The sequence below is a fragment of the Lagenorhynchus albirostris genome, chromosome 4 (assembly GCF_949774975.1).
Source record: "Lagenorhynchus albirostris chromosome 4, mLagAlb1.1, whole genome shotgun sequence".
Classification (NCBI taxonomy): domain Eukaryota; kingdom Metazoa; phylum Chordata; class Mammalia; order Artiodactyla; family Delphinidae; genus Lagenorhynchus; species Lagenorhynchus albirostris.
In genome coordinates this window covers 144,666,085-144,909,877 of record NC_083098.1, presented here as the reverse complement: position 1 = coordinate 144,909,877, position 243,793 = coordinate 144,666,085, and the positions used below count along the sequence as shown (strand labels likewise).

Here is a 243,793-nt window from a genome sequence, read left to right as displayed (position 1 = left end):
TGGGGGGTGGGGGAAGGACGTAGTCCAGGAGGATTTCAGGTTTCAAACTGAGCACCTGGGCGGATGGTGAGGCCATTTACTGAGAAAGAAGAACGTGGAGGGGCAGGTGGGGGGCATTGAGTAAAGCACTTTGTTTTGATGGTGAGACATTTGAGATGCCTCCTGGGCGTCCAGCTGCGTAGGCAGGGGAGGTCAGGGCTGGAGATACAGAGCTGGCAGTCACCGCAGCCTGTGGATGGTTGAAAGCCTGGGAGCGCCTGAGATTCTCGGTAGGAGGGTCCATGCCCGAGCCATGGGCCACCCTAACACCCCAGCACCGAGAGGTTGGGCAGAGAAGGGGTGTATCCTGGAGACTCCCGGAGGAGCCGCTAGTGATGGGGAGGAAAACTGGGAATGCGGGGTCACACGACGCCCAAAGATCAAAAAGACGGCGAGGACAGAGGTTTTATGGGTGATTGGTACTTGGATATACGGGGGGTGACAGGTGGGGAGAGGGGAGCATTGCAGATGCGGAACAGCGTAGCCACAAAAGCTTTGAGGTAGGAAAGGGAAACAGCTCTGCTCTGCGCTGCTTTATCGTGGGTTAAAGTGACTCCGAGAAATCTCTGGTCCTGCCTGACGGAGCTCCTTAAGGGAGGGCCGAGTTTGCCTGTACTCCACTCCGACCGCACACCTTACGGGCTGCGAAAATGTTTGTTTAATGAATAAAAGATGAACGAGTGAATGGGACTTTGTGACGTGGGGGGCAGGTGGTCTCGCTCCTTGGGCCTCAGTTTCCCATTCTGTAAAGCAGGCCAATCCGATAAACTTGAGTTCCGGGTTTGGGATGAGCACGGCTTGCTGAGCGGATTCCAAGTGGACTTTACGCCCGGCCTCCCCGGGTCGGACCGGGTTGGACCGCTAATCCGGTCGCTCTGGGTCCGGCCCCCGCGGGACCCAGCAGCCCAGCCCCGGAACGGCCCCGCCCCACCTCCCTTTGTTTCTACAGGCCCCGCCCTCTGCGCTCAGCTCCCTCTCCATTGGTTGGGGGGCGGGCCCCGAGCGCCGGGCGCCGCCGGGGGCGGGGCGGAGGGGCGCGGGTGGGGCGAGTGCGCCTGCGCGTTGCCTGAGCCCAGTTGCAACCTCTCGCCGGCAGCTGCTCCTCGCGGAGCGGGAGACGGAGCCGGACCCTGAGCGCGAGACGGGCTGAGACGGCTGCGAGGCGGCCCCGCCCCGGGGCTCCATTGTTGCGGCCACTCCGGCTCTGCGGGCTGCTCGGCTCCGTCTCGCTCGGCCAGGGCACCTCCGGCAAGGAGTGAGTGCTGCCCGGGAGGCGGCCTGAGGTGAGGCGGCGGGCGGCGGGGCCGGGCCGGGCGGGGGTCCCCGGCGGACATGGGTTCCGGGGCTGGGAGAGGGTCCCACGGCCGGGCGGAGGTCCCGGGGCCGGACGGGGTCCCAGGCGGCAGGGGTCCCAGCCGGGCGGGGGGGGGTCCTCGGGAGGCAGGGGTCCCGGAGCCGGGCGAGGTTCTACGCCGGACAGGGGTCCCAGGCCGGGCGGGGGTCCCCGAGAGGACTGAGGTCCGCGAGCCGGACGAGGTTGCCGGACGGAGGTCCCGGGGCTGGACGGGGGTCCCAGGCGGCAGGGGTCCTGGGCCGAGCTGGGGTCCCCGCCGGGTGTGGCAGGTCCGAGAGGGGCGCCGCGAGGTCGCTACCCGAGCTGGCGGCCGCCGCCCTGAGCGACTGTGGGACGGGGACGCAGAGGGGCACTGACCGGGCCGTTGCGCGTCTGGGCGCCGGGCATGGTCTCGGCCTCGGGGTGGTACCGAGGGGGCACCGCGCCTGCCGCGACTCCGCGTGGATCCGCGCGTGAAGCCCCGCGCGGGGTCCTGGTGACCCTGAGGGTGGGGGACTGTCTCGGTCCCCGCTCACTCCGTGGAGTGGCTGGTTCGCTGTGTCTCCTTGAGGGTGACCGCGTGGACCCTCGATTGTAGGGATCCTGGGCACTCTGAGAGTGGGGCCTTTTCTCGCTCCCCACCCCCATGACTGGTTCACTGAGTGTTTGTGTGTCACTGAGGGTGGCTCTGCGTGGACCCGCGCGCGCGGCGTCCTGGCCACCCTGCGAGTTGGAGGGCTGTGCCCCGTCCCCTCCCCCCGCATCTCGTCGGGGTGTGATCAGTACCGGGGGCAGGCTCCCCTCTGCCCCACGCGTGCGTGCGTGTGTGTTGGGGGTTTCATGTGTTTCGGGGTGTCTTTGTGCGGGTAGTGGCGCCCGTCGGGCTGTAGCCGGCTGTGCGTGGGGCACGCAGATGGCCTGCGTCTGACAGCTGACCCGCTGTTTTATTTATTGCCTTATTTGCCACTTGAGCAGAAGCGGCTGCACTTCCCCGGGAACCCGCTCCTCTCCCCGGCCGGGTCCCCGGGGAGCGCGGGGCTGTCACCGCGCCTGGGGACCGCGAGTCAGGCCGCCGTTTCCTGCTCAGGCGCGAGGCTTGGCCGGCCCGGCGGGAGCCGGCTCTGATTGGAGGGAGCCTGGTCCCTCTGCCCGGCGCTTCTTGATTTCTTCCGTTAGGATTGGGAAAAAAAAAAAAAAAAAAAAAAAAAAAAAAAAGGTCTGGAAAGCCAGATTTAACTTTGCAGCTCTCTCAGCGCCTGGAGAGTGGAGGAAACTTTCCCAAGAATTTGGCGGGCTGGAAAGTGCGTTTGAAGGAGGGGAATCCACACACACGGAATGAGGCCAAGGCAGTTACAGTTAGAGGTCAGGTTTACAGAAGGAATAGCAGGGGTGAGGTTGTGGATCGGGAGACTTGGATTTCAGCCTGATGGCAAGAAGATCTGCTACTACCCTGCAGGCTGTGTGTCTCTCAGCCACTTAAATAAACTGGGGTCATTCACTTACCTTTTTATCAAACTTATGAAAACACCTATTATGTTCCAGGGACGATTCTTTTCCCTGGGGAACGCGAAGTCTAACAAGCCTTGTTAGACTTGCAAGTCTAACAAGACTCTGAAAAGTCTTTTCCTTTTCAGAGTGTTCTGGTCCAAGACAGAAAACTGAGCTATAGGCACAAGTCGCTCTAATGCCCAAATGGAAATTCTTTGTGAACAAGATGGTGTATAAATAACAGGAATGCAAGATGAAAATGTGGTCCTAGCCGCAGCTGTCGCTGTTATGAAGTCCAGACAGCCTGCAGGCCCTTCACTCTGACTTCTCTGCCCTCTCTCTTCCATCGGCCCTACGCCCGGCTCCAGGCTTTCACCCATTCTTACAGTCTCAGTTTAGGTGACTTCTTTCTGAAGTCTTCCCTGACGTCCTCATGCCCAGCCCTCTGAGAGCTGTGGTCTTCAAGGACAGGGTGGTTTGCTGTAGTACCCAGAGAGGAAGAGGTGTATCAAAATGAGAGGTCCTCCTAAATGAGAGGTCCTTTTTCCGTACCATGGAGCCAAGTCTTTCCTGTGATTTAAAATCTGCAATTCTTCAATTCTCCTAAGGGTTTTTAGATTAACATTTGCTGTAACTTCCTAGTATTTGTTGTACAGTGTAGAGTACTTGATTCGAATTTATTTGGTCTGATTCTGGCTCTGGAGTAAAGTTGCCATTTGTTCCTGCAGAACCACTAGGCTTCAGTTTCCTCACCTTTGAGGTTTTTAAACTAGATAAGAACCTTGTCAGCCCTAAACCTTTAAATTCTTTCAACCAAATAAAGCAGAGGAAAGTTCTCTTAGTGGCAGTTGTATAAATAATGGGGATCTTTGAAAATGTAGATTCTAAAGTAGAAGTTCTTTTTCCTTCTTTCCCTTTTTTTTTTTCTTTCCACAGTTGCATGGGTGTATACTTTGTCTCAGAGTTGAAGGAGCAGGTCTATGATGGAAGCTTAGGCAACTGTTTTTTTAAAATAAATTTATTTATTTATTTTTTGGCTGCAGTGGGTCTTCGTTGCTGCGTGCAGGCTTTCTCTAGTTGCGGCGAGCGGGGGCTACTCTTCGTTGCGGTGGGTGGGCTTCTCATTGTGGTGGCTTCTCTTTGTTGCGGAGCACAGGCTCTTGGCGTGCGGGCTTCAGTAGTTGTGGCGCATGGGCTCAGTAGTTGTGGCACGCAGGCTCAGTAGTTGTGGCTCGTGGGCACTAGAGCACAGGCTCAGTAGTTGTGGCACACAGGCTTCGTTGCCCTGTGGCATGTGAGATCTTCCTGGACCAGGGCTCAAACCCGTGTCCCCTGCATTGGCAGGTGGAGTCTTAACCACTGCGCCACCAGGGAAGGCCCTAGGCCACTTCTTGATATTGTCTTGCATCTTCTTCATAACCACATTTTGCTTGCAGCATCTGTGCTCTATCAAATTGGTTTGAAGTTTTCCTTAATGAAATTGTTGGATGCAGAACTCTTGGCAGGAGCATTTTGCTGATCTTTTGAGTGTCATATGAAGTCGGCCAACTGCAGGCTTCTCTTATGCCGCAGTCTCTAACAGAGATTTTAATGCGGAGACTCTGAAATAAGTGAACTTTGGCAGTACCTTGAGTAAGTGTATGTGGCTTTGTATAATGGTTTCAAGCATAGTTTAAAATTATTACTTGCAAAAATTTACATATGTTAAATGACCTATAAGGAAGCTCTACTTCTAAGGACTCTAGTAATAAATCCTTCAAAATATTAACCTCCCAATTCATCTGTTTGGCAAGATGGGAATTTGGTGTGCTCGGTTATTTTAAAGCCACACGTCTGTCAAAAGGATACACGATTTTCTCTGCTATTCTTTGTTTGTTTGTTTGTTTTTTGGCTGCGCTGCACAGCTTGTGGGATCTTAGTTCCCCGACCAGGGATTGAACCCGGGCCCTCGGCAGTGAGAGCACAGAGTCGTAACCACTGGAGCTCCAGGGAATTCCCTCTCTGCTATTCTTATTTGGATCATTACAGGGATTAAACATAGACGGTAGCTGTTTGGTCAAGGAGTGATGCCATCAAATTATATTTTCATGTTAGGTAGGATTTTTGTCCTTGTTTTGATTTGTGGTCTTTAATTAATTTAAAAAAAGCGCTCTGTTACATACTCCATGCGGTTTGTTCTGTTAGGGACCTTATTTTTTGGGAGGGGTCTTCAGAAACACAAATGGATTTTCTTTGTGGTTTCCTTAGATTGTCTTTTTTCTTTGAATTTTTCCTTAGATTGTCTTAATGTTTTCACTGAAAACTAGTTAGTACTTGTTCTGCAAGAGGGCCTGATTTTTATGTGGATTAAATGAAAAGGGTGTTTCATGGAAGAGAATGCCTGGGGATGGAGAAGATAGCGTTTGAGCTCTGCTTTTCCATGTTGTTCCTCTTATTCTTTACTGGAGGAAGAGGGTTAACCAGCTCTTCCCTGGTGGCCTAATCAGAGCGCTGAATCCACCCCACCTTAAAGAACTGATGGTGCATTCGCCATTTTTTAGATGATGATATTCTATACATCATCTTGTTTAAGCATTGTTTGCCTAGGACTAGAAATTCAGTGATAAATTTTTTTCTTAGACTATAAATCTAAGTCTTTGCTGTTACTTCCCCCCCATCCCACATCACCTACCAAATGTTTTTTTTTTAAAATTAATTAATTAATTAATTTTTGGCTGCGTTGGGTCTTCGTTGCTGCCTGCGGGTTTTCTCTAGTTGCGGCGAGCGGGGGCTACTCTTTGTTGTGCGCGGGCTTCTCATTGTGGTGGCTTCTCTTGTTGTGGAGCACGGGCTCTAGGCACACGGGCTCAATAGTTGTGGCACGAGGGTTCAGTAGCTGTGGCTCGTGGGCTCTAGAGCGCAGGCTCAGTAGTTGTGGCTTGTGGGCTCTAGAGCGCAGGCTCAGTAGTTGTGGTGCACGGGTTTAGTTGCTCCGCGGCATGTGGGATCTTCCTGGGCCAGGGCTCGAACCCATGTACCCTGCATTGGCAGGCGGATTCTTTTTTTTTTATTTTTGGCAGGCGGATTCTTAACCACTGTGCCACCAGGGAAGCCCTACCAAATGGTTTTTTCTTCTTTCTTTTCCATTTTAAAGATCTTATCATGTACGTGTCTATCATTGCTGGCTACTAACCGTTTTGAATGTTGACAGGATGTAATATGAATAGTGTAGTAAAGGTAACTTACTCCTGTTCTTTTGCACAGGAAAGCTGGCCCCAGTAAGGCTTTTGTTAAGTCCAAGTACTTCTCTGAACTGCAGTTCCCGCACTTGTAAAATGGAGTTAATCGTTGGTAGTACCTGCTCTATCTAGCTCAAGAGATTGTTCTGAGGATAAAATGAAATCATGAATGTAACGTAATTTTGTAAGTTGTAAAATATTATGTTGTCAAGGATTTAAAAAAAGTGCTTCATTAAGAATGTAATGAATCTGGGTTTTTTAAAACTCCAAATGTTTAATGTACAGATGATCCTTAACTTGAAGGGTGTCAGGCAACTTCATTTAGGATTGTTTTCTGTCTTTCATTGGCCCGTGTTGTTTGATATCTTAGCCTTTTGGGGGAACATCAAATTCAAGTTTCAGAGACGTTAATCTTTTGTAAGTAAGGCTACTGAACGTGCAGAAATGTAGCCTTTAACAGTCTGTCTCATACGTTTGTTCCTATGAACCTTTCTTTAATGAAGCATAATTGCTGGGCACTTTAGTTCCTAAGTGCCCTGTCTTGAGGGCTGGCCTGTTCACCTCTGAAACTTCCAGCAGAGTGAGCAGCAGGCATCAGGGTGAACCTGACCTCAGCACCACAGTGTCCTTGGCCTTCTGTCCTCAAGCCACCTTGGAAACTGCAGTGCACTTTATACTTTAGATGCAGATGGTACGTTGCACCGTCACATAGTTTGACAGCCATTCAGATAGATTACCCGTGATGTGCCCGAGTATGGGCTACATGCAGAGATTCGAAGGTGGGACCCAGTCCTCACTGGAGAATCGCTGGAGGCTCACAGTGTAGCGGGAGAAGCAGACCTGGGATCACTCAGTGCAGGTGGTAGGTGCTGCTAGGGGTACGCAGGAGAGTTTGGGAGCCGGGTTGGTTCACACAATCCAGCATTTATTCTCCTCCGTGGCACTTAGAGTTTGTCAGGCAAGACAGGCAGTGAAAGGTTTATAAATGAACGGAAGGGCAGTGAATTACCTGAAGCCTAGAATATGTAGATATTCTGGGCAATTTATAATTCCCCAAATCTGCATTTATCAGAACAAGTCTATGGTCTGTTGTTTTGGATGGAGTACGGCCGTCCCTGTCTTTTGATTTAAGGAAGTCAGTTGACTCTTGTTGAACGTTGATGATGTGACAGACACTGCTGGGTGTTTTCACATATATCACTGTATGAGTTTCCTGCTTCTGCTGTAACAAATTGCCCCACACTGAGTGGCTTGAAACAACACAGGTTTATTATCTTACAGTCTGTAGGTTAGAAGTCTGACTCGGGTCTCACCGGGCCAAAAACAAGGTGTCTGCAGGGCTGTGTTCCTTACTGGAGAATCTGGAGGAGAACTGCAGGGAAGCTCATTCCGACTGTCCACCGAATATGCCGATAGTAGCTGGCACTTGTAGGGCCGGGGACCCTGCTTCCTTGCTGGCTGCCAGCCGGGAGGCTGCCCCTGGCTCCTAGAGGCGTCTTCCTGGACCTTGCTCGGAACCCCCCGGCTGCCAGAGCCAGCGAGGGCCGGCCAGGCCCGCGCCAGCTGTCTGGTGTCCCCTCTGCTTCATCTCTCTTCTTCTGCCTGGAGAAAGTTCTCTGCTCTTAAGGGCTCATGCAATGAGATTGGGCCCACCTAGAACCCCAGGATAATCCCCCTGTCTAATCCCCCTGTCTGAGGTCTGTAGCGAAGCCCCTTTAATGTGACAGATGTGACAAATCACAGGTTCCAGGGGATGCACACGGGCCTCCCACAGTTACCCAATCCATTTATGACAGCGTCCAGTGACACTGTTATTGTCACCCTCAGTTCACAGAGAAAGAAAAGGCATAGATATTTTAAGCAAATTGGTGGAACCGTTAAGATCGCTGTTAAACGGTAAGACAGTGCTTCTGACTCGACATGGGGCTGATGGTGGGATCATAGCAGCAGGTCAGTCAGAAGCAGAGGAAACTTTGAGTTTTGGAGTACTTAAACGGGCCACGCTGATTACAGAAGTTTCTCCAAAAAGTCGTCAGAGTAATTGCTTTGTTAGAAAAAACACCCACCTGGGGCATTTGGGACGTGAAGGACTCTTCCTCACGGGGTGAAGAGTGCATAATTCCATGTCCGGTTCTAGAATGGAAACAGCTGAGTCAACCCAACAGGGATTCACATTCCTGAGCTTTAGAGAACCTGTTTCAAGGCTGAAGCAAAGTGCAGTAAACAGAGTTCATACTTCCGTTGATAGTTAGGAACGAGGCGCATCTTGTGGCCAAGGAAACCGCAGGTGATGGTCCCAGCATCGAAGACCAAGCATGATCTCATCTGATCGTGTAGGTGTTTTTAATAGTTTTTCATTAGGATTTCTCTTTTTTCCTTCTATAAGAAAGCAGAATCTAGAAATCCTAAGGCTTTTAACCTGGTCTTCAGGAATTTACCAACTGCCTGATACCCTTTGCAGAAATGTTGTGTGTCTGTGCCTGTGTGTGTGTGTACTGGCGGGAGGATTTACAGCTTTCCGTTCTTTTTCGAAGGGGTTGAATTCCAAAAAGTTTAAGAACACACCGCTTAATCTGATATTCTTGCCGGTCAAGTATCAGATTTTGTTTAAAAATTAAATACCCCATTTTAAACAAAGTTATACAGGCGCATAGTTTTAAGCGTCAAAAGTTCTGCAGGATTTAGAACAAAAACCCAGCAGTCACTACCCCACCCTTCTCCACCCTGATTCCTGCTCCCCAGAGGCTTCCCCTTTCAACATTTTAGCTATTTCTTCCAGATTTGGGGTGAGAGACATCCTGCTAAGGAAGAAGACGATTTAGGTCTCCTACCCACTCCTTCTTGCACTGCCCACTTCTTTTTTCCTCCGTCCTCTCAGTATAATTACGTTAAAGGTTTTGGTTAAATATTCAACAGCACTTATTATGATTATGGAAACATTATTCACAGCTGAGATATGTAGTCGATTTTGATTACGTTTCCCTTCTTCTACAGTTTTTTTTTCTTTTTCCTAGAGTTGAGAATTGCCCTGCTTTGTTTTGCGTCGTTTTCTGTGCTGTCACTTCTCCCCCTCCACCCCCCAAAGTTGCAGTCTCCTCTTTGTATATTCACAGACCACAGGGCATCATCCAGTTTGTGCTTTTCTTAGCATAATTCTTCCTGAACCGCTCACCAGCCTGCTTTCCTCTAAACTGGTTGCTTCCTAGACCTGCTGCACATTCCCTATCACCCTGAGAATTCCTCTCACCTCTTTCCCGGGTAGATGCCTCCTTCTAGTTTTCTCTCTATTTTGGTTGAGCGTGTCACCATAGCTTTGCAAGAAATAATTGTTTCTGAGATCTCGTATAATGTTGGAACATTTTACTCTCGTTTAATTGATAGTTTGGCTGAGTATAGAATCCTGGGTTAGAAATCATCTTCCTGAGGACTTGGGAAGGCACTGCTCAGTTGACTTCCAGCTTCATCGTGACAGGTGATGTGTCCAGAGCCATTCCTTTGTATGTGGCCCGTGTTTTCCTCTGGGTGAGTTTTTAGGCTCTCGTAGATATTCCTCGTGTTTGCAGATGTCGTGGTGGCCGCGCCATGACGTGGATCTTGCCTCATTCACTGTGATGGGCACTGGGTGGGCGTCTTCCGCCTATAGACCGCCGGTCCTCTGTTCTGATCCCAAATCTCCTTAAATGTCTTCTCTTTTCCCATTTCTTTGTCTTTTTGTTTTCCTTTTTGGGATTTCTCCAACTTCTCCAGTAAACCCTTCTCTGAATTTTGTATTGCTCTGATTATTTTAATTTCAAAGGCTCCTTTATAGTCCCTGAAAATATTTTTCAAAAATACCGTCTTCCCTTGTTCCGAGGACGTGGTCAGAGGTTTATTACACCTGTATCCTGGAGGAAAGGTTTATCTTTTCATGGCTTTCCAGCTTGATTATCTGATAAAGCCTGAAGGATTTGAGAGTAGTTTCATGATACTTCCATAGTTTGAAAGAAAAATTTCTGTTCCACCCATTATCTATTCTTTAATATGGAAAAAAGACCTAATTTTCGGCCCTTGGTGGTATTAGAAGGTAGCTTTTTTTTTTTTTTTTGGCGGTGCCGAGTGGCATGTAGGGATCTCAGTTCCCAACCAGGGATCGAACCCGTGCCCCTCTGCAGTGGAAGTGCAGAGTCCTAACCACTGGGCCACCAGGGAATTCCCTAGAAGATAGCTTTTGTATGTCCTCAAACACCTCCATTGAAAACACTTCTTTTCCATCCATGCCCACGCTGCAGCTGACTTCGCCTTTTGTTTTGTGTACTTAAGATCGTCGCTTAGTTTCCTGTGAGGAGCCGCCGCCCGTGAATTCAGGGTTTGGAAATCCAGTTTCCTTTTACCTGACCCAGTGTCCATGGTCTGTGCAGCGTCTCTGGGGGCAGTAGCATTGAGGAGGCTCCTTTTTGTGGGTTGTACTTTCATCATAAGTTTATCAAGAAAAGGAAAAAGAAGTAGTAAAAATGATGGATTCTTGCTCTGGACGTTAGATAGTGGTGTGAGAAATGAGGGTTTTTTTTTTTTTTTTTTTGACCGTGACGCACGGCTTGTGGGATCTTAGTTCCCCAACCAGGGATCGAACCCGGGCCCTTGGCAGTGAAAGCGAGGAATCCTAACCACTGGACTGCCAGGGAATTCCCAAACGAGGGGTATTTTTTGCCATGGTAGGTGGAGCTAGGTTTGGGGACTGTCATCTAGTCTGGACCTTTCTGTCAGATGGAGTTTACAGGAATGGCTTGTTGGGAGCGGGACGCGGTGCCTCCTAGGCGGGTATTTGGTGAAGAGGTTTGCGGCGGACGTCTGAAGAGAAAGGAGAATATATCTGAAAACTGTTTGGGAGCCATACTTTTGGAATGACTTTCGAAACCTGTACAGGGTTTTCCCAAACATGGACAGCGTGTGCTTCCGAGTTACTTTAACTGTGAGAGTCAGGATGGCTCTTGAGGATGCGGGGCATGATGCTTTCTTTTTAAATCCCCTCTTCCCACGACTACAGAGTTGTGTGTTGGGAGGTCCTAAGTTACGTGAGATTTTTCTCTCCAGATGGGTTGATTGAGTTTTCCTGTGCTTGAAGTGCGACCCTCTGTCTTAGTTTGTTCAGGTTGCCATAGCAGAATGCCGTAGCCTGGGTGGCTCACAAACAACAGAAATTTGCTTCTCATAGTTCTGGAGGCTGGAAGTCGGAGATCAAGGTGCTGGCAGATTCGGTGTCTGGTGAGGACCTGGTTCACAGCCAGCATATTCTTGCCATGTCCTCGCATGCTGGAAGGGACAAGGATGCTGACTGGGGTCTCTTTTTTTTTTTTTTTTTGCGGTATGCAGGCCTCTCACTGTTGTGGCCTCTCCCGTTGCAGAGCAACAGGCTCCGGACGCGCAGGCTCAGTGGCCATGGCTCACGGGTCCAGCCGCCCCGCGGCATGTGGGATCTTCCTGGACCGGGGCATGAACCCGTGTCCCCTGCATCGGCAGGCGGACTCTCAACCACTGCACCACCAGGGAAGCCCTGGGGTCTCTTCTATAAGGGAACTAATCCCATACAGGGGGACTCCACCCTTATGACCTATTCATTTCGAAAAGGCCCCCCTCCAAATACTGAGACACTGGAGATTATTGGAATTTTGAGGGGACACAGACATTGTCTGTAGTACCCTCTGAGAAGCTCAGACGTGCTCTGTCTTCACGATACGGGAGACCAAATGGTTCCAAAAGGCTAATATTTATAGTCTTTGGAGTTTGTATCACCACCCCCGTCACTACCGGCACTGTTTGCTGAGCGCTTACTATGTCCTAGGCACCGTGCCAGACGCTTTACATCTGTATCTCTTCTAGTCTGTTCAGCAACTTTGTGGGGTAGGTAATGTTCTCAATTTGCAGTTGCCAAAATGAGACGGAAGTCTCGTGGTGGCCAGGGTTAGCAATACTGTATCGTGTATTTAAAAGTTCCTGAGAGAGTAGATCTTGAGTTCACACACACACACACACACACACACACACACACACACACACACACACATTGTTACTAAGTGCAGTGCTGGATGCTAAGGGGACTTACTGTGATTCTTTCACAGTACACACATATGTCAGATCATTCTGTTGTCTGCCTGAAACTAATACAATGTTGTTAGTCAGTTACACGGCGATAAAAACAATGAGGTGAAGAGACAAGGGGGAACTCGCTCAAGATAACGTAGTAGGTGGGATCTGACTAGCGTGTGGCACGGCCTCTTTGTTAGGGCTTTCCAGCGACTGACACCGGGTGACTGGTGTGCCCAAGAGCTGTTAACAATGCAACCTCTCAGAGCCGGCCAGACCTAGCTGCACAAAGACGGCTGCCACCGGCGCCGAGAGACGTTTCACCTGAAAAGACAAGACCCAGAATATTTAGTGTGTCCCCCGAATGGGATAACCTCCCGGAATGGAAGCGTTTCTGCTGATTCCCACCCTGCCTCCTTCCCGAGACTGGACCATCCTTCGTACCACAGCAGGAGGCATTTCTGAGGCCTCTGAAATACTGGCCATCTGTCAGCATCCATTGGGCCTTAGGGAGGGTGGCCAGCATCACAGGCCCTGTTGGACCGGGGCTGGCGTTCCGGCTCTGCCACCTAGTCATCAACAGTGTGGAATCTTGGGCTGGTCCCTTAACCTTCCATGAGCCGCTTCCATAGGAGGTCAGTGCAGTACCTGTCGCCAGAGGAAAAGGCCAGGATGGCCGGGCTGCCTCTCTGAGGGAAGCGGTGGACGTTGGGGGGCGGGGGCGTCCGGTGAGCACTGAATGGAACGAGGCTGACTGGCCCTGTTGATAGTAGTTACAGCCTTTCCTCGTGAGGAAGCTGATGAGGGGTTCTCCTGGCCGGGCCACCTTGAGGTAGGAGCCAGTGAAAGAGCTTAGAAGAAGGTGACTTTGGGGAGAGCCTGTCGAGGAGCGAAGGGGTTTGTTACTGTAAATAGGCGAAGGTTGGGCTCTTCGCTAGCGGCCAGATGCCTGCTTCATCTCGGGACTCCCTGAGTCGTGCACAGCAGAGCTGGGGATTGTGTCAGTGGGATTGGTGGCAATTTCAATTCAGCTAAAGCTGCCGGTCGAAAAATGCATCGATATGATGTGAGAAAACTTGGACTGCAAAGCAGAGCTGAGTCCAAGTTCTGGGTCTGTAACTTGAACTGTGACTTCGTAGGTAAAGGGAGGTCCACAGAACCCAAACGTTTTGTATCATGACAGTAAGCAAGGGCTCGGAGCGTCTGCATTGGTTGTGCACCAGCTCATTTAAATGACCTCAACGCATTTACACTGGAGCAAGACTTGATTTCTGGAATTTCGATTACTTTGCCTTCCTGGAACAATCTGATTATGGTTTGAAGATTTTGGGGGTCAAAATCACGTGGTCCAGCTACCTGTCTTGGAGCAAATTTAGGCACACACATTTGTTTAAATATTTCGGGTGATATAGGCATAGACACATAGAGTAAAATGCTGAAGTTTGCACCCCTCCAGGGTAACCACTGTTACTAGTGAAGCTTATATTCCACACGTTTTTTTGTGCATTATAAATATAATGGGAGTATACATATGTATTTAATAATATCTACCGTTTATTCGGTATTCAGGACGTGTCTATGGAGTTCCCTCTCCATGCCAACTCATTTTATTTTTAGAGCAGCCTTTTATTTTTTTAATTTTTATTTATTTATTTTATTTTTGGCTGTATTGGGTCTTTGTTGCTGCACACGGGCTTTCTCTAGTTGAAGCGAGTGGGGACTACTCTTCTGTGGTGCGTGGGCTTCTCATTGCGGTGGCTTCTCTTGTTGCGGAGCACGGGCTCTAGGCACGCAGGCTTCAGTAGTTGTGGCACGCGGGCTCAGTAGTTGTGGCTCGCGGGCTCTAGAGTGTAGGCTCAGTAGTTGTGGCGCATGGGCCTAGCTGCTCGGCGGCATGTGGGATCTTCCCGGACCAGGGCTCGAACCCGTGTCCCCTGCATTGGCAGGTGGATTCTTAACCACTGCACCACCAGGGAAGTCCCTATTAGTCACAGCCCTATTACTGTGACTGTTTTACAGTGAGGAAACTGAGGCACAGAGAGGTTGGGGGCCTTGTCCACATCACACAGCCAGGAAGTGTTGGAGTTGGGGTGTGAGCCCAGGCAGCCTGGCTCCAGAGCTCTGAGCGATCATTCTAGATTGCCCATGGAGACCTCATGCTCGCAAACCTTGCCTCCAGCAAGAGTCCACGTGATATTTGTCAAGGTGGTGTGTCTACCTGAGGTTTCTTTACCTCTTTAAGCCTGAGCCTAAATCTTGGAATTGTTCAAAACACTGGCTGGGACCCCTGAAGACTGAACAGAGGTACTCTGTAGGTTAGTCTAGCTGGTTGGAAGGTGGAGGGAGAAGGGGTAATATTGCCAGAGAAAGAGGCCAAGGTGGCTGGGCTCACTGCTCTGACGAAGAGGCCCTGGAGCAGCCTCAAGACCTGGACCCCTTGGACAGAAGAGGAAGAAGGAGACCTTTACCCGTGATGGGTGACCTTGACCGCATGAACAACCTGTGTGCTGGTCCTTTTCCTGGAGCAGACGATACCAGGTGCCAATAAACCCAGCTTCTGACCCTGCCAGGGCAGGTATTTGTCCAGCCCCCTGTGAACATAAGTAATGTTCTCACATTCTCACAGCCAGCCCAGTGTTCCAGAACCGCTTTCTTTTTTTCTTTGGACAAAAGTTCAATTTGTCTCATAGGTCCCTTTCTGCTTATAACAGTGTCACAGATTAAAGTTTTGTTTTTGGTTCTGAAGTGGATTTAGAGTTAATAAAGTCTGCTAAAAATACAACTATGGGGTTGTGTAGAAAAATTACTTCCTTATTATGGATCGTATAATGTGAGTTAGAAGTGACCCACACCCAGTTGAACAGTGGAAACAAACCTTGTCTTTTGGTAGCACTCTGGATACCACTGCGACTCATGTGAATAAAAGGTACCCAGGTGCGGGGGTCACCAGTCTTCTCTTGGGGCGTCTTGTGTTTCTCCTTGTGGGGGAAGGTGGGCTGGGAGGAGGGGGCCCACACCTGCTGAGCACCCAGTACTCGTCAGCTGCCTTACATAAGTGTCCCATTTGATACAATCTTAGAGGTAAATATTTCTATTGCAGATGAAGACGGAGGCTTAGAGATGTTAAGTTGCTCAAGGTCACATAATTATAAGTGGAAAAATGAAATTCTTGATGAACTCAGGGGTTTGACCTCAAAGCCCTTGATCTTTCCTTAACACTTGGTTTCTTCCCTGGACGGCGGGGAAGTGACTGAGAGCTCAAGAAAGTGAGGTTTCGTGGAAAGAGGGCCTGGTGGACAGGAAGTCTCTCCAGACTTGGAATCTGCCTCACTGGGCTTCTAAATTAGGGGCTGACCATCTGGAGGGAAGCCCCTGGTTTAAGACTTTTCTTTGTGGAAATAGACAAAGAGCAACCACATGGAAAAGGCAAAAGCTATTTATTCAGAGCTGGCTTGTGGCAAGGGAGTGGCCACAATCACTTGAGCCTGGCGGAGACCCAGAGGCAGGCAGAGGCGTGGGCGAGCTTCCCAGTGGAGAAAAGGGGGCTCAGGGTGCCTGACGGGGCTGGGGGCTGGGAGGGTCTAGAAGGGGGGGCATCCCGGGTGACTGGTCAGGGGGCAGGCGGGACCTTCTGGGGTTGGTCCCGAGTCGGAGGCAGGACGACGATTAGGGAGGCCGTCAGTATTGATGGAGTCCTGGCCGATTGTCCAGCGGTGGCTGTTTGGCCTCCTGGCTTGTCACTAGAGACAGCAGTCTGCCCTCCTGCAGGTCCGACTCCCAGCAGACTGGCTCCCGGGGCTGGCGGCTGCGGCCCGAGGGTCAGAGCCCTGCTTTTATATGGTCTGGCCATTGTCATTGTATATTGTCTTTCATGTTTCTCTTGCTGGTAAAAATATTAAATGAAAAATTAGATGTGTTAGGAGTTGTTTGGACGTCACGCCTTCAGGAAGAAGTTCTTCACGCTCACATTCAGAGTGACTCTAAACTGTTGGGCTTCATCCTATTTTAAAGACTGGAGAACTGAAGCTAAGAGAGATTAGGCAGAGCCCACAGTAGATGGTTAAGCGCAGACCTGAACTTGGTCTTCTAATTGCAAGTTTTGTTTTCTTTGGAGGCAAGCTGGTATGAAATATATATTGCCTTTGACAAGATAATACTTACTGTCTACTTGGTCCTTCTCCTAGATTATAAGCCTTTTTTGGGGTGGGGAGTTTTTGATTTAGAGAATTTTTTATTGAGAGTCTAGGACAGTCCTGAAAAAGCAATGCAGATCATAAAATAATGTAGATTTTTCAGCCTTTTACTCTCAAAACATATCTAAATTGTCTTTTGATGTTGCAAACCTTCTGCTATAAAGATATATTCTAAGGGAGAAGTCCAGGCCACTTGGCTTTTAAGGATTGCAATTTTCTTGGTAAGAGAAAGAGAACTTTGTTAGTAACCCTTTTAATTTGGGAAGGTCTTCTGTGTTCAGTGAACTATATTTTCCATATGAGTTAGAAGATTGTCTTGAGACACAAATATAGCTTAGCAATGAAGTTCACTCCCTTGATAATTAAATTATCTTTCCTTCTTTCCTTTATCCATTATAGTGATAGCGTAAAATCTGCTTCTAAAGCCCCTGGGTTTTGCTGTCATCCAGAGAAGGGTGACCCCAAATATGGAGCATTGAACGCCAAATTATAAATTTGGTCCAAAAAGATTGTGCATGGTTATTTTGATATTGTCAAACTTCCCACATATATGAACTGAATAATGTAATTCATATATGAATTGATTGTGTGTGTATATGACTATAAACCTATATTTATTTATTTATGATGTAGGAATCCAATAACGCTGTGTAAATAGCTTTTCTTAAGAATTCCAGGTAGCCCTCTTATTCCAAAAATGGGGAAGTTTTGCATTCACCCTTAAAGTGTACACGCGCTTATCTGATGCCTCTGTATTTTAACAATGATGGTACTAGTGTCATGGATCTGTTTTGTATCTTTCCTACTCAGGTGGGGCTTCTTTGTTTGGTTTTTGTTTTGGTTATTGAGCTCGTGATAACCTGTGTGAATTCCCTTCCCCATCTTGGCCACATTCTCTGTGATGGGTCATCGTTCTATCTCATTGGACTTTACTGTTTTTGTACCAGTGTGAGTTCAGGGCTGTGGGCCGAGCAGTTTCGCGAGAAGTCATCCTCATCTTCTGTAGTGGTGCATGTGTTCAAGGCAGGAGAAACAGCAGTTCTCATGGGGCTGCTTATCAACCTGGGAGTCCCGAGACCTGGCTTTGCCCTGCTTCAAGCAGGTAACTAGTTGAGTTACCAAAAAAAGCCAGGTCCATTCCCTGGTCTGTGTCTCTGTAAGTAGAATGGCAGATGGTGTGTTTCCTAAGGTGCCTTCCAGCGTGGTCAGCCGCTGACCTGTTCTCTGCACCGTGCCAAGTACAGTGGAAACAACAAGGAAACGTCAGGCGCATTTGTAACCACTAGGGTTGCAATCTAGTTTCAGACACAGGATGGAAGCTGACAGCGCTGGGCAGGGGTACAGACCGAAGGCATTTGGAAGGGCGGTTCCAAATCCCTCAGGGTGCTTGATGTGACCTGAGGAAGACACCTGCAAAAAGGCATGAGGTTGCTGAGAAAAATCTCAGTGTCCGTGTCCTGGATTATCTCACCAGCGGGAAGGTGGAGGACGGTGTCCTGAGTTTGCAGAAAGATGTGCTGTGGTTTACAGCGGCTTGCCCAGTCCGGACTCGACACTTAGGTTCATTCAGTTTTGTCCTGTGTTTCCACCTTCCTGATGCACCCCCTTGTTTCTCCAGAAAATTTGCAGTGAATTTTTTGGAAAAACTTTATAGAAGGAATAGATGCTCACTGAAGATAATTGAAATAGTACATAAGATGAAGAGCAAAGGTAAATCTTTCTTTTCTTGCTGTCTTTGGGGTGACCCCTATTTTTCTTCTTTTTTTCTTTTGGCCATGTTGGGTCTCCATTGCTGAACGCGGGCTTTCTCTAGTTGCGGTGAGTGGGGGCTGCTCCTCTTGGTGTGCGGGCCTCTCATTACGATGGCTTCTCTTGTTGCTGAGCACGGGCTCTAGGCGTGTGGGCTTCAGTAGATGCAGCACGCGAGCTCAGTAGTTGCAGCATGTGGGCCCTAGAGCGCGCGGGCTTCAGTAGTTGTGGTGCACGGGCTCAGTAGTTGTGGCTCGTGGGCTCTAGAGCGCAGGCTCTGTAGTTGAGACACACGGGCCTAGTTGCTCCGCGGCATGTGGGATCTTCCTGGACCAGGGATCGAACCCATGTCCCCTGCACTGGCAGGTGGATTCCTAACCACGATGCCACCAGGGAAGTCCCAGGGTGACCACTATTTAACAACTGCTGTATTTCCTTTCAGCTCTTTTCCAGTATGCATGCAAATATATATGTACATTTTGGGGATATTTTTACAAAACAAAACAGTATTTGCTACATGCTGTCCCACGGCTCTGCCGCAGCAGTCCACAGGGACAGCCGTTTATGACGTACACTTGGATATGATTTACTCCTTTTGCCCTTGGAGAGCCAGGTCCTAATAGCTCATGACAGCCGGCACTTACTGGGCATTCGCCGTGTGCCAGGTCCTGTTTGCTAAGCTTGCCACACGAGTTAGGTCTTAGGATTTTCCCCAACAACCCTATGGATGAACGCTGTTATTATGAAACATTTCACATGATAAAACTGTAGTCGAGAGCAGCTAAGCTGCTTGCTCAAGCTCGTGGCATTATTTCCAAGAGAGACAACACATTTTTAAAAAGTCTTGTTAAATTGAAGTAATTTACATTTGCTCATTTCAGAAAGTATTTATTGAGCGCACCCTGTGTGTTGGGTGCTGTCCTGGAAGCTTTTCTTGAAAGCACATTTGGGATGGGGTAACGGGCAGATGTCCACAGGCACGGGGCCCCACTTGTGCAAGGAGGGAGGGGCCCTGTGGGGAGCAGAGGGCACGGGGAGGGGGTCTCTGGACAGTGCTTGCGACATCCACGTTTGCGCCAGTCTGGCCCAAGGCCCAGTTCTTGTACAGATGCTTCCAGAGAGACCTGATTTTGATTTCAATTATGGCTCACCTGAGACTGAGTGACCATTGATTTAAAACTGCCTGAGTCATGGCCTCCAAGGTTAGTGCTGGTGCCCCTGTAGCTGGCCTGCTGTCACCCCCCAGCTCCTATGGAAGGGGAGTCACCCAGGGACTAGCGTGATGTACCTGCAAGCAGCTATGTGGGTGTCTCCTCGTAAGTGGATTTGATGCTGTTGTGATGGATCAGACTTTCCTGCTCTTTCTTTCCCACTCGGAAGAAAAGTTTTCACTTGTCTTTGGGTTTTGCTGCGAGGCTGCAGGGTTAGAGCAGGGCCTGGCATTTTGCTGGTTGATACACATGTTCTGCGAGCGCAATCACAGAGCTCTGGGAAATGTGGAAAGAAGTAGCACTCAGGGCAGCGGGGTCATTGGTTATAAATGTTTCTGTAGCAGCGGCGTCAGACTTGCACACGATGGCGTGGGTTTCTGCTCTGTGCTTTCCCTGCTATTTTGGCAGGTCTGATTTGGGTGTCTCCCGTACAGAAGCCATGACATCAGCTTCTGCCATCGAGTATTTATAGCAGTTGGCACCTCCTACATGGGTCCCTTTTTGTGCCGTGATTTCTGTAAGGAAGTTGTGGCTCTCCTGTCCAAAGCCTGCTGCCCGTTTCAAGGTGTTCCCAACTTCTGAGCACCTTGGGAGATGGTGCTCTGGATAGAGGAAGTACCCCTCCCCATTTGGTGGTCTCTGATGACTGTGCAAGTCAACAAGGCCTGTAATGAGTGTCATCCGGGCACTTGCGAGGTGCCAGACCCCTGTCCTTCCTGTGCCTCCTCTTCCTTCTCCCTGTTTTCTTTCTTTCTTTCTTTTTTAAAAACATTTCTTATTAAAAATTGAGCAAGTATTTTGGTTTCCTTCATTTGCTGTTCTTTGCTAATTGCATGTAGAGTGAGCCTGGGACAGTGAAAAAGTTTTTACTTTCCTTCCATGATGATAATAGCTACTCTTTTTTTAAAAAAAATTATTAATTAATTAATTAATTTTGGCTGCGTTGGGTCTTTGTTTCTGTGCGAGGGCTTCCTCTAGTTGCGGCAAGCAGGGGCCACTCTTCATCGCGGTGCGCGGGCCTCTCACTATCGCGGCCCCTCTTGTTGCGGAGCACAGGCTCCAGACGCGCAGGCTCGGTAGTTGTGGCTCATGGGCCCAGTTGCTCCGCGGCACGTGGGATCTTCCCAGACCAGGGCTTGAACCCATGTCCCCTGCATTAGCAGGCGGATTCTCAACCACTGCGCCACCAGGGAAGCATGCTACTCTTAACTGAGAGGCTGACCTTGTACCAGGCATTGAGAAGTGGCTTTCAATCCTGACACTCAATCAGCTGGGATAGGTGGTGTTTACCCCCAGTTACTGAGGTGGGTGTTTAGCTCAGAGTGGTTGAGAGGCCCTCCCAAAGTCACACAGCTAGAAAGTGGCAAAGTAGAACTAAACACAGATTGTCTGCGTCAGACAGATGGTCTGATTCCAAAATGGGCTCTTAAATCCTGGGGCCAAAGAGCTGAACTTGGATTGGAATTGCTATGATGTAGAGGGCCTTTTTGTATCTTTGTTATTGACCCTAGACATTTCCTTGAACTAAACTTCCCTGCCTTCGATAAATATGAAGTATTTGAAAGTTTAAATTTCAGCCCTGAATTTTGTAAGATAGAGAAATAACACTTTAGGTTTGCTTTGGATATAAATATTTATTATCCAGTCACAGGGCTTTACAATGATGACCTTTTCCCCCACAATTAGTGGGAAATAAAACCCTAATTAATAGACACACATACTAATCATTTTAATTTTTATACATTTTTAGCTGTTGTTCAGGCTTTGCTTGTGGTCCGCATGTCAACAGGATCTGATATCATAGGTAGAAATCAGAATATTTAGGAAAAAATACTTAGAGTTATATTTTTCAAACTTTCAAACTAGACATTTTACATTGTTCAGTATACAGTTGGAATTAAAGCTTCACAAAACAATACTTACCTGTAATATGGATGACACACTCGCATATTTTTAATTTCATTAAAAAAATGGAGCTCATTGCCTGGAGCAATTGGACATTCACAGACCAAAAAAACAAAACAAAACAAAACAAAACCTTGACCTAAACCTCATCACACCTTATATACAAAAATTAACTCAAAATGGATCACAGACTTAAATGTAAAACTATAAAGCTCTGAGGAAACAAACATAGAAACTCTTTGAGATTTAGAGCTAGGCAAAGAATTCTTCCTTGGACTCGACACAGAAAACACAGCCCATAAAAGGAAAAACTGGTAAGTTGGATATATTGTAGACCACAGAGAATATAGCCAATATTTTGTGATAACTTTAAATGGAGTATGATCTATAAAACATTGAATCACTATGTTGTACACCTGAAACTAATTTAATATTGTAAATCAACTATACTTTAATAAAAATAAATAAATCAAACATGTCAGTTATCTGTGCAGAGGGAAAAGAAAAGACTGTGTTAAGAGGATGTAAAGACAAGCTACAGACCAGGAGAAAATATTTACAAACCACATGTGATAAAGGACTAGTATTTAGAATATATATTAAAAAAAACTCGAAATTCAACAGTAAAATAAACAATCTAATTAGCAAATGAGTAAAAGACACGGAGACATTTCATCAAAGAGGATGTACAGATGAGAAGTATGCACATGAAAATATTTTCAACGTCATTAGCCATCAGGGAAGTGCAAATTAAGACCACAGTGAGGTATCACGACCCACCTCCAGGAACGGCTAAAATAAAAAACAGCGACACCACCAAATGCTGGTGAGGGAACATGAAGTGGTGCAGCCACCCTGGGAAACAGCTTAGCAGTTTCTTATAAAAAACTAAACATGTGGGATAGTTAGGGAGTTTGGGATTGACATGTACACACTGCTATATTTAAAATGGATAACCAACAAGGACCTACTGTATAGCACAGGGAACTCTGCTCGATATTACGTTAACAACCTAAATGGGAAAAGAATTTGAAAAAGAATAGATACATGTATATGTGTAACTGAATCACTTTGCTGTACACCTGAAACTAACACAACATTGTTAATCAACTATGCTCTAATATAAAATAAAAAGTTAAAAGACAACCAAACAAAAAACTAAACATGCAACTACCATAGGACTCAGTATTTACAACCCGGGACAAATTTATCCAGAGAAGCGAAGACTGATGTTCACACAGAAACCTGAACGTGAATGTTCATACAGCTTTACTCGTAATACCCAGAACCTGGAGGCAACCCAGATGTTTTCAGGGGCTGAGTGGGTTCATCCCTGAAGGGCTGTGGCACATCCACTTCCATGGAACACTACTCTGCAATAAAAAGGAACATATTAATACACACAACAAGCTGGATGACTCTCCAGAGAATTATACTGAGTGAAAAAGAAAGCCAATTCCCAGAGTTTAAATAAGTATAGGAATCCATTTATATATAGCATCCTTGAAATGACAAAACTGTAGAAATGGTGAACAGATTAGTGGGCCAGGGGTTAAGAGGGGGGGAGGAGGTGGTTGGGGAGTGGGAGTGACTATAAAAGGGCAACGTGAGGAATCCTTGTGGTGCTGGAAATGGTCTGTAGTTTGACTCTTCTGATGCCAGCATCCTGGTGTGAGATCGTACTACGGTTTTGCAAGATGTTACTGCTGGGATAAATTGGGCAAAGAGTATGTGGGATTCCATGTGTATGTATAAGTGAATCACTTTGCTATACCCCTGAAACTAACGCAGCATTCTAAATCAACTGTAGTCCAATATAAAATAAAAATTAAAAAGAAAAGTGTATGGGATTTCTTTCTTATAACTGCATGTAAATCTACAATTATTTCAAAATAAAAAGTTTAATTATTAAAAGCATGCTGGCTGCTACACATTCAACTGATTTCATTCTTTACTAGAAAACTCCTCTAGAGGAATTTAAATAAGAGCTTTTGGCTTTTTGAAAATCATTAAGGCTCTTCTGAGATTTTATTTGCTTATTGTAAAGAAATCAAACAATTCAGAAAAGCACACGCGTGAATGTTTTAAAAATCACTCCAGGGCTTCTCTGGTGGCGCAGTGGTTGAGAGTCCACCTGCCGATCCAGGGGACGCGGGTTCGTGCCCCGGTCCGGGAAGATCCCACGTGCCGCGGAGCGGCTGGGCCCGTGAGCCATGGCCGCTGAGCCTGCGCGTCCGGAGCCTGTGCTCCACAACGGGAGAGGCCACAACAGTGAGAGGCCCGCGTACCGCAAGAATAAAAACAAAAAAACCCCCCAGAAAACAAGAATGAACTTTTGCCACTGCTTCTGCTGCTCCTTCACTGTGCTTACTTCTGTTGTGATTCATGGATTGTCTGGTCATGTGTGTCTCTTGTTCGGTTCTGAGCTCCAGGTTGTGTAACAGGTTCTGCGGGGTCATCCAGGCACTCAGATAGCTGTTGACTAGATAAAGGTGCCGGTGAACCTGACATTTTGATGATCGCTTAGTTTCTGTCCCAGCCTCCAGCATCTGGAGACTAGCCACGTAATGGTGGTTGCCACTGAGTTCATTTACGTGGCTTCCTTCCCTTCCACGATTTTAAGTGTCCAGTCTGGTCTGTGCTGGACTTGGGAAATCAAAAATGATCGCACGTGTCCCTCACCTGGAGTTGCTCCTGCATCTCAAATGCAACCTATCCACATCGTTCTTCCAGACCTGCTTCTCCTGCCTGGTTTGTTTTTACTCAGTTTATGGCATCCTTACTCATCCGTCTTTCAGACTAGAAACCTCCATGTTCTTAATCCCCTTCTTTCACCTCTGGGTCTAATTGGACCTCACCATACATTTCTTTCAACTGTATTTTTTTCCTCTATCTAGCCTCACTGGTATGGCCCCGGGCTAGAACCTCATCGTGTTGCATTTGTTGTAATAAACATTTAATTCCTTCTCTGCCTCATCAGAGAATTCTTGCCGCATTGCGTTTCCACATCGCCACTAGAATGATCTTCCTGAAACGCAGAGGAGCTCAGCCTATGTAACCATCTCAACAAGTGTATGCTTTTTGTTAGAAATTTTATTACCTATCTTTGGGCAGCCCAAGGAGTCTAGGGAGACAAACGTGCTCATGTCTAAGATCATGTAAGAATCCCTGGAGGGACCATGTGGGATGTTGGCAACAGTACTGGTTCTAGAATTGACACATCGTGCCGCTGTATTGAAAATGGATAACCAACAAGGACCTACTGTAGAGCACAGGGAACTCTGCTCAATGTTCTGTAACAACCTAACTGGGAAAAGAATTTGAAAAAGAATAGATACATGTATATGTGTCAATGTAACGGAATCACTTTGCTGTACACCTGAAACTAACACAACATTGTAAATCGACTATACTCCAATGTAAAATAAAAACTTAAAAAAAAAAGAGGCCTTTTGTTCTGGTTCTTGTCCTCTTTGCTGGAAAAGTTACTTGATTTCTGTGAGTTTTGGTTTCATTCTCTTAAAATAGGGCTGTGATGAAACATACTCTGCAGTCACACAGGGCCGCTGGGAGGAGCAGAGGAGATGCAGGGCGGAAATCCTTTGCAGCCTGTAAAGCGTTCCGTGCATGTGAGGGGCGGAGCGGTGTCAACAGCATTTCTGGAATAATTGTATGAAACGCTTTAAAGCACAGTCGTAGGTCTGCCTGATGACACCCGTGGGTGCCTGCCTGATGACACCCGTGGGTGCCTCCTATGACAGGGGAGGCCCAGCTCAGCTCAGAGTCCCTCTTGTTGCAGAGTCAGAGATGCCCAAGAGGATGCCCCTCCCCCGCCCTCTGCCTAGAAAAGAGGCGGCTCTTTCCTGCCTATATTTGGTGGCATCAGCTCAGTGCTTTAGGGACGACGGGAACGAGCAGTGGATTGTGGAGAAGAGAGCTCACTGCCCGCTAGCCAGTTAGCCTGCACCCCACGGTGATGGGGCGGGGCGGGGAGAACGGGGAGGGGAAGTCGCTTCATGGTAACTTGCCAAAGGCTTTCTGAACCCGGCTGCGCACAGAAGGGACCAGCATGGAAAGTCAAAGATCCGTTAGAGGCAGATGGACTGTAATAGCCCCGTACATTTATGGCTCTGTGGCCTCAAAACAGCCCGTGACAGAGCTGCCAGGACTCGATAGCTTTCTGGGGAATGCTGGGTCAGCCAAGGGGCTGGGGAAGGGAGGGAAGACCGTCCATGCTCTGCTGCTCTGACCTGGCTGTGGTTACTGAAAAGAGACGCCTAAGTGGGATCTCTCAAGTACTTTTCTTAACCACTTTAGGCTGCAGTAATTTTCATCGGTAACAGCAAAGGGCTTCTCTGACAATTAGATGCGATAATGCAGTAATGTATGTGGGAGTTTAGGAGGCTTGCAGGAAATGAGCTTGAATTAGGGGCGGTGGGGAGCATTTGGCACATAGAAGGTACTTCAGATATTGGAGGAATGAATGAATGAATGCATGAATGAATGTGCAAATGAATGATAATCCCTCAGCTGTTGGGGTGAGAACCAGAGCGTGTGTGTCCCGCTGTCCCAGGCTACTAAGTAGGATGGGTGCTTAGTTCTCTGCTTTCCCTTTGGACTTTTTAAGAATGGGAAAAGGTCCTTCCCTGAGTCATTTTTCTGGTCAGTGGCAGAAGCTCCTTTTTATCACTGTTAGGCTCTGGAGCTTGAAGTCACACCTGTCTTCTTTTATACTTGACCCTCTCATTTAACTGTTGGCCACCCTGAGATCAGAGAGGAGGATGGACTTACCTAAGGTGACATTGCAAATTGGCCCCGGGGCCAGGACTAGAGTCCCCAGCCCCTTGATTCCCAACAGCTCTGTTTTCTGTATTGTGCTGCTTTTCTGTTTGCATCCTTGACAAGACGGTAAATCTAAATTGTACTGTGCTCTTTTAGCGGGGAGGGTGCACTTTAAGAATGGCAGGTGGCCCAGACCTGAATTTTTCTTTCATGCTGTGTTCTCATGGCTCAGAGTTAATCCCTGGCTACTGACGGGGAAGATAAAGGAAGTTGTTTTGTATGTAAACTTATACAAGAGTATTTTTCCACCTGGGAGTTTATTTGGTTTGGCCTGGAATACATCTCTGGCACTGGTTTCTCTATCCTAAAAGCAGAAAGAACTGTAAACAATTTTTTAGGGGGTTGAGCCTGACTTGTCTTACTTGACCTGGGTCCCTAGTGCTTAGAGTCTCAATAAGTGTTGGTGAACTGGGCAGAAGTGTGCGAGCGTCAGGGCGGTGGGTTGCACCGCCTCTCCTGAAGTGGAGGGTGCACGCTCACTGCACACCTGTTGAAACAGAATGGTGCCTGGGCAGCTGTAAGTTTTAAAAGAGCCCCAGGTGACTGTGGTAGACAGTGAGGGTTGAAAACCCCTGTCCAAGGTGAGTGAGAGTCCTAGGTGACACAAGTGTTTTCTGCTTTCATCAGCGTAGAAGGGTTTTGGGTGCTTTGGGGTGATTAAAGAACATTGTGCAAATAGATGTGGAACTTACATAAACGCCGTATCCTGCTACCATCTGCCGTGGATATGTTTACCAGTCCCTCAGTTTATTCTGATGTCTACGCATTCTACTTTCTCTTCATGAAATAACAATTTGACAGTTAGTTATGCAGGGCTACTACAAGTCTGGTTTGATTGGCATGGAATGACCTGGGGTGAAGTGCTGTGTAGGTATTTGTTGCACTCCTGTCTGGTCCAGCTCTGTGCCCAGCAGCTGATAAATATCACCTCTAAGGAAGGGCTGTGGAGTCAGGCTGCCTCGGTCTTGCTGACCAGCCGTGCAATTTGGGGAAAGTTGTTAAACTTGTCTGAACCTCACTTTCTTCCTCTATAAAATGGGAAAACAGGTGTCACTATCATCTCACAGGATGGTTCAGAGGTTTAAGTGCAAACATGTATGTAAGTGCATAGCGTAGCGCCTGTACCTAGCACATAGTAAGTGCTCAGTAAAGTTGTCATGATTATGTCATCCCATCGTAGTTTTTCTTTTTTTATTAGGTTTTTTTTAATAGTTTAGTTTTTCAGTGTACGTATTCAAAGTTAATAAATTTGTCAAAGATAATTCATCCTTAGCCCTTGAACCAAGGATTTCTCTAGTTTTAACTGGTAGGGTTAACTCACCACTTAAACACGGGCCTCTTTAGCACCTTGTTTCAAACGAGTGTAGCCAAGGGATTTCACAACTGGAACCTTGCGTCTGAGAGCTGATTTTAATCCATATGGGTGACCAGTCCTGGAGCTCCATTTGTTTCTTTGGTTTCTTCCTGGACACTCGTCTGCGGTGAGTTCTGGTACTGAGGGGATGGTTTTATTGCAGCTTCCTTAGTAACCTTAGGGAATATGATCTTATGCTGTAGGAAGCGCTGAGGTGGTGTCATTTATGTGCCATCTGGGCAAAGTTATGTGCTTCCCATGGCTACCTGTGCTTTTTCTTCTTAGCTCTCTCTCATCAAGCTGATATTTTTTTTGTCCGTTCCCCATTAGACTCGAAGTTCTATTTGAACCAGGACTCTGGTTGTTCTTGTCACCGCCAGGTCCTCCGTGCTTAGCAATGTCTCGCACATAGTAGGTGCTCACTAAATATTTAGCGAATGATAATCCAGCTGAACACAGGATAAATCCACAAGTGAAGATTTAAGCTGTGTGGTATGAATCTGACATCCACCCAACTTAGGACATTGGTTTTGTTAATGCAAGTTGAAAATGCTTTAGTAGCTAACTTACTTCAGTAGTCATTTATTGAGGGTCATACCGGCCAGGCATTGGGGATAGAAGGACGATATCTGATCCCTGCCCTCATGAACAAGCGGTCTGGTGAGGTGGATGGACGCACAGCTGTGATATAAGATGGTACGGGGCACACCGTGTGCCCTTGGAGCAGAGGGTAGGGATTGTGCTTTGTGAACACGGGTGACAAGTGCAAACACGATGGAAGTCACTTGTTACATACTCATGCTTGTATATTTTACAGGAAGCACCTGCCCTCAAGTAGGTGCTAAATAAACTCTGATGGCTTTAATATGGATAGCATGGCTTTTGGCTGGGTCTCGTTTTTCTTTCATTCGCTAGGAAAAAAAACACAGGGTAGCATTGCTGCAGGAGCTGTGGACCAGAGGCTAGGCGAGTAGCTTTTGTTTCTGGCTCTGTCACTAAACCAGACTATTTGCTTCCGTTACCTGGGCACCAGGAGGGCTGGGCCATCTGATGTCGAAGCACCTTTGAGTTCTGCCTCTGAGTCTGATCCTTTCAATCCATCTTCCTCGGGAGTGGAGAAAGGACAGGGCAATTTGGGAACTGTTCACCTCCGCTCCTGGGACTCTGCAGCCTAATTTTGGGTGAAGGTCGCCGTCAGCGAGCTCGGGGAGAAGCATCCGCGAGCTGTCTGCTTGGAGCTCAGCTGCGAGGGGTCCGCAGTGTCTTAACTTTCCTCGGCGTTAGTGGAAGCAGCGTTGAGGTCCGGGCGTTAGCGGGTGCTGAACGCATTGAAGCAGAACTCACGGAATCTCCGCCCTGAATGTGTTTTCGGGATTCCACCCAGCGTGATGTCTCTGGATTCAGCACAGGAAATTGAATATCATCATGTGACGTTCGAACACTCTTTTACCTTCGCTGCAGGAATGTGCAAACACAGCCGTTGAGTCTAGCGGAGGCAGACCCCTTCTCTGCTCAGCCCTGCTCTAAGTTTGGGTGACTTCAAGCCCGCGGAGGAGATAACACGTGGTCTTGTATGTCAGCTTGCTTCTCTCTTGGAGACCTTGGAGGGTGTGACACAGTGCCAGTCGCGGGCTGTTTGCACCCGAGCCCTAGACCCCGGCTGCATGTTCCGTTGCTTTCGGTTGGGAGAAGGCGGGGGTGAGGGAGGGGAGGCTCTCCTCTTAACTCGGTTTTACATGCTTGTTATTAATGGTAACCATGGTTTCTTACATTTGTGTTTTGCTTCATAGTTCACTAGGAATTTTTGAATCCATTATCTCATCTTATCCTCTCAGCAGTTCTGTGAAAAAGGCAGGTCCGCGTTCATGCCTCTGTTTTCCAGTGACTTTACCGTGACTTGCGGAAGTTGAGAGCCTTGATCGAGGTCGTGGGCTGAGTTAGCGGCCGAGCTGGGAGTAGATCTCGGACCTCTGGTGACCCCGTTCCTTCCTTGCTGTCACGCCAGTGCTCTGCACCCCATAACGGCACACGTTCGGGTTGGTCTTCTGTGGGTCCCTTATATCTGGGGAGGGGTTCTGGGAGGTTTCAGTTCAGTTCAGAGCCTTTCGATGTCCCATCCTCTGTCTCCTTCCTCCCGATGCATGGCCATCCCTGAAGGCCGCAGGCTGACCTTGTGTGTGGGGCTGTGTGAACCTTCTGAAAGAGCTGTAGACAGGGGACCCCACCCTGTGCCCACCTCCACATGCCCGGCTTGGACTGACCTGAACATCACTCTCGTTAAAGGAATGGGGTTTGGTGTGTGCTAGGTTCTTTTCTTTTTGATTCAAGCTAGTGAGGGCCAAAGTGGAAACCAGTGATGGCAGTGAGCGAGCTGCCTTAAAATCGTGATGTAGAATCTTCCGCTCCCCAGTGTGAGCTACTCAGGGCCATGGCCGGGTCGCGTTCATCTGTGTCACTGCCGCAGTGCTACCTGGTGTCTGGGTCGCAGTCAGCGTGCGATCAGTGCTCGCTATGCCTGAGTGTAAGGCCAGCAAAGGTAGTAAATTTGGAAAACGGCAAGTCAGTTAAAGGAATTTTTACTAAAGACTTTGCAAAAGAAATCTTTTTAGAAAAGTGGACCTGCTTTTCGGTTGGGATTTAATTTCAGCTCCGAAAAGCAGCTGTATGCCCAGAGGGCTCTGGGGTTTCACTTCGTGACACATGAACTTAATTCGATGTTGTATGACTTTGTTATCCTTTTGTGGCTTTACTGGACCTTTCTCCCAAATGCAGAAGATTTTTTTCTATAAAATCACACTTCCTTTTTGAGAAGTCTAACAGTAATTTTGTGGGACGATCTCCTGCTTGTTCAACCCGAAAGATGACGACCCGCCAAGAACCAGGCACACTGCTTTGGGCTCTGGGAATGGGGTCTGGTTTCCGCCTCCGCAGCCGAAGGGAGAGGGATGCTGTCAGAGCTGAAAAACAAGACACGTGTCTGCATCCTGATCCTTCCCCATTGCTGTCCCTTGCCTCTAAGCTGGCATCTCTTTCAGCTTTGAGGAGCTGAATGGGTGTGTGTACACAGGCTGTAGGAAGTAAGGTGTCCTGGTTTTCTCCCGCCCGGATCTCTGACTTTGGATAAGTCACCTGGGGTCACTGAGTGACCTTCCCTTTCTGTCGTGCTTTCCTCGAAGGGTTTTTTGGAAGAGTGAGTGAGGTAATATGTGTGAAAGTGCTTCGTACTTTTTAAAAAATTGAAGTATTGTTGATGAACACAATTATATTAGTTTCAGATGTGCAGTATAGTGATTCAGTATTTTTATAGATTACACTTCATTAAAAGTTATTGGAAGATAATGGCTCTAATTCCCTGTGCTTACGTGTATTTTTAAATTTTGGAAAATGTCAAGCCTGTGTGTATTTTTGAAGCATATGTAATCGGCTGGGCTCTGGGCACTTGGATCTCAGGACAGTCCCACCTCCCTACTGGTAAGGGCGCCTCCGGGGCCTTAGCTGTTGTGCGGACAGACCGTATGGCTCGTGCCTCAACGCCTGCTTTCCGTCTGGGCGTCTGGAGCTGGACACACCAGGCGAGGGGGCCTGTGGGACCAGCCCCCACTGAGCTCTGCACTGGGCCTCTGTCGAGCTTCCCTGAGGGACAGTACTTCACTTGTGTTGTCACTGTGTGACTCCACGGGGAGAGGATTCTGGAAGCTTGTGCCTGGTTTCCTCTGCGTCTCGCCCCGTGTGCCTTGTCGGTTTGCTGACTCGCTTTGTACCTTCCCGCTGTAACGAATCGCAGCTCTGAGCATGCCTGTACTCTCTCACGCGAGTCCTCCTGGCCGACCGTCGGCCCTGGGGGTGGTTGACAGAGGGAGGTCCTTTTCTTTTCTAAGCATTGATAAATATGTAGATGTTTTTAATAAAATGGGTATTGTATCTTTTTGAGATCTCTTTTATTCAACAAATACCAATGAGCATTTTATCATATCATTGAATATTCTTTCAAAACATGATTTATAATTTATCTCAAATTGTGTCTTAAAGGTTTATGCGATGTTAGGAGTTGGAATTTTCCAATTCATAGCGCTATTATAGGTAATGAAAATCCTTGTTTGTAGAACTTGGTGTTCATCTGTGATTGTTTTCCTGGGACAGATTGTTCTTGGAGTGAGAAGGTGACAGGAGGTGATCACGTGTGCGATCTGATGGACACGCTACATTGTTCATCAGAATGGTGGTCTCCGTCCACACCCCTGTGAGCGGTGCACACGGGCAGCGCTCTCCATGCATCCTCGCTGATACTAAATATGATCATTTAAAACAGTTATTTGTCCATTTGATAAATAACTGATGGTATGTTTTAACTTGCATTTTTGAGTGTCAGCGAGGTTGAGTGGTTTGTCATGTGTTGGTTAGCTCTTTTTTCTAACTCATCTGTTCAGATCTTTTGGATCGAGAGTAGTGGGATTTTCCACCTTTTGCCCAGATATTTTCTGCCTCTTATTCTGGGCTGAAGGCCCTACACCCTCCCTCTGCTGTGTCTGCTGTATGCCTGCACAGCTGGACGTCCACGGCCGGTGCTGGAGAAGTGGGCTTTGGTTAGGATGAGAAGCGTGGCATCTGTCACCCACTGACTCAGCGCATCCTTAAGAAAGAAGGCAGCAAGTGTGCATCGCGGTTAGTATCTGCCGTGGGAAAGAGCCAGTGAAATCCCGGGGACGGCAGTGAGGGCGGTGGCAGCTCTTGGGAAGAGACTGGACAGGAGGAGGCCCTCTACATGTCACTGTGGCTGTAACGGTGTCAGTGTCTCCACCAGGACGGCTCCACGCCTTTATCAGGAAGTATGAAAAAGACCCACAAAGGGAGAACCTGAATAAGTGAACTAATCCCGCAGAATTGTGAAAACAACTCAGGAGATGGTTGAGGGCAGAAGTGAAAAGTCAGTTGTGCTGAGGATGTCTTCAGGGGGAGTACAGATCCCGTTACGGCTGGGTTCTGCGGAGGCACATGTGGCTGCCGGAAGATGTTAGGGTCGGCGGCAAAGTACGACGCAGGCCTGGACCAGCTGCCACAGCGCCTCCTTCTGGCTAAAGTGGCCTGGCCTTTTACCTCCTTCCGGGGGACAGGCGTCCGTCCCCACGGACCGTCTGTTACTGTGCTCATTTGAGGTGGTCTGGAGGTGCCTCGTGGGTTGTGGGAGTGTCGCAGCTAAAGCCCCCTCAGGCCCCTTGGGTGATACAGCAGGGGTAGCATGTAGTGTTCATCCCACGTGTGTGCAGTTGTTCCTGAATGCGAGGAGGACGCGCTGGAGGGACATGTGACGTTCGGTTACCATCAGCTGCTTCCGAGGGTGGGATTGGGATTGGAGATTACAGTGAAGGGGGAGAGTTCCCTGTCTTGTGTAGGTCTGAATGTTTACTGTGCTGTTTTATAATTCTCTGAGTCTCGACTACTTTTAAGTTTTGATAACATTTGCAACTAAAGCAAGATTTACTTTTGAAAATTTGAAAAAAAATACTGAATAACCTGTGACCATGGAGAAAATACGTGGTTGCCTCGTATTTTCCTCCTTGGTTTCCTCACCTATAACGTGGGGATGATGTGGGACTGATTTAATAGGGTTGGAGCGAGAGGAAACTCAGAGCCTGGCACCTTGTCAGTGCACAGTAAACGTTGTTATTATTTCAAGTTTTAGAGGAAAACGTATTATGGGCTGTTGCTGTGTTGGAAGGAACTTGAACTCGATGCCGTATAAATCGTGTGGTGGAGGAAGCATCGCTTTAGGCATCAGGAGACTGCAGCTGTGCAATCTGGGCAGCTTTCTGGATTCCCTGCTCCCCTGTTCTCTCACCTGTAAAACCTGTAAAAGGGAAGCATGTCTGTGTTGCAGGACCGCGGGGGAGGGTTACAGGACACGCGACAAACCTGAAAGTTGCCTGAGGTGGTGGAGCAAGAAAACGCAGGAAGCAGTATTTATCGGGAGAGCAAAGTGTTGCCTGTGTGTGTGGCGAGCTGCTGCCTCCTGTTTTTCGCGTGTCAAGGGAAGAGGGGTGGCCTCGTGGAACCCATCTGACAGCCGTCTGATTTGGCCAGTTGTCGTTTGCTGTCATCAGAGCAGCAGTTGCCGAAGGGACAGCTTGCCCTGATCTGCATACTTGGGTGTTTGTGCTGTTTATAAACAATTAGAAAAGACGCGGAAGCCTGTGTACGCAAGCCGGCAAAGGCAGCAGGACACGGACCGTCTGTTAGCCCGGGTTGCACGCGCACAGGCACGAGGCAGTGAGATAAACAAACACGTTTGCCCCTATTTAAAAGTTTCTCTTAAAAAGAAAAAAAAGGCATTCAGCCATCGACCATATGGTTTCGAGATTTTTCCTTGAAACGTGTGAGTCGGACTGTCAGACATCTGAAATCTGAAGCTGTTTTAAAACCTTGCCCTAATTTTGATGAGTTCCCCGCCACCGCCTCAGCACACATTCACTTTTTTTTTTTCCATTATGAGGAGGGAAGGATGGAGGGGAGGAGAGTGTCAGTTTGCAAAGGCTTTTGTTCCAGTCAGTCTGTCCTGTCCTCCCTCTGGTACCCTGTTTACATTTCACACTGTGAGCCTCTCGGTGTCTTGTCCGGCGGTAGAGACGTTCGTTCTCCCCTTTCCGGCTCTGTTTTTTCCTAGAGCATCTCTCGCTCTCTAGGGTGTGTTTTGGTTTGTCTGTCTCCGCCTCTCTGAAGGCCGAGATCACTGTCTGTTGTGTTCACGGCTTTGTCACGGTGCCTGGCAGTAGATTAATCAACACTTGAATGAATGGGCTGAAAAAAACCTGTTCTTCTTCCTTCTGCCACGTCATGAAAAATGCTTTTGGACAAAGCTGTCTGAAAGGGAACGGGGAGCAGTGTCAGCAGTTGGGGTTCTGCGGGTGGCTGCCGGATGGCTTTTCATCCCAAATACTTCACCTGGAGGAAGGTGTGTGTCTGGAGTATGAGCACGGAGAGGGGACCTGTGGGAAACGAGCTGAGTGCCCCAGCTTTTCAGGTACGGACGTGATGTTGCCGTCTGTGTTACGTGAAGAGCTGCTGGAGCCTAGAATCTCAGGCTTATCAAACCCAGTGCAGGGCTTCCCTGGTGGCGCAGTGGTTGAGAGCCTGCCTGCCGATGCAGGGGACGCGGGTTCGTGCCCCGGTCCGGGAGGATCCCACAAGCCTCGGAGCGGCTGGGCCCGTGAGCCATGGCCGCTGCGCCTGCGCGTCCGGAGCCTGTGCTCCGCAACGGGAGAGGCCACGGCAGTGAGAGGCCCGCGTACCGCAAAAAAACCCCCAAAAAACAAAAAAACAACCCAGTGCAGATGAAAATCAAGCGTGAGGCACAAGAAGGTGATTTGCCCAAGGTCACCCAGGTCGAGTTGGGACCAGGACCTATGCCTGTTTTCCCAGAACCTTTTAACTGCTCACCACACGCCCTCTTTACTGCTAAAGCCATCCGCCTTGACTCTGAATATGTAATAACAAGGGAGAAAATGTTCTCAGGTGTCCCAGGATGCAGAGAGAGAAAAAAAAAAAAACCCAGCAGCTTAAAATAATGTTCACAAAACTTGTATCCAGAGTGAGTGGTGGTTTTCCACAATTCCTTTACATTTCACAATGTGTTTCATTTTCTCATAAGTTTTATAAAACAAATAAGACCAAAGAAGGAGTTGGGGGAACAGCAACTTTAGAAAAAGGAAAATAATCAGATCAGAGAGTTACAATTTCTGTTATTCCCCCCATCTAGAGTTGAGGCTCTGTCTGAGGCACAGCTGGGACCTGATGAGGAGCTACTGTGTGGCTGGTCATCCAACACGATTCTAGAACAGCAGATGCGGCTCCGACCCCGCCCTCTAACAGTGGTCTTATTAATTTTAAATTGGGATGACGGGGGAGCAGATGGCGGGGGGGGGTGCGTATTTAGCTGTTTGGCCATCGCTAGCTGTTACTTCCATGCATTGCACTGGGATTTGAGACTGGCTGAGCCCACGGAGCACTGGTGGTTATCCGTCCCCTCACCAGCTGGGCTCTTTCATCGCCTACTGGGTGCAGAAGGATTGCTCCTGTAGTAGTTAGTAAAGATAGATTGCTGATCGTTTTGAAAGCATGCAAGTTTATTTGCACCACCCCAAATTCCGAAGCAGAGCTATGCAAAGGTTGTCTTCTCTAGTGTAGTTCAAATCTGGGTGATTTTTAAAAATTACATTAGCAAACAAAAGTCTTCTTTACTCGTTAATTGTGTATATTATTGACGTGAGTGAGGTATACTCCACTGCAGAGCCCCTGGGACTTTGTTGACACGAAGATGTGAAACTTCCAACATAAACTGGATTCTCTAAACGATTATCCGGGCATGACGCCGTGCACCAGAGACATACGTTTATTAAAGAGATCTCCTTCTGTTTTGTCTGTGTTCACAGTTTACGTCAGTGTTTAAAAAACAGCAATAGAAGTAGTCCAGCCCCCTGCTCATACCTCCATAAAATCCAAAGGAGCTTGCAGGGTGGCGCCTTCCCTGCCTCGCAGAGTTGGATGGCTCAGTCACTGAAGGTCCTTTCCTGGCCACGCACCTTCCCCCTCCACCTCTGCGCTCTCATCAGAGGGATGGCGCTGCCGCAGTCTTCCGAGGCCCTGCAGGCCCGCGGGGTGAGGCACGGGGCTGCTGCAGCGCCTGCCGACCCGGCGGAGGTCAGTCCCGCCATTGCTGCTGCCTCTGGTCCTTGTGTAGCACAGTAAGCATTCCTCAAAATGAGAGAGGAAGGTGGTGGGAATGGATCTCTTCATCACAATGCTCCGGGTATTTTAATCGTGGGTGGAAAGCCATGGAAAAGTCTGTGATACCCGACATTTGATGTCAGAAGGAAGTCAGGGATGTGGAATGAGAATAGAGAAAGTTCCGGTGTAACAGGTGCAGCAACTTCATTAGATGAGCCCTTCTTCCGCCTCCTACGAGGTAGACACGGACGATTGCTCCATCTCACATCTTACTTATGAATTTGCCTTATAGTCACGTGCAGAGTTACACGATTCAGTGATACTTATAATCATCAAGCATGTCCTTCTTGCAGGTTCTAGGAGGTCAGGATCTATTCCGTGTTAACTTGGTATTGAGAGCTTTATTCCTGGTCAGATGTGTACGTTAGATGTTCTCCTGGCAGGGCTGCTGCAGGTGTTCACTATGGCTCAGACTTAAGGGAAGTACGTGAGTTTGAACTCAGTTTATTAACTGAAACACAGCCAGGTGCTTTGGGCCATATTGTTTACTAATCACTGTCATGCTTCTCAATCAGGCCTAATGAATTCATTTTTTTTTTAACATCTTTATTGGAGTATAATTGCTTTTACATTGTTGTGTTAGTTGCTGCTGGATAACAGAGTGAATCAGTTATACGTATACATATATCCCCATATCTCTTCCCTCTTGTGTCTCCCTCCCTCCCACCCTCCCTATCCCACCCCTCTAGGTGGTCACAAAGCACCGAGCTGATCTCCCTGTGCTATGCAGCTGCTTCCCACTAGCTATCCGTTTTACATTTGGTAGTGTATATATGTCCATGCCACTCTCTCACTTCGTCCCAGCTTACCCTTCCCCCTCCCTGTGTCCTCAAGTCCATTCTCTATGTCTGCATCTTTATTCCTGTCCTGCCCCTAGGTTCTTCAGAACCATTTTTTTTTTTTTAGATTCCATACATATGTGTTAGCATACGGTATTTATTTTCCTCTTTCTGACTTAACTTCACTCTGTATGACAGTCTCTAGGACCATCCACCTCGCTACAAATTACTCAATTTTGTTTCTTTTTATGGCTAACAGGCCTGATGAATTCTTGAGCCCTCCTACACACACACACACACACACACACACACACACACTTTTTTAAAAAAAGACCATAGCCCCCCCCACACACACACTTTTTTAAAAACGACTGTAGCCTGTTGGGTGGCCACTATCATTCAGGCCCCTATTTGCCATCTCTGGTTCAAACGTATCCCAAGCCCAGTGTTCCTTCTGTTTCTCTCCCACTGCCCTGGTCTCACCAGTCAGCGTGCCTCTGACATCTGTCCTCAGCTCTTGGAAGCCACGGGGGGGGGGGGGGCGGGGGGGAGGCCGGCTGGGCGCGCCTTCACGATTACCAGGGTCTTATCCTGCCCTGGGGATGGGCGGGAGTCATCAGAGGCTGGGGCTTGTTAGGTGCATGTGCTATTTGTTAATGATGAGATTTTTTATTTTGTGCAGGAAACTCACAATGTGCTTAGTAGGGTGGGAAATGTTTTGACTTCTGCCCTTCTTAGGGAGAGAGAGCTTGTGAACCCACCCTTGCTTCCCACAAGAAAAATGCGATTTGCGTATCAGCACATCCTGTATTCCTGCACCTGACTGACAGCTATTCTTGAGCTCGTCATTCACTCAGCCACTGCTTGTTGAGCAGTGCGTGTGGTCCTCCCATGGTAGGCACTCTGCTAGGCTCTAGGACCAACCCGTATGAAACCATCGGTGCAGGGAACTAACATGCACAACGGTTAGGTCTTTGTAAGTGCTGTTGCGGGGATGCTGTCAGGTGCAAGACAGCTCAGGTATCACCTCATCGAGGAGGTTGCACATCTTGTCAGCATGCTTCCATGGCTCTGCACATCCTGTAAAGTGCTCAACACGTTGTTTTGAAATTCTCTGCTCATGTATCGCTCCTTTCTGTTCAGTTGAGAACTGTCTAAGGACAGGCTGTGGGCTCTGGATCCAGTTTTTTGTTGTTGTTTTTTTATTCATACTGCCTAGCACAGTAAGACAAGATAGGCAAGGGCTTGTTAGTGTTTCATGAAACAATAGATGGGCTTAAGGGAGTTTGTCCCCAGGTTGGCTGGGGGGGACACAGGATGGGTTCACAGAGGGAGATAGTGGGTTTTGGTTGTTTCACAACTCTTCCATTTGAAATAATCCAGACTTATGGAAAAGCTGCAAAAACAGTGCAAAGAATTCTTGTGTGCTCTTCACCCAGATTCCGCAAACATTTTACAACACTTGCTCCTTCTCCGTCTGTCTGTCTGTCTCTCTGTCTATATTTTTTTCCCTGAGATGTTTGAGAGTGGAGGATAGGTTACAGGGGTGGGGTGCAGAGGTGGAAGAGAAGAGATGAGTCGGGAGCCTTTCCAGATGCAAGAAGGTGATGGCTTGGGCCTGGCTGGGAACAGCAAGGGAAGTGAGAAGTGGAAGTGGTTAGGTCTGGTCCATATTTTGAAGGGAGACCTTGTAAGATTTGCTGATGGGTTGGATGACGCGAGTGAGAAAAGGAAGTTTTGAGAATGGCTTCAGGAATTTTGGCCTAAGTAACCAGAAGACCAGAGATGCTGTTACTGGGATGCAGAAGACATGGGGGAGGGGAGGGGGTTTTGGCAGTTTTTTGGGGGGGCATGCTAAATCGGAGGTCCAAGTGCAGAGGCCATGAAGTGTTGGGGCGAGAAGACAGAAAGCAGGACGCCAAAGAACACGAGCAATTCATAAAGATAGAATCAGCTGCTTTTATCATTAAGCGAAACAATACTCTGCACGTAGAGTGGCTCCAAAGCTCAGCTCTGGTTACCTGGGGTGAAAGCTGCCGTCTCTATGCATTTTCCCTCCAGTAGTAAACGGCCGGTATTCAGCTTGCATCTGCCATCGCACTGAGCTCGCTCTGACCTCCTGGTTTTCGCAAGTCGCCATCAGTTTCCTCTGACCTCTTGTTTTCATGATTTGTTGCCACCACCGCCTGTCCTTTGCCCCCCCCACACACATGTGATGCGCCATCTCCTTCAGCATCCCGAGCATCCCGCAGGAAGGTTAGATTCAGTTAGTTTCCCCACAGAAGGCGGCTGGAAATATGAGTTTGGAGTTGAGGGCAAGGTCTAAACTGAAGGCAGACATTTAGGGGTGACCACTGTAGTTAAAATCATGCGCTTGGAGGAAATCACCCAGGGACTGAGTGTAATTAGGGGAGAAGAAAAGCCCAAACCTGGGTCACTTCAACATTTGGAGATGGGAAAGATGAAAACAGCAGGGGAAGCAAGGCGACAGAAGTAAAGGAAGGGGTGCCCGGAAACCAGGCTAGGACGTGTTTCCAGAAGGGCGGGTGACGGGTACGCCGTCGGACGCCGCCAGGCGGGTGAAGTGAGGGTGGGGCTTGTGGTGGGTGCCACTGGTGGCTCTACAAGAGCTGTGTCGGGAGGGTGGGGACAGAGGGATGATGGAGCTGGACAGAGAGGGGGACGTGACGTAGACGTCTCTGTGAAGGTGGTTGGTTTGACTGAGTAAGGCTTATTTTAGATGCTTGGTCATGGTGGTGTGAAGTATGACTTAGTATATCTTTTAACCTCTGGACCCTCACCCTGGGGAGCAGATCAACATCCTTTAGCCAGAAAGCTAAATGTGTATTAAAAAAATCTCTTTTAATTGTGGGCTGGAGGTGTTTTGGGCTTTACAAAGAAAATTATCTCTGTAGAAACGGGCTCTTTGGATTAATTCTAAAAAGAAATATTTTGCAGGAGGATACACATTTTATATGTAAATGGTAAGGTGAGAGTGGGTTTGTTTTTGTTTTGTTTTGTTTTTTTTGTGCTACGCGGGCCTCTCACTGCTGAGTCCTCTCCCATTGCGGAACACAGGCTCCGGACGCGCAGGCTCAGCGGCCATAGCTCACGGGCCCAGCCGCTCCGCGGCATGTGGGATCTTCCCGGACCGGGGCACGAACCCGTGTCCCCTGCATCGGCAGGCGGACTCTCAACCACTGCGCCACCAGGGAAGCCCCAAGAGAGTGGGGTTTTTAATTGAAGCAAAGATTATTGAGCTGGTAGTTGTTAAAACTGCTAATAGTTTTGAGAGAGAGACGTTGTTAATGAGATGTCAGTCTGTTATATATTGGTTCTGTGTCCTTAGGTAAATTATTTATCCTTTGTGAGAGTTTTGTCTGCTACGAAATGACAGTATCTACCCTGCAGATTAGATTGTTATTAAGTTTTTTTAATGACTTGTTTGGAAGAGCAGTTCTCCTTAGGTTTATTGGTGGTTTGTGAAATATACAAGGGACAGTCGATTTGGTTTCTCTGGGGCAGGAGCAGCTATAGTTTATTGAGCGCTTACTATGTGCTGTGAATGCTCTATATTAGGCAAGCTACTTAAAAAAGAAACAAACAAAAAAAACCCCAAAACCTGTTGACAAGGCTCTGCTCACCCTCATTTTTTGGAGGGAGGGATGATAATGTCCCCGTGTACGCAAGGCCGCATCCAGGTAGTGGTGGAGCACAATTTCACCCCAGTCCCTTCAGCACCAGAGTCCGTGCTCTCTCGCTGCACGGGGACCACGCTGTCCCCCCAGTTCAGTGGATCCCTCCTGGATCACGTGCATTCTCTGGGCGCCGCGGCTCCAAACCCTGAAAGCTCTTGTGAGACCACCCGCCTTCCTTAATTGGCTTCCATTAACACATGGACATATGTCACCCAGACGTGGGTGCCCACTCCCTCCCCATCCGCACATCACGGTGCCGGGCCCCATCTGCCAGGGGAGCAGGGGCCGGGAGACAGACGGCCGTCCTGCCGCCTCCCTGGGGGTGAGCCCGGCAGCCCCTCCTTCCCCTCCAGTTTGAGCCTCCTTCTGTACCTGCTGTCAGGAGCCCTGGAGGCTTGCCCTCTTCTGCTGTCAGAGACCAGGATGGAAGAAGAGCCTGGGGCCTCAGCGTCTCATGCTGGCATGAGGTAGGAACCAGATTAATTCAGAAGCCCAACTTCAGGCTTGTCCATTGGAGGCCTGTCACGTAAGGGGGCCGTGAAGGAAAGGATGATGGACCAGATTTCCATAAGGAGTGGAAACAGTTACGGAGGCTGGTGGATTCAAACACAGATCATCCTCTGTCTCCCTGTGATGCAGAGTCAGCGTTAATAGCAGGAAAACGACTGCACTTGGGCAGTGGACTGGGCCTCTCATTTCTAACTGGCATCCCTGTTTTCTAGCTTTTACTAGGCTTGCCTTAAAATACAGTTCTTCCCCCCCGCCCATTTCATGTATGCTTTATTGGTTGTAAATATTGGTACATATTGAATTTTTAAAATTACTGCACCATGATTTTTTAAAATGAGTTTTTTCTTGTCCCTCTTATTGGACCCGTCACAAGTTGACTAAGCGCTTCAATTATGCTGTGTTCCTATCAGGAGAAGCCCCCTAAAATACAACTCTTACCTGTCCCCGAGTTTGCACTGGTCTAGTTGCTTCTGCAATGTTGGAAGTGTTTCCAGGGTCTTGGATTTCAGGTGTTCCTTTTCGGAGTTTATCTCCCTGAATACCCAGGTCAGAGGTGAACAAACTTTCCTATAAAGGGTCACATTGTAAATGTTTTGGGCTTTAGGTCGCTGTTGCCACCACTTTACTGTGCTCTCCTGGCGTGAAAGCAGCCTTAGACAATACATAAATGAAGGGGCGTGGATGTGCCCCAGTGAAACCGTATTTACAGAAATAGGCTTCCGGCCAGATTGGGCAGTTTCCCCTCCACCCCGTACCTTGCATGAGGCTGAGGCTAAGCTTATGCACACATTGAAGCCTGGTATCCAGTCATCTTAGATCCGGTTGAACCTGACGGTTTGGAGAACGTCACCCAGATGCAAGCCCGTCCGTGGGGGGCTGTTCTCTGTGGCACTCTCTCCTCTCCTGCCTGCTCTGCTGGTGCTCTGGATGAGGGTTCTTTGAGGCCTCTGGTGCTCGCGGAGGCTGTGGCGGGAGGGTGAGTGAGGCAGCAGTGTTTCCATTGTCTCTTTCAGGAGCGTTGTTGCTCTCCGTGTCTGCATTGGACACGCCCTTTCCTGGGTGCGTCAGACTCAGTGTGGCTTAGGGCCTGGCTTCTCTAAGTGGGACCCGGGGGCTGGGAGCTCCTGAGAAATGCAGGCTCTCAGGCCCCACCCCAGACCTGCTGAGTTGGCATCTGCACTTTCACCCGTCCGCTCGGTGAGCTGCAGCCCATGAAAGTTTGAGAGGAACCAGTTTACAGTATTCCTGCCTTGAGGACAGAAAGGAAGCGCTGAAAAAGACCCTTTCGTCTTCAGCTTTTTAGTATTGAAAGTGTAATCAACTGTAGAGCTGTGAAGGCAGTCTTACGTCTTTTCAGACATCCTATAAGTGTCATAATTGACTGTTCTTCTCCTGACCAGAAGGGGATGTCATGGCCCACTGGTGGCGTGGTGTAAAAATTCTAGACTTCTTAAAGGACCCCCCTCGCAGCATGACCTGGGCAGATCCCTCCACCTCTCTGGGCCTGAGTGTCTCCTGCGTGGTGCACGACCGTCAGGACAGGCCGATGTGTAAAGCTCCTATTGGTTGCAGGTATTCTGTTTTGTCTTTTACAGGCAGTGTGCTTTGATCCTTCTCCTGCCCCCGCCATCTCGGGGAGATTTGGAGATTTCCGTCCCCTGTTCTCATATATGCCCCCCTCCTCCCTTCCCACTTTTGACTGATGCTCTGCAATTTCAGCACAGCTGGCAGGGGTCAAGGGTGAGATCTAAGATGGGCTGTAATTGTAGAGCTTCAGAATTGCTGAAAGGAAAAGCCAGCACGCCGAGGAGTCGCCATTTCCGTTTGTCGTTATGACATAGTTCTGGGGAGTTGCAGGCGATTGAGGCTTGCTCACTGGGAAGGTCTAAAGTCTTGGAGGTATCGTCAGCATCCAGGAAGCCTCTGCCTCGACTTCATCCACCAGATCCAAAGGTCTAGCTTCAGATGACTTAATTAGGGCGGGCTTTTTGATTCAAACAAAGTAGTGGCTGCAGAGATGCTATCATCCAGTTGGAAGTGTGAAGTGACGGCGTTTTATAGGAAATACCTATTGCCTCAGTTATGGGCAACACGATATCTTACAGCTGGCAGGGCATCCCAGTGACCCTGGACCCCCCTCCCCTCTGCCCTCAGGGAGTGCAGAGCCCTGTGAGCAGCCTTCTCACCCTGGAACCTCTTGCGGCTCCTTCCTCCACAAAGCCCGCTGTCCCAGTGGTCACTCTGGACATCTGCAGAGCCTTAGGTGTTCCGACTGGGCAGCTGGTGGCCGCAGTGCAGGCGGGCAGGGCAGTCTTTCATTCTGAGCAGAGGGGCCTCCGTGTCTTTTTAAATGACGCTTCTCCATTTAGAGGTGGTGCCAGGGCCCCTTTTGTGCCCGAGGGCTTGAATTAGCACCGTCCCCAGGGGCTTTAGGGGCAGGGCGGTGTTATAGGAAGCGCACTGTCGGAGCGTGTGCCGTCAGCTGGGCTGGGGCCTGGAAGTCCCTGTTCCTCCCTGAGCTCCCAGGACTACATCTGTGAACCCAGAGTTTTAGGTAAGGAGCCCTTGTCGTGTCGGGAGAATTCAGCCAGTAGGATGGCAGACGCTTAGGAAATGCTTCAGCCCCTCGCTGCCTCTGTGTGAAGTTGATCACAGGAGGGATGCGTGCGGGGGGTGCAGGGCTGGGGGCTGGGAAGCGTCTCCCTCCCTGCACACCTGGCCTGGGTTTCGCTTCCTTGCCGGGTCTTTGGGGACCCAGGGGTGGCACGTGGCCTGTCTCCCTGCCTGGTGGAGAGGGACCGTGAACTCATGTAGCCAGACGTCTCCCCTCCACCTGCCCAGCAGAGAGGCTTGCACTGCAACAGGGTCTTGTCACCTCTGGAAGGAGATAGAACTGGTTGGGGTGAAATTTGTTCCTTCCTCCCAGGGGTGTAGGCTGCGTTCATCCACCTCACAGGTAACACGATCGTAAAGCCTGTTGTTTCAACGAGACCATGTTTGTACGTCCAGCCTTCCTTTCCTTCGCGCTTTGTTTGTATTCCTTCTTCTGATGAGAAGGAAAACTCATTCATGAATAAAGATACAATGCAACTTTATGGTAACGAAGAGAACTCAGCTCATTAGAGCTTTCCGAGTTTCTGCCTAAGATTAACCCCGCTTTCTTCCTTGTAAACGCAGAATTAGCTCTCCATGTACTGAGCCAGTCCAGTGCTCTTATGCCCTGTTGATTGCTGTTGTGTGGCAGAATCTTTTCTTAAAGTTCCATTTACCTAGATTTTCTTACAATTCCATTTATCCAGCATTATCCGATGAAATATGCAGCGTCTTCTGTTTAATTTTACTTCACCTTCACTAGTTAGGTTTTTTTTTTCCCTCTGACCCTTAATTCCCACCTCGAATGTGCTTACCTTCAGCCCAGGGTCTCCGTCCATGGAGACACAGGAACGTGTCCATCACCCGCTCAGACCAAGGCAGCCACTGACCTGCTTTCTGTTAGTGCAGATTAGTTTTGCTGGCTCTAGAATTTCATAAAAATGGGATCATGCAAGTATGCCTTTTGTGTGTCTAGCTTCTTTCTCTTAGATTCTTTTTTGAGATTCCTCTGAGTTATGCATTGGGTAGTTTGTTTCTTTTTATTGCTAAGAAATATTCCGTTGTATGAATCCTTTGTAATCTGTTACCCGTATGTCTGTTACTGGCTGTTTAGGTTTTGTGCAGTTTTTGGCTATGATGAGTAAAGCTGCGAATGTTTTTGTGTGGACACGTGCAGTAATTTCTCCTGGGTAGATACCTGGCAGGGGAATTACTGGATCACATAGTAAACGTCCATTTAACTTTATAGGAAACTGCTAACTTTCCTAAAGTTGTACCTCGTGGACTTCCAGCAGGAGAGTGAGGATACAGCTTGACATGAGCAGTCCTTCCAGTTCCCGCCATTCTGGTGGATGTATAGGGGTGCCTTGTGGTTTAAATTTGCATTAACCTGATGATTAATGATGTTAGCATCTTCTTATGTGTGTATTGGCCATCTGTGTCTTTTTGTGTGTGTGAAATGTATTTAGCTCCTTTGCCTGATTCTTTAGGCAAAGAATGAGGTTGTTTATCTGTATACATTCTCAGAATTGCGAGTATGTGTCGATATAGGTGCTCTGTCAGCCACGTGCATTGCAAATACGATTTCTCTTAACGATTTCTCTCAAAAAGTCCAATTTATTAATTATTTTCTTTTAAAATGTGAGTATTTTTGGTGTCCTGAGAAATCTTGGCCCACTCCAAAGTCATAAATAATTTCTCCTCTGTTTTCTGCTAGACATTTGAAGTTTTACTTCTTATGTTTAGGTTTCTGGTCCATTGGAGTTCACTTTTGTGTATGGTGTGATGCACGGGGTGAACTCAGTTTTTCCCACTTTGGGATCCACTCAGTGGGCACTATTTCTTCCAAGACTGTCCTCTCCTGTTGAATTGGCATCTTCGTCAGCAGTCATTTGGCCGTTTGTGTGGGGATGTCTTTCAGGACTTTGTTCTGTTCCGCTCATCTGTCCTGACGCCGAACCGCACTGGTTGGTTATCGTAGGTTGTACTGAGCCTTGAAACTAGGTGATTTGGGGTCTCCAACATTGTTCTTTTTTCTCCCCAGCGTTTGACTATTCTAATTTGTTTCATTTTCATGTATTTTAGAATCAGCCGGTCAGTGCACTTTTGCAAAAAAAGCTGCTGGGATCTTGACTGGGATTGTGTTGAGTCTATAGATTAATTTGGGGGGAGAATCTCTCAAATCAATGACTATGGCATCTCTCTTTTTGTTTAGATCTTCACTGTATTTTTTCAACAACGTTTCATGGTTGTCAGCTTATAGGCCTCTCACTTATCTTGTTAAATTTATCCTTAAGTACTTCATGTATTTTAATGCTATTATTATAAGTAGTACTGGATTTTCTTTTTCTTTCACTTTTCAGTTGTCCCTCGCTAGTGAGGAGTTTATTGTTTTATAGACAAATTGAAAAATAAGTAGACAGATGAGGGGCAGTCCCTCTCCACTGAGTTGGTTTGGGAAGGCTTTGCAGAAGAGGTGGCATTTGGTTGCACCTACAGAAGTCTCGGCTGGTAGAGAAGGTGAGTGCCAGGGCGAGGGTGTTTCAGAAGAGCGCGCGCTACGGTCAGGCGGGAACACAAGGAATGTTCTGAAAATGAGTGGTAGCTGGATCAGGCCACACCAAAGCACGAAAGGTGGAATATGGCAGGTGATGAGTTTCTAAGGACATTGGGGCCAGATCGACAAGAGGTTTACTGCTGGACAAGGTTAAAACTTTATTCAGCGGGTGCTTGGGAGCCCTTGTGTGTTTGTGAGCCCAGGAGATAAGCCATTCTTTTTTTTTTCATTTATTTATCAAAAATCATAGTAAATATATGTAACAAAATTTACCATTTTAACCATCTTGAAATATATAGTTCAGTGGCGTTAAGTATGTCCATGTCGTTGTGAGGCCACCACTACCATCCATCTCCAGGACTTTTCCATCTTACCCAGACTGAAACTGCACCCATTCAACAGTAACTCCCCATTCCCCCTCCCCCAGCCCCTGGCATCCACCATCCTACTTTCTGTCTCCAGGAGTTTGACTACTCTGGGGGCCTCATATAAGTGGAATCCTACAGTATTTGTCCTTTTGTAACTGGCTTATTAACTTAGCATTATGTCCTCAAGGTCCCCCCCTGTTGTAACATGTGTCAGAAGTTCCTTCCGTTTTAAGGCTGAATCGTATTTCATTGTCTGGATAAAACACATTTCATTTGCTCATTCATCTACTGATGGACACTCGTGTTGCTTCTCCGTTTTGGCTGTCGTGCATACAGAGCCGTTGTTAAAAGCAGGGGACCTCTGACATGAAGTAGGGATTTGGAGCCAGAAACTCTGACACAGAATTGTTGGTGGGAGCTTTTTTCATAGTTTCCATCATAATTTCTGGCTGTTTTTATTTGCATACTGTTTGTCTCTCTGATGTGAACATAAGATCATGTTTGTCTTGCTTAATAACATTGTATACCCCACAATTATGCCCTCAGGTATTTTTGCGAGTTTTTTTTAGTAAATAGTTTAAATATCTTACAATAAATAGAGCATCCATTTGCATTTTTCTTTTCCATCCTCCTATTGCTGTCATTCTCCATATCCTTTTTTTTTTTAACATCTTTATGGGAGTATAATTGCTTTACAATGGTGTGTTCGTTTCTGCCGTATAACAGAATGAATCCGCTATACATATACATATATCCCCATCTCTCCATATCCTTTTGACGGAGTGTGCCTATTCCTTCTCAAGCCCTTGACTGCACCAGTCCATCCTTAGTGCCGCAGCCAGAATACGTCATCTTTTCAGGGATAGAGCTCCATCAGCGGCACTTTTCCTGACAACCCGTGACTCTGTCTTTCATAGGATAATGGTTCTGTGAGTCCAGATGTTTATCTGCTGCTCTAGATTGTGAACCCTTGTGTGTCAGAGACTTGCCTTTGAAGACATTGAGTACAGTGTCTTAAACAAGCTCACGTTTAACAACTTGTTACTAAATTAACTTGAACCGATGTAAGTGGAATGAAACTATTTGCTCTTGATATCTTATTTGAAACTATTGTCAGCAACCAGCTTGGTTTTCGTCAAGTCTTCTTTTTATTTATTTATTCATTAACATCTTTATTGGAGTATAATTGCTTTACAGTGGTATGTTAGTTTCTGTGTCAAGTCTTCTTATAGCAGCCAAGGAATCAGGCTTCATGTATTAGGAAATCTGGTTCCTGTGGTGTTGTCAGGTTACACAGATTATTATGATTAATAAAGAACGTGTCCAGATCTAGGTTTTGTCTTTTACTTTCTACAAAACAATAGCACGATCTTTCTGCTAAGGCTTGCATCATCCATCCCTGTATTATTCTGACCTTTGAGAATCATGATAATTTCCGGAAAGAATTTGTTCTGTGGGTTTTTATACCAGTGCCTTTGGGGACTTCTTGCTGGCTGCGTATAACCCAGAAGGGAGGAGTCTCAGGACTCAGAACGTACGTGTACGCACCTACCCTTTTAAAGGCACAGACTTTCCCTTAGGATATTGATAAAGCTTTTAAAGATTCAGAGTCAGTGCTGCAACGAAGCTGTGTTTGTCCTAAGTCCTGTTCAGAAACCTGACAAGGAGAGAAGAGACCTTATTTACTTTCTCTTTGCAGATTCAGATTAAACTAGCCTTGATCGAATGTCCCTGAACTCAGGGGCTTTTATTCACAGTGGCTTCTGGGTTCTCCGCTGCAGTCTTGCTGACACAGAACTGTTATTATCCCCAAGTTACAGACAAGGACCCCAGGAGTCAAAGAAGCTTAGTGGTTTGTGCTTCAAGTCATCTGGTCACTCCAACAGTGGTCGTCTAGAGTTTGAAGGAATTTTAGATGTAGTCTAGCCGAGGGAAACTTTCCAGCCAGACGGCATCTACAGCTGTGCGGCTTTTTGGAGATTTCTCAGATCAGCTTTTAGGCAGCCCACTTGGATTATCTGCGGAGGCTGTGGAAATATTTGGAAGAGTCTGCATGAAGGGTCTTAACTGCAACCCTGTAAGGGAAAATACGCAAGTGCTTTGCCTGAGTGTTGGCCACTTGGCCCAGTGCCACGCCAGTCCTGTCCCTAAGCCTCTTCCAAGTGCTCTCCTGCCGTGTCTCTGCAACCTTAGCAGAACAGGGCCCTGACCAGGTGCTGGTCAAACTGAGACCGTGAACTTGTCGGAACCATTCTTTTAACCGCTTTTGATGTGCACCCTCTAAGAACATCCCAGGAGACGCAGTTACTAACTGTGAGAGGACGATGCATGGCATTTTCCTCTGCAACTTTCTCCTCAGAACAAATCTCAGGAACTTTGTCTATTATGGAGATCTAGAAACAAGCAAGTGAATTCATTCACCAAACGCGTACTGAGTGTTTGCTGTGTTCGAGCTTCCGTGTCAGGCAGTGTGCTTAGCATTCTAGGTACAGAGAGAAGTCAAACGTGGTCCCCGACTTCAGCCTGCCTCGTGACGGGTGGAGGGAGGGACAGATTAACCCGTCGTTACAGCATGAGGTGAGAATGGCGATGCAGGTGGCCTAGAGTCTCCAGGGGTAACTAGGTGAGAGGTCGCTGGTAAAAGACGTGCGTGGGGTGTACTGGGGACGAGACCGGGGACCAGACAGGGACGCACAGGGTTAAGGCGCGGCACAGAGAGCAGCAGTGCGAGCCGAGGTCCAGGGCAAAAGCAAGCCTGGTGTATGTGGGAAACTGAGTCGTTCAGAAGAGCTGCGGGTGGGAGGTGGAAAGAGGCGTCTGGAAAAATAAGCAAGGGCGAGTTAAGATTCCGCTCCAAGGTCAGGAGAAGTCATTGAAAAGAAGAATGAGTGTAGGAGTCAGGGCAAGTTTCTGAGGCGCCTGCAGCGTAGCCCAGCGGTCCTCAGTGAGAGGGATGAGATGGGATTTTATGAAACCAGTTCTCCAGGGTCCTGACCCTGGACCCAGCCTCTGGAGACAGTCAGCATAAAGGGCAGGTACATGGCGGGCCAGGGATTTTCCATTGGCCCCAGGAGTTTATGGGATGCACTGTCTGTGAGTTCTGTGCAGGGCGGGTGGAGGGATGCAGTCCGTAATTCAGTCCTTATTCTGGGCGCTCAGACTTTTATTTTCTTATAGTCTCATCAGTCAGTCTTGTCTTTTATGTCTGATTTTGAGTCAGAGTTAGAAAATCTTTTCCCATACCAAGGTTACAAAGGAGTTCACCTACTCTTTTTTCTAGGACTGGAATGGTTTCATTTACATTCTCAGGTATCTTTGGTGTTTTTTTCTGGTGTAAGATGTACTTAATTTTATCTTTTTTTTTTCCCCCCCAAATGGCTACCAGTTGTCCTGGCCCCAGTCATCAAGAGGTCCATCTTTTCCCCACTGATTTGAGATACTAGCTTTATCATAGGCTATATTTCTATATGTATTTGGGTCTATATCTGGACTTTCTTTTCTATACTGTTGATCTTACTGGGAATTTATGTATTGCTGTAACACCATTTAATGATAGACCCTTTATATTATGTTTTAACAGAGGATATGGCTGGACCCTCTTCATTGTTCTCAGGCATCCCTTATTTTTCCCTATGAACCTTTTAGAATCAATTCGTCTAGTTCGAGACACAAAACAAAACAAAATTTTTATATATTTATTGGACTTGCATTAGATTTAGCTGTTACCTCGGAAAGAGTTGCCATCTGTCGGATGTTAAGTTGTTCTGTTCAAAGGCAAGGGGTACTTTCCGTTTGTTCAAGTTTCCTTCTTTGTCTTTCAGGAGTGTTTTAAAATTTTTCTTCTGTAAGTTTTACATGTTTCTTGCTAAATTATTTTAAGTATTTCACTTTTTTATTTGCTTTTTTAAACAGAATTTTCTGTTCCATTTATACCTTCTGTTTATTGTTTGGTATAAACATCACGTGCAAAAGCAATAGTTTTTATGTATCCGACTTTATTAACATTTTTTTGGCAGTAGTTTTATCATTGATTCTCTTGGGTTTTCTAGGTATACTTTCACATCAGCTGCACATAGAGATAACTTTATTCTTTTCTATTCTGAAGTTTCTAATTGCATTGGCTAATACTTGCAGTGCAGTGTTAGAAGTGGTGGGGGAAATGGGCTTCCCTGACTTGTTTGCAACCTTACTGGGAATGCCCGCAGTGTTTCCTCATTAAGTAAGATGCAATTTTTGTTTTATGTTAATGTCTTAGTCTGTTTGGGTTGCTGTAACAAAATACCACAGACAGGGTGGCTTATAGACAGCAGAGGTGCGTTTCTCACGGTTCTGGAGGCTGGATGTCTAAGGTCCGGGTGCTAGCATGGTCCAAGTTCTGTTGAAGACCCTCTTCTACAGTCGTTGCAGACGACTGTCTTTTCGTTGTGTCCTCACATGGTAGAAGGGGTGAGAGCGCTTTCTTGGGCCTCTTTTGTAAGGACACTGATCTTGGTCATGGGGGCTGCACCCTCATGACCTGGTCACCTCCCAGAGGCCCCCGTCCTGACGCTGTCACACTGGGGGTTGGGATTCAACAGAATGGCAGAAGGGATGCAAGCACTCAGCCTATAACAGTTAGTGCATGTATTTCATCAAACTAAAGAAGTACATATCAGTTCCCATTGTGTTGACTTAAGAAAATCAGGAATGGGTATTGAATTTTCTTGAAGGCTTTTTCATCATTTGTGGATGACGAGAATCATATGATCTTCCTGTTAGATCTATTAATATGGTGAATGAATGTTAGTAGATCTTGTAATGTGGAATCATCCTTGCATTCCTGGAATGAGTTTCATTTGGTCATGTGTGCCATTAAGGTAGTGTTGGTTTCTGTTTGCTAATATTTTATTTAGGAGTTTTGCACTTGATATAAGTAAGATTGGTCTTTGGTTTTCTTTTTTGTGCTATCTCTACTAGGTTTAGGCATCATTTTTTTTTAAATTTATTTTGGCTGCTTTGGGTCTTCGTTGCTGCACAGGCTTTCTCTAGTTGTGGCGAGCGGGAGCCACTCTTCATTGCGGTGCGTGGGCTTCTCAGTGCAGTGGCTTCTCTTGTTGCGGAGCACGGGCTCTAGGTGCGCGGGCTTCAGTAGTTGCGACACGCAGGCTCAGTAGTTGTGGCGCACGGGTGTAGTTGCTCCGCGGCATGTGGGATCTTCCCGGACCAGGGCTCAAACTCATGTCCCCTGCATTGGCAGGTGGATTCTTAACAACTGCGCCACCAGGGAAGCCCCTAGGCATCATTTTTATACCTACTCCTAAAAAAGAAAGAATTAGAAAATTGTTTATCTATTTCCATCTTCTGGAACAATTTATGTATTGATAGTAGTCTTGATGTTTAAGGTTTGGTACAATTCCCCTGTAAAACCATCTGGGTCTGGTACTTTTTTTGTGAGGACAATTCTTTGATAACTTTCTTTGCTTTCTCTGTGTAAGCTTTCTGTAATTTGGTAAATAGAGTTTGGTAAATTATATTCTTTTCTACGAAATTGTCTGTTTCACCTAGTTTCAAGTGTATTTGCATAGAGTTGTACAGAATAGTCTTTCATGACTTTTCTTAAGGCGGAGGTAGATATTTAAGGACTTGCTAGTTTTAGAAGACAGAAGTCATGGGTCATGTCCGCTTGCTGTGTTTGTGGATCCCAAGGCTTAAAGTAAAGTTCTAATAAGATGAGCATATGCTATAATAATGGTAATAGCTACCATTTGTGAAATGCTTGCCTCTGTATGGATATCAGCTCATTTTAGCCTCATTACAATCCTGAGATACCTAATAATCATCTCATTTTAAGGATGACATAATTTGGGGGAGTTACCCACTCTTCCAAAATAGAAATAGACTCACAGACAGAGAAAACAAACTTATGGTTACCAAAGGGGAAAGGGAGGGGGGAGGGGTAAATTAGTAGTTTGGGGATTAAAATGTATACACTACTATATATAAAATAGATAACCAACAAGGACATACTGTATAGCACAGGGAACTACATATAATCTACATTTCCATAAAAAGTTTTAAAAAATGGCCGTAGCCACTCACCAGGCCAGCGTTATCTCAACGTAATCCATGGAGTGATTCTCATGAAATAGTCAAAGCAGGGCCTTTGGAGTCAGAACTGCGTTCAGGTTCGTTCTGTTACGTTCCAGCCGTGTGGCTGTAAGCAAGCATATTATTACCTGGAGAGGCTCAGCCACTTATTTGCTTAGCAACCTTAGGCAACCTCTCCGAGCCTCAGTTTCTTCGCCTGTAAAATGGGGATAAGACCAGCTTCTACCTCCTGGGGTTGTTGGGAACACACACGAAGTCATACGTGTAAAGGGACTAGAAGTGTCCCATGCCTGTGATTGCCGTGTAAACATTTGCTTAAAGACAAGCAAACAAACGGGCCGTGGCTTCTAATTCCCCCATGTAGGGGGCCGATCACGTCTTTGCAGCATTATTGTGAGAATTAAATAAAGTGTCATGTGTAGATGCCTAGGACAATGCCTTTGACACAGCAGATTCTCAGAAAATATTAATTCTCTTACTTTATTAATTTGCTCATCAAAAATCCTTGCATGCTTTCTAGTGGCTTGTCCTGCTAGGCTGCTGTAAGGTACTCGGAGACAAGCAAAGCGTAAAGCCTACTCTTAACCAGCTGACTAGCTATACTAAGAAAAAAAAAATAGCACCTTAAGGTCACTCAGTACCCGGTTATCAGTACAGCTGGTAAGAGACAAAAGAGTTCAGTAACTTGGGAGGATTTTTTTGGGGAGGAGCTTGTGGAGGATGTTGAATTAGAGAAGGCTAGGAGAGAGGGGATGTAAGTTTAGGTGTTTGAAGGGCCTGTTGAGGGTAAAATGTGGTTTGTTTAGTCCATGCAGGTCCTGGAAAGGAGGAACTTTTTTAACAACTGCATCTCTCTGATTTGGGGATGTTTTGCTTTCTGAGGTGCAAAGAGCTTTGTTTGACAATCTTTTGGGTGCAGTTTCAGGTGAAAAGAAAACCACACAGTAGCTTAATAAACAATGAAGTGAAAAATCATTAGAAGGATGCAGATACCTCAGGGAATTCAGTGCGGTCCAGGTTCACAGGTAACTGAGAAAAGTCCAGGAAGGTCTCAGGAATCCATCCAGTGCCCTGTCTGTGCGGCGCTTCCTCTCTCTTGCCTCTGAGTATCTGTGTGTGCTCCTGAGGGTGTTAACTTCGTTCTTTCTTCCTCTATTAATGACTTTCCCCTGCTGGCTCATACATGCCGAAACGTGGCAGCTCCGTAGCTCCTGAGTTTACTCGTCTTCAGTTCAAGAGATCGCAACTGACTAAGAGTTCCTGTCCCAGGCAGTATATACAGGAAGGAGACTCTGATGGACCAGTTTGGGTTAAGGTGGTCCAGTTATGACCTGGGAGCAGGAGGTGGCCTGCAGGGCCCGGTGGTGTAGCTGTAGCTGCCGAGGGTCCAGCTTGTAGCTGAGGGCGCTGCCCTCTGAGGAGCGTGGGCCGGCGGGAAGCTGACTGTGGTTAGGATAAACTCCCAGCCCAGAGGGGTCTGCGTAAAATCCCCGATGGGAGCTCAGGTTGAAGACGAGATAGGACAGATGCATGCAGTCTTTGGTCCTCTGCAGATATTTTGATGCTGCTAGGTGAAAGCCAGGTGAAATCCTGCAGGATAAATATGATTTGGCTACATGCAAGAGAAGCATTTTTGATGAGTATACGAATGGGGATGGAGAATGGGTTCTGGAAGTTTAACATAGACCCATAAGCATTTTTAACGTTTTTGCTTATAGCTTTCAGCAGCCCTTCATTTTTGGACAAGGTTGATTTTGTTTTTATTGTGGTAAAATATACATAGCATAAAATTTACCATTTTAAACCTGTTTGAATATACAATTCAGGGTCGTTAAGTACATTCACATCACCACCATCCGTCACCAGAACTTTTATCGTCCCCAGCTGCAACTCTGTCCCTGGCAAACGCTCACTCCCCGTTCCCCGCCCTGCCCCAGCACCTGGCACCTGCCGTTCTACTTCCTCTATGAGTTTGGTGACTCTAGCGACCTCACAGAAGTGGAAGTACACAGGATTTGTCCTTCTGTGTCGGGCTTATTTCACTCAGCAGAATGCCCTCAAGGTTCATCCATGGTGTGGCACGTGTCAGGATTTTCTTCCTTTTTAAGACCCAATAATATATCACTGTATGGATGGACCACATTTTATTTATCCATTCATCCATCAGTGGACATTTGGGTTGTTTCCACATTTTGTTATTACGAATAACACTAGCAGCCCATCATTTTTAACGTATAGATGAGATTGTTTTCCACTTAGAATCATCGGGAAATTGTTCTAATGAAAAAGACCTTAAAGGCTAACTTAATCCAGCCCCTTCATTTCATAGAGGGGAAATTAGGAGATTGCCCAATTAGGAAAAGTGCACAGCCTCGAACACATCTCAACTACTCCGAACTCATTTGCAATTTCTCTCCCCACTTGTCTAAAATTATGAGAGCTCTGGTAGCTATAAAAGGGTGGCCTCAGTTAGGATCTTGTATTCTGGAGTGTGTTGTAGACGTGTGGAATTGTAAATTTGGGAAGAATTCCATAGACCAGTGGTTCTTGAACTTTTTTGCTTAGGACTTTTTGGCCTCAAAATATATATTGAGGACCCCAAGAGCTTTTATTTATATGGTTATATCTGTAGATGGTTATCATATTAGAATTTAAACCTGACAGATTTTTAAGATATTTATTAATATATTTATGAGAAGTAACTGCATTACGAGATAATTTGTGAAAGAGTGGCATTGTTTATATTTCTACCAGTATCTTCAGTATCCGGCTTAACAGAAGAAGCTGGCTTCTCACATCTGTTTCTGCATTCTGATTGTGATGGACCGCTGTTTTGGTGGAAGTACATAAAGACGATCTGGCCTCACAAAGCTATGTACTTGGAAAAGAGAAGAGTATTTTAGTGCCTTTTCAGAAAATGGTGAATATTCTTTGATACTACACCGAAACTCAACACGTGGTAGTTTCTTAAGGTTAGTTGCAACGTGGAATCTGGCGCTGTATCAAAGAACACTTCATTTTCTGTTACATGAAGATATTTCAGCTTATTTTACACATTAGATGGACCTTTACCCAGGTGGGCTTCTATGACATCATGGTTTCCTGAGTTGTGTAGAGCTTCCAACTGTCAACACACTGCTTTATGCACCAGGAGATCAGGTACCTCAGTGTCATTCCTGATCTCATTGGAAAAGTCTCTGTTGAGAAGCTGTCATGTTCCTAGTGGTGGATACACGTGTTCAAAATTCTCTTTTCCTGCGGAAGCTCAAATTGTGTCATTGGCAACAAATGCTGTCATTGTTTACCTGGACGTGATAAGCTTACTTTGTTCATTTTTGAGAAAATGTCGCTCACATACTCAACTCTGAATAATCGCGTTTTGTCTATCATTTCTTCTTTGGTGCTGCATGAAAACAGTGGCTTAGTGTAACTCACAGCTCAGAAGGTTGTACACGTGCTTCTTCTCTAGACGACCGTGGTACTTGAGTCCGCAAGAGAAGTGTTTCATGCGTACTTCCCACCTCACCACACAGCACCTGACAGAGGTGTATCCTCCAGGGTTGAGATCTAATGAAAGCAATGATTTTTACTGCTTCATCAAAGACACTCTTAAGTGAAAGTAGCATTTTAAAACTTTTATTTATTTACTTATTTTTACTGCTAGTGTAAGTGAAGGGTACAGTATAGTATAGTTTGGTGTCACTGCTTTGACTTGCGCTAAGATGCCAGAAGTTTAACCACCCCTTCATTTGCACCATTAGCGCAGGAAAAAGTGAATAATGTCATATATTATGAAAATAGTTTGACCTCGCGGACACCCTGAAAGGGCGTTGGCATCACTCAGAGGTTCACATCTTGGGGTAAAAATTGCTGACACCAGCCCCATGGTGCAGTCTTACGGGTGTCAGAGGGGAAGTCTGCTGTAATCCCAGAAAGAAAAGACATGATGGAAGTCAGGATCTGAACTTACATCGAGGTCCTCCCCGGCACCCAGCATCATGTGGTAACTGTAAAGCGCTCACAATCTTCCTGGGGAGGGAGCCAGCCCTGCAAAAGCACAGAGTTGGGTGTTGGGTTCCCACGTCCTGTAGTAGCTATCTGAAGACTCTGGCATTTTAAACTCCCGTCTCCTTCCTGACACTGAAATTTAATACCATGCAGTTGACAGCAGATGATGCTGTCAGGCTCTTGGGTCGTGACTCCATCTGTTGGCAGTGTGGCTCTGGGGCTTCTCCCAGCCGAACACCTCTGCCTCAGAGCAGAAGTGATGGAGGAGCACATTTGTCTAGAAGATGATGCGTGAATCTTTTAGACGCCCCGGTTTCAGCTAACTTGTGTTTCCTGTTGGAAAACAATATTCAGCCATCAAGCTAAAAACGAAATACTTTGAGTAAAATTTAGCATTCCTGTTTTGACATCTGCAGATTGGTGGGTCTCATAGAACCTTCCCTTTCTCCTTTGTTTTCAGCAATGGAAGAGTTAATCGTTGAACTTCGTCTCTTTCTTGAACTCCTGGACCATGAATATCTAACCTCAACTGTCAGGGAGAAAAAGGCAGTTATCACAGACATCCTGCTGAGGATACAGTCATCCAAAGGTACGTCTCATTCAAACCTCAAGTCTTTCTTCTTCCAGTCTCTTTTTGCCTCGAAGCCATCTTTAATTCTCATCTTTTCAGAACACATTCATGAATGAATGAATGTATTCATTCATCAAGTTGTCATCGAAGGCCTTACTACGTGCCAGGTACTGTGTTAGTCTCTGCGTTTAGAAAGATAAAGACCTTAAGGGGTTAGGCTTAAAGTAGGTGTGTTGGGCGGGTCCCTAAGAGCGCCCCAACACTGGGGGATTTGCTAGCAGGACTCAGCATGGAGTTGTACTTTCTCGTGCCTGGGATTCATCACACGGATAGTAAGGATTCAAGAAAAGATTATAAGGGGAAGAGACTCAGGCCAAGCCTGGAGGGGCCCATGTGCAGGCTACTCATGTTCCTTCTCCCACGAGGGTCACACAGATCACAGTCTTCCCTCAGCAACAGAAATGCAGCAGCCTGTGTGCAAGGTTTCTGTTCAAGGAAGCTCACTGGAGACTCAGTGCCCAAGGACTTTACTGGGGGCGGGTCACATAGGCACCCTCCGCCTGGCACGTACCAAAATCCCAGACACCCAGGAAAGCAGGTGTATTAGTCAGGGTTCCCCAGAGAAAGAGAACCGAGAGGATAGAGGGATAGAGATAGAGATAAAGAGGAGATTTGTTGTGGGGATTGGCTTCTGTGATTACAGAGGCTCAGAAGTCCCGCAGTCTGCCCTCTGCAAACTCGAGACTGAGGAAAGCCAGTTCTGTAGTTCAGTTCGAGTCCAAAGGCCTGAGCGTCAGGGAGACTGATGGTTCAAGTGCTGGCCAGAGAACTAAGAACGCCAGCGTCCGAGGGCAGGAGAAGATGGGCCACTTGGCTCAAGCAGAGAGAGTGCACCCGCCCTTCCTCGGCCTGTGTGTTCTGTTCAGGTCCTCAACAGGTTGGATGATGTCCACCCACACTGGGGAGGACCATCCCTTTTGAGTTCCACAACGCAAATGCTAATCTCTTCCAGAAACATTCTCACAGATACACCCAGAAATAACATTCTACCAGCTCTCTGAGCATCCCTGAGCCTGGTCAGGTTGGCACACAGAATTCGCCATCACAGCAGGTGTTTGGCGTGAGGTCATGTTGTTTGCCCAAACAGTCTAGGCAGAGTAGACCAACCTTATCGATTAGGGAATGGTGGGAACACTTCTGAAAGCCACATTCCCAGATGCCAGCCCTGGTAAAGACAGCAGCCTCAGGCCTGCTGTGTTAACTCTTTTGTGCACAGTGGGTAAGACAGAATAGCAGGGAGAGGGCATCAGTGTTAAGAGAACACCCAAGAGGAGTGTCCAAACCAGTTTAGTGAGAGAGAGAGTGGGGAGGGGGATGGCTGGGGGCAGTTCTTGGAGGGTATGGTGTTAGAATCCTGACGGCTGGGTAGCAGACACCTGGATGAGACGTAGAGGTTTATTGTAAGCAGCTTCACTGAGATGTAATTCACATACCGTGCACTTCACCCATTTGAATGTACAATTCGTTGATTTTTAGCCTACGAAGCCATGATTTGACACAGTTAGATTTGCGTTCCAGAAAGCTCACCTTGTCAGTCTGGGCAGTGGGTTCAAAGATCTGGCTGCAGATTGAATGAGAGCTATGTGAGGCCCCGGGTGGATGGTGGGACCAATCCCTGAGGTAGGAGTGCAGGATGAGGACCATGTCTGAGGGGCAGTAGGATAGATAGAGACAGTGACAGAGATAGAGATGAAGATAAAGACGGAGATGAAAGTTCGCTTTGAGATGATGTTGCCACTTCCCTGCCTGGACCCTTTCAGTATCTTCCGTTGCCCGTGGCTGAACCCCAGGCCCCTATGACGTGTGGTCACGCCTGTCTACTGTACAGTCAAAGGGGCTTTGCTTTCTGTCTCTGCCTGTTACCCAGTCTGTGACCTCGAGCAGGTTACTTAATCCCTTCAGCCTCCTCACCTGTAAGAAGGGCGGACAGTAGCACCCACCGCGGAGGGATGCTGTACGGATCGACGAGATCATATAAAACATTTCCAAGCAGTGCCTGACGCATGGCAGACGCTCAGCAGCTATTGGCTGCTGTTTCCTCCTGTTGAGTTTACTGGTAGAAGGAGCATTTCTTGCGACCTCATCTCCTCTGCGTACACCTGTTTCCCAGCCAGGAGTTTGGGAACACTGCAGTTAGGGCCTCCTGCCTCTGGCGTTGCCGTTTGCTTTCTCGTGATTTCCCTTCCGCTCTTGCCCTGCCCAATGAGTTTCGACCCCTTTTCTCTCCAGGCTTTGTTCTGGATGTTATTGTCCAATTCACTGATTTGTCTCTTCAGCTCTTTAATTTGCTTAAAGCTCAGCCACTGATGGTTTGATGGTAGAGTTTCCATTTGTTCTTTTTCTTTCTTTCTTCTCTTTTTCTTATTGTTTCCAGGCCTCTGCCAAAATTCCAGTCTTGCTGTCGCTTCCGCAGGTCAGGGTCTTTGTCTTTTCCCAGCCTGCAGCGTCGTGCTTGACCCATCATAGGTGGTCATTGTTGAGCAGTTATTTTTCTAGATCTAGAAAGGTGAGTCCTTGGCATGTAAATAACACTGTGCCCAGATTAAAGTAGTTTCCTCTTCTTTCCTGCCTTCACTGGTACAGTGCTCCCCACGGTTTCTGAGAGTCTGTTGTGAACATGATGCCCTGAGGGTATGAGCTTATTATCAGCCTTGTCAACAATAAGCGTGTCTGTTACAGCATCGGACCTCAGGAGGGTACTTGATGCAGATTTACTGACTCCCAGGAAAGCGTCTGCCCCCTTAGCACGTGGGTAGCATCTATACTGACCTGAGTGGACGTTCAGGAGAGGCCGCTCGCCTTTGAGAGGCTGCCTGGCCTTGGAAAGGATGTCGACTTTGGTGCCTGCTCCATCATTCCTACCTGTCCGTGTTCCAATTAAGTACTTCAGCCTTTTGTTCCAGCATAGATCCTTCACCTGTAGAATGGAGAAGAAGAACACTTACCTCGCAGGATTGTTGTGAAGGATTAGAGAAAATAAAGACGTATCTGCGATGTATTCAGTGTGGGGCCAAGGAGGGGATAGCCGCCAGCAGTTGCCACCTTTCTCTTCCTTCTTCTCCTCATCCAGTTCTGTGGTTTTGGTTGGTACAGGTTTTGAAGTGAAAGATCATGCTGCGAAGCCAGAGACCCCCAACAGCCTGCCGGCCCCTCCCCAGATGCCTCTGCCAGAGATCCCGCAGCCGTGGCTGGTGAGTTCAAGTCCCACCATCACAAGAATCACCAGATGTCTGTGTTACTTTTGGTTCCAGGGGCAGGTGATAAAAGCCCAATTCTGGAAGAAAGGAGGCCACGTGTTGCCCAAGGCACTCCTTTGAGTGTGTGTTTTGGATGCTAGTAATGGCTAAGTGGGAGGCTGCAAATGTACCTTCTCTTAGGAGGCTGATGGCTCTCTGAAAATCGCTGGAGCTACAGGTCCATGGAAATCTGGTGTTAACTTGGATTTTAAAAAACTCAGATGATTTAGCAGGCAAAACAATGACAGTAGAGCCTAGGGACTTGCCCCTCCTTCTGGGTTAACTCTGAATTTGAATACCTTAGCCTGAAACTTTAACGCTCATGCTTCTTCTGGGATTAAATATTCTTTTCTTCCCCCCAAGAAGAAAAATATGTACCTGGTCCAGGAATGTGTGTTTTATTTGATTTTCTGCATTCACAATTGGTTTTGGAGTTCTTTTACTATTTTTGCAATCTGGGGTACTCACCTATGCCATTCTTCATGGACCATTCGGCTTTTCCTGCCTTTTGCTATTTTCTAATTTGCTTACTCAGGGAAATTAGGCTTTTATTCAAAATCAGAGCAAAATCAGTTACTTAGCAACTCTCTTCTTAACATTTGCTTTCTCTATGAATCATCTGATTTTCTCTCTACCAGGAAAGGAACTGCAGGAAAGCAGGGCCCCATCTCATTTGTTTCTGTTCTGCCTGGGCCCCAGCACATGGCTGATGTCCAGCGAGGACTCAGTAATTATCATTGTAAAGGAGATAGAAGGAAATCAGTGCTTACTGGGTCCCTACCACCTGTCACAGATCATGTTTGCTCTTTTTTTCCCTTATAAGTTCATTTAATCCTTACAACCTGACCTCAGGGAACCCCTAAAATACCCCTAAACATGTGAATAGTGTGTATTTCCATTTTCCAGAAAAGGAAGTGTGGGTCCAGTGAAGATGTGACTGCTCAAGGGCAGTAGGAAAGGCAAAAGTACAGTTTTTTGCAACGTATTCTTTTGATTTCAAATCCAGCCTTTTCTCAGCAATACTATTCGGGGAGGTATGGCAGCAACGCCGATGCCAGCGTGACTCACCGACGGGAGAAGGTTTTCTTAGGAACCTAAGCCTGTTCCCGAGCTGGGCTCTGGGGAGGCCGCGGGGTCCAGGGTGTGGATGGGAGCACGGCTCCTGCGTCCAGGCACCAGCTCCGACACTTCCTGTGTGAGTTCAGACTGTGGCTTTCACGTCTCTGTGCCTGAGACGCCTCATTCTGAAACGAGTGTGATAATAGTGCCCACTTAGTGCGATTCTTGTGGCGATGAAAAGAGTTGATGGGCCTCCAGTGCTTGGAATAGATGCCTTGTGTCTGTTAAGCCCCGTGTGAGAGCCGGCTCTTGCTTTGTGGGGCTGTGCTTCTCAGACTTCCGGGGAGCGTGTTAAAAATGGACATTCTGATATGCTGGTAACGTGAATTATATTTTAGATATATTGAGTTAAAGAAGATGTATTAATAAGACCAATTTCATCCGTTTCTATGGCTACTAGAAAAATTTAAATTACATATGTAGCTTGCTTTATTTTTCTTTTGTTTTATACATTTACTCTTTCCACTGTGGAAAGCATATTGAATATATGATTTTTATATGCTGTTTTTATTTTTTTAACATTATGTATTTTTCCTTTATAAACTTATTTTTAATAATTGTTTTCCTTTTTTAAGAAATTCTTCCTGTTTCTTGTAGAAACTGTGACTCAATTATAGCTCTTTTTCATTGCTCATTTGATGTTTTTAGATTTAGTACAGAATCATAGTATTAATCCTGTTTACTGATGTATTGTTTGTCTACAAGATAAAGAACGAGATGTGAGAAATCGGTGGTTCGTGAAGCTCCTGGTCTTTGTGCTCTGGTTTACTTGTATTTTTCTTTCTGAACTGACTTCATGATCTGTCTCAATACGCTGTGTCTCGTACTTCATCAGCACAATGCAGGTTGGGAAAGGTGTTTCAAGACTGAAGGTGAAATGCAAACCTCTCGAAGCAGCCGGAACAGTAGTGGTGGTTATAGGAATGTCATGGACTGTTCTTTAGTGGCACCCAGCCGGCCTGGACTAAAATGCTTGTCTTTGATGCGCCAGGCCAGGGCGAGTGAGTCTCAGTTTCAGTGCCAGTTTCAAACAGTGCCCAGTGGATGGTCAACAGTTTGTACCATTTTTGACGGTTGCATAGTCAATCCCTTTCTATGGATTTTTCCTCGGATGCAGTTTATTCTTCATCCACTATTTTCTCTCCCTCTTCTCTCCTTGTCTCCTGCCCATCTTTGGCTGCAGCGTAGCAAACTGCTGTGGTTTTAAGGTGGACGAGAAGCTGTCCTACCCGTGGAGTTGGAACTGGTAGCTGGTTAATTAAAAATGTTGGTTCAAGTGAGGAATTCTAAAAGGGTATCAGGTGCTTTAAACATTTCCGATTTAAACCAGTCATTTTTGAGTAGGAGTTTGACCAGTGGGTAATTCCTCCCTACTGGTGCCCGACATGGGTGTCGAGAGAGTTTTCCAAACTCAGCCTCTAAGCCAATGCTGTTTCTTGATATAAAACTCCTAAGACCTTGATGTAGGGCCAAGAGCTGCGTCCTCTGAATGTGGGGCTACGGGTTGTCTTTTCTGCATAAGCCATACCTGCGATACAGGACTAACAATTCCCAGTTTTTGTTTCCTTAAAGTGGAGTTAAATTCTGACACTTGCGAAACGATCTGGTCTTCAGAGCCCCTAGAATTTTACCAGGGCCGCCTTTCGTAGCTGACGTGACCACTCCTAACTGAATAGCTGGGTCTTTTCTTTTCTTGCAGCTTGTCTTGACTGAACCTTCCTAAGGCATCTCAGAGAATCGTCAGCTCTCCTCTTGCACTTGTTTTTTCGCTGATTTATTTATGTAGTAGCTAACCAAATAGAGTAAACTAAATAGTCATAAGCGTAAGGATGTAAAGAACAAAGCTGACTGTTGGTGATGGTGCAGCCTCAGCCGACGGCACTGTTTCGTAGGCGCTCGGACAGGAGCCCGTTGGCCACGAAGGGTTAGCATTTTGTGGATACCCGTCAGGGCGTTTTACGGACAGAATGAAGAACGTCTGTCAGCTCAGTGAGTCAGTGAAGTGGAGAGGGGTTAAGACAGCTCTGCTGTATTTTCCTGGTAGTTTATCAGGGAATTCGTCATTCAGCAAGTAAGCCTGTCTTTCAGTAAGTTGCCTTTGATGAGGTGGCTTTTGTCCAGTTGGTCACTCGCTGCTGGCATGGCTGGTAGTGGACAAGACGTGGGATTGGGTAGGAGGCTACGCCAGGCAGAGGGCGTACCACAAATTAAGGCACAGACCCGAGAAAGACCCCGACGGACTAGAGCATTACAGGCCCCTCTGCGCGGCTGAATAATAGGATTTGGATGAGTCGTCCGCGGATGAGGCCGGAACACGCCGCAGGGGTTAAACCTCGAGGGGCCCGTGGGCCTGCAGAGCAGTTTGGGATGGTCCTCAAGGCAACTATGAATGACCGAAGGATTTGTTTTTAGTGTAAGACTTAGGATGCTCCAACCGGGTATTATTTCTTACTCATTTGAACCACGATTGCATTTTTTACTCTTTCATGGCATGTATTGAAGGAATACTGCCTTTTATCACAGCTATGTGTGTTACAATCTCCGAGAAATGAGTCCGCTTCTATCTTTTTATCCCTTTTAGTGCCGAACAGTGCTCTATGCAGTTATTGTTAACTATCTCTTGACATCCTTTTTTTTTTCTGGACCCTCGAGAGGCTGGGCAGGAGGGTGGGGTCACACTGGCCGCTTTCCCGAGTACGCTCGGCACCCTTCACCCCCCATTTCGGGCCTGGCGCACCCCTGGCTGAGGGCCCTCACCCGGCTCTCTGCGGCGCTCTCAGGCATCAGCGCTCCCCTCTTGCTGGCTGACACCCAGGTGGGCCCCCCACACAGGTGTGGCAGAGACTGGACAGGTCTCTGTGCCCCGGTTGGCTGGTGAATTACACTCAGGTGGTAGCAGTGAAAGAAAACAAAGGGGCCCGGTGGGGCTCTAAGATGTCTCCATTTTGCGCAACCGAAACTCTATACCCACTGATCAGCGGCGCCTCATTTTGACACTCTCTTAATTAAACTGAACTTTAACCTTTTGAAGATGATGCCTGTTTCTCTCCTCCTTTGTGTTCCTCATATGACAAAGCAGAAGATGCCGACGGCCGCCCAAGGTCAGGAGCCACATCAAAAAGTCCGTCTTGTAACGTTGATGACGCTTCTGTACAGGAAGGGAATAGTGCGTGTTTCTGTTTTGCTCTTGGAGTCAATGCGGCTGCAGCCCAGGGTCCTGGGCGAACCGGCGACCCCTTCAGTGTGGCCGGTGGAGCTTGGGCCGGGCGGCGCGAGTGTGGGTGTGCGCTCCGTGGAATTCAGAACTTCCCTTGACCTTTGAGAGCGAGGTACAGTGTGCAGCGTGTTTACAGACCCATCCGCCTCCCTTGCTTTCCAGGGGAGATTGGAGCGGGCCAAAATATGCATATGCATAATGAAAACATTTCCGGGAAGGGCTGTGCTTCTCGACAGATTTTGGGTTTTGTTTCACACCGAGAGCTGTGCAGCTATCAAAGGGACGGTACTGAGTTAGCATGCAGCCCGTGCTGAGGGAGCATTTGCGAAGGCGGCCGGTTCATCCGGAAATGGGTCCCATCTGTGTTGACATTGGCCGCCAGGCCCCACCGCCCAGCCCACCAGCCGGCTCTGATCCAGACAGTCGGGAATTGTGCTTCCTGCCCTCCCCTCCTCCGCTTAGGGGAACAGTGGGTCTACGGGACAGGGAGACTTCAGACCTTCCTGGCTGAGAGAAGAGAGCAGGGAGACCCCTTTGGGGGCTGTATATGCTCTGTATGATATCCCATCAAGGCATTTTCTAGAAATATCTTTATTTGATCTTTTAAACGGCAGACAGTTTAGATGTGTTTAGATGGGGTAGAAGACGCAATTTAGTGTTTTGCTATTTTAAGGCTAGACCTTATGTAAATGTGATGCCTTATTATATCAGCAGATAGCAGCAGGGTCGTTTTTTTAAGAATATTTATTTATTTATTTAGGCTGCGCCAGGTCTTAGTTGCGGCATGCGGGATGTTTAGTTGCAGCATGCGGGATGTTTAGTTGCAGCATGTGGACTTCTTAGTTGCAGCATGTGGACTCTTAGTTGCAGCACACAGACTCCTTAGTTGCGGCATGCATGTGGGATCTAGTTCCCCAACTAAGGATCGAACCCAGACCCCTTGCGCTGGGAGTGCAGAGTCTTACCCACTGCACCAGGGAAGTCCCAGGTCATTTTTTTATTGTGGTAAAATACACATAACACAGACTTTACCATTTTAACCACTTGTAAGTATCCAGTTTAGTGGTGTAAAGTACGTACGTTGTTGTGCAACCATTGCCACGACCCATCTCCACAACGTTTCATCTTTCCAAACTGAAACTCTGTCCGCAATAAGCAATGCCTCGCACCCCCCTAGCCCCTGGTAGCCAGCATCCTACTTCCTGTCTCTAGGAAACAATGATGTTTTGGTCCCAGCCCTTACCGCCTGCCTGCTGATGGCATTTTATCCTTCCTAAAGTGCTTTCACAGCAACTTCATTATCTCTATTTGACAGATGGAATTATGAGATTCTTTGAGATTGACTGACAAAATCAGGTATTTTGTCAGTTGCAGAGTTTCGACTAAAGCCCGAGATTTAAAACAACAAAACCATCCCGGAGAAGTCAGATGTGATCCTTTTAGTGGCTGTGAACCATCCTGTTCCTTTTCTCCTTGTCTTTCGATTGCAGAGTTTAGTGTCACGTCTCATTCCCGTGGCGTCTTCATCTTGGATTTATTCCGTGTCCCATTGCCACTGCTGTTGCACTGTCCTGCCTTCCCTGTGGGAGCCCGCCTCCGGGTAGAGAAGGAAGGGAAGAACATGTGCCCCATGGGCTCTTATTCTTAGTCGTGTATAAATAAAACTTGAGAAAATATGTGTGAATAATTTCCCAGTGTTTACTCAAGTGCTGTTGGAATGCAAATTAAATAGTGATCAGAATGGAAGGGGGTGTCATTTGGATAAAAACTTTTATTTTGCCAAGAAGAGTATCTGCTCAAAATTCTTGACGTTAGGATTGAAACCATGTTTTGCACTTGAGGCCATCAGCTTTTGTTATCTGTTGACAATCCCTCCCTCCCGCCCTCGGGAAGCTTAGGTGATGCTGTGGAGTGCTGCTACCGTATTCTCTCAGCCAAAAAGGGCTTTGCCGATACGTGGCAGAGCTAGAGCGTGAACCCTCCCTGTCTTCTGTCAGATCATGTCGTTTTTAGCTGCTACTCTTAACAGATTTTAATCACTGTAACCAGAAAGATAGAATCTGGATGTATCACTGTAGGTACAGAATTAAAGTCAGAAAGCGATTCCAAATTCTAGGCTGGTGTTTTTCTCTGCTAAAATTAGGTCTCAAGTTCATTGGTGTGTCTGGTGCAAAGGACTGAGTGATTAATGGGGGCCGGAGGAGGGGAAGGTGGGGGGCAGCAGCAGAGAGGAGAGGGAGGAAGGGCAGAGTGGGCATGGAGGTAGAGCCGGTGTGGACGTGCCTTCCTCAGGAACGCACGGATCCCGCCATGCTGCAGGAGCCGGGAGCATCGAGTTGGATCCAGTGGCCTTGGTGGGTTGCACGGTTCCTTCCCTGCATCCTGTCTGGCTCGGCCGCCGCAGCAGTAAGTGCTCGTCTGTGCCGACCCGGCCGACTCCTGGCTTCTCCAGTAAGCAGCTCTGCAGCACGGGGGTGCTGGGCAGGGTCTTGCATCCCCCTCAGTTTCCTCATTTGTAAAATCAGAATCAGAATACCAATCTCTCAGCGTTGTTTTCTCAACAAGAGAAAAAATATATAAAGTGTTCCAGAACAATGCGTGACACACGGAAGGCAGACCGTAAACAGTCATTATTTTGTTGGAATAATAGCAATAACAATCATTGTATTTATGCCATATAATTATATCTTAATATTTATTATTATTAATGGAAAAAGTTTTCTATGAGGCTTTTCCTTAAAGTAGCAAAGACAAATATTGTGTTGGCCAAAAAGTTCGTTTGGGTTACGTGAACGAACTTTTTTGGCCAACCCAATACTAATGGGCTTTTCTTTCCAAAAAGGTAGAGATTAAATTATGGCCAGTATTGTGAGCCAAGCAAGCCTGTCGACTATATTCCTATCCAGTTGTAAGTACTGGTCTTCTCTAATAAGACGCTGACACCTTAAAAGAGAAATTTACAATGCCTAAGGCAGATAAGATTTCCTGAAAAAAAAAGTCACATTCACGTAAGCATTCATTCATGGGAGAAATATTTCAGTGAATTTAAAGGTTATCTAGTAACCGGTACCATGCCGTTTCTACTTTCCTGTCTAGGACGCAGCACAGATCAGTCATTCCTTGAGGAAAACAGTTTCTCATCCTTCTTTGTCAGTATCTGAGAAGGCTGTGAGGGTTAGACTTGAGTCCCGTATTCTGTGAGCATGTGTCTTCTGAGAGCCAGTCCAGGAAGACTCTGGTGACCAGTGCCAGACGGTGCCGAGCTTTGTGCGCGGACTGGGTCTCTTCTAGCATTGAAGGGAAGCTGTCAGATCCAAAGTAGAGTGGCGTCACGTGGGTGTGTAGCCTTGCTGTCAGAAGGTACATTTGAGTACGTGCTCTGGCCAGAGATGACAGAGTCATCAATCAGGTAGCGAGGACCCAAAGTCAACTCTCACTACAGTTTAGAAATGTGTAAAGTTGGCTTTGTTGACTGATGACCTGCAACCTTATAAGGATACAACAGTTGGAATCTTAGAGCCGGGATGGACATCAGAGGTTATATGATCCCACGCCCTCACGTACAGGGAGGAGATTGGTACCCAGATACAGAGGAAGGCTGCATAAACAAGGCCGAGGCTGGAGCTAGGCCTACCACGTGCCAAGTATTGGAACATTGGTCTTCTTCACCCTACACGCTAGTGTCCTGCCTGTGCTCTGGTTTCCATGACCCCCTTTGGAAACTTGCCTTCCTCATTTTGTACTGTTTAAAATTCCTGTGAATTGTGATTTCAGCGAATTCTGACCTACTGGGCAGGATCTGACAGAAGTTTTTCCTCTGAAAGCAATGGTGCTAAATAGCGGTTCTGATCCACCCATGGCCTCTGTTCTCTTCCATTCTCAGTGACATCTTTCCCATTAGCTTATAGGATATAGGTGGTGTGAACTAGTTAGGAAAGGGAAAACATTTTTTCTGTCTCTCCCTCATTTGCCCTTTAACAGACCATCAGACCTCTGCCCGTTGTCTGGAACCCCTGTGGCAGAATTTCAAGGGCAAATGGTATTTGGGAGTGGAGTGTGAGATCCTTTTTGGAGAAAGAGAGTGCTTCTCTATAAGTATTATTTTTTGAGGGGTATTACTTCAAATGAAAGTCATTTTTTTTCCTGATTTTAAAAACAATATTATGTAGAAAATGCAAGCTATATGGATGTGCATGAAAAATCAGTAACCTTGTGTTAACATTTTGGTGAGTGACCTGCCCTTGTATAGATGTGAGTGTAAGCGCAGCTCTGATAGAAAGGCTAATAGTGTACCTGTTTTCTTTCACTTGGCAGTAGCTGGTAGAGATTTTTCAAGTAAATGACTGCAGATGTGCACTGTCCTTTTACATGTCTGCACCTGGCTGTGTCAGGATACCTAAGCATTCTTCTCTCAGGGAATGTTTAGATTGTTTTTAACTTGGGAGGGAAAACCTTTTATTGAACATCCTTATACGTTTTTGCTTGTATGACCAGTTGACCTTCCTGGCATATGTTTCTAGAAGTGGAATTGTGGATTTAAGGGCATACGTATCGAGTGGTTGTGTCGAATGCACGACCACCAGCAGGGTCTGAAAGTCTGCTAAGTCCCATCAGCTGAGAGTCAGCGCCTGCCTTACACACCTTTGCAACACTAGGAAGGGGCCTGTGCTAGTTCGTAAACATTTGTTCGATCCAGCCACTTGTAATGCTTTTCTAGAAATGTGAATAATCCAACTGTTTCAGCATACTAAGGGGAAGCTGAAACACCCTCATTTCATGAGTAAAAACACTCAGGGAATCAAACAGCCCCCTTCCAAAAGCACCACGCGGAGGCTTTAACCCTGGCGTGGACTCCTGTTCAGACCTCACCCGGGGAGGACAGTGTGTCAGATTACATTGTAGGCACCACCTCTCCCCTCCAGATGATAGGAGTGGATGTGGTCCAGCGTGAGAGCACAGGGTGATGGCGGGCGGGCCTCAGCCCGGGGAGGGGAGTGCAAGGGGATAACTGCCTTCGAGGACGGGGAGGAACGCTGCGCAGATGACCTGGAGTCAGTTATCTTCCTTCATCTGGCGAGAGGAAGGAGTGGGTTGAGCGCACAGCGGCGATTAGTCATTCGCAGAGGACTTCTTGGCTCCAGACTTGAGTTACAGGAAAAGTGGTGGAGTTTCACATTCTGTGGAGCGTTGTTCTTGGAAACTGCACTTGGTCGATCCTCAGTTTGGGGCCTCTGTTCTCTTCCACTCTCAGCGACATCTTTCCCATTAGCTTATGGGATATAGGTGGTGTGAACTAGTTATGAAAGGGAAAGAGAGCGAGAAACAGAGAATATGATCATGAAAAAGCTCTTTACTGGACAGACCTGGTGCTCGAGAACCCCAGCTGGTCGTGGACAGTGTCTGATCTTGAGCACGAGGTTTTGGACTCCGAGCCTCACTTCCCATATCTGTAAAACATCGGGTGGTGTAATATCGACCTTGAAGGGTCCCTGGGTGGATGACTGATGTAGCTTGTAACCGGTGCAGAGGCTGCAGAGGACAGTGCCAGGCAGATAGCAGGCGTTTGGAGGATGTTGGCTTTCGTGCCCTTCACCTGTTTCTGTTGACCTGAGGACCAGTGAGGGATGGAACGAGCAGATCCCATACGTGTTCACGGGAAGAAGAGGTGGGTCTGCTTTCGAGTCCTCAGGGACTTCTGAGGGAGTGGTGCTTCAGCCGGTCTTGCTTGAGTCTGGGTGGTCCTGAGCCTGCCAGCTCTCCATGCTCTGAAGTTACGGCTTCAAAATCAGGGTGCCTCCGTCTCAGAGTCCGTCAGATTCCTTCTCCAGAGAATAATTTCCCGTTCCTTTCAGAGGTGGGCTCATAGGTGATTTCCTCTTCTCTTTTTTGAGAAGTTTCCCTGGCGCACACGAGGAGTGTGGTGAGATTGTGGACAAACGTACTCACGTGTTCAGTCGCTGTGTCCCTGGTGCTTGCCCTGTGATGAGCATGGGTGGACCTGAGCCGTTGCTGTGCCCCTCGGGGGTCTCCAGTGTAGGACGCAGGCCGGGAAGGGGAAAGTCAGCTTGGGCATCTGGGAGGGCGGTGGCGTGGGGCAGAGGCGGGGAGAGACGCCTGTCTCTGCTCTGGGGGAGGGGTCTGCGAGGGCCAGCGCACGTCTGGTGACAGCCGGCAGGTCGTGTGGATCGAGTGGCGTGGACAGGGCCAGGCTGAGGGTGGCCGTGAGTGGGCGGGCAGCGCAGATCCCGCCACGAGCCGAACGTTGGGAGCTCTTTGGACGATGTTCTTTTTCTCCAGAGACTTTACAAAGGAGGGAGGAAAATGCCCATCGACACCTGTTAGGTGCAGACCCAGAATTTCCCCCTAACGATCGTGCTCTGTTGTTTCTTCCTTTCTTCGCTCAGCCGCCTGACAGCGGGCCACCACCGCTACCGACATCCTCTCTCCCGGAAGGCTACTACGAGGAGGCCGTGCCGCTGAGTCCCGGGAAGGCTCCGGAATACATCACCTCAAGTGAGTGGCCCCCCGACCTGCCGGGCTGTTGGGGAGCCCTCCCGCTTTTCGGGTGAAGGGGGGGTAGGGGCATTACACAACACCACGGAAATGTGGACTTCAGGAAATTCTGAACCCAAGGAGAGGGGGCTACAGAAAGGGTTTCGAAAAGTCTAAGGTGTCCACCAAGTACCTTCGGTAATTTCAGATCGTTGTCTTTCTTGTGACTCAGATTTCTTGTGAAATCTTGTTGCTGTGGGAGCATGCGTCAGCCAGTGAAACGTGTTCCCTGCGGTCAGAAGAGAATGACTTTCTGAGGCATGTTTTCATGGGGTCCCTCCCCGCCGCCTTGACCAGGGCACGTCCCTCTTAGGCTGCATTCATGGTGCCTCCGAGAAAGCGTGTCTGTAAAATAAACACAGAGCAAGCAGGCGTCTCATCGTAGCTGTTTGTTTGTTTTCAATTTATTTCTTATTGGAGCGTAGTTGAATCACAATGTTGTGTTAATTCCTGCTGTACAGCAAAGTGACTCCATTATACGTATATATACATTCTTTTTCCTATTCTTTTCCATTAGGGTTTATCCCAGGGTACTGAACCTAGTTCCCTGTGCTGTACAGTAGGACCTTGTTGTTTATCCGTCCTGTATACACCAGTTTCCATCTATAATCACAAAACCCCACTGCAGCCCTCCCCCACCCCCCTCCCCCTTGGCAACCACCGGTCTGTTCTCTACGTCCCTGTTTCTGTTTCGCAGACAGGTTCATCTGTGTCCTGTTTTAGATTCTACATGTCAGTGATGTCACATGGTGTTTGTCTTTCTCTCTCTGACTTACTTCAGTTAGTATGATCATCTCTAGTTGCATCCATGTTGCTGCAAATGGCATTATTTTGCCCTTTTTTATGGCCGAGTCATATTCCACTGCGTGTATGCACCACATCTCCTTTACCCATTCATCTGTCGACGGACACTTAGGTTGTTTCCTGTTTCTTTTTTTGTTCCCCATTCATACAGGTTTTACAAGAATGCTTTGGCCTACGTTAGGGCCGTCGTGACACGATCGTTAGCTGCCTGCCGGCACTCGGAAGTGCCCCTTTGTAGGCAGCCGGCCTTCACAGGCACAGAAGGGCAGTGGCGTTGAGCACCTGTTGTAACTACCTCTGGAGTTTGTTTTTAGATCCTTGCCTTTGCTTTTGCTCCCGATACTCTGGCAGCAGGCAGCGTGCTGTGTCTCGCCATGCGGCAGATGTGGCATATCTGAGTGTGCTGCCTTAGGGAATCCAGCTTGCCTTTCCTGTGAAACATGCGTAAAATGGGGAGTGAAGGCGTGAGCTGCTCGTGTCACGGAGAGGCCTCCGTGTCTCCGCATCTTGTGTCCCGTTCTCCCACCTCCTCCCTCTGCTCACGGAAGCGCTCTCCGTTGTCGCCGTCGGCCTGTCCCCTGAAGTCTCTGCTTCGTGCAGACTTGGAGTTTTCTGATCTTTCTTTCCCCTGGCAGCAAACAAGCAGGGCCATTTCAGCAAAGCGGAATCTAACTTGATCGTTCCAGGAAATACCCGCAGGATATTTTCTGACCGTGAAGGGGGACACACAGAAGCCAGGCGAGCGGGACCTTAGGCCCTGGAGGGCAGTGGCCTCTCCCGCTCTCCTGTGCCTGTTTGCTCTGGAGCAGGCCGACACAGCCTCGGCCCAGCATCAGTAGAGACTTGAGGGCCTCTTAGTGAATTCTGAATGAGAGAAGGGACAGTTCTGACAAGGAGGCTGTGAAATACTGGGTTTTGAGATCCGAATATTAAATATTTAAATTTCTCTTTCATTTTAGAACCATTTGGGAAAAATGCATTCAAGTAATTTCTAAGTGTCCACTGTTTCAGAAGATAGTAAATTAATGAGAAAACACGAAAAATTAAACGGCTTGATATAATTCAAAACTTCAGTGGATTCCTCTCTTTCTGAAAACAAAATAAAGGAAAAACAGTTGCTGATGAGGGTATCTCCCACCGTTGGGAACGTTGGGTCCCAGCCTTCTCCCACCTTCCTTGTCCCGCTCCAACATACTTTCAAGACTAGAGACCGAGAGTAATTCTGTTTGACTTGCGGGGACCTTTGGTCGTCTTCGGTCCGAGAAAGCCCACGCGACCGGTGTGTCGTGTCCTTAACTGCTGAGGTCGGGCCCCTTTGGTTGAGCTAAGCCCAGAGGGAGGGCCATGGAAGGACTGCTGCCTGGGGAGGGACAGTGGGTCCGCAGCGCCAGCACTTCGCCCAGACGTCTGTGCCTGAGCCTCGGCTGCCGGCCAGGACCCTCCGCGTGGGGAGCCGTGGCAGGGGTCTGCGGCCGGGTTGGGCCAGGGTCGCGCCGCCTTCGCTTATGCATGGGTTTCTGGCCGCTTTGTCGAGCCCCGAGTCAGGCCCAGTTTACTGGAGAAGCAGAACCACGTCGTGGGGCAGGGGCGTGTTGTAGACGCGAGACCCTGTATGGTCGTGGGAACCGGGGCAGACGCGTGCCGGGGGGCCGGCTGGCATCAAGGGGAGCTGCACGAGGCCCGGGGGCGAGGAAGGATGCTGGGAACCCCCCTGCCTCTCACTCCCCGACGCGGGGCCCCGTGCGGGAGGCCGGACCGCGGCTCTGGCCGGGACCCAGAGGCGGCCGGGCAGGGGACCCTGCGGGAGCGCTGACGAGGAAGGCCTGCAGCCCAGCACTCGCGAGCGCAAGCTGCAGCGCCTGGCACCCTCCCGATGTCCAGGTTGCTCACAGACTTCTCTTGTGGCCAGTCCTAGCCCAGAAGCACCCAGCAAAGGGAGCCTTGCCGAGTGGATACAGCATAAAAGCACCACCACTGCTCCTGGGTCGGCTTGACATCCACGCACCTCTCTTTACCCGCGGTGGATTTGCAAACGGAGACGGGGGCAGAGTTGTGGTTCAGCGTAACACGGTTCAACTGTGACTGGTGTGACGGAAACTCCCCGACTCCCCAGAGGGTATGACATCCTCTGTCCACTTTGGGGTGACCTCGTTCTCTTCTGGCCAAGTCACACTCTCCCCTTTGGGAGCCTGCCACTAGAAGATGAAGCCAGGGTCAGCTGCTGTTAGCACTTCTCTGTTAGATGGTAGGGGACGTGAGAGGGGAAGAAAAGGACTCGATTATACGTACACACATAGAGCCCTATCAGAATATGGACAAGAACCTCGTAAAGGGCTCAGTCCTCACTTGGTCCCAGCTGGTATTTATAACTTCCTGTATGTCCCCTTTGCCTTCAGCAAGCACCTTGGTTGATGGTCCAATACAGTGGCTCAGCTTTCCTTCCTGAAAGGCCTGGGCTCCAGCAGGACTGCCTGTACTGGACAGTGGCAGCGTCCCGCTGACTCGAGTGCTAAGGACGTCGCAGGGATCTGCTGGACCTGCACGTGCTCTTCTCCCCATGTGTGGTCACAGCTTCTTGGTGGGCGGGACCAGTCACCCAGTCACTGCAGGGACCACTAGTTTGTCTGTTGTCTCCACTTCTCGGCCAGTGGAGCCATCGCTGTGTCCCTTAGAGGGGACATTCTGCCCCTAGAGAGTAAGACCTGTGTGCAGCAGAGCCAAAATTTCCAGGAATGGAAGCAGAATTTTAGTGAGCGGATGCCTAGGGGTGATAGTGAGTGGAGTCACTACCGTTTCACCCCTGGGTTCCCAGACCTGTGCTCGGAGATATTCTGGAAGATCCCACCCCCAGCCCCACAGGTGTGACCAGTCAGGCCGGGCCTGAAACGGAATGTTCCGAAGGGACTGCGCTGGTCTCTGCTGCGTCGGCTGCTTCAGGGTGACGAAGACAAGGCGAGACCAGTGAGCTTCATGAGCACAAACCCATTGCCGTCAACTTCAGTTGCTGTAAAATGAGTTCCGGGGTCAGAAGCAAGGCTTCCAGCCCACGCATGACGGTTTCTGCAGGAGCGTCGTGGGCAGCGGGTTTACTTTATCCCCTCCAGTGAGAATAAAGCGCTGCCCCTTCCATGGTGCACGTGGTCCAGGCATAACCTGTGAGTAGGCGGCTGGCTGACAGCCCAGGGAACAGTGTCGTGTGCAGGCAGGACACTCACAAGTGCCAGGAGTCGGATGGCCCTTGTTGAGAGGAAGTCCATGTTGCCGAGTTCCATGTGTCACCTCCGCCCCTGACACCAGCTGCCTGTGCAGGAGTCCATTCGCACAAGAAATCTGGGCAAAGAAGCTCACTGACGTCTATGTAGTGGGTCGTGTGGTTACCTGCTGGTGATTCTGGCGAGGTTGCCCCTTGCTAAGCATCCACCCGACGTGCAGGTGCTCACCTCGGGAGCCCTATTCACAGCCCCTTCCGCAGACCTCCCTGCTGCCAGTCCCTCTCGAGTCTTGACCGTCCAAGCAAATGCCAGGCGTGCCCACGAACCAGTGCGGAGAGAATAGGGGCACAGGCTTCCGAGCCACTTGCTTACGCCCCTCGCTTACGTCTTCAGGGCCTGATGGAGCCCAGTGGACACACGCCTGCTTCGATGCGATGCCACGTGCTCCTCAGTGGGTTGGATGACCCGGAGCCCTTGCGGGGCAGCTTAGGTTGATGGTAACCTGGTGCTCCGCGATCAGGTGTTTAGACTGTACTAGGGCGGCGGCGGCGCGCCCAAGGCCATCTCTCAAAATGAAGTGGTTCTCAGCAGAGGCTGCCAACGCTGCGCCCTGAGATCCTGCGGATCAGCACTGAGCTGCACCTGTGAGAGCCTGCCAAAGGCTTCTGTTTCCAAGTTCTAGAGCAGGGTTCGAGCAGAGGAGAAGCAGCACCACGAGGTGGAACGGGAGATTGATTCCAGGGGTTCGACCTCACACGATGGCGGAGCTGTTGAAGGTGTGCCCGAGCACCTGGTCAGAACGGCCGTCGGGAAGAGAGCTAGAGGAGATAAGGACACGCCGTCGGTGATTCTCTGCTCTCCTCCCCAGCTCTGTGTCTTTCTTAGCTTTCCACGGGGCCCTCGTTACCTCCTAACGAAATCCCGACCCCAGCCCTGACACCGGACCCCTTGACATCCTGTTACAGCCCCCAGGAGGAACCCTGGACTCTGTTGGTCCCAAGAGACTTGCCAGTGAGCGGGTCATCCTGTGGGCTCAGACTGCTTGGTTTGCTGCTAAGTTGGCTGACGTTCTTGTAACGTCATTCCATCAGTCCTGCTCTCTCAGAAGAAGGTGGGCCATGGATTCCAGGCGTGGATCTCAACCCCTGGGTAGCCAGGGGCACGGTCTACGTTTTCAGTTCAGAATCAGGTTTTCACTTCATCCTTCATCAGGATGGGGTCTCGGATGAGTCACCTGATCTCTCAGCATCCTCGTTCCTTTCCTCTGAGATAAGGATACTGCTCTGTGCCCGCCTCCGGGCGGCTAAGACGGCCAGCAAGGCAGAGGGTGTAAGTGCAGAGCTGGCTTCCTCTTTTCACAGCCTTATCCCACGGCGTACAGATACAAGTATAAAAACTACTGCCTGACACATAGTGAGCGCTCAATAAATACTTGTTGCATGAATGAAATGAAATGTTCCCATTTCTGACTGATTTAGTCATTAATTCTTTTGTTCATTTGTTCATTCAATGTTTACTGAATTTGATGTTCTAGAAAATGAGCTAAGCGCTGAGGGGTTCATGGCCCCCCAAGCTGTTGTGAGCAGCATCTTTCCAGGATAAATTAGGACTTGCTCCACCGTCCGTCTGAAATCTCTCAGTGAACCCTGGGCCATGGAGCAGCATGTGGTCTTTCATGGTTTCGTACTTCCTTCCCCATGTGCTACGTGCCCACTGTGCTAAACTTAAAAAACCTTTTATTATAAAATATATTTCTAAAAAAGTGCATAAAATATGACTTGCCAGAGTTACCTCTTCGGTCATCCTAGTCTCTTGCTTAAAATCTTTCCTTGACTACTTTATCAGGATTTAAAATTCAATCTAAACTACCAGTCTTTCCATTCCCCCCCCTTAGTAAATAAATCTTTGTGGGGAGAGTAACATGCAAGTGTGACCACACAGTACAAATTGCAGCCCGGTTTCCAGTGAGTTCTGCCCTGTGCAAGGTCAGCCTTTTCTGCCCCTTCTCCCGTCTGTGCAACCGCTTGCTTCATCCATGGTTTCTCCTTATCTGTCGCTCATTCCTCGTTTAGGTGTTCATTCCTCACGTGTGTTATGAAAGCAAATGTATTCCAGATGTGTCCGGGGGTTGAGGGGAGTGCAGAGATGAATCAGACACGGCCTCCAGGACCTTATGATCCAGCAGGGCTGAAATTAATAAGATCACTCATAGTCACTAGTATTTATTCATCACTTTTAAGAAGCCAGCCATCCTTCTGAGGGCTTTGCATTGAATTTCAGTCGATCTAACAGTTCTCCCTTCTATAAATATTTGTTACTGGCCCTGTGCCAGGTAGTTTGTTAAGTGCTGGGACAATCACCTGCAACAGGGTGGCCTCCCTTCCTGCAGGGGACTTAACAGCCTGATGTGGGACAGGCAGACAAACAGAGGTGACAATACAGTGAGATAAGTTTTGTGTTGGGTAGTGTGGAAGCAGAGGGGAGGGGCATTTCACCTGGTGTCTTAGCTCAGGCTGCCGTAACAAAATAGCATAGACTGGGTGATAAAACAGTAGGCATTTATTTTCTCAGAGTTCTAGAGGCTGGAAGCCCACGATCAGGGCTCTGGCATGGTCAGCCTGTGGTGAGGGCTCTCTTCCTGGCTTATGTACATCCGCCTTCGCCCCGTGTCCTCACATGGCAGGGAGAGAGCGTGGGATCTCCCTCTTTCTTTTCTTCTAAGGGGATTACGACCTCATTTAACCGTAATTACCTCCTAAAAGTCCTGTCGCCAAATACAGTCACATTGGGGTTTGAGCTTCAACACGTGAATTTGGGGGGCACCCAGTTCAGTCTATAGCAGTCAGTGCTGGTGATCCAGGGAGGGCTTCAGGGAGGAGGTGCTGTAAGTTAAGTCCTGAGTGATGAGAGCACGTGTCCAGGCAAAGGCAGGAGTCTGAGTGGGATGAGTGCGAAGCCTGGGTGAGAGCTGCGTGTGAGACCCCGAGGTGAGGGAAAGTGGAATCTAGCTGGGAGACTACAGACAACCCGGTATTTAAGTGTGGGTGCATGGCAGAGCCAGAAGGAGGTGTGAACCTTTCTGAAAATCCCACGGATGACCTGAAGGAGAGGGGTGGCCTCGGGCTGGATCTCGAACCTTAGGAAGGGTTTGTGCGCGTGGCGATGCCAGGAAGGACGAGGACATTGCAGACTTGAAAGGACTTTAACGTGAAGGCGTGGGTGGGAGTTTTCTTTGGCGAAACTCTCTGCGAGATGGGGGTCATGGTGCCCGGCAAGAATGCAGCAAGGATTCGACAGCGTAGGGTCTGCAGGTGCTGGGCCCGTGTAGAAGAGTCCAGAAGTGGTTTTTGTAAATATGGCATTCTTAGTCACTTCAGTTGAAAGCTCTTTGTTGAGTTTCCGCTGCCCAAGCCTTAGTTATTTTTCCCCTGTTTTTGCTAACTAACGTTTCCCCAGTTACTTGAAGGCAGAAGCCTCTTTCTCGTTTATGAATATAATAATGCGGCCTGCAGCCCGTAGGTGGTTCTCAAGGTAAGGCTTTTGTAACCAGCGTTTTTACTTTTATTTCTTACTTTTGACAGATTATGACTCAGATGCAATGAGTAGCTCTTACGAATCATATGACGAAGAGGAGGAAGACGGAAAGGGGAAGAAAACGCGGCACCAGTGGCCCTCGGAGGAGGCCTCCATGGACCTGGTAAAGGACGCCAAGATCTGTGCCTTCCTGCTGCGGAAGAAACGCTTCGGGCAGTGGACCAAGTTACTCTGCGTCATCAAAGACACCAAACTACTGGTAAAGCCTTGCGACTTGGTTGCTCTTGTGTAGAGTCGGTAAGATGTGGTCGGCCGTCTAACCGGATGGAATGTACACCCAGGCGGGTGGCGGGAGGGAGAGGGAACAGTGGTCAAGGGCTGGCCTGTGATGGGCCGTCAGTGAGCCCTGACCGAGGCTACCATGGCTTTAACGCTGTTGGTTTCGCCAGCCCCCCTGAAGCAACCAGCGGGCAAAACCATCCCCATCTGGAGCCAGCGTCTGCGGTTCATGTCAGTGGAAATGCACGCTGCTTTAACTTGCCAGAGGTCGCAGGGTGGATTTTCTCATTTGTAGTGAGTCAGTGAATTCCTCAAAGCCAGGTCATCGAAGTGGGCCGGGCAGGCCAGGCGAGGTCTGGGGGAGAGTGCCCAGGAAAGGAAATTCTTTTGGAAAGCAAAAGGCTGACTCTTTTTTTTCTTTTCTTGTAACTCAGAGAGGCAGAATAGAAAGACAGAGTAAGTAACAGAGGAACGGAGACAGGAGGACAGAGACCCTTTGCTGTAGGTGTTAGTCTACCAGGGAACCCAGTAAGGAAGCAAGAGCCTTTGAGACACAGCATCTGTCCCTCCTCCTTCCTTGCCAGCTGTAGAAACCATGGCTGGTTATTGGCATTGTGAATGTTAAGAGTGTGTTATTGTATTTTGTTTTCCCTTCAAATTAACCTTGAGGAAAAAAAATCACTCAAAAGTATATTAAAACAGAACACATGAGAATGTATGATTCTGTAACTCATTTTTCAGTGGAGCAGATAAGCCCCGTTAAAAAAACAGTCTCATCTGTGAATTATGGGAATCTGATTTACTAGATTCTTAGGACATTGTATGTTTTTTAATTAATGGTTTTGTTAAAAAAAACTTTTTTTTTAAACAGCGCAAGTACATGTTTTTTCCACATGTGTGGCCTGAATTTCTCCCAAATTTAGAATATGCCAAAAGTGATGATGCCATGGGGGAATTTTAAAGTAAAGAACGAAAGAAGAAAAAGATTAATATGGTCCGTATTTACAATCTGACATAATGGCTGCAAGAGGTGGATATATTATAAAACATTTTAAAACTACACAGTCGACTCTCATGTAAAAGGCACTGTGGGCAGCTTGTGGTGGAGGGCAGGGTTAGCGGACATCGGACCCTCTGCCCAGCCCCCACTCCACCACCCCTGCTCTCATCTCCTCCCTCCCTCCCTCCTCATCTTCTGTTTCTTGCATCACCTACCGGGTTTCCCATCTTCCAAACCAGGATGATAATGCCTGCCAGTTATAGGAGTCGTAAATATTTAAGAAGAGATTAATGGAAAGCCATGTGAAAGCACCGTCTTTGATGAAATGCACAATCAAAGTTTCATTAAGAAGCATTTTTTCGTTCAAAAATGACCTATGATCCAACCGCCCAAATGACCCCTGTTGATGGTGAAAAAAAAAATCGACAGAACAGAAAGCCAGCCTCTTCCCCGAAGTGCTCCCGGCCTGTCTTCGCACAGGCACCACCATGACCAGCTGTTTTGAGTAGCCTTCCAGAACCTGTTCGTTTCTATGCCCAGGCAGCTCTCTGGTGGACAGACCCGTTCGGTTCCCTCACTTGTGGGGACGGCTGCCGGCAGACAGCTACCCAAGGTCACGTCCCTTCCCAGGGCGTCTGCATCCGCTGTGATCCTGAGTGTGAATGCCCCGCCTCATGGGACCAGCCTGCAGGCGCGGTCCAGCTCCAGATCTCCCGTGGGGTTCTTCAGGGCCTTGTATTTGGACTGCACTGAAGCTTACCTTCTTCCTCTACCCAGTCCCCGTCCTCCCACAGGTATAGCTCTTAAATAAATGCCCCTTAATAAATATCCCGTGTGCTGCTCTGTTTCACAGTCATCTTCCCTGGGAAACCAACCTGCAGGGAGCTCCAGACGTTACTGTATGGTATTACTGATAACACGTCCATTTTGAAGTGTTTAACTTAAGCAAAAATATAAGCTATAAAATTTCCTGGGACTTCCCTGGTGGTGCAGTAGTTAAGAATCTGCCTGCCAATTCAGGAGACACGGGTTCGAGCCCTGGTCCGGGAAGATTCCACATGCCGCGGAGCAACTAAGCCCGTGCGCCCCCAACTACTGAGCCTGTGCTCTAGAGCCCGCGAGCCACAACTGCTGAGGCCCAAGCGCCACAACTATTGAAGCCCGCGAGCCTAGAGCCCGTGCGCCCCAACAAGAGAAGCCACCGCAGTGAGAAGCCCGCTCACCACAACGAAGAGGAGTCCCTGCTCGCCACAGCTAGAGAAAGCCCGCGTGCAGCAACAAAGACCCAACACAGCCAAAAATAAATAAATAAATTCATTTAATTAAAAAAAAAATTTCCTTTCCAATTCCTTCTACTGTTAGTTTCCTTTTCACTTTTTTTTTTGCACATACCGAGAATGTGAAAAGTCTGGTAAATGGTAAACATTCATAGCAACCTGAGATTAGTTGTTTTTGGTGTATTTTTTTCTTCCTTTTTAGGCAGGGTGGCCATCAGTTTTACTTCTTAAAAAAGTGGGTATCTTCCATACCGGTGCCATTTAGGAGCCAAGGTCTTAGAACTGTAAAACAGGAAAGGGCTCTAGAAAGCATTTCTGAAAAGAAGTATCTGTTCATTCATTCCTTCTTCAGTAGGTGGATTAGGGTCCTGGGTGCAGGCTCTGCACTCACAAAGTTTGGGGCTAGAGCCCTGGCTCTGCCACTGTTCAGGATGCCTGATTTTGGACTAGTTTCCCAAGCACCAGAACCTCAATTTCCTAATCTGCAAAATGGACAAACGTGACGATTAAATGAGATGTATGAAATGCCTCACATAAGGTAGACACTCAGTATTTGGTAGCCACTGTTATTGTTGCTAATTATTTAATAATAATGTAATTCAATAAAATAATAATAAAAACAGCAATCAATCATTTCACAAAAAAGGAAGCAGGCTCAGAAGGCTTAAACGACTTGTGAGAACCCGGATTAAATTAGTCGCAGAGCTGGGACCCAGATACCTGAACTCTTAGAGCACGTATTGCCATTATGGGCTGTGCTTTTGGTCCCCAGTAATGCAGTGAGCCCTGGGCAGGAGGGGAAGCCTTTGGACAAAGAACTGGTTTGAGAGGTCTAGATCAGGCGAGAGTGATGGGAACTCAGTGTCCGTGTCCCCACAGCACTGAAAGCTCTAGGGCGAATGTCAGTGATGCAGACGGAGCAGCGTGCGTTTTGGACCCTCTACTCAACCAGAAAGCACAGCTTTGCAGACTTTTTTGTCCGTTATATTTTGATATGTATACTCTTCATAAAATCATTCACCTGTCTTTCAGAAGGAGGATAGGGATGGGATAGGAGGACACCAAACAACATAGGTTGTGGAGTAAAGTATCCAAGGTCCTGTCTGCCAGTAGGGCGGCAGCGCCATTTCAGCAAATCTAGTATCTTCGTGTCGCTTAATGGGGAAGCTCCACTAGAACATAAGCTCCATCAGAGCAGGGACTTTGTTTCCCACCGAGTCATCTCCTGGGTGCTTGGTAAATTCTGCTGAATTAACGAGCAGATGTTTTTGCACGCACATGGAGGGGAGGTGCTGGTGTGGAGCGGTGCTCTGTATGTGAGTCCCAGTGTCTGCAGGTCGCTCTTCCAATCTCTGAGTATCTCCACCCTTCAGTCGGACCTCCAGGTGCTTCGCCAGTACTCCTGTTTTCATTGTGCCGGAGTTTTATCAGTGTTTCTCCTTGGACTTCCTTACAGCCTAACTTTGATTTCTCCTGTCCAATGCAGTGCTACAAAAGTTCCAAGGACCAGCAGCCCCAGATGGAACTGCCGCTCCAAGGTTGCAACATTACATACATCCCAAAAGACAGCAAAAAGAAGAAGCACGAATTGAAAATTACTCAGCAGGGAACAGACCCACTTGTTCTTGCTGTCCAGAGCAAGGAGCAGGCCGAACAGTGGCTGAAGGTAACTTGTTGCTTTTGTTTCTGAGACATTTTCTTTCCCAAACCTCTTTCTGAGATCTGTTTTATTGAATTTGTACTTTTTTCCAAGCGTAGGTGAACAATGGATTAACCTGAATAGTTTTGTCTTTGATAGTGGAATATTCTGATTACTTTGAGGTTAATCACTTTAAATTTTGTCTTCAAAAGGCAATATACCCCCTGTTTACAGGCTGCTTCTAGAGGTTTCTTTTTTTTTTTTTAACATCTTTATTGGAATATAATTGCTTTACATTGTTGTGTTAGTTGCTGCTGTATAACAAAGTGAATCAGCTATATGTATACATATATCCCCATATCTCCTCCCTCTAGCGTCTCCCTCCCACCCTCCCTATCCCACCCCTCTAGGTGGTCACAAAGCAGCGAGCTGATCTCCCTGTGCTATGCGGCTGCTTCCCACTAGCTATCTGTTTTACATTTGGTGCTGTATATATGTCCATGCCACTCTCTCACTTTGTCACAGCTTACTCTTCCTCCTCCCTGTGTCCTCAAGTCCGTTCTCTACGTCTGTGTCTTTATTCCTGTCCTGCCCCTAGGTTCTTCAGAACCGTTTTTTTTTTTAGATTCCATATATATGTGTTAGCATATGGTATTTGTTTTTCTCTTTCTGACTTACTTCACTGTGTATGACAGACTCTAGGTCTATCCACCTCACTACAAATAAATCAGTTTCGTTTCTTTTTATGGCTGAGTAATATTCCATTGTATATACGTGCCACATCTTCTTTATCCATTCATCTGTTGATGGGCACTTAGGTTGCTTCCATGTCCTGGATGTTGTAAATAGTGCTACAATGAACATTGTGGTACATGACTTTTTTAATTATGGTTTTCTCATGGTGTATGCCCAGTAGTGGGATTGCTGGGTCATATGGTAGTTCTATTTTTAGTTTTTTTTTTTTTTTCTTTGCGTTACGCAGGCCTCTCACTGTTTTGGCCTCTCCTGTTGCGGGGCACAGGCTCCAGACGCGCAGGCTCAGCGGCCATGGCTCACGGGCCCAGCCGCTCCGCGGCATGTGGGATCTTCCCGGACAGGAGAATGAACCTACGTCCCCTGCATCGACAGGTGGACTCTCAACCACTGCGCCACCAGGGAAACCCTATTTTTAGTTTTTTAAGGAACCTCCATACTGTTCTCCATAGTGGCTGTATCAGTTTACATTCCCAGTGCAAGAGGGTTCCCTTTTCTCCACACCCTCTCCAGCATTTACTGTTTGTAGATATTTTGATGATGGCCATTCTGGCCAGTGTGAGGTGATACCTCATTGTAGTTTTGATTTGCATTTCTCTAATGATTAGTGATGTTGAGCATCCTTTCATGTGTTTGTTGGCCATCTGTATATCTTCTTTGGAGAAATGTCTACAAAGCTACAGTAATCAAGACAGTATGGTACTGGCACGGAAACAGAAATATAGATCAGTGGAACAGGATAGAAAGCCCAGAGATAAACCCACGCACATATGGTCACCTTATCTTTGATAAAGGAGGCAAGAATATACAGTGGAGAAAAGACAGCCTCTTCAATAAGTGGTGCTGGGAAAACTGGACAGCTACATGTGAAAGAATGAAGTTAGAACACTCCCTAACACCATACACAAAAATAAACTCAAAATGGATTGAAGGCCTAAATGTAAGGCAAGACACTATAAAACTCTTAGAGGAAGACACAGGCAGAACACTCTATGACATAAATCACAGCAAAATCCTTTCTGACCCACCTCCTAGAGAAATGGAAATAAAAATAAACAAATGGGACCTAATGAAACTTAAAAGCTTTTGCACAGCAAAGGAAACCATAACCAAGACGAAAAGACAACCCTCAGAATGGGAGGAAATATTTGCAAACGAAGCAGCTGACAAACGATTAATCTCCAAAGTATACATGCAGCTCAATATCCAAAAAGCAAACAACCCAATCCAAACATGGACAGAAAACCTAAATTGACATTTCTCCAAGAAGGATAGAGCTTTCTCTTTTACTTTGATTTTCTGGTTTCACTTTATTGTATCTGGATGTCAATTCTTTTTTATTTATTCTGCTTGGGATTCCCTGGGATTTTTAAATCTGTGGATTGGTATTTTTCTGTTTTAGAAAAAATTTTCAGCCATTTCCCTTAAAATATAACTTTGCCCATTTCCTCCTCTCCCCCAACTAATTTAAATATATGTTAGACTTTTTCTATATTCCACTTTTATCTTCTCTTTGTGTTTTACTATCCTTTTTTTCCCTTTAGTCTGGTTAATTTTTTCTTGTTACTTTCCAGCTCACTATGTCTCTCTTTAGCTGGATCTAATCTGCTGTTAAGTTTGTTCCCATTCACTGGATTCTTAATTTTGTTTATGGTAGTTTCCAGTTCTTGAATTTCTGGTTGTTTCTTTTTAGGAATGTTTGTTTGGCTTTTTTCTCCAATAACAAGCACATAACAGACATAATTGTTTTGACAGTGGTTTTGGTTGAGTTTGGACCTGGTTCTGTTATCTGTTGTGCCTTTTCTTGTTCATGTCATTTTGTCTTCTTGCATGCCGGGTTATCTAATGATCATGCTGGGCATTATATTTGGAAAAAAATATTATAATCATTTTTAATAACAGCTTATTGAAGTATAATTCACATTTCATGCAATTCATCCTTTTAACGTATGATTCAGTGGTTTTTAGTATATTCACAGAGTTGTGCAACTATCACCATAATCTAATTTCAGAACATTTTCATGAACCCAAAGAGAAAAGCTGTCCTCACTATGCTAGCGGTCATTTCCCCCAGCCCCATCCCCAGACAACGACTCATCTGCTTTCTGTCCCTGCAGATTTGCCAACGCACTCATACAACATATGTCCTTTTGTGACTGTCTTCTTTTACTTAGCATAATGTTCTCAAGGTTCATCCATGTTGTATATGGATTAGTATCTCATTCCTTTTTATTGCTTTTTGTGTCATTTCTAAGGAACCATTGTTTAATCCTAGGCCTTAAGATTTACACCTATATTTTCTTGTAATAGCCTTATGGTGTTAGCTCATAAATATAGTCTGTGATCCATTTTGATGTAGTGTTTGCTTGTAGTGTGAGGTAGGGGTCCAATTTCATTCTTTTTCTTGTGTGTGTCTAGTTTTCCTTATAGAAATAATTTGATTCTCAGCACAGTGCTTTTTTCTATCCAAGAGCATTTGCCTGTGCCACATGCTTGAGGGGGCAGTAGGTCTCCAAAATCAGTTTAATTTAATTTCAGAGCTTGAGATTTTCAGAGCCATCCAGGTGACTTGAAGTCAGCCTGCAGTCCATTCAAGGGAAGGCTTATTTATTATTTTTTTTTTGCGGTACGCGGGCCTCTCACTGCTGTGGCCTCTCCCGTTGCGGGACGCAGGCTCCGGACGTGCAGGCTCAGCGGCCGTGGCTCACAGGCCCAGCCGCTCCGCGGCATGTGGGATCTTCCCGGACCGGGGCACGAACCCGTGTCCCCTGCATCGGCAGGCTGACTCTCAACCACTGCGCCACCAGGGAAGCCCGGGCAGGCTTATTTTTATTTCAGTCTTACTCCAGCTACTAATCTTGGGGCCCTAATATTAAGCGTGAGGGTTTTGCCAGGGGCCTCATCCTTGGCGAGCCCTGGACTCCAGCGTTCGGTCCCTATTCCGCCAGAGCTGTCAGGGTGCTACCTAGCTTCTTGGCTCCCTCCTCTGGGGGGAATCAAAGGCAGTCCTGGCTGCTGGGCTACTTCTCTGGATTCCCATATACTTTTGGATCATGACCAGGTAATTCCACACTATGATAATAGCTCTTTTCTTGCTCTTAGGAAGATGCTGTGTATATTTCATCTTGCTTTCCTCATTGTCTTTATCAGGAGAATTGGTCCAAACCTTCTAGTCCATCATTGCCTGCTAGTACGTGCTTTGAAAAACCGGTTGGGAGTGGGTGGGAAAGCCTGATGAGACATTTTATAACAATGGTTCTTGTAACATGCCAGCATCCTTTAAACTTTGAGCCTCACTTCCCTCTCATCCCCCAGGAAAGTATAAGGGTCAGACTCTGTGATGACAGCAATGATGGTTTCTGTTGGCACAGAACACATAGATGTGGCTTTTCTCATCTCTGTAATTTGGGAGATGGAGCAGAGCATTTTTTTTTTTTAATGGGAGTCCTGTGATCAGGAGTTTCTGCTGCTGAATTTGCTTAGCCTTCCAGACACAGAATCTTAATACGTTCCATGTCAACCACTGGTGTTACCAAAGTACTTTTCCATCATTGTTATCTCTTAATCCTCAAAACCGCTGCCTGAAAAAGGTGTTACTATTGGCCATTTCATTTTACAGGTGAGATACCAAGTCCCAGGTAGAGGGGATGTCTCAGTGATCACCCAGTGATGGGGCCAGGAGTTGACCTCTGAATTTCCTGGCGTCATTTTCACTTTCATTCTGCTGGGCCATCTTGACAATTTGCCATTCTCTCTTTTTATTCCTCACTTCTAGGTTCTTAGCACCATTCCTTCAGTAAGGAGGGAGAGAATGAGGAGGTAAACGAGGAGCCTTATATATGATTCTGTTTTCTTCACCTGGTCCCAGTCTTGGTTACCTGTATCTGGCCTTCTGCATTTTTGTGTTTACCTGTTCCCTAGTGGAGAACCCAAGAAAGGACACCCTGAAACCTAAGCTTTCTTCTCTTTTCCATCTGTTCTCGCAGTTTGTTGAGTATTTTATGCGTACTAACGAGCAGCTCCCTTGTGAATGGTATTGGTCTAACATGAAGTCATCTAGCGTTCACTGGGTTTTACTGTTTCACTGGGAAATAGGAATGAGCGGACAGTGCAGCTCACAAATAGACAAAGACAAAACTTTTTCAAGATGTCAGGTGCTGATGGGGCGAAATAGTCTTACACCTTATTTCAGCAGATGTGAGATACAGATCACAGGCCCTTAGCTAATTATAGAGTGATGACTCTGTCAATGGGAGCTTAACTGCAAAAACTTTTTAGCATTTGCTGATATTGCTTTAAAAAGAAGTAAATACTTGGTAAGTTATCTTTTTCTAAAGGGCTTAACTTGATTAATTACTCCACTTAATGTTTGTGCTTTACTTCCATTGCATATTGTAATACAAGAACCTAAGAAGTCTTCATTAGAGATGGAAGTCTGATGACAAAACTGCTTTCAATCAATCAGTTACAGAATTTTAATTTTTTAAAATCAGCAGAGACCTGAGACGTTTTAGTTTAGTTTCATCCAGATATTGTTGTTAGATTGGCTGCCTTATCAGAATCAACTGGAAATTTAAAAAAAAAAAAAAACCAATGAACAAAAAAACAATCCTAATCCCTAATGATTAGATTCATTTGGGACCTAAGAACTTTTTTTCTTTTTACTTTATATCTTTTACCCTTTTTAAGATCCAAAAAGCCACAGATGTAATTGAAACATGCCTGCCCTATTCTCTCTCCCTCGATTGTGTCTTTTTATTCTTTTTGAACCATTTATAAGGGCTTTATCATTAGTAAAGATGTTAATCATTAAAAATAAAAATTCTCTCCGTCTTCCAAGTTTACTTGTATCTTTGAATTTGGTCTTTATTATTATCTAGGTATACTTTAGAAATGCTTTTTACTTACAATGTCTGTACTCATAAACAAGAAATGATATTATTTTTCATGTTTAAAATTTCCACGTAAATGGCTTCAAACTGCACGTGTTCTGCATCCAGCTTTTTCCCTCATTTGCTTGCACCCTCACTGTCACGGGCAGTGTTCAGTGAGCATTCTCGTGCGGGTCACCTGGTCTTGGTGTCCTGGCTTCTCTAGGATGGAGACCGTATGTTGGGATTGCTGGTGTCGATATGTGCACACCTTCAGCATTACTAGAGCCTCGCCAGTTGTTCTCCAGGGTTGTTTGTACAGTTGTCCTTCTACCAGCAATGTGTGAGAGCAATCACTTTGTATGTCTCTTTTGAGTTTCTTTGTACCTATGCAGCAAATAGAAATGCAAATTTCAATACCCGTCCCCCCACCCTCATAAAAAGGGTGCAGAAACAAGGTTCTGCACCTTGTTTTTTTTTCCTAAACAGAGTATCTTGGAGATTTTTTTTCTCCAAGCTAGAGGATAGAGCACTTTTCCCCTTTTACAATACATAGCATTTCATTTTATAAATAGAATATACTTTAAAAAAATCTTATCTTCTATTTGTGGATATGGGGTTGTTGTCATTCTTTTGATGTGACAGGGAGTTCTATAATGTTAATCCTGTGCCCGCATCATCTCACAGTTTTGCTAGTCTGTAGACTGTATTTCCAAACAGAGGAATTGTTTACATGAAGGTTATAAGCAATTGTAATTTTGAGATACAGTTGAATCACTTCGTAGGTTTACCAGTTTACCTTCCCACCAACAGTATGTGAGTGCGTTTCCCCCCACCAGTGTGTGAGTGCCTTTTCCTCCCAAAAGCATGTGAGTACCTTTTCCCGCTACTGTCCTGCCAGCAGCCTGTGTTATCAACTTTTGAACTTTTGCCAGCCTGATAAGGGAAAATGATATCTCATCTAGTTTTAATCCGCATTTCTCTCATTATGAGTGACATTGAGCATCGTTTTATAGGGTTCAAGAGCCTATGGCTGTATTACTGTTTCCGTGAACTGTCTGTTTATATCCTTTGCCCTTTTTGTAGATATTCTGCTCAGTAATCTATTTTTAAGGAACCTCCCGATGCCCGATGCCAAGCCAGGTTTGGTAATCACAGCTCTAGCTCAGCCTACTCATTTCCACTCGGATAAAAGTCCTCATGGAAGAGAGCATTTGAGAGCAAGTAAGTGTTTCTGCAGGCAGATAGGCTGTTAAGGCAAATGGCATTCCACAGCCATTTTCACTAAAGTTTTATTTGACTCTTATAACTGCTTCTGAAGTTCATTGTAATAAATATAAAGGAGCCGGGAAGGAGAAGGTGGTGAGCCAGCACTGTGTAGAAAGACAGTGTCGCTAGAGCTCAGGTTGGAGTCCGACGCTGAGTTCTGACCTCAGCCCCGCCATTCACTCGCTGAGTGTCTTAGATGAGCTATTTGACTTCTCCGTGCCTCAGTTTTCTCGTCTATGAAAATGCGAGGGGTTGAAAGTAGTGCCTGCTTTTTAGGGTTGTTGTGAGGCTGCAACCATGTTAAGATATTAAGTGTTTAGAAGAGCACCTCGCCTGTATGAGCACGTATGTAGGTGCGAGCTGCTGTTATTGGTGGTGTTAATAAACATACGAGCTCCTGTTGAAATCTGTTTGGAAATCAAGATGACAGCAGGATGTTTTTAGGGGCCAGAGCTACGAGTGTTCACAGCCCTTCCTCCCACCCTCCTTTGCCCAGACCTGCAGGGAGTCTGGGAAACGTCTTCCTGTGTGCCCATAGGGAGGAAACCATGTGCCAGTCATCTGCCATATCCCCTATTGCAAATAAATTAATAAACATCCCAAAACAACTCTTAAACGTCTATACCAAAGAGAATGTTCAAGGGAAATTGGCTGCACTGTAGACACCACTGTCCTTTTCTAATGAGAATCCGTGAGAGTCCTAATGCTGACCTTGGTAAATTGCATCCGTCCTTTTCTTGCTTCCCCCCCCCCCATTCCCTGCTGGGTAATGTAGGGGTTTTACAGCACCTCCTGGTTTCAAGCAGTTTTAGAGGAATACAGTTGAAAAGAGTTTTCAGCATGATTTACTGTGCTGGGAGAGTATCGTTGTGGTTTTGCCAGACTTCTCAAGGAGGGTCACAAACAAGTTTATCGTATACTTTAGCTCATAGAACCTGACCCTGTGTGTCCTTGAAGAAAGGTTGATCTTAGTTCCCCGACCAGGGATCAAACCTGCGCCCCCTGCAGTGGAAGAGTCTTAACCACTGGACTGCCAGGGAAGTCCCAAGAAAGGTCTTTCGTATTCTCCCAGGCATCTCCCCTTACTTTGTTTCTTCCTGAAGAAGGGCCTTCATGTAGTGTCATCATTTCCTTTCACCCTAAAGAAATTAATAAAATAAAATGATTTCCTATAGAGCAGACCTTCTGGAAATAACTCCTTTCAGCTTTTTGTTTGTTTGGTTTTTTCTTCTCCTTTCAGCTTTGACTAGAAATGTCTTTATTTCACCTTAACTTTTGGTGAGAAGTTAGCCATCACTTGTATCAATTGTGCCTTTGAATGTGATGTGTCATTTTTTTTTTCGTGGCTCCCTTTAAGATTTGCTTTTTTAATCTTTGGTTTTCAGCACTTGACTGTGAGGTGTCTGGGTGTGTGGCTCTATAGGTTTTTCTCTTTCTCAGAGCTTTTTTTTTGTTCTGTGGGTTGATGTCTTTCATTGGTTTTGGACCGTTTTTGGCCATTATCTTTTCAAATATTTTTCTGGCTCATTTTTTCTCTCCTCTCCTTTTAAAATTTGTTGGTACATGTTAGGTCATTTGGAATATCCCATGGATTTTGGATTCTGTGTTCTGTTTTTCTTCACTCTTCCGTGTGTTTCAGTTTGGGTGGATACTTTAGATTTACCCATCCTCAAGTTTACTGGTCCTTTCCTCTTCTGTGTCCAGTGTGCCCTTAAGCCCATCTTATGAATTCTTCTTTTGTGACATCCTATTTTTCATTTCTAGCATTTTTCTTTGGCTTTTTCAAAAAAAATAGTTTCCATCTCTCTTCTGAAATTCTGTATCTCTTCACACATGTCTTAATGCCTTTTTCACGATCCGTTTTGACTTCCTATCATAGTTATTTTAAAGTGTTTTGTAATTCTGATATTTGGATCATCTCTAGGACTGTTTCTATTGAATTTGTCTCATGAGTTTACATTGTATTCCATCTGCTTTGTGTAAAAGAACAGTAGGGACTGAAGTAATTACTGTTTCCTCCAGAAAAGGGTGTGCCCCTTCTCCTGTCTGCTGCTCATAGGTGGGCTGCCTCCGTCTCACTAGTTGAGGCAGACCTGGACTGGGCTGCAGCTTTACTTTCATTCACTTTGCTATTGCCTTCACATGGTTTCAGGGCTGGATCTGGAATTTTCTATCAGTGTGGCTCAGGTTCTGAGCTGTGGTGGAAGTCTGGAGGTCTCTGTGTGCTACAGACACATGCTAGCTTTCTGGACCAGCTTGGTTTTCTTTTTGGCCTGATGCTGGCCAGCTCTTTGGTTTGCTGGGGTATTCTCTCTGTTCTCTCTGAAAAATTCTCTCTGAATTTTTTTAGAGCTCACCCACCTTGTTTTAGTTGTCAAGGTGAGAGTGGTGGCCTGCATGCCTTTCTATGTGGCAACCAGAAGTCAAGATACCATGTGCTGCCCCTTTTTCTTCATCAGTCTTGCCAGAAGTTTATCTATCTTATTAGTTCTTTCAAAAAAACCAAATTTTTCCTCTGTTGATTTTTCTCTATAGTACTATTGTTTTCTATTTTATTAAGTTCTCTTCTTTCACTTTGTTTTGGCTTAATTTTCTGTAATTATCCCAACTTCTTGAATTGTGTACTTAGATAATTGATTGTTAGCCCTTTCCATACGTGTGTGTGTGTGTGTGTGTGTGTGTGTGTGTGTGTGTGTGTGTGTGTGTATATATATATATATGGATTTAAAGCTATGCATTTCCCTCTAAGTACAGTTTTAGCTGCATCTTCTATTTTGATTTTTTTGTGTGTGTGTTTTTATCATTCAGTTTAATGGGTTTTTTTGTTTTGTTTTTTGGCTGCAGTGGGTCTTTGTTACTGAACGTGGGCTTTCTCTAGTTGCAGCGAGTGGGGACTACTCTTCGTTGCGGTGGTGGGCTTCTCATTGTAGCGGCTTCTCTTATTGCAGAGCATGGGCTCTAGGCGCATGGGCTTCAGTAGTTGTGGCATGTGGACTCTAGAGCGTAGGCGCAGTAGCTGTGGCACACAGGCTTAGTTGCTCCACAGCACATGGGATCTTCCCAGACCAGGAATCAAATCCGTGTCCCCTGCATTGGCAGGCGGATTCTTAACCACTGCACCACCAGGGAAGTCCCCTATCATTCAATTTAAAATATTTCCTAATATCTGTTGTGATTCCCCTTTTTACTAATGGTTTATTTGGGAATATATTGCTTAGTTTCCAAGTATTCAGTGATTTTTAAAAAAATTACCTGATTGTTTTACATTTCTAGTTTAATTCCACTCTAGTCACAGAACTTTATATGGTTTCACAAAGTAGAAATTTATAGACTTGATTTATTGCTCAGCATGTAGTCAGTTTTGGTAAGTGTTCAGTGTCTACTTGTAAGGGATGTGTATTATGCATTTGCTTGGTGTACTCTTCTATATATGGTTGTTAGATCACAGTCATTAATTGTCATGTTCAAATCTTCTATATCCTTACTAATTTATTTATTTGTTTTATCAGTTACCCAGAGAGAGAGATGTGGGAATATCTACCACTTTGATTATGAATTTATCTATGTCTTTTTTATTTCTGTTAGTTTTTGCTTAGTATTTTTGAGGCTATGTTATTTGTTGCATACAAAATTTAAATGGTTATATTTACTGGTAGTTAAAACCTGAAATGTCCCTCTTCCTCTCAGTGTTTCTTGCCTTAAAGAATTACTCTCTGATTAATCTGTAGATTAATTATCTTCCTTAATGGTACCTTTTGATGAACAGGAATTGTTAAATCTGAAATCTGGTGTACCAGTCTTCACTTCTGTAGTCAGTACTTTTTGCATCCTGCCCACCCCCCCCCCCCAATTTTAGCATATTCCAAGTCACCAAGATAGAACCTGTTATTTTCTTCCAGAATTTTACTGGCTCAGTCTTTACGTTTAGGTCTCTGATTCATGCATGTTGGTTTTCATGTACAGGATGAGATATGGGAGTCCAGATTCATTTCCTTCCATATGCATAGTCAGTTGTTTTAGTACCATTGGAATGAACTTAATTGCCACAATTGGAAATCAGTTGATTGTGTAATGTGTGGGTCCTTTTCTGTGCTCCTCGTTCTGTTTCGTTCATCTGTTTGTATGTCCTCACGTCACTGCCACATTGTCGTGATTGCTGCAGCTTTAGAGAGAGCCTTGAAATCAGCTAGGATGTGGCTTCCAACTTTTTTTTTCTAAACGATTAAAAACTTTGAAATCATAGTTTTATGTGTAAGAAGTCAATGCTGTCATCATGTTTTTTTATTTCACCTTGTCAAGGCCACATCTTTATGATTGAAGTAGATTCTTCTTCTTAAAGAACTATCGTAAAAGAAACAACCCTGCTTTATCTTGATGATAGCGTGTTAGAGTGACAGAAGATTGAATGAAAAGTCTGGAAATCTGGAGTATATTCTGAGAATGCCTTTAACTCATTATGATATTTTTGGTCAGCAAACTCTTTCCCCTTTATCTATCAAGTGGAAATAACACTGATCAGAATGGTCCAAAAGCTAGAATGAAAAAGTTACATAAACGCACTCTTAGAACTGTAACAAACAGTTGAAATTTGTGATTTATTACTACCACGTCTTAGGATTCCTTCTGTGAAAATTCTGACAACTCTCTGTCATGAATTGCTTTGTAAGACAGATGCCAAGTCTTTTATTCATATAAACTCCTCTTCTCCCGCACTGTCCTAAACCTATTATCCAGGTGTTCAGTGTTTCGAAACGTGGCTTCAGTGTAACAATTAAAGACCTTTTTGGTAAGTCACACGCACTCCCTCTGTCAGGTATGAGAAGCCTGGGGCCTTTGTTGGGCCAGTACAGGACTTGACAGACGCTTCTTCAAGGATCGTTACCAAATTTGTTTCTGTCCTTTTGGTCTGCAACTTCCATTACCAGCAGCTCTTGCCAAAGTTCCCTCTCGGTGCGTGTGTGTGCAGTTGCTGAAAACATGAACCATCTTGTTGGGGTCACTCAGAAGACAAGAGTCAATATTCCCAGAAATGGAGTGGTCAGATTTCCTTAAAAAATGTGCAGAGATTGTGTTTCTGGAGATGCAGGCTCAAGTTAAAAGCAAACAAAAATACCACAGAACATATAACAATTTGTATTTCGAGGGATTTGTGATTCTGAATTTGGATCCAGTTCTCTTAAATACGTATTTAACTTCTCACAGAACATGGCTCTTTCAAAAGAAGTATATTAGTATAAAAACCTCATTTGCAGCTATTTGAGAAATCGGGTGATAAACCTTTTATTTACTACTTCCGAATGAACTCTGCGGGGGCAATATGGCAATAAACAGCAATCAGAGAAGAAAGACAGTTCTGTGAAGATAACCTGAAATAATCCAACCGTTTGATAAAACCCATGGAAAGAAAGACTGGTTTCTGTCATTGATCCTTTCAGCAGCGCCTTTCTCTGTACCTGGGATGTAATTACTATTATTAAACAGTCTCATGTTGCTGGGCTACCATGAATAACCCCACCTGGCCCCAGGCGTGCTGGGTCTCCTCTGGTCTACCGAACCCACCTCATTCTGTTCTCTCAATGAGGAATTCAAGTCCTAGAAGGGAGAAACTAATAGGGAGGCAGGGGTATAGTTGATCTATGTACAGCATTGTAAGCATGAGGGTATTTGGGTTGGCTTCATCAGGAAAGGCTTCTCAGAAGGGTGATTGCATTTCGTGAGCTGGCATTGACGGCTTGGTGGGCTCCCCTGGCTTCGGAGCTTCAGAGATTCCTCGGTTCCCCAAACGTTTGTTTGCGGGAAAAACAGGACCTGATATGGGACGGGGGAGAGTGGAGGGGACAGTCCAGTGACCAGGAGTGGGAGGAAGTTGGTGAGGCTGGGATGTGTTGTGCTGCAGGCATGGCTTTTAGCTGATGCTCTTTTTCTTTCTCTCTCTGGTTTTTTTTAAATTAAGTCATTCATTCATTCATTAAATTTTTGGCTGCGTTGGGTCTTCGTTGCTGCGCGCTGGCTTTCTCCAGTTGTGGCGAGCGGGGGCTACTCCTCGTTGCTGCGTGTGGGCTTCTCATTGCGGTGGCTTCTCTTGTTGCGGAGCACAGGCTCCAGGTGCGTGGGCTCAGTAGTTGTGGCTCTCGAGCGCTAGAGCGCAGGCTCAGTCAGTAGTTATGGCGCACGGGCTTAGTTGCTCCACGGCACGTGGGATCTTCCCGGACAGGGCTCGAACCCGTATCCCCTGCATTGGCAGGCGGATTCTTAACCACTGCACCACCAGGGAAGCCCTCTCTCTCTTTTATTTTTTAAAACTTCCCCATCCCTGAGGATTTTAGGAATCTATGCAGAGGACTAGGGAAACTTTGTCACAAGGCTTTACTTTTCTTATGTGATGGCCTAGTCTCTTTCCTTCTGTTTTTCACTCACAGCTTTTTTTTTTTTTTTCTCATAGGGAATTTCAGGTCGAATTTATCTCTTCATTCCCTCCTCTTTTTCTTTCATCAAACTTTTTTTTAGTCGCTGTTATGTGCTAGACATTGGGAATGCCAGCCTAAGTGAGACAGAGCCCCTTCTCTCAAAATGAGCCCGGCTCGATAGAAGAAGCAGACCTGCGGGTCCAGGATGCCCGTGACGAGGGCCTGAGTGCAGTGCGTGGCCCGTGGAGGGGCAGCCGCGTTGTGTCCCGTGCAGGAGGGTCCAAGCAGGCTTCCTGGTCACGGGGGACCCAGGCTGCTCATGAAGGATGAGTTCCGTCCAGCCGAGAGGGGAGCACACCTTCTCCAGGAGATACCTGAGGTCTGACTGGAGCTTCGTAGATCCTTCCCCCTTTGGAAAAAAGAAAAAAAAAAAAGGAAAGAAAAAAGACAACTGTGTTTTGCATAAAAGTTTTTGCCAGAGATAGTTTTCTGCAGGTAGTGTTTTGTGGGGTTTAGCCTTCTAGTCTGAAACAAGGGCCTCGAGACCCTTAGCAGTGTGTGTACAATTGAACGCATTTTCGCGGGAAGAGAGCACACGTTGGCATCCTCGTTGAGCTGTCCCAGTGGGCGTCGCTTTCACACGTTCTGGGCAGAGGTGGAGGCTCACAGCCTTGGTGGCTCAGCCGTGCCTCTGCAGCTGGTGGTGGCACTGGGGCTTCAGCCCTAGCTCCCATCAGATGCAAAAGCCCAGGAGTTTTCCATCGCATTATACTTTTTACCAAGAGGGAAGAAAACGTCTCATCCTTAGGTCAGATAAAAGTGTGCCTTGTCAGCTGAAGGCTTGATAAACACAGGGGAGGTGAGGGAATAAAGACCTGCTGTAGAAAAAGCAGCCGTGAAATTAGCATGAAACGCAAAACTGAGGGAACCTTTTCTGCTCGGAGACATTCAGGAGGTGCAGGTCACCTGGTTGGTGTCATCTTTGCTTACGTTTTCACACCTCAGACCCAACAAGGAGAAAAACATTGCAGCAAGCTCTCTGGGTTTCTTCTTTTCCTTTTTTCCCTGTTTTATTCTGCAACGTGGACCTCACTCCATTGCTTTATCGTAAAGCGGCTGGGCAGCAGGATGGCTGGAAATGCTGTCCCGGCCTCCTGTCCGTTCCTGGCTCCCATCCCAAACCCAGAGCAAGCCAAGGGAATCTGGATGTGTCTGCTGAGATCGTATTGCAAAGTTACTACACAGATAGCTGGGGCTTTGGCATTGCTTTTTTATTTTTTTCTCAGAAGGCACTTGGGTTGAACCCAAATTGCAGCTTAGTTCCAAAAAGAATAGAAGACATTTGAAAGCTTTGCCTGCTAGCTCTTCATTCACCAGAGTGTAAGTTGCAGCAACCCGGGAGCTTGTCTGTCTTGTTTGCTGCACGCCCCCAGTGATCAGAACCATGCCCACCTCCTTGCAGGAGCTCAGGAAGGACGGGAGGGACAGCGGGTGGCCGCAGGGGTGGCCGTGATTGCCAGTAGTGCCGCAAGATGGTCCTGACACCTGCGGGTCTGGGCCAGGATCCCTTTCTGAGCTCTCAGCGTAAACCGTGCAGGTACTGGCAGTGATGATGGTGCTGGTGACAGTGTACACGTGCAGGTGCTGGCTGAGGCATCTTGCATGCAGGGTCACGTTCTCTCTTCACTCAGCCGTAAATACAAGGCACGTCATGTTGATGCGCCTTCCTTGCTAGTGAGAGGGGTGACGCCTCTCAGCCAGTACTGCTGTGCCTGCCTCACAGAGCAGTCAGGCGCCTTCTCAGACTCCTACTGCCGCCCGCCCGCACCGGCCTTCCTGCGCCCTCCCCTGCTTCTCTAGAGCCCAGCCCGCCCCGTCTCTGCAGAGTCCTTCCTCTGCTCAGCTCCTCCCTAGGTGTCCCCTCCGGCCATGCCCACCGCCTCCCTCCCTCCTGCTCCCTCTTCTTGGAGGTGAGCTCTTCTGGTTTGCTTCTGGCTTCCCTGTCCATCGCAGCTCAGACTCTTCCAGCTGCTTCTCTCCTTTGGCCCCACCCCATGTACTGACTGGCTCGAGGTCTCCTCCTGGGTCTCCGTCCTGCTTTGTCTCACCCTCCCCCCGTTGGCTCATTCCATCCATGGCCATGAGCACCAGCCTGTTGACAGTGATCCCCTGGCTGCCGCTGGCCTCTCCCAGCCCATCTCCTGGCCCCTGGTACTCTGGGTCTTCCGTAAACTCTTCACATCCACCACAGGGCCTTGCACCTTGTCCCCTCTGCCTACAACCCTTTCCGCCGGTTCTTCACGTGGCTGCATCCTTCTGGTCATTGAGCTCAGCTTTCAGCTTACATGTCATCCCAGGAAGGCCTCTCTTGATCTAAATCAGCCACCCCTTTTTGTTAAAGACTCTCTTCTATTCTTTGTAGTGCTGTCTTACCTCCATTTTTTGGTGATATTCATTGTTTATCGTGGTATCTAACTTTTACTGGAGCGGAAGCCCCATGAGGGCAGGACTCTCACGTACACCGTTCCCTTCTGTATCCCAGAACCTCTGTCAGTACCAGGATGGGATAGACATTTGGTGAATGATGAGTGAAAGAATGAACAAACGAGTGCCTGGCATCCTGGAGCTTAAATCCAGATGCCTCTGACCCCTCAGAACTTTCCTACCGCACCTCCTGCCTCTGCTTGGACCCTTGTGTAACCATCTCTGCCCTTGTGCACTCACCACAGGTGGTCAGAGAGATCTACAGCGGCTGCAGCGGGCCAGCAGACTCGGAATGTCCTCCCCCCTCCAGCTCCCCGGTGCACAAGGCAGAACTGGAGAAGGTAAGGGGCGTGTTTCTTTCTAGGAATTAACCTTACAGTTAACTTGGACCTTCCTCGAAGTTTTCATAACACCTCTGATATGTCAGCACTTTTGGTTGAAAAAAGGAGAAAGATAATGCAGCCCTGCTTCCTCTCTGCCTGCTCTGTACGAAGCTCACACTGGCTGTTTTACAGACTGCATGGTTAGTTTTATGCTTCCCAGCTGTAGATGCAGGAATGGCTGTAAACGTGGCACAGGATTTAAGGTGATCAAGGTCACCTGCTGTTACACAGCAGCGTGAGATCCACAGGCAGCTCTGTGTTCTTCTGGAATACAGCAGGTGCTTCGTCAGTGCACCTTCCCAGAGGTTTATTCCCAACAGACGGGTAACACTTCCTGTCCTTCTCTGCTCTGTACTTGGGCGCCGTGAGCACGCAGCAGGTGGGTAGGGCTAGCCCTCCTGCCAGAGCGCGTGAACCCGCCACTCCTGCTGTCTGTCCCTGATGGAGCTCTGTTGCCTGTATGTGCAGAGATCTCGTTTCCATGGAGATCCCTGGCTTTGTGCCCCACCGTGTTCTGTCGGTAGCCTCTGTCTCAGGAACTTCCTGAGCGCTCCCTGTTTGGCCCCTGCCCTGCCGGTGAACACATCCTTCTTTGTCTATTCTTGTTTTACTCAGGGTTCTTCAGAGAAACAGAACCAGTGGGGTGTGTATGTATGTATATTATAAAATATACATAAAATTTCAATAAAGATAAAATTCTACATATACAATTATATACATACTGAGAGATTTATTGTGAGGAATTGGCTCACGAGGTTATGGAGACAGGTGAGTCCAAAATCTGTATCGTGGGGCCTTAGGCTGGAGACCTAGGAGAGCTGATGACGCAGGTGATGGGAGGACTGCCCCCCACCACCCCTTGCTTGGGAGGACCGTTTTTTATTTTTTTAATTCAGACCTTCAACTGCTTGGGTGAGACCCACCTACACTGTGGAGGGCAATCTGCTTACTCAAAGTCCACCAATTTATTTATTTTATTTTTTAAAATTTATTTTATTCATTTATCTATTTATTTAGTTTTGGCTCTGTTGGGTCTTCGTTGAGGCGCGCGGGCTTTCTCTAGTTGTGGCGAGCCGGGGCTACTCTTTGTTACGGTGCACGGGCTTCTCATTGCAGTGGCTTCTCTTGTTGTGGAGCACGGGCTGTAGGCACGCGGGCTTCAGTAGTTGTGGCACGTGGGCTCAGTAGTTGTGGCTCGCGGGCTCTAGAGCGCAGACTCAGTAGTTGGGGTGCACGGGCTTAGTTGCTCCACGGCCTGTGAGATCTTCCTGGACCAGGGCTTGAACCTATGTCCCCTGCATTGGCAGGCGGATTCTTAACCACTGCACCACCAGGGAAGCCCCAAAGTTCACCAGTTCAAATGTTAGTTTCATCCACAAACGCCCTCCAAGTTGACTTATAAAGTTAACCTCACAACCCTCACCCTGATATTGTGACATAGCAGGCCTATTTCTCTTTTTTTCCTGATTACAAAACTAATGCCTGCTCACTGCAGAAAATTTAGAAAGTAAAGAACCAGAAATAGGATGGATAAAGTCACTTAGGAGTCTAGAGCTCCTCTCAAAGCTCTGCATGTTTTTAAACCAGTTTTCTTCTATTCGTGTGTTTCTTTTACAGTTTGGATAATCTGATGCATAAAATTTCTTATGCTGCTTTTTCCTTTTTTCTTTTCAGTTAACCTTTATACTATTAGCAGTTTTCCAGGTTTTTGAAAACACATAACATGCAACGAGCATGTTTGCATTTTCATCACCTGAATAATATCAAATTCATAGAACTCTATTATTTATATACCCCCCCACTAGGCTCTCTTTTTTCTTTTCTGAGTCGTGTAAAATAACCTGACACTTTTGTGTAAATATTTGCTGCTTCTCTGACTATTACCTGAGAAGAGATTCCTAGAAGCTGGCTTACTAGACCAAAGGATAGAATTTTTAAAGATTTTGATTCATGGGACTAAGCAAGTTACTTTCCGCAAGTTTGATCCTACTCTGTTTCTCATCAGCAACACGTCGGGGCTCTTCTCTCACCCACTCACGCGGGAGTTGGCAGTTCTCTTTTACTGTCTTGGTTTCTAAGGTGGCATTGTTAGTGCCTGGCCGGACCTGTTGACCCAGATCCCAGGGGTGCTTCCTGGCCTGAGAGCTGGGCTTTTAGTCCTTCTATCACTGGAATGTGGCACACACTAGGGTCCCGCTAAATCCATAATTCTTTTACTTTGTCTCTTGCCGGTACCACTGGGGGTTACTGGCACCTGCCTGCCATCTTGGCCCAGCACTGCCTGGACCTCTTATCACGAGGTGAGCGCATGTGTCCCTGTGTTCTGGTATCATCCAGATATTTTGATTGTCTCCCGGCGGGCCAATCTCTGTGGCCCTGGGGTGTAATTTGAGGTTCTGAGGAGGGGTGTTCTAGACCACTTCCTTCACTGTGACTCCACAGGGTCTCTGGTTGGAATGGAAGAGGTTCTGCTCAGAACTATGTTTCTTCTCCTGGAACTAACCTGGAATCCTAATTAGGCTCCTCAAATCCATATATTAGGATTAAAATAGTTACGGGTATCCCTGTGCCCTTTGAGGGCTTTGATGGTAACTCATCTCTCTCTCTGTATTTCTGACTGTATTGCTGTGAGCAGATACTTGACACTCGCCCAGTTATTGGTGAATGCTGGGAGGAAATTAAATGAATGGTGTCGGATTTATTTCTGGAAGGATAACGTGGCTTGGTGAGGGGGAATATTTTATGTACTCCTAATATTTGGTTGGCCAGAAAAGTTAGTTTGGGTTTTTCCGTAAGATGTTACGGAAAAACCCGAACAAATTTTTTGGCCAACCCAATATTTTTTTCAAAATTATTTGCAAGAAAAAGTGATTTGATTGAAACAAGCTTGGTACTACAGCGTGTGTTAGTATAACCTCAGCGACTTTTTTCTTTGTTCTTTCGCTGCTTTTAAAGCCATTGTAGCAAACCACCCAGGTAGCCCGTGTTATAGTTGGGCCCTGTCTCCAGATTATTAGGAACGTAGCCCACGTTTTCTTTCGCTTCTGAGATGACTTTTGATTGATCCATGATGCAACACTTGGTCAGTGTGGCCATTGTAAGAATAACTTAATCTTTTGATCCTCACAGAAACTGTCTTCAGAGAGACCAAGCTCAGATGGGGAGGGTGTTACAGAAAATGGAATTGCTGTGTGTAACGGGAAAGAACAAGGTGAGTTCTGTTCGTGCCAAAAATAGATATAAAAAAAAAAACAACCCAAAACAAAAGCACTGCGGCCAGGTCTGTAGACTCTGTATGGAAAATGTCCTCGGTAGTTCAGTTATGCAGATGTCATCATCCTGTGTTACACTTGCAGAAATCCAGAGAAACCCCTTTGGTTGATACTCCTCCTCCATGTCTTTCAGTCCTACCAAACGTTGGCCTAGGTTTTCTCCCTACTGTTTTGATATGGGCCCTGCGTATATTTTAATTTATGACTTACAGCAGGTTACTTCCTCACCTGATTTATCACTGAGACACATTTGCCCTGGGGGGCCGCCAGCATCTTGCTGGGAGACGTGATTTTCAGGGAAAAGAGCTTTGGATGATGAGACCGGGAACCCCCGTGCCCATCCCAACGCTGCCTTTGCTGGAGCGCGAGATTGTGAGCAAGTTTTTCCTCTTTGGTGAGCCTCAGTTTCCCCATCCTTAAAATGAGGAGGCCGGACTCACAGATTGCTGATCTTTTTAAAAAAGATTGTCTGGGGCTTCCCTGGTGGCGCAGTGGTTGAGAGTCCGCCTGCAGATGCAGGGGACACGGGTTCGTGCCCCGGTCCGGGAGGATCCCACATGCCGCGGAGCGGCTGGGCCCGTGAGCCATGGCCGCTGAGCCTGCGCGTCCGGAGCCTGTGCTCCGCAACGCGAGAGGCCACAGCAGTGAGAGGCCCACGTACTGCAAAATAAAAAAAAAAGATTGTCTGAAAATATCTTTATTTCACCTTCATTAAAAAAAATTCTTTTTTAATTGTGGTAAAATACAGATAACATGAAATTTACTGTCTTAACAATTTTTAAGCCCAGTTCAGCGGCATTAAGTATCTTCATAGTGTTGTACAACTGTCCCCACCATGGGTCTCTAGAACTTTTCTCATCTTATAAACTGCAGCTCTGTCCCCACGAAACACTAGCTCCCCATTCTCCCCTCCCCCCGCTCCTGGCAACTGCCATTCTACTTTCTGTCTCTATAATTTTTTTTTTGCGGTACGCGGGCCTCTCACTGTTGTGGCCTCTCCCGTTGTGGAGCACAGGCTCCCGACGCGCAGGCTCAGCGGCCATGGCTCACGGGCCCAGCCGCTCCGCGGCATGTGGGATCCTCCCAGACCAGGGCACGAACCTGTGTCCCCTGCATCGGCAGGCGGACTCTCAACCACTGCGCCACCAGGGAAGCCCTGAATTCTTGTTTTTTTTTTAAGTCAGCTTTATAAAGCTATAAATTACATAGAGTCAAATTCACCCTTTTTGGTGTACGGTTCTTTGACAAACACATGCATGTAACCTTCATCACAATCGAGATGTAGAACATTTCTATCACCCCAAAATGTTCCCTGGCAACCACTGGCCTGTTTTCTGTCCTGTAAGTGGAATCATACAGGGTGCGACCTCCTGGGTCTGGCTTCTGTCACTCAGTGTATTGCATTTGGGGTGCGTCCACGTGGTGGGTCAGTAGTCTGCCCCTTTTCTAGGCTGAGAGGATTCCAGTGTGGATGGACCAGTTAGTTTATCCACGCCCCGACTGAAGAACAGCTGGGCTGCTTCCAGGTTTGAGTGGTTTACAAGTAAAGCCGTCGTAGACATCCACAAACAGGCTTTTGTGTGAACACGTTTTTATTTCTCTCAGCTGATACTGCAGAGTGGGACTCTGTGGTCACAGGCATTCGTGTGCCTTCTCACCAGCCTTTCATTGTCATCTTTGTTTTGTTTTGTTCTTTTTATTTTAGCCATCTTAATAGGTGTGTAGTGCTATGTAATTGTGACTTTAAAACACATTTCCCTACGACTAACAATGTCGAACATTTTTTAGTGTGCTTTTTTGCCAGCCGTTTTTTATCTTTGCATATTCTCACTGGATTTTTTTGTTCATGCTGATTTCTGAGAATTCTTTATCTATTCTGAATGCAAGTCCTCTGTCACAGCAGTCCCCAGCCTTTTTGGCACCAGGGACCAGTTTCACGGAAAACAGTTTTTCCACGGCCGGGGCTGGGGCGGGGGATGATCCAGGTGGTAACGCGAGCGATGGGGAGAAGCTGTAAATACAGATGAAGCTTCGCTCGTTGCCCGCCACTCACCTTCTCCTCTGCAGCCTGGTTCCCAACAGGCTGCGGACCGGTGCTGGCCCGCGGCCTGGGGGTTGGGGACCCCTGCTCTATCAGATGTCTTTTGCACACATCTTGTCCCAGTCTGTGGCTTGACTTCTAGTTTCCCATGCAGTGTGTGGGCCCAGAGGAGGGGTGGGGTTAATGGGTGGTGAGGAAGTTTTCCCTGTGCAAGGCCAGGAGCCTCTGTGCTTCCCAGGTGAGTAGTTCTGCCTGTGCAGTTCAGTTGCACTCAGTCGCCGGGGTGGTGCAGGCGTCTTCTGGCTCAGAGACACACAGAGGTCTCCTGGCCTTAAATCGAATAGCAATCCCGGCCGCGAAGAACCTTGCAGCCTAAATCATCTGGGCTATTGTGATATTTCAAGGTTCACGCCAGAGGGTCGTGATCTCTGCCTTGGCCCATGTGATTTCCAACTCGGTTGCATCTTGAGTGTAATTTTAGTTCTTTCCATCGGAAGTTATTCAGTGGAAGGTATCATCTGTGCCTTCACAGGGCACATTATGTGTAATCAAAGCCAGGAAAGCTATCTTTAAGTTTTGCCCTGAAACAGAACATACAATCTGAGGGTTCCCGCTCAGACACCGAGGCTCAGCGGGCATTGCTCTGGCTGGTCTCTTTTCTTGTTTGTGATTTCCTCTCCCAGTGTCCCTGCATGAAATTAGGTTCTACAGAATGATGTATATATGTGTCTAGATATACAGGTAAGTGAATATGTCTGATATTCTTCTGTTTCCTTTTAACAAGAGCAGCCTTCTATGCTTTGTGAAGGTGACCTTGGTTCAGACACTTCTTGCCTGGCAATGGTGCTTTGCCTATAGTAGACGCCCAGTGAATAGTCACTGAAGGAAGCTAACAGCTTAAATACATTCTGACCATCTCCCTTAGCTTTTATCCTTGCTGCGCTGTCTTGATTAGTTTGCAGTTGAGAGGTTCTAGTAAAGCTCCCTTGATCCCAGCCAAGTCGTGACTCAGACAGATTTCTCTGCTGGCTGCATGGAAGAAATCCCCAACTCCTGCAGTTTCTCCTGTATGTTAGACTGTCAACTATACATGGACACGATCCAGATTCTGTGACCAAAGCCGCAGGCAGTGACTCTGTTCTTCTATCAAGGTGTCAGGCCCTGGCACATAATGAGCCAGTATGGTGCGATTTGGGGTGAATTTAGTAGAGCTGCTACGGATACTGCAGCTGACATGAGCAGAGAGCAATGAGTCCCTAGGGCTGAGCTGTGTGGAAGTGACAGCTGTCCCCAACTAGCATTGAGCACGTGTACCATTTAATCACAGGCTAACGGGTCTGTTGGTAGACTTAGCATATCAGTAGTTTGATGATATTCCTCCCACCTGCCTAAATACCAAAACACCTAGACTCCCACTTATGTAGGATTAGAGGGAACCCTCTGGGTTTATGACATTTACGGCTTTAAACGCTGTGAATTAGCTTTGCTTCAGTGCCTGTCAACACCGCCTCCACTCCAGCGCGCCACGTTGACAGTGATGCCATTTAAACTCTGCAGCCTTTCTGCTGTACACTTCAGTGAGTTGAGAGTTCTGAGTTTTTAGGTTTTCCTTCATAATTCTATTATATGTGCTAAATTTTGACTTTTGTTTATTGAATGGCATCAACATATTCTTGTGATTTCGTTCTCACGTTCCTACATCCTTTGGCTTTTTCTTCCAAGGACAGCCTCACTTTTGCTTTTGCAAAAAAGCAGTGGACATTCAAGGAATTAAAAGTCTTCATTATGTCCTTTCTTTGTAGCCAGAGCCCAGCAAGTCCTTTCCCAACAGGAGCAAATCCTAGTAAAACTGGAAGTAAATCTAACAACTGGCTTTCTCACTTGTCACTTTGAGATGCAGGGAAGGACTGATTTGTGCTGCTGAGCTTCACAGAAGGTCCCTTCCGGGCACTGAGTGTCCTCGTTGAGAGGATCTTTTCTTAAAGCTTATTAGCTTGAGTGGGGTTCTGGTCAAAGATCAACTTCAGGCTCTGTAGAAACAGCTAAGAAAGGTCATCCACTGCTGCTTTCACTGTGGGTTTGGTTGAACTGAAGTCAATGATACAGGTATTCCAACCTCGGACTCCATGTCTGATGGCAGCTGGGGAGGAGATGTGCCTTCAGACCAAGAGATCAAAGTAGTTTCTTGGTGCTTTATTTTACAAGGGGTTGCGTGTGGTGGGAGAGTGTCAGGAGCAGGTGGCAGTGACAGGCCTGTGTTTCTAATATGACCTGATTTGTTTAAAATAACATAGAAGTGCTTGTACTTGTCAGCTCAGGCTTCCATAACAAGATACCCCAGACTGGGTGGCTTACACAACAGAAGTTTATTTCTCACAGTTCTGGAGGCCAGAAGCCCAAGATCAAGGTGCCGTCAGTGTTGGGTGCTGGTGAGGGCTCCCTTCCTGGCTTGCAGATGGCCACCCCTCACTGTGTCCTCATGTGGCCTTTCCCCACGAGTACACCAATCCTGTCGGATCAGGGCCCCACCCTTAAGACCTCATTTAACCTTCAGTGCTTCCTTAGGGACCCCATCTCCAAATACAGCCACACTATGGGGTTAGGGCTTCAGCATGTGAATTCTGGGGAGATGCAAACATTCAGTCCGGAGTGCTGATTACCCTGAAGTTTAGTGCGGCTTCTTTTTAAAATTATAATGTAGCACCTCCTGCCTCAGACATTGTTAACTGTCGTTTCTTTCTGGAGAGGAAATAAGTGTTCAAGCACAGTGACTGGACTCACAGGACCTCGCTGAGTCCGTGGGGTGGGGTGGGGGGAAGAGGACCTGCAGAGCCCAGATGAGGCAGACCCGGGCGAGGGTGGATGCGTGCTGGCCTCGTTCCGTGGGCGCGGGGCGGCTGGCAGAGTGGAACTAGAGAAGGCGACGGCTTCCCCGCCCCCCACTGAGAGCAGCCGATGTGGTAGAAAGGAGGGGGGAGGGCGTACGCTTTTAGAGGGTAGGTTTAGGAATGAGGCCCATAGTTTATAATCTCACATCCCTGAATCCTCTTCCTCTGAAGTTATCCTGTGTGATGTTCGTGCATGTTCTGTGTCCACAGGGAGGGGGTGGGGAAGGAATCCTTGACTTTCGTTACATTTTCCGAAAGGTCCGTGCCACCCTCTGAGCTACAGAGGCGTGAGGGGTCGTCCTGGAGAGGACCGAGCAGGGGCCGTTGGGGGTCTCGGGGCTCAGGTGGAGGCGCCCGGCCTTGATGCTGTGGGTCCCTCCGGGGCCCTCTGAGCGAGGCCCTTGGCCCCAGCAGCAGGGGCCGTTGGGGGTCTCGGGGCTCAGGTGGAGGCGCCCGGCCTTGATGCTGTGGGTCCCTCCGGGGCCCTCTGAGCGAGGCCCTTGGCCCCAGCAGCAGGGGCCGTTGGGGGTCTCGGGGCTCAGGTGGAGGCGCCCGGCCTTGATGCTGTGGGTCCCTCCGGGGCCCTCTGAGCGAGGCCCTTGGCCCCAGCAGCAGGGGCCGTTGGGGGTCTCGGGGCTCAGGTGGAGGCGCCCGGCCTTGATGCTGTGGGTCCCTCCGGGGCCCTCTGAGCGAGGCCCTTGGCCCCAGCAGCAGGGGCCGTTGGGGGTCTCGGGGCTCAGGTGGAGGCGCCCGGCCTTGATGCTGTGGGTCCCTCCGGGGCCCTCTGAGCGAGGCCCTTGGCCCCAGCAGCAGGGGCCGTTGGGGGTCTCGGGGCTCAGGTGGAGGCGCCCGGCCTTGATGCTGTGGGTCCCTCCGGGGCCCTCTGAGCGAGGCCCTTGGCCCCAGCAGCAGGGGCCGTTGGGGGTCTCGGGGCTCAGGTGGAGGCGCCCGGCCTTGATGCTGTGGGTCCCTCCGGGGCCCTCTGAGCGAGGCCCTTGGCCCCAGGTGGCAGAAGTGCTCTGGCGGGAAGGGTCTTGTCCCTCAGTCCTGGACCGTCCTTAGCACCCACTCCGGTTCTGCACCCGCTCCCCACCCCCGTGATTCCGTCGGAGGTCGTAGGCGAAGCCCGCAGGAGCTGGAGAGAGCAGATTGCCGCCACAGGCCAGGCGCAGGATAGCAGCTGGCCGCTGGCGCTCAGCCGGCTGGGGTCCGTGGACTGCGTCAGCTGGGCACGCAGGTCCTTGCGCACGGCTGCGGCTTCTCAGGCTCTGTCCCTGCCCGCTGTCGCTTACCAAAATGTGGGTTCAGAGTTGCCAGGCCTTCCCGTTTTCCAAGGGGGGCCAGAAGTCATGCATCTTCATGCAGAACATTCATGAATTTTGTGCACTGCAGGCCAAACGGGGCTGGAATGCAGGCTGCTGGTCTAACAGCTCTGGATGGGGCGGAATCCCACGTGAGTCTGACAGGTCAGTGAGGGGCTGGTGGAGGCTCGCTGAGTCCCCCTGCCCCCTCACCTGCCGGACCCCTCCCTGTGCAGGCCAGGTTGCAGCTGCCCGAGCCTGTCTTGTGTTTCCAGACGTGTCCGGCTCCTTCCAGCATCACAGGCTCTGTGTTAGCTGATGCTCTTCTTGCCCGGACGGCTCTTCCCTCGGGTTTCTGCACAGATGCTGCCTTGTACTGATACTTAGTTCCTCTGCTTCCTGACGGCCCGGTCACTGTACCACGTAACCCTAGTTTAGGTCTACAAAGGCCTTTCCATCATCCGACCTCCTTCAGGGGTGTGTGTGTGTGTGTGTGTGTGTGTGCGCGCGTGCGTGCGCGCGAGCACATGTGTACATGTGTGTGCGTGTGTGCGTGTGTTCTCAGCCTGCTGTGGAACACAAGCTTCCTGGGAGTGCCTGTTTTCTGCTTTGTCCTCTTGTATCTAGACGAGTAGCTGAGGCACGGCAGGTGCTCAGTAAGTAGAAATTTGGGGAAAGAAAATCGGCCGTGAGTCACGCTTTATTTTGATGTTTCTTTTCAGTTAAAGTCTCTCGTTGAAACATGCTTTTTTGTCGTCACCTTTCTTCACAGTTAAGAGGAAAAAAAGTTCCAAATCAGAGGCCAAGGGAACTGTGTCTAAAGTCACCGGGAAAAAGATCACCAAGATCATCGGTTTGGGAAAGAAAAAGCCATCGACGGATGAACAGACCTCCTCAGCGGAGGAAGATGTGCCTACTTGTGGTAAGACGGGGGTGCGTGGGGTTGCCAGGTCTGCACCCTCTCCCCGAGCACGCGGAGACCCTCTCCGGGGACACCTCTGCGTCATGTTCTTCTAAGTCTTACTGATTGGGCTCTTTGACGTTGGGCTTGTGATCAGTTAAATTTTGGAGAATGGATTGCATTTCACTGCTTATTAATGAAGGCCTTGCAGGCGTTTGAGATGATCTCTGAAGTTCTCTCAAAACAAAAAACAAATTCTCTCTTTGATCCCATGAGGTTCTTCCAAATCCCGTTTTCTTTTTTTAACTTTATCTTTTGTTGTATATTTATTTATTTAGTTAGTTAGTTAGTTAGTTGCACCGGGTCTTAGTTGCGGCAGGCGGGCTCCTTAGTTGCGGCTCAAGGGCTCCTTAGTTGCGGCAAGGGAACTCTTGGTCGCGGCATGCACGCGGGATCTAGTTCCCGGACCAGGGATCGAAGCCGGGCCCCCTGCCTTGGGAGCACAGTCTTCACCACCGGACCGCCAGGGAAGCCCCCAAATTCCTTTTAAGCGTCTTTAAAGGGAAACATACGCATGGGCGGTTGGCCAGCGGAGGCGGGTGTGTAAGAGCGTTTACAGGGTCCCTGGCAGCCCCTTCCCTTGGCCTGACGTCACACGACTCACCTTTCTGGGGCTGCTCCACTTCTCAAGCTTCCGCCTCAAGTGCAGTCGGGCCGGCTGACCCTTCCCCTCGTGGGTCTTCGTCCAGTAAGTGTTCTCTGGGCTGCTGGCGGTGGGGCTGCGTCCACGGGGCAGGGGACGCGACGACCACGTGACTCCTGCGATCCCACTGCATCCAGCCTAGCGCCCGAAGGGCGGCCTGAGGCAGGGGGTCACGGAGACAAACGTGTGGTGACTGACTCTGATCACGAACACGGCGGGGATACGAGAGGGGCAGCGGGAGAGTCTGGCGGGGATGTGACTTACGCGGAGGCGCCTCAGGGAACACCTCCCTGGAGAAGTTAGACCACACGTGCGCGGTGTTTCCTAGGCAACCGCGTTTACGAGAACCGTGCGACCCCTTTAAGGAGAAACGCTTTAGAGGCTGAAAGACGGATATTTAGCCTTTAGGAAAAATAAGAATGGGCTGTACTTCCCCTTGCGGACCACAGGGCGCGTCACACGTCCGTCCCGTAATGGCTCTTATGTGTACCCGCTGTTTACCTCTCTCTCTCTCTTTGTTCCCTCTCTCATCGAGCATCTCTCCTGTCCACGGTTCTGGGTTACTGAGGATGCCAAAAGACAGCAGCGTTTAGATGCCGCCCGTTAGTGCCTAAGTTGGGCCACACGCGCAAAAATGCATTTCTTCAGCCGATATCACGTCCCGGGGGGTGGCTTGTGCTGGAAGGGCGCCGTGAGCTCAGAGCCGTGCGGGTGGGCAGGAAGAGTCGGTTGTGGAGTGCAGCGCGGGTAGACTTGGGGCAGGGGGCCTCCCGAGGGGGGGGCAGGGTGGACTCCCAGCTCCTCACAGGTGTGATAGACTTCTGGTGACACAGTAACCCCCCTGGGGTGCTGTGCAGAAGTGCATGTGGAGTGGAAGATGGCTGGGCGGGCAGTGGTCGAGGCCTCTCGGGGTTGAGGTGTCATCCCAGGGAGGCCCCCATGAAGCGGCCGCCTGTGGGTTGAGCTGGGAGGGGAGATGGTGGCCGCAAATGGAGGCCAGCAGTCTGGGAGCCCCCGTGCATGCAGAGGTCGTGAACTTGCCCCTGGTCCGACGGCAGTGGGGTCACAGAAGCACGCTGACTGATGCTCTTTCCACTGAGAACGACCGCCCTGCGGAAGCTGAGCCAGCTGGACAGAGCCCTGGCGGGAGGGCAGCTGCAGGGGGGCTGTGAATGCCGGGGCCTGTGGCCCTCTGCCCTGGCTGGAGCGGCACACAGCACTGGGTGATCTGCGGTTGTTTCCCGCTGGCATTAGCCCTGGAGAGGAGATGGGAGTCAGGGGTTAGAAATGGAAAGAGGGAATTAGCCAACAAAAAGGGAACTCCTTTTTTAGTTTTTTGGGGTTTTTTTTCTTAAAACTGCCCCAGATCAGCAAAGGAAATAGAGGTTCTTTCATGAAAAACAATTAAACATTCATATGGAAGGCAACTTAGCAACTGTGGTCCAGACCCCTCATTTTACAATGAGGACACCGAGAACTCGGGAAGGTCGTGGGACTTGCCCTGAGTCACACGGCCAGCTGGGGACAGGGCCAGGCCCGCCGGCCAACCCTGTCGCTGTCCTGAAGCACAGGTCTCCCCCGTCCCCCTCCCGTCCCCCAGGGCTCGCCACCCTCGTGACTCCTAATGAACAGCTGTGTGGGCACTTGGCCTAAGGGCACAGTGGAATTGCTCAGAGAGCAGGCCTGGTGGAGCTGCAGCCCCGCATCATCACCTGAGGGTTTCTGCCAGGCTCTCCGTGGACGTCTTTCGCCTCCACTAAGAGAACATCCTCTGTGCACAAGGTTTTAAAATTTGTCATCTAGTTCTTTGCTGGGCCGGGGGACGGGGAAGAAGTCTGTGGAGAAATCGAGGGGGAGAATGACTGTCTTCAGTTATGTTAGGACAGCTGCAAAGTCTCAGGCAGGAAAAGTAGCTGGATGAAGGCCCAAGGACCCCATCCTTCCCAGAGTGCCACGCGGACGGGGCACAGACGAGAGCGTCCCTAGGGCAACTGGGAGCTCAGTCCAAATCCCAGCCCTTCTGGGAGATGCAGCCCGGCCAGCTGGGGCTCTGGGTGTGCAGGAGAAATGCCGGCAGGTAGGAGAGGGCTCTCTGCAGGTTTCCCGCAGGCGGGGTGGGAAGAGGCGCCCACACCAGCCCCCCGCTCCGCCTGTCCTGCCTGGCTCTCACCCCTCCCTCGGGCCCTCAGCCAGCGCGTGCTGCGCTTAGCACCAGCCGGGTCCACCCCACAAACAGCCACTTTCACAGGGTGATTGGAGACTTGCACACAAACCGCTGAGCAAAGATGGGTCCTTTATTTTCCCATCTCCAGTGCTCAGGCGTTCCGGAAGTATCGTCACTGTATAAGAGCATCAGGAGATGCCTTTCACGTTTTTCTGTCTTCCCCAGCCCGTTTCTGTCTGTTGTTTGGACTCGTCCGCAAGCCTCGCGACTGTCCACCTTCTTCTCCTCTGGATCCCTGCAGGCTACCCCGTGGGAGTTTTGAAACCTTGGACTAATCGTATCATCCTGTGCTCAGTCAGTTCAGGGCCTCTAACAATCTTGTCTCACTGAATTTTCCAATTTCTTGTTCCTCCCATTACTGGATTAAGATGTAGGTCGAATTCACCCACCAGTTGTGTTCCCAGCACCGAGCACACAGCCTGGTGGATAATAGCAGCTCAGTAAACACTTGTTAATTGAATGAATTAACTTAAGCAAGTCGCACACACTTCTCTGAGCCTCAGGTTCCCCACCTATGAAATAGGCTTATACTTAAACTACTTTCTTTTCCTTAGAATTGAGGATAAAATCATGAAACATTAAGCTCATTGCCTACTTAGTAATTTATGCTCAGTAAATGGTCGCTATTATCATTCATTTGTTCACCTGAAAAAAACCTAAGCGTACCAGACATAGTCAAGCCGCCATGAGGGCAATGCCGGATGAGTGGCATTGAAAATATCGATCATAGAAATACAGAAGCTGAGTGAAAGGAGTGGTCCCCAGTTGCTAGGATGGAGGGCTTCCCGAGGCAGGGTAATCTGGGCTAGTTGGAAGGACCTTCTGGTTATCTCTGGGGCCCCTTCTGGCTCTAATGGTCAGTGACTTTGTGACGTTTTCAGCAGTAGGATTTTTGGTGGATGTGCAGGGAAGTTATATGCCTCTCACTTTCTGTCGTAATCCACCCGACAGAAGTTCAGGTGACATTTAATCAAGGGGGAGGGACGCGTTCTTGACGTCAAGGGTGTCTCGGGTTCTTTGGGTGCCCGCTGGAGGGCGCATGCCTCTGGTGGAAGGGAGGGTTTCGGCGTCGCAGGGTGGGGATCAGCTCTCAGCAGCCCCTTTCCTCTCAGCCGATCACAGTCTGAGGCTGGCTAAGATGAGACGAGCAATTCAGTGAAAGTCCTCACAAAAGTGTGACCAGAGCACAGGAGACGCTGCCCTTCCCGTCCTAGAGAAGAAGTCAGTGGACGCGGGCCTCCCTTCGGCCAGGCAGCCCTGTCTGCTCGTCTGCAGCTGCTGGACCAGAGGCGTCAGGTCCCCACGCAGCTGACCGCGGGACCGTTCACATCTGTCCCCTCCTCCTGTGGTTGTGTGTGTTTGGTCAGCCTCAGGCCGTCCTCATGAAACCTCCTACGCACTTGTCACCAAGCTTTTGCAAGAGGCCTTAGAGTTCTTTCTTTAGAATTCGGAGCAAAGGTAACCTCAGAACATCAAACCGAAATTCCCAGATGGTTACGATACCGTAACATCTCACCATAACATGATAGGTGGGAACAGACAAACAAAACATCAAATGATATTGGAATCGCCTTATTAGCAGGGCGCTGACCTGACCCAGGCGAGCCTGCGAAGGGGCCCGGCTGCTCTTTGGTGCCACCTGGTGGTGGGTGTCTGCTCAAGCTGATCGTCTTGGGGCTGACGGGGTCCTGTGTCGGCTGGGATCCCATCACAGCCTAGCCGTGTCGTGGCGGGGAGAAAAAATATTAGGGGATATGGGCCCTGCCCTCTGACGCCCGGGTACTTCGGTGAGCTGCCTGCCATGTCCCTGCGTGGTCTCTCCCTCATCCGGGGTCCCTACCCAGAAAGTAGGAATTTCGGCCACCTCTTTGGAGAAGGCGGGGAGCCTGCGGGGGGAGGCCAAATGCCAGGTGTGGGCTTGTTTCCGCGGCGTTTGCTCTTTACAGAAACAGGCCTGTTACCCACTGTGATTCTCGTTTTGCTTTTCCCTTTTGGGCAACTGTAACTCATTATGAGGAAGGCGTTAAAATATGGTAATTTCCTTTGAAGTCATGCTCTGACTAAAGTGTGGATCTGTCCAATGTAATCATTCCTTTTGTGACTCACATGTCAAGAAGCCCATGGCATTTGGTGACTTGGTCAGGGAAGAAAACCTGATGAGCACCTTCCCCTCTTCAGGAGATGCGTCATTCGCGTGGCTGGCCGAGCCGCACTCAGAAGCTGCGGCCCCCCTGCGCTGGGGACAGGTGCACCCACGTGGTGAATTCTAAGGGCCAGAAGTCCTGTGGAAGTTTAGAGGAATCCCCTCACTGTTACTGAGGAGGCAGGTGTGCTTAAATTCCTCAATAAACATTTTGGCATCTCCTTCCCCACTGTGACCCCCGCCATCTTCTGCAACAAGGACGGGCCCCTACAGTAGCTTCCGAGGTTTTCTGTGACCAGGTCACTAGACGTCTCAAGTCTTAGTTCACCACGCTCCCCGCTTCTCCAGGCCTGAAGGGATCCCCCAGCCCCTTAAGGCCCAGGTGAGGACCCGCCCCAGAGCACACCTAAGCCTCCACTCCGGAGCACACGTAAGCCTCCACTCTGCCAGCCCCAGTGGTCACGTCCATCAGTGCCCTGGGCCTTAGTGCTTCCTTCTACAAACTGTTCACTCGCCTGTCGACCTTGTGTGCCCAATCGACTAAGTTCGTTGAAAGCCATCCATGCTTCCATTTGTTTCTTCTTAGTTGTACGCCATCATACTGTCCATAGACCACGTGTGTCCATTCGTGCTCAGAACATATTTACGATGGATGCAGTTGCCAGCTACTTCCAAAAAATCCAAAGATGTGGCCTTCAGCGTGATTAATGACTTATAGACGGAGGTATTAAATAGTTCTAATAGCTGTTACTCAGATGTTCAGATATTACATTTGACTATATGTTTTAAGTAGAGCTTTAAAAAAAAGAATAAGTGGATCAGAACTATGTCATTTCCAAATAGTATTTCCCAGAATGAAAACAGCAGCTCTTTCTCTTCCATCTTTAACTGTCCAAAGGGCTTCAGGTCGGTCTTCGCTGCGTAGCCGTGAACAAGAAGGAAGGAGATCAGGGTGTGAACCTCCTTTTTTTTCTGAACTCTGCTTCTCCAGCCTCTCTTCGCCTCCCTCCAGTCCCTCCTAATTGTGCAAAGCGCAAGGAACTTCAGGTCCCAGGCACTTGAGCTCATGGGCTCACTTCTCCATTTTCTCTGTAATTTTACAAATATGGCAACTTGTGCCCCAAACGGAAGTTTTAGTCCCAGGTACCCTTTAGGATATATTGGTAGAACTGATTTATATTCAACTGAACGTACTTTTTTTTTTTTTTTTTTTTTGCGGTATGCAGACCTCTCACCGTTGCGGCCTCTCCCGTTGCGGAGCACAGGCTCCGGACGCGCAGGCTCAGCGGCCATGGCTCACGGGCCCAGCCGCTCCGCGGCATGTGGGATCTTCCCAGACCGGGGCCTGAACCCGTGTCCCCCGCATCGGCAGGCGGACTCTCAACCACTGCGCCACCAGGGAAGCCCTGAACGTACATTTAAGTATTATAAGCATTTTCCTGGTGAATTCATTGAGCTGTTATGTATAGTAACGTCTATACACAAAATAGCATCATTCTGGAACCTCTAACACCCCTATTTGGGGTTTTGTTTTCGTTTGGTTTTCGCCTTTATAGCATTTATCCATTGCTAATAAAGTGTGTAAGGTGTAGGACAGAAAAGAAGCAAAAGGCGTCGTCCAGATCCCTTTTGGAAAAAGACATTTAAAAAATCGGGGTCAGAAAGGATTTTATTTATTTAGTTATTGAGCTGCACGTGTGTGCACACGTGTGTGTGTATGTGTGTGTGTGACTCGAAAGAGCAGCCGAATGACTTAAGGAATCCTTGTTTCACTTCTTCCTTGTTGACCTGGACTCTATATGCTGTTCACTCACTTCCTCCGTCTTCCTAGCATTATGGACTGGTCAGAAGTCCCCCCGTGAAATCTGTTTGTCCTGCCTTGTTATTTCCAGAAAAATGCACTGTATGTTTGTGACAGGTGAAAATGATCAGTTTCTTGTATTTGAGGTGATTTCCTTTTTTTAAAAATGAGGGCAGGGCTTCCCTGGTGGTGCAGTGGTTGAGAGTCCGCCTGCCGATGCAGGGGACACGGGTTCGTGCCCCGGTCCGGGAAGATCCCACGTGCCGCGGAGCGGCCGGGCCCGTGAGCCATGGCCGCTGAGCCTGCGCGTCCGGAGCCTGTGCTCCACAATGGGAGAGGCCACAGCACTGAGAGGCCCGCGTACCGCAAAAAAAAAAAAAAAAAAAAGAGGACAGCTCTTCTTGTAATTCCATCACATTCCATCTGTAATGCACTGAGGATGTAGTGCAACCTCAGAAACATGGATGACAAACTCCACATGCATCAGACTCAGGCCTTTAGACTTCAGCAGTCAGACAGCATCCTCCAGTCAGAGGGCACTGAGGAAGGGCATCTCTGGCCTCCGGGCAGGAATCTCATCCTGAGGATTTGCCGTCATTTGCTGGAATACTTCCAGTGGTGGGGAACTCATCCCCTCCCAGGGCTGCCTGTTTTGTGGAAAGCTTTCATTTTCAGGTAGTCTTATTCCTCATGTTAAGCCCAAATCTGCCTGTCTTGTCACTTTTGCCCTGGTGGTGTCATTTGCAGCTACTCGGAATGAACCCGAACCCTTTCCTGGGTGAGGTCCCTTCAGCTATTTGAGGACGGCAGTGTGTCCTCATAGCCTCTCTCCTGCCAGCCACTGACGGCTCAGTGACCTCTCGTACACCGGGCAAGCTCCGGGTTCCCTACGTGGTCCTCAGCACGCATCACACAGTGCACTCGGGCTCCTGGGTGGTCTGTCCTGTCTCAGCCCCCAGAGCTGATGGAGGTCAGTCATCTCGCAGTGGTGGCTCTTGTTGCTCCCAGGAGCCTGCACTTGCAGACGTGCTGTGTGCGGGGTTCGTTCCGTCTTCGTGGCCTCCTGGGGCGCATCCTTCCTGGGGAGGCTGACGGGCCTGCTCTCGTTGCAGGCTACCTGAACGTGCTCTCCAACAGCCGCTGGCGTGAGCGCTGGTGCCGCGTCAAGGAGAACAAGCTCATCCTCCACAAGGACAGGGCCGACCTGAAGACCCACATCGTCTCCATCCCGCTCCGTGGCTGCGAGGTCATCCCGGGGCTGGACTCCAAACACCCCCTGACGTTCCGGCTACTTCGCAATGGCCAGGAGGTGGCCGTGTTGGAGGTGGGAGCCACAGGGCATTCGCTCGCGGTGGTTTGCCTTCTAGGGTCCGGCCTGGACGCCCCGTCAGGTCCTCACAGCCGGCTGATGGCAGCTTTGGTTCTGTCCTGTCCCACGTGTCCTGCTTTTCTCCTCCGAGGGGCCCCAGCTGTGTGGACGGCACAGCCAGTTCTCTGCACAGTGTCCACGGTAGACTGCCTGCCGGGTCACCTCCTTGTCTGATATCCTCTCTGTTCGTGTTTGCGTGGAAGTTCAGTACACAATTCCAGGCAGTAGACTGCTTTCTAAAAGTGGCCACAAAACGACTTGTTTTAAAATTTCCAGTAAAACTTCTCCCCTAACCGTGGTCTGCCTCTGAATTGGTGGCGTTTCCTTCAAGCTGTCCTTTGGAATGTTCTGGGCTTCTTCACCGACGGAGCAGGTGTTTTTTGATTACCAGTTGCCTATCGACAGTGGCCAGAGAGCCAGATGACAAAAGAACAAGAAGAACACCTTTGGTTTTTAAGAACCCTTGGCTTTGCATGCATTTTATCGTTTGGTTGCCTTTTCAGACCTCCTTATTCACGAAAGCAAACAAAGGCAATTCAAACTAATTTCTTAGCTACACACTTAAAACTTTCATTTTTGAAATTTAAAATTTTTATTTATCATCTGTTATTAATTTATTTCTACCCAATATTAATTCAGACCTTTTTTCCTTTGTCTTTTTTTTTTCACCTAGCATTATCATGATTAAGATACAAAGACACACACGCATACATATGTGTATCCACGCATACACAAATATCAGAGTGTAGAATTTCTGGAGTACGTGTAAGTATAGTTATGCTATACAGTTGATAGAAATGAGGATATTTTGGGTTTGGTGGCATGGCTGATGTGTGTTCTGAATTAATCAGATGCAGAGTCTAATCTAAATGACTGCAGTGTCACTGACCAGTGAGGGAAAGGGCGTGGGCTCGTGACCAAGATCAAAGGGGCCCCGTTAGCCAACCTAGAAGGTCTTGGTAGGAGATAGGAGTTAGTTTCAGAGACTGCTTTTTTTTGGTGGGGACAAAAAGAGATTAACAACGTAGTTCTTTCTCACACAGGGCTCCTTGCCCGATGGCTTGGATGGTTTGAGATAACAGGTCGAAGGGCCGAGCCTGCCCTGGTGGCTGACTTCCCAGACGGGAGGCCAGGCCTGGCTGGGATCAGGATATCTGGGCCCCAGTCCTAGTTCTGTTGCAGACTTTGATCACAACCCAGTCTGTTTTTCTCTCTCGGCTTCTTTATTTGTCTGTAAAACAGAGCATTGGGCTAGAGTCGGTGTGCTTTGTAAGCATTTATGAGGGCTGAAAGCTGTAGGGTGGATGAGAGTGGAAAAAAGCCAAAAACGTAAATGAGGAAACTGTACTCTTGATGCAAACAACTCAGGTGTCACGTGAGAGCTCTGGCAGCAGATCTGAGAGAGGCTGCGAGGACAGGAAGGCACACGCTGTGGGTTGGCACACGCTGGATTCGGGGTGAAACGTGAGACGTTGGCCTGGACACCGGGTGGTGACAGGAGCCCCCGTGGGGAGGGCAGGGGCAGGGGAGCAGCTGGGTGAGAAGGGCCCTGTCCTGTCTTTGCTCCCATTCCTGTAGGTGCAGCCTCACGTCCCCCAAAAATGGGGGTTGCGTTTCATTGCCTTTTCCCTATTCCAGTTATTGAATCAAACACGGATACACACGCGCGCGCGCGCACACACACACACGTAACCACACTCAGTGTTCCAACATAAGCAAAGAGTTTGCCTGAATCAGTTAGGAAATGCAGTGATCCGACCAGTAAAGTTGTGTTCTGTACTTTTTCTAAGACCATTTTGTCTTAACTTTTGAGATCATTTCAGAATTACAGAAAAGTTGTGAAACTAGTACAAATAATTCCATGTACCCTTCACCCATATTCCCCAAATACTAACATTTTACCATGTTTGATATCTCTTGCATGGCCTCTTCCCCTCTCTCTCCCTCTCTCTCTTTCTCTCTCTCTGTCTCTGTGTAAATTTTTTCAGAACCTTTTACAGACGTGTTGCCCCTTTATCCCTAAACACTTCAGTGTGAAGTTGCTCAAAATGAGGGTATTTCTTTACTAAAACCACTGTATAATTATCAAAATCAGGAAATTCACACTCATGCCATACAATTACCTGACTTACAGATTTTAATCAGATTTTCCCAGTTATCCCCATGATGTCCCTTGTCAGCGGAAGGAAACCCCAGGTGGTGTGTTGCATTCAGCTGCAGTCTCTTTGGCTTTCTCTGTCTGGTTTCATGACATTGATACTTGGGACGGGTACAGACCACTATTGTGTAGGCGGTCCCTCAGTTTGGGCATATCTGCCATTTCCTTGAAATTCGAATCTGGGGCGGGCGTGCTTGGCAGGGGCACGTGGAAGCAGTGGTGTGTTTGGTACTGCATCACTTAAGCAGGCACGCCCGTCAGTTTGTCCCACGACTGGTGATGTTAACTTTGGTCTCTCAGGTGGGATGTCTGCATGGCTTCCCCACTGCAAAGTTACTGTGTTTCCCGTTTGTCTTTAATAAGCTTCATGCGGGAAGATTCTTTGAGACTCTTTCAATATCCTCTCACTCACAATTTCACCCACTAATTCTTAGCATCCGTGAATGACTCTTGCCTGATACAGTTATTAAAATGACAGCTGCTAAATGGGGACTTTCTAATTCCATTATTCCTTCTACGCTTATTAGTTAGTATCTACTATAAGGAACATTTCCCTTTCTCTCAATTAATTATTCATTCATTTATATATATATATGTATATCAGCAGGGGTTCATAGATTATTGTTTTAATCAGTGTTTATAATCCTTTATTGTCATGATTTACCCTGGTCAAATGAACAGAGTTGGTCAGCAGAAAGCCCTTCGAGCCATGTGGCCTTTGCTATGTCCCTGTAATAAAGACACCACAGTCCACGGTCCCCTTCTTTCTTTGAGCTCTTTCCTCATGTTATGATACAACAAGATGTTCCAGGCTCATCTTGTACTCGTCTCTGCCCCAGGCCTCTTGGAATCAGCCGTGATCCGAAGAGCTCTTAGTGGACAACTCCTAGTGGGTAATGGTGTTTAGAAACCAGGATCTGGGTAGAAGGTGTGCTCAGAGTTACTGGGGTGTCGTTGCGCCTGGCCTTTTCAGTAGTCATAGGAAATTGTGTGTATGTGTATGTTTGTACATATGTATATTCAGGCATGTTTCTGTGTTATACATATTACACACATGTATGTGCATATATACATGTGTATACCTGCATGTATACCCATTTATATACTAAAAGCCACAAGATCGTAACTAATACTTCTAATTTTAGTCCAAGGCCACAGAGTTATTATTTTTTAAAAGCCTACGAGGAAATTTCTTAAACAATGAAGAAAATAGTTAACAGTGTAATAGTATCAACCACGTCTTAGATATTATGTTAACATACTTTTAAAAATGCTTAAATGAAATAGTTATAGATACACGGATATAGATTCAGTCGTAGATACATTCTTGACATAGATTTCGTTTGGAGGAGGACAAAAGACCAGTGAAGAGAACATATTTGTGATTTTTTTATTATCCAAGCACTCAAATCAATTCATTTCAAGTTAGCAAACATTGATTACATTCTTACTCTCTGTAAGGCGTGTAATTGGAATCCATTCACTTTGTCCATGGCCGCATATGATACTGTTGCTTGTACAGTATCAGTAGCCAATTCTGTCAGCACACAAAAAACAACTCCTTCCTTGTCAATGGCTCTTCCTCCGGAGAGCCTGCCATGGGGTATATATGATTACTTGTATTCTGATCAGTGTTCAACTAACTCATCAAGGTTATAATGAGGAAACCCAGTTTTCTTTAAGTCTTGAAGCTAAACTTACAGATCTTTCTTTATATAAAAAATTTGTAATTTTTGCAAAAAGCTCAATATTTATTTTTTCTTTGACATTCAGTTAACTCACACATTTGATAGCTCAGTTTCCCCTAAACTTTAAATATGACTTACACAGTTGATTAGCCAATAGTATTTAGACATTTGAAATGCCATTATGAATGTAATGTAAGTGATTTTCTAAATCACATAAGAAGGACGGCTTAAAATTTTAATGAACCCAATCTTAAAGATATATTTCAGACTTGCAAATTAGGCAGATGAAATCCGGGGAACATTTCAAACATCTTAAAGAATGACATGCACAAAGCAGCCCAACGATTATAAACATTACACCTATATAAACACAACTAATATGAAAGTGAAAGTAGGGTAATATTCTGTACCATCTAATCAGGGAAATAAAATTGCCCTTCCAGGCCCATTCAGGAGACCACAGCAAGGGCTACTGGTCACCAGAGTTGGTGACCTACAGGGGCCGTGGCCTGGTGTGGTTTCCAGGTTAAGCGGCTATGGTTAGAGGGGCCCTTTCTGCTTCCCAGATTTTGTTGCCAAATTAAGGAGCCTTTCTAAACGGCCTCTTTTAGCTGAGATTTAAATAATTCCATGAATTTCCATGTCTTCCACCCTAGTGCCTTCCCCCAATAATTGGGAGGCATCTTAGGACCTCGGGTGTTTATTTCCTTGGGAATAACCGTGACGCAGCTTCCGCGTTAAGGCTTGGGGCGGACGCGGTGTCAATCCCGTGGCTCAGGCAGCGGCTGCCTCCTTGTCTACATCCTCAGGTGCTTCGTGTTCCACCGCCTTTCCTGTTATGTTGTCTCTTTTTTGACATTTTAATGAAAATGTTAAAACTCTTTACTGTTACTTAAGTAAAATGCACTTTCCCCCCCCTTCACCTCAACAGGCATCTTCTTCTGAAGACATGGGCAGGTGGATTGGGATTTTGCTGGCTGAGACGGGGTCCTCCACAGACCCTGGGGCCCTGCACTATGATTACATAGACGTGGAGATGTCGGCCAATGTCATTCAGACGGCCAAGCAAACCTTCTGGTAAGATCCACCGCCGTGCGAAGCGGCACTGAAATTAAACAACTTTATTTTTTCCCTAATTTTCTTTTCCTTTTATGTAAGTGTGTAGCCTTCAAGGGGGGAAAAAAAAACAGCTGAAGACTCTCCTTTTTGTATAATATTAACCCAAATTTTGCTGAAATGTTTGTCATTTCAACCATCTGTGTTTTCTGTTAGAACAGGGGTTGGGAAACTTTTTCTGCAAAAGGCAAGATAGTAATATTCCTGGCTTTGTGGACCAAATGTTCCCTGTTAAAACTACTCAGTCACACACGTAAATGAATGGACATGTGCCAATAAAACTTTATTTGCAAACACAGGCAGTGGGCCAGATTTGACCCATGGGCTGTAGTTTGCTGACCCCTGTATTAGGGGAACAGTTCTATAAGGCATAAATAATTCGACATATTGCTGTAGTGACGACTGAGTTTTCAAAGCCATCAGTCATATACTTTTAAAACTTAAATGTGATTGTTTTTAAAGTGCTGTTATGTACAAAAACGTCCTTTTAAACTATGAATATTTCCTTAACATAATGATGGCAAAGAAAATTATAGCAGCAGCCCTCAAAGTATGGTCCACAGACCCCTGGGGGTATTCAAGACCCTTTCGGGCAGTCCCAAAGGTCAAAACTATTCTCATAATAATGCTAAGAAATTATTTTTCTTCTTCGCTGTAGTGACATTTGCGTCGATGGTGCAAAAGCAACAGCGGGGCGGTGGTGGGGGATAGATTGGCAGGTGCCTTAGGACCATCAGTGGTCACTCCACACTGTGCTGTGACCATTGCCACTCGCTTGTAGTAAAAGGATATGCTGTGTTCACTTAAGATGTCCGTGATGGGGACTTCCCTGGCGGTCCAGTGGTCAAGACTCCACGCTTTCACTGCAGGGGGTACGGGTTTGATCCCTGGCCAGGAAACTAAGATCCTGCAAGCCATGCAGCGCAGCCAGAAGGAAAAAAAAAAACAAAAAGATGTCTGTGATGAAGCAGTACAATTATTACTTTTTCTGTGAAGGGCCAGATAGTAGATATTTTTATGAACTCTCTCGAGTACGTGTCTTTTTAACATTTACGTAGTGGGCAGGACACACAAAGCACTTACATTGACTGAACTGTCATGTTGTCTCGAGGAGACGCTCTTGTAAGACTGAGTTGCTAACTCAACTAGCCGCTCCCTAACCCCACCACCATTTTTTCACTTTTACTTGAAAGAACAATTAACAGGTGAACTGTGGTTATTCAGACGTAAGTATTTGCAGACACTTTTTCAGAAATGAACCAAGTGAGCCTCTCCCCTCGAGGAAAACGGTTGGCAGTGTTTGTTGCCTGCAGTGGAGTTGAGCTTGCCCTCAGAAATGAGAATTTGGGGAGATTTGTATCTGCCACTGTGAGCTGACAGCTTCCCAGTACTCAGACTTTTCTGATAAGATTGGTGGTGATATTGAGTGTGGTTTTTTTGACACAGTATAGTGAAGATTCTACATGGAAATTAATCATTAAGAAATTACTACTTCTCGAGCTTTGGTGTAGCATCAAAGAATATCTACCATGACCTGGAAAAGCTAGGAAAATACACCTCACTTTTACAACTGGGTATCTGCGGGAGGCTAGATTTTCTTCATAGGCTTCAACCAAAACGACTTGTTGCAACCAGGTGAATGTTGAAGCACGTGTGAGAATCCAGCCGTCTTCTCTTAAGCCAAACGTTGAATAGATTTACAAACAGGTATAACTACCACTTCTCTCACTCATTTTCTTTTATTTTGGAAAATATAGTTAATTTTTATAGAAATATGTTTACATGTGGTGGATTTATTCCCATTATTTTTAAATGAATAAATTTCTGAGTTTCAATTTCAATACAGTCAACACTGCTAGCAAACACCCACATAGAACAAAGCTCTTTGGGAGTCTTCAGTAACTTCGAAGGATGTGAAGACTAAAAACACTTGAGGATTGCCGATGTGTAGGAATGGATCTGTGAAATTAAGAAGTGGCTGGTTCCTATTTCATGCTGTCCACTGTCTAAAGTAGGGGTTGGTCATACTTTTCTGTGAAGGGCAAGATGGTGAACATTTTCAGCTTTGCAGACCACATGTTCTCCACCGTGACGACCCCTCTCTGTCGCCACGTTCAGCTCCGCACGGCCGGGCAAAAGCAGCCGGACAGTCCTGAAACCAGCAGACGTGGCCATGCCCGGCAGGAGTTTGCTGATCCTTGGTATAAAGCGGTGCCCGTGGGATTGCGAGGGGACGCCCTGGGCTGGAGGAAGGAAATCGGGTTCTGGTCCTGCTGCAGTAGTTACTAAAATGGAAAGTCTGGGCAAGTCATTCCTAAGCTGTTAGTGTTCCAGCTTCCTTGTGTAGAAAACAGAGAGTTTAGGCGACATGATGTCTGAAACTTCCAGCTGCCATAGCTCTGGTCCCTTGATTCCCCCTTCTGTTTCCTTCATCTTTAGAGAGTCTGGATTGGGGCTGAGGAGAGGCAGATTGAAACAGAGCAGGTGATGGAGTTACATAATCAGCAGGTGATGATAAGCGTTCTATCGACTTCCTACCCTTTGAGTAGGAAGAAGATAAACTCAAATGTTTACGCTGTCATTTGCCTGGTTAATAAGAACAGCGCCATCTAGTTTTTCCACCCAAGTGGTGTTTATGGGAGATTGGAGCGTTCTTCCTTTGTATCTTGAATGGGGTTGTAGAATGAATGTTTATTTAATGATTGCCTGGGACATTCTGGGGCTGAGTAAAATGAAGGTAACGTTTGTCCATATTAGGAATCAAGCCACCATGTTACACCCAATTAAGGTAAATAGCCTTGACAAAATGAATTAATCTTGTACGACTTTACTGGAAAATCTCCAGTAATGCTGGAGGACTTCTGAAGTACAAACTGCTTATTCTCGCTTCTGTTCTTTTGTGTGAAAACCAGGGTGACATAGTCAAGTGCTGACTGTTCATCCTCGTTATTTTTTCCATAATAACCTTCTATCTAATCAGCAAGGTGTAGGTAAATTACAGTGAACCTCCTAATCGTGCAGTAAATAAAGCACATTTAAAGTAGCTTTTTAAGAAACGTAATATCCTTAAGTCCACTTTTGCAAAATCTACCCATCTAGAGTGACATAAAAGAAAGGAGCTTATGGTTGTGAACCATACTATTTTGAACCTTATTAGTTTCCAGAAAGCCTCTGCTAAGTCCGCGTGTAACTTCAGCGATAATAAGCAAACTGATGACCACATCTAAGAGAAACCCTGACTAAAAATATTTCCCCTGTAGCACAAATGAGTGTGGAATATTCATCTAAACCAAATGTGGGAAGGTCACATTTTCGAGAAAGGAATGTAGATTGCAATTCTGAAAACTGATTTATTAAAAGTATGCATGTAATGAGCTTGTGGCTGCAGGAGTCTTTGCTACCCCATTAAAACCTTTATAGGAAAAACCTTTATAGGAGATGTCACTTAGCAATAAAGTTTATTTTTATTTATTAGTTTTCTGCCAAACCTTCTGTAAAAATTGAGAAAAGAGATTTAACAAGGAAACAGTGTTCAAACTATAAAATATGGTAGCTTGCCAGTGTGTTAAATAATCTGAGGTTGAATTAATTTTTGCCTTTATGTAAATTGTCAGCCAGTTAATGAATCTTCTCAGGGTTATTAGGGGAAATTTTTGTACATTGGATTACGTCTGAGGGAGAAAGGTCAATGGTATATTTTGGGAAGAGGACAGTAAAAGAAATAATAGTAATGTAAAGTCTCCCAGAAAAAGTGGTCTATTTAAGAGTGTTAATAACGGTAAACATTTGAAACATGCTTTCCTGCGGCCTGTTTTTAAATGAGATGTATATAGATGATACGATACAGGGCAAATATTCTGAAAGTTTCTTCTGGAACTCTTTTCAAGTCATGCTGGGTTGGAGCCTCATAAGAAAGCTGTGACAACATTGATGGTGATAAAAGCGGTAGATCAGTGTGGACACAGAGCGGGGAGCAGGCAGACTGACAGGAAACTTTCACCTTGAGTCACCCTCTCATCTGAATCCCTGGGAGGTTTTATTCTAAAATCTGTTTCCCGAAAACATGACTGAACCTTGACGGTATTAACGCTAAGTGAAATAAGCCAGACACCAGAGGACGCATACTGGGTGATCCACTTAGGTGAGGTACCAGAGTGGGTGAATCCCCAGAGGCAGGAAGCGGGGTGCTGGGTGCCGGGTACCAGCGCCGGCGGTGGGGAGACAGCGCTTCAGCTTTTGGGAAGATGACAGGTTTTGGAGGTGGGTGGTAGTGATGGCTGTACAGCGCGTGAGTGTACTTAGTGCCCCAGACCTGTACACTTAAAAGTGGTTAAGATGGTAGGGACCTCCCTGGTGGCCCAGTGGTTAAGACTCCGCGCTCCCAATGTGGGGCGCTGGGGTTCGATCCCTGGTCGGGGAGCTAGATCCCACGTGCCGCAACGAAGACCCGGGGCAGCCAAATGAATAAATAAATACATAAATGAATAAAATATTTAAAGAAACGTTAAGATGGTGACACTGCTGTTATGTATATTTTACCTATACTTTTTTTTTTCCTTCTTCTGTCTTACGTTTTTGGTTTAACAAGTGGCATATGGTCTCTTATCTGATTTCCACTTTCCTATTTGTCTAACGATCGTATTTTAGGAAGAGTGCCAGGCCAGAAGGTGAGGGGCCTCTTACTCGGTCTTGGATCCACTCGCTGTTTCGGGCCCAGAGACTTGGTCTGGGGGCCCAGGTCCCTCTCTGTGAGATGAGGGGCAGCCTAGCTGGTGGCCGAGGCCTCTTCCAGCTGGGACAGGACATCCTGTGTGTCTGTGACCTCCCCTTATGTTCCGTGGGTCAGAAGCATCCTGCTGGTGTCTGTTCCAAGTGAGTGAGCATCTGTCCTGCCCCTTCATGGTCCATGCTCCTTCCTGGCATCTGTGTCCCAGTGTGGGTGCCAGGCTGGGCGCCAGAAACCAGAGACACAGACCAGGCAGGAGACAGTCCCTGGGCAGGGGGTCCGTCTGCCAGGACGTGGAACAGATCCAGGTATCAGTGCTCACGGGCAGTGGAGCGTCCTGGGACCACAGGCATGGGGAGGGCGTGGTCATCCCATGTCCTGCCTCTCACATGACCAAACCCTCACCCCCGAAATACCCTCAAACGGGATGTTTAAACCAGAAAACTTCAAATATGTATCTAAAAACAAGGAGAATCTTTTGTTCTTTCTTTTCTGTACATTTTCTTTTCCTAAATATATGTTGATATATATATATATATATATATATATATATATATATATTTTTTTTTTTTTTTGCGGTACGCGGGCCTCTCACTGCTGTGGCCTCTCCCGTTGCGGAGCACAGGCTCTGGACGCGCAGGCTCAGCGGCCACGGCTCACGGGCCCAGCCGCTCTGCGGGATGTAGAATCTTCCCGGACCGGGGCATGAACCCGCGTCCCCTGCATCAGCAGGCGGACTGTCAACCACTGCGCCACCAGGGAAGCCCTGATATATTTTAAGTATAGAATAATGATATACATTTTTGTATCAGGAAAAAGCAGGAAGAGTTATTTTGTAAATTAAAGAGAATACCGTGTCCAGGGTGGGACTCGCCGTGCGTGCCGTGTTGTCCCAGCAGAGGGACACCTGAGCCGCCTTCCTGCAGCCAGGGCTGGGTGAGTGGAAACTGCAGCTTGAGCCTGGGGGCTGACCCTTCACAGCCCCTTCCTCTCATTCTCTTCAGAACCAGAAATCCCAGTGTAGTTTTGTTGCAAGACCTCTTGTCAGAGAGGCAGTTCTCACCTCCCCTCTTAACTGCCTTCACTCTTTCTCATTTGCTCTCTTTTATTCATCTAGTTACCATAGAAATGTAAGATCCCAAGAAGAAGCAAAATTGGAAAAAAACCCAGAAAACTATTTTTTTCATTTCAGGCTGTCTTAGTTTTCCCAATTAGGAGAAACATGTTATCTGGGTTGTTTCTTCCCTAGGCATTGAGGGTTTTCGCTTACAACACCACGAGCAAACCATTCACACCTTCCTTCCTTCCTTCCTTCCTGTGTTCATTCATTCGTGCAGCTCGTACTTGCCAGGCACCTTTTGTGTGCCGGATGAACAGAACTGGCAAAGGCCATATCCTCCTGAAGCTCGTGTTCCAGTGAGGAAAGCAGACGGTAGACACACGATCGTGCAACGTGTTAGGTGGTGATTAGTGGTAGGAAGGAGCAGGGGACAGGACAGGGACGCAGAGGTGGGAGGCTGGGGTGATCGGGAAGTTCCCACCGAGACTGAAAGGAGGAGGGGTCTCAGAGAAGCGCTGTGGGCAGAGGGGGTGCCCTTGGCCAGCGAGCGAGAGCTGCCAGGAGCCTGGGGTGAAGGCAGCGGACATGGCACTCGGAGCCTCACAGGCCATGCAGCCCTGGATTGTTCTCGGAGCCGCCGGGGCTTTGAGCAGAGCCGTGACACGAGGGACGGAGGTGGCCACTGTCAGAGGCTCCCAGAAGTTCAGGGCCATGCAGGGCAGAGGGGAAGGTGGATGGTGACGCTGAACCAACACTGAGAACTCAAGAAATGCTGTGGGATAGACGTTCTAAAATGCCTATAGAACAGGTCCGTGGACTTTTCCTGAAAAAAGCCAGAGAGCAAATATTGATACTTCAGTTTTGCAGGCCAGATGGTCTCTGCCTTTGAGAATTAACAGGCTCATGAAAGAGGCATGTGAAAAAAAAAGCAGCCACAGACGATTCATCAACGAAGAGTCCAGGTAAAGAAAGGTGTTCCAGTAAATCTCTGGTGACAGAAGCAGGTTGCTAACACAAATGGGTTATTTGCTGAGTGCCGGGTGTGTGCAGGCCTTGCTCTGGGTACCCGGCAGGGTCATCATGGGTCCGGGCCGCAGTCCTCCGGGCGGGTGGTGTCCTGTCCTACAGGTGAGGAGTCTGCCCCACGGCTGTAGGAACACCCGGTTCTGCCTGGGTCCTGTGCTAACACTTCTGTACCCTGCGGCCTCGGACAGAGCCTGAGCATCCGTCAGAGCTCCTGGAAGCCTTGGTGATCAATCGGAGGGTTGTAACTCGTTTCCTCTCTTTCAGTTTCATGAACAGGCGTGTTCTGTCCACTAACCCGTATGTAGGGAGCACCGCCAACGGCTACGCACACCCCAGCGGGACGGCGCTGCACTATGACGACGTCCCCTGCATCAGCGGCTCGGTGAGTGCGCCGCGTACAGAGCGAGGTCAGCCGTGCGGGAAGGCGGGGGTCTGCGGATCTCTGTGACTTACACCCCTGCTTTCTGTCCAAACGAGAGAAAGCTTTCTTACGCTCTGAGGCAAGATGAAAACTCCACCCCATCTCTCTCCTTTTTGACACCCTGTTCATCTTAATCTGCATCTGAACACGCAGGTAATCAGGCACCAGCAGACAGTTTGTCATTCCTGTCAATGCCATTAAACACTGTCAGAAATCGGAAAGGAGACGCCGCAGAGTAATGACCATACTGCCAGCTCCAGACACTGTCCCGCATCCTCCGGGTGGGGTGCGCTTGTAGCTGGGGCCCCCATCTGGTGGAGAAGGGGAGCCTGGAGTAAGGAGCGCGTTCAAGTGCAGATTAACGTGAAAGGGGCTCATGTTAGGACTTGGGTGTCGGGGCGCGGGCACACATTGAAATCCTGTCCCAGCTGCAGAGCCCATGGGATGGCGTCCCCTCTGAGTCCGGGGTGGTCTGGGGTGACTGGGACATGGGTCCTGTCCCACAGCAAGAACACGTTAGGCCCAGTCGGTCTCCTCCTTGCCCCTCCCCGTCCCCACCACCACCTTCGCCTCGGGGTCTGCAGGGCTGGAGGGGCTCTGGTACCCACTGTGGCTGTAGCCGTCCACCCTGCAGAGAGTCTTGTGGGAGCCACACACTCGGGGAAAGCCCGCGGTGGCCCGACAGGAGCAGGTCCCAGTCCAGTCTCTGCGCCCTGCGTCCTGGTCGCTGTGCCCTTTCCAAGAGGGCCCGGCTCTCGGCCTCTGCTTGCTGGTCTCGGTGGAACCTGCCCTCATCGTAGACCCGACCGCCACTTCATCCTCGTGGGACAGTCTGCTCCTCTGAGCCTTGATCTCACCGCCAGCTTTTTTGGAAAGATAAAACACGCAAACCTGTCTCTGACTCTTCCTGCCCGAAGGCCCGCTCGTGTACCTTTCCCCAGAGGGGTTTCTCCCTGTGCACGTGGTTTAGAGAAACCGTGGACCTACACAAACGCTGGTCTAGTTTCTCCATCCCTTCATTCCTGTGAATACTACACAGGTTCAGGCACCCCCAGGAATGAGCTTTCTTTAGGTCATGCGCAGCTTAAGCTGGTTTAGAAATGAAAAGCTGCCCTTCTCCAAGGCTCTGCATTTAGGAATCGTTTCTGCGTGTCCATCGCTGGGCGGACGACATAGGTGCTTAGGACAGAACGTCCAGGGCGCAGCGCTTGTGGCTCACTTGCTTGTTAAGGGCTTCTTTGACGTTCAGGCCTCTCTTTAAACTGTTGTTCTACTTGCTGGGCTCTGTGACCGGGCCCTTTGTTTTGCGAGAGCCTGCACTTCTCAGTTTTATGAGGTTCATACATTTGAGCCAATACCTGACATTTTAGCAATGTTTCAACTTCAGTAATTCTTACCCATTCATTGTTCCCCCTGAGGCCTAGATGAAAGTGAATCTCAAAAAAGGATCTTCTGATGGGCACACACACACTTTTTTTAATCTAGAAGTTCTCTGGTGTTTGTTTTCTAAGTCTTCCATGTGACTTAATCCTTTGGTATTTTAGGAAAATGATGGTCTGGTCTAGACCATTTTAATAACCCTGGACAAATATATGCTAGGTTGTCATTATGAAACTCACATCCACGTTTATCTACATGTACCATTATTTTTAGGTTGTAGATGGGTCCCCAGCATCACAAAAACAGACACACTGAAGTGATTGCAAAGGAATAAAAAACACTCTTACTATGAAATTTTAAACCTTTTCTATTTTCATAACAAAAGGCTGTAATTACATCCTGGCAGAAAGGAACTCAGCAAGAAAGATATAAAAATAGAGTAAGATAAGTATAGTATATGAATTAATATTTTCTCTTTTTTTAAAAAAAATGAAAGCAGTTCCTTTAAAACTTAAAAGAATCTGGCTGTGGTTGTAAGTTTCGGTTTTAATTTATACTTTAATGTCCATGTTCTAAGGTGGCTTGTAGCTATTTTAATCCTTTGTAAAAAGGTTTTCCACCAAAGTAATGCCATTCTATCATTTATAGTTTGAAACATCCTATTTTCTATGACTATTCGATTTCTTTCTTTTAACAGCCTGTGTCTTTGGTTACTGCACTTTCTTCAGGCATAACCACGTGTGGAACAGGGGTGACGCTGACAGTCACCCAAAGAACTTAAATCCCCGATGCCCGCATAGCAGGCTTGGAAGGGTCCAGAGGTGTTCTGGCATCGAGCCCCTCATCCTATCCTGGAGGAGCCTGAGGTTCAGACCCCAAGCAGTGTGTAGTTATGAGCACAGCTCTAATCCAGCTCCCCCTCTTAGAGCTGTGTGACCTCTCTGCCTCAGTTTCCCCCTACTTCATAAGATTGCTATGAGAATTATGTGAGTCATTTTTACTGTGAAATAAGATAAGGTGCTTTGGGGACTTCCCTGGTGGTCCAGTGGTTGAGAATCCACCTTCCAATACAGGGGATGCGGGTTTGATCCCTGGTCGGGGAACTAAGGTCCCACGTGCCATGGGGCAACTAAGCCCGCGCGCTGCAACTACTGAGCCCACACCTCACAACTAGAGAGCCCGTGTGCCGCAACTAGAGAGAAGCCTACGCGCTTCAATGAAAAGCCTGCGTGCCACAACTAAGACCCAACGCAGCCAAAAAAATAATAATAGTAATAAAATACGGATAATAATATCTGTCAGTATTTAAAAAAAAAAAAAAAAGGTAAAGTGCTTTGCTGGGACCTTAACGTGTTTTCTCAGTAGGATCAGCGCCCCCAGTCTCCGGACAGACCCCAGTCCAGCATTCCTTTCGTCACATCACATTGCTTCAGCTTTCTGGGTCAGGAGGACTTCCGAAATCCAGTGCTTTAAAGAAATGTCAAATATATATATATATATATATATATATATATATATATATTTTTTTTTTTTTTTTGCTCGCTTTAACAAACAAAACAAAAAAAATTATCATAAGCCAATGGCCCTGGGAACGATTTAAGGAAAAAAGAATCCTTCAGTCCCCAAAGGTAGAAAAGTTCTTCTGAATCAGTCCACCTAGTTGAGTGTGTGTGTTTTATTGGGGGTACGTGCACATTTTTTGGGGGTGCTTGCTAATAACATCTCAATGTGCTTTGCTTCCTGTGGCCGAGGCTCTAACGACAAGCTGTGTGTGTTACAGTGGGGACCCGACGGTGGCTTTCCCGCTCCCCGTGGCCGAGGCCTGGGAGAAGAGGCGCTCTATGATAACGCGGTCCTGTACGATAACTTGCCGTCTCCGAAAATCTTTGCTCGGTACCCTCCTGCTGACAGGAAGGCCGCTAGGCCATCTCCTGACAAGCTGTCCTGTAACCACTACAAACACCCTGCCTCTTCTGGCCCGCCGGCCTCCCCGTCTGTCACTAACACCTCTTCTCTGGGGAGGGCATCTCTCGGGCTCAGCTCACAGGTACAGCATCTCATTCTGTCTTCTAGAATCGCCTTAAGTCACTGTCCTCCCTCAGGGCTTTGCAGTGAGAGTCTGTTCACCAGCTTGTGGGCAGTGAACCCCATCAAGGGTAAAGCGCAGTTTTTTCCCTCAACTAGAATAGAATCTGCAAATACACAACGTTTGGCCACCCAGGAACGGATTAAATACAGTAAGTCCCCTACATACGAACCTTCAAGTTGTGAACTTTTCAAAGATGCGAACATGCCCCTGTATGCCAGCTGTTGTACTGGGCTACTGTACTTTTCAAGGTACTGTACTGTAAGATGAAAAATGCGTTCTTTATTTTTTGTGTTTGTTTCTTATGTGTTATTTGTGTGATTATAAACCTATTATATAAACCTGTACAAGTATTACTAACCTATCATATAAACCTATACAAGTATTGTAAACCTATTACAGTACAGTATTTTTAGCCGACTGTGTTAGTTGGGTACCCAGGCTAACTTTACAAACAAATTGGACGTACGAATGCGCTCTTGGGACAGAACTCATTCGTACGTAGGGGGCTTACTGTACACCTAACCAGCTCACGGGTTACGTTCTGTATTTCTTTGCCTGTGCCTGGCTCTCTTTCCATTCTTGGGAAGTTCCCCAGTGAATTTTGTGAATTACGGCAATTAAAGGCAAAGATGTTAAAGAGGACAGGGACACTGGGACAGTAAACGTTTTCAGAAGAGTTTTGAGCTGCAAGTTCCTTTCCTGTGTTTCCATAACACGTAAGTGAGGAATGGTGGGCTTCACGTGACAATTGCTTTTCGATCTTTAAACATTCAATAGGATGATTCCGAGAACTACAGTATTTTCCCATAGTGTACTCCCTAAAAGTGTACTCCCTAAAACCAAGTAGATAGTAAGGATTTTGGATTATAATTGAATGGTCAGTAACCTTGATGTTGAACTATTGTCCATCTCACACCTAGTACTGGTGGCAAAAACGGTAACCTTTCAGTGTAAATATAATTTTGTGTTTTCATGCATGTCAACCTAAGATTTTCTTATGCTTTGAGTAAAGATCTAAACGCCACATGGAAGAATATTCTACAAACATGAAGCAGAGGGGCACATTTTTAGTTATTTTCTTTTCCTTCCATTTTTGGAGTAAGCTTAAGAAAATGATGAATGCCAAGTAAGATTCTCGAATTTCAGAGAATTATAGCAGTTCTTTGAAACCAATTCATTTCATCAAAGTCACGTGAGAAGATTTTTGTTTGTTTGTTATTTATAACAACTGTTAGAGATTCTCATTCACTGAATCTGAGGGGCCCAGACCGATGTATGGTCAGACATGGGAGCCATTGGCTTCTAGTTTTTTTGAGTATTTACTAAAAAGTCTGGTAGGTCATGTGCTTCTCCCACTAAGTGAATGTGTCTCTGGCGATGTATTTATCTGTCTTTTTATCGGTATTAGAGTTCCCTTGGGTAAAAATTATGGGACAAAATATGCTGTCTTATATATTTGGATTGTCCCAGGTTAGTTTGGAATCAGTCATTCGATACGTGGTTCATGTATGTTTGTATTTTGTTCATTTTTGTTTTAAGTAGGAAACACATTTGCAAGGCGTTTACCTTTAGCTGTCGTGTCCTCATTTGGCCGTTTGAACGGGGGACCTACTGTTTAATGGAGAGAGCTCACACTCCCTACACACCTACCGTATGCATGCTGTAGGTGTGTGTGCTGTGTCAGTTAACCTTCTGAGGAACCGTGTGGGAGACATCAGTATCTTTCTATTTTTAAATGAGCCCACGGAGGCTCAGAAAACGTTAATGACGTCACAGCGTCTCCTGTGACGGAGCGGGAACTTGAAGCTTCCAAAACCCAGGCCCACCACAGTAAGAAACGTGGTGCGGCAGAGAGGCTCGGGCTTGGACGTGTACAGTCAGCCCTTGCCGTTCGGCTGGACTTAGGACCCAGCCAAGGTGCACGTGCATCACTTAAGCAAAATGCACCACGGGCCGGCTGCAGCCACCAAAGAAGTGAGGGGTGTGTTGAATTTTTTAAAAGCCCTGTGGTTAGTTAAAGTGTAGTTCCTGCTGTTTCTGTATTTTGCCTCTTTCGCTTCCTTGCTCAGACCCCGTCAGTGAATCAACAGGTAGTTATGTATCCAATTAGGATATCAGTGTAGAAAGCCTGGAAGTTGAACTCTTAAGTGCACGGTCATGCCACTTCCCCGAAGAGCGTTCCACCGAAATTAAAGCCGTTTATCTTTGGAGACACAGGCTCGGTGCCTGCCGGCCAAATGCTCCCAGACACCCACCGTCTGTACCAGCGCCTCGGTCGGCGTGTGTGGCCTCCTAGTCGAAATAGGTGACTTCTGGTGCGCTCCGGCTGAAGACATCCTAGTGTACCTCGTTTGTTTTGAACCTCGGTGCTAGAACCTTCTTAGCTGCCCTGGGAAAGTCACGGCAGTGCAGCGTTGGGAAACCAGATTGGTTTTCTACTACCCGCACTTTTTCCTGCCTATGCTACGTTCTACTTGAAGAGCTAGGGACTGAAACAATTTACTGCAAAAACCCCAAGGTTTTTGTCTGTTTGTTTTTAATTCTCTCATCTGTTTATTTCAACAGTTGAAGGGGAAAAAGCCGCCTCCCGTGGCATCCAACGGGGTTACAGGAAAAGGCAAGGCTCTGAGCAGTCAGCAAAAAAAAGCTGATTCAGCGGCTGGCGTGAAGCGAACGCCTTCAAGTAAGTTGATCCTTCAATTTCCCACGTTCTAGCTTTGGGTGCAGTGTGCAGAGTTGGGGCTGTCTAGCCACCTTCCTCCCTCACCTGACCAGGTGGAGAACACCAGGTTGGGGGCCAGCTGGAGAGGTGGCACCATTTGCATCTGCATCCCTCCTCGTTTGCTGGATGGAGGAATGACCACGATCTTTAACCCAGCTTTTATTTTGTAACTGTTGCATATACAAGGAAAGACAAAGCTGGCTTAACTGTGGAGCTGGCAGCTTGCGGGCGCGGCTGGCAGTGCTGCTGTGAGTGGCCCTGGACGGTGGGTCGGAACACCTCGGCTTGTGTCCCTGATCTGCTGAGTGAGTGAGTGACTTGGGTTGAGTCGCATAGACTCTCTGAAGCCAGCCTCTGCGTGTTAGAGGTGTAGACGTTTCTGTGGCTGAAATAGTTGGGGTAACTCGTGTACCTCAGAGCACGGGAGACTGTCAGGGTCTGTAAGGAATTCTTGTCCCAGCTGTGATTTCTCTCCTCCCGTGTCATTCTCCTGGCCACTTGATCAGGGCGGTGCCGTTATCTACCCCATTGGGCAGATGTAGACATAAGCTCAGAGAGATGGCGTGGCTTCCCCGAGGTCTCACCGCTGGCAAATGACAGAACCAGCGTGAGGACCAGGTTTTCAGGTTCCAGACCTGGCAGGGGCTGGACCGGGCAGGGGAGCGGCGAGACTCCAGTGAAAGGCAGCCCGTCAGCGCGCTCAGCTTCCTTCCCGATGTGCACATACATGACGCTAGGGGTACTGTTAGTGCATGTGTTTGCATTTGCTTCAGCCCTGGCTGTGTGGGGTGGATTCCTCTTCAGCCAGCCAGCCCGGCAGTGTCTGTTCATTCCAGCCCTCTGCTTGCTGAGGGGACAGCAAAGATAAGACAGAGCAGCGGCCGGGTCCCCCACGCAGACGCAGGCTACGGGCCTCCGCACAGACTCTTACCAGGCTCAGAAGCTCCTCAGCGGGTGTGGGCCTGTCGGGGACGGTTTCCAGGAGAGGAAGATGGGAGTTAGCCTCCAGCCGAGTTTGATGTGAACACCTGGGAAGCTGTGTCAACACTTTCTGAACGTGGTTCAGCGTACCTGGTGGACCAGGCTCCCTCCAGGTAGTAACCCTACACCAGGTGACAGGTCACCTAACTGCTGAGCTCCCTGTGTGCATGGCGATTGGATTTCAGAGTCTGGATTTCAGAGTCAGCACACAGGGCTGGTGAGAGGTGGCTGTGTCCTTAGCCTCACGCATGGACGAGCCCCGGGGCTCCTGCTTCTGCCCCGAGGAAGCCTGTGCTTTCTTTTTTTTTTTTACATTTTTATTGGAGTATAAGTTCTTTACAGTGGTGTGTTAGTTTCTGCTGTATAACAAAGTGAATCAGCTATGCGTATACATATGTCCCCATATCTCTTCCCTCTTGCATCTCCCTCCCTCCCACCCTCCCTATCCGACCCCTCTAGGTGGTCACAAAGCACCGAGCTGATCTCCCTGTGCTCTGCGGCTGCTTCCCACTAGCTATCTATTTTACGTTTGGTAGTGTATATAGGTCCATGCCACTCTCTCACTTCGTCCCGGCTTACCCTTCTCCCTCCCCATATCCTCAAGTCCATTCTCTAGTAGGTCTGTGTCTTTATTCCCGTCTTGCCCCTAGGTTCTTCGTGACCTTCTTTTTTTTTTTTTCTTAGATTCCATATATATGTGTCAGCATACGGTATTTGTTTTTCTCTTTCTGACTTACTTCACTCTGTATGACAGACTCTAGGTCCATCCACCTCACTACAAATAACTCAATTTCGTTTCTTTTGATGGCTGAGTAATATCCATTGTATATATGTGCCACATCTTTATCCATTCACCTGTCGATGGACACTTAGGTTGCTTCCACGTCCTAGCTATTGTAAATAGAGCTGCAATGAGCATTTTGGTACATGACTCTCTTTGAATTATGGTTTTCTCAGGGTATATGCCCAGTAGTGGGATTGCTGGGTCATATGGTAGTTCTGTTTTTAGTTTTATAAGGAACCTCCGTACTGTTCTCCACAGTGGCTGTATCAATTCACATTCCCACCAACAGTGCAAGAGGGTTCCCTTTTCTCCACACCCTCTCCAGCATTTATCTTTTGTGGATTTTTTGATGATGGCCATTCTGACAGGTGTGAGGTGACACCTCACTGTAGTTTTGATCTGCATTTCTCTAATGATTAGTGACGTTGGGCACCTTTTCATGTGATGTTGGCAGTCTGTATATCTTCTTTGGAGAAATGTCTGTTTAGGTCTTCTGCCCATTTTTGTATTTGGTTGGTTGTTTTTTTTGATATTGAGCTGCATGAGCTGCTTGTAAATTTTGGAGATTAATCCTTTGTCAGTTGCTTCGTTTGCAAATATTTTCTCCTATCCTGATGGTTGTCTTTGGTCTTGCTTTCTTGACACAGCTCAGCTGCGCTTCCCTTCTCCTCGGACACACATTCAAGCGGCCAGTTGGGCCAAACCCTCCTCCTCATCCGTTTACTGCGCTGCTTTTTTCACCTTATTTTTCTGGCAAATCTCATTTCGCTCGTGCAGTTGGGTGTATTTCTATTCACTTAAAATTTGAGTGTTGTCCACCTGGGGAGGGGCAGGTGGGGGGGAGTAACGTGTCTGAAAAGCTTTCTTATGTGAGACCTGAACCGCAGGAGATCTCTCTCTGCATAACATCCCCCTCTCTCTCAGCACCTGTGCTTATTTTATTTCTTAGATGATGCATTCCTGTATTTTATGAGGGCTTCTGTAGGGAATTTTTATTAACTTTGGTGACATCCGGTGACGAAAAAAGGGAAAAATCATTGTGCTCTGGGTTTTCTGCTGAGTTCAGGCACTTGCATTATAGCCTGGACGGGGTTTATTGCATGGGGACCAAATGATGTGGAAGGTGGTAAGTGATTGCATACAGGTTTGTCAGGGAAACATCTTAGATCAGAAATGAGTGGACAGAGTTTGGACTGTGCTCTGTTTATAGAACATGTGGTTACCCAAGCCACTAAGAGCACTGCTTTTGTTTCAAGTTGTTGATTTGGTCACCCTCCTGCTGCGATCCTTTTAATATCATTCTGTGTGTGGGGTTGGTTGGTTTTTAGAGAGGGGAAGATGGAGCGGGGAGTGATGACCTTGTACCTGCCTTCATAAATGCAGTTTTCACGCAGTCACGATGGTTTGCGTTGTAAGAATCGGCGAATTCAGTGTTTAGGACAGGTGCTAGAAATCGTTAGAAGTGGCTCACCAATGTCTGGCAGAGTGGACAGGGTTCCGGGGGCTCCGTTATCACTGCCAGGGATGAGAGCTGCCAGGGAGTGTCCACCACGGCCCGGGTATCACATGATTCTGTTAGGTGGGTTTTAGTACATGTATCGATTTTTTTTTTTAACCCCACAAGTTAGGCCTTAGCACGTCTGCTTTATAGAGGGTGAAGCTGAGCCTTCGGGGGATTAATTGCTTGTCCACAATCATGGTCTCTTCCCTGGTCAACTGCCTTTATTATTAACCATTACACCGCCCTCCATGGCTTCTCCCTAGAAGTCGTTTCTAGTCTAATAAGGGAGTCAGACATGCAAATAAACCAGCATGGTATATACCATGGAATGTGAGCTCACAGGTGCAGGAGGTGCAGGAGGCCTTGGGTCGTCATCAGGTTTGAGCCGTTCGCTGTCAGAGGCCGTTGGGAGGCCACAGAAGCTGCAGAATCGTGAGCCCTTATTGCTATTGAAAGGCCAGAATAATTCGAGGACAAGAGCATTGGGTCGGATTTTAACGCACTATTAACTAGTAGTGTTACGTTGGCCAAGTCTCTAAATTTTCCTTAAGGCTGGTTTCCTCTTCATTCATTTATCCACTCACTTTATTTAATGAGCATTTGCATAGTGCCCGTTCTGTGCTTGCTCAGAGTTCTGTATAAGTGTTACTTTAATCCTCATAACAACCCTGTGAAGTACCTGCTCTTATTACCCCATTGCACAGATGAGGAAACTGAGACACGGAGAGATGAAGTGCCTTGTTGAAGGTCACACAGCTCAAGTGGCAAGCTGGGGTTCCCACCTGGGCGGTCGGGCTCCAGACGCGGCTCTGGGTGCCCCTCCATTTTCTGATTTGCTCAGTCACTCACTCAGCGGATGTTTATTGTGTGCTCCGTCCGTGCCAGGTACCCGCCCCACTGGAGGTGGGGATAGCGCCGTCAGGTCAGCAAAAGAGTTGGACGGCACAGTTGTAAGGATCAGACGTGACAGTGTAATGGAAGTGTTTTGAAAACTACAGAGAACTACACACATCAAGAGATTATTTCTGATGTTGGTAGACCCTCTCTTTTCAGATTACAGAATGTTTTGTTCACTCTCGACCTTGCTGAAGATTATATGTTGCATGCCCCAAAGGGAGGCGTTAAAGGAATTTCCTAACATTCTATTTTCCTTTTAAAAATTTGTTTCAAAGGGGCAGTGGTTGAGAGTCCGCCTGCCGATGCAGGGGACACGGGTTCGTGCCCCGGTCCGGGAAGATCCCACGTGCCGCGGAGCGGCTGGGCCCGTGAGCCATGGCCGCTGAGCCTGCGCGTCCGGAGCCTGTGCTCCGCAACGGGAGAGGCCACAACAGTGAGAGGCCTGCGTACCGCAAAAAAAAAAAAAAAAAATTTGTTTCAAAGAATATTGGATAATCTGAAATGGTCACTTTTCTGTTTGGTTCAAACCTGTCCTGCTGTCTTTCTTGTTGAATTAGCAAAGTGACTAGCTTTGAGTTTATTTCACTGAGTAGGCTGATTAAACAGGCTTTATGAATTACCCTGTCATCTACTTGGTTAAACCTAATTTCCTGTTGATGCTTTTTCTTTTCAAGATGCTGACCAGTACAAATATGGCAAGAACCGGGTGGAAGCGGATGCCAAGCGGCTGCAGGCCAAAGAGGAGGAGCTGCTGAAGAGGCGGGAAGGCCTGCGGGACAGGCTGGCCCAGCTGCGGAAGGAGAGGAAGGGCCTGCGGGCCGCCATCGAAGTGAACACCGGTACGAGGGGCCTGCTTCTGCTGGCGCCAGAGCCTAGGCTTATCCTCTTGCGCCCTCGGGCTCTGAACCTCGCGAGGCTCTCCTCTTAGTAAGACCGTGTCGCTCCATGCAGTGCTTCCTGCAGTTCGGAAGCCTTGGTGGTAAGCCCAGGGCAGGTGCCACAATGTGGAATAATGGACCAGGCAGCAGGAGGCCGGGCCTGGACCTCAGCTCGCTGGCTGAGGCTGGGTAGGTGCCGGGGAGCTGTCCCAGCCTTGGGGGCTGACGGCAGAGCTCGCTGGGAGCACGAGCCTCCGGGCGCCGGAGTTACGTCACTGTGTGTGAGGGGCGGTGTCTCAGCAGGAGGACGGGTCACACTCAGAAGCCCAGCTGAGAGGTCTGTGTGTGGGTAGAAGGAGCCCTCCGTTCCCTGAGGAGGGACTGGTGAGGGCCAGACCGTGCTGGATTCGTGGAAGGGACCCGGGGAGGGGGGACAACCCCAGAGAGGAAAGAAGAGGGAGACGCGGGTGAGGACCACAGCCGTGTCTCTGGATCAGCCCGTCTGTCCTCCTTGGCAGGAGCTGGCCGTGTGGTTCCTGGCTCCGGCGCTGGGGCTGCTGAAATGTATGTCTCCTCAGCTCAAGACTGAGTCGGATCCTGGGGCAAGGCCGACTCTCTAGGTTTCAGTTTCCGGCCTCGGGGGGTAAGGAGGAGGAATGTAGAGACCAGGATGATCCCGAGAGGAAGAACCTGCTTTCCAGCGGCTTCTGTGCCGGAGGAGTTGGCGTGTTACAGCAGTTAGGTGTCAGGTTCAGCCTTTCCTGGCTTCGTGCCTATATGGTTTTTAAGAAAGAAAGTGCTTTCAGAGTTTAAAGAACGTGAGGCTGGGTGTGGGCTGAGCCTGTTCGAGACAGCCTGTAGGAGGGCCAGGAGGTGGCATCTCCCATGAGGCCCCGCCCCCGGGGGATCAGAGGCTCCGTCAGAGAACTGGACGGGAGCCTCCAGGTCAGCAGGACAGGAGGAGAATTTCTTCCCACCGTTGTTTCCAGTTTGTAGGACAATGAAGATGCAGAAAGATGAGATCAGCTTTGGGCCTTGAAAAAGAGATTGTCATATGCTACCAGGTGGTCGGCCAGGGCCGTGCTCATAAGTCAGTTAACCCTTGGGATCGCTTTCCTTATCTGTCCGGTGGGCAAATTGCCGGCCTTCCTGTGCCACTGTAACACATTTCCAATAAGATGAGTAAAGTGAATGTGCTCTGGAGATGCAAGCTCTGCTGTATTCTGACCATAGGGCCAAGTAAGATGACTCAGAGTAGAGCAACATATGCGGACTTTCCAAGTCAGTGGCACCTTTGGAAGCCACCTAGGCCAAGTTCCTCATTTTAAAATGAGTGTATTCATATATACAATGGAATATTACTCAGCCATAAAAAAGAAATGAAACTGAGTTATCTGTAGTGAGGTGGATGGACCTAGAGACTGTCATACAGAGTGAAGTAAGTCAGAAGGAGAAAAACAAATACCATATGCTAACACATATATATGGAATCTAAAAAAAAAAAAATGGTTCTGAAGAACCTAGGGACAGGACAGGAATAAAGACGCAGATGTAGAGAATGGACTTGAGGACACGGGGAGGGGGAAGGGTAAGCTGGGACGAAGTGAGAGAGTGGCATGGACCTATATACACTACCAAACGTAAAATAGATAGCTAGTGGGAAGCAGCCGCAGAGCACAGGGAGATCAGCTCGGTGCTTTGTGACCACCTAGAGGGCTGGGAAAGGGAGGGTGAGAGGGAGGGAGACGCAAGAGGGAAGAGAGATGGGGACATATGTATAACTGATTCACTTTGTTATAAAGCAGAAACTAACACACCATTGTAAAGCAATAATACTCCAATAAAGATGTTAAAAAAATTTTTTTTAAATGAAATGAGGGGCTTCCCTGGTGGGGCAGTGGTCGAGAGTCCGCCTGCCGATGCAGGGGACACGGGTTCGTGCCCCGGTCCGGGAAGATCCCACATGCCGCGGAGCGGCTGCGCCCGTGAGCCATGGCCGCTGAGCCTGCGCGTCCGGAGCCTGTGCTCCGCAACGGGAGAGGCCACAACAGTGAGAGGCCCGCATACTGCAAAAAAAAAAAAAAAAAAAGTGAACTGAGTGTATTGGGCCCAGACCCCAAACTCCTGGTATTTGTGAGAGTCAAGGTCCCATGCTTCCTGGTCCGTATTCTTCCAGCTGCAGCAAAAGAGAACAGTTAGGAAGGGACCCTCCTCCTTTCAGGAAGAGCTGGATTTGAGTTTCGTGGGAAGGACCCTAGGGAGGGGAGCTCAGCCCCCAGATTGTGCGGAGCTCCTTTCAGGGGCACCGCATGTCCGTCCTCTGTTATCTTGAAACCTTTGCCTTCGGCTGGAGCAGTCTTGTTTCTCTGGGATTTCAGGCAGGAAGACCCAGGTGATCCTGGAAGAGAAGCTGAAGAAGCTGGAGGAGGAATGCAAGCAGAGGGAGACGGAGCGCGTCAACCTGGAGCTGGAGCTGACAGAGGTCAAGGAGAGCCTCAAGAAAGCCCTGGCCGGCGGGGTCACCCTGGGGCTGGCCATCGAGCCCCGGCCGGGGACGTCGAGTCCACAGGTAACGCCTGCCGCTCCCCGGGAGAGAGATGGGGGTCGCTTCCTCAGGTCACTGCTCCTCCGTCGTCCCCAGCATCGGCACCGCAGAGACGCAGCTCCCATGTCCATTTCAAACACTCTTCTTGGCTGTGTTTTAAGTTCATGGACATGGAATTTTCGTATGTCTTTCACTGAACTTGTTCAAAGGTGGCGGAAACACCGAGTCTCTCTTTTCCCCCCTTGCGCAAAATCTGAGTGTAGTGAGTACAGTTCTTCTGATCTCTTTGGAGCCGCGTCCTCATCTGATGCCAGTGCCTTAGACAGAAACCTTTGTTCAGTGTGGCAGAGTTTTACAACTTGTCTAGCATGTCTGTCCTGAGAATGATGCCAGGTGCTGGGGACACGAAAATGAGTGAAACCGCCTGTAACCTCGGAATCTAACAGAACGAACGAATTAGACACGAATTAGCACCTCGAGTGATTTGCTGCCCACTGTCATTGGAGAACTTGCTCTTCTCCACGAGCCGTTCCGTTGAGTCAGACGTGATGGCTTCTGTTTTCCCCATGAGGAGCCAGAGGCTTTTGCCTAAGGGCACAGCCCGGGGCCAGCTCCTCCCGCGTCCTGGGGCTTGGGGGGGCCCACGGGCAAGGTTTCTGGGTTACGGGTGTGTGGCACCACTGAGGTCCTGTCACCCACCCTCATCGCCCCCCCAGGCAGTGGTCACCTCGTGCTCCATTGTCTGCAGAGACCATCTCCAAACTTCTCCAGTCGCCGGTCCCTCTCCAGCGACCACCCCTCACTCTCAGAGGATCCCCCCTCCACCCCCAGACCTCTTGGCACAGCCAGCGGCAGATTGTGGGCTTCCACCCCCAAAACCCCGTCCTTTGGGGCACAGCGCAGCAGGGAGCTGAGGAAAGCAGGCTCTGTGAGCAGAGGGGCCAGGGCTCGAGACGACGTCCCTTCCGCAGGCCTCGATTTTCCATCTGTGAGATGCGGATGGTGCTGTCGTCTCCTGCGTGGGCTCGTGTGTGCGAAAGCTCTGGGCACGGTGCCTGGCCTGCGAAAGTGTCCATCCGCTCGTGTGTTCACCAGCTCGTTGATATGTAGTCACTCATTCAACAAATTAGATACATGTGGCTGTGCCCCATCTGTGTGCCGGAAACGGTTCCAGGCGCAGCAGTGGACCTCGTGGATGAGAATCTCTCTTTCCGTGGAGCTCGTATTGTAGCAAGGGAGGACCGCTAGGCCAGGGAAAGACACTCACATCAGGCACTGAAAGGTGCTGGGGGGAGCAGTCCAGCAGGGGCTTTTCAGCGTCCGGCCGAACCAGGGACCGAGGGTGTACTAAGGTGGCCGGTTCTACCCGAAGAGTGGTGGCAGGGCTGTGAGTGCTGGCCCATGCGGGGCAGGGGTCTGTCCCAGGGGCCCCCGGGGACCCGTGTCGGAGGCAGACTGGAGGCAGGAGAGCCTCTTGGCCTCCCAGGAGGGGCCTGAGGATTCGCTGGCATCGCCGTCCTTGGTCCCATTGGATGGAGATGTGGCCCCAGATGCGCCCCCTGCTGACCCCTCAGGCATCTGCCACGCCCTCCTGCTGTATCTTCACCTCTCCCCCGCCTCGCTGCCTTCAAAGCATCCACAGTCTGTAGTGTGTCCCATCTTACAAAACAGATTCTGCCCAGCCCACGTCCCCTGCAGACGCTGTCCTGTGCCCAGGTGTCCACTCACCACCTGCTGCGGTTCGGCTGCCCTGGAGCTGCCTCCCCTGACGTGACCTCCGCCCTCACCTCCCCAGGTCTGGACGTCTCTGGGCACCGCTCAGCGCTCTCTGTGTCTGGGGTGACCCTGCATTCTCCGGGGCTCTCTCTGCCCCCCTGAGGGTCTCCCCCTCGCCCCCTCTCGTCAGCTCTCCTTCCTTTTGCCCTGTGCTCTCGAGGGTACGGGCCTGGCTTGATAAAGCGCCTGCCGTCAGGCCACGGGGCCGCTGCTCCCTTCGCAGGGCCCCTCCTCGGGCCTCGTGCCACGCTCTGCCTTCTCCCCACCCTGGCCACGTCCTTGGGCCAGCAGCTCATTAGCTGTCCTAGGGGAGCGCTGTGGGCCGCCCTCCTCGGAGCCCAGCTTAGCCCCCCGGGGGTGGGCGGCGTGGTCCTCTCCTTCCCACCGGCCACGGCACCCACAGCCCGGCCGGCGTGGCCTTTGGAGGCATTTCCAAGTGAGCGAGCACGTGCAGAAAGCTGGCTGCTGGGGACCCGTGGTCAGTCGCCCCCAGAGGGGTTCTAAGCAGCCCATTTGAATGACCATTAAGACACCGTTCTCCTCAAATGACGTTGCGTGTCACCTAACCGGTATTTAAGTCACACATTAACACAGCCAGAGCAGGGAGAGGTCAGTCTGCGGAGACCTCCTCTGGGGGGGGGAAGTACAGCAGATTGTCGACTTTTTCCCCAAAGAGCAGCTTGTCATCTCACATGGAGACTTGGCGACTGCAGATTCTCTTCGTTCCATCTTAAGTCTTGCTTTGACATGCGGAGACGTGCTGTAAACAGTCGGGAATCCTCGGTCGCTGCAGGGAGCCCCGCCCCGAGGCAGTGGATCCGGGAGCTTGTGCTCCCCCGTCCCGGTCACCGGTGGTTTCTGCCCCTGGTGCTCCCCCGTCCTGGTCACTGGTGGTTTCTGCCCCTGCTGCCGTAGCCTAGGAGCTCCCTGAAATCAGAAAGGGCTTTACAGGCCTTCACGGGAGAGGCCGCCCCCGCAGGGCCGGGAGAGCCCGCGCCGAGTGCGGGGCAAAGTGCCCTTCAGCGCCTCCGTCTCTCCAGCTGTAAGATGCATGTTTTAAGGGTGCTTTTAGAGCGGGGCTCTGTGAGGTGGTCCTGTTACTGTTGTTATTGTTTTTGCCTATTTCCAGAACTTGTTTTATTCTTTAAGCCATTTTCCTAGGGGAAAATACTGATGACGTGGAAACCATACCTCACCCAACGTCTTCTCTTTCCATTAACAGTCTCCAGTTTTTAGGCACCGGACTCTGGAGAACTCGCCCATGTCCAGCTGTGAGACCAGTGATGCCGAGGGCCCAGTGCCTGTGAACAGTGCGGCCGTCCTGAGGAAGAGCCAGCCGGCCCCCGCCAGCTCCCCCTGCCGGGGACACGTGCTTCGGAAGGCCAAGGTGAGATCCTGCCCGACCTGCTTGTGGGGGGACGCCGGCACTGCTGGGGAGCGGGCATCCCGGGGCGGGTGGGGGACGCCGGCACTGCCGGGGAGCGGGCATCCCGGGGCGGGTGGGGGACGCCGGCACTGCCGGGGAGCGGGCATCCCAGGGCGGGTGGGGGACGCCGGCACTGCCGGGGAGCGGGCATCCCAGGGCGGGTGGGGGACGCCAGCACTGCTGGGGAGCGGGCATCCCGGGGCGGGATGGCAAGGTGTGGTGGAGGCACTCCAGCCTCAGACTTTGTGGGTGGGGTGCAGGAACTCAGTGTGGCCTCCTGTTCCAGTTCTGCAGCTTCTATATTAGATGCCATTTCATGAGTATCTACCCAGTTTTTCCTAAAGTCAGACCCTCCTACAGGAATCCTCCTTTTCAAAGGCAAAAAAGGCCAGAACTTGTCTCTAGGCCTGGACCATCTGCTTTCAGGAAAACCAGCAGCATGGTTCTGTGTCCTGGCTTCTCCTGACCTGTTCTTTCATTGGTGACGTAGAGATTGGCCAGTGACCGCTGGGATCCTTTAAAAAATCAAAAGTCGAGGCAGACTCTTCTCCATACCCTCTGCTTCCCAGCCCCGCCATAGCCTGTATCCTGTACTCAAGGGGCCATTCTGTAGTACCTTCCAGTCTTCTGATGGGATTGGCCACTAACGAGTTTTGATGCTAAGCTTTAAAATCTCAGAGAATTTTTAAAAACTATAGTTTATCAAAGCAAACCGCTCCTGACGGCTTAACTGAAAGTGTGTGGTATGAAAAACTCCTGCTTGGTCCAGTCAGGCTAACGCATCCAGATGTGTTTAATTTGTTGTGATGAACGTGGAGGCCAGACGTCCTCCCCTCGCCGTCCCTGGGACCCTCTCTCGCTGTCATTGCCTCCGTGCTTTGGCAGCTTTGAACCCGTTCCAAACTGGCTAGAAACCTGTTGTTTTCTGACAACGGATGTGGTGTCAGATGTGAATGTGCGTGTTAACCTCTGGCTGCTGTGTTCACGGAGGGTCCCTGCCGATGGGGGTTAGAAACAGCATCCTGGAATACCTGTCTTCGTAGCGTGTGCGTTTGACTGAGCCTGTGCGTCGATAAATTCGGGGAAAAGAAGAATTACTGCGCATCATTTGTTCCTTTTCCTTGGCGTGCATCCAGTGTTCTTCGTTTGCAGAGGAGTATGTTTTGCCTGAGAGATGTTTAGAATAGAGCTGTCCCATAAAGTCCCCCTAATTATTGGCAGAAGGGAAACGCAGTAAAAATAGTTCATTTATTTCTCTACTGTCAAAGAAATCAGTTTCCAGTTCTGTCAGTCCAGCCTCTGAAAGGGCTACATTTTCCATGCCTGCTCTCACTGTCCAGAGACTCAGTACTCTGCACTTCCTGCCCCCTTTTCACAGTAAATATAAAACGTGTGGTTTTGGCCGGTTCAGATGCACAGCTGGCCGTTCAGACTGGACCACATCCTCCCTGAAGGCGTGGGATCGAGCAGGGGTTTCCCAGGATTCCTGAGAATAGTGGCAGGGGACCACGGCTGGAGGGCGGGGTGGTGGCCTGGCCTCTTGCCTCTGGGAGCGTCCGTCCACCTGTAGGTGCATCCCACACGTGGCCTCCTCTTGCACCCGGGCCTTTTTTCTGAGGACCTTTCTGAGTCTGACGCGTCCTGGGCTCGGAAACCGTTACCCCAGGCTGTGTTCCTGGAATAATTTCCCATTCCCGATGAGGGAAGCTCTGGAGTGTGAGAGAGCGCGCTCCTGAAACTCAGAGCGTTTCAAGTCACCTGTCACGGGGTTTCCCAGCCGAGAAGGGGGCTGAAGGGCCCCGACGTCCAGCTCCAGGCCCAGCATTCTCCCCGCAGCCTGGGAGCTCCGGGTGCCGAGGGACGTTCTGGGAGCCGGGCGTGGTGGCTGCAGTGCTTGCAGAGCTGACACACGTGCCCCAGGTCCCGGCGTACCAGGGCTGGGCCATCCCGAGCACGGGACACCCGCCTTCGTGCAGCCTTTTCAGTGAAACACACGGCGGCCTTGGGTCCTCCCCGTGTCCCCCTGGCTGGGCGTGTCCGTGGAGCGCCCTGCTTGGCGGCCAGCGTGGCCTGGGCTTGGTCCCACGATCACACGCGTAGCCGCGCGTGTGAGGCTTTGGCAGCGTGTGCAGGCATACACACGGCTTCTCTCCAAGCCGGCGCCGCCCGGAGCACCACCTTTGCGCAGAGCAGCTGAGCATCCTCTCTGGGGAGCCCGGAATTGGGGGTGGGGCAGTGGGAGAGGCCACGAGGCCGTCCACGCCTCTGTAGGACCAGCGCCTGCACGTGCTCGCGAGGTGCAGGCGGCTCAGTTTTGTTCCTGCCACGTTGGCTGACGCCATGCTTTTAACCATTAATGAAGCAAGCTTGTAGTTCGATGCTAAAAAAAAGGGGTGAAATTCCTAATTTGATGCAATATGAGAAGGTGTGCAGTGTACTCACGGCCCAGTTAATGACCCCCCGGGGTTACAGTGCGAGTCAGGCGCTTACATCAGACCAGCACTGCCGCGCTCGGTGCCCCAGGGCAGGCGGGAGAGCCCTGCTTGGCGCCTGGCCCCGTGTGGGGACCGCCACGCCACGCGCACGTTCTCTAGATGTGCCCAGAGTCCTTAGTGGGACTCAGGCCCATCTCGGTTTGGGCCATGTGGTGATCCTCAGCCTGTTGCCGGGGAACCTCGGCGCTGTTTGCACGGCAGCTGAGCCCTCACCCTCTGGGGCACAGGTGTGGATGGGATGCAGCCTGACGTGTCCCAGCCCCGCGTGTGCCCTATTGATCTGTACACACTTCCTCTTGCCTCGCTTGGCAGGAGTGGGAGCTGAAGAACGGGACATAGAGCTCGCGGATGCCCAGCTCGCACAGCGTCGTCCCATCGCGTGGCCGCAGGGAGCTGGCCTGGGCGCTGCAGCAGCAGGACTCGGGGTTTGCGGCTGGACCAGGACCCAGGACCTGGGGGCCAGGACCCGGGCCTGCCCGCTGTATCCTCTTTACTGTATAATGGTTCCCTTTAAAGAGATTTACTTGTAACACTTGGGCTTCCAACTTCATTTGTTTAAAGTCAGAAAAGGGCCGGAAGGTATTGTGAGAGCCTCCCCTGGCGGGTGGAGACGCTGCATCTTCCCACCCAGGTAAACGATTGCTTTCACCAGTCTCAGCACTCCCGGCCCAGACTGAAGATGAACGGCCAGCAGGCCCTGGACGTGCTCCGTGCCCCCGGCGGGGCTGTGAGTGTGAGACGTGGGCCTCGGGCTGCCCGCGCCTCGGCCAGGAGGATCCAGGGATGTCGCTGCAGCGTGAACAGCAGGAACCCGCACCCCGGGTCTCCGCCCCCCTCTCCGCACACGCCCGGCCCCCTCGTCACTAGGGGTAATGGCGCGGCAGAATTGTGCTGTGAAGCGTTTTTTACCTTTTTTAAAAAAATTTTCTGGACAGTTGCTTCCGTCGCCAGGATATGAAAAGCTGCCACTCTTCTTCAAACTTTAAAAACTTTTCTCTTTTTCTCCTGTGCCACGCTTATAGCTGCAAGGGTTTTTCAGAGGTTCTGTGTCATGTTGTGTTATTTGTACGGCTTTTGAAAGGCAGCAGTGTTTTCGATATTTCACGCCTATGTGTCCTTCCCGGCTTTTCCCAGCGTCCAAACCCCTTCTACCCCTTCAGAGCAAGCGGGTGGCCCTCAGACACCTGGTCGGCCTCGGGGTGATGGTCACACGCGTTCCCGAGGGGCGCGTACGCCCTTTGAAAGGCAGCATGTTCTGGGAACTGCACAGCTTTAGGGCAGAAGAAGGACCCCCGAGAGCTCCTCTCCCACCCCCGCCCCTGTGACCCACCAGGGGACTTGGTTTACTGTTTCCCTCAGGGCGTGGCCGCCAGGTAGGGCCTCTCTGAGTTTCCCCGTTTGCCTCCAGAGGGATGTTTCTCGAAGCCTTCAGACACTAAGGCGTGAAGGGGACAGGCCAGCTCCCAGGTAGAGGTAATGTGGGTCCGAGAACCAGGCCGGCTCTCCTCTGTCTGCAGAGGGACCTCTCAGGAATTCTCCTTGTGCGGCCACTGCCCGGAAAATCTATCTGTCACCCCGGAGCCCTCGGCAGACTGACCGATGGGACCAAATCACACGCGGGATGGGCTCCTTCTGCCTGCAGTTGGTGGAGGCCTGCCGTCCTCTGCTTCTCATCAGATACAGGAGCAGGAAGCAAGAAAACCGTGCGCCTGCGAGCACATCCCGGGGCGCCCACGGCCTCCGGGCCTTGCCAGTCAGGGTTGGAGTGGCCCTCGAGGCCCGCACGGGCCCGTTTGGTTTCACTGACCAGAGCCAGAGTGCGGTTTCAGCGACTAAGAAAGTTCTGCAGCAGGACATGCAGGCTGTTTAGCTGGAGTCCACCTGAAACCTGGATTTGTTGCGAAGCCGTCTGCCAGGTCCGTGGGCAGCCCGCTGGCGGCCTCACCTGCACGTAGCACGTTGGGCCCCCCAACCCTGACCCCGGGAAATCCAAGTAGGAAGCGGGGAGCGAGGGGCCTCCCCAAGCCTCAGGCCCACCTTCCCGGCCCTGCTGGGGAGGAGGAGCCCCTCTCCCTGTGTTCTCCCATCAGCGTAGGAAGCTGGCATCGTAGGAAGCTAACTTTCTGTAAAGGGGAAAAGTGGGGTCTTGGCTGCCTTCCGGTCGAATGAATGTTCCCCAGATAAGGCTCTCAGGCTCTCCTGGTTGGCAGCCAGCTTGGCCCACGACAGCAGCCAGATTTGATGGTTGCTCAGGAGGGAAGACGTGACCTTAGCCCGGGAGCAGGTGGGCACAGGTGGGCGGGCCGTTAGCAGAGGTCACCGCAAATGTCACCTCGACCATCGCTGTGGGTCACGCCCAAGGACACAGCCAACTGGTCCCAGAGCTGGGATTTGCACCCTGGCCTTAAGGCTCCTGGTGTACATATTCTGTGTTTAAAAACGCCAGGTTTTTAAATTCACTTTCACAACCAAAAGCCCGTTAAAGAGGGTGGTGGATTCAGTCCCGTTACGTCCCCCGGAGCCATTTAAAGCGGCCCCGCGGAAGCCGAGGCCGCCAGCGTCACGCGGAAGCCAAGGCCGCCAGCGCCGGGCTCCTTTGACGCCCTTGAGGTGTTCCCCTCGATGTCTTTAGATTTGATCAGAAAGTTAGTTTAAAGCGTTTGCTTCAAAATAAGTTATTTATTTGTATATGTTCAATAAATATAGTTTTTAATTTATATCTGTACATACTAGACACACCGTGGACATCCTGCCAGCACCCTGGCAGTGATCTCATTGCCCCCCCTTATCTCAGGGCAGCCAGAGACAGCGGTGACAGAGCCAGGCTGCGGGGGTGGCCCGGCCTTGGCCCTCGCTCCGGGGTGCAGGTCACCATGCCCTCGGAGAAGTGGATTCTTGAGAAATGTCCCCATTCCTCTGACAGACAGTCATGGTCACAGAGTGCTGGCCAAACTGTAACAGGATCCTAACTGAAATGAGGCACGTGTGGTGGCCAGACCGGGGGCTGGCGTGAGGCCGTCACCCTCTGCGGGCCACGGGGCCCTTCCCTTAGGACAGAGGCCATCGTCAGCCTCAGGCGTCTGCTTCTGGCTTTGGTGAGGGGTCATCACCTTCAAAGTCCTCTCCATTTTTATATTTTTATAATGTTTTTCATTCACTCACGAGCCTTTTGCACAGAGATACATTGATGGTGAGAGGACGCGCTGGGTCACCCCCGACGTGGGCTCAGGTGCAGGTGACCACCCCCTGCCCAGAGGCCGCAGACGGTCGGCCAGGGCCGGGGAGCCAGCAGCCCTCCCGCCCGGCCCCGGGACGGTCCTCTGTGGGGACCCAGTGGGTCTGGGGATGCTCCCAGCTTCTGGGGCTCTGCACAACAGTCTCCCCGGGGCTCTTCTCTTGGCCACATGTGTAGAACTAGTCGTGGCCCCTCGGTTCAGACACCTTGGGGTTGTCCAGCTTGACCGTCCACCTTATTCATCTTGCTGGTCCCTGAGTCATTTTGGGCTCCTTCTGAAAACCCAAGACGACTCTGATAGGTTGGAATGTGCCACCTTTGAAAAGTGTCTCAAAAACTGTGTGTCCTGGGCCCTGAAGACCGCCCCCAGGGAGGAGTTTCAGATTCCTGTTAATCGCGGCAACAGTTTGGAATTTGTGTACAGGTTTCCAAGGGGCAGCTTTGCAGCTGGGGTAGGCCCGATGGTCGTGGGCAGAACTCCGTGGTTGGCGGTCCCATTTATTCTTTCCAGAAGAGTAACTCTATCAGCACGTAGATTTTGCCTACAGACCTACTTCACCAGGCAGCGTTCTCTGGTTATTCACCACGTCCTGCGACAGGAACCTTCCCGGGCTGGGCACGGGGGTGGGCACTCGGGCAGGACCTCTCCCGCCAGAGCAATCAGGCGTCTGCGGCGGCTGCATCCCAGCCCGGCCCCCGCACAGCCCAGGGGATGCCTTTTCCAGGAGCAGGGGGCCTGCCCGTCTCCACCGCGGCTCACGTGAAGGTCATGGCAACACCTCAGTGTTAAACTATGGCCTTCCTCTTTTCTTTCTAAATTAAGTTCCTTAAGTAATTTCAGACTGTGGCATAGTTTTAAAGAGGGTAATTTTATTGTTCTTGTTGTCATTACTGTCTTCTTATCCCCACGATGGGCTGGGTTGATACTGTGAAATAAACTAAAAATAAATAAACTAACATTTTCATGCCCCCCCCACGCACACGGTGCAGCATCACAGAAAGCCCCTCAGTGACCCCCGAGCCATAGCGGGATAGCGTGTCATTCGTGAAGGTGAGGGAGCTTCACGCCCAGGGAATTGGTGGCCTCACATGCACCCTCTTGCCCATCTTTTGTGAAATAATTCACTTACGTCCTTCCAGAAAAGCCCAGCTTGACAGCATACAAGTATTACCAGGTATTTCTGTTAGTTGCCACGGAAAACATTTTCGAGATGGGATCATCAGATCATAATTCTTAGGGACCAAAGGTGTTTTTAATAAGATCATCTTTGTATTTGATTTTTTTAACGAGAAAGGAAATACTAACTTTAAACTTTAGCATCAGCTTTTAAATTATAGAGATTCAGCATTAATTGACCATGGCTAGAAGTTGTAAAATGTTTGTTTTCATATTAAGAATGTAATTATTTCCTTATTGTATTTTTTAAAAACTAAAGTCATATTTAAAATTCTCTTTGAAAGAAACAGGCAAGAAACAGGAAAGATTTTTTTAATTAAATATGTTGGCAGTGTCCATTTTAAATAACTGTAAATATATTTTCACTGTGTTTCGCAATGTATTTAATTCATAAAGTAAAAAGTTTTATCAGAAGAAACTTGCATTGGAAATATTCGTTTTCAGTCCATTTGCCCGGATTTTGTAGTAGCCTTACTTGAATTTTCTGCTTTACTAATGGATTTTTCTACAGTTCTACACGGTGTAGCCCGCAGACTGGCGCCCTCGGGCGTGCCTCATTTGTGTATTCTTAATAAACTCGCTGTTCCAACTCGGCCTCTGCGTCTTGACCAGCTCGGTTTGTGGGCAGACGGAAGGACTTCCGGATGAACGGAGGCATTTTGCTGACAAGGCATTTTGCTTGCCAAGTAGGGAGGGATGTAAGAGGGATCAAGGTGGGGCAAGTGTTTTATTTCTTTGACAAGAACCTTCTTTCATGAAAGAAACGTGTATTTCATTTTATTTATGTATTTAATTTTTGGCTGCACTGTGCAGCACGCGGGATCTTAGTTCCCCGACCAGGGATGGAGTTCGTGCCCCTGCCTTGGGAGCACAGAGTCTGAACCGCTGGCCCGCCAGGGAAGTCCCAAACATAGTGTTTTTTAAAAAGTTGCTTTTAGGCCAAGGACCCGAATATCCGGGTCAAGGAGCGTCTGTGCTCCTGCTGAGTGCAGCTGTATGCCCGGTGCCCGAAACAGGACCAGATGGGCTGTGACGCTGCTCTCAGGACATTCACTCCAGCCAGGGGCACAGACGTGCCCGCAGGTAACTCTGAGTGGGCGACTGGAGAGCTCTGGAACCACAGGAGAAAGAGCAGCTGCCTTTCAGGCGGTTGGCGGTGGGGTTTGCGGGTATGGGTTTTTGAGCTGGGTCGTGCTGTTTACATAGGAGTTCAGCAGGGAGAGAAGCAGGGGAGGCGCAGCAGGAGCCCAGGGTGGAGGGTGAGAACATGAGCCGCAGTGGAAGGTGGCTCTGGAAGAGCGGGCTGGATGAGCTGGAGCCCTCCTGTCTGCAGGTGGTGGGCGACTCTGTGGAGCGCACGCAAGGCTTCTCTTGGGGCGGGGGCGGGGGTGTTGGCCAGGTTTCTGGTGTTAGAAAGACCACTGCCAGCGGGACGGGAGTGAGTCACACAGACCCAGGCAGGCATATGTGGCCACACTGGCCGGGAGCAGGAAGGCCGCCGCGGATGCACAGCCCACCCGAGGGCTAATGGAGATGCAGACGGCAGAGCCCCGAGGCGCTGGCCCCGCCGCTAGCCAGGACATAGGATACAGGGGAGCAGAGCTTGGCCAGAGCGGCGAGGATAAGGTGTCATCTTGGGCCCTGCAAAACACCTGTGTCAATATACGGGAGGCCAGGTCTGATAGCGGGAGGCGTGGCCTGTGTGTGACTTGGGGACGTCAAGGTGACACATTACGCACCTGGAACCACCTTTCAGCGGTTGAGGACCAGGTGAGTGGGTGGTGCCTCCTTTGCTCCCATTCTTCTCTCCCTGGGGATGGGGTGGTCATTGGCTGGCTGTGTTCCAGATAATGAGGGGCCTCTTGCATTGGCAGAGTGAAGCAACCGCCCTGAGTCGGAGGTGAGGTCATTCCTCCAGCCCACCTTAGATGACAGGAAAGTCACTGTCTGCGTGCTCTCAGCTTGCCTCAGTGTCCTACGAGCAATCCTCAAAGGTGGTCCTCTGCCCCAGTGTTCGCTGTCCAGTGACGGGTCATTCATCTCAGCGAGGGGCCTGGGTACGCTGCATTAGACCTGTTTTTTGCGGTACGCGGGCCTCTCACTGTTGTGGCCTCTCCCGTTGCGGAGCACAGGCTCCGGACGCGCAGGCTCAGCGGCCATGGCTCACGGGCCCAGCCGCTCCGCGGCATGTGGGATCTTCCCGGACCGGGGCACGAACCCGTGTCCCCTGCATCGGCAGGCGGACTCTCAACCACTGCGCCACCAGGGAAGCTCAGACCTGCTCTTAATTGATGCTCTCCTTGGGCTTGAACATGGATCACGTCCCGGTGGGCTGCCAAAGGAAAAGGAAGTGCCTCTTTAATTTCTTTTAAAACTCAGCAAAAGGACACCAGAGCTCTCGGTTTTGCTTTTTAGAACCATGGAGATGACTCAGGGATATCACGCAAGTTATGATTTTGGGAGCAGGCAACACAGCCTCGCCGGCATAAATCAGGAGCCCAGCTCTTTAATGGGTAGCAGGGAAAACGTTAGCTGATGTCTGTGATCCAGAAATTTGATGATGGAAGCTTCATCGATTTTATGATGCTGTTTAAAATGGCTGGCTTTTCACACAAAGGGACTAATTAGTTAGAAAACAGGGCAGGAAACGTAGCAGGGATGAAGTGGGTCAGGTATACTCACCTCCCCACCTGGGGGGCTATTTTGAGCTGATCCTGAGAAGTTGGTCTGTCCTGGAACCACCCCCAGGGGTGGGCGGGCAGGGCAGCAGAGCTGAGAGCTAGCCGCTTCCTTCCTCAGGGAGGCTGGCCTCTGGTTGGGGGCGGGGGTCTGCCCATGTGCTGAGCATCTCTTCTTTTTCTGATGCTTTGACATCCTGGGACCTTGCTGACCATGGAGGGACAGCCCTTCCCAGGGCCACCCGGTTCCCGGAGACGTCAAGGACTTGCCTGCAAACAGGCCTTTCATACGTGAGCCAACCAATGCAGAGTCCCCAGCCCAGCCAGCTCCTTTATGAGGTTCGCACATGCTGGACCACTGTCCCCTGCCCTAGTCACCCCCGGGCCAGGTGCCCGACAGCTGGGACAGCCCCTGGTCCCAGAGCTTTCACTGAAATTATTCGGACCAGCCCATCCTAAGCCTGTTTGCCCTGCCTCACCCATTCCTTCCTGTGAAAACCACAGGAAAAGCTCTTGTTCCCACTTTCCCCCCTCCCTCCGCCTCCTGCCCTGCCCTGGTGCTTCCCCATGTGGCCCTGTGTGGCCTGGCGTGGCCTGTTGTGGTGTGGCCTTATGGGGAACGGGGAGTGTGACAAACTTTCCTGTTCGATGGCAGGCATCTGCTGATCTGTTGGCCCTCCCTCCATACTGCGGGATGCGGTTTAAACGCCCCCGGTCCTGTGGAAAGGGCATGGGCTGCGTTTCCTGCGTATCAAGTGATGGGAGATGACCTGTCCGTGAAATACCCTGCAACACCCGTTAAGACTCTAATTGAGCTGAAATCCTTTTCTCTGGGGGTTGTCTTTCCAGCAGGATAAACACTGCCATTTTCTTCAACTAATCATTCATTCATTTATTCATTCGGGGACTACTTATTGAACCCCTACTGCTTGGGGCACTGGAGACACAAAACTGTAACCAAAACTGGCAGCACCAGCTCCTCACTGCTGCTGGTAATCGACACGCACCCGGCACAGACAACCTGGCTAATAAACACGTAATTATAAATTGTGAAAAGCCATGAAGAGCGACACCCGGCTTCTGGTAGTGACAGATGTGAGCCGTGGACAGCCCTCCATGGGACACAAGGAGAAGAAGTCTCCCCGGGCGTTATCGTGCTCATTCCCACCCCTCTGCATCAGGGACCTTGCGGGTCCCAGGAACACTCCTGCACCAGTGTTGGGAGAAGGTCCCTGGCACAGGGGGTGTTCTTCAAAAGCTCCGTGGTGGCTGCTTTTGGCAAATCCGAGCTGAGAGTAGGAGCTCTCACCCCTGAACTTGGGTCCCTGAATTCCGTGGGATGAAGAAGCTTCTGGAGGAGGAGAGCCCAGGTGATGTCAGGGTGACTCATTGATCGTGGTGTCCCTAGGATTGGGATCCACGGACATCCCACTAAGTTCCCAACTTGACCGCTACAGAGAAAACTGCAGACGCACTCTGGACCTGGTGCTTCAAGACCAACTTGAGTCGCCACGACAGTTGGGACCGTTAACACCTCCCAGACCAGGATGGTCACACACCTGGAGCCCCGGGAGTCCAGGGGAGGTTGCATCCCCTTGAAGCCTCATGGCGAACTGGTTCTGCAACGTGCATCCCCTCCTAATCCTCCCCATGGGTGCGCACGTTGGGGGAGACTGCGCTGGGGGTTGGGAGAGAGCCCGTGCACCCTGGGGGGTTGATGGATGCTGGCTTCCGTCCGAGGCAGGTCCCTGGGGATCTCCAGTTCCACTGAGACCCTCCGACCACAGCAGAGTTTGTGGGGATCGGGTTCCTGGTGGACCTTTGGCCCCTGCCTGTGCCACAGGGGGTCTGGTGTGATGATTCCCCCGGTTCCTGAAAGTGTGGGTGGAATACAGCCTGGGCCACGGGAAGAATCCCCTCTTGGTTTCCAGACACAGTCGGTTCCTGTGGTAGAAAGCCCCCCCGCCCCCCCAAAGTCCTCTTCCTCCTGAAACAGTAAACATAGCGATCTTTCGACCCTAGAGGAACTGCAGACAGTCCTGCCATCCGGGCCCTGAAGGTCACAGGGCAGTGACTCCGCCCACATCCCCATCCAGTTGTCCATTTTCCGTGTGAGAGACGATGGTGAGCACATTGCAGCTGCTGATGCAGATGTGGCACCTTTTACGGCAATATGCACAGCTCCCAGCGCCTGGGATGCAGCCGACCCTTTTGGTTCCGTGCCTGTTGGTGAAGTTGCTCCCACCTGGAGGGAATCAGCGCATCTCACAGGTCCAGGCAAGCGCTTGCAGCTCTTTCTAAGCGGCCAGGGAGGCTGGCATTTCCTCCTTCAGAACCTCAGCAGCATCAATGACGCTGACTGGGTCTGGTGAGGAGAAGAACAGCAAGTTCTCTCCAAGCCTTCGTGGGACACAGATGACCAGCGGCTCTGGGCATTGCACACCGGGAGGATTTCGGAAAAGGGAGCTAGAGGCTTGTGCAACCATGAGAAGGGCTGGTGGCAAGTAAGTCAGGAATCACCTTTGATTCCCTAAGTCATTGGCGCTAAAGAGGGCAGCTCTCGAGAACCAGAAGCTTCTGCAAATCTCAGGAACCTCTTGGGAATTCTCAGTAACTGCCCGAATCTATGGCCGCAAAGCAAACGTTCCCAATCTCGTGTCCATCCACACATCTACCTGTATCCAACTCCTGGGATAACAGAGCCCCAGTCTGTCCAAATCCACACACGTGTCTCTTGTTGGGCAGATGCCACCTCTGTCCAGCTTCTCAGGAGCCCTTCCAAGGGGATGTTAGTGATGCTGGGTGGGTGACAGACAGTGCAGCACGTGGAACAAGTAAAGGCAGCGATGCGTCACCTCGTGGGCCGTTCCTGTCCCGACGCCAAAACAGAAGGCGCGGGAGCCAATCTAAGCACCCACCTCTCACCCTGCAGTTGTCCTAAGTCTCACACCAAACCTTGGGTCTCAGGCAAGCGCACAGGGATCTTCGAGCTTCTTGCTCTCTTTGGTTTGCACATTTATTACGATGAATGTTGTCACGCGGTACTGATGCCACCGCCATGCCCTTCTGCCTCCTAAACTGCCCACAAGGGGGCTGCTTGCTTTTGAACCACCCCTTGGTTGATAAAAGGGCGTCTTTGAGGGTTTTTTCCTTTGGAAGGTGCACAAATGATACATTTTTGAACACTTCAAATCTACGTGTGCCCTACTTCCTTTACCACTGAGTAAAACCCAGACAGAGCTCAGTCATCACAACCCCCCCGATATCTCCCGGCCTCCGGAACAGTGGAGAAACCTCAGCCCTACTCATTCCCCCTGGTAAGTATTCTGTTTAGAACTTTGTAGGACTTTTTAATCTTTATGGTTCAAATTCTGAAATTCTTACAGGATGGACTTTGGCCCAACACTACATAGGCCTTTTGATCTGCGGGCTCAGAATTTTTCCAGCTCCGCTTGTGTGCCCTGATTCCCAAGGAAGCCTGTGTTTCATGCAGACCTCCTTCCCTCTGTCTCTTACGAGGCTTTCATTTGCTCTATCTCTCATTCCCTTGTTATTTTTAGAGATGCGTAATCCGTTCTCTTCCGTGGTGACATCGTCTTCCGCCTTCTGCTCTTCATTATCTTTAATGCAAATAAATGCTAATTATTCTCCTGCCTTTTCACTTTCCTTCTCACTCCAGTGACTCCGCTCCTACTCAGCCTGTGAACTTCTACTATGCGGTTTCAAAGAGGGCATGTTTTCTGGCATTCATATCGAGACACGATGCACACAATTTTGAGCTGTGGCTGTGTTTCTCTTCAGTTACTTATCCTTGAATGAGGTGCACTCCCTCCAGGCCAAGTGTTTTCTGGTTCACGAGCTGTGTCCTGTCTCCTCCTCGCTGCATTCTTAGCTGCTGGTGGAATCCTTTTCCACGTTAATCTCAAAGGCAGCGTGATGTGCACCCCAGACGAATTGTGGGTATCTAGCAGGGCATCGCTGTGTGTGCACCTCTGGAATCGACCCCGTGGTCTGGGGTTAAGACTACAGTCGAGCATTTACATCGACATCATCATCAGCCCTCTGAGGTGGTTCCTTGTCCCAAATGCAGGGATACGTGGTGACCCCATCTCTGGTTCGGGGTGAGGGTGGGGGAACATGTAGCTCAAGATTAAGACAGTGAGCTACAGGGATTCCTCCAGGATGACCATGTGACCTGACCAGAGCCTCTAGACTTTATGAGAGGAAGATGCCCAGGCTGGAGCTGCTGCAGCCATTTTGTGACCTGAGGACACTTACATGGCTCTGTATCCGAGCGGTGGACTGTGGCTTGGAGAAACAGAGCCATACCAAAGATCTCCATGTAACACTGTGATGCAAATCTTCAGTGGGGCCTCCGCACTGCTGGCAGTTTTAACAACTTCCTTAGCCAATCCACTTTCTCACTCTCCCGATAAAATTTCACACCTTTGGGACTTCCCTTGTGGCGCAATGGTTAAGAATCCGCCTGCCAATGCGGGGGACATGGGTTTGAACCCTGGTCCGGGAAGATCCCACATGCCGCGGAGCAACCAAGCCCGTGTGCCACAACTACTGAACCTGTGCTCTAGAGCCCACGAGCCACAACTACTGAGCCCATGTGCCACAACTACTGAAGCCTATGCGCCTAGAGACCATGCCACTTGCTGCAACTAGAGAAAGCCTGCGTGCAGCAACGAAGACCCAACGCAACCAAAAATAATTAATTACTTTAAAAAAATTTCACACCTTCTCCTGTTTCCCTGGCCCCTTTCCCTCTTCTCCCTTTCAGGGATGACCTTACCTGTAACTTCCCTGAGAACACAGAGCAGCTGGAAGAGAAGCTCCCACCCCACGTGCTTCTAAGCCCTCCAGTTCCCCAGGGTCAGTGGTCCCCGCTCCCACCCGACCTGGCCCCTCAGCTCATGCTTGGGCTCTGTCCCACTCACGCCTCGAGGACTTGCTGCTGGGCATTCCCTCCTCTCCCTCCTGTACCTTCTGTCTCTCCACGTCTATTAGCTCATTCTCGTCCACATGCCCCCTTAGCTGCTGCCGCAATTCTCTGCCCTTGAGTCGCCAGAAAATTCCAGAAAGCATTATTACGTGCACTGGCTGTCCAGTTCCTCACCTCCCGTGATTCCCTCGACTGGCCCCCAGGAGGGGTCTGTCCTCACGCCTGCCTGTGCTCTGTCCTCACGACTTGCCCTCTTGGCAGCCCCGGCCCTGCTGACCCAGCCCTGCTCTGAAGCAGCCTTCACGTCCCGACAGGGGGTCCTCCCTCTGCCTGCAGAAATGCCGTGGTCAGCGGAGGGCCTGGGCTGCCCAGGGATGTCCGCCTGAATCCCAACCCTAGATTGCTTTTCCCCTCGCTGCCCTCGACTCTGGGGCACCGATCTGGTGGGCTTGCTGTCAGTGCGGTTTACGGGCCCGTGCTCGGAAGTTGCCCACATCGGACTTGATACACGGCGGAGACTAAGTGGGAGCTGCCGTCACCACTGCGGTCACCTTGGCTTGTGGCTCTGCTGCCGGCACGGCCCCTCCCGCGCCTCCGCAGGCAGGTACTGCTGGGCCGTTGACAGGGCTGAGCCCCGGGGCCGCAATCTGTGACCTGCAAATGATGAGAATGGTGCTGTGTCTCAGTGTGGAGCCAGGGAGCGTTTTGGAACAAACCATCTGCCCAGCCCGGTACTGTCGGAGATTAACAACCTAATTATAACATCATGCGAATGCCAGTGGGCTATGAGCACAGGCTATTAAAACCCCTGGGCTGGTGCACTTAGTGCCTGCAATGGGCAAGTCTGAGCTCGATGGGCTGCCAAAGCCCCCGGGCCTCGCAGGCCCCGGTTGTGGAGATGAGGCAACAATGGGCCACGCGCAGCCTGGAGAGGCTGGGAGTGGCTGGGCCGGCCCCTGGGCATCGCTCCGTGGTGGAAACAGCAGCGCATGGTGATCGTTGTAGCAGGCTGGGGCTTGTAAGGTGTTTTCACATCTAATGGAATCGGGATGAGCAGGGGCTGGGCTGCAGTGGCCGGAGCCCCGGTCCGGCCTTACCCTCACCGCATAAGCCGGGTGGGCACACCTGGCCGCCCTCCTTGGAGCTGAGCTCGGGGGACGTGGGTCTCTCCTCCGGTTGGTCCTGCTGAGTGGACAACAACTGCCACACAGCGACAGCTCCCCCCCAGGGCCACCCCTGTCTCTAGGACCAAGGATGCTGCCATGGGCACAGCTGTGGCTGGACCACACAGAGACTGCTCCCCCCCCAGGGCCACCCCTGTCTCTAGGACCAAGGATGCTGCCATGGGCACAGCTGTGGCTGGACAGCCTGGGCTGGTCCTCATGAAGCGGGGGGACCACGCACCACGGAGGCCCAGGGTCGGGTGGGGGTCCCAGAGGTGCTGGGAAGGCCTGGCCGAGGGTGGACCTGGGGCGGGGATTTGGGGAGGATGGAAGAAGCCGGATGCCTTGTTGTCGGGAAGCGGGGCCACGTGGTGACTGGGCGGGTCCGTGACCTGGTCTGGAAGGAGGGGGCTCGGGGCCTGAGCCGTGATGGTGAAGGAGCCGCCCCCGCGTGCTCAGCTGGACGGCGCGTGGTCATCGAGGTCGTCGCCGGCTGGTCTGTGTTCAGATGTGATAACGGCTGGCTCTCAGCTCTGTCGCAGGGGCCTGGTCTGCCGCCGGTGACCCTGTCTGTGTCGGACAGGGGAAGGCCCAGCCCCGCGGTACGTGCCCGGCGGGGCCCAAGGTCAGGGGCCGCCGTGCTCTCTCTCTCAGCTCAGTGGGGTCCTTCTCGAAAGGGTCCTGACCCTGACTTTACACAAATCCCCACCAGAATGGGATTGGCCTTGACACCAGCCTTGGCGCCTTCCGGGGGAAGCGTCACCGTGTTCCAGGGCGTCTTCTACAGGGGCCCCTGGGCCGTGCCACACAGGAAGGAGGTGACCACCTCCCCATGGGGACCCGCCGTGCGCAGGGGGTGCCCCTCCGGCCCACAGAGTCGCCCGCTGGCCTTGCAGCTGCTCCCTGGCCGGAAGGAGGCCCCCAGGTCCTTGGAGGGGGACCCTCTGTTATTGACGACGTGAAACTGGTTGGGTTTCCGTTTTAGCGACAGAGCTGGAGGGACGAGCCCAGCGGGTATGTGAGGAGGTATTTCTGCTCCTCTGATTCCAGTTTGTCAAGGGCGTTGCATGTTTCCGTCTGTTCCTTTGAGATCCGTTGCTACCTGATGACTCTGGACGCCAGACTTGGGTGTCTTGGGTGAAAACCAGCTTGAGTCTGCCTGGGATTTGGGGTGTCTCTGGAGCTTTAGAGCAATACCTCTTATTTGGGCTAAAAATAACTTCCTGCTCCAAGCGCCTCAGTCTCCTCTGTGAGCGGGGCACACTCATACCTGCCCCGCTCACGGGAAGCTCAAGCGTGATCACAGAGCCTGCACTGTGTAGCCGGCCACGTGGGCATGTTTGTGTCCTCGAAGTCCTACCACGAAGCCGTCACTGCTGCGACGTGGGGCGTCCTGAGCCAAGGTCCCTGCGTGGCTCCCTGGCCCCAGTCTGTCCCATCGTTCAGGAAAGTGTTCCAGATGGATCGACATGGGAACAGCAAACATCTTATCACACCCACCAGCCTCTGCCAGGGAGAAGGGCCCCAACAGAGCCGCCACGCACGGAAGTGGGAATCAAGATCGTCCACCAGAGGGGGAAGGAATTCTCCCCGCCCCCCAGCGCCCGACAGGAGAGGACATGGCCAGTTTCTGAAGCTCTGCAGACACACCGTGGGCGCCAGCTCCCGGGTTCTGTCCCTGTCTCTCCACGCGCACCACACAGACACACACACCCAGACACACATACATACCACACACACACCTAGACACACACCTCCCCCCAGACACACACGCACACACCCCTAGATGCACACCACACAGACACACACACGCCTAGACACACACCTCCCCCCAGACACACACGCACACACCCCTAGATGCACACCACACAGACACACACACGCCTAGACACACACCTCCCCCCAGACACACACGCACACACCCCTAGATGCACACACACACCACACACACACACCCCTAGATGCACACACACCACACACACGCCTAGACACACGCACACCCCTAGACACACACACCCCTAGATGCACACACACCACACAGATACACACACACCTAGACACACGCACACCCCTAGACACACCCCTAGATGCACACACACCACACACACGCCTAGACACACACACATCCCTAGACACACACACACACCCCTAGATGCACACACACCACACACACGCCTAGACACACACACATCCCTAGACACACACACACACCCCTAGATGCACACACACCACACACACCACACACACGCCTAGACACACGCACACCCCTAGACACACACACACACCCCTAGATGCACACACACCACACACACGCCTAGACACACACACACACCCTAGACACACACACACACCCTAGACACACACACCTAGACACACGCACACCCCTAGACACACACCTCCCCCCTAGACACACATGCACACACCCCTAGATGCACACACACACCACACACACACACACACCCCTAGATGCACACACACCACACACACACCTAGACACACACACACACCCTAGACACACCTAGACACACGCACACCCCTAGACACACACACCCCTAGATGCACACACACCACACACACGCCTAGACACACGCACACCCCTAGACACACACACACACCCCTAGATGCACACACACCACACACACGCCTAGACACACACACACACTTAGACACACATACATACCACGCACACACCTAGACACACACACACCTAGACACAAACACACCACACACACCTAGACACACACACCCCTAGATGCACACACACCACACACACGCCTAGACACACACACACACCTAGACACACATACATACCACACCTAGACACACACACACCTAGACACAACAGACCACACACACCTAGACACACACACACACCCTTAGACACACACACATGCCTAGACACACACACACACCTAGACACACACACCACACATCACACACACGCAGACACACACATACCACACACCACATACACACACACACCACACACACACACATCACAGGTACATGCATAGACACACACCACACAGACACACACCACACGTCACACACACGCATGGACACACGCACGTACACACCGCACCCTGGCCTCAGCACAGCACCCCCTCCTTCTCGTCCTGCTGGCCCCACTCAAACATGGCCTCCGATGGAAGGGCTGGGTGGGGTCACTGCCCCTGGCCCTCACCTCCCTGTTGGATCCTGTGGTCATCGTCAGCTTCCCCGCCGGCCCGGGGCCTCCTTCAGGCCCAGGGCCTTCGTCTCGGGCGCTCACGGCCCCGGCCCAGGGCCTGGCATCGGTTTGGAGGGGCGTGAGATCTGGCAGGGAGTTTCTGAGGATGTTGATACTGAACCCCACATATTATGATCCAGAGAAGGAGGGCGGTATCTGTATTTGTGTGAGTCTAAGTGTGTGAGTGTGAGTGTGCGTGTGCACGGGGGTGGTGAGCTGCCCACGTCCAGCCTTCCCCTATCTGCTCCTGACTCCTCTGTCTCCTCAAAGACAAGCGGACGGCATTTCAGGGACAAGGGGCTTCCGTCCGGCTGGGGTGCCCCTGCCAGGCTCTCAACCCCTGGCCTCTGCGCCTCACCTGGCAAACGGGCTGTGCTCCAGGGCCCCTCAGCCGGCCATCAGGGGAGAAGTGAGGTGACACGGGTGTGAGGATGTGGTGACATCACTGCTTTGGGGGTGGCACGTCCCGATCCCTTGATGGAGACGGTCAGTGTCAAGGCACCTGCCCCCCAAAGTGCGGGAATTCCTCCCGGCCTCTCCCAGTGTCCCTGACACCGAAGTTCTAGGGCCCTGGGTGAGTGTTTAGGGAATGTTGACAAATCGCTTCATAATAAGGCAAAGGCTGACCGCATTCATTTAATCTTTGTTGAAAGCATCACAAATGATTTATTGTTTTTTAAAAAGGAAAAATAAGAAAGACTCGATCGCATCTCTGTTATGTGCATATACGAAGTACGGGCTCAACCCGGTTGAATGAAACGTTAGCTGCCCAAGCCCAGCCCGTTATTCCCAGGTGCCGGCGTGTGTACCTGTACATCAAATACACAGAACCTCAAACGTAGAACCAGATAAATCCATAGACCTATGTGTTGATTGATACGATTATGGGAATAGGAAAGTATCAGGATATAGGTGCCGACTTATTCCCAGGTTCTTGGGTCCACACACCCAAAATGCTCTTAATAGAAATGAATAATGACATAAAATACATGAAAAACACAAATAGCAAAAGCGAAAACCCTACCCCGACAGAGAGAATGAAGCTGAGGGTCAAGGAAGGGCAAAGGGCTCATCGCCCGCAGGCACTGCTGAGCTGGGGGCTGTGTCCGTGCTGACCTTGACCTTGGACCTGGACAGTGCTGACACATGTCTGACCCTGGTTCTGACACTCACAGGACGGGCCGGGTGCGGGTGGACAGCAACACACAGGGTTCCTAAGCCGTCTTTGGCGACCTCGGGCAGGCTGCGGAGAGCCCAGCCTCTCCCACACAGCCCCCCAGCTCCAGTCTGGGGTCCGCTGCCCCAGCCCTTCCCCGAGGAGGGTCTTGAGGACGGCTTGCAGGACGAGCTCTGCGGGGCTGGGCCAGGAGCTCCAGGCGGTGGGCCGGCAGGGTGGGGAGAGGGACGCCTCTGTCGCCTGCCCCGTGACCTGCAGTGACCCCTTCTGAGCTGGTTTCGGGTGGTCTGAGTCCCCGTGTGTGACACAAGGAGCTGGACTCCAGGGGTCCCCCACTCCACAAGGATTCAGGGCCTCCCACGTGTTCTGGGTGTGAGGATGCATCCCTGGTCTCCCTCCCGCAGGCCATGTTTCTTTTCTGGGCGAGTGGGCTAAGGCCCCCCGGGCTTCATTCCGGACTTCCCACGGCCAGCGAGTTCCTAGCCTGGGCTGTGGTGTCCCCGCCTCTGAGGGGAAGGCCCCGGCCACCTGAGAGCCCAGCCTGCGGGGTGGGTAGGGGGAGGAGGGAGAGGACGGGGAGGGGATACTGATTTCCAGTTTCAAGGCAAAAGGTGAAAATCTGCCCCCATATATCCCTAGTGTCCCTGATTCTAGGCATCTGTGAGCGAGTGGAATCACACTGCACGGGGAGCAGGGGGCTGGCTCCTGGGCACCTCTGCTGCCGTCTTGCTGTGTGACCTTGGGAAAATCACTCCCTCTCTGGGCCTCAGTTTCTCCATCTTCAAAACGAGGAGCGCGCTACTTGGCGCCCTTCGGGCTCTGCCATTCGAAACCCCGCCTGGTTCCCGGTTCCTAAGTGCGTCCCTCAAGCTATGCGGAAGCACAGAACACTGGGCATCTAGAGGCCGTTCCCACCGCGGCCACTAAGACGGGATCCCGCAGGCGGGAACCCCCGTGCGAGGTCGCCGCCTGCTGGCTTCCTTCAGAAGTGCAGGCGCTGGATCCCTAGGACCCTGTGTGGGGCTGGGGCGAGCTGGGGGGGGAAGCCAGGGAGAGCCTTTGCCTTGTGGGCCCCAGGAGAGAAGGCTGCCAGAAGGGGCAGAGGAGCATCCCTGGGCATTCTGGGAAAGGGGTTCCCGAGAATGGGGCTACTGCCTGGCAATAAAAATAGGAAGTTGAACACCCCCCCTCCCCCCACCAAACGCAATCAGCTACCTAGAGAGGTATTTACATTATCTGCAGTTTAAAAAGAGGAAGGACAGCGGCAGGTGTGGAAGGCGGTGCTGGGGGGCCTACCACTGGCTTTCTGGATTCCGGCGGGGCGGTGGACACCCCTGCAGAGGGACGGCCCTGCGGTGGGAGCTGCCTTCCTGGAGGTTATGAGGAAGGAAGCAGGGCCCCGCTGTCCCTCTGCTGGGACGGGAGCCCGCAGCACAGGTGATGGGGCGGGTCTGCGGTGCTGAGAGCCCGGCCTCTCCCAGCCTCTGGGGGACCAGCCTCGGCCACGAGAAGTCAGGCCCGGCTGCGGTGACCAGCCGTGGGCAGCCAGGGCGGCCGTGTGAGGTCCAGAGAAGTGCCCAGAGTCTGGGAGGGCGGGCGGCGCAGCGGGCAGCACGTGGGCCTGGTGTCCGGGGAGGCAGGAGCTGGCGGGTTTCCTGGGCGGCCGTGGGCTGGGCGGGCTTGAGCTGGACAGAGGTGCATCTGTCGTCTTGCGTGGACACAGCTGGAGAAGGAGGCTTTTCCGAGGTCTCTGAGGGGACGCCGGTCCCAGCCCCGTGCCGGTGGCACGTGTGGTCCTGTGCCCTCCACGGGGGATGAAGCGGCGGAGAGGATAGAGCTCTGGGCGCGGCCTCCAGCGGCATCAGCCCACCAGGTAGCTGTGCATCTCTCGGGAGTTGACGCTCAGGACCACGCCGGAGTGATTCCCTGGAGGCACAGAGATGCCAGGTGTGAGCACACGCCCGGCCGAGGGGCAGAGAGAGGACGGAGGGCCGTGCGGGACACGGTGTGGCCTCAACCGGCGTGCGGGGCGTCCCGCGCTTGCTGCAGCCCTGCGGGTCGTGCCTGGACGCGGGCGCGGAGGGGTGGGCGTCCCTAGGTTTCCTGGGAGGAGGGGTGACTGAGGGTGGGCTCTCCTGGTGCCGACACAAGCAGTGGACCCAGGGGGCCTCCGGGGTGAGGCCATGCCCGCCAGCAGCCACCACACTCGCTGCCCTGCAGTGGCCGGCCTGGCGTCGGCGGCAGGGGGAGGTGAGGGCTCTGTGCTCCCCGGGCAGGGGCACTGCAGGGCGGCGAGGCAAGGCCCCAGGAGGCAGCCGGAGGGAGAAGGGCACAGTGACGGTCAGAAGGGCAGGGGCCTGCCGGGGTCCTGGGCGGGGCTGTGTTCTGAGCCTGGGGGCCGCAGGCGTGGCCGCTGGAAGGAGCCGGCGCGGGCTGCCCAGAGCCCCCCAGACCCCCGGGCACGTGGGGAGGAAGCGGCCCAGAGCTTGCCGTGGGGCCGCGGGGGGCATGGGGTGGTGAGCCCCGCGTGCCGGGGGAGACCTCATGAAGGCGTGTCACCTCACGGCCTGGGTTTTGTCATCTGTAACTTGGGGACGATAATATGGCCTCCCCTAAAGGATGGTGGGGGGTCCGGAAGGGACTGCCCCTGAGGATTTGGGCAGGGCCTGGCACACACTAAGTGCTCCATTGAAAGCATCCCTTATTACTACGCTATCATTGCTCTTCGGGGCTTGACGGCAAAGAGCTGCGGAGGCAGGAGGGCCGCTCTCTCATCTCCCTGGGACGCCCACCCCTCTGTCCACGCTTGGGAAGCCCGGGTCCACCGGGAGCCTCTGCCACCACCTTTCACGTGGGGTGCGACACCGCCTGATGAAGATGGGGGTGACCACCCGGGAGGCCGCGTGGGGCCCCGACGCTCTCCAGCCGCTGCTGGCCTGGGCTGGGGGGTCTTGGGGCGCACGGGGGAGCTGGCCCCGAGCCTGGGCTGCAGCGTGGGGGAGGGGCACAGAATCGGCTGCGCCTCTTCTCAGCTAAGTGACCTGGGAGACCGAGTGGCTGCTGTGAACCTCAGCTGTCCCATCTGTCAAATGGACGCACGGCCAGGGCCTGCCTCCCAGGCTGGCTGCGAGACTGTGCCGGGAAGCAGTGGGCCTGTTGGGGAGTAAGTGCCCGGGAAATCGGGGCTGTAGTCACCGTCCCGGGAGGCTGCGGACCACAGCCCTGAGCGGAACCCGGCTGGGCCGGCGGCTGTGGGACACGGTGGGGCTGCGAGGTCGGGGAGCTGTGGCGGACAGGAGTGGTCAGCTCCCGACCACTCCAGGGAGAAAAGAGGGACGTGGGCTCTGGGGTCCGGCAGGCCCGCGTCTGGGTCCCAGGCCGGCCGCTTGTCCGCTGTGCTGCCTGGGTGAGCAACGTCACCTCTCTGAGCCTCACCTCCAATCATTTAAAAGGTGAGGACAGCCATTCCACCTCCCACAGCTCCGGGGACACAGTGGATACGGGGTGGGGAGGGATAAAGGGGCGGTGACAACACAACCCACGACGGGGACACGTTTCTGGAGCGTCCTCCTGGCTGCAACCCAGGGGTGGGGCGGTCGCCGTGTAGGGGGTGCAGAGAGCGGCTGGTACAGGTGGGGAGAGCCAGCGGGGCGGGCAGGTGGCGAGGGAAGGGGAGGAGCTTTCGGGGCGGGCGTTACCCAGAGTCTGTGAGTGGAGCTCGTCATCTATGAACTCCTCGGCCTGGATCGCGCTCTGCACCTCCTGGCTGTGGCTTACGGGGCTCGTCATTTCCTGTTCCTTCTCATTGTGCATCTGGGCGTACACGGTCCTGCCGGGGCGTTTCCTGCGGGACGGAGGTGGGGACTCAGGGCTCTGCCCGGGATGCCCGTCCCCAGAAGCCCCCAGCAGAGCCCCGGGCCATCCCTCTGTGTGGTGCTGACATCGCTCCTGGGCCTGCCTCCTGCCCTGTCTCTGCTCCAAGCCACCTCCTCCAGGAAGCCCTCCGTCCCGTGAGCTCCGGCAGCCCTGGGTTTCCCTCTGCCCCCGCACACGGGGTGCTCGCTGCCCATCCGTCTCCCCTCGGCATGCTGCAGGGAGAGGCTGTTTTATTTTCTTGCAGGCCCCCGTCACCTTGCACCTCAGGGCTCTGGTTGGATTGGCATGCGTTCCCACACGGCACGTGATGTTGACTGGCTCTGAGAGGTGCTTGCTGAGCCCTGCCCGGGGTTCTGGGGCTGGCTGCACCGTCCTCAAGTTCCCATACCCTCCAAGGCAGAGGGAGAGGAGAGCAAGGGCACAGCCCCCTCTGCCTCAGCTGGGACTGGGCTCGGGGCCCCTGGACCAGGCTCCTTCATGTTCAACACCCCAGTTAGTTGGAGCAAAACCCCAAAAGAGCCCATGGTCCCAATTTACAGAAGAGGGAACTAGACTCAGCGGGAGAGTGGGCTTCCTCAGAGCCACTCACCAACACTGGCAGTTCTCTGGAAATATTGAGATGGCAGGATGCACATTCAGGGCCCAGGGTGGGTTGGGCCATGTGGCCAGACCCAGTGGACTGCAGCACTTGATGGCTGTGAGCCTCTGAGACTTAGGGGCTGTTTGTTACGCAGCCGGGCCCAGCCCACGCTGACTGCTGCGTCAGTCAGGAGAGCCCAGCTCCCTGGGCTCCACAGAGCTTAAAGCCTCTGGACAAATGGGGCATTTCTCTCTGCAGCTGCAAGGCCCTCCCCTTGCTCCTCCCTCCCCGTCCTCTGGGGACAAGGTAGTAGGTTCCTTCTGGGCCATTTACACTGTGTGTGATAAATCTGGAGCAATTTGTGGAAACTGCAATCTGGCCTTCAGGGGGTCTGAAGAAGGCAATCGAAAGAGAACGGAATTCTGCCGCTTTCACTCCTGACCTGCCAGGCCTGCCTTCTGCCCACCCCCAGGCAATCCTGCCGCCCTGCAATTCTCAAGTGCCCTGAGAGAAGCCCAAATGGGTGCACGCAAACTGTGGTCCAAGGGGAAAGAGAAAGGGGTGGGGCAGGTCCCGGCTCCAGCCATTGCCTCCAACTCGGCTCTGACTTGGGAGGCAGCGTCTGAATCGTTTTCTCGTTCAGCCTCTCTGGACTCACACCCCATGGCCTGCCTCAGCCAGGCCTGAGCTGGGCGGTTTTCACAAGGTCCCAATTAAACACGGTGTTATGGCAACAAGGGAGACGGGCACAGGAGAAGGTCTGCAGGAGCTGGGGGCCTGCGTCTGCTCCTGCCCACCCCCCTCCCCTCCCCATCTTCCCCTCCCTGCCCCCTGCCCCTCTTCCCCACCTTCTCCCCCTTTTCTTCTTCCCTTGTCCTATCCTCCTCCTGCTTAGTCTCCTTTTACAGATGAGGAAACTGAGGCTCAGGGAGGGGAAGAGACTGGCCAGGACCACAGAGCTGGTCAGCAGCAGGGCAGGATGGTGGCCCGGTCTTCGAGGCTGACTTAGCCGTGCTGCCATCTGGGCTGCCCTGCAGGCTGGGGGGCTGCCACCCAGTGTGAACGGTGCTGGAGGACAGAGACCCAGAAGTGTCCAGGGCTCGGGGGAGGAAGGACCCTTGGCCTCAGAGGAGCAAGGGGAGGGTCAGCTCCGTCTCTGGACTGTTCCCAAGGGCGACCCCAACCAGGGAGACCCCAAGGCCACTGGAGCCAGACCAGCAAGACGGGGAGAAACAACAGGCTCAGACCTGGCAGCTGCGTGTTGCAGGAAATGAGTCTGGTGACACTTTCTGGTCGTTTTGCTCATTCCCGGGCCCTCGAGGGGGCCCATGAGTAATCCCAGCACCGAGGGTTATTAAACCCATTTCACAGCTGAGGACTCAGGTCAGAGGGGGAGAGAGGCACCACACCCCCTCCCAAGGACCGCACGGTGTGCTTGCCACCCACCCAACCTCGGCTCAAGCCCCCGCCCGCTCCCACCCTGGGCGTCAGCCGCCCCCCGCTCCGGCCCTGGGTGTCCCGTGCAGCCGCTCCATCTGGAGGCTGGAGCCCCTCCCAGTGGGGTGCCTGGCACATGACGGCTCCGGATCATGCTTGCGGAGGGAAGGGGTGGATGAGTACTGGGGGAAGTGTGGGGACTGGGCACAGCCTGGGGTCAGAGCCCCACTCCTCAGCTGTGTGGCCCTGGGAAGATCACTTAACCTCTCTGAGCCCGGGTTTCCTCATCTGTAAAATGGGTGGGTGGAGCAGAGAGGAGGATGGGGGTGGAAGAGGCTCCTTGGGCTGTGAGCGGTCGGCTGTCTCCCTCTGGGATCAAGGTGACTCAGATCCAGGCTGTGGGTCCAGACAAGGCCCCTCCCCACCCCAGGACCCATCCCAGGCACAGCCACAACCCTCCAAGGCCCTGCTGGGACTCTGCGCCCCCCCACCAGGCCCCGCCCTCACGCCCAGTTAGCCCAGGGAGGCCGGGTGACCTTGCCTTTTGAACTTGTAGAGGATGAAAGCTCCCACCGCGAACAGCCCTATGAGGACGACTGCCACCGCCCAGTAGCCGCCACCTCCTCCCAGGCTTGGAGAATCTGTGAGCAAAGCAGCCTGTGAGCGGTCAGCGTGGGCACCGGCCGGCCTCCTGGCACCCAGGACCCCCCCTGAGTAAATCCCGGCCCCGGTCCTTCCTCCTGGAAAGTGGACACAACTCCTCCGTCCGCACTGATGCTGGCGTGGACGCATGGCTGCACAGAGCAGAACGCAGCTCCTCAGCTCCTGCGGAGATCGTTGCCCAAAGTGGGGAGGACAGTCCACGGTGGGGGGCGGGGACAGAGCCACCTGAGACTCTAAGTGACATAAGTTAAAGCAAGAGCTCCGTGCTGTGTCCGCGGAGAGCACCGCGAGGCCCTTGGTGTGACGGGGTTTTAACCGGAGGCAACCACCTGTCCAGGAGGAGCGTGTGTGCGGGCGGCAGAGGGGGGTCCCTCTGCCCCCAGCGTCCACAGTAATGGGTGTCGTCTGAGGGGCCTGGACACACGCCCACCCCACCCTACAGAGGTGAGCTCCGGCCAGGCCTCTCACCTGTGTCCACGTCCCTCATGGCCACCAGCACCCGGACGCCACCACGCAGGAGGAAGCTGATCTTCTGTGCGTTCAGCACCTGCTGGATGGCCACGAGCCTCTGAAATAAGAGAGCGGGGAGTGAGGGGGTCCTCGGGGACCCAAGCAGAGGAAGCGGGAGAGCCGGGCAGATGTCCGCCCGGACCCTCCAGAGCCACGGGGCTGGGGGAGGGCCACTCAGCCTCTCCAGGCCTCAGTCGCCTCCTCTGTAAAATGGGAATACTAGCCACCAATGAACTCTCACCAAGAACCTACAATGGGACCCAAGGTGACCCAAATGTGGCCCTGCCCTCACAGAGCTCTAGTTTTAGTCAGGACCATGGAGTGTGGTAAAGTTGGGGAGACCCAGGGATGCTCCAGGAGGCCCCCAACCCCAGAAGTAATCAGGGGAGGCTTCTTGGAGGTGGAAGACCAGGAAGAAGACAAGACAGGGACAGGAGAGGTGACCCAGGCAGGCGAGTGAGCCCACACCTGAGGCAGAGAAACCCCAGGAGGTGATGTTGCTGGATCATGGTGTGGGGGAGGAGGCAGCTGGCCTCTGGGGCGCCCAGCTGGTTTGGCAGTTCAGGAGTGGGGAGTTTTCCTGGTGTTCAGAAGGGAACCACTCAGCCCACGTGGGTGTCAGGTGTCACCCTCTGCACAGGTGGGTGCAGATGTGTTGGGGGAGGGGTCCCTCTCAGGGATGGGGTCCCCGTGGCTCTGCTCCCTGGGCCTCGGGGGGATACACCCCGGGGACTCTGCTGGCTGCTTCCCTGAGCGGCGTTTCAGCACCCGGGACTCCACGAGGCCCGTTCCCCGCTCACGGAACGAGGGTCCTGAGTCGGGAACTGTGTAAACGACAGGCCAACAGCCCCAGACCTGAAGGGTCTGGGAAGACACCTGGTTCTGCCCCTTGACCTCATGGCCTGGAGGGGTCGCTGCACCTTTCCGTTCTCAGGTCAACGTGAGGCTTCGTAGGGGCCTGGGGGTGGCGCCCTGGGCCCCGTGCTCCGCACGCAGAAGCCAAGGCTGCTGTCCGCGGCCGCGGCGCGCGGCTAAGTTTGCTCGCTGACTTTGGGCACGTGGCAGGCTCTGAGCGCTCAGGACGATGCGGGTGGGGTCCCCCCGTCTCTCACCTCCTTCCCTCCCAGCCCTCACTCGGAAGCACCCCGAGCCCCGTGCTGGCAGCCGGGACCCCCGCAGCCTTCCCCTCTGCCCGCAGCTCCTCGTCTGAGAAGTGGGTCGATGCCTCTCAACCCGCCACTGACCCACCTCCAGAGACGCCGCATCAGCGGGGGCTGGGGGCTTGGCCGGGAGCCCCCAGGTGCGGACGCGGACGCCCCTTGGGACGGGCTGTGGGTCAGGCTAGCACAGGCACGGGCCCACCAGGAGGCCGCCCGGCAGTGGCGCGGGCACAGTCGGGCGGCCAGAGTGACAGTGGGGCTCCTCGCCCGCGCTGTGCTTCCTGGCGGGGCCCTCACTGAGCCTCACTTCCCTCGTCTGTGAAATGGGACGCTGCCACCCGCACACAGGGGTCCTGCTGGTCCTGCTGTATCCGTGCCTCCGTGCAGGTCGCTCTCTCCGGACCATCTGCGTGAGCACCTGTCTTCTCGATTAGCTCAGAGCTCGGCTGCGGTTCTGACTCATCTTTTCTTGAGATGCCATTTCCTTTCTTCAAGTGTACCATTCAGTGTTGTTTTAGCATATTCACAGTCACGCCCACCACCACTATCTAATTCCAGAACATCTTCTTCCTCCCAAAGGAAACCCCTAAAACCGTGAGCAGTCACTCCCCAGCCCCCAGCCCCCAGCCCCCAGCCCCCAGCCACACTCTGTCTCTGTGGATTCACCTATCCTGGACATTTCGTATAAGTGGAATCACACAGTCTGTGGCTTTCCGTGACCATCTTCTTTCACTTTACATCATGTCTCCAGTGTTCATCCAAGTTGCAGCCTGGATCAGAATCTCACCCCTTTCGATGGCTGGATAATATTCCACTGTGTGGATGGCCCACCTCTGCTCATCCACTCCTCTGTGGGTGGACATTTGGGTTGTTTCCACTTCGGGGCTGTGAACATTCAGACACACACGTGTGTGTGTGGCCATACATTTTCAGTTCTCTTTGGCACACTCCCGGGGGTGGGGCTGCTGCCTCGTTCGGTAACTCCGTGTTTAACTGTTTAAAGAACCACCAGACTGTTTCCGCAGTGGCTGCACCATTTTCCACTCCCCCCAGCGGTGAATGAGGGGTCAGTCTCTCCATCTCCTCGTCCACACTCATTGCTGTCTGCTTGGTACGGAATTACAGCCCCCCTAGACGGCGTGAAGTTCTTCCCATTCATCTTTTTCCTTTTTTGATGCGGACCATTTTTAAAGTCTTTATTGAATTTGTTACAATGTTGCTTCTGTTTTATGTTTTGGCTTTTTGGCCGTGAGGCATGTGGGATCTTAACTCCCCGACCAGAAATCAAACCCCCAACCCCTGCATTGGAAGGTGAAGTCTTAACCGCTGGACCATGAGGGAAGTCCCCGCCCCGATTCATCTTTTGATTCCCCGTCCTAGTTGGATGCTCTGAAACTGTTGCCCAGGATCCCCTGGCCGGTGCTCACCCCTCGCAGTGAGGCTGGGGCGGTGTGACCAGCTCTAGCCAATGAAATGGGAGTGAAAGTGGAGCGTCCCCCTGAGGGGTGGTCCTGCCCAATGCCCTGGTCCCCCCCACTCCCCCTCCAGTGTGACCTTGGGGTAGCCACAAGGGGGAGGAGGGACAGTGATTGGTGAGAGATAAGCCTTTACGCGATGACGGGAGGCTGAGGTCCCCGTGCTTGCCGGGAATCACCACCAAACCCTCGGCGGCGTGGGGAGGACCCGGCCCAGTGGCCGCAGGAGATACCTTGTCACTTGTGAGGCTCCTCTTCCTCGTGGGCCTGGCAGGGGGCAGAAGCACGTGCAGGTCAGCCAAGGTGGGCAGCCCCGGCTTTACAACGGTCACCAGCAGCTCCTCGGGGATGCTGGTCTCCTGCGGGGACACAGACGGCCACTCTGATCCACCGGCCTCCTCTGTCCCCTGCCACACTCCAGGGGCCCAGGAATACCCTCCCTCCCTGAGTGGCCTGAGTCTTGGCCTTTCCTGACCCCTGTACACCTGGAGTCATGGCCCCAGCAAATGACGGCACTGCCCTCTACCTACTGCAGCCCAGCGCTCCTGGTCCCTCAGCCTGTGGCCACCACCCCGGCCTCCGCTCAGCCAGGCCTGCCCCCTTCAGCTCATTCCTCCCACCATGCCCAGGTGAGCAGGCCCCTCCCTGGCTACTGTCCTCCCAAGTGTCAGGGCTCCTGGCCATGCAACTCCCTCAATCCACAAAGCTCTGTCTCCTGAAAGTCCCACTCCATGCATGTTCATCTGGCAAACTCCTATTCATCCTTCAACACCCAGGACAATATTACCCGAATTATTAATGGGCCAAAGGGAGGCATGGCCAGGGTGGGCCTCAGTCTGTGACAGGCTTGGCTGACTCTAGAGGGCTGGGTTTTCTCCCACTGGGGGCCCAAGGGCCTCGAGTGCCCTATGCCCACCCTGATGCACTGCCTTTGCTTTCTGCGACCTCCCTGAGGGCAGCCGTCACACTGACTCATCTCTCTGTCTCTAGTGTCCAGCCCAGAAGAGAAACGTGGTGAGTAAATGAAAATCCCTTTAAAGAGATTCTGTTGTAGGACAGCAGCTGTGTCTTGTGCAAACAGCTGGTGCTCACTAGATGTGCATGGAAGATGCAGTCCTGTCCCTCCTCTGCAAGGTGACAGTCTGGCTGCATGTCCCCCAGGGCCAGGTAAGAGGACCCTACATGGCTTCCAAGCGCCACTGTCAGCCGATGTGAAGGACAGAGCATCAGGACTGCGGGGCAGCCCGCCTGCCCTCTCCTGGGGGCTCCACAGCCCCCGCTTCTCTGGGGCACCCACAACCCAGAGGTGGGCAGGTGGTTTTGCCAGTGGTGGGCTGGGGGCACCTTGGAGAGGAGCCGGGACACCACGAGGCCAATGTCCTCCCTCCACTCGGGGGTGTTGGGGTTGTGAGCGTCCAGGTCCTTGGAAAACTGCAGAGGCATGACCTGAAATTGATCTGGAAAGAGGCAGAGATGGGAGAGTGGGTCAGTCCTGGGCGCCCGGCCCCGCTCCCTCTGAGGACGGTGGCCACACCCCCTGGATGGCCCAGGGCTGGCCCTGGGTGTGGATCCTGCAGCCCACTTTCAGAAAACAAGGTTCTTCCCAGTGTATCTGCCAGCAGCTGCCCCGGGCGGGGCGCACTACACCGCTGCCATTTAATAATAAAACAACAGCAACAAAGGTGACAATGACGGGGACAGCAGTGCTGCCCCGGAGGGAGGCCCAAGCCTGCTGTGTGATTTGCCCCATCAACCCACAAGGACATACACACCCTACGACGACGTTGACTTCTCGTCCCCCAGGGATCCATGGACTTTGACTGGGCTGGTTCCCCCACCAGAATAAGAGCCCCTGGAGAGCAGAGCCCCCACCTTCTCTGTCTCTCACATTTCGCAGGGTCTGCAACTCAGAAACCTATTCTAGAGCCACAAGCAGCAGGTGGTAAAAAAAAAAAAAGACCCGGCACCAGGAGTCTCAGAGTGGACTGCAATCTCTCCGCCTACCTCCCGAGCCTTGGTTTCTTGATTTGTAAAATGGGAGGAGGTTTTGCAGGGCTGAGGAGAGCTCAAGGGACGAGTGCCTTGTGAAGTGTGAGCATGCAGTGCAGGTGGAGATGACTTTCAAGGCTCTGGGCTCAGGGCCTGCTGCCCACATGCTCGTGAATGAAGGAATGGCTGAGGGCAGTTCCCTAAATATTTAACTGATGGCTGCTGTCCACAGGACAGGCTGTTCTTAGAGCAAAAGGAGGGTTTATCAGTGTGGTGATGAGGGCAACATGGTGCCGGGGGGGGGGTGTCTCTTCCATTCTTAGGACTAATTTTCGATCGTAAATGTCTCCTGGGGGGCTCAGAGCCCCCAGTGAGCCAATAAATGGGACACGGATTCAGAGCAGGACTCTCAACAAAAGTGATACAATCACGTGATGATCCTCAGATAACGGGGGTGCTGAGGACAGGCACCCGGTGGGCAGGCAGACCCGGAGCCCGATCCCAGCTCTGTTGCTGCTGGGGGACCGTGTCAAGCCCCTCAGCCGCGTCCTCATTTGTGCCATGTGGAGCCTGTGAACGCCATGGACGTAGGAGTTGTCGGTATTTATTTTACAGATGGGGAAACGGAGGCCCCTCTGCCCCGCTGAGCCCTGCCTGGGATGACCAGGACATCGGTGGCATGTACACCGCCTGCCCCCGACCCTGAGCTCCTGAAAAGGAGGAGCTGTGCTGCCTGTCCCGGGGGGCGGGAGGGGGGAACTCACCCAGCACGCGGACCACCTTGGAGTCCTGCAGCACGGAGGTCCCACAGGCAGCCTGCACCGTCACGCGCACATCCCCTGCGTCCCCAAACCGCGTTGTCACAGAGTTCTCCAGGGACAGCAGGGGCTGCGGGCACGAGCGGGGGTCAGGGCTGGGCCGGAGAGCTGGCCCCGGTGTGCGGCCAGGGCTGCACTGAGAGCCCCCGGGGGGTAAGGAGAGGGCCCCCCAGAGATGCCCGGTCCTGAGCTCCCCAGCACAGACACCGTCTCCCAGTGTCCCTTCCCTCCAGAGGCTCCGAGTCCCCCTCCGTGGATGGTGTCGAAGGCGCATGGTGGCTGCTAGGCAGGACCTCCACCCTGATCCCTTTCACCTTCTCACCCCCTCCACGCTCAGCTGGGCTCTGGGACCTTCATCCTTGGACCCCAGCGGCCAGCTAAGCACGCACCCTCTGGGGTGGGCACACACATCTGACTGGGCCTCACTATTGCCTCGGACCTTGTAGACGGGGAGGCAGAGGCTTGGGGAGGTGTAGCGACCGGCCCCAAGAGCTCGGCTGCAAGGGGCTGAGTCGCCATTCAAGCCCGGAGCCCGAGCCCCTTCCTCGACCCTCCCCATGCCAGGGAAACAGTCTGGAGCCCAGGGCCCCTCCTGGTCTGGGACCTCAGCCGTTGTTTGGGGCTCTCTGCTTGGCGGTGAAGGGCTGCCGTTTGCTGAGTAAATGAAGGATCCCCCTTTGGGTCTTGGGGCACCCCCCGGCCTAAGGGTGGGCAGCTTCACCTGCAGAGGCCCTCAGGCTCTCCTACCAGGCATCTGCCCTTGGCTCCCCACTGCCCACAGGATACAACCCACAGCCCTGGGTGAGGCTTCTGAGGTTGGGTCCAGCCCCAGGGACCCCCTCCTCCATGAAGGCTTCCCTGACTACTCCCATGCTATAACTAGAAATGGCCTGATCTCTTCTGGAACTTTCAGACGCGTCACCTGTCTCCTTCCTGTGACACCTGTCACACACTAACTTAGGTCACCTACTATGTTCCCACATCTTTTCCTAGGAAAAGGCAGGGTCTGACCCGATTCATCCCCCGTCCACCACACTCAGACATGGCTGGACCCCGAACAGATGCTCAGGGTGAAGGAAGAGTCGATGTGTGCTTTCCTCACCTCCATGGTGTCACACACTGTGTCCTGCCCAGTATGGAGGGGGGGGCCTGCCCCACTCTCCACCCCAGATGGGAGCCTGTGGGAAGGAGGGGCTGCCAGGGGCCTGAGGCCAGCATACCTGCAGACTGTGACCAATCCACCAGTAGAAGACGGTGAGGTTGGGGTTCAAGGGCAGCAGCACAGCAGTTAGGGTCACCTCCTGGTTGATGCCAATGATAGGAACCACTTCGAGGTAGAGTGCCTGCAGGGGGGCTGCAGGGGCCAGAAAAAGGTTAGGGGTTAGAGGGCATAGGGCACTGGCCATGGCACAGGCTGCTATCAGTCACTGTCACAATCAACCTCATCACCACCATCACCACCACCATCACCATCACCATCACCACCACCATCACCACCATCACCACCACCATCACCATCACCATCACCATCGTCACCATCACCACCACCACCACCATCACCATCATCATCATCACCACCACCATCACCATCACCACCATCATCACCACCATCACCTCTATCATCACCACCATCACCATCATTACCATCATCTCTATCATCATCACCAGCATCACCACCATCACCACCATCACCACCACCATTACCACAATCACCACCATCACCACCACCATCACCACCACCATCACCATCATCATCACCATCACCAGCATCACCACCACCATGACCACCATCACCACCACCATGACCACCATCACCACCATCACCACCACCACCATCACCACCACCATCACCATCACCACCATCACCAGCATCACCACCACCATCACCACCACCATCACCACCACCATCACCATCACCATCACCACCACCATCACCATCACCACCACCACCATCACCACCACCATCACCACCACCATCACCATCACCATCACCATCACCACCACCATCACCATCACCACCACTACCATCATAATCACCATCACCATCACCACTATCCCCACTGTTGCACAGACCAGCATGGGTGTGGACTCCAGCCCAGCCTGCCTGCCTCCCTGCCCTTGGGCTCCCCGTGCTTCCCCAAGAACCAGGTCTCTGTCACAGGGAGAGACACTTGGCCTCAAAGGGACGATGGACTTACAGTTGACCTGGACAAACAGCACGGCTTCGTCATGTCCTGCCATGTTCTCCGCCCTGACGGACACGCGGTAGACGCCAGGGTTCTCATAGCGGTGCCGGATGGGCTCCCCGGTCAACGTGAGGTTCACGTACATGGCCTTGAAGCCGTCCCCCAGGTCCACCTGGTACTTGGTGGTCAGGACATCGCCCTGCAGGAAGCACCACAGGGCCACTTAGGAGTGGGTGCAAAGCTGGGGGCCAGCGATGAGGCATTCACTCATTCATTCAATCGTTCTTTCCCTCACTCCTTTCCTCAAAGTGAGTGGCCTGGGGACCCCAGGGAACCAGATCTGTTCTGCCCTTGGGGCTCCCAGCCCAGAGGGCTGGGCTGAGAGCTGTAGGAGGTGGGTGGAAGCAGGGGCCAGGGCCAGGTTTGCATTAGAAAGATCACGCAGCTGCAGAGAGGGAGAGGGGTCAGGGCTCACAGGCGAGGGCAGGGAGGCAGTGCAGGGGTGGGGATAGGGGCCAGGGAGGCCCACCGAGGCCTCAGCCAGGAGCCGGGAGGGCGGGAAGGGGCCTAGCACACTGCTGGACAGTTTCAGTAACATGTCTAGGAAGATATGTGTGTGTAGGAAGACCCTTAGTCTCCCAGGAAATTAAGAAAACATTACTTTTCCCTCTCTGATGCTGCGATTCCTGCACTTTTCTTTTCGCTCACTCTGTGGTGCCAGGAGTGATGCTCGTATGCACGGGCTCTGTGCAGGAAGGGGCTCCCACCCACTGCTGCCTCTTCCAGGCGTTTCCCCGCCCACACAAGCTGTCCAATCACCCATATACTCCCTGCCACAAGCCTTATCCTTCCAATAACCGTATTTTCCTCATAGAGGCGTGGGGAGGAAATTGAGTGAAGGGAACAATAACTTTTTCAACTTTCTGGCAAGAAGTTCTCATATTCAGTCTCATGTTCTCCCTCCCTCCCCCCACCCCGCATCGTCCCTTCCTGCCACCCCTCCCCTTGCTGCAGGAACACCCAGAAAACCATTTCCTAGTGATCAAGAACGAAGAAGATCATCACTGTTTAGCAATCCTCTTATCTTACACCTGCCAAACCTTAAAACTCGATAGAATACTTTTAAGTAAATTATGTTCATCTAACTTTCTTCACAAATATGGTGTAGTAGGTTGAATAGTGTCCATCCCTGCCCCCGCTCCAATTCAGTCCACTTGAAACCTCAGAATGTACCTTATTTGGAAATAGGGTGTTACAGATGTAATTAGTTAAGATGAGGTCACACCGGATTACAACAGGACCCCAATGACTGGGGTCTTTATAAGATAAAGGAAGGGGATTTGAGACACAGGGGAAGCTATGTGAAGACAGGAGGAAATGCGGCCACAGCCCAGGGATACCTGGAGCCCCCAGAAGCTGCAGAGACAAGGAAGGACCCTCCAGAGGGAGCCCAGCCCTGCTGACACTTTGATTTTGGGCTTCTGGCCCCCAAAACTGTGAGAGGAGAAATGCGTGTTATTTCAAGCCACCCAGTTCGTGGCCACTGTTGTGATGGCCTCAGGGACCTTATACAAGTACGTTCTATTATTCCCATTTTATAGGTTGGAAGACTGAGGCTCTGTGAGCCCAGAACCTGCAGGCTGGCCCACGGGCCGGTGCTTTCTCCGTTTAAGGGCAGTCTCATGGGGGCCGGGTGTCTCAAGTCCGATTTGTTCCGAGAGGGAGGGGTTTCCTGTATTGCATCCTGGGAGAGGAGGGTGCTTCTGGCTGAGTCGGGACCTGCGGCTTTGATGGGCAGGTGCCACCCCCTCCTGGGGACCCTGAGTCCTGCCTGCAAGCAGCTAAGACAGGTGCAAGTTTAACTATTGACACATTTCCTTGTTTGAAACACCTCGTCATAATCAGGAAAGTAATACAGTATCAACGTAGGACAAGGAGAGAATACAAAAGGCAAAGCGAAGGAGCTAGAAAGGAAAAACGGTGACGTCACTGCAACACCCGCCCCCCACACCGTGGTGTTTCCAGGCAGATGTGTGTGTGTGTTAATTACTGAGTGCTTCAAAAACATTCAGCTGCTTCATGCTGAGCCAACTGCCAATTCACATGTAATTGTAGCGGATAACACAGAGAGCCCCAGGTCCCTGGTACCCAGCTCCCCCTGTGCTAACATCCCGCAAAACATCACTATCACAAATAGGGAATCCACTGGGGTCCCACCTGCCGCCCTGTCACAGTCACACCCGCCCTTCCATCACATCCCTGACTCTGTGGGATTAGAACCTGTTCTCCATTTCTATAATTTTGTCATCTTGAGGATGTTCTATACATGAAATCAGAAAGCACGGAGTCATTGGGATTTGCTTTCACATTCAGTATAGCTCTCCGGAGATTACCCCAGCTTGTGGTGTGTAGTCTGTTCCTTTTTATTTCGGGGTCCCACCCACGGGATGGACGTGCCACCACGTGTTATCCGCTTGTCCATCCAGGACATCTGGTTGTCTGTGGATTCTGACTGTTAGGAATAAAGCTGCTATGAACCTAGATGCATAGGTTTCCCTGTGAATGTTAAGTCTTTATTTCTCAGGAGCGTAATATGTTTAGCTTTTAAAGAAACGGCCGACTCTTCCAGAATGGCTATAGATGTCACGTTCCCATCAGCCACGTAGGAGGGATCCAGTTTCTCCGCATCCTCGCCTGCACTTGGTGGTCCCACTAGTTTTTAGCTTGGCCGTTCCTGCACGTGTGCAGGGACACCGCTCTGAGGGTTTGATTTGCATTTCCCTGATGACTTATGACGCTGACCATGGTTTCGTGTGCTCATTTGCCACCTGTACCTCCTCCTCAGGGAAATGTGTCTCCAGGTCTTTTGTCCATTTTCTGACTGCACTGTCTGTCTTCTTCCTGCTGAGTTCTGAGTGCCCTTCATGTGTTCCGGGTACTAGTCCTTGGTGGATGTGTTTGTAAATATCTCCTTCTGCGGCTGCCTTTTCATCTTCTTAGGGTCTGTCGCAGAGCGAGATGTCGCCTTTTGACGAAGTCCAGTTTATCAGATTTCCTTCGTGGATGGGGCTGGTGGTGTCAAATCTGAGAACTCTCTGCCTAGCCCTAGGTTCCGGCTGTTTTCCTCTCTTTTTTCTAAAAGGTTTATAGTTTTCCATTTTCCATTTAAGTCTGTGATCCACTTTGAGGTGATTCTGCATCGGGTGTGAGGTTCATTTTTACCGGCTCTTCATGTGCTGAAGCCCATCCTCCCTCCACCGAGATGCTTCTGTTCCTGGGCCAGAATCAGCCGGACCTGCTTGTGTGGGTCTGTTTCTGGGCTCTCCATCAGATTCATTTTCAGTGCTTAAATATTTACAGAACTTGGATCTCCCTAAATCCAGCGCTGTTTCCACACCTGGGTTGGGTGTGTGCGTCTGTGGTTGTGTTACGAACGTGAATGCGTGAACACGTATGTGTGTGTGTGAGTGTCCGTGTGTGTGAGAACGAGTGTGCCACAGTGTGTGTACCCACCTCAGCCCTGCACCCACTCCTTCCCAAGGCTCTGACACGGGAGCCAGCGGCCTCTTCTGGACAGCAGCGTGCGCTGGACTCTCTCTCCCAAGAGCATCTTTCTGTTGCCCCCTCACCTCCGCCTGCTGCAGCGGAGAGTGCCAGCCTGCCCGGTGCGCTGCCAGGCGTATCCTGTCCTGGCTCTGGATGGAGCACCGCAGGTGTGACTTAGCAGCTGGGACTCCAGGCTCTAGGGGGCAGCAGGCAGCCGTTTTTCTTGCAAATCTGTCCTGGAGCTCCGGGAGGCAGCTGGGTCCCCTCTGAGGGTCTGGGTGGTCCCACGCCGGGCAGGGGGCTGCATCCTCCTCTGCTGTGAACGGAGCCCCCCACCACCCCAGGGCTGCCCGAGGCTGCAGCGTTACTCTCGGGACCAGGCTCAGTCATCACGGGGACGGGGACAGGCGGGAAGGGGAGGCCACCCCAGGATCAGCTCATTTCTGGGGGCCGTGGACCAGGCGCAGTCCACACGGAGCCCCAGGCCTGGACCCAACGGCACTGTTACTGTGTGGCCTCAGGTGAGTGGCTGCCCCTGTCTGAGGCTGGGTATCCCCAGCTACAAAGCCGGCTGATGGGAGCACAGCCCTTAGGCATGGGGAGGGATGACACACGGGTGCCCACGAGTACCGCTCTTTGCTCTGGACCAGAGCCCCCGCTTTCCAACATCAAAGACCTCTGTCAGCATCACCCTGCCCCACCTGGGCACATTTTGAAGGACATCTTCTAAACGAAGCACACACAGTTACAAAGCCGCACTCATTTCACGCTACGTATTTGTTAACCGAAGACCCAAATGCGCAAGAGAGCCGTGCGCCGGGAGAGGCTGGGACCCTGGGGTGGGAACAGAGGGTTCTGACGTCCCCTTTGTGCTTTTCTGTCATTTTGAATTTCCTGCACGTTTTTCTGCAAGGAGCATTTGTTACTTCTATAATCAGAATAATAAGCATGCTGCATATTAGTTTAGATAGACTAGAAGGAAATAAAAAAACCAACAGTGGCTACCTTAGGAGACCAGGATTTTTGGTGATATATTCTTATGTTTTTAATGTGGTTTTCCAACGTTCTACAGTGAGTATATACTGTTTTTAAAATCAGAAAAAAATGTAACACTTGTACTAAAGGAAAAAAAAGAAAGACTAGGAGGTGGGGAGGAAATTTATATATTTATATATAGGTATGTGTATATATATATTTGTGTGTATGTATATATGTGTGTATATATATACAGACACAAAATATTTCTATATCCATCCATCTGTATTTGTATCTATGTCTATCCATTATCTATCAATCAACCTCTCATCTATATATATCTGTTTATCAACGATATCTGTCTCTCCATTTACCTATCCATCTATCTATCATCTATTACGGAATTTGTCTTTGGCTATGAGATTATAACTAACGGTGGGTTTTTTGTTTTTTTGTTTGCATCATCGCATTTATTTATTTATTTTTACAGTATTTTTTTAAAAACTTCCTGCTTTTCTTATGATTCCAAAATTAACTAACTCAGTATAATGAGAGTTTCAAAAAGTTTTACGGCGCCCACAGGAAGGCAGAAATCTGACGTCACCGCGCGGTGAACACACAGACACAGAGATGTTTGAAGCCACGCCCCCCTGGGCCTGTGCTCGCTGCACGCTGCTCCGTTCCCTCCCTGCCTCTCCCCTCTCTTCCGACTTTTCTGTTTCATTGTTTCAGTGCTGGCCTGGACCTGGGAAGGGGCCCCCGGCCCACTCTCCCCTCCCGCAGTTCGGAAACCGCTGGTCCAAAGACGCTGCCCTAACCGACGTGGAGGCGGAGAGAGCGCCGCCCGGCGCCCCGTGTGCCCGGTTGAAGCGGCGCCTCACCTGTTCCTGCCGTACCACGAACAGCACGTCCTCCCCGGGCCGCACGGCCACCGCCTCGCCGAGGATGCTGACCTGCAGGCCCCGCGGCGGCAGGAGGGGGCACTGCAGCTGCGCCGGGCTCTGCTGCGGGTCCACGCCGCCCTCGCACACGTTGGACACCACCTTCCGGTACCTGCGGCCAGACAGCGAGTCAGACAGGCGGGGGTGGGGCGGGCCCTGCTGCCCCGCCGGACCTGCTTGCCGAGAGGTGGCTCTTGCCTTGGCGAACTCCATCCTTCAACTCCCTCCCTTTTCCCGACTCCACCTGTTTGCTATTTCTGCCCAATTTTGGAGATGGGAAAACTGAGGCTCAGGGGAGGGAATGACCAGTAATGGCAGGACCTGCTTCCGTCACTGGACCTTTCCTTGGTCCGCTCGTATTCTTACAATAATGGTAACAGCTGTTGTTGTTGCTGAGGGGAGGATTGAAGGAGTCAGTCGGAATTTTGTGGCTTTGCTGGGAAATACGGTCCTGGGAGGACAGAGTGCCCAGGAGGGGCCGGGCCTTACCGCTGATGCGCCACATGGCTGTGAGCAAACTTGCTCCCAGGGGTCTCCTCTCCCTATTACGTCAAGAGAGTGGGACCAGATGAACCTGACTCACCAGCTCATTCACACAACACGAATTTACTGAGCATCTGCTACGTGCCAGGTGCTGGGGTACGAGGTCATCACTCACAGCCCTGCCGTTGCAGAGAGGACTGTCTAGTGAGGGAGGGAGCCCTCACCAAACCATCCCCCACATCAAGGCAACATCGCAACTGGGACGGGTGCTGGGGAGGGGCAGCACCTGGGAATCTGGTCCCTGAGAAAGGGGCTTTCAGCTAAGACCAGAAGGGTGAACAGGAGAGGGAAGAGCATCCTGGCCAGCGGGAACAGCATGTGCAAAGGCCCTGTGGTGGGGGGGTGGGGGAGCCAAAGCCCAGAGTGGGCAGCAGGTGTGGGATGAGAGTGGGGAGGGGCTGGTGGGCAGAGCCCGATAGGCTCTAGTGAACGTTTAGGAGGCGACGGGAAAACCACTGCTCGGGTGGCATCTTCAGACTTGCCACTTGTGATGCTCCCTCGGGCGACACCGGGATTCTGGGTCTGCAAAACCCACATCACTGCCAAAGTGGCTGGATCTGCCCACCCCCTGTGCCTGGTGCCCCGCCTGCCCTCACGGCTCTGCCGCTGAAGTTTATCGTGCAAAGACGCATGTGATTAGTTTGGAAGAAAATACGCTCCCTACGAGCTACCCAGCCACGGCCCCTTGGCACCCGGAGTGTGCAGGTGGTATGAAATGAAACCCTGGGTCCTGGCTCTGCCGTTTCAGATGAGAGTTCCTGCTTGCCGAGCCCTGGTGGGTGCCCTGGAGCAGCTGCTGTGGCTCCCTGAGGGAGGGAGGGAGGGAGGGATGGGTGATAGACGGATGATGGATGAACGGCTGGAGGGATGGGAGGATGGACGGATGATGGGTGAGTGAGGGGAAGAATAAACAGAGGGACGATTGGATGGATAGATGGAGGATGGATGGGTGGGTGGACGGATGACTGGATGATGGATGGATGGAGGAATAAACGGATAGATGACAGGATGGATGGATGGGTGATGGGATTTAGCCACTGAGGTCCAAGCCTGCTTTTCTGCTCCAGCTGCTTTCTTCTCGGGCTTTGCCCTTCCCCGTCCCCAGGGGCAGTAATGAGGATTTTCTAATAAGTCCATAGGCGGTTTACTCCCTGTCAAAACTTCCCCAAAGGGAAGCAGAGACTTTCAGATAAAGCTCATTTAGGGCCTCTGGACCGGCAGGTTCACAGCCTTTACACACCTAACATTTTTATATGACGTTCATCCTTGGCACGCAACGTGGTCAGCCTCTGGTGGAGGAAGAGTGTCATAACGGCTCACACCTGTGGAGCACTTAACCTTCACGTACAGCGTGTGTCCACCACACCACACACTGAGGGACCCGCTATGTGTCGTGGAGCTTACCGTCCAGTCGGGGGGAACGACTGGGTGAGTGTGACAATAACTGGGATATGCGCCCTCACAGGGTAAGCTCAGGGCCCAGGGTGAGTCAGGGAGGCCTTCCTGGAGGAGGCATCATTCAAGCTGAGACCTAAAGGGAGTGTGAGCACCTCTGGCCCAGCTCAGGCCTGCCTCACTCAGCGTTGGTAAATGCAGAAGGGTCCCAGCACTGCAGGGGCTCAGAAGGACCAGGCCAGGAGTGTGACTTCTCTGGAAGGGCTCAGCCTCTGCAGCAGGTGTGAGCTACAAAGCCCTTGGACCTTCTCTGCCTGTTGTTCTCTGTTCGGAGCCAGCTCAAGGCACCTCTTCTCCCTGACGCTGACCCACATGGGCTCTGCTTGGAGAGCCCCGAGGGCTCAGTGCCTGGGGTGGCTCTCAGGAACCTCGGCACACAGGGCAGTCAGCCCGACTTCTCTTTCCCTGGCTCCATGCGGGGAGCCACGGGCACCAGGCAGGAAAGCAAGGGGCCACCCTGGTTCTGCCCCACGCTACTCACCCGAGACTGCTGGTGTAGGTCTGGCCCAGGACACAGTCATCAGGCGGGGACAGGGGGTTAAACCAGAAGTTAGCAAAGCACTTGTCGGCGTCGGACTCGGAGGAGGGGGTGCGCTCAAATCCGTAGTCACTGGGAGGAGGGAAAAACGGACGTCAGGAGACAGCGTGGGTCAGGGGCCTCATGCTGAGGACGCAGAAGCGGATCCACAGGGCCCTGTCCCAGAGGGAAGACAGGACTGAAGGCCGACAGTTACGTTCCAGGTGAGAAGGGATGCAAAGGGGATTCCAGCGAATCACAGGAGAGCACTGAGCCCAGCCTGGTTGTCCTGGAGGGCTGCCTGGAGGAGGTGGGCTGAATCTCAATGGAAGATCAAGAGGCAGTCAGGGGAAGAGGGGGCGAAGGGCACTGCAGGCAGGGACGAGCCCCTTCAACACTGGTGCAGGGAGACAATGGTGAAGGTGGCTGACGGAGAGGGGTAAGGATGGCTGGGGAGGGAGGCAGGTTCCAGAGCTCGGACATCCTCCTGTGGGCAGCAGGTGGCCACGGGAGTCCTTGAGCGGAGGCAGGGGAGTAGTCAGGGGGCTTTCGGCAGTCTCTGGACAGAGGAGAAGGGGCTGGGTGGTACAGCCGGCCCCCGGGGATGCCCTCCCTGTTCCTCAGTTTCCCCTCCCACCTGTGAGCAGCGCCACGTGCACAGGTTTTGAAACGAGGCCCACGAGTTCTTTGATGTGGGCTGGACCCAGTGGCTGGGTCCTAAGGCACAGCGTAGCGGGGAAGTGATGGAGGGTGGCGAGCCCTCCCCTGGCATCACCTGCGGGGACAGCGGCTGCCGGGTCACCAGGCTACTCAGGCAGCCCCAGGGGCCCGGGGCAGAGCAGGACCCTCACCAGAGGAAGTCCGAGTCACGGCACTGGCATACGCGGGCCGTGAGCGCCGCCGTGAAGCTCCGACCCTTGATGCACCAGGACGTAGGCTTCCTCCTCCGGAAACTCCTCTGCTGGCCCAGGACGCAGCGGTCGCCCTGTGCAGGAAGGCCGGGGTGAGGGGCCACTCTGCATGGGCTCCCACCGCTACTGCTGCCGGTTCCTCACTCGCCGGCCAGCCGTAGGGGCCGGGAAACCGGGCCCCGGGGGAGGGGTGTCCGTGCCTGAGGCCAACCTAGGGCAGCCTGGCTCCCATCCCACCCGCCCTAGCATTCACTGAGCTCCCACTGTGTACAGGCTCTGTGTACAGGGCCCTGAGGGGTGGCAGGGCTGCTGGAAGAGGCCCCTTGCATTCACTCCTCAGGCCTGAGGGTGCCAGGTGGGCCCTGTGCAGCTGGGGTGAGCCGCAGCCTCCAGGACACACAGTAGGTCCTCAGCCAATGCTCAGAAGAGGCCACACCTGTGTGAACGGGAGCCGTGGTGCAGGGTCCCCCCAGCAATTCCAGAGCCCCCTCGCTCTGAAATCCTGTCCTGACGCCACACCACCTGCTCTGAACTGCACTGGGAGGCCATTTCGAGTCCTCATTTATTCCTCTCTGTGTGAATATGACACATTTTGCTGTAGAAACATGGATGTGTTTGAGATTATGGGGTGGGGCTGCCCCAGACCCACTGGGGTGTTACCTAATATACGATACATGTGCCCTGTTACCTTCCCTCGATCTGAAAACTCCTGGACCCCGAGCACGCCTGTCTCCAGGCTGGCTGGGGCCCTGTGCACCTGTTCCCCTGAGTATGACTGCAGACTCTGGCCCAGGCAGCCCCAGGCCCCAGAGGGGGCCGGAACACCGCAAAGAAGGACTGGGCATCTGAGGGAGGCCCTCGGTCCCGCAGGACGGGGAATTTGGCAGAGGGGGCCCTGCACGGTGCCCACCCCTGGCCTGCGGCCAGGCCCACCTGCAGGTTGGTGAGGTTCCAGGAGCTGTAGTCTTCCTCGCTGCACTGCCTGGAGAACCAGGGCCGGAAGTCCACCTTGACCAGCTCCCAGTCCGAGCGGAAGCTGATGTGGCCGAAGACGCTGGGGAGGGGGAGGGGGAGGGGCGGGAAACCACCTTAGTCTGGCCCGTCCCCCAGATGCCCACCGCTTTCCCTGCGGGCCTCTGTTCCCACCTGCACAGCGGGCCCCGCGGTCCCTCCCCTGCCCCCACTGGGCTGCCCTGGGACCAGGCACCTGCCCTGGGCCCGGCTGGCCACAAGCATTTGGGCGTCGGCGTTAGTATTCCCACAGTCATCACGTGTAATCTATGGCTCGTTGATGGTGTTGGTGGGGGTCGTCCCACCTGGCCCCCCGGTGGACGAGGAGGCCGGCCAGGAGCCTGGACCCTCCCACATCCCCCACGCTAGTCCTCGCAGAATTGTTCTGCCGAATGATTCATGGTCAGGTGTCTGCGTCCTGTGCTCTCTGGCTTCTCCTCGCCTTTCTTCCCACCTGACCACTCCAGGAGGCCTGCGCTGCAGACAGCCAGCTCCGCCTAGCTGGGCCACAGCCTTTTCACCCCAAGCAGAACCGACAATCCAAAGAGAGGTAACGAGTCATCACACCGGCTCAGAGTGACGGGGTGGAAAGCATCTCAGAGTGGTCCTTGCTGCGTGGCCCCGGCCTCGGTGGGTGGAAGAAGCAGTGGACAGAGCACCATGGGGCTCTGCAAAAGCCAGTCCTCTACGGGGCACAGGCAGGGTGCTGGGAGCCCGTGTATGCTATCTGGTCTACCTCACCACAGCCCACTCTACAGAAAGGAAAACTGAGGCACAGAGAGGTTGAGTAACTTGCTCAAGGTCACACAGCTTGTTTGTGCCATTTCTTCTCCCTCAGCAGGCATTGGTGGAGTGCCTACATGTACCCAGATCCCTCGCCCTCTGGGAAGGGATTTCCACCTGATCCTCCCAACACCTCATACCTGGGCTCCAGATACCACCACAGAAGAGGAGACCAGCCTGTACTTCTCTGGTCCTTCTCCAGTCCACCCTATAGTACCCAGGCCATATTATCAGAGGTCAAGCATCTGGATGGTGGAGGTGAAGCACCCCTTCCACGCACACCGACAGGAGCCGGATACTTGGGGGGAGCCAGTGATGGTCTGAAAGGGTGCAAACCCCGTTCTAGGAGAGTAGTTGAGAAGGCCCTTGGAGTGTGTTCTGGGGGATATGATGGCTGGCTCTGAATGTCCGAGGCTGATATTTGAAGAGGAGTTTTGGAGTTTTGGCTCCATAGGGCACCTCTGAGCCAGGCAGGCCTGGGCTGATACCCACTTACTATGTCTGTGACCTTGGGCAGGTCCATTCCTCTCTGTACCTCAGTTTCCTTGGCTCTAAAATGGGGACAATAACACTGGCCTTTCAGGATGGGTGGTGGATTAGCAATGGTTTGTGTAGGATGCTTGGCACTTAGTAGGAGATTTATACACACATATGCACAACACACGCTCACCTGTGCACACACACCCGTGCGCACGCACGTGCTCACACGTTCTCACGTGCACACACATTACCTCTACTGCCCAGAACAGCCCCCCGAAGCAGACACCACGATCTGTATTTTACAGACAAGACCCCGAGCCTCTGCAGGGGCCTTCTCTGATCCGAGCGGCCCCGGAGCCTCCCTCCGTCTCGGCCTTCACCTGACTCTGTGGTCCGCCTCTCCGTCCTCCCGTCCTGGGCTCCCCGACCGCCGGCAGCCCTGGCCTCTCGCCCGCTCGTGTTTGGTTGTGAATAACCCATTCTGCCTGAGGTGCAAGTCGGAGCCCCCGCCGCTGTTTCTCAGCCCGGGGCCTCTCCTGATGCTGGTGGATGCGGCCCAGCGAGGACCGGACGGCCCGCTTCTCCTCCGCCGGGCCCAGTGGCTCCCGCAGGTTCTGTTTCCAATGGCGAGGTCGTAGGAGGCCCGGATGGTGGCGACCGTGGCCGTGAAGGTGTCGTGCCGGTCCTCTGTCCCGACTCCCATCCTGACGCGGACAGCCCTCTCCCTGGGAGCGTCACCACGTGGGGGTCTTTGTCACAGTGTCCCCTTCTCCCAAGCAAAGCCTGCTGGGTTGGTTACTGAGAACGAGAGGGTCTTCGGTCCCTGAAGGGACGTCTCTAAGGGACAATTTCCAGGTCCTCACACAGCCTGAGCTGCGTCTCTTGCTCTTTTGGAAGCCACGTTATAACGGAGGTGACGGCAGCAGTAACTGCTGGCCTGTACTCTGTACCTGCTACGCGCGCGACCTCCCATCCTCTCCTCACCAACCCCATGCGGAACGTACTGTTAACATTCCCACCTTACGGACAAGGAGACTGAGGCAAGGGACCCCCTCGGGATGGCATGGCAGCCGCCCACCTCCCGGGGCAGCCAGGGTCGGTCCCGGGTTGGCGACCACAGGGCTGGGGTGCTTTGCCCGGGAAACACGCACTGGCCCGAGCGTGACCACCGCGCAGCCTCCCAGGCTGGCGGCACGGGCCCCGCCGGGGAAGTCCCTGAAAGGAGTCTGGCTTGCTTGATCTAACTAATTCCCTCCGTGTCTTTGAAGTCCTGCCTTCTATGAAACCCAAAAGCTCAGCTGATACTTCGAGAAGTATCTGTCATCCGGCTGACTTTGAGTTTTAGGAAGGAGACGCCAGAGGGAGGCTAGTTATTGCTTCACGATTAATAAGGAAAATGTGGGCCGGCCTCTGCAGGTTAAGGAGGCGCCCCACGCCCTTCAAAGAGCTCACTCCCCTCCCCTAGTGCAGCCCGGGGAGGATCTGGGAGCCCACTATCCCCCCCCAGGGCCTGGGGGGCCCTCACCCCTCTGAGGCTGCACTGGTGGGGGTGGGAGGCTGAGCAGGGGTGATCCGAGCTGAGGGAAACATCCCCAAAGGTGACTACGGTCAGCTTGGACGTGACCTTTGGGCAGGTTTGGATAAAGAACCGTCTGGGGAAATGCTCTCAACTGTGCAGGAAATAGGACAGCGGGGGATAGAGAGAGAGAGGCAGAGAGACAGAGGATGGGGAAGGGAGGGAGACACAGAGAGACACAGAGAGAGGGAGAGAAGGAGAGAGACAGGAAGGGAAGGAGTGGGAGTAGACAGGATGCTAGGTCTGAGCGCTTCCAGCAGTCTGGAGAGATGAACCTTTATTCTAGCACGCCAGCATGTTCCCTCTTTCAGAGTTTGAATCATTTCTGTGTCAACCGGAATTTGGAAGTGGTCTGATGATGTGGCACAGTGAAGTAGGAGGCCTGTAGGAACAGTTCTGATGCTTTTTCAAAAAAAACTTGAGGTTATAGCATCTGGCTCTGAATTCTGCCAGGAGTGTTCCAGGAATAAAACACCCCATCTGTTGATGAGTGCTGAAAACCGGGCTGTTTCTGGGGCCAAACCCAGCACTGATGCGGTGACAAAGGGCTTGACGTCCTGAAGCTCCTAGGTTAATGCCCTGGGGTAGAAAGTGCGCCCATTTCTCAGCTGGGGAAGCTGAGGCCTCAGACCCAGCTGACTTGTTCAACCTCTGCAAAACCAGCACGGGCCAGCCATCTCCCCCGGTGTTTCTGACGCTTCCCTTCTGCTCCGTGGCCTCTGGTCCTGGAAAACTGGTCAACCAGCAAAGGGTCCAGGCTGAGCCCGACCGCCACACCACAGAGAGCCCTGCATCGGCCCAGGCTGGAATCTTCCTCCCTCCCCGGCCCACCCCAGAACGAAGCCTCCAAGAGCACGAGGGGAGCGTAAGTATGTGACGTCCTGAAGGATTTAACTCATTCCAGGGCCAGGGAGGAGAGGAACTAGGTGTGCAGGGAGAAGCACAAGTGAGGCGTTTAGGGAATTAGAAAGGTGATGGTTCCTGACCCAGTTTTTATAGGACAGCCTCTGGGGTCCCCCTTCCAGCTCTGGCTCTCCAGGACCCATGCAGAGCTGATGTGACGGGTCCCCCTTTGCCACCACTCCCTCGGTGCAGAATTTTTGAGATTTTTAGCACTTCTAGAAGAAGGGGGAATAAATCCTCCCTGGAGATTTCCTATGAGAATAAAATGAGATAACGTAAAAAAAATGGACCCATAACATATAGTATGTGCTCAATAAAGCTTCGTTACAGAACTTGTTGCAAGAGGCCATACTGGGAAAGATGTAGGGAGGATGCCAGGCTTCCTCAGTCCTGGTGGCAGGGGAGGCCCCCTGGAGGGGGTCACTGAAGCCGGATTTGGGTCTGGCAGGAACTTAGATGGCTCTCTTGTCTCAAACGTCCTGAGAAAGGAGTCCGCACTACCGTTTCCACGTCCCTTTGCTCCATCTTCCGTTCCCAGAAGCCTGGGCGGTGGGCACACAGGCGGCCGTGGTCCCTGGTGGCCCGCGGTGGGGGGCTTACGAGAGCTGTACTCCCAGCCTCCATCCCAGGCAGCCAGAGGAGCCTGGCGAGGGGGCGTTCACATGAGCACCCACAGGAGCCCCAGGGCAGAGGCGAGCCTGGAGGGGTTATGTCCACTCTGGGCGGTTTCCTTCCAGTTCAGGCCTCGGGCTGGGGGCCAGGCACCCCTGGGGGCTTATCCGAGTGGCCCCTCTGGGGCATTCAGAAGGGTGAAGACCTGGCTCCTCACAGGCGATGGGGAGCCGGCCGGGGCAGGGATGTGAAAGCCATCGTGAGCTGGAAGGGCAGACAGGAGGGCATGAGTTGTTCTCTCACCAGGGACTCGCTCCCAGGCAATGACTCCAGCTGGGCACACGTACCTGGACATGCTCTCCAGGCCGAGCGGGCAGGGTGAGGGGTCCTAGCACCCAGCCACTCTGCTGGGAATGGACGGAACCGGCCCGTCTGCTCCAGAAGGGCTGAGCCAGAGCTGGGGCACCGTTCAAATCCTCACGTGGGAAAGCATCAGTCCTTCTGTGCCCACAGCTCGTCCTTGGGCCTGGGTCTCACTGGCCCGGTCCTGGTTCAAAGGTCAGCTGCTCCAAGACTCCATGATCACCACCCACCCCAGAAGCGACCCTTCAGCCCCCAGCCCCTCGGCTGGCTGGCCCTGTTGTATCAGCATCTTTCGCGTTACCGAGGAACCATGTCACTCTTGGTTATATTCGATCTGTCTGCCTGGGCCACCAGCTCTGTGGGTCCTCGGGGTCCCTGGTGCCCAGACAGAGGGTGGCACATGGCAGGCCAGGCTGGAATGACCGGAGAAGGGCTGGCCTTGAGATAGGCTGGGACCTGGGACCCTTTGCTGCAGTGCTAGCACCTGGACAAACGTCTCCTTGGGCCACAAAATACAAAGAAACTACAAGGGACTAAAAATAACTGTGTATGCCCAGTTGGGGCAAATTATGGACAAGAAGATACAAAAAGCCGAAAACCCAACTGCCACTTCTGAAGAGCGGGGCGCAAAAGCAGGGCACCGAGCACGCCCCCTGCACTCAACCCCACCTAAGGGGTGGGCACACCTCCTAAGCCACGCCTCCAGCTGACCCCAGGACACACCTCTACCCTCACCCCATATAAGGAAGCAGCTCGCCCCCTCCCTCCGCCGTCCTCCGGGAGTGAGCAAGGGAACCTCTTACTCGTTTTCACTCCCTACTGCTACAGCAGGAGCCTTCCTGGGCTGGGGACTCAGACCCAGCCCTGCCCCCTGGAAGCTTCCTCAAAGTCTGCTGAGGGGAGAGAGGAAGTAACTTGGGAGACCAACCAGAGACCGAGGTGTCCAAAGTGCCGGGTCCCCTCCCAGCGTCAGTGGCCCTGGCCCACATTGGGCTGTCATGAGGGGAAGAGTCGTGGGGCCTTGGGTGGCTTCCTGGGGCCATCTTAACTCATGTCCACAAACTCGTGCTTCAGACAATGGAAACGTATCTCCTCACCGTTCTGGAGGCCAGAAACCTGCGATGTGGGTGTTCACAGAGCGGGCTTCCTCTGCAGGCCCCAGTGGAGGGTCCTTCCTGCCTCTTCCAGCTCCTGGGGCTCCAGGCGTGCCTGGACTGTGGTCGCATCACGCTGGCCTCTGCCACGTCTTCACACGACGGTGTGGCTGTGTATCTAACCCTAACCCTCTTCGTATAAGACACGAATCATTGGATTAGGGCCCACCTGCCACCTGTGTGACCTCATCTCGACTAAGCACGTCGGCAAAGGCCCTGTTCCCAAGTAAGGTCACATCCACGGGTCTGGGTGGACGTGGATTTGGGGGGACACTGCTCTCCCCAGTACAGGCATCATCAATAAAAGCCAAGCAGAGTGCACAGGGCCCGATCTCCTGCACCCAGTGCAGCCAGGCATGCACAGCATTGGCGGGGCTGTTAGAAATGCAGAGTCTCGGGCCCCACGCTGGCTTGTGAGTCAGCTCTGCCTGAACAAGTGCCTAGACGGGCGAATCGCCCAGGAAGGAGGCTTCCAAAGGCGGACCCTCATTTCGTGGTTTCTGGGTGAGCGCCTTGTCTCCCCAGCAGGGCCACAGGGCACAGTCAAGCCCTGGGTGCCTTTCTCAATCCCCGCCTGCTCAGGCTCTGCTCCTGGGCTGTGAGCCACTCTGAACAGGGATGCGCTTGACCTAAGCCAGGGTCAAGGGGCTGGGGTCACAGCCTGGATCTGCCCTTCACTGGCCCATTTGGGTCTTAGGTCCTCTCTGTGCCATGTGCCTACAAGTTCTTCACAGGTGCCAATAGCCAATAATCATCACTACCATTATCACCCTCACCATAGCATCACCTTCATGATCACCATCATCAACACCATCACCACCATCAACATCACCATCATCACCATCATCACAATTATCATCATTATCACCATCATCACCATCATCAACACCATCATCATCACCATCATCATCATCACCACAATTATCATCACCACAATTATCATCATCACCATCATCACCATCATCATCACCATCACCATCATCATCACCATCACCATCATCATCATCACAATTATCATCATTATCACCATCATCACCATCATCATCACCATCATCACCACAATTATCATCATCATTATCACCATCATCACCATCATCAACACCATCATCACCATCATCATCACCACAATTATCATCACCATCATCACCATCATCAACACCATCATCATCACTGTCACCACCACCACCATCATCATCCTCACCATCAGCATCACCTTCACTATCACCATCATCAACACCATCATCATAATCACCATCACCATCATCATAACCATCACCAACACCATCACCAACATCACTGTCACCATCACCATCATCATCATCACCATCATCACCACCATCACCACCATCATCATCATCATCACCATCATCCTCCTCACCATCATCCTCACCATCCTCACCATCATCATCATCACCATCATCATCATCATCACTGTCACCATCATCACCATCATCCTCACCATCAGCATCACCTTCACTATCACCATCGTCACCACCATCACCACCATCATCATCACCATCATCATCATCACCACCATCATCACCAACATCATCATCATTATCACCATCAACATCATCACTATCATCGTCACCATCATCATCACCATCACCATCATCACCATCACCATCATCACCATCATCATCATCACCATCATCGTCACCATCATCATCACCATCACCATCATCACCATCATCATCACCATCATCATCACCACCACCACCATCATCATCACCATCTGAAAGGTTAAGTGGACAGTGACCCAGAGCTGACCCTTGACTCTTGGTTCCACCCCTCACCAGCAGGTGATCATGGGCAGGTGACAAATGTCCCTGACTAAGGACAGAGTGGCTCCTTCCCAGTGGCTGAGGATGAGAGGAAACAGTAGATGGTAAGAGATAAGGAAGCAGGTGTGAAGATGGAGGTCAAAGCGAGGAGGCTGGGGGTCAGTGTTGAACCTGCCTAGAGCAGCAAGGCCCACAGTGGCCCTCCGCCACGGCCCGCCTGGGGTTCGGCTCTGACCTGCCTGCCCACCTCCCGTGGGCACTCACGTCATGACCAGCGTCTCGTCCCCCGGCTCACTCAGCAGCCCATCCACAAACACGGAGGTGCTGGTGAAATTGTGCGTGCTCCAGGTGAGGCCCTCGTCCACGCTGAACCTGCCGAGAGAAGGGGAGTCACCACCTCGGGGCAGGTGGGAACACATCCTGTGTCCAGGACGAGCTGCCTCGCTGGACCCAGCCCTGCCCATGCCCAGGGACCAGAGCTGTCCAGCTGAGGCGGCTGGGAAAACAGGCAAGAGCAGTGGCCACCCCCAGGGCCAGTCCAGTGTCTCGGCCACAAGAGGATCCCTGACCTCACGCTCTCCTGGGAGGTCACAGCAGCCACCCACCACCAGCAGATGGCATCCACATCTGCGTGGTGACACCACAGCCAAGGAGTCCTGGGTGTGTGGTCTGGGTCCCAAGCTGCTTTGTACCCCCTGAATTGCAGTTATCCAGGCCTTGGAAACATCCAGGTCAGCCCCACCCAATGCCCGAGGCCAGCCCAGGGTTTGCCAGGTCATTGATGGCAGCTTACTGTCTCTCAGTGAGGCATATCAGTACAGCCAGCTGCAGTGCAGAAAGATCTTTTTCAGACTAAAGTGATATTGGCTTCCTGGCAGCTCCCCCAGCTCTGCCTTCCAAGTCCAGAGTTCATATCTGCCCTCACTTCCCCACAATAAACCTTCACCTGTCTGAAGCTGATGCCAACCCCACTCTCACCTGGGCACACGTTGCTGGCTTCCTTCTCTGACCCCACCTCCTCCACTGAGCTAATTCCTGTCCATGCATAAAAGTCACCTCCTCTGAGAAGCCCTCCCTGTTTCCCGAGGATGAGGTGGGTGGGGGCCTCCTCACAGCCCCAGGCTTCCCTCTGGCCCACCCGACCATGCTGGGTCATCATTCCCCATTTCCTCACCTCTCCAGGCCTGGCCAGAAGCAGCTGTTGGGTGGGGGGACTGGGGACTATTCTGAGGGGTTCCCAGGTGGGGAGAAAGAGCCCCTACCACCCTGCACCCAGTGCTGGCTCCCGATGGCCTTACTTGAGGATTTTCAAGGGGATGGAGGTATCCTTGATGGCCACGATCACGCCGCCGTGGTCCAGGTAGAGGATGTGATGCTCCTCCTGAAATACCTGCAGAAGACAGCAGGTGGGGGTCTGAGGGCGGGACCCTGAGGAGGGTCGGAGGTTGTTCAGGGTCTGGGGTCGCTCCCCAGTGGGGCAGAACTGCCGACACACTGCCTGGGGGGCAGCAGCAGAGTCCCGTTCCCTGAGGCGGGGCTGGCCTGAGGGCTCCCGGTGTCCCCAGGCCATCCCCGTGTTCCCCCAACCACCCAGACTCAGTACGTGTGGGATGAATGGATGCAGATGGCGATTTCTAGACCATTGACAAGAGAGAAAAATAAACACTGCAGGTGGTCCTGCCTAAAGGAAAAACTCGCACCAAAAAGGCCGACACGTGAGGATGAGAAATAGTGGAATTTAGAAAAGCATTTAGGATGAGCATCACCAGTAAAAGCAAATCTCTATTTGACATTAAGATAGTCCATGTGCCACCTCCTTCAGGAAGCCCTCCCTGATGCCAGGTTGGGTGGGGAGCATCTCTGGGCCCCCTGCCCCAGCACTTACTGCACTAATTTGTCATTGTTTCCTCCAGCCAGGGAGCTCCTCAAAGGCCGGTCCTGCCTCTGAATCCTTTCTGTGGCCCAGCACATGCCTCAGCTCACAGCTGGGGGTGCCTGTGCTCAGGGAGTGTGTGGGGGATGAATGAATGAATGAGTGAATGAGTGAATCTCCACCAAGTCCTCAGGGGACACAAGGTCGAGTGGCCTGGACAGGGCTCTTGCGGGAGGAAATACCTCTGGTGGCCTCGCTTGTCTGCAAACAGCCCTGGGATGGGGTCCCATTTTACAGATGAGCAAGCTGACGCTTGGAGCTGTGGGGGCCGAGCCAAGGCCTCAGAGCTGGTGGGTGGCAGAGCTGGGTATAGCTCTTTAGTCCTGCCAGGACACCGGGCGTCCCCCTCTAGATCTTCCACGAACACAGATACCTAGACGGCCAGCCTGGGTCTTGACTCCACACAGAGAAGGGCACCGATGCCCTCTGCCACGTCCCCTGCCACCCTGAACCTCATCTACAGGACGTGACCCCATCACAACCACCTGCAGCGGGCCAGGGCCCCATTCACCTCCCACCCTGTCTGACCGTCTCAGGGCCTGTGGGTTCTGTAGCAGGGGTGCAGGGAAACTCAGGGGGAGACGGGATGGAGCCAGGACCCCACACCCACAGCCCCTCGCCGGGGCCTGCATGCTCACGGGTGTCAGCCGCTCCGCACAGGGGCCTGGCGAGGCCTTTGTGCCTGTGGCTCTGGGGCCCCTCCTGGGCCGGGGAGGCAGCTGCTGCAGGACCTGGCGCCGAGCGAGGCCGGAATAAGCGCATCTCCAAGCAGACGTAGACCCAGGGCTGCATCTGCATTTGCCCCGGCAGAAAGAGCCCCGAAAGTTCCCACACCCCGGGGACCCTGTTCTAGAGCAATGAGCGACCAGGAACGGGGAAATCATTAAAAAAAAACCCACACACACCCACACAATCATTAACTAGCACCTTCCCCCTGATCTTCTATCTCGAGTCTTCCTTTGTTTGAATGTCTGTTTTTCCAGAGCCAGCGGGAGGCACTCGGGGAGGACCCCAAGCAGAGGCCTCACCTCTTAGGAACGGGAACTTCAGCAGAGCCGATGGTGCCTCCAGGCCAAGCCCCCAGCCCTGACATCCCATTACCCCCACACCCCCTAACCCCACCAGAACCTTCCAATGGCCCCCATGGCCCTTAGAATCACATCCACACCTTCTCCTGGTCATTGGGGCTCTGTATGAGAGGCCCTTGCCCACGCTCTCCCACCTCCCGTATACCAGTCACCCTGGCCTCCTTTCCCTGAACACGTCTCAGGCCCTTTGCACATGCTGTGCCCTGCCTGCAAAGCTCTTCCCCAGATATTTCCACCTTCTCATCATCTTGCTGGCTTTCCCGCTGGTCACAGGAATTCTCTAGGAAACCCTTCTGGCTTGACTAAAGAGGAGAGGTCCCTTACGAAGAATGGTGGAAGAGACCTGGATACCTGCGAACTGTGCCCTTAAACATGTCTGATGCGGGGGAGGGGAGAACTGGGTGACCGGCACGGGGGCCTCTGCTGTGCGTACAGAGCCTTGTTTAATAGCAACCACGCTCAGAGGTCACCTCCCCATTTTCCAAAGAGAGACCAGAGGCTCAGAGACACACAGCGACTTGCCTGCGGCCACATAGCTAGCAACTGGCAGCGCTAGGGTAGAGACCCCAGGTCTCTGATGGACCGCGGGCCGCATCCACCAGGAGCTGCTGTCGCCACGAGCAGGACATTTTCAGCCGGAGGAGGATCTGTGACCTGCGAGTGACGAGGTCTCAGGGTGGGGTGAGGGCCCAGAGCACTAGCTTGGGGCCTCCCGGATCCACCCCTGCATCTCCCTCCCCGCAGATTCCATGGCCGCGCCTGCCGGGGTCAGAGGAGTCCCTGGGCCTGGGTGTCCTAAGCTCTGGCAGGTGCTCTGGGTGGCACTCTGGATAAGTGTGCTGCCTGCGGCTACGTTAACTCAGATAGCACCTCCTGGATGAGGGAGGTGACGTCGTGTGGATTTAGGTACCGTGGGGAAGAACTTTGCACAATTCCCCTCCCCGTCTCTCCACCCGTCAGACACACCCAGTGTTTCATGTCCTCTGTCTGGGTCCTGGGATCCAGAGGTAGAAATGAAAGCTTAACGCCCCAGAAATTCATAGCCCAGGGAAACACCCGCCCCCGCCCGCCCCCCGCAAGGAGACAGACCACCTCCACCCAGTGACTCGCCCACTCGGATACCAACAAGCAGCCCATCGAACCCACCCTCTCTGCCCAGCCCAGGTTCTGCCACAGTACAGGGCTCCCAGCCCGTGTTCTGGGGGTGAATGATGTGCTCCAGTTCAACTCGAGACCTGAGCCGGTGGGCACCCCGGGGGTGGGGGCGGGGGTGTCACAGCGCATTGGGCGGGGCAAGGGCATTACGGGCGGGGAAACAGTGCGTGCAGAGGAGGTTACAGACAGCAGTGTGGCCAAGTGGAGGGGGGCACGAGCTGTTTGCTGGGGCTGGAACTGCGGGCAGATGGAGCGGCCCATGGGTGGGCTGGCGTGGGTCAGCCGATGGTCTACCCTCCCGTAGATGGTGGGGGACACCGAGGTTTACTTGGGGAGTGAGGGGAACAGATTCCCCTTTTAGAAGCTTCCTGGGGGAGGGACGCTGAGGGGGGCGGGGGAGGTGAAGCAAGGAGACAGTCTTCTCCTCCAGGAAACAGTGAGCTCTCTGTCCCGGGGATTATTCAAGGAGAAACTAGAATCCCTCCTGGGACCTCCGGGCTGCCGGGCAGGGTGGTGGAAACCACGCTGGGTCCCGCGACGTGGTCCTAGAGGCACATGGCATGCCGCAAGCACATCCGTCTCTGCCTTTGAACTTGCAGAGGCCTCTGCCCACCCGCCCGGTGGGAGCCCTCCTCCCCACTCCACCGGGGGCCTAACCCGCTTCCCTTCCTGGGGAGATCTGCAGGGGTGGTACAAATGAACGGTAAGCCGGAAGTGGGTCCTGGGATTGCTCCCAAGCAGGATTTAGCTCCGGGGCACGGCCCCGAACGTGGGCACAACCCTCACTTGTGCTCAGACCCCACATGCTTTGCACCCTCCTCCCGCAAGGACAGGCAGGGGGGCGTTTGTCCTGTCCATCCACTGAGGAGATGGGGTGCCTCCCAGCCATCCCAGGGGACCCCCATGGGCAACTCCACTCTCGTTAGCTTGGGACTCAGGAACAAGGGGGCTCCAACACCCACCACTGGACCACAGGGTCTTTGCACATCCTTTGCTATGGTTTTCTGTGCCTTGACCATCGCCTAGGCAGGGGTCCCCCAATCCTTTCTCTCCCACACCCTGAGTTCTAGAGGGGGCTCCTTAAATGTGTTCTGGCTATGTTTTGATCATTCCAGGGAAGTCATGTTTTTAAAATGATACATCCTCCCCCCAAAAAATAAATAAAATAAAATAAAATGATACGTCCCTTAGGCATCACGCACAGTGTTATTTGTAATTCACATTCTAAGAGTTTTCCTGTAGAGACAGCTCATCGCACCCTTGACAAACCGGCCTGAGCTCACCTGGTCGTCTGGCCTTCGTGCCTTTGTCCCACCCTGGCCTCTGCCTTCTGCCCCCCACCAGTAATCGCCCTCCCCCTGACACGCACGGGCACCCCCCGCTCCTCTGCCAAGCACCCGAGCCCCTCCATTCCCCCACCCCTCCCCCATCACTGGGGAAGAAATGGGTACCTCAGCTCCATCTTGAACAGACATTCTCCCATTTAATTCTGACAAGTTCCCAAGTTTGAAGCCTAAGCAAATTGCTTGACAAAAGTGGCCACTGTGAATACCTTTCTCTTCTGTTTCACCTGGTCTGTAAAGTCTAACAAGCCGGGAGCAGGGGGGCGGTTTCTCTAATCAGTGGACAGGTGGTGACCTTTAAGAAAGTTTAGACATGTTTCACTAGTTTTAGTGAAATAGGACTATTATAACACAATAAATCTCTTTTGCCCTTTTCAAAATTCCTTGTTCCTTGCATATTATTAAAAAAACGCCAGGGCTTTAAACCCAGGGTACCGGTGAGCTTCACACTTTGGGGGTTAACATATTTGTCCAGTGTGGTACCTGGGCAGGGGACTCTAAGTGGGATACTCAGGGGTGCAAAAAATTGACCTGAAAACAGAGCTTCTTACATCCACCGAAAGAGGAGATGCACACGAAAATTTAGTGCATTTTCTTAAGCAGTTAAAGTAGAAACTGTCACTGAAGCCAGCAGACCAGATGAGGTTTTTTTTTTTGCTGGAAAGAAATAGCAAAGGTAGAGGGCAACGGGGCCTCTCCTGGGGCAGAGCGCGTGGGTTCGGCTCCTGGGCTACCTGACTGCACAGGGCGCCGGACCGTCAGCCTTTGCTCCCCACCCGCCCTGCTCTGCGTGACGCCCACTGGCCGGCAGCATCCCGCCCTCCAGTCTGAGAATTTGAGCCGCATGTGGGCGCAGCAGGGAGGGGTCCTCACAGTGCGACCCCCAGTGCTGGGGGCCGTTCCCTGCATAACTGCTTTCTCCTGTTTCTTCTCCCTTTCCTGCTTTTCCTTTTCTCGGGCGACACTGAGCGTCAAATCATCATCTCATGGATGTGTCCCAGGAGGCCCAATCCAGACTCGCCGTCGCCCCCTAAAACCTACTCCTCCCCACTTTCTCTTTCTCTCCCAAGTCTGTGCCATCCACTCAGCAGCTGCCCCTGCCAGGAACCCAGGGGGTGTCCTTGGGGCCCCCACTTCGTGGCCTTTGGGCTCAGCCAACCTTCTGAGTCCCCGTGTGGCTTCCTGCCGGAAAGCACCCCCAGCCCGTCCCGGGCATCGATCCCCATCGCTTCGATGTTCACGGTAACCTGTCTGACCATGGGAAGATGCGTCAGATCTGGAATTCTCCAGCAGTGGCTGCTGAAAGAACAGCAGCGGTGTGGGCAGCCTGGCCTGGGCTCTCTTTTCACAGATGGTGATGTAACATCTGCTAAAGGGACCCGTGTGCAGCCCCTCAGGCCGGGGAAGATGAAGAAGCGTTTCTCAGAACTCCTCTGGGAGGGAGGGGATGAGAGAACAGACTCTCCCAGGGGCCTCGGCGGAGTGAGCATGGTGGGCTCCGGGCCCCTCCCTGCCACCTTACCTGCCTCCAGGAGTGCCCACAGTCTGATGTGATGTACATTTCTTCTTTATATTCCACAAGCTGGGAGCCCAGGTTACCTGGTCCGGAAGCAAAGTGGTAGGGTTGCTCTTAGGACCGGCCACTCTCCCCCTTACCAAGGTCTGAGTGCAGCCAGGTCCCCAAACAAGGTTGGTGTCTGATGTGCTCTGGGTCTACACCTCCCAGCACCAAAGCCACCGGCGGATGCCCCTCTCTGCCCTCCTTGTATAATGACGGGCCTGCTGTCACCACTACGGGTCCTAGTCTGAGCAATAAAAGATTAACTTTGCCCAGAGAAAGCCAGCCTCAGGCAGCTCCGGCTGAGCCCAGGTGCAGGCAGAGCTTGGGGGCTTCAGGGGGACCCACGGTGACGAGTGTGATTCAGGAAGAAAAAGCACGGAGTGGGGGTCGGGGACAGGCTAGAGAGGATGCTGGCCAGGTGGGCAGTGTGGGGACACGGCAGCCCCTGACGGGAACTGCGGCAAGACATGGCTGGGCCTGCGTCTGGAGGCCCCCTGGGGGCCGGGTGCGGGGGAGGCCAGAGGCAGGTCCAGGGCAGTCTGGGGCAGTCCAGGTGGGAGGCAGTGTAAGCACAAAGTAGGGGCTCATTAAATATCTGTTGGGGGGATGTTTGGGAGGATGGTGAGGTGGGCCCCCAGCCAGCTGGGCAGCCAGGAGGATCCTCCTGGGTCCTGGTTCACTGGAACCCACACCAGCCTGGCAGGTGGGTCACCAGCCTTGAAGGCCACTCTGAGGGGTTGGCACTTAATCCTGGGGCTGCTGCCGGAGGGGGAAGAATCCCCACTTAGCATCCAAGGTGATTCCAGCTCACAGATAGGAAACCGAGCCTAAGCGGACCCCTGCAGATGGCCACCTAGAAGACGCAGCTGCGGGGCAGTCTCGGTGGCCTCTGAGCTGGGCTGGATGCCCTAAACGGCCTCCTGGGAAGGGTCTTGGACAATGGGATTTTCTGAGGGGTCAGACTGGGCAGGCTTCCGCTGTGACCACACGATGATGGCAGGGACCAGGGGCCTGAGCTTCCGGGATGAAGGGGACCTGTTATGAGAACACTGAAGCCATTCTGGACTCTCTCCTGGAGCCCCTGACCTGGGCAACGTGTGCACCACTTGCACTTTGGAGACTTATTCATGTGGTGCTGTCAGGAGTCTCTCTTCCAGAGCCAGGTTTAGACGTCACTGGAAAATCCCAGAGGAGACGGATTATCCTCAGATAGATGAGGCAAAGTGAGTCCAAGGAGAGTGGCAGAGGGATTGCGTACCTGCCCTTTTTTTGAGGTCCAACCAACCACCAAATCTTCCATCCATCCATCCATCCATCCTTCATTAATTTATCATCTGTCCATCCCTCCATCCATCCTTCATTAATTTATCGTCCATCCATCCATCCATCCACCATCCCTCCATCCATCCTTCATTAATTTATCGTCCATCTGCCATCCCTCCATCCACCCTTCATTAATTTATTGTCCATCCATCGGTCCATCCGCCATCCCTCCATCCACCCTTCATTAATTTATCATCCATCCATCGGTCCATCCGCCATCCCTCCATCCACTCTTCATTAATTTATCATCCATCCATCGGTCCATCCGCCATCCTTCCATCCATCCTTCATTAATTTATCGTCCATCCATCGGTCCATCCATCATCCCTCCATCCACCCTTCATTAATTTATCGTCCATCCATCCATCCATCCGTCATCCCTCCATCCACCCTTCATTAATTTATCGTCCATCCATCCGCCATCCCTCCATCCACCTTTCATTAATTTATCGTCCATCCATCGGTCCATCCGCCATCCCTCCAACCACCTGTCATTAATTTATCGTCCATCCATCGATCCATCCACCATCCCTCCATCCACCCTTCATTAATTTATCGTCCATCCATCCATCCATCTACCATCCCTCCATCCACCCTTCATTAATTTATCGTCCATCCATCGATCCATCCGCCATCACTCCATCCATCCTTCATTAATTTATCGTCCATCCATCGATCCATCTGCCATCCCTCCATCCACCCTTCATTAATTTATCGTCCATCCATCCATCCACCATCCCTCCATCCATCCTTCATTAATTTATCGTCCATCCATCCATCCATCTACCATCCCTCCATCCACCCTTCATTAATTTATCGTCCATCCATCCATCCATCTACCATCCCTCCATCCACCCTTCATTAATTTATCGTCCATCCATCCATCCATCCACCATCCCTCCATCCACCCTTCATTAATTTATCGTCCATCCATCGGTCCATCCGCCATCCCTCCATCCACCCTTCATTAATTTATCGTCCATCCATCGGTCCATCCGCCATCCCTCCATCCACCCTTCATTAATTTATCGTCCATCCATCGGTCCATCCGCCATCCCTCCATCCACACATCTATCTCTTTTTCATCAATTCCACCCACTCACCCACTGCTGCACATTCATCAGCATTTGCTGAGTGGCTGCTCTCTGCCCAGCCTCGTGCTGAGCTGTGAGGGATCCAAGCTGAGTAACCACGTGCCTGCTCCCAGGGAGCTCTCAACCTAGCCGGGGAAGAAGGATGCCCTGCAACCGTGCACAGAGCCAGGATGCTGCGAGCCCAGGGTACTGCGAAAGCAGAGAAGGGAAAGCTAACGGACCCGTGCAGAAGGGGAATCAAGGAGAGATTCCCGCAGGAAGTGACCTCTGCTCTGTGCCTCAAAAGACAAATGCCACCGGCCAAGGGAAAGGGGCAGGTGTGCCAGGCAGAGGGACCGGCCTTGGCGACGGCACGGAGGTGGGAGGGGAGGTCAGTCAGGGGAGGTGGGGCAGAGGGCCAGGTACTGAGCTGGGTTCCCTTCTACCCGCCTGGCCACCTAAAGGTGCTGAGGAAAGGCTGCTGAATGAAAAGAGGGAGATGAGTGAATGAACGCAACAGCTGGGCGTGGGCAGAGGAAGGAAGGCGAGCCCTTTATCTCCCCATCCTTCCAGATGCCAGCAGGGACGCCAGGACCCGCGCGTCAAATACAGAAGCCGTGCGGCAAAGGATATGGCGTCAGCTCTACTTCCCAGGCAAATTTGCAGTCCATGATTTCAGGGGTGCGATGTCTGTCTTTTAAGTGACGCAATCTGTTTTCCTTGTTCCGTCTACCAAGGCTGTCAGGCTGCCGGTCACCTAACAGGCACCGGGGAAAATTAAGGGGAAATTCACAGAACGCATCCACAGGCCACCAGAGTGGGAGGCTCTGCAGGAACACGGGAGCTGGTGCCCTCCCTTTACGGAGGGGAAACTGAGGCCTGGGGATGCGACTAAGAAAGGCCTCCCTCTACGTCCCCTCCGGGCTGTTCTGGGGTCTCCTTGGGCCTCCTCCCCCGACCCCCCGACCCCTCCACTCCGCTTCTGTGCTCTCAGGGCCTGGTATACAGTAAGTGCTCACTTACTGCATTTCCTCTCCCTGCTTCCTCGGTCTTCACGTTGCGGAGTGGCTCAGGCCTCAGGGCCAGAACAGAGCAAAGCGACAGCACAAGACCCACCCCAGGACCCCTCACCGTGGCCCCCAGTGTGGCGGAGCAAGCCCTGCGGCAGCTGGAGCAGGAGTAAGGGGACCGCCCCTCTGGTCCTCCGGGTGCTGCCAAGTCCCCGGCTTCTAGGGCCCGGGTGACCCCGCCTGGCTGATGGGCCTCGGGTCGGCTCCTGACATCCTCCCGGCCCTCGGCCTCTCATCTGGGATCCATGAGGTTCATTGATGGGATTGACGGGTCCCCGACTGGCTGAGTCACAGAGGAAGGGACTCTGCAGGAGGGCCGGCAGGCTGGGCTCCTCCCGGGAGCCCCGGGGGTCTTCCTGGCACAGAGCGGGAGGGGGTGCTCTGAGCATCCCGTCCAGGCCCCTCAAGGTTTTTTCAGTCATGTGACTGTCAGAGCCGGGGTCCGGGAAGCGTTTGCAGCCTGTGCTCTGTGTGGTCCTGAGGGTTCACGTCCAGACAAGGAGCCGGAACCAGCGTGTGCTGCGCGGTGGCCCAGGACGGGCGCAGGGCAGTGGGGCAGGGAGGGCCTTCTACCTGCATCAGACCTTTCAGTGCCCCCAAGTCCGAGATTATTACCCTCACTTCACAGATGAAGAAACTGAGGCTCAGGGAGGTGTAGAGCCCCAGGGCAAGAGCTTGGAAAGGCCCAGGTCAGAATTGGGCCTGGCGCCCTCTGTCTCAGCCATCCGTCTGTGATTTGCTGCCTCTGCAGGACGCATCCCCTTGACACGCCCAGTCAGGAAGAACATTCCAGCTGCCACTCTCGGCCGCTGGGTTTATTTCTGGGTTCACTATGGCTGTTTCTAGACCCTGGCAGTTAGAAGCTCGAGTTCTGGTCTTTTTTTTTTTTTTTTTTTTTTTTTTGCGGCACGCGGGCCTCTCACTGCTGTGGCCTCTCCCGTTGCGGAGCACAGGCTCCGGACGCGCAGGCTCAGCGGCCATGGTTCACGGGCCCAGCCGCTCCGCGGCATGTGGGATCCTCCCGGACCGGGGCACGAACCCGCGTCCCCTGCATCGGCAGGCGGACTCCCAACCACTGCGCCACCAGGGAAGCCCTGGCCTTTTCTTCCTGAACCATCCTTTTCCCTTTCTCATTGGATTCACGGCTCCATTTTCCACCTCCATCTGTGGGTCTGGCCTCTGTCCACTGAACCGGAGGGCAGGTCCCCAGTAGAAGGGCAGCGGTGTCCAGCCACTGTTCAAATGACAGGGCCACCTGTAGAACACACCTGGTGTGGATGCTTTCTACCTGATCCCCAGATCAGCCTTACGATGGAGTTTCATCCTCTGTTTTGCAGGTGAGGAAGCTGAGGCTCAGAGGGTCCAGTAAATCCAGCCCCTGATTCAGCCCCGCAGCTGGAGGTGGCAGAACCTGGGGCTCGTAACTCCCACCTGCCTGCCTCAGGGCGGAATGAGGGATGGATGGCGGGGAGATCAGGAGAGAGACTCCCTGGAAACAGGCGCCATCGCCCATGGCTGCCTCGGGAAGCTGAGCCAGGCACAGGCCGTCACGTGGCCCCACTGCTCCTGCCACGTCGTCCAGCCCGCTGTGGGGACCGCCAGTGGGAAACTGGTCCCCGCTCGGCGGCCGCAGGGGTGCCCGAGGGAGCCCAGCTCATTCCACCTTCCCCTCTGTTCCCAGCAGACGCTCAGGGCTGGAGCGGAGGATGTAAAACGTTTACACCTCAGTTGGCCCACATTGCACGGATGGATCCGTCTCAGGAGAGCCAGGGCGGGATGAAAAAGCAGCAGAATGAAATATAAATGTAGCACCCTGCCCCTGGGGGGACAGTGAGAGGGAGGGAGGCTGCCAGGTCGCCCCCTCCGCTCCGCGCTCTCCGTGTGACTCGCAGACAATGAAGTGAACCTCCTGCAGATCCTCACAGCATCCCTGGGGGGCTGGAACGGTCGTCCAGAGCTTTCAAGGCCTTTGAGCGGTGGAAACATTTGAAATTCCGCCTTTTGTACTTTGGTCAAGAATTTGGGGTTTCAACCCATCACGAACATGCATTGTAAATACACCATTGAGCTGATCTCCCTGTGCTATGCGGCCGCTTCCCACCAGCTATCTATTTTACATTTGGTAGTGTATATATGTCCATGCCAGGTAGGATAGGGAGAGTGGGAGGGAGACGCAAGAGGAGGAGATATGGGAATATATGTATATGTATAGCTGATTCACTCTGTGATACAGCAGAAACTAACACACCACTGTAAAGCAATTATACTCCAATAAAGATGTTAAAAAAAAAACACACCATCGCCTTCAGGTCCAGGGAACAGAGTCCACAAGACAGGGGGTGCCCGACATGGGCGACCCAGCCCGTCCCTGCATGGGACCTGGAGCCCCATGAGCTGCACTGAAATCGAGGCTGATGTGTGATTTTTCATCGATTGACGCACGTCCGTCATTGAAGCGGGCAGACCCCGCCCCAATCGCAGTCATTGACGAAGACCCCCGGGGCCGCAGATGAACAGAAGACGCTCAGAAGATGAAAGGCTTTACTTGCAGTCCTCTCTGTCTGGTTGTGTCGCTCGCTCCCCTACTGGAAAGCCACCCTCTCCAGGATAACGTGAGACGCCCCTCGGATAGCCAAGGTCTCCCGCCATCAGAGACTCACAGAGCGGACAGGGGATCTCACCTCCCGACCCCTTCATGGGCTCTGATTCGGTCGTTCTGAAACACATGTTCCCGTCTCTGCCTGGAAGGCCATTCCTGCCATCTCAGCATAGCCACTCATTTATTCATACACTCATTCACTCATTCATTCATTCACTCTCTCACACACAGCCAGGCCCGGGCCTCAGTGCTGGGATACGTCTGCTGAAGGGGCGGATGCGTCATCCAGCTCAGGGTCTGGGGCGCAAATCCTCCGGGTCGCAGATGGTGCTGGAGTAGACAGAGGGAGGGAGCCCCTGATTCCGGAAGCTGTGAGCCCCGGCCCAGGCCTTGGTGGTCACCCCGTGCGATGGGCAGAGACACTGTCTCTCCGACTGCCACTCACCCCATCTGCACCCTGGCTGTGCAGAGCCTCAGCCTGGCCGTTCCACAGCCCGGATGAGTGGCGGGCCTGATGGGCCCGCCCCAGAGCCTTGCCTACTGCAGGTTCAAGGGGCACAGCAGCCCCTCCTGGGGCTGGGGCTGCCCTTCCCTGAGGAGCCTGGGGTGGGTCTCAAGCTTCCTGTTGGCACCTTGCAAGTTGCGGGCAAGTCTTCCCTCTCCTTGGGCTCCATAAAGTAGGGGTACTGACCTCTCAGGGTTGTCATGGTGATTAGAAGAGTTCAGGGCCTGGCCGGGGAGAAAGGGCCACCGTAGCGACTGTGGACACGACGGACACGGTCCTGTCCTCCCTGCCTTTGTCTCCATGGCATCAGGGACACTTCCCCGGCCTTAGCTGCTGAGAGCTGGTGAGGCTATCCCCACGCTGACGGGTAAAAGGAAAACCAGACGCCAGCCGCTACCTGGCAATGGACTTGTAAAACATGTGATTTTATTTGGAATGATTCTTCTAACTCACATAAACCTTATTTTAGAGTTTTCTTAGATCAGCATACATTTAGTGATACCTGAAGAAGGTTCTAGTTTAATGGGGTAGACAGACACAATCACAATGTATACTTCTGTCTTTTCCCCTTATGTTAGTTGTATATGTGTCTCTCTCTCCCCACTAAACTAGAACCTTCTTTAGGGACCAATAAAAGTCAACCATGATGCAAATTGTCCTCCTGTCCATCTATCCATCCACCCACCCATCCATCCTTCTATGTATTCATTCGCCATTTTGTTATCCATTCTTCCACTGGGCCATCTGACTATCCATTCTTTCAACTATCCAATTTTCCTTTCACCCATCCTCCCACCCATCCATCTACCCATCCATCCATCCATCCATCCATCCATCCTTCCTTCCATCCATCCATCCATCCTCCCACCCATCCATCTACCCATCCATCCATCCATCCATCCATCCATCCTTCCTGCCATCCATCCATCCATCCATGCTTCCATCCATCCATCCATCCATGCTTCCATCCATCCATCCATCCTTCCATCCTTCCTTCCATCCATCCATCCTTCCTTCCATCCATCCATCCTTCCATCCATCCATCCATCCTTCCATCCTTCCATCCATCCTTCCATCCAACCATCCTTCCATCCATCCATCCATCTTTCCTTCCTTCCATCCAACCATCCTTCCATCCATCCATCCATCTTTCCTTCCTTCCATCCAACCATCCTTCCATCCATCCATCCATCCATCCATCCATCCATCCATCCATCCTTCCATCCATCCATCCTTCCATCCATCCTTCCATCCAACCATCCTTCCATCCATCCATCCATCCATCCATCCATCCATCCATCCATCCACCTTTCATTAGTCCACGCATATCAGCTGCCCACTCTGGGCTACGCAATCACCCCTCAGGGTGATGTGCCAGGTGAGCTGGCTTCCTGGAGGTACTGTGGCACTGCCCCCAGTGGATACACCATGGCCCCAGGCCCGTGACCATCAAGTTCCACCCTTGAAACTGGAGCGTCCTGCAGGCAGTGATGGCTCCTGACCGTAATGGCAACCTCCTACCTGCGCCCATGATGAGGCCGGGGGCGGTGTCCTTGGTGTGCACAGTGCCTGACACGTAGGGGTTGTCGGCCCAGCGCAGATGCAGGTGCAGGTGGCAGTCCGGCTGTGAGGGGGAGAGAGGGAGCCACGGTCAGCACTTGGGAGGGAGAAGTGACCTGAGAAAAGGTAAGGCTGAGGCTGCATCCACCCCTGTGGCTTTTTGGCTGTGAAGGTAGGGCCAGGAGTGCTTCAGAGGGGTCGGGGGAGGGCAGAAGGAGGCTTGGAGGCTGGCGGCCAGGTGGGCTTCTCCAGTGGAGGGTTTTCCCACCCTGGGTGCTGGAGGGTGGGCTCCCCAACGTGGCTCCTGAGTGCAGAGCTGGGCTGCAGAACGGGACTCCGGGAGGGAGACTGCACGGTCCATGCCCACGTTCATTCATTCATTCATTCATCCGCCCAGAACATTTACTGGGGGCCTCTTAGGTGACCATGGTAGCCTGGGCATCGGGCAACAGCTGCGGGACACCCCGTAAGCCCTGCGCCCTATGGGAGAGGCAGGGGGTAAGGCGGGCACGCTAGAGCCCAGTTTACTCACGAGCATCAGTGCAACCCTGACGCAGCCCCGGCTGGTGCCCTGGCTGGAGGGGCAGAGACACTGGTTGTAATAAGACATCCAACGGCAACTCACGTTGCTGTTCCGCTGCCTCTGGGCCGGCACCAGTACTTTACAAGGTGTGCGTCACTGAACGCTCTCAACATCTGTACTATTATTCCTTCTGTGTTGATGGGGAAACTGAGGCAGGGTGCATTTAAGCAACTTGCCAGGGCAGTGGTGGGGCTGGGACCACAGCTGAGGCTGCCTGGTTCCAAAGTCCATGCTCTGAGCCCCGTGGCCGGTCTGGTACTTCCAGGCAAACTGGGCCAGCAGCCCCCAGAACGAGGAAGCACCAGCTGTTTCCTGCCCGGTGCTGCCACACCCCTCATCTGTCTCCACCCCAGCTGCCTGCAGCCCCACCCTCTGTCGAGATGGCAGAGGCCACAGCCTGCTCCCCTGGCTGGGGCTGGGGGATCCTGGGGGAACAGACGAGCTGAGAATGATGTGTCCTCTGGACTGACCTTCCCGAGTCTCCTCTCCCCTGGCCTCGGTGACTCAAGGCCACAATCCCTCTGTCACATGTCACATCCACAACAGACCACAAGGGCACGGGACAAGGCCCAAGGTCTCCGCACAGCTCCCTCCAGGCCACCGGACACGGCACCGGGCAGTGACCCGCCAGCCATTAGCCGGGGCTGCCTGTCGCCCACACCTCCAGGGTCACTGCAGAGCTCCACTGTCATTGCTATATTCTACTGTCTACCGAAATCCATCCGAGAGATGTTTTTTCTCTACAGTTCATGTTTCTTTCACACTTGCTTCTGGTCCGTGAATTGAGTATGTTTTATACAGATTATCTGAAGTTAAAAATGGAACCGATCAGTACGTTGTATATGGGCCTGGGTCAGATGCCACCAGGGCCCGATCCAGTGGGAGATGGGCTCTATTTGTCTGCACCAGAGTTTTAAAAAAATGTATTTGTTGCATCACATACTGTATGGTTCCACTGACAGGAAATGTCTAGTGCAGGGAAATCTATAGAGGCAGAAAGTGGATTAGTGGTTGCTCAGGGCAGGGGGTGGGATGGGAGATGGGGGGTAGTGACTAAAGGGTACAGGGTTTCCTTCTGAGGTGATGAAAATGGTCTAAAATGGACTACGGTGGTGGTTGCACAGCTCGTGAAGATACCAGAAACCACTGAATTGCACACCTAAATGGGTGAATCGTATGGGATGTGATTGGTACCTCAGTCAAGCTACCAAAAACAAACAAAATAAGAGGGGGCAAAATGAGCTGAAAGAGGCCCCTTCTGAAGCAGACTTGGTTGGGCTAGAGACCCTCCCCGGGGCAGCCGGGAGCCCCAGGCTGAAGATGGCAGGGCCCCGTGGCGGGGGGAGAGTCCCCATCCAGGAACACCTGGATTGAACGGGACAAACGACCCACCGTGGAAGGTTGAGCTGTCCCCCCTTCTGGATTTCTCTTGGTCTCTTACAGCTGACAAGCAGGTTGGTGACCTAATACCTGTGGTGACACCCTTCGGCCCCCTCGCCCATCCAACCACCAGGCACTAATGGCGAGGGCATGTCCAGGGGGAGGGGTGCCCATGACCTCTCTGAGCAGGGCCAGTCTCTACCTGCAGAAGGAAGCTCTACGGCAGGAGGAACAGGACCCTCGGCAGGGACGTGGCCCGCCCTCCTGTGGCACGCTCCCGGGCTGAGAAGGTCCGGCCCAGGCATGGCCCCGCTCTGGTGCCCCAGAGGTCCCGGGGGGCCAGGCGGGGCCTGGAGTGGCCAAGCTTCTGGGCTGGTCTCCCCAGGCCGCAACCAGCCTTTTCCACATTCTCTGATGCGCTGTGCACACAATATCCCTGTCTCTGCGTGCAGTGAACAGAGGAAGTCTGAGGCCGTGGCTCACAGAACCTGGCTGCCCCTCCCGCTCCCCAGCCCACAGCTGCTCTGTCCTGACTGCTGGTCGCCTGTTGGAGCTAGAAGTGGAACACTCCTCAGGGTTCCCTGCGGTCGGCAGTGGCCCACAGACAGAGCTGCAGTCCCCTTTGGCGCCGTGGAGGGCCACACAGATGCCTTCCAGCCGGTCCTGGAGCTGCAGCGGGTGCTCTGCTGGTATCTGACAAGCGGACGCAAGGCCCAGCCCACTGAGCTGAGCTGATAAAGGGCGTGGAAGGCCAGGCAGGGCTGGAGAGGCCGACGCCCAGGGCGCTGGGCACCTGCACACGTGACGGGATGGGAAGCATCGTGTGCCAGGCTGCTCTCGGGGTGTACAGTCAGACACGGCAGGGCCCCCCGAGCACACCCAGGCCAAGGGTGGGAAGACCTCAAGGACAGGCTGGCGCCCGGGGAGTCAGTGCTGAATGCCTCGTCCTGGTGGGGTGGCCCGGGTCCCTGCAGCGCTTGGGTGGATGTGATGCGGACCGAGCTGGGAGGCCCACACCGTCCCAAGGCTCCCCCTTCTCGGCCCCTCTACACGCAGGGGCCGGCTGGTGCTCTCAAGAGGCGTGTGGCAAAGCCTGCCGGAGGGCTGGAGGGCCACACCGCCAGCCGCCCCTGCCGGCCGCCCCACTGCTCGGCTCAGCCCGGATGCTGAGAGGCGTTACCACGGGCAGCAACACGAATGGGTTTTCCTTCTGAGCCCAGATGTCAACAGATGCAAAACCGTCTTCCAAGGGCCATTTCTCACCCTAACACAGGTCTGATCCACACTCATCTATTCCCTGTCACTGGGAGGAAATCTCCCCAGCCAGAGAGCTGGTCAAATGGCCCGGGAAAACCTTCACGACCCAGAGTTAAGAGAAAAATGGAAGACTCAGAAATCACACACGTGTCAGGATCCCACAGAGGACTTTTTAACGTGACTGTGAGCCGAAGGATGGACCAGAAAAATGCCCGAGGACCATTACTTCTGGGTGACGTGGTTACAGGTGTAACTTATACCCCTTTCTGTACATTTCTGCTTTTTCCAAGTATTTGGCAATAAGCAGGAATCACATTTCTGATGAGAAATAAAACCTCAAGTGTAGCTTGCCCTGTGCAGTTGGAGGCTGCGTGGCTGAGTGGACACAGAGAAGAAACCCAGGAGAAGGGCCACGCTGGTCCAGCCGGCATGCCCCCCGCCCGCTGCTGCCAGGTCTGCACACACAGCGTGCTGGGCCTCGGAGCCAAGGCTGCGATCGATTTCTGGCTTTTGCGCCCAGCTGGGTGTCCCGATACTTGTCCTCTGTCCACTGTGCTCGTCGGGCTCTCTGCGTGCCTGCCTGCAGCCACGCACTTACCAGCTGACCCCTACTTCTATTATTTCAAGGCCGGGACATAAATCTTGAAAGGTTATCTCCTCGCTGAGCTGCGTAATTGCAGACAAGAATCTATTCTTCGCGAGAACTTGCTCTGACAGATTAACATGGCTTAACTTTGTCGATGATGATACAAAAATTAGCCCTTTCACAGCAGTTTTTTTCTCAGAAGAGATTTTACAAGGGGCAGGTGATTAATTCTCCCCGGCGGTCGACAGGTGTTATTATCCCGTTATAAGCGGGAGGGGGGCTTGCGTAGCGGCCGAGCGCAGGTCCCTGGTCGGTGAGGTCAGGGAGCGAGGGACTGACACTGCCCAGGCCGAGGCTCTGCCCGGAGAGCACAGAGCCCCACCCCGGCCCTGGCGGGTGGTCAGTGGCTGTCCAGGCAGGGTGCCTACCATCTTCAGGGGCCCTGCAGAGATCCAGGCAGATCTCAAGAGGGCGGGATTGTTTGCTGTTTAGTGTGCTGATATATTCCCAACACCCAGAACAGTGCTTTGCACATAGTAGGTCCCCTTACGTGTTTGTTGAATGACTATCCCTGTGAAATAGGCACTGTTATTCTTTCAGTTACAGAGGCACAGCAATGGATGGGGGTCCTTGACTGTGAGGGGCTTCCGGTTGAAGCCAGGGGGAAATAGAAGTAAGTGTGCCTAGTGAAGCCTTCTCAGTGGAGGGGACATCTAGACAGGGTTTTCAGGTGTCAGTAGGAGTTTACTGAATAAGAAGAAAAGGGCATTCCAGCCCTCTCCACCCCCAAGGCAGTGAAGACACTGGGGCAGCCTACACTCATATTCATGTAGAAAGGCACCCTTGGAATAGCTGGACTGGCTTAGGGCTCATGACATTTGGGCTGTGTCCTGGCTCCCCCTCACTTATCCAGCCCCCCACTTCCACAGAGTGTACTTCCTGGTCCTTGACATTGGCCAACAGGGCTTAACAGATGCACAAGCAGGCTTGCAGTGTTCTTGCAATGTTTCTGCTCACTCTCTTGCACCTCTGCTGTTGCCTGAGAATGTGCATGGGCTGGTCCCAGAAGGAGGATACTAGATCCCTTCCTAAATCGACCAACCCCCAGGTGCATGAACGAGCCCAGCCTCTCACAGATCTCGAGAAGAGTGATTGCTGTTTGGGGCGGCTTGTTACACAGCACTGTTGTGGCAGGAGCTGACTGATACACTCCCCTCTCTGACTTCCAGTTAACTCTTCTGTAAAGCAAGGAGTTCCATGTGGCCCTCTCCACCACACCCAGAGAAATAGGTGGTTCATGTCTCCCAGATGGCCCTTCTCAGGCATCAGCATCTCTGACCCCTGGGTCCTGAGGTAACGTCTAGTGCCCACCCCGGGGAAGGTATATGCAGTGAGCAGGGCACTTACAGGCTTGCAGTTGGTTGGTTTCCCGTTCATGTCCGTGCTGGGAGGCCTCAGGTAATCCCAGTCTCGGCCCTTGCTGTAGGTTATAAGCGTCACCACCTTCCCGTTGACTTTTTGGTTCGCCAGAAAGACTCCTTTCACCCCTCGGACCTGGGACAGAAGTACAAGAAGGATGGCAAAAGCCTGCCCAGCCCCTTGCTAAGAGCTCTGTGTGCACGGCCTCACTTCACCCCAAGAACAGCCCAGAGCTGAAGCTGGAGGCAAGTGGGTCTGCGGGGGAAAAGGGACCAGAGACGCTGGCCTGAGCTTTGCCTGGGAGCAGGTACTGTCTGACCCCAAATTCCGAGTGCATTTCACAACACTGAGCTGTCCTCCCAGGTCCAGACCCCGGCTGTCGGACGGCGAGCAGAGCCCTGGTCCCCGAGGTGCCTGTGCATTTCGGTCACGCTGTCTTTAGCCGGAGCTCCTGATTCAGAGCCCTAGCCCCTCGCCTCCCTCCCAGTGGACCCACAGGGCCTGGACCCATGGAGTCGCTCTGGGCTTTCCTCCGGGGACTGCCTCAGCTCAGCCCCACACGCAGATGCCACACGCAGATGCCAGACTGTGAGGACGGGGTCCGTGCCGGCCCCAGCCTGCCCTGGATGGGGGTCGAAGTTCCCTGTGCCCCCTTGCTCAGGGTTTCTTGAGGGGCCCAGGGCAGTGACCACACACATCCCATCATCGGTTACTGAGTTCGCGCACAAGAAAGGGTCAGATATCAGCAGTCCCCAATTGTTCAACCTCCTGGTTCCACAGAAATGAACTTTTTCGGCAAGTTCCTTGGGCACGGAAGACTTGGACCCAGTCACCGAGGCCCGCTGGGGGCCCCCGTATGCCCGAAGCAGCTTTGCTGCTCTGTAAAGAGCAGGAAGCCAAGGCAGCTGAGGCTGCGTTGTGGGATTCACCTGAAGTTCCACGGCCAAGTGTGATGCCTAGGGTGAGAGTCATAATATAGTTGTTAAGTGCCTTCTACGTGGCGGGCGAGGGAATTAATGTACCGTCTCATTAAATTCTCAGACTCCAGGAGGTTGGTGCTTTCCTAAGCCTCAAGGCCAAGTGTCTGACAGGTGGGGAGCAGGCCAGGGCGGATCCCAGAGGTTCGGACGCTCAGTGAACTGTGTATGAACCTCCTGTGGCTGCTACAACAGGTAACAGGCAGAGGGGCTTAAACTACACACGTTGATCACGCTATAGCTCTGGAGGCCGGAAGTCCAACGCGGGTCCCATCGGGCTGAAAGCAACTGGAGTCTCCGGGGGAGACGCGTGTCCTTGTCTTTCCCCGTGTCTAGAGGTGCTGGGGTGCTTGGTTTGTGGCCCCTCCTGCTTCTTCAAAGCCAGCGGTACAGCATCTCCCTGGCCATTCTTCCACGATTCTGTGTGTTTTTCTGCCCTTCCTTCCACATGTGAGGACCCTAGAGATTGCAGTGGGCCCCATGGAGAATTCTGGAAAATCTTCCCATCTGCCGATTGCTATAACCTCAATCCCCCTTTGCCTGTGTCTTCTGCTAGGATGCTTCTCTCTGGGCTGGAGACCAGGGGTCTGGCCCTCACCTCCACAGACGAGGACTAGGGGATGGTCCTTCTGGGGGACAGCCCCAGGGGCAGGAGGACCGCAGCCCCTCCTCTCACTCATGGTGACATCACTCTGTCTCTGGCTCACCTGAGGCATCCCCACGGGGTGGGCATCTGGCCTGCTCAGTGCTGAGCCTAGATGTCTCCCCTGATGTCCTAAGGGCAGACACGTTGCTGATTTGCTTGCTTTATTTGGAAAGCGCTCTTTTATATCCCGACTGGTCTCCGTGAAAACACTCAGCAGCAAATAACATGGACCTTCCCATCCCAGAAGAGGTAGTAACAGGCCGCCCTGTTGGCCAATGTCAAGGGCCAGGAAGTACACTCTGTTTCCCTGGGGAGGGTGTGATCAGCTGAGCACTGGCTTCCGGCATGGATGTGCCCACGTCACATAACCGCCCCCGTCATAGCTGTGCTCACTTCCTGGGGGCTGCCGTAACAAAAGTATCACAAACGGGTGGCGGGGAGGGGGGGGGGCGGGTGGCTTAAAACAACAGAAATTTGTTCTCTCACAGTCTGGAGGTCAGAGGTCCAAAACCAAGGCGTTGGCAGGGCTGCCCTCCCTCTGGTCTCTCAGGGAGGATCCTTCCTCGTGTCTTCCAGCTTCAAGGGGTTGCAGGTGTTCCTGGGCTGTGGCCCCATCACCCCACTCTCTGCTCCGTCTTCACACGGCCCTCTTTCTTGTGTGTCTGTGTCTCCTCTTCTGATCCTTACCAGGACGCTTGTCATTGGTTTAGGGTCCAGCATGAGCTCATCTCAAGATCCTTCAGTTAAGGACAGCTGCAAAGATGCTTTTTCCAGATAAACTCATGGTCACAGGTTCCAGGGATTCGCTGTGGCTGTAGCTTTTGGGGGCCCCCGTTCAGCCCACTACAGTGACCGTCTCCCAGCTGTGGCCAGGGTTCCTCAGGGTCAGGGCACGAGACTGGAAGCCCCCTCAACCCCCTTCCTAACCCAAGCTCCAACACAAAGAGGCCCTCAGAAAAGGGGTGCCACCTTGTCTGGAACCAGGACTCATCCTGCAGAGGTCAGAGCTCACAGGCCCTTGAAAGCCCAGGCCTCTCGGGTCAGTATTTGCCCGTGACGTCTGGGATAAGACATTTTTCCTGGATCTGACATCGGATGAACGATAACCATGACAGTAATGGAATTGGGGCATGTGTAGAACTTCTAGGCCAGGCCCTTCCCATGCACTATCTCGAATCCACAGAAAAGGCACCTGCAGTGAAAACTGTCGAGAGCCTGCCAAGCACTGAGTTGGCACCAGGTGCTGCTGTATGTGTTTAACGGAAACGGAGGCCTCGAATTCACACAGCAACCCTCTGAGGAAGGTACTACTGTCGTCCTCATTTCACAATGGGGACACTGAAGCACAGAGTGGTTAAGTAATGTGCCTAAGGTCACACAGCAAACACATACCAGAACTGGGATTTGAACCCCGGCAGTGGGGCTCCGGAGTTGTGCTTGTAACCACTACCTGTGATCCCCATTAAGTGGATTTCAGAGAAGCACAGTCACTTGCGAGGGGGCCCAGCTTTGGATCTGACCACTGTGAACTCCCTCCCATCCCCACGGCCTCTCACTGCCTGGTCTTTGGCGTGAATCACTGTTCCCTGGCTCCTCAGCTGGCTAACTTCTGCTCAGTCTCAATTCGGTCTGCACCCCTTCCTCCAGGAAGTACTCCCTGACTTCCTCATGGTGTCTTCTAGAGGCTGACACACCAGGTGGGAGCTGGTCTTCCTGTAGAGTCCGGAGCCCTGTGAGAGGTGGTCTGCTCCTCCCTGTGTCCCGGGGGTAGGGCCTGGAGCCTGGTGTGCGGTACAGGGGGTACCGGGTATCCGCAGTGGGCCGTGGACGTTCCCGCCCGAGGTGCCCTCCTTACGTGTCGATTACACGCCTGTCCTGTGCGTAACTTTCAGCAAGCAGCAGTGAGCCCCAGGCTGTCCAGCTCGGGAAGTAAACCCTGACAAATGGGCTCTCATTGTAAACAAATGATTACATTCATTACTCCCTCGGTTCTGCTCAGCTGTTGACAACTCAAGGAGGAAGGCTGCAGCCCTGGCTCTGTCCAGGAGGACGCCTCCCACCCGGGTTGACACGCACTGATGCCCAAGGCTCAGCTCGCCACCCACGGGACACCCTCCCCAGCTCCGCAGGGACAGCAGAGCCTGGCAGGACCGCCACTGGCGTTTACTACGAGAACACACGGCCCCTGCAGGTAAGCCCACTGGCTGGGGGCTCCCTGAGGGCAGGGCATGAGGGAGGAATTTAAGGGTGAATGACCTACCGAGGGAATGCTGGCCAGGAGGATGGATGGAGCTTGGACCGACAGACCTGGGCCACTTCTGGTTTTTCGCTGACTTCTGCTCTACCTGGGCAGGTGGCTTGCCCTGTCTGAGCCTCGGGTTCCTTACCTGTAAAGCGGCTGAGGGACCCCCTCCCCGGCTCTGGTGTGGACAAGAACAGAGGAGGTGACCGTGAAAGGCCAGGTCCAGGCTGGGCCCACCGTGGGTGAGGGATTGACATTCACGGAATCCAAGTACAGGACGGTGCCTGGGTGTTTTCTCGCGGGAGGGAGCCCGGCGTGGGAGCCGGAAGCCCCAGTTCGGAGCCTCTGATCCGCCCCTCGGTGTCACGTGACAAGAGCAAGCGGCTTAAATGGGACACAGATAGGGGTGGGGCCCCAGGGAGGGCACAGGAGGTCTGAGGACTGCAGGCGGGGAGGCCTCAACCCCCAGCCTCACAGAGAGGAGCTGCAGGGCCAAGCGAGAGACAGAGGGAGCAAGAGACAGCCAGATGGACATGGGATACACAGAGGGGAGGGACAAGGAGACCAGGGCTGGGGCCAGGGAGGCCGCGAGGCCGGAGATGGACAGGGGAGGGTCCCAGCTTCTGTCACCTGCCTGTTTCATGCAGTGGCGTTCAGGGCAGGAGCCCTGAACAGATAACAGATGGTGATCGAGTCGATGATGGGGACCACAACCTGAACCCCAACTCAGCAGAATGTTATCCCCCCCAAGTTCCATTCTTCTCATTAGCAGACCTGTATCACACGGTACTCCATTACTGTTACTTGAATTTCATCAGAAAGAGCAAGTTTTCTCTCCTGTTCTAAAAGTACCTGCGTAGTACCCTTTTGACCGGCAAAGCCTAAAATATTTGCCCCTTGACAGAATTTTGGCAGGTCCCCGGGTTGGAGCAGTGGAGATGGGGAGGGGGGGGAAGCCGGGGGAGCGGGGGGAAGCCGGGACAGGGGTACCACCTGGCCCACCACAGCCCGCACTGCGGGTCCCACCTCGAGGATGTCGATGACCACACTCTCCTCCGCCTGCCGCGAGCTGCGCACGTCCCCCAGCACCAGCGAGTAGTGTACGCCGCGCGGGTCCGACTGGTAGAGGTTGTAGGTGTCGGTCTGGTACCACTCCTGCACGGCCACGAACACCTGGCTCTCGTCTGTGCTGATGACCTGCAGATCCTGGGGACGGCGGGGGAGCTGGGGTCAGAGGCGGGCTGGGGGCCCACGCGGGAGAGGGAAGCTGGCCTGGGGGGGAGGGGGATGGGGGGAGGGGTGAGCAGGCCTGGGGGGCGGGGCAGGCCTCAGGCCTGGCGGGAGCGAGGGGCTTGGCCACACCCCTCCTGGAGTCAGGCTGACCTAGATTCTCATCCTGGCTCTGCCCTCTCAGCTCTATGACCTTGGCCAAGTCCCTTTACCTCCCTGGGCCTCCGTTTTCTCACCTCCGAAATGGGGATGACGTTCCCACCCTCTATACTGGGTGGGGCGCAGTGACACCTCCTCCCATCTGCCCCTGCAGCGAGGAGGGGGAGCTTTCCTCCACGCACCCCCAGACCGTCAGAACGCAGCCCAGACCATCACCTCTGGGAGGCGCGGCGGCGTCTCCTCCCGGGCCCCTCCCCCTCCCATCCTGCGGATCAAGCCCGTCATCTGTCCGTTCCTTCATTCAACACGTATTCATTAAGAGCCTACTGTGTGCCAGGCACTGTTCTAGGCCCAGGGCTACACCAGGGAGCCCCGCTGGCCTCTGCCCTCTGGGAACGTACACTGGTGGGAGGGATGGATTAATTCACTGCAGACTCACGCCCAGGACCGCATCACCGGCCTGCTACGGGAGCTGCCCTTTGCCCACAGCTCCCCCTGGCCAGGCCACCGTCACCCCTGGCCCCCGCCAGGCACACAGCCAACAAGGCCCCCTCCCCCAGGGCACTGGGCTGCCCAGGGCCCTATGGGAGCCGAGGGCAGGCGCCTGGCCAGTAGGCAGGAAGGGGGCTGCCCTGAGTAGCCAAGGCCAAGGCCCCGAGCCTGGGGTCCACCTGGACCAGAAGGTCGGGCAGCTCCTGAGTGGGCCGGGCAGCCGTCTGGGGTGTCAGCGCCAGATTTTACAATTCAGAATTAAAAAAAAACAATTGAATAAAAAGGAAGAAGAAGACACCCAGGGCTAACCCTCGTTTCTCGTTTTCCTTTTCATTCCCAGCCAGCACCAACTACTGCATGGGAGGCGCGTGAAAAGGCATCCGAACAGGCCCATTTCAAAGCCATAAGGAGCTCTTCTGCAGCCTCTACTGTTTGCCTTCTGTCACTCCGAGACTTTTATTGCCCCTCTGGCAGTAGAGCTGCCAAGATCCAGGAGCTGAAGACGGATGGCGGAGGGAGGGGGCTGGCTACCACCCTCCGTCCCGCCCACTGCAGGTGGCGCAGTTTGGGGGCACACTTCCTTTTGCATTTCTCACCTGATGTTAGGGTACAGAGACAGGAAATGTTTCTCTTTCTCTAATAGCAGATGGGGTCCCTATTCTGTCCAGCCAAGCAAGACCTTCGATCGTGAGAAGAAGAGGCCGCCTGGGCAGGGCACAGGCTGGTGAAGGCCCCTTCCCCTCCTGCCTGCGCCCACCCACCCCCCCCCGAGCCATGCAGCCAAAAGAAGGGGCTTTGCAGAAAAGGGATGCAGTGCCGTGAAACACCTGCGATGCACCTCCCAACCAGGGGGAACCCTGCGGCACGAGCGGGGCGTTGGTCCGTGGCTGTAAATCTAACACACAGACATGGGTGGACCAAGCAGCTCACAGCCAGGGAGGGGTTACAGAGTCAGGGGTCTCAGGCCTGGCGGTCCCAATCTGTGAAATGGGACAGTAGGGTGGTAGGGCGTCTGAGGGACGCCTGTGAAACCTGGGAAGTGAGGTCATCTCTGCTTCTCTCGCCCACCTCCCCTCCTACTTCTCCATGCTCGGCCCCAGGCCAGGCTGCACTGTGTCCACTGGGATACTGGTCATTCTGCGGCCTCAGCAGGAAAAAGCCTTCCATCGGCCCGAGTTTCTGAGCTCATGCAGTGCCCGGCATTAATCACACGAGAAACAATCAGTATTTACTGTTATTGTATTAATTCCGACTTTGCTGCCCCCTCACCTGGGTAAATGTTTACTGTAATCCGGGAAACAAAGAAAAATGTGTCAAGGAGCAAAAGTTTCCTGTAGTGCTACCCCCAGAGAGACCTGACATTAACATTTAAAAATGTTTACTTCTGGGCTTTTTCCCAAGTGGGATTCATATAGTTTTTCATGTACGGTTTGCAGCTTTGCTCTTTCCCATTATATGGGGAGCATTTTCCTCTGTCATTAGCATTATTTATAAACAGCACTTTTATGACTGCATGGTATTCCCTTTTGTGGATGTACCGTATTTCATTGAATATTTCCCCACTGGTGAGCTTTTAGCATCTACAACATTATGCGCAAGACAGTCATAAACATTCCCAGACATAGATCTCTGCATCTCTGTATTTCCTCACCATAAATCTAAGAAGGGAAATTGCTGCATCGGAGAGTAGGAACATTTTTAAAGCTCTTGTTACGTGTTGTTCAATCATCGTCCTGAGAGTATACGTTCCTTCCCCACCAGCAGGGCTAGAGGGCGCTCATTTAACTTCATGCATTGAAACAGGCTTTTGAAAATCTTTGCTGATTAGAGAGTGATAAATAATATGCAATTTTTTTCTTAAATTTGCCTTTACATTATTCTTTTTGTAAAAAGTTAGAAGCAGAGACATTTGTTGACTCCATTTTTAAACAAAAGACATTAAAAGAATTACACATATGTATATGTGTTTGCATGTATGTATAGCTATATGGCCTAGAGAAATATGTGGAAAGAAACACCAGAGTTGCCAATGTTTGATATCAGGTAGAATTAGGTTTGATTGTAAGTAATAGAAACTGGGAAAAAAAGTGACTCAGATGAGATAGAAACTCATTTCTCACGAATGTAAAAGGGTCCAGAGATAGACATTCCAGGATGGAAGCTGGAATCACCAGGGACAGAGGCTCCTTCTGGGTCACCATTCTACTGTCCCATGATATGGCCCTTGTCCTCATGGTTCAAGATGATTGCTAGAGCTCTAGTCATCTTGTCAACATGCAAGGCAACAGGAGGGAGGCAGGAAAGAAGGAGAGAAAGGCTTGCCTTTAAAGGAGAACTCTGAGAAGTCTCCCAGATGTGACAATTCCACTTAATCTCACTGACCAGATTCTAGAAACAACCACATGTAGCTGCAAGGGAAGCTGGGAGATATAGTCCTAGCTGGGAAGCAATGCACCAGCTAAAATTTGGGGTTTGTTAAACTAAGATGAAGAAGAAAAACGAATATTGAGATGTCTCTAAGAGTTCCTACAACAGTTACGCTGAGGAATGAAGATGTGAGATTGGAAAGGAGGAATGGAGAGGTAAGCGGGTAGAAATGGTATATATTTGCATTATTCCATTAGTTGTAGTGAAAACATTTTAAAGAAGTAACTTTGGAAAGTTTAAAAACATTTTTAGCAAGCATGATAGGGGAAATTTCCCCATAGATTTTTACATAAACTCCAGGGAACAGCCAAATGAACGAACACCTTCACCAAATTCTTTCTTTATCTTTCTACAGTTTGATTATGATGTGTCTTGGTGTGGAACTCTTAGTGTTTATACTACTTGGAGCTCACCAAGCTTTTAAAGATATTTGTAGTCATGTCTTTCATCAATTTCAAGGCAGTTTTGGGCCACTATTTTTTCAAATAGTTTTTCTGCCCCTTTCTCTCTCTCCTCTCCTTCTGGGACACGCGTTATGGAATGTGTGTATTGGTCCACTTGATGGTGGCCCACAGTTCTCTTAGATGGTGTTCCCTTTTCTTCAATCTTTTTTCTTTCTGTTCCTCAGATTTCGTAATTTCAGTCGTCTTATCTTCAGGTTCTCTGACTCTTTCTTCTGTCTGCTCACATCTGTTTTGGGATCTCTCTAGTGGAGTTTCCATTTCAATTATTGTTCCTTTTAGCTCCAGAATTTCTTTTTGGCTCCATTTGTGTGTTCTATCTATTTTTTTGGTACAGGCATACCTTGGCGATACTGTGGTTTCAGTTCCAGACCACCACAATAAAGCAACTATCACAATAAAGTGAGTCACACAGATTTTTTGGTTTCTCAGTGTATATCAAAGTGATGTTTACACTATACTGTAGTCGATTAAGTGTACGATGGCTTTATGTCTCACGAAATGTACACACCTTAGTTAAAAAGTACTCTATTGCTAAAAAACGCTAACCATCATCTGAGCCTTCAGTGAGTCATAATCGTTTTGCTGGTGGGGGGTCTTGCCTCTCAATGTTGCTGGCTGCCCACTGATCAGGGCGGTGGATGCTGAAGGTTGGGGTGCCTGTGGGAATTTCTTTAAAGAAGACAACAATTAAGTTTGCTGCAACCACTCACCCTTCCTTTTATGAACACTTTCTCTGTGGCAGCAATGCTGTTTGATAGCGTTTTATCCCCAGTAGAACTTCCTTCAAAATTGGAGTCAGTCCTCTCAAACCCTGCCACTGCTTTACCAGCTAAGTTTATGTAATATTCTGAATCCTTCGTTGTCATTTCAGGAATCTTCACAGCATCTAAACCAGGACTAGATTCCATCTCAAGAAACCACTTTCTTTGCTCATCCATAAGTAGCACCTCCTCATTCCTTAAAGTTCTCTCATGAGGTTGCAGCAATTCAGTCCCATCTTCAGGCCCCACGTCCAATTCTAGTTCTCTTGCTCTTTCCACCACACCTGCAGCGACATTCTCCATGAAGTCTTGAGCCCCTCAAAGTCATCCATAAGGGTTGGAATCAACTTCTTCCAAACTCCTGTTGATATTGATACTTTGACCTCTTCCCAAGAATCACAAATATTCTTACTGGCATTTAGGATGGTGTGTCCTTTCCAGAAGGTTTTCAATTGACTGCTCAAATCCGTCAGAGGAATCACTGTCTATAGCAGCTATAGCCTTATGAAATGCATGTATTAAATCAGAAGACTTGAAAGTCAAAATTACCCCTTGATCCATGGGCTGCAGAATGGATATTGTGTTAGCAGACATGAAAACAACATTAATCTCATTGTATGTCTCCATTAGAGTTCTTGGGTGGACAGGTGCATTGTCAAATGAGCAGTAATATTTTGAAAGGAATCTTTTTCTGAGCAGTAGGTCTCAACAGTGGGCCTAAAATATGCAGTAAACCATGTCGTAAACAGATGTGCTGTCATTCAGGCTTTGTTCCATTTACAGAACACAGGCAGCATAGACTTAGCATAATTCTTAAGAGCTGTAAGATTTGGGGCATGGTAAATGAGTACTGGCTTCAACTTAAAGCCACCAGCTGCATTAGCCCTTAACAAGAGAGTCAGCCTGTCCTTTGAAGCTTTGAAGCCAGGCACTGACTTCTCCTCTCTAGCTATGAAAGTCCTAGATGGTATCTTCTTCCAATAGAAGCTATTGTCTACATTGAAAATCTGTTGTTTAGTGTAGCCACCTTCATTAATGATCTTAGCTGGAGCTTTTGGATAACCTTCTGCAGCTTCTACACCAGCACTTGCTGCTTCACCTCGCACTTTGATGTCATGACGGTCGCTTCTTTCCTTAAACCTCGTGAACCGACCCCTGCTGGCTTCAAACTTTCTTCTGCAGCTTCCTCACCTCTCTCAGCCTTCATAGAATGAAGAGAGTTACAGCCTTGCTCTGATTAGGCTTTGGTTTAAGGGAATGTTGTGGCTGATTTTGATCTTCTATCCAGACGACTCAGACTTTCTCCATATAAGCGATAAGGCTTTCTTATCACTTGTGTTTTCATTGGAGTAGCACTTTTAATTTCTTTCAAGAACTTTTCCTTTGCATTCACAACCTGGCTGTTTGGTGCAAGAGGTCTAGCTTTTGGCCTGTCTTGGCTTTCAACAAGCCTTCCTCCTAAGCGTCATCATTTCTAGGTTTTAATACAAAGTGAAACAAGTGTGACTTTTCCTTCCACTGGGACACTTAGAGGCCATTGTAAGGGCACTAATTGGCCTAATGTCAATGTTGCTGTATCTCGGGGAATAAGGAGGTCCAAGGAGAGGGAGAGAGATGAGGGAATAGTCGGTTGGAGGAGCAGTCAGAACACACACGACACTTATCAATTAAGTTGGCCCCAAACAATCATAGTAGTAGCTTCAAAGATCACTGATCAGAGCTCACCATAACAAATATGGTAATCATGAAAAATGTGAAATATTGTGAGATTTACCAACTGTGACACAAAGTGAGCAAATGCTGTTGGGAAAATGGCACCAATAGACTTGCTCCACGCAGGGCTAGGGTGGCCGTAAACTTATAATTTGTGAAAAAAAAAATACAATATCTGCAAGGCACAACAGAGTGAGGTATGCCTATATATCTAATTTGTTTGTACTTTGTTTTCTTGACCTTCTCCACATTTCCTTTAGCTCTCTGAGCATCTTGAAGACAGTTGTATTAAAGTCTTTGTCTAGTAGATCTGCCATCTGGTCTCTCTCAGAGACAACTTCTGTTGGTATTTTCCCCTTTGAATGGATTGTACTTTCTTTCTTTGCCTTATGGTTTCTTTGTTATTGAAAACTGGATGTTGGAATCTAATAATGTGGTAACTCTGGAAATCAGATTCTCTCCCTTCCTCGGGGTTTGCTGTTTTTTTAGTTTTTTATTTAGATTTTATGGCTGCAGGCTCTCTGCATGCCAGGGATCAGCCTGAGGTGTACACTGGAGTCCTTAGGTCTTTTCTGAGCCTGAGCTCTTTCCTGGGCATGCTTGACGACTTTCTAAATTCCTCCATATGTGTGGTTGCTTTTGAATGTCCTAGTCCTTAAATGTTGGCTCCCAAAAGGAAAGGAAGGAAAATAAAGGTGGGGTGGCAGTGGAAACAGGTTCTGGCTGTAACTGAGCAGGACCCTGTGGGGACTTCCCGGGACAGACCCCTCCTCCATATACTCTGCTTTCGCTCCTCTCTAAAGGACATAGGTAATAGTATCTGATGCACATTTCCTGAGTTGTTTTGCAGATGCTAATACCACCACCAAATGGGAGGAGTTAACTACTTGATCGTGAGCATGTTGCCCCAGAACTACTGGTGCCCAAGGATTAATAACGTTAATCCCTATGACACCCTGCCCTGTTACCTCACCATCAATCACGAGAATTACGCACGAGCTGATCACACACCCTGGGATGCCCCTCCCTCACCTTGCCTGAAACCTGTCAGGGAGTTCGGGTATTTTGAGCACTAGCTGCCCTGGACTCCTTGCTTGGCGTCTGCAATAAACACCGCACTTTCCTTCACCACAACCTGGTGTCAGTGGGTTGACTTTTCTGCACCTGGGCGAGCGGACCCAAGTTTGGCTTGGTAACATGGCCCTTTAAATCCCTTAGAAGCTACTTCAGCTGCTGGTGGCTGCAATAATAGCTGTGTGCATGGGTGTCTGCATGCATGATCAGAAGCAACAATCAACAATCAGAGCACAGACTCCCAATATTGGGGGGCAAGGTCCAATATTTAAGGACAAGGTCCTATGCCCACCCTGGCTCCGGCAAGCTGTATGCCTGCTCTAGGAATACGTACACAGCTGCCGGCCACGCGGCGGGGGGGCAGGAGTGGGAGATGGGTAGCTGCTTCCTTGGGAAGAGCTAAAACTGTGGATATTAACCTTGATTTATGGTGCAAGCCTTCCCCTGGAAGCTACAAGCCTTTGAATAGACTCCGGCGTTCCAAAACAATTACATCAGGCAGATTCTGACAGCGGATTGTTCTCTAAGTGAGAAGACAGACTCCTGTGCTTTCCACTCCACCCTCTTCCCTGATGTCACTTCCTCCTTTATTCTTACACTTTATGGGTTTTATTTTATTTTATGTAAACATATTATAGATAAAAGTCTATTTTTTACTTTAAAGTAAATTTGCATTTACTTTATGCTTATGAATATTTTTATATAATCAATAGTTACTTGGATTTTTCCCCTCTTTTGTCTGTCTATAGCCTTTGCCTATTTTTTTTTCCTGTTAGGGAACATGAGTAAATTTTTTTTTAAATCTCTACAAGTAAACAATTTAAGCAAAGGCTGCTGGCAAATATAATAAAAACTGTTTACCCATTACAGGTTTCAGAGATAGGTGAATTCAAACAGCAGAATGGTACCTTTTATACCTTTTTAAGTACAAGGAAAATAGAATTGATACAACACAAAATTTGGTGAAGCTGTGTTGAAACTGGTCTATTCTAACTTTGCTGGTGGAACCCTTTTAGAAAGCAACTAAGCTCCACAAATATTTATATCCTTTGTCCAGAAGTTTTTCTTAGACTGACTTGAGAAAATAAAAAAAGAAATACCTGTGGGCACAAATATATTCATGGCAGCAACTGTTTATAATTATGAAATATGGAAACAACCCAAATGTCTGAACAACAGGAGTCTGGCTTCGCTGAACAAGGTACGGTCTCCTGAGTTGAAAGTTTTGCAGTCGTTTAAGGTGGGTATCATGTATCATTTGGGAAAAATTCTCCTGAGACATTGTCATGTGAAAGCCAGGCTGTAGACAGAGTGTCTGCAATGATACAGCTACAGCAGTGTCGCCTTGGCTTGGGGCCCAGGATGGAGGGAAACCAAACAGGGCTCGGGAGGGAGGGAGGGAGGGAGGGAGGCTGTGGTGAGCTCCCCTCTGCTCTGATTTCTATTGTTTCCATGATGTTACTTGGGCAATGAAAGAAAAAAAAAAAAAACGATGGGGCTGGTTTGGGGGTAGGAAACAGGCAGGAGTTACAAATTCACCTTATAACGACCAAATCTGATTAGGGAATTCAATTAGCTAGCTCTCCTTGTTGGTGGGGACACTGGCGTCTGGCTGCTCTCCTGAATTTGGTGGAGAGGAAGTAGCCAGCTCCCTGGATGGGCAAGGCTCTCAGCAAAGACCAAATGTGGTCTTGAGGACCCTGCAGGGCTCGGGGTGGGGGTGGGTGATGCCTGAGAGCAGCCTGATTTGTGCATGGTCCTCCACTGCCTGTCACTGGGTCCTGGGCAGGACCCCCGAGCGAGGACACACAGTGTCAATGCAAATGCCACCGACATAAGTGGGTTCCTGGTCATCCCTTGAAACTGGATGGCAGGAGGGGCATGTCTGTTTCTGTCATCACTTATGATGTGGGGGCAGTAGTAACATCACAGCCTCACGACTCTTTTCAGTGACCCCTGATTTCTGCAGAAACGGGAAGCTAGCAGGTAGCACGTGCTGTCAAGGGCCTGCAGCGGGACTCACAGTGGTGCTTCCTGCAAACCTCCCCCCAAAGACCAAGAAACACTCACTGCTGTCTCAGCCACGGACCAGGGAGGTGCAGCCAGGGCTCAGGGTCACAGAGGTCATGACTTGTGGCTGCAGTCTCCTCAGAAGACCCTCAGAAATGGCCTGGCCGCTGGTCCAGCCTCCCCCGTCCCAGGAAAGGGGCAGCATCTGCCCAGGCCCCAGTACCAGAAGGGAGCAGGGAGAGACCCAGGGGTCCACTCAGCCCACCACCCCCAACACTAGGACAAAGGATGCTGCTGATGCTGCAGCCCCCAGTGTCAGAGGAAGAGCCTCTCAGAAGCTGAAAGGCCCCCCACCCTCCAGAGATGCCAAAGGCACTTGCCATAAATGAAACCATTAGCTTTTCATTTATTTACTCGGCCAACACTGGAGGGACTTTATTAAGATTGCTTCTTTTCTTTCTTTCCTTTCCTTTCCATTTTTTCCCCCTCTTCCTTTTCTCTTTCTAAAGAGATGCTTTTAAAAGGTTTTAAAAGTCTCAGGAACTTTTCCCATTTCTGGCTCAGGAGGGGTCTGCGATGTCCCGAGCAGCAGCTCCTGAATCCAAGTCCTTTCCAGCAAGCCACAGCCCCCGGGCCTGCAGGGGCCAGCGCACTCACCTCCTCTCCACCCTCCAGACAGGTCTCTCCTGCCCCAGGGCTTTTGCACCTGCACTGTCCTACACCTGAACAGCTTTCCCCCAACCGCTGGGCTTCAGATGAGACATCCCCTTTAGGGAAGCTTCCCCCACCCTCCGTCACTGTCTGCCTCGGCCTCTCATTTCCTTCTCAGTACAAATCACAGCTTGCAATTATTTGACACATTTGTCGTCTGCTTGACTTTCTGCCTGTTTCCTCCGAAAACCCAGCCAGGGCAGGAAACCGGGGTGTCTGACTCACAGCTGCAGCGTCTGTTCCTAGCTTACATTTCATGCTCGATAAGTATGTGGGGGGGAGAAGGGCTGCTTCAGTCTGCGCTTCTGAATTATGTACATGGGATGGAGACCGTCCTCTGGAGGGAGATGCGGCAGAAGGCTGGTCTCAGACTCGCCTGGACCTCGGTTTGAAACCTGCTTTGGTTTCTTACAAGCTGTGTGACCTCAGACGGGATATTCAGCCCCTCTGAACATCAATCACCTCCTTTGTAAAGTTGGAATAAAATATCGGTAGGGAGGGGGCTGTGGAGTTCACCCTGAGGCAGGGCAGGGGCAGGGTCTGGACAGCCTCCACGTCCCCCTTCTTTGTCGGCCAGGCAAGGGGAAGGAAGTAGCATTAATTGAACACCTACTATCTACCAGGCACAATGCTAGGCAGCTGGAATGCAGAGGTGAATAAAACAGAAACGGCCCCCCAGCCCTGGAAACTCTAGTTGAAAGCAGGATGGAAACAGGGGGTTCCCAGCACCCTGAGTGTCAGGAAGGAGAAGGGTGGAGTGTGAGCAAGAAACCGAGGCCTGGACCAGCCTGGAGGGTCAGTGGGAAGAGACATTTGTCTGAAACATCACATGTTCAGAAGTCTGGGGAAAAGAAAGACCAGGCAGAGGGAAGAACATTGCAGAGGCTCTAAGACAGAATGAAGCTGGGCACGTGTGAGGATGGAGTGCAGGGGGAGGGGCAGTAGCTGGAGGGGGAGGGGGCAGTAGCTTGCTCTTACCCATCCTGACCTGGCCACCAGCAAGCACAGGTGCAAAAGCCCTGCAGCCCCACGAGTCAGGGCAGGCTCAGCACCCGGCTCAGGGCCCGGCGGAACGGGGAACCCACTCGTACCTTGGGCAACGCGTACTTCGGCAGCTTCATCGGGACAAACTCATTGCGACGATAAGAGATGTAGTATTTGGTCTGGTTTGTTGAGGTTGCCTAACAGGAAGGGAAAAACAAGTTTTTTAGGGAACAAGTTTTTTGCAGTACACGGGCCTCTCACTGTGGTGGACTCTCCCGTTGCGGAGCACAGGCTCCGGACACGCAGGCCCAGCGGCCATGGCTCACAGGCCCAGCTGCTCCGTGGCATGTGGGATCTTCCCGGACCGGGGCACGAACCCGTGTCCCCTGCATCGGCAGGCAGACTCTCAACCACTGCGCCACCAGGGAAGCCCGGGACTAGGTTTCTTGTTGAGCCAAATCCTGGTGAAAATGCCCTTTTACTTTGCTTATACATGCTCTGCCTGAAATGGGCAGACTCCTATTCATCCTTCAGAGCCCCACACCAAATGTCCCACCTCTGGGAAGTCTTCCTCCACCTCCCTCAGTTAGAACTAACCTCCTTCCCCATGCTCTCTCAGCACCTGGCTTCCCTACGTCTGAGTTACAGACAAGGTGAAGAAAATTCTGTTCCCCAGAACTCCTCTTAGGGAGCGTACTTGGTGAGCCACTGAGTGGAGGAAGAGACAGGCCAAAGATAAGCTCAAGCCACAAAAGATGACCACCAGACCACGAGGCAAGAGAAACAAAACGAGAGGCAACACTCCTGAGATAGTCATGTGGCCAGCACTGTCCCAAACGGCTAATCGGTATCAAAACCAACAACTCCACGACCTGTGATCATTTCCATTTTAAAGATGAGAAAAGTGAGGCCCAGAGATGGAGTAACTTGTCTCTCATGGGATATAATAGAAGACCCAGGAAAAGAGCAGCATGTGCTTCTTTGGGGCAGCAGCAAGGAGGAGGGGGTGAGAAGGGAAGACGAGGAACAAGGGGGCAAACGGGTGACGGGAGAGGGAGTGGGCCAGGAGCTGGACAGGGCACAGTGGCCCCTGACCTCTGGCCCCGGCCGGGCATGCACTGCGGGCTGCGCCTTCCCCCGTCGGACACAGACAGTGTCACCAGCGGCAGACCAGGCCTCGGTGACAAAGCTGAGAGCCAGCCGTTATCACATCTGGACACAGACCAGCCAGCGATGACTGCACGCCGTCCAGGCTGAGTGCACGGGGGCGGCTCCTGAGCCCCCTCCTTCTAGACCAGGTCACTGAGCAGCCCAGTTACAGCGTGGCCCCGCTTCCCGACAGCACCCGATCCGGCACCTTCCATCCTCCCCGAGCCCCCTCCCAGGGCCCACCCTCGGCCAGGCCTTCCCAGCACCTCTAACTGAGCCCCGCACCCCCTCCTGGGGCCCCGTGGTGCATGGTGCCTACTGCCGCACAAGGACCAGCCCAACCTGCCCAGCCACAGCGGTGCCCCCGGGGTCTCAGGCTTGGGGCGCTGGCAGACCAGGCAATCACAACATTTAGAAAACACTCAACGTGAGATACGGTTGTCAAAGAAGCCAAAGCTGTCATTGTTCCAACCCTTGGTAGATATTTGCAGAAACACAATGGGAGGTGCTGGGAAGACAGCGGTGCTGAGGACAGACCCGGAGCCCCCACCCGCACCGGACTGCAGGGTCTACGGTAAACAGTAAAGGATGACAGTGTGGCCTGGCTGTGACGGAGGAATGCACAGAGCTGGGGGCGCTCCGAAGAGGCAACCTGTGGGCCCGAAGTAGGGTGGAAGTCAGGGGAGGCTTCCTGGAGGAGGTGGTGCACGACAGTGTTGGGGGAGGAGGTGGAGAAGGGGGCACAAGTGGTCCACGCCCAGGGAACAGTGGGTGCAAACACACAGAAGGGATGGGAAGCCGTGGGGCTGGGCATCAGCAGAGGGTGAAGGAGAATGGGGGCGGGGCTGGGAATCAGGGCCGGTGGTGGCAGAAGCCTCTTGCCTGGCCTGCTCTCATGGGGGCCGTGACACACCCTGCCAGTTCCAGCCCCCAAATCCTCAGGAGGCCCTGGTACACTCTGCGTGTGGAGAAGGGCACCTGGGGTGATGAAATGTCCCTGAGACGGGGGAGCCTTCAGGGGAGAGAACACCAGCGGCTGCCCCTAAGGGGCCATCTTCATAGGAGCCTTTGGATTTGTCTCATGGGGTCCTAGAGGGCAGAGCAGGGGTCACTGGATGAGAGTAGAGGAAACACTTCGTCTCAGTACTGGAATGACATTTCCAAAGATTTGAGCTATCCAGGAGAGGGGTAGGATGTTTTAGAAGGAGTGAGCTCCTCGTTGGTGGAAGTAATCAAGAAGTGGTATGACCAGCTGCTTCCTGGAGTGTCTGAACCGTCAGACCACATGGTGGTCCCAACTGTGATCTGAGTACCTGTGTGTACAGGCAGCAGGGCTTGGTCCCTGGGCTGTGGATAGCTGATGCCTGGTGGCCAAGAGAAATGAGCAGAGACAACACCTTTGAATATCATTTCAAAGTCACCGGAACCAGATGGAACAAAACGGGTTTGGGCTTGGGGGCCCTGGGCTGTGGGAAGTTCCTGGTGGGCAGAAGGGAGGAGCAGGTGGCATCCCTGTGTTTTGGCCTTATGGGTTTGGGGGGGTGCCTTCCACCACCATCACAGGGGCAGCGGAAACTGAATTAAGTAGCCCTTGAAAGTAACATAGCCATTTTATTGCTTCCTGTTTGAGTGATTCCATTTTCCCCCAAGTGGCTTATACTCCACATCACCTATTGCCGATTTCCAAGAGCCCCAGCAGGAAGCTCACCTTAACGAAGATGTAATTGTCCTGCACGGTCAGAGAACTGTGGTCAATGGGGCCCGCGAACGGCACTGTCAGCGTCTTCTCGGAGCAATTGTGGACCTGGCAGGTGACGTACCGAAAACCTGCAGGAGATGAGAGCCAGCCACGCGCTGCATGAAATCTCAAAGACTCAGACTCCAGCTGAAGGAGTCAGACACAGCCTCAGACGTGATTAAGTGCTGAACCTTTTTGGCTCGGTCCGCGTTCCGATACCACTGCCGCCGGTTTTGTTTGTGGGTCTGAATGTTCATCGGTGTGCCCTGTGATTGCACCTGCTGCTGAGCGGGGGCAGCTCTGTGCCAGGCGCTCTACTGCGAGGAGTCCTTCTAATACTCAGGACCATGCAACGATGGTCCCATCTTCCAGGTTAGGAGACTCGTCTACCTCAGGGCCACCCGGACTGCCTCCAGCTCTTCCTAGAGGAAGTTTCACTGGAGCACAGCAGTGCCTGCTGGTCTACGCGTCACCCACGGCGCCTTCACCATACAACGGCAGTCACTGGCAGCGGAGACCACACGGCCAGCCAGGCTAAACCGTTTACTAGCTGGCCTTGACGGGAAGCGTTTGCTGACCCCAGGCTAAAGCCGTGCAGGGGAGCGCTGCCGTGATCAACATTCTGTCCCACGTGCCCTCTGCCCCTGGCTTAGGGCTAGGGTCAGGGTTAGGCACGGCACCTGTACATCCGTGGCCACCTGTATCCTCTGTCTGGGAGAGGGACCTCGGAGCAATCCGGAGAGATGGTGGGCAGGAGACCCCCCCCACACACACCTCCCACCCACCAGCCTCCCTGGGCAAGCTGGGTGCATGTGGTCACCCAGGGAAGGGACAGTGCAGGGCCGTGGCACCCATCACGACTCGGGACCCCTCCCACCCTCCTGGAGTCTCTCCAACTTAAACAGGTGGGTGTGGGCAGGACTCAGGGGTTCTTTCCCCCTTAACTTTAGACAAGCACTTTCATCCCTTTAGAAATATCTACGATCAAGCAAGTTGAACCCCTGTTTTGCCAGGCAGCCGCTGCTCTTACGTCAAGCCCTCTGTTTCCTGGGTTGGGGGCCCCAGTGGACTTGCGCAGAGGCCTGGAGCCTGTGCCCTGGGGGAGCTCGTCTCTACCGCTTTTGGGCAGGAGTGGCATTTAACCACGGGGACCAAATGGAGCCCAGCCAGGGCGCTCAGAGACGTCAGCGCTTTCGGGGCACGTCCTGCCCACAGCCTTGGGTGGCCGGGCAGCATGGAGAGTGCCAGGGGGTGGGGCTTGGGGCCGGAGGACCTGTCCTAACTCGCCGGCAGGGTCCCATGGGTCTCAGCTCCTCCACGGTAACGTGGGTTTTAATGCCCACGTCAAAAGAGCAGGTGAGCGTCTAGGGGACCGCAGTCAGCCACCGCTGTGCCACGGCCCCTCCTGCACCCCTTCCATCTCCCCTCTGAATGGCCTGGTCAGTCCCTGTGGTCAACACTGAATTTCTTGTCGTGGGCTGGCCTGGCTGGGCACGCCGTGGAGTTGAGCCCAGGCCAGACTCAAAGTGGACCATCTGCTCACTCACCCGTTCATTCATTCATTTACTCACTTGCCCACTCATTCATGCATGCATGCATTCATTCATTCATTTGTTCACTCATCCCTCCCTGTTCCAGCTCTACTGCCAACGAGACAAACAAAGACCCCCTTTCACGGGGCTGAAGGTTTGTGCCGTGGGAGAAATGCCGATTCCCAGAGCTTGCCAATTTCTCTGGTGTAAACCACCGCCCCACCCCGGTGGGGGGGCATTCTCAAGCTGCCGAGATGAAGTTTCTGACCACGGGCCTGAGAAGGGAGGTGGACGCTTGGCTCTCATGAACCGGCACCAGCTGCAGCTCTGGGGAGAGGCAGACGGACCGACAGTGACAACGTGGTGTGACAGGCAGTGCGCGTCCTCGTGTCCACGGCACGGATTGTGGCCGCAGGGTCCCGCCACGTTAGCGCAAGGGCCCAGCATCTGCTCAGGGCGACTGGCACCTGGCCATGTGCTTATTCATTTGGTGGCTGTGCTGGGGACACAGAGGTGGATCGATCAGGCCCCGCCCTGTCCCCAAGGAGCGCCAGGACCGGGGGAGTGTGCAGAGCTGTGACAGGGCAGTCCAGGTGCTGTGCAGCCCAGAGGAGGTGGTGGGAAGCCCAAGAAAGACATTCAAGGTGGCCAGATGGGGAGCAGCCTTCCCGCAGGGGCGAGGACAGGTGTAAGGTGACCTTGGGGAATGGCCCGCAGCTCAGGCTGGCCGGAGGGCAGGTGGGGCCGCTGAGTGGGGCGGGTCCCGTAGCTCAGGCTGGCCGGAGGGCAGGTGGGGCTGGTGGGTGGGGCGGGTCCTAAAGGCCCGGATGCTGCACCACCAAGCTTGGCTGGACTGGGTTCTAACAGGGCTCCCGGGCTGGGGTGGCTGGAGGTAGGGGAGACGGGGGAGGGACGCTGCTCCGTCCTGGGGGCCCTTCACGTGCACGTCACAGCTGCTAGGCTCAGGGTCCCTCCTCCCCTGGGGAAGGTGGGCTGCGCGGAATCATCGCTGGGTGAAAACGACGCCCCTTGTTGAGGATGGAGGCCTGGCGTTCCTCCTCGCTGGAGGTGGGATCACGAGACATCACCCGCCTCTGCTGAGCTGAGCCCTGCTGGGGATCAGGTCGCCGTGAGCGTGGCCTGGACGCTTTGGGATTTGTGTGTGGAGGATGGTGGGGCTGTGGTCTGTACCGGCCCGTGACCCTGTGATTCGGGGCAAAGCCTGGAGCCTCCGTGGGCTTTCTGCTCCTGGTCAGTGACGCTGAAGCGACAGTGACGTCCCCGCAGGACGGGGGCTGGTCCAGGGAAGGGTCGAGGGCTTTGGACGTGGTAAAGGGACCCACCACACGTTGACACACGACGTCCCCAGGCTGAGCACCACGTATGGGGCCCATTTCACAGACAAGGAGGCCGAGGTGCAGGGTCACTTCCAGGCTCATGTGGCTGGCACGTGGCGGGCAGGGAGCTGACGCCAGTGCCTCTGTCGCCAGCCAGGACCCCGGTGCCCGGCACCACTGAACCTACGCTCCACATGGTGTGGCCCAGCCAGGGGGCAGCTGTTTGCACTTGTCAGCTCCCACTGTCGGTTAAGTGTGACCCTGCCCGGGTCTCCACTCCGAGAGAAACCACCAGGACGTCCCACCAGGCAAGGGGCAGGGCTGCGTCTTGTTCTTGACCCTGCTGGGGACCCTGCTGCATCCCCAGCAGGGTCAGCCCTGGGCCTGGTCCACAGGGGACTCAGTCAGTGTTTGTTGAATGAAGGCACAATCTACAGGTCCTCTCGCCTCTGATGTTCTAGAACATTCCATGGTTCTGACGTCAGTGCCACTCCTCCAGGAGCACAGAGGACCTTTCTCACAGCATGCGCGGCCCCTGGGCTCATCGGCCACGAAGCTCCTTGCCCCACTGGAGCGGGGGGAGCCATTGGAGGCCCTGCCCCACCTCAGCACTCAGCAAGCTTGGTGGGGGGCAGGGTGGGCGCTGAGAGATGGGGAAACACTCAATGCTCAGGGGCCAGAGCAAGTTGTCCTCTCAATAGACTTTGCCAGTGGAGTGGAGCTCCTTGACTTCAGTTTATCCCCGCTTGGAAAACAAGCACATTTAAAATTATGCCACATCATAACACAGCAAGGTCAGCCGTGCAGGGCCAGCCACGAAGGACGAGGGCAGCCGAGCCAGCCACGGGGCGAGCAGACGTGGGGGCGCCTGGCTCCTGTACCCTCCCGGCTTACCTCCTCCGAGCTCCTGGGCCTCCACGTGGACCAGGTCTGGGTCAGCGTCCACTCCAGAGACAGCCCTGGAAAAGAACGGCTGAGGCTGGCGTCGGGAACGGAGCCCCCAAGCCCTTCTCACGGGGCCTGTGTGGTCCCTGAGCCCCAGGCAGCCATGTGGCCTCCAGGATCTGGGGCTCAGAGGACACAGTCCTCCCCGAGAGCCCACCTGCTCCTGGGAGGCCGATGGAGCCCCGGCCTCTGCCTTGCAGGGCCCAGGGTTTGCTGGGCATTCTTCCATTTAGAGTAGTTTAGAGATTTTCACATCCGTGCGCGTAGGTGTGTGTATGCGCGTAGGTGTGTGTATGCGCGTGTGCATGTGTGTTAGTGATCAGAACAACTCCCCTGAGGGCGCAAACCCGGATTCACACCAGGGTCCTTCTCCCTTGTCCCTGCTCCCCTTCGTGCCCCCTTCACAGTACATCCTTGGGAAGGCTCTGCTCTCAGCCACGGGCCCCTCCCTTGACCACACTGCTCTAGGGGTTCGGGCAGTGCATGGAGCACAGGGGGACCGTGGCTGCCCACGACGGAGCATTCAACAAGGCCCGAGAAGAACGGGACGAAGACACACCCTGGGGGGGCAGGGACTGGGCTGCATCCTCCAGGGGAGCTGGGGACGGCGCTGACCGCCCCCCCCCCCAGCCCAGCACAGGGCCTGGCACCCAGGAGGTGAAGCGCAGGTTTCTCAGCGGATGATGTGATGTGGTCCAGGGTTTCCCAGATTTTCCGGTTCCAGGTATCAACTGGACTGTCATCTCCTGCCATGTTCTGTATGTCAGCTCCCTCTAGAACCTTCTAGCTACCTCAGCCATCTCCGGAGCAAGGAAACCCGGGGCGTCATGGGTGTGGGGAGCTGATCACACTTGTTACAACGTACATTCCAGCCGGTCTGACTATTAAACTCCATCCGCCAAGCCGCCCCTCCCATGGACAGTAACCTGAGGCAGCACATTGACTTTGCCAAAGACAAACTGAGAGTCTGATGCAGAGGTCACTTCCCACGGCCGCTCAGCACCCAGGACAGGCCAATGAGATGTCCCTGCCACTGACTGCTCAGTCCCCACCACTGACAGCCCCCGGAGCTGGCCTCTCTCAGCTCTCAACCCGATTCCTAACGGGCTTGGCACCAGGGTGCCTGTTTGCTTCCCCTCCTCCAGGGGCCAGGTGGTCCCA

The 243,793-nt window shown here is 51.5% G+C and overlaps 3 protein-coding genes across 3 annotated transcripts in view; 1 reads left to right on the top strand and 2 right to left on the bottom strand.

Annotated features, from left to right (window-relative positions):
* Positions 1–982: 982 nt before the first annotated feature.
* On the bottom strand, positions 983–1,780 carry LOC132519150 (basic salivary proline-rich protein 3-like). The gene is made up of 2 exons (XM_060147070.1): positions 1,692–1,780; positions 983–1,637 (listed from the first exon to the last, which is right to left on the bottom strand). The coding sequence occupies exons 1-2, from the start codon at positions 1,778–1,780 to the stop codon at positions 983–985; spliced, it is 744 nt and encodes a 247-aa protein (XP_060003053.1).
* AFAP1 (actin filament associated protein 1) lies at positions 1,119–150,280 on the top strand. Its single transcript, XM_060148769.1, has 17 exons — positions 1,119–1,322; positions 57,230–57,358; positions 60,494–60,591; positions 71,377–71,485; positions 79,122–79,333; positions 83,117–83,296; positions 99,299–99,394; positions 102,566–102,647; positions 109,711–109,860; positions 117,823–118,034; positions 122,857–123,002; positions 130,118–130,235; positions 136,309–136,426; positions 141,303–141,467; positions 143,885–144,075; positions 147,050–147,214; positions 150,061–150,280. The coding sequence occupies exons 2-17, from the start codon at positions 57,232–57,234 to the stop codon at positions 150,085–150,087; spliced, it is 2,196 nt and encodes a 731-aa protein (XP_060004752.1). The 5' UTR covers positions 1,119–1,322; positions 57,230–57,231; the 3' UTR covers positions 150,088–150,280.
* Positions 150,281–166,841: 16,561 nt separating this feature from the next.
* SORCS2 (sortilin related VPS10 domain containing receptor 2) overlaps positions 166,842–243,793 on the bottom strand; it is a 477,363-nt gene continuing 400,411 nt past the window's right edge. The window contains exons 6-27 of the mRNA XM_060147451.1: positions 242,582–242,646; positions 238,789–238,907; positions 236,039–236,128; positions 224,933–225,112; positions 220,030–220,176; positions 214,778–214,880; positions 206,648–206,724; positions 200,905–200,996; positions 199,871–199,978; positions 191,874–191,994; positions 190,881–191,014; positions 189,994–190,122; positions 187,455–187,626; positions 182,065–182,251; positions 181,087–181,220; positions 179,813–179,936; positions 178,404–178,516; positions 177,293–177,418; positions 174,383–174,482; positions 173,793–173,892; positions 171,057–171,202; positions 166,842–169,284 (exon numbers count right to left, since the gene is read on the bottom strand). Of these exons, the coding sequence (XP_060003434.1) occupies positions 169,220–169,284; positions 171,057–171,202; positions 173,793–173,892; positions 174,383–174,482; positions 177,293–177,418; positions 178,404–178,516; positions 179,813–179,936; positions 181,087–181,220; positions 182,065–182,251; positions 187,455–187,626; positions 189,994–190,122; positions 190,881–191,014; positions 191,874–191,994; positions 199,871–199,978; positions 200,905–200,996; positions 206,648–206,724; positions 214,778–214,880; positions 220,030–220,176; positions 224,933–225,112; positions 236,039–236,128; positions 238,789–238,907; positions 242,582–242,646 (2,632 nt within the window). The 3' untranslated portion in view covers positions 166,842–169,219. The remainder of the gene's footprint in view (positions 169,285–171,056; positions 171,203–173,792; positions 173,893–174,382; positions 174,483–177,292; positions 177,419–178,403; positions 178,517–179,812; positions 179,937–181,086; positions 181,221–182,064; positions 182,252–187,454; positions 187,627–189,993; positions 190,123–190,880; positions 191,015–191,873; positions 191,995–199,870; positions 199,979–200,904; positions 200,997–206,647; positions 206,725–214,777; positions 214,881–220,029; positions 220,177–224,932; positions 225,113–236,038; positions 236,129–238,788; positions 238,908–242,581; positions 242,647–243,793) is intronic.

Excerpts from the sequence above, each read along its gene's own strand:
- LOC132519150 (XM_060147070.1), bottom strand. The coding sequence starts at position 1,780 with ATGCCCGGCGCCCAGACGCGCAACGGCCCGGTCAGTGCCCCTCTGCGT. Across the intron at positions 1,638-1,691 it reads GGCGGCGGCCGCCAGCTCGG|CTCGGCCCAGGACCCCTGCC; the intron begins GTAGCGACCTCG and ends CGGGGACCCCAG.
- AFAP1 (XM_060148769.1), top strand. The coding sequence starts at position 57,232 with ATGGAAGAGTTAATCGTTGAACTTCGTCTCTTTCTTGAACTCCTGGAC. Across the intron at positions 60,592-71,376 it reads AGATCCCGCAGCCGTGGCTG|CCGCCTGACAGCGGGCCACC; the intron begins GTGAGTTCAAGT and ends TTCTTCGCTCAG. Across the intron at positions 147,215-150,060 it reads ACGTGCTTCGGAAGGCCAAG|GAGTGGGAGCTGAAGAACGG; the intron begins GTGAGATCCTGC and ends CTCGCTTGGCAG.